The 288,358-nt window shown below is 47.5% G+C and overlaps 2 protein-coding genes and 1 long non-coding RNA gene across 8 annotated transcripts; 2 read left to right on the top strand and 1 right to left on the bottom strand.

The window, feature by feature from the left end:
* The first annotated feature begins 16,989 nt into the window (after positions 1-16,989).
* LOC119163055 (uncharacterized) lies at positions 16,990-43,002 on the top strand. 6 transcript variants are annotated; one of them, XR_012886301.1, is made up of 7 exons: positions 16,990-17,296; positions 21,122-21,217; positions 21,374-21,436; positions 27,685-27,828; positions 30,451-31,050; positions 41,390-42,086; positions 42,592-43,002. XR_012886301.1 is itself a non-coding variant. In XM_075874309.1 (5 exons), the coding sequence occupies exons 1-5, from the start codon at positions 17,092-17,094 to the stop codon at positions 30,951-30,953; spliced, it is 1,011 nt and encodes a 336-aa protein (XP_075730424.1). In that variant the 5' UTR covers positions 16,990-17,091; the 3' UTR covers positions 30,954-31,373. The 6 variants fall into 6 exon arrangements, 1 of the variants encoding a protein (XP_075730424.1); XR_012886303.1 differs by having other exon boundaries at positions 16,990-17,145; positions 41,390-43,002; XR_012886300.1 differs by having other exon boundaries at positions 41,390-43,002.
* Positions 43,003-58,241: 15,239 nt separating this feature from the next.
* On the bottom strand, positions 58,242-280,171 carry LOC119164636 (uncharacterized). Its single transcript, XM_075874308.1, has 9 exons — positions 279,935-280,171; positions 275,079-275,160; positions 211,681-211,739; positions 195,285-195,474; positions 145,480-145,846; positions 119,539-119,828; positions 79,980-80,213; positions 58,785-59,113; positions 58,242-58,395 (listed from the first exon to the last, which is right to left on the bottom strand). Exons 1-9 carry the CDS (start codon positions 280,093-280,095, stop codon positions 58,251-58,253), a joined length of 1,857 nt encoding a protein of 618 aa, XP_075730423.1. The 5' UTR covers positions 280,096-280,171; the 3' UTR covers positions 58,242-58,250.
* LOC142772160 (uncharacterized) lies at positions 81,911-120,897 on the top strand. Its single transcript, XR_012886299.1, has 2 exons — positions 81,911-82,033; positions 119,550-120,897. It is a non-coding gene; the product is annotated as an uncharacterized LOC142772160 (long non-coding RNA).
* Positions 280,172-288,358: the final 8,187 nt, after the last annotated feature.

Genomic DNA, 288,358 nt, shown 5'->3' with positions numbered 1-288,358 from the left:
CATTCAGGGTGGCAGGAATAGGTTAAAGTGGGAAGAGGTAGAAGAGCAATTAAGGCAGGAGGAGCTGATGGTATATGGGGTTGTGGAGACAAATCTTTGGGACATGGAGCTTGCTATCCAGACTACGTACGGGATTATCGCAATAGAACCGAAGGCAGCCAAATGAGTGTGGGGGGTGGAATTGGATCAGTAATACATTTATGTATAGGTTGGCAAAGAGTCATGCAGGGATGCATGGAACATTTATGGTTAAAAGGGAAAGTAGCTGGGCAGATGACATTCCTTGGTTTGGTGTACTTGCGGACGGGAGCAAAGGCCAGAGAGGAAAACCAGGCAATGGTGGAGTGTATAACAAAGGACATGGAAGAATTAGAAAGAGAGTGCGACATAATTATACTAGGATATATGAATGCGCACATAGAAGATATAGATGGGTTTACTGACGTAACAGGCAAAATGATCATGGATATGTGTGAAAGGCGTGATTTGATCATTTGCAGCATTACTCAGAAGTGTGAAGGGCAAATAACGTGGGATGTAGGAAGGCTGCAGTCGACGATAGATTAAGCACTGATGTCACATAGGATGTATGATAGGCTCGAGGGAATTCACACAGATGAATGTGGCTCCAGAAGTATGGGTAGTGATCCCAAACTCATCAAGCTAAGCTTTGGAAGAGCAATGAAAGTGGGAAGGAGACAAGATGAGCAACTGCAGGGGAATTCATATTTAGAAAGACAAATCCAAATAGCTACTAAACAAATTGAGAAAGTAATCATTGAGGATAATAAAAATTTGGCAGATCCCACGTACATGGGGATCGACGTTATGAGAAGCATGCGATCATGGGCATGACCTGTCACTAAATTTTTTTATTGAGCGACAGGTCATGAAATGACGCTAAATATATGTACAAACTTTGCACGCACAGACATATGTTGAAGTGTTGCAGACGTTTATATAAGCAGTTGTTTGCACTTGCGCAGCAATGCCAACTGGAACACGAGTTTCAGCAACACCAGTAGCTGACATGAAGCGCTGATGCTCGCGAGGATGCTGGCCCTGACACTGCTACATTAATCAACTTCAGTGCATGGCATTTAACCACAATTGACGTCAACCTGGCGTGACGGCTGCAATAAATGAGGACACATGTAATGTTCATAAAAATGGGTAGTCAGTACTGCAACCACTATTAACGTTTCACGAAGATTAACGTCTATTGGAAAAGTAGTTCCGAAACCTGGCGTAGTTCCGTGGTAAAGTGCTTCATTGCCACGCAGAATGCTTGGGTTTGATTCCAGCTGGGACTCTTACATTTATTCTTACCAATGTCGGGTATTTCTTAACGCTTGCGCGTTCAAATTGCCCATGTGTGTTCTCGTCGTTCCTAAGTAGATACTAGGTGTCAATCACCTGTTGGCACATACCCGCATACTAGCGGCACATACCCGCCCGTGTGTATGTGCCAGTGCCTGGCGGGAAGTGTTTGACGACGTACGCGACGGGATTGTGACATTATTAATGTCTTGACCAGTGCGTCATATTCGTCAAGCCATCTTACCCTCCCATGGTTGTTTTGGTTCACGCCAAGTTAACGGGGTGAGCACGAGGGCACTCAAACGTAAGCGGCTAGATAGATAGATAGATAGATAGATAGATAGATAGATAGATAGATAGATAGATAGATAGATAGATAGATAGATAGATAGATAGATAGATACGCTCAAAGTCATCGAAGTTCGCTGAGAAATAATTCGCATTTAAAACAGTGTGGACGTACACGAATCTAATTAGACTGTTTGAGCTCGAGCTTGCTAAGGCACGTGGCAAGTCACGCCGGAAACGTATTTGGAATTGCTGGTCCCGCATCGCACGAAAGAGGGAAAAGAAAGAGTGCGAGGAGGACGCCAGCGCCAGCGTCAGGATTGCTCGCGTGTTATTCGTTCCTCTCTGTAGGTGAGATGGAAGGCGAATGATGGACTTTGAGAGAGGCAGCGAGCAAAACAATTATTGATGAAGTCCTTGATGGATGGAAACTTAACAGAATGAGCATGATCTATATAGGAAAGGGGGACAAAGCTGACATAAACAACTATCGTCCTGTAACCGTGACATCAGTGGTTTACAGGCTGGTGATGCAGAATATAAAAGACAAACCCCATAACTGCGAAAATGCTCGCGACAGCGATGAGCGACGCGACGTAGATTGCCTTCGCGCGAACAGTCGCTAGCGCAGGCAAACCTCATTCACGCGACGGCTTCGGCGAGCTAACTCCACCGTTGCTTGCATGAGGCCGTCTACTCGTACCAAAAAAAAAAAAAACCGCGTAGTGAGCGGTATGCAATTTAAAAATAAGATATATTGTTGTGTAATGGAACAAAAAGTGTTTATTATTGCCTTGCAGTACTTTTTTTATGTGCACGTGCATAAACAATACGTTATTTCTTCGTTGTGCACGCGTCACTCCGGCGGAGAGAAGAGTGAGAGGAGGTGGTGATTTCGCGGCACATGAAGAGAACCGGCAGCACGTCGGTCATGTACATCCTGTTCCGGTGCTTTAAGCACAGCACTTCCGGGCGATGGGCGACGGTTTCCAAATCTGGAGAACGGAGCGATCACGCGAAAACTACTACCCTGCGAAAACTTCCCCGCGACACGTCGCGCGAGTCCCCGTTTCGTCGCTCATCGCTTGTCACTGTCGCGCACATTTTCGCGTTTATGAGGTTTGGCTTTAAATGAAAGACTGCAGGCATGAATAGAGGATGAGGGGGTGCGGGGGGAACTGCAAAATGGGTTTCGAAAACAAAGGAGGTTGGACGACAATCTGCGCTCACTGACGCAGTGCATCGAAATAGCAGAAAAGGAACACATGCAGGCCCCTGTGGCTAGCATTTTTGGATATCAAAGGAGCGTACCATAACGTGGTTAAAGAGGTCTTGTGGGGAATACTGCACACACTAAATGTGGAGGGTGGAGTCACTAAACTCTTAAAGGATATCTATAAAAGTAACAAGGTAGCTATAAAATGAAAAAAAAAAAAACAGGTATTCGAGCCCACAGAGATATAACGGGGGCTTAGGCATGGCTGTCTTCTGTCATCCTTGTTATTCATGATGTTCCTACATAGATTAGAGACCAAATTAGAGGGGAGAGGAATTCGCTTCAACCTCTCCTTTGTCAAACAAGGAAAACTCATTGAGCAGGCACTGCCAGCATTGATTTACGCAGATGATAAGGTGCTAATGGCCGAAAACAAGGAAGATTTGCAGATATTTATGGACATCTGCGGTAATGAGGGAGATAAGTTACATTTGAGGTTCATGAAAAGAAAAATCAGCGGTCATGGTTTTTTAATGATAATGAAGGTAGTGATCTTATGATAGAGGAGGTCACGCTAGAGAACGAATAAATACAGATATAAGATGTATGGGCGTATGGATAAGCACTGAGACCGAGTGCCTAAGGGGGCACGAAATATACGTAAAGGATAAAGGAAACAGTAATGCAGCTGTGATGAAAAATAGGGCACTGTGGAATTACAATAGGTATGATGTGAGAGGAAGCTGGAAAGGTGTAATGGTTCCTGGTTGACTTCCGGCAATGCGGTCTTCTGCATGAGATCAGAAGTTCAAGCAAGATTAGAGATTAAGCATCGAGGAATAGGTAGGCTTGCTTTAGGAGCTCACAGTAATACACCAAATCAGGGAGTACAAGGTGATATGGGATGGAAATCATTCGAGGACAGGGAAGCTAGCAGCAAGATAAAATTTGAGAAGCGATTAAAAGAAATGGGGGAGGACTAGGAGGGGAGGACTAGGAAGGTATTCAGGTACTTTTACATGAGGAATGTTGTTAAAAAATGGAGGATATAGGCGAATCAGAAAATTGACGGGTAAATACCTAGAAAAGAGCAGGGGCCAACCCAAAAAGAACTATCAGTTAAGAAGAAGGTGAAGGAAACGGAGACTGACATGTGGAGAATGGGCATGATTAAGAAGCCCGCACCAGAGATCTATCGAACTTTTAAGCAGGAAATTGCCAAGGAAAGGATCTACGATAATACTCGGGGTAGTTCTCTACTCTTTGAGACCAGGACGGGAGCATTGCGAACCAAGACATATCGGGCCAAATACGAAGGGGCAGACATGGTATGCAGTGCGAGCGAAGAGGAGGAGGAAAATGCCGAACACTTTATAATGTTCTGTAAAGGGCTTCATCCTATAGTTCAGGATGATGGCGCCGAGTTTTTCAATGCACTGGTGTTTAGGAACAGGGAAGGAAAATAGACTTTAATCGGATAGAATTAACTAGAAGGAGGTTATCTGATTTGTGACTAAAATAAAGGCACGAGTGAAAATTAAATTCTTCATTGCAAAGTACCAATCCTCAACTTCACGATTTAAAGAAAAAAAAAAGATACATCTCGTTTTAGGTTCTCTAAGTATTACGGCTATGTGGCGTTAGCCGCCACACGATCTAAAGGGTACAGTCATATCAATCCATTCATTTATCCAAGGAGGCGGATTTTCAGAACACTTTAATTATGCCGAACAATAGAGGACTTAGAAGAGCGGCTCACCTATCGCCACAGGCATGCACGCATGTGAAACACAACGGCCCAGAATAAAAACACCGGAGAACACTGTCCAGGCCATGACCAAACAGTTACACCTCCAACCGCAGCTATCACCGCCGCTCCACCCCCTTCAGATGTGGAAGGTTCTCCTCATACAGATCAGCTGGTACAAGTACCGGATGAGTTAGAAACGGAAACGGCGCCCACCGAGGACTACCCTGACTCTGCTACTGCACAGAAGGTCTATACCATGGATGCAAAAACCGAGTGCGGCCCCTCAAGCGTAGAGGACAGACGCGGAGAACAGACAGACAAAACCCCGCTGACCACAGAAGGGAAATTGGCGACCCCACAACTGGAACATGAACTTCACGAAGTGCAGCGACCCTCTTCCCCGTACATTGCCCCCAGGAGCGAACTGACACCAATGGATAACGTTGGAACGTCGCACCAGCACACTATGGGCTTTAGATTAGCTAGCTCTACGACACCGCGAGACGTCAACAAGCAAAAACGACACCCACCTGGCCAGCAGCGCCCTACTCAGACTGGCAATAGACCGGACCCCAGCACTCCAAGAGAAGTGATCGTTGCGGGAGATGGAAACGTGGAGGCGCTCATGCAATCTGTTCAAAAGTCTGTTGACGTTCCAAATGCCTTGGGTTTGTTGTTCGGAAGAAAGGCCACAACTGGAAAGGTGCTTCAATATGTTGACGTCTACGAGCAAAAGGCCACGACACCGCGCCGCCGCAAGTACATACTGCATGTTTACTAGTACACATTTTGAAGAAAAACCCTGGGCAAATTGTTCAAATGCTCAACAGCAAATAGAAAGACAGTGCAGCCTCTCTGGCTGTATGCTCGATTCCAGAAGTCACCAAAAGAGGCGCGGAGGTTCTCGCCGAAATCCGCCTAGTCAATATTCAGCTGCAGAAATGGTGTAAACGCTCTCACCACAGGTTATTCTCAACCTACGCAAAGGGTGGATTTCTCAAATGATGAATAAAAATGGGACATACTACAGCCCCGAAGAAGTGGAATTTGTGGCCGATAAGATCGAAGCCGAGGTCCAGGTTTTTTTTAGGCCATAGACCTCGTCGCACCCAACCACTCCCCGAGGTAAAGAAGTCCCTGGAGCGCAGCCCCAGCGTGCCTTCCCAAAGGAACGAAACAAGTCGAACACACCAGCCACCCAGCGGCGAGCTCCTCCACCACCATCACCGCCACAACAAGCGATGACAGTTCCGCCACCATGGATACACCTTCCAGTGGTACTCCCATGGGGCACCCAACCTGCCCAGCCCACAATGTTAGCTGCAGTCAAGCACCACCTGATGCTTGCCACGCAGATGCCCCACTGAAGCGCAGACACCACCCTTAACGTCGCCCCCCGATAATTGGAGCCACCGTGGGGTTCCTCAACCTCCATGGGGCCAGCAAGACCCAAAAATGGGAAGAGCTGTACAGGACTATAACAGCCGAGGGCATTAGCCTGTTTGCAGTTGCAGAAGCCCATTTCGGGAACTTGAAGAGCCACCTACACGCAACGACTGGCAATGGGCTGACAATAACCGATCCGTCGGAGATCGAAAAGCTGGAGGTGTTGATGTGCGGTACGACGAAGCGGTACGACGTGTTACGGCTACCAGGGAACTACCAAGAACACATGTGATTACCGGCGAAATCCCGAACATCCCCGTTCTCGTCGGGGTTGTCTACTTAGGTGTGACTCGAAGACTGGATGACGCCAATGGTCAAATATCACAATGCATCAGAGACGATGTGTCGCGTTGGGGAACGGGGAGAGAGGTGCTCCTGATAGGGGACTTCAATGGGGATCATGGTGAACCAGTGATATCCTGTCAACATAAAAATAATATCCATACGTCTACGTCTATCGATGACATCTAATCGACATCCCCATAACGTGCCATCCCTACAGTCTTGAGAGCCTACGTAGTATTAAAAGCACTTCTCTCTTAGACAAGAACTAGACTTCGCAAATTATGTCGCATACGTGCTCACATCAAATGCACCGCAGAACTTTCTGTCTTCCAAAACTGCCTTAGTTGACGTTTAGAATGACACAAAAAAATCGGCAGATCCCACGTACCTGGGAATCGACGTTATGCGAAGCATGCGGAGGTAAGGTGACCGTGTTGCAATTTTTTTTATTGAGTGACACGTCATGAAATGACGCTAAATTATTGTACAAATGTCGCGCACACAGACATACGTTGAAGAGTTGCAGATCATAACATAACCAGTTGTTTGCACTTGCGCAACGATGCCAGCTGGAACATGCGTATTAGCAACACCAAAGCTGATATCAAGCGCTGATGCTCGCGAAGATGCTTGCCCTGGACACTGCTACATAAACCAACTTCAACGCATGGCAACTAACCACATCTGACGTTAACACGACGTGACGGCTGTATCAAAATAGTACATAGGTAATGTTCATAAATTTGGGTAGGCAGCACTGAAGCCAGTGTTACCATTTCACGAAGATTAGCGTCTATTCGAAAAGTAGTTCCGAGACCTGGCGTAGCTTTGTGGTAAAATGTTTCATTGCAACCCATAATTCTTGGGTTCGATTCCAGCTGGGACTCATCGGGCCGACGCTACCGATGTCGGGTATTTCTTAACACTCGTGCGTTAAAATTGCCCATGTGTGTTCTCGTCGTTCCTGAGCAGATACCAAGTGTCAATCACCCATGACACATGCCCGCATACCAGCGGCCCGCCCGTGGGTATGTGCCACTGTCTGGCGGGAAGAGTTTGACGACGTACGCGACGGGATTGTGACATTATTCATGTCTTGACAAGTGTGTCATATTCGTCAAACCATCTTACCCTCTCATGCTAATTTTGGTTCACGCCAAGTAAAAGGGGTGACCACGAGAGCACCCAAACGTAGGCGGCTAGATAAAGATAGACAGATAGATACGCTCAAAGTCACCGAAGTTTGCTAAGAAATACTTCCCATTTAATATATACTGGCACATAAAATCTAGAAAGTACTCGAACATAAATGGACTTGTAACGTTCGAGCATGTGTAAAGAATACACTTTTAACGTTCGACAAATAATAAAAGTTAACCGGTTTTTTGTTCTCAGGCTCGTCACCCTTTCATTTTGTGCGACGGTTACACACAAATACGGTACAATCAAACCTGATAACAAATGGTGGGCAAAAAAAAAAAAAAAACGGCCCAACTCTAGTATCACGCAGAGGCACGCACAGTGTACATGGCCCTCATGGCTATATGGAGCGTGCATGAACGGCGGCGACGCTATGCACTCAGGGTAGGCAGGCATTTTTTTTTGTCAGAGGTGGCTGGGGAATGACAATTATATGGGGAGCCGCCGGCCAAGTCCCAGAACGCTCGCTGTCAAGTTTCTTCGTCTTTACTTCACATTTTGCGTCACTTTTCGTAACAGCATGTAGCTACTGAAGCTACATTAAAAAATAAAGCCAAGCAATTCAGCCGTTTTACCCCCAACCAGTTCTACGGAGCCGCGCGCAGCTCCTAAATAAACGACGAATTGCAGGCTACCGATTGCAGCGCCACGAGCGCATTGACCCTGTTTGGGCTTCACTTTTAATGCATTGGTGCTACGGCCGTTCCGAGCACTCCCCGGTGCACGTCGCTTGCGGCCGCATGTCGACAGCTCCGATATTCACGAATTTCTTGTTCCGAGGACGAGTTTGATTACCCGGGAGCTGTTGAAGTCGAGAAATGCAATGAAGGGCCACAACTTTGTGACGAGTGGCTGGTTGTGGGAGCCGTGGGTAAAGAAATTCGCCACCGATACCGTAATCGTCGTCACTCAATTAAGAGGTGGTGGCCGGAAGCAGTGCTTTCTCCCCAATACCCGCATGCTGTGCGGATATGCCGAGGCAACGCCTCCTCTAGGAAGATGCCTGCCACATGAGAAAAAAAAAAAACAGCTGCCACACCCTTTTCCTCCTTCATTTTGAAAATGTTCTCGGTCGCTCGCGTCACCTGTGGCGGGCGGTGCAACAACGCAACACTTTGCAGAGCCTCCGAAATAGTGGTGCACAGTTGCACGGCTCGAACAACTCTCGACTGACGCGCCCTTATGGGCCGCAGATAAAAAACGCTAGGCTGATACCGCCCATCGCCGTGAAGATGGATGAATGGACGGATGTGGCAGTACCCTTTAGGTCGGGCGGCTAGCGCCATCTAGCCGTAATACTTAGTCAACTGACCATTAGATTTATCTTTTTTTCCTTTATATAGTGAGGTTGAGGATTCATATTTTGCAGTGAAGGGTTTAATTTTCACTCGTGCCTTGCTTTAGCCACCAATCAGATAACCTCCTTCTAGTTAAGTCTACCCGCTTAAAGTCTATTGTGCCCTCCCTGTCCCTAAACCCCAGTGCTTTGAAAAACTCTGCGCCATCATCCTGAACTATAGGGTGAAGCCCTTTACAGAACATTATCAAGTGTTCGGCAGTTTCTTCTTCCTCTCCACACGAACTGCATACTGTGTCTACCCCTTCGTATTTGGCCCGATATGTCTTGGTTCGCAACACTCCCGTCCTGGCCTCAAACAGTAGAGAACTACTCCGAGTATTATCATAGATCCTTTCCTTGGCAATTTCCTGCTTAAAAGTTCGATAGATCTCTAGTGCGGACTTCTTAATCATGCCAATTCTCCACATGTCAGTCTCCGTTTCCTTCACTTTCTTCTTAACCGATAGGTCTTTTTGGTTTGGCCACCTGCTGTTTTCTAAGTATTTACCAGTCAATTTCCTGGTTCGCTTCCTCCATTTTGTATCGACATTCTTCATGAACAAGTTGCTGAAAACCTTCCTAGCCCAACGCTTCTCCCCCATTTCTCTCAAAAGCTTCTCTCAAAAGCTTTCGTGCCCCCTTAGGCACTCGGTCCCATTGCTTATCTATACGCCCATATATCTTATATCTGTATTTACTCGTTATCTCTAGCGTGACCTCCTCTATCGTAAGGTTATTCATTATCATTAAAAAACCATGACTGCTGATTTTTCTTTTCATGAACCTCAAATGTAACTTATCTCCCTCATTACCGCAGATGTCCATAAATCTCTGCAAATCTTCCTTGTTTTCGGCCATTAGCACCTTATCATCTGCGTACATTAATGCTGGTAATGCCTGATCAATGAGTTTTCCTTGTTTGACTAAAGAGAGGTTGAAGCCCAGTCCACTTCCCTCTAATTTGGCCTCTAATCCTTGTAGGTACATCATGAATAGTAAGGGTGACAGGGGACTCCCCTGCCTAAGCCCCCGTTTTACCTCTGCAGGCTTGGATACCTGTTTTTCCCACTTTATAACTACCTTGTTACTTTTATAGATATCCTTCAAAAGATTAGTGACTACGTGTTGCACGCCTAGTGTGTCCAGTGTTCTCCGCAATTCCTCTTGAACCACGCAATCGTACGCTCCTTTTATATCCGAAAATGCTAGCCACAGGGGCCTGTGTTTCTTTTCTGCTATTTCGATGCACTGCGTCAGTGAGAACAGATTGTCTTCCAACCTCCTGTGTTTCCGAAACCCATTCTGCAGTTCCCCCAGCACTCCCTAATCCTCTATCCATGCCTGCAGTCTTTCCTTTATAATCTGCATCGCCAGCTTGTAGACCACTAATGTCACTGTTATAGGACGGTAGTTGTTTATGCCAGCTTTGTCCCCCTTTCCTTTATAGATCATGCTCATCCCGCTATGTTTCCATCCATCGGGAACTTCACCATCGATTATTAGTTTGCTCACTGCCTCTCACAAAGCCTGCTTAGACTTCGGACCTAATGTCTTTATCAGCATAAATGGTATTCCATCTGGGCCTGTTGATGTACTACTAGGAACCCTTTTCTCAGCCCTTTCCCACTCTCGTTGTGAAAATGGAGCCATTGCACCACTTATTCACCCTTGTCTATTGTGGTGCATAAAGCACTTCTTTGTTGAAGTTTTTTTGTCACCCTTGTTCTTACATATTCAATAGCTTCGTCCCCTTCTAGCCTAGCATCTTGGGCTGTAGTTATAAACCTCTGCTTTAGGCTCGTCTATTTCTTAGGGAGTTTAGATGGTTCCAAAATTTCGCAGCTGCCTTTCTATCTTTTTCATGTACTTCTGCAAGCCACTGAGCTCCTTTCCTTCTAATCTTTTCATTGATCAGAAGGGATGCATCCCTTCTACAGCTTAGAAAGGTTTCCCATTTTCTTTCAACATCATCTGTCGGTTCACCCCACTGCTTAGCATGTCTGTGTTCCCTGGAGGCTTCTTGACGTTTTGCTATGGCTCTCCTAACTTCCTCATCCCACCAACTTTTGGGTTTGCGTCTTCTGTTCCGGGGTGACTGGTCACGCTTCTTATAGCAAGCTCTAGCTGAAACAGTCTAATTATATTCGTGTATGTCCACACTGTTTTATTATCCTCCGTGATTACTTTCTCAATTTGTTTAGTGACTATTTCAATTCGCATGTCTGGATAAAAATTTTCCTGTAGTTGCTCATCTTGTCTCCTTCCCACTTTCACTGCTCTTCCAAAACTTAGCTTGATACGTTTGTGATCACTACCCAGACTTCTGGAGCCACCTTCATCTATGTGCATTCCCCTGAGCTTATCATACATTCTTTGTGACATCAGTGTATAATCTATCGCCGACTGCAGCCTTCCTACCTCCCATGTTATTTGCCCTTCACACTTCTCGGTACTGTTGCAAATGATCAAATCAATCCTTTTACACATATCCATGATCATTTTGCCTGTCGGGTCGGTATACGCATCTATATCTTCTATGTGCGCATTCATGTCTCCTAGTGTAATTATCTCGCACTCTCTTCCTAACTCCTGAATGTCCGTATATATACACTCTACCATTGCCTGGTTTTCCTCTCTGGCCATTGCTCCCTTCCACAAGTACACGAAACAAAGGAGTGTCATTTGACCTGCCACTTTCCCTTTATGCCATAAATGTTCCTTGCACTCCTGCTTGACCCTTTTCCAGTCTGTACTTTTATGAATGAATGCCCCAATACCACTCCATTTACTGCTGCCTTAATTCTGTTCTATTACAATATTCCCACGCATAGTCCGGATTGTTCGGAGGTTGTTCCATGTCTGTGATATGTGTTTCTACAAAACCGTATACCATCGGCCTTTCTTCCCTTAGCTGTTCTTCTATCTCTTCCAACTTCAGCCTGTTCCTACCACCCTGCATGTTAATATACCCTATGTCGGAATAGGCTCGGCACTCGTGGCTACGTCTATTTATGCCCCGGACTCTACCTATCTTAGATACTGGTGCCACTTTGGAATCGTATCTGTCCATGCCACCTGTCAAAGAGTCTCCCTGGTTGTTTTCCTCGTTACTAGCTATCCTGCACTCCGATGGGCCCGCTTGCCCCCCCAAAAAGCTCCTGCGCGTCCTGCAAGTCGCCAACCCACTTCATGACCTAGCCGCCCATCGAAGTGAATTCTGTCTCGTTGAAAACCACCCTACCTATTTATGCACCTCTCTGTTTATTTCCACCACCTCAAAGCCTTTCTCTCGACTCATCCGCCATATCTCTTGGTTTGCGTTGACAACCGCTCTTTGCAGGTTCTATCACGCACCGGTACCTCCGGTATCGTGCATATCACTACCTGTACCTGAGGAGAAGTGGCGCGCTTGTCATCGACGCCTTTCGCCAGTTTGGTTACTGGTCCTGCTGTATCCTCATTGAAGACATCGTTTAAACAACCTGAACTTATCACGAGGTTTCGTCTATCAGCTGCAGTTTTGAGTTTTGCGCTCGCTTGCCTCATGACTGCTTCCAGCTTGCGTCCTGGGAACGCCCCTACTGCAACCCTCATGTCACCTCTTACCCTCTCTTTGATGGCTTCTGTGCATCGATTTAAATTCGAGTCCCCAGTGATTATCACATGCTGTGACTTTCCAGCTGGAGCGTCCTGCATCTGGGGGCTACTTGCACCTGTGACGCCAACTGCTTTGTCCCCTCCCAGCCCCACCCCTACCTCGCTGAAGCTGGGCCTTGCGACAGTTGAACCGGCTAAACCTCTTTTTTCCAAACTTGCTTGCTTTTCCTTCTCTGGTTGCCGGCTCCCTACTGTTCTCTCCGTAGGCCGCTCCTTTGTTCAGCTTTACTAGTGCTTCCTCGGCGGACTTCATTCTTTCTCCCATTGCCCTCGTTTTCTCTTGCTCTGTCGCCAACGCAGTTTCGATCTCGGCGATTCTCATCAGCAGTTTACTCTGGGCAACCATCATTTTCTTCACTTTTTCCTCGACCTCACATTGCCTACACATCGCGTCAGCCTCTTCTCCATGCACTTCTACACTTCGGTCCCCTTTCAAACCCACTCCACATCCTGAACACTTTACAGTCTTTTTAACCATGTCTTTCTGACACCAATTGTCCCTATACTCGATAATTACCAAACTCGAGCCCTGCACTACGAAAAAAAAGAAAGTCTCAGCTCTACTATCAAAATTTGCGGGTTCAATGTACGCGCACCTCCCCCACGGGGTGGCAAAAGAAAAAAAAATCAACAAAATTTCAAACACACACACCAGCACTACCTAATAAATACCTGGTGACTGGCCCCCGAAATAGCCGTACCATAAAACAAGTGCTACGAAGATTGCAACTGCTGCCTTATAATTATAAATACAAGCTCAAAACATGCAAAAACACTTATCTGCGCAGTCGATCGGGAGCGCTAAAAAGACATGTCCATCCACCGTGACAGTCCGAACCGAACTGATGGATGGATGGATGGATGGATGGATGGATGGATGAATATGGCTGTACCCTTGAGAACAGGCGGTGGCTAGCGCCACAAAGCCGTAATACCTAATGAACCAAAAACTAGATTTATTTTTTTTCTTTAAAAAGTGAGTTGGAGGATTCGTACTTTGCAGTGAAGAGTTTAATTTTCACTCGTGCCTTGACTTTAGCCACCAATCAGATAACCTCCTTCTAGTTAAGTCTACCCACTTAAAGTCAATTTTGCCCTCCCGGTCCTTAAACCCCAATGCTTTAAAAAACTCTGCGCCATCATCCTGAACTATAGGGTGAAGCCCTTTACAGAACATTATCAAGTGTTCGGCAGTTTCTTCTTTCTCTCCACACGCACTGCATACTGTGTCTACCCCGATCGTACTTGGCCCGATATGTCTTGGTTCGCAGTACTCCCGTCTTGGCCTCAAACAGTAGAGAACTACCCCGAGTATTATCATAGATACTTTCCTTAGCAATTTCCTGCTTAAAAGTTCGATAGATCTCTATTGCGGACTTCTTAATCATGTCCATTCTCCACATGTCAGTCTCCGTTTCCTTCACTTTCTTCTTAACCGATAGTTCTTTTTGGTTTGGCCACCTGCTGTTTTCTAAGTATTTATCAGTCAATTTCCTGGTTCGCTTCCTCCATTTTGTATCGACATACTTCATGTACAAGTAGCTGAAAACCTTCCTAGCCCAACGCTCCTCTCCGATTTCCCTCAATCGCTTCTCAAATTTTATCTTGCTGCTAGCCTGCCTGCCCTCAAATGATGTCCATCCCTTATCACCTTGTACTCCCTGATTTGGTGTATTCCCGTGAGCTCCTAAAGCATGCCTACCTGTTCCACGTTGTTTAATTTCTAATCTTGCTTGAACTTCTGATCTCATGCACAATACTGCATTGCCGAACGTCAGCCCAGGAACCATGACCCCTTTCCATATTCCTCTCACAACATTATACCTATTGTAATTCCACAGTGCCCTATTTTTCATCACTGCTGTATTCCTGTTACCTTTAGTCGTCACATATATTTCGTGTTCCCTCAGGTACTCGGTCCCATTGCTTATCCATTCGCCCAGATATTTGTATTTATTTGTTATCTCTAGCGTGACCTCCTGTATTCTAAGCTCACTACTTTTGTTGTCATTGAAAATCATGACTGCTGATTTTCCCTTACTGAATCTAAAATCTAACCTATCTCCCTCATTACCGCAGATGTTCATCAATCTCTGCAAATCTTCCTTGTTGTTGGCCATTAGCAATATATCATTTGCGTACATTAATGCTGGTAGTGCCTGATCAATAAGTTTTCCTTGTTTGACTAAAGAGAGGTTGAAGCCCAGTCCACTTCCCTCTAATTTGGCCTCTAATCCTTGTAGGTACATCATGAATAATAAGGGTGACAGGGGACACCGCTGCCTAAGCCCCTGTTTTACCTCTGCAGGCTTGGATACCTGTTTTTCCCACTTTATATACCTTGTTGCCTTTATAGATATCCTTTAAAAGACTAGTGACTCCATCTTCCAGACCTAGTGTGTCCAGTATTCCCCACAATTCCTCTTGAACCACGCTATCGTACGCTCCCTTGATATCCAAAAATGCTAGCCACAGGGGCCTGTGTTCTTTTTCTGCTATTTCGATGCACTGCGTCAGTGAGAGCAGCTTGTCTTCCAACCTCCTGTGTTTCCGAAACCCATTCTGCAGTTCCCCCAGCAGCCCCTCATCCTCTATCCATGCCTATAGTCTTTCCTTTATAATCTGCATCGCCAGCTTGTAGACCACTGATGTCCCTGTTATAGGACGGTAGTTGTTTATGTCAGCTTTGTCCCCCTTTCCTTTATAGGTCATGCTCATACTGCTAAGTTTCCATCCATCGGGAACTTCACCATCGATTATTATTTCTCACTGCCTCTCTCAAAGCCTGTTTAGACTTCGGACCTAATGTCTTTATCAGCATAATTGCAATGCCATCTGGGCCTGTTGATGTACTTTAGGAACCCTTTGCTCAGCCCTTTCCCACTCTCGTTGTGAAAATGGAGCCATTGCACCACTTGATTCGTCCTTTTGTATTGTGGTGCATAAAGTACTTCTTTGTTGGAATTTTTCTGTCACCCTTGTTCTTATATACTCAATAGCTTTGTCCCCTTCTAGCCTAGCACCTTTGGCTGTAGTTATAAAACTCTGCTCTAGGCTCGTCTCATTTCTTAGGGAGTTTAGATGGTTCCAAAATTTCGCAGCTGCCTTTCTATCTTTTTGTGTACTTCTGCCAGCCACTGATCTCCCTTTCTTCTAATCTTTTCATTGATCAGAAGGGATGCATCCCTTCTACAGCTTATAAAGGTTTCCCATTTTCTTTCAACATCATCTGTCGGTTCACCCCGCTGCTTAGCATGTCTGTGTTCCCTAGAGGCTTCCTTACGTTTTGCTATGGCTCTCTTAACTTCCTCATCCCACCAACTTTTTGGTTTGTGTCTTCTTTTCCGGGGTGACTTGTCACGCGTCTTAGCAAGCTCTAGATTAAAGAGTCTAATTAGATTCGTGTATGTCCACACTGTCTTATTATCCTCCGTGATTACTTTCTCAATTTGTTTAGTGGCTATATCAATTTGCCTTTCTGAATAAAAATTTTCCTGTAGTTGCTCATCTTCTCTCCTTCCCACTTTCAAGGCTATTCCAAAACTTAGCTTGATACGTTTGTGAACACTACCCAGACTTCTGGAGCCACCTTCATCTATGTGCATTCCCCTGAGCTTATCCTATATCCTATGTGACATCAGTGCATAATCTATCGTCGACTGCAGCCTTCCTACCTCCCATGTTATTTGCCCTTCACACTTCTCGGTACTGTTGCAAATGATCAAATCAAGCCTTTCACACATATCCATGATCATTTTGCCTGTCGGGTCGGTATACCCATCTATATCTTCTATATGCGCATTCATGTCTCCTAGTATAATTATCTCGCACTCTCTTCCTAACTCCTGAATGTCCTTTGATATGCACTCTACCATTGCCTGGTTTTCCTCTCTGGCCTTTGCTCCCGTCCACAAGTACGCGAAGCCAAGGAGTGTCATTTGACCTGCCTCTTTCCCTTTTAGCCATAGTGTCGGTATTGAGCGCTATCGCGCGGACTTTTTTAAAACTTAAGGCTGGTCAACTCCGCTGGGAGCGTGAGCCAGTCCTCAGGCATCTTTCTAGAGACGGCCACGGAGGAAAGAAAGAAGGAACCTTTCCTTCCTCCGTGGCCAAGGCATAGGCTGCGGCTACAGTGTACTAGAATTCTAGTACACTGTAGCTGCGGCCTTCCTCCCTTGCTGCGGCAGCACATGGTTGCTCGGAGGTGAATGCCACCTAGACCATAGAAATTTTATGGCCTAGAGACCCCGCAAATGTGCAGCACGGCTCTTCAGAATCCGCGCTACTGTCAATGTCTCCTTTACTGGATGCATAGAGTTTCCTATAAATACTTTGATGTTAGGAAGCTCTATGAATAAATTTAGGAAACCGTGATTAAGCCGGAGAGAAACGCGTCGCGCGTTTGTCATCTCGGAGGCCATGTCTAAGTCCACGTTGTTGTTTATTCGCCGCGAGATCGCAGTGGCAGCACCGTCGCCTAGTCGTTAGTGTGGATCGTGCGGATGGTGGTGGTGGTGGTAGACGGCTTTCACTTATCGTGGTTTTGGTTTCACATATCGTGGTTGACCCGCACCAATCTCTCTGTTTTTGATGGTGAGGTATTGTTCGGTTCCACAATGCAATACATACTGCACCGAGCCAGGGGTAAGCTTCCACTTTTATCCCACCGACGCGGAACGTCGTCGAGTGTGGCTAGTCGTGCTTCGAAGCGGCAAGGCGCCATCCAAGTACGCGATGGTGTGCAGCAAGCACTTCGACGACAGTGCGTTCCTGCATTCGCGGACGGCAGAGGAGGGCAAGTAGTCGGCGACCATAACTTATTTAACGTGTGCTTGTTGCTGCTGTGCACTGCGACCGTAAACGATCGTGCGGACAAGCTTCGCCGGGAATGCCAGGCACCCTGTACCTTCATTTTTGTGCACGATCCGCATGTAAATTAATCGAGTCTATAAGCATGAAATTAATTTTGTATTTATGTATCCTTCATGTACCGTTTGTGCTGTAAGCCCCGCCGTGGGGCTAAGGTACTCGGGTGTTCACCCGCAGGTCGCGGGATTGAATCCCGGCTGTGGCGGCTGTATTTTCTATGGAGGTGAAAATGCTGTAGGCCCGTGCGCTCAGATTCGGGTTCACATTAAAGAATCCCAGGTGGTCGAAATTACCGGAGCCCTCCACTACGGCGTCTTTTAATATAATATGGTAGTTGGGGGCCGTTAAACCCCACATATCAATCATTCGTTTGGGCTGTAAATGCAAATTTCGTGCGCGCTTGGCTGTGAGTCTGTTTAATCCCCGAGCTCTTGTAGTTTGTGTATGGTCGTACACAGCTGCGGGAACAGTTCTCAGTGTTCCCAAGTGTGAATACGACCACCGAAACGTGACAAGTGTGTATGCATGACGTGTGTATACACGACAGAGCCAAATAAAGCAAAAATTTTTTTTTTGCGATTTGGGAAAGGTGTCCTTTTGTGCATATTTTCCACATTTGTGCTATTTTTAAACGGCGTTTGTTGTGGCACAAAATCAGTTTTTCTGAGAGCAAGTAATGAGTGAAAATGCACGCTAGCCCAAGCCCCTCGTATGCACTCTGTGTGCACGATCTATTTTCCGAGTAAAAATTCATGTATGAGAGTCAGAATGCTTGTCTAGAGTCAGCTGTCAGGTGACTGTTGAAGCAGTCTGAAGACACTGTGTGCCTTTGTATTCACACTTCGTCTACGGAATGCGTCGGTTCGAACATTTTCAGCTCTTACGTTCCTTACACCTTGTGTTTGTAGTACTTGTCGATAAGCTTAGATGCTAGGGGGTGAAGAAATTCTTCAGCAATTGCAAATTTCATGGCAACGCTAAAAGTTATCTCGTATGTCTGAATAAATGCTAGCAAATGACTGAGGTGCTGAATGCTGAACCAGCTAGCTCTCCATTGTTGAACCTCTCAGCCTGGTGTAAGCGTTGAGCTTTTGGCAATTGAGTCGGAGAGTCTTTGCTGTGCTTATTTAAGTTCAGAGTGTTAGGGATTCTGACATTGGATATTGTTCTTGCATTTAATCATGGTACTATTGCACAAGCCGAAATTCTGCTGAAGTAGTTGGTATTGGAGCCTTGCATATTACAGTCGATTTGTTGGAAAACATTGACTACATTGAAAGTACATTGTGTATAGAGCTGCATGATATCTCACAAAAGATGTAAGGCAAGCATTACGAGAGGCTCCAAAGTAAAAAACTGATCTACCAATGATTATTAAGTTTGTAGCTTCGAAATAAAATAGTTGAATAGTGTTTATGACAAAGTGTGATTGCCTTTCAACTGTTTTCTAACATTAAACTAGATTATCTCAAAACTATGTTTCTTACTACTTAGGCACAATTATTTGCACTGAACTCCTAAATAACCACTTCATTACTTTTTTTGTACTCTGCATAAATACATACAGCCCCTGAAGCATAATTGAAGTCATGCACTTTACAGTTCTTGTGGTACAAATTTTTATTGATGCCAATTGATTCAAAAGTTGGGTCCTTGTGGTAAAAAATTCACGAAAGTTCTGATAAAATATCCAGATTTAAATATATTTGCTTCAGTTAAAAGAGCTGAAACTTTAGAAGAAAATAATGTATGGATTATGGTAATATTTCTTTTAGTGTCTGAGAAACCTCAAAATGACCAAAAATGCATGTGACGTATAGGGTCTACCCAGTGCCCTTGTGCTTGGCTGCTGACCTGAAAATCACACTTTTGATCGCGGCCATGGCGGGCACATTTTGATAGAGGCAACTTGCTACCCGTGTATTGTGCGATGTCAGTGCTCGTTATAACATCAGATCTTGCAAATTTTTGAAGCCCTCCACTACAGCGTTCATCCTCGTTTTGTGATGTGAAAGCCCAAATATTATTATTACATCACATAAACTCATTTCAGCTACCGGCCCGTCGTCACAAAATTTAGCCATGGAGAAGGCCGGGCCAGTATACGTAGGAAGCAGGGGTTGGGGTAGGTGGGGGCTGAGTTTAAGAAGATGTCAGTTAAAAGGACACTAAAGTCAAATAACAATTTATTTCAGAGTGAAAGCTCAATGTATGACAACACCTAAAATGACAATATTATCAACAACAGTGCCCTACATACGGAGAAATTAAAGGGGCACTGACACAAAAAATTTGGCCTCTCGTTCTGCTGCTGCGATGCGTTGCTGTAGGACTGTTAGTCATGACACGACACTGTTTGCTGAAACATTCGATAGATAATTAATTACAGGCCCCTCATTATTGATTCAGAACTCACTTCAGAACTAAGCAAAGCTGTCTGTGTTGTATTCAAACTTTCAGATTTAATTCCTTTACTTCTCAAAAAGGCAATAAATTATGTACATTTCTACTCCTGATTATCATATTGCACACTTGTCTGGGGTACCACAACTTCTAATTACAGAAAACTGGAAACAATGCAAAAGAAAGCACTCAAGCTATTTGAGAATTATTCTGGTGAGCCAAAAGACTTACCAACAGATCCCTTATTTATTAAGCATAGTTTGCTTGAACCAAGCAATTTATATGTCTATGAACTCCTCATGCACATACATAAACATAATCTGCTTGACATCGCACATGAAATGTGACAACTGTCTCTTCTACGCCATAAGTAGGCACCAATAGCACCAACATGTGCAAATTATGGAAGATCAGTCCTCACTTATCAGATACCCGCCCTAATAAACAATGTGTCTTTACAAATAAACTTTGGTGTTCCACTTTATCAATTTAAAAACAAATAAGACTATTCCTATTAAATGAGCACACAGCCATTGCAGCATAAGCTCATGTATGTTGCCATACCATATTTTTTGCATTATCCAACATTATTATGTTTGAAATGTTCAAATTTCTTGCATGTACTGATCTTATTCACTTTCCTTTATATTGGTGTGTTGAACGTTGATGTGCATTTTTCTGTAACATTCATTTCGTGGTATCAGTGCATTATGTTGTATCTTTTTATTAGTTTTCTTTCGTACCTCTGTTGTTTATATAACAAGTTGTATAAGTTATATAATTTTTTTGCTCTGTGAATATCCATGCTCTCCCTTGACACAAGAGTAACACTACAAGGTTTCTGGACCATGATTTCAACAATCAACGTCGACTTAATAGTTGACTTTAGTGTCCCTATAACATTGCGTTTTTAAAGAAAGCCGATCCCATATCTGATATATGGGTAATTTCTAAAGGGCATTCGACCTCAGGTTTCGAGAAGCATATTGTACTAATCTACGCAATGACTAACACCAGGATGTGCACTTTGAAGTATAGAGTTTTTTTTTGTTCCGTGGTGATGTTTCAATGCAAGGTGACTGCATAGGGTTGTCTTGCCTGTTTAGCTTACCCCACAAAAAGTTAGTAATCACAATACTTGAGGAAATAATGCAGGAACAGTCACCAAGTCATAAAAGAAATATAGGATGAAGGCCATCATTTGGAGGCCAAAAGCGACAGCTCAGCGGGCCGTACCTGTCCTGTGGGCCTCGTGTTTGAGACACTTGACACAAGCGATGAATGAACATGCATGAGCATGTTCACAGGCACTGTTGATCTTTGTATTTTCTGTCTCTCTCCTTTTAAGGGTTCAAACGGAAGAGATTGAGGCCTGACGCACTTCCGACACGGAACTTGCCAAAGCGCACACTTGACATGCATAAGCTGCCTCGGAAGCCACCGGGTAAGTGCAGCCGGCAAGTTGTATCGATGCATTCGGACCTGCAAACAACAAGTTTAGATACTCCCGTGTTGTTGCTCGATAACACCCCTTTTTGATTAAAGTTACCCGAGTGTCTTCCATAACCCCTCAATTACCTCTTCGTTTAATTCGTAACAGCAAGAAGACCTCCTGTTTCAAGGCAATCACAAAGGCCTATAAACATAGCCAACAACGTTTCAGGTCAGTTAGAAATTTCGTTGAAGCTGTCCAAATTACAAAACTAATTTTGGCTGCTTTTAGTAAACTTTTTGTCACAGTCTTTCTGATGTGGTATGTCTAACGGTTGTGATATGTTGTCCATAACTTTTATTTACTGCAAAAATCAGTGGTTATTTTCATGAGCACACATTTCTTTAATTTTGTCTGCATCTGCTCTTTTCCTTTTTTTTATTCATTGGCTTACTATATAAATACTTTCTAATGTTTCATTTTTATTGGTCACTGGTGGCTTTTTGAATACTAATATTTACATGCATCGTTTCTCATTGTACGATTGGTACAATGAGAAATGGTACTACCTTATTGAAAACCTACAGAAAATGAGGCCAAGAAATGTATACAAGACGATTATTATACTACTGTTTTTAATTGTGTGGTTGTAACTTGTGTCATTGTTCATATGGTTTTCTTCAGTTCTGTCAGGCATATGTATTTATTTCTCCTGTTATAATAACAAATTAATTTAAAACCTGCACCTGTCTGTGTCTATTTCGTCCTTCACCAAAAAACATTTTGCGCAAGAAGTAGTATCGATCCATGTGTATGCCACAAAAACGCACAAGTTGTGTTCCCGAGACATGAGCTGCGCACTGGTATAGAAGCTAAACATTCTATATAAGTATGAGGAGGGGTCCTCTTGCTTAGATGACATGTCTTGCAGACCTTGTAACAAAGTGCAGATTCAATGCAAGAACGTGCCATTATGTTCAAAGGGAGAGGATGATTGTCATCCAGTTTTAGCTCTACTGTACCAGTCATGCACTAGATTATAAAAAGAGAGCACATCCTGCTCTGCGTCCTGCTCAGACGGGAAGTCGACCTGCTGGATAATAACTGATTTGAGCAACTCTGCTGAGACAATCTTCACCCCATTAAACAGCAACAGTACACGCATAAGCTACAGCCGAATAGTGGAGGCCCTCCAAACCAGCATTGATGAAGGAAAAGAGCTGATGACCATGGAGCTGCTGCACAAGCACTCATACACTGCAATGAGGGTATGGACATGCTTTCTTACATTGGAGCAGTTTTTTTATTGTTTAATAATGAGGTAGCATGAAAAAGCTCGTTTCACATCCGGCATTGGTGTCGTTGGTTGTGAGCGAAAAATAATCTTATGCGTGACCGAAATATTGGAAATGATGGCAATAAAATAAATGATAAAAAAATTTTGAGTCAGAGTGTGGATCGAACCGGCTACTGCAACATGAAATATTTCAGTACTAATGTGTGGTACGAGCACCCATTTCCAGCAGGTGTCAGAACATGTGATTATTTTAAGGAGTTCCTGGTTTTAAGCCGGTCACCCACTACAAAAAGCACACACGCTAATACGTTCATTTCCCTAAAGGCCAACTCCGGCTATTTTTCGAGGTCAATAGCTCTCAGTGAAATTTGCTGGGTACGTTTATTTGCATTTTTCCATTATTTGTCCCCATTTGCAGGCTGAAGAGATCCGTAGATTTTTTACAAATGAATTTTATAGATTGCCCCGACTCTCCCAAGCGGCTTCCAACAATTATTGGCAACATTGTGTTTGTGTGTGTGTGTGCCAACGCTTACATCAATGCGACGGAAGTGAAGGAACTGAGGTGCCACTACATTGTCTGCTGTTCATAAGGCAATGATCGCGTGTGTTGCTCAGCCAACTTTTCGTTTGTTCGGCGCGTGAATTTCAGTTCATTTTTGGGCTTTCTAGCAATAGGTGGCAGGCGGTGTTGCGTTGTGGTTGCACACAATTTCCAGTATAATAACCTGAACATTGAGGGAACACTCGGAGGTTACAATCATCTTTCGTATTGATATTATATATTATTTTAGCTCGCAGTGCCAGCTCACTTCACACAAACTGTGTTGATACTATACCCGCATAATAAGGTTTCACATTGAGTTAGTCTACTAAGCAAGCACATTACCGCATGGAAAAACGTGTTATAGCGTATACAGGGCCTAGTGGGTCATGCGAAAAGGTGCGCGTACTTGGCCTAAATTAATTTTCCTCATCCCTGCCAGTGCAATTTGAAACTTCGCTATATATATTGACTCTGTCTATTGCAATAATAAAAAGCTTCGTTAGTTTGCAATCTTTTCAGCGATAGAATTTTGACGATCACGGCCCCACAAACTTGAGCAGCTTGGACAGGTGGCACCATCTTACATTGGAATGCACAACCAGCAATCGCCATTCCTCTTCGGCAATTTTACTTGGCCTCCGCATGTGTCAGAATCTCAGCTGTCATTTTTCGACAGCTCTGAGGAGCTTGTGCACAAAGCACAGTCAGTAACACAGAGGTGAAAGTGCTGCGCCATGCTGTGCCAATCTGGCCTGCTGTGCCAAGCCGCACCTGAATGGCAATTTGCACGTGCAATGCCAAATTTAGTCGAGAGTTTTATCATCGACCGAGCAACATGCATGGGCTACATAAAGGACGCAACCGCGTCTATGTAAATTTCCGCGTCCATATCAAACTTCATACTTTGGATCATGCATGAATCTTGCGCCACGTGGACACAATGCATGATTCTTGTTAAGGTGGCGTTTGTGTGAATACCTCATTATGCGACTTTATATATGTTTTAACAGTGAAGCTGTCAGGGAAACTATAAAGACGGCAGTGGTGTTGCAAAAAAACTTGCTGCACCGTTGCAGAGCAACCGCCAAGTGTGTGCTGTGCTCGGCGAATGCTTGGCAATGGTGCGGCGAGTGTTTTGCGGTATAAGGTGAAAAAAAAAAATAAATATCAGTGTCACCAGTGAAGCGATGACTGTAATAGCAACAATTGTAATGGTGATGCCGCACTTGCTTCTTTCTTTCTATTTTTGTTACTGCACCAATGCGAGTGTACTGCTGCATTGTGCAAACTGCGCCTGAATGACTGGGGACCATCTAGATAATCTTATAACCTTCCGATAAGATTACGGGCACAACGTGAACATTACAGTTTGTTCTGGAACTTATATGACCGCTCGCGTTAACGCTGTAATCTTTGATGGCAGATGTATAAGTGCTGACGCACTTTGTTGCGTGGCAGATTACAGACGACCGACGCTCTGTGTTCACTGCTATCAGTCTACAGCATGGATTGTTTGTAGAGTCACGTTTCCTTTTCCGGGCACTGGTTAGCCCTAGTATTAGTTCATTTATGAAAACAGCAGCTGCTGCCTTCGTTGACATCACGACTCTGACAATACGAAGGCTGACAGGTAACTCTTTTGGATCTGACATCGTGGCACTGACAGCTACAAAACTCTGGTGTAAGAGAATAAGTACACCTGTTCCAGGGAGAAATGCTCTTATCACATAATATCTTCCCAATGAGAGCGCACTACGTAAAACAGTTTACGAGTTGTGCGCTGATGCTTGGCGATATCGCACGCACCAGCTATCACAACCACGCCCTTGATTAGAATGAAAATTCACAGCTGCTGCTCGAGCGACCCCCCTCTTTCGCCCACGTCTTTTCTTGCTCGTTCAATAAGGGTGGCGTGTTTTTCTCTCTGCTTGAGCATTCGACAATAGTTTCAACACACAGTGAGATGCTAAGGCGTGCGCCCTCAGAGCAATGGAGATCAGCCGTCTCATTTAATCTCTGCTCAGCAGTGCTCATCACCCCAGCTTGAGCAGTTTTACGCGCGGGTCGGACATACGCTGTGCGAGGAATGGTACTAACTTACAGTTTACTTGGAACATGGCAGCGTTGGCAAAAGCTTGTCGAGTGTCCATATAATTCCTATCGTAATGAAAAAATGTTCACTTAATTGCCTAGAAATGGTGCATTGAGGGCATCTAACTTTTCTTGTGGTTATCATGTAAGCTGTGGCGTGTCAGTGACTGGTACATAATAAAAAGTTTTTACATTTATTTTTATAGAGCCTAATAGGTTCAATATGAAGATAACTTTTATTATATAGTAGCTCATCTTTAGTCTTGACTTGCTGTTCATATTGGGTGTGGGGTTTCAATTACATTTTGAACATTTCAACATTTTGGCATTAAACTTTTTGATTCGTCTGAGGTCTAGTAGCTGTGCAGAACGCCGCTCATGTTTTTTTTTTTTGAGTTGCTAAACTTTAACCTTTGATAAAGTAAGGTTTAATACATATGAATCGTGGGTAAGTCTGGTTGCTTGATCAGCATTTGCATGCTTAGTAAAAACCATGGACGTTTTTCGTGTTTAGCAGAAAGCAAAAATTTTAATTAACATGTATGTATGGCCTGAAAAATCTGCTCCAAAACTAAATTTTTATGCTCCAAAACACAACTCTTACTGCTCTAGAGCAGCTCCAAAACCGCATTATTCCTGCTCCGAAAGCTGCTTCCACCCCTGGTAACAGAAATGATGCAACTATTGCGATGGGGTCACCTTTTCCCTAAGCGTCTGCTATTCGCCGCCTTTCACAAGCAGCTTTCATACTCCATGCTGGTGAGATGGGCAGGCCTTGCACAGTTTTCGGTTTGCATGGTCTTTACCAACGCTTACGTCACACGAAGGAAGTTCTGCAGTTGGGTTTCGGTTTCAATGTTGCACTTTCTTGCATATTTAAAATTGCTTTAAACTTTGCCGAGTATTATGCTATTTGGCCCATGATAGGAGCGTCTGGGGTACATAAAAGAACCATTACTTTGACATGGTCAAAAATCGGTGGAGTTGGCTTTTAAGGCCACGTAGTTGGTACATCGCAAGTTCGAAAAGATTTCTTGCAATAAATGTTTTGAAGTACGAACTAGGAACAGAAGGTTGCTATCATGTTCAACTCCTGAAGGCGAGGCTTTAGGGTCCCCTAATTTTTTAAAACATGTTAAATGTCAAGGGATGGCATGACTAAAGATAGTTTAACTGCCTGACAATGGCCCTACCACCCAAGCACTGTTCAGCAGGGTTTTGAACATGTACAGTAGAAAGGGGAAGCACTGAAAACATCACATAGTACTATCAGCAATAGCTGAGAATACACGTATAAATAATATAACATTATTTTTCTTTCTGAGTTCAAAGCGACAGCCCCTGTGCAGCCATTCACAAGAGAGACAACATACTGGATTCGAGACAATACTCTGAGATGACGCGCTCAGCAAATGAGAAGCAGCATAAGTTCGTTCAAGAAATCATTTGCCATGTCACAATGCCTGCACCGCACCCACCAGCTGTGGAAAGACTTCTGTGCTCATTCTAGTGATGGATGTGTGCAATCGGCACTTCAATAACACTTCTGAAAGAGACAGCAATGCCTACAACGCTACGTCACCTGCACAAGCACTGTTTTAAAGCAATTGTTGCAGGGGGGCAATGACTGGCATTCTGCCTTGAAGCTCACCCGACAAAATCAGTACTCAGAATCAACAACGTAAGCATCTTCTGATGAGATTTCCGCAAGGGTAGCTGTGTGATCAATGACAAAATCAGCATGCTCTCAGCACATGTCTTCACTATGATTGGCAGTGGACTACCGCAAACTTTACTTAAGATCAACTGTTCAGTGCATTAGATGTCACCTCAGGCAGAGATCTCAAGCAGTCGCGTACAGCCACAGCAAGTAAAGTTTACAGACTGCCGATACTGAAAAAAGTTTTTCAGCTCTGAAGGGACATCGTCTCGCTTGCCTTTTCCCTCATTCAAGCGATATGCCGAAAAGACGTTGCATTCTCATGGATACTTGCCTAGATGGTAGACAGTAGGGCTTTGGGACCCGAAGAAATGAGTCTGATTGAAAGAAGATGTAATGGCATATTGAATGTTAGCAGTTGCACCTAATGCAGTGAGGCTCTACTGCTCCAACACCTATGCTGCCAACTTCAATGCAGAGATTACATTGCTCGTAGTAGACAACTTTGTACATGTACATAGAAAGAAGAAAGACACCTATATTAATGAATCCTCATTAAAAGAAAATTTATGGCAAGAGAGAGCCAATGCATTCATACAGTGATGGCCTATCTGTTGCTTTTCATCGTGTTTGCATGTGGAAAGCCTTACATGAATACTTTAGCTGATGTAACAGTGCACTGCATTAATGCTTATATTAATATAATGTTTATACTAATGTAAAAAGATACACTTAGGGTTTCTAGCTCAAATGCTATACTGACAGCAGGAATGGCCTATGCTATATTTTGCCGTTTAATCATGCAATAGAGGAGTCATATCTTGCCACAAGAGTTTGAATGAAATTCTTGTGTATCTAAAGACTGTCTTCACTTGCTGATGCAGATGGGCTGCTCAAGAGGTGCCCCTGTGGTCAAGTGCTCAACACGAATGATGCGAGCCAGTTGCCAGGTTGGGAAGTGAGGAGGGAGGTGTCCATCCAGTGTGACTTGCAACAGATGCCCCCTCTGCCTCTCCCCATGGGGATTGGTGAGTATAATGCAGATGAGCTCGCGCAGATTGGCAAGGTGCAGCAGCGATGCAACTTAGATGAACATATGAGATGTCGATTCTACTTAAGTACGAACCATAATATAAAAATGTACTGGCTGTTTGCCTGATCACCAGCAGCAGGTATGCGTACCGATGCTACGCCCGTCTGGGTAGGGACATATTATTCCTCTTCCAAGCTGGGCAGCTAGTTTTTATAGCCACTACTGGTGACGCATACCTCTGGTGACACTGCGATGGAGGTCTGTATTCTCAGAAACAGAGTGAAGTGCGTAGCCATGTTAGGCTGGGCTGGATAATAGCGAGGCAGAAGCTGTGTGGAAATATCTGTGGAGTGAGTCGCCCCAAACACGAGAAGATGGTTAAAACAATTCAAGCTCCAACTATGTATGAGAGTCAACTTGCTGGGTCTTCTTTATGGAATTTCTACAAGACAGACCCAACAGCACATCCGAACAGCATTTCTTGCCTCATCTTATGCTGACAGCATAAGAGCAATAACTATGCATCACTATGATGCAAAAGAACGTGGGAAAAACAAAATATTTAAAGGAACTGTCTACTGTCACTCATCACTTTTTTTTTGTATCGCAATAAAAAGCATGCCATCTGAACTGTCCAACCTTGCTGTAGTTTCTCCAGAAAGTGTATAGAAAATTTTACAACATAATTTTTTTATTTGTGTTTGGTCTCTTCCATTGTTGTGACGAATGCCCACGGCAGTGGTTGATGACGTGATGGAGATTGTAGTGCCAGTGTAAGTTGAAAAACTGGAACTGCGAGCACTTTTTGGAGGCTTATGAAGTTTTGTTTAATAATGAAATAAATACCATAGTTGTTGTTTAAAACATGCAAATTATAAAATAAAGTATTATTACCATGGTTTCTCCAGCTTTGAAAACCACTGCATACGAGTGGAAAAGTTGGTCTGTTCCAACAACACTGTTGTGTCAGAATTGTGAAATGAACTGTAGTACTTCCACTCATGCCAAATGTGCTGCTAGGACGAACATGAGAGGTGTGTCGCAGAAACGAGACAAGACAAGCGTTGACACTACTGCGTTCGATGCGAACAAAAGCAAGAACCCTCTTTTTCTTTTTTGCTTTTGAGTGTCTACAGTCCTCCTCTTGGCTATCTTTGCCGTCCAATGAGTAAGATCAGACTATTTTTTATTACTGAATAGGGAAGTGTACTTTGTATAGTACACTTGGCCTTAATGGGTCAGTAATATAAAGTGTAAGACGATGCGGAGGCAAATTAAAGCGACCCAAATTGAAGTGCATATATTGTAGGAAGCAGAATATCACCCATATCAAGTTACCTGGAGACAAAAAGCATCCAGGAGAGAAAGCTTTGGATAATAATGGTTTAATTATGCTTGAGTGCTTTGAAATGGTTGAGCATTTAAACCACTTACTCCTTTAGCATATGACATGTTTTGATGCATGGTGTGGTTCTACGCTTCTGCCAGATGGCATTATGTCAATTAAGGAAACCCTCGTCTTAGATGACATTCGTATTGTAGTTCCTTTTTTTTTTACTGCAGAAAGATGTTACAATCAAGCTTTGTCGTTGATAGAAAATTATGTTAACACCTGCGCACGCTCAATGACCGCCCAAGCACACTTTACTGTAATGAATACATAGTGGCACACGCTCAATGACTGCCCAAGCATATTATACTAATGGATAATAATAGAAGCTAAATTTTTGTGGGATTAGCCCAATTTCTGTGGCACAAATGGGCTATTGAAATTTTACAGCAGAACCGTAAGGGTCAAGGTTTCCTGTGCACCACAGATAGAAAATTATAATTATAATCAATTCGACAGAGACTTCAGATCTAGTAATGCTATATAAATCAGCCCCAATCTAACATATATTCACGTGCAGTGCTGTAGGTGATCTGTAGGTGCTGTAGGTGAAAAAACTGAAACACTTTGTCTGAGAAAAATTTGTCTGCAAGAAATTATTTCTTCTTCATTTGAGTGCGCGGGAAAAGAATGTTTGAACACACGTTGGCAAGCACATACTTGCCTATCGTTTGGGCCGAAGCATCTAATAAATTATGTGAGCCACCTGTAGCTTCTTCCAACCTTTTTCGTGGGTCCAGCTTTTTAGCTTTATCTGAAGCTCCTTACAATTCTATTTATACGTTATCTACATTGTTGTGCCCAACACTTGTGAACTTTACTTTGCAGTAGTAATCCAAGTATGTCTCTTAGAGATGCTAATTTTTTAAATCTAGTACTGAGTCATGAGATATGTCTTCATTAGCTGCATATCATTCTGCTGATTTTGTTGATGGTGCAGCATGATCTTAACTGCTGGTCATCATGTAATTTTAGGGGTAATTTTCAGCAGCACTTGTGCAGCCAAAAGTTCAAAGTAGGTATTCAGGCACCACCTTTCTATCTAGCAGTGCATATACATTCCTTTGAAAAGGAATTTAATGCGAGCTGATTTTATTCATTATAGTTATGGCAATAGCATTGTGGAAGTATTGCTGTAGATTGGTTTGTGTGTGAGCGTGAACTTGCAGCAAAAAGCTTGGAGTACATTTAGCTCATGTTAGTATATTTTTTTTTTACAAATTGCAGTTGCATCGGCCCAGTCAGCATCAACTGGCAACAATGCCGAGGAAGGAAGAGACCATAGCACGGGCAAATCATCAAAAAATGAATGGCGGTTTGAGTGCCGTCTTTGCGAGTACTCAACGCCTAAAGGTTACAATTTAAGATTGCACCTGTTAACTCACCGTGCCGAGAAACTTTTCGAGTGTGAGGTCTGCCCAGCAGCTTTTAAGAGCTTGTCATCTTACAGAGCCCACTTCTGCAAACATACGGGGGAAAGGCTCTACCAGTGTGACCTGTGCCCATATTCGACTGCTTACAAGTCACACGAGTTAAAGCACAAAAAAACTCACATGAATGCCTGCACAATGTGTTCATACAGAACTAAAAGTGAGTCAAGCCTCCGTATACACAAACACCGACACTTGAGTGATAAGCCTTTCAAGTGCAAAGTCTGTTATCTTGGCTTCACTCAAAAGTACTACCTAGAGAACCACATGCAACAACATTCGGAGTCCGAGTTGTCCTGAAGAGTGTGGGCTTTGTGAGAGCAGCGTCCACCATCAAGCACCGTGAAGGAGGAGTAGATGCATGTGCAAGCCAGGAGTGGAAGCTGAACAAAACGGGGTAAGCACTGTTGATGCCCATTACCACACATGTTCATCCCTGTTCGGTGCATTCACTTTATCTGAGATGAACTTCCCCTACAGAGCTTTTTATGCTTACCTATCCGGAATTATTAGGCACGTTGCAGTGTTACATTTTCGAACCTTTACTTAAAGCTTTGTGTCATATTGACGATGCATGCTCACTGGGCGGTTCTGCCACCTCGTTGGACTGACAAGAAACATTTGAAATGATTTTGCTTGTGGAGATGAACAAACTACCCAGTAATCAGGCTTTACAGACGCGATCTGTAGCGTTGCACAGTCTGAAGAGCACTGTTACGACCGGCCCTGGGGAACCGGGCAGGACGAGTTTGGGGGAGAACCGGTTCTTGACCGACGGTGTCGTCCACCCCCACCTCCCCATTCGGGCTCCTCCTCTTGCTGGGAGAGCTCCGGGGTCTGCTGTGCGTTCGTGACCATGTTTGGTAACATTTTGGGGCGCCGGGACCATATATGGACATCGTGTTGGGTTGTGCCACTCCATGTGTTGTGAGAGGTGTTTCCCCCTCCCTCGTGGCCGAGGTGCCGGGGACACCGTATTGGCTGACGATGCGGACAAGGCGCCCAGTGTCAACAACGTGGCGCTATAAAATGCTGAAGACGTTTTGTATCACTCTCACTCTTCTCTCTTTGGGTCAGTTGACCACTTCTCCACATGTAAATAAATCTCTGTTGTTCGTTCGGGCGCTTCTTCTCGCTGAATTGTTGGACGATGGATCCTGCGACGGGGCCAGCTACCGACAACGAGATCGGCAGGACCCGGAGTCCCAACAACTGGATGGCAGCGGCGGGATGCCGATAACCCCGAAAGCGACCACTGGACGGAGTGAGCCCGAAGTTCAACAACGGGATGACAGGAGAAGGAGGACACGAGCTCATCGACTTCCAGAGGGAATCGAACGGCACTTCTGAGAGGCACGACGCCGGAGACATGACTGCGAACTGGGTGAGTGCCGGCTTTCTCTGTTAAATTTTACCAGGCATTTACTCTATGTGTTAAGTAAAAGCTGGTAGAGAGGGGCTGTCTTGGTCATTGGGTTAACAGGTAACTTGCGTCAGGCAGAAATTGTGTGATAGCTTGGTTAAGCTCTTTCTGTCAGTGGCGTCAAGGTTAACAGTGACAGGGCAGGATTCCGTGTAAGAGCTTTTGAAGCTTTATTTGTAGACTAAGTTAACGGAAAACTTGAGGCAAGGCAGGAACCTAGAGCTGTCGTTGCCGTCAAGGTTAATTAGTTGCAGGACAGGAATCTTTGTGGAACAGAGACAGCGGTACTGGAGGCAGCCATGAATCTGAAATCCCTGCGAAAGTCCATGTTGTTGCTACTTGCAAGGGAGTTGAATCTGGAGGTGTCGGACTCTCAAAGAAAGCCAGAGCTGATAGAGGCGATTCTCGCATTGGGGGCGGAGGATGACGAGCTGTCAGAATGTGTCGAGGAGATTCAGGAGAGGCAAGCGGCAGAGGCCGAAAGAAAGGCGGCGGAGGCCGAAAGGAAAGCGGCAGAAGCCGAGGCAGATAAGATGCGAAAGCACGAGCTTGAAATGAAGCGCCTCGAGCTAGAGATTAGCCATAATAGTAGAGCAGGAGACAGCGAGGCATCCGGTACAGCAGAGCGGGTCAGGTTCAAAATGACGGACCTAATGAGATCGTACAAGCTAGGGGAGGACATTGGGCTGTTCCTCGTCAACTTTGAGAGAACTTGTGAAAGGCAAGGTTTCAGCCAGGATACATGGTCTCAACGCTTGTTGTCCCTACTTCCGGGGGAGGCCTCAGAAGTAATCGCGCGCCTCACGAAAGAGGAGGCTGACGAGTACAGGGAGGTAAAGTCGAGCCTTCTCAAGAAATACAGGTTGTCAGCGGAAGGTTTCAGACAAAAATTTCGCAACGCCGTAAAAGAGAGCAATGATTCATACCCGGAGTTTGCTTACAAGTTAATGGCCAACATGGGGGAGTGGCTGAAGAGGCAAAGGCGTATGGGAATCATGACAAGGTGCTCGAGTGTATCGGTCTGGAACAATTCTATCAAAGGTTACCAGAAAAGGTGAGGTTCTGGGTGCAGGATAGACCAGACGTGAACACCGTAACAAAAGCCGCAGAGCTCGCTGAAGAATTCGTTACGCGCCGCGCCCTCGGGGCAAACAGCGAGCCTAAAAGGGAAAAATTCCTACTACCGAATAAGGCGCCGTTTAGAAAACAACCGACAAGTCTCGCACAAAAGGGTGAGGAAAACAATTCATCTAACCATGGGGCGTCGGCAGAGGCAAGCAAAAGGAAATTTGAGGCGAGAAAACCGGCGACTTGTTTCAATTGCCACGAAACAGGGCACTTCGCAAAACATTGCCCGAAAGAAAAGGTGGCCTTTTTATCTATAAATGAAGCCGACGAGAACATGAAGTTGTTAGAGCCCTATATGTACGACCTTACCGTGAACGGCAAGCAGTGTCGGGTTCTTAGAGACTCCGCAGCCACTATGGACGTAGTTCATCCGTCTTTTGTTCAGTCCGGACAGTATTCAGGAGACTGTGCCTGGATTAGACAAGCCGTAGAAGCAAACAGTCAGTGCCTCCCCGTAGCTAAAGTTGTCCTTAAAGGCGCATTTGGTACGTTGGAAACGGAAGCCGCGGTATCGCCATATCTACCCCCTCAGTATCCTTACTTATTTTCAAATAAGTCAGATCAAATGCTGAAGGAGAAAGGTCTAACGTTGGGAGAAGGCATAGTGCAGGCACTGACTAGATCGAAGGCACGTGCGCTGGCTGCGAGAGCAACATTCACTCAGGCAAACAAGCCTCAAATCGACAACGGGCCTGGTTGCGAGTTGGACACCACGGTAACAAATCGACTCGTGCGAGAACAGGCTGCAGAAGCCGTAGTCGCGGAGGCAACCATTCCTAAAGGCGACGTTGAACCTCCTCCCGAATTGGAAGGGGTCAATTACGCCTCGTTGACCGAGCAAATAGAAAATGCCGTTGCCCCCAAGCCGATTCCTGGTAGTACAGAGGATAGCACAGAGGGTGACACATTCCAGGTACTAGGAAATACAAAAGAGTTGTGTGTCATGCCAACTTCGCATAATTTCAGTCGGCTGCTGCAGGTGAGTCCCGCTTCATTAATAACCGAACAAAGGGGGGACCCGACGCTTAAGCAATTCCAGGACAGTTCGAAAGAGGGAATCGCCAAACGAAATGTGAGATTTCAAAAGAGGAGCGGCATACTCTATCGAAAATATCTAGATAGGCGAGGAGTAGAGTTTGACCAGGTAGTCGTACCTCAGGCGTATCGTCAGGATTTGCTTAGTTTGGTGCATGGAGAATCATGGTCAGGCCACTTAGGCGTAAAGAAAACGAAAAATCGTCTTTTACAGGAATACTACTGGCCTGGATGCTTTAAAGATGTAGAGAGGTTTGTAAAATCTTGCGATGTGTGTCAGCGAGTGGGTAAGCCGGGAGATAAGGCGAAATTTCCAATGAAGCTGGTACCCGTAATCACTGAGCCCTTTCGTCGGTTGGTGATTGACACAGTAGGTCCTTTGCCCAAGACAACTTCAGGCTACCGTCACATCCTGACCTTAATCTGCCCAGCTACTAAATTTCCAGAGGCGGTCCCGCTAAAATAGCTAAGTTCCGTGGAAGTAGTGAACGCACTTCTGTCCGTGTTTGCCCGGGTAGGCTTTCCTGCCGAGATACAATCAGACCAGGGCACCATTTTCACGAGTGCCTTAACGACAACCTCTCTAGAGCGGTGTGGCGTGAAATTATTGCATAGTTCCGTCTACCATCCGCAGTCTAACTCGATAGAAAAGCTTCACTCCATGATGAAGCGAGTGTTAAGAGCCTTATGTTTTGAACGAAAAACTGACTGGGAAATGTGCTTACCTGCAACGATGTTTGCACTAAGAACTGCACCACATGAGACAACAGGGTTTACGCCAGCGGAACTTGTTTACGGCCGCAGACTGCGGTCTCCTCTTCGTATGCTGAGAGAGTCGTGGGAAGGTCAGGGTGATGATCCTGTAGTAGTGGAATATGTCCTCACCTTATTGGATCGTCTAACAAAAGCCCAAGAACTGACGGAGAGTGCGATGACCAAAGCACAGCAGAAGGCTAAGCTTTACTACGATCGGACAGCTAAAGCACGACACTTTGCTGTAGGAGACAGGGTCATGTTGTTGAGGCCCTCCCAAAAGAATAAGCTTGAAGTGCAATGGGTCGGCCCGGCCGAGATTACTCGAAAATTGTCTGACACCAACTATGTGGTAAAATTACCAGGAAGTCGTAAGGTACACCAGGTGTATCATAGCAACTTACTCAAACCCTATAAAGAGAGGGAAGCCATCGTGAACATGACTTTAAATGTTCCGGAAGAGGTTCCGGCAGAAATTCCTGAATTAGCTCCAGAATCGGACGAAGTCCCGATCGAGAAAAGAGTTGAGGATTCAGTGTCAAAGTCACAGCTGACAATGAAGCAGAAGCAGGAATTGCGTGGTCTTTTGACCGAGTTTCAGGACAGATTTGTAAGCGAGCCAGGCCGGACATCCGTCCTCACTCATGACATAGAGCTTACCTCGTCGGAACCGGTAAGATCTAAGACGTATCGGGTGTCACCTCGCCGGCTTGAGCTAATAAAAGCAGAGGTTAACAGGATGCTGGAATTGGGCGTGATTGAGCCGTGTGAAAGTGATTACACTTCCCCGTTAATTCTTGTGGAGGTGCCCGGCAAAGATCCGCGTCCTTGCGTAGACTATCGTAAGTTAAACCTCATCACCAAGGATCAGACATACCCAATTCCCCACATTGAGGAACGCGTCGAGAGGGTAAGCAGCGCGCAATTTATCTCAACGCTGGACCTAGTGAGAGGATACTGGCAGGTGCCGCTCACCGAGAGGGCGAGCCGGTATGCTGCATTTATTTCACCATTGGGGACATTCCGCCCTAAAGTGTTGAGTTTCGGCCTAAAGAACGCGCCTTACTGTTTTTCAAACTTAATGGACAAGGTTTTGCGGGGTCAAGAGGACTTCGCATTGCCTTACTTGGACGACGTCGCCGTGTTTTCCTCGTCCTGGCCAGAACACTTGGCGCATTTGAGAGCAGTACTGACACGCCTACGCGAAGCAGGTTTAACGGTAAAGGCGCCCAAGTGTCAGCTAGCACAAGCAGAGGTACTCTATCTCGGGCATGTTATCGGTCGAGGGCATCGCCGTCCCTCTGAAATGAAAGTGGCAGCTATCCGAGATTTTCCCCAGCCCCGAACGAAAACCGATATTCGGGCTTTTCTTGGAATAGCTGGTTACTATAGTAAGTACATCCCTAGATATTCCGACATTGCCAGCACTCTTACTGACGCGTTGCGCAAGACCGAGCCCCAAATGGTCGACTGGGATGAGGAGAAAGAAAAGGCTTTCCGCGTTTTGAAAGCGGCCTTGTCGAGCCAACCTTTGCTTAGTTCACCGGACTACTCGAGGCCTTTCATAGTCCAATGCGACGCTAGTGATAGAGGCATGGGGGCAGTTCTTAGTCAAAGGGATGAGGGGGATCAAGAGCATCCCGTTCTACATGTTAGCCGGAAACTCACCCTTCGCGAAGCAGGTTTACAGCGCTAGCGAAAAGGAATGTGCGTGCTTGGTTTGGGCAGTCCAGAAACTGGCTTGTTATATTGCCGGAAGCAAGTTCATTGTGGAAGTGGACCACTGTCCTCTCACCTGGCTACAGACCATGTCCTCTAAGAACGGCCGCCTGCTGCGTTGGAGCCTCGTTTTGCAACAATATACGTTTGAAATACACTACAAAAAGGGTGTACTCCATGGCAACGCTGATGGCTTAAGTCGATGCCCCTGACGCGAGAGGATGTCTCGAGAACTCTGGCATTTTTTTTCCTGACCTAGACAAGAGCTAGTGATTGTTTTTTTACTCTTTTGGTGTACTTGTTTGAAAACGTTGAAGACACGGCTATCCAGGGTTTCGGGTTCGGTGTGCTTCCAGTGTTGTTGTTTTGTGTCACCTTAAAGTGTGAGTAACATTTTGAATAAAATGTGTATTTCCTTTAATATCAGTTAAAGGGGAAAATTGCCTGGTGGAGTTTGGCGGAATTGTCCGGCACTCACCGGCTGAGTAGTTGTGTTTTCATGTGCGTATGTGATGTCTGTTGAGCCCACAATGAAGCAGGTGTTGCCCTCTACTTCATCAAAGACGGTCGTCACCAAACCGACTGCCGGCGCTGATCTCTCCGGACAGTGGCTGCAAACCTCAGCCCATCGAGATCTTCACCCCCCCGCGCGAGAGACTGTTACGACCGGCCCTGGGGAACCGGGCAGGACGAGTTTGGGGGAGAACCGGTTCTTGACCGACGGTGTCGTCCACCCCCACCTCCCCATTTGGGCTCCTCCTCTTGCTGGGAGAGCTCCGGGGTCTGCTGTGCGTTCGTGACCATGTTTGGTAACATTTTGGGGCGCCGGGACCATATATGGACATCGTGTTGGGTTGTGCCACTCCATGTGTTGTGAGAGGTGTTTCCCCCTCCCTCGTGGCCGAGGTGCCGGGGACACCATACTGGCTGACGATGCGGACAAGGCGCCCAGTGTCAACAACGTGGCGCTATAAAATGCCGAAGACGTTTTGTATCACTCTCACTCTTCTCTCTTTGGGTCAGTTGACCACTTCTCCACATGTAAATAAATCTCTGTTGTTCGTTCGGGCGCTTCTTCTCGCTGAATTGTTGGACGATGGATCCTGCGATGGGGCCAGCTACCGACAACGAGACCGGCAGGACCCGGAGTCCCAACAGCACCCTTTTATGGTTTCGTTTCAGTTGCGTGTTTGCAACAAACACATGCAAAAGTTGATTTTTATCTTTATTGGTGTTGTGAACTTAACAGTAGCACTTGGGGAAAGAACGCAGTCTAGCACTCCAGGTAGTGAACAGAAAACTTTATTACAGACAGCGGGACAACATTTTGCAGATGCTTTGGCCAAGTGGTGCTTTGGGCACAGTCTTCTAGCTTCTTGTATATGTACCACCCTATAGGTGGTGTAGTTTGCAGCCATTACTCCAAGGCCAGCCAGACATGACAAGGGGCGCTAGTTGACCTCAGTTTTTATCAACGCTGCTCGGTTATCGCCAACCCTCACAAGGCACTCTCCTTCTCCTTGATTATACTGTCCCCACGTGCAGGGAAGATGCCGTGTGTGTGCTTGCCTGCACAACTCATCGCTCCAAGAAGAGAACAGAGATGTGTTATGAAAGCAGATGGCAATAGGGCACTGTACGTAGACCCATGTTTCAAGGAATACCATGCACTGAAGTACCTACTATTGAAAATTCTGCAGTCCTGAGTAATGCTTACACCAAAAAGCTATTCCTTGATATCTTTTACAATTTTTTACTGCTTCACATATTTCATACATTAACAAACGGCAACAGAGTAACTTTACCAGCTGGGAAAGTTTTCCTTAAATATGTCTGACAACTAAAGAGGTAAAAGAATGCTGGTGCCTGTCTACCGACACCTTCTGATTTTGCTGTCAGAGTCCCGAGGGACAAGGCACCAATTTTAGTCTTGCAAAAATATTTTTCGCTTTTATCAAGAAAACTTCGAAGTCTTTACTGTGCAGAACCACTTTTTGCAAATTGTGCGAAAATGGGATTATGATGTAATGTAAAAAAAATTTAGGTGGGGGTTTTGAAATTTTTTTGACAGGCTGACAATAGCATTCATATTTAAAATGTCGTAAACTTGTACTTTTGAAGCTTTTGTTTAAAACAGAAAGTGCAAATATAGAACAATGTTCGAGAATGCTCCAATTGCAGACTACCGCCCACAAGGGTGTCTGTGTAAGCAGGCATCTTATGCTTAGCGACACCACAAACCCGAGCTAAGGGGGGGGGGAAGGGGATCAACTCCATCCCACGCCTAGCCGTGTGTTGCTGAGTCGTGCCCAGGGAAAACGGGATCCTGGAAGTTGAGCTGACGCTGGGTATTTGGACCTCTAAGTGCCCCTGGCAGAGGCAACACACCCATTTGGCCCCGGCTTCACGTAGACTGCAGCCCTAGACTGACCGACCCAGGGGAAATTGCCAGTCGCTTTTTCCTATATCTCTCCCCACATCTTCGTCTTTATCTCTCACTTTTATCTGTTCTATCATCTTCTCTTTTCTGTTTACTTCCAAATTTCTTGGTGGCGATGGTTAACCCTTTGTAGTTGTCTAACCTTGGTTAGTTATATTTGGTTATAGCAGAGATGCATGGCTGGCTTCTCCAAGTGTTTATTGAACCTTGCAGTGTCCTCTTATTAGGCTTGTTGGTGGGTGGCTACCATCGCCGTCAAACTTTACACAACCTGTATGAACAACTTTTTTTCCCGACTTCCTGATTGCCACCCGAAAAGGTGGTGCACAGAAGAACCCTTCCCATTTCCACAACCAAAGCAGTCCTTTCTCAAGTTGTTTCTAAAACCAAAGCAGTCTTTTCCAAAGTTTCATGCAGTGCATAGCCAGAAAGAATACAAAACAGTCCGAGCAACCTCACCTTTTCTTGTCTCGAAAGCACTCACCGAAGCCATCGGCCCTGGGTATTATGTAAACAAGTTGGGAAGCGGCGACCTCCTTTTGTAGGTTCGCGACAAGCTCCAATACAACTTATCTAAAGTGGTAGCATTTGGGGATGTCCCAGCTTTTGTGGGCCCACACAGATCCATGAACACAGTCCGCGGTGTCGTCTTTGATGACAACTGTTATGTTCTGCCACTCGTATGTCAGTTGGGCCGAAGACAGGCGGCACTGTACATTATACAACTACTTTTTCGGCTCGCACTCCGCGCGTTCTTTTGACTGCGCTTATCTCTGGAGGGCGAAGGGCTTTTCTTGAACGGCTAGTTACTGGTGCGGCCAGCCGGTAGCTCTACGTGGTTGTGGTTACAAGACCTTGCTACTGCTTCCTTGAGGCAGGCTCAGGCTGGAGGTCACGGCGTGGGGATGTGCGGTCTGAATACGAGGGAGGTGATGAGAGGCAAACATTTCCTGCTTCCCGTGACCGTCCGAGAGAACAATGACGGCCGGTTCCCTATTATTTTAACGACTGGCACTGTCATTTCCTCTCACTGAGTGCAGGAACACGGCGCAAAGGTGCAGGGCTACAACACCGATATCTCAGGCGTGGTATGCGAACCCGCTCTCACTTCTGGTGTTCGATGCAAGTGTGCCTGCGGACACGTGGCGCAGAATGTGTAAACAACTTTGCAATAAATCTGCGCAGTGAGGAATCGCTGACAGATTGTGAAGAAGAGGGAGAGAGCCATGATGAGAAATGGTGCCAAGGCCTGCCGAAACACTTAGAGCACCGGTATCGAGATTAGGTCAGCCTTTAAGGGAGTGGCTTAAAAAGGTGGTAAACAGATTGGCTAATAGAATGTTGAGGTGGACTAGCAGTGGTCACCTCCCCCTTTCTTTATTTATCGCAAGGGAATAAATACTGGATGAAATTCGCTCTCGTCCAGTCTAGGCTGCAATCACTTGACTTATAGCTCAGTAAGACTCCGTACGATGTAACTTTTTTCTGGGCTATAACCACTCAGTGGCGGATCAGTGAGCCGAGGTTCTTTGTATGTAGTAACAGTGCTCTAGGCTCTGTCTTAAAAGAGTTAAGTAAAAGAGTAAGAGGCTGTTTACATCTATGTTGTTATCAGTGTGCTTTGGAAAGCTGTAAATATGAGACTGTAAATATTTTGCTGCAATATGCCTTCAAGTTTTCATTATCTCCAACTTGCCTCTTCCTTAATCAATGCTGATAATTATCTCCATGACAACACGAACGAACACAACGACAACCTTTTTGAATTATCTGAAAGTGAATTGTTAGAAGGCTGGCAAGACCAGAATGTAATAAAGGTCCAAAGAATAGTGATACGATGAGACAACAAATAAATGCCAACTAAACATACAATTATCACCTTTGGTACCAGTGACTTATCCGATCCAATTGAAACCGGCTATTGTGAACTTAATGTCAGGCTCTACATAGCAAATTCTCATAGGTGTTTTAAATGCCATCGCATTGGACATGGATTGCAAAACAGCAGGAAGCAAGCTACTTGCGCAAAATGTAGCTCCAAGGAACACTTAGCGGAAACTTGCACTGCAGAAGCCCGCTGTGCGAACTGCAAAAGAGACCGTCCCGCCTACTCGCGATTGTGCCTATCTTAGAAAAAGGAAAAACAACTTCTTGAGCTGAAAGTGAAATTCTATCTGTCTTTTCAAGAGGCATGCTAGCACTTTTCTATTCATCAGCAGCACTCTCTTTCCTTTGCAGCTATGACATGGCAAGGCACCGTGCCACATCTTTCCACGCCCCCCGAGTGTCGCGCGGAGTGTGACCACGATCGCACCGTCTGCGCCCAAGGCTGGAGTAACCTGTCCTGCTCCACCCCCTGACAAACAGGCTCAGCAGACTTCAGAGTCTGCCAGACTCCGGACCACTGCAAGTGCAGTTAGGTCCAAAACTTCTATCAATATGCCTGCTGATCGGGCACCATCCGCCACCTTGCAAGAGGTTATGGATACAAGTCACACTCCTCTGGAGCCTCAGACATCAAAGGATAGGCACAACTCCTTGGAGCACGCCCAAAAACAACAACATCGAATTACAGGGCCCCCAAAAAGCCCTGTAATCTAAAGTTACACTTTGTGTACACACAGCACCATACAACTTTAAGATGATTTATATAATACAGTCGAACGTTAATAGACTGCTGAGAAACCTTGACGATATCTAAAGACTTTTACACAAACATACACCGTAAGTGCTTTGTGTGCTAAAAACACACTTAAAATCAAAATGCACCTAGTTCCTACACAATTACATTATTTTTCAAAAGGACCGAGATGGTGCAGTTGAGTCATTGGGTGGTTTTGCCATAATAGTTAATCAAGGAACAGCCTGTACACGTGTACCTCTTCAGACATCCCTGGAGGCAGTAGCTGTCTAAGCTGTCATCTTCAACGAATTGGTAAGAATTTGCTGTATTTAAATAACTCCACACCATCAACTGAACAAAATGAATTTATTCACTAATTGATGAACTTCCAGAACCGTGTCTCGTCTTAGAGGACTTTAATGCACATAGTAGCCTATCGGGTGACTCTTGCTATGATGGGTGAGGCTGCCTAATTCAACAGTTCTTTTTCTTCTGATGCATGTCTGATAAATCGAAAAGACCCATCATACTATAGCCTTGCTAACAATACCTACCCATGGCTCCTATGTTTACTGACATGGAAAGTCAAAAATAATCATTACAGAAATAACCATCTTCTTTTAATTCTGAGTATACTGACATCATCTGAATGTCTGGCACATATTCCCCAATGGCTCATAGAAAAAGCCAGTAGTAACCTGTTTTATAAGAATGGACTGACTCATGCAGTTCTAGTATAGATGCATCTACAGTACTTTGCTGCTTTCCCGATTGAAGCTGCAGCTAAGTGCATTCCGCAAACGTCTGAACTACCCAGGAAATGACACGTCCCCTGGTGGAACAGGAGTGTCTCAATGCGTGCTAACCAGAAAACAGCATGGAGGCTGCTTCAAAACTCGGCGACCACCGAGAATTCTGTCAACTTTAAGGCATCAAGTCTCAAGGAAAGAGAAAGTGTCAACAGGCCAGAAAGGAGAGCTGGCAGAAGTTTCTGTCTGGCATCAACTCATATACACATGAGGCAAGAATCTGGAGCTTGGTCAATAGGGTAGTAGGACGAGAAGAACATTCTCTTCCTCAAGTAGACACACAAGGCAATGGTTTGGAAGACCAAGCGAACTCGGTGCACACTTTGAACAGGTCATCCGCTTATCCTTTGCAGTCCAGCGTTCCAACATTACCAAGCAAGAATACAGAAACAGACAATAAAATGCAAATTTACAAACGATGATGCAAACTATGAACCTTTCATCTTAGCTGAGTTACAAGCACAGCTAAACTGCTGTAACAGAACTGCCCCAGGCTCTCACTGTGTATACGAAATGCTAAAACATCTGCCACCTGAAACCCAAAAGGCCCTACTTTCCTTGTACAGTTGCACACTGATATATCGAACGCGAAAGGAATTGCGAATTGATTCAATAAAAACAAATAGAGTCCCCCCGAGAGCTTACCTGTAGCGGATTATCACCTACAATAGGCACATTCAAGAATAAACCAATTCCGCACACACGCTGCAACAGAATGATCTATTTGCGTAAAAAAATCGCTAATCTTGGCCTGCTTTTTCGTTTTTGAAATGTGGAAGACGCTAGTCTCGATCTTATCAAGGCTGTCCAGGTGCGACAGCCCGGTTTCCCTCATGTGGCCGATACAACAGCGAATGACGCCGAACGCTACTGCCACTTCAGTGGTGAATACGCGCGTTCAGCCTCGTCCGTATGATCCTTCTCGTCACATGAGCTGCTGGCCAGTACATTGCAGTCCGCTTCCACAAAGTCGTCCACAAACACTTCGTGTGGAACTGCTGCTGGGAAGAGGGACAACTCGCGAAACGCATTGTCAATGCCCTTGTCGTCGTCTTCACTGGTTTCCGCAAGTTCTGCCGGCTCGAAGCTTGCTTTGCGAAAACAGTAGACCACTGTGTGTTTCTTCACGCTTCGCCAGGCATTCTCCGCGAAAGAAAACTTAGCGAAGAATTCCGGCCACTTCTTCGTCATCCACTGCTGGATGTCCTGGCTGCTGACAGCTTCGCTTTCGCCAGAAATGGTTTTGCCAATGATGTAGCGCTGCTTAAATCGGTGGAGCCACCCGGTGTTGTCAGCGAAGAAGCACGCTCATGACAGGCTCCGGACGTTCGCTGCTCCGCCGCCTTTGCCTTGATATCTACCTCGTTTTTCAACAAGATACTGGAGTGATCCATGGTATCACGAAGTCGTCCGCGACGGTTGAACATTTGTCACCTGCCTCAACATGCTGAACAGCCTTCAACTTCGTTGCAAAGTCGAGGGTCTTGCGCTTTTTAACGCTGGCCTTAGCTACACGAGAATTCGGCAATTCAAGGAGTCCGCAGCGGCTTTGCACACCACGCACGCAAAAGAAATGCTGCACATGTGGTGGTACGTAGGCGGAGCGACAGCGGAAGAGCGGAAGCAGCAAAGTGCTCGTGAGGCGATGGCCACCTGCAAGGGAAACAGCAAAAAGCGCGAGCTGTGGTTGGCTGATCAAAACTCACAAAACAGTAACAAAAAATAAAAGGCGGAAGGAAGAGGACGCCAGCTCCTTTGTTCCTGCTGTCCGAGCCGATGGGTACGCGAAGAAAGCATGAGAGAGAGAAAGAAATAACAACAAAAAAAGCCCTTCCGCAAGTTAGAGATTGTGCAGTCCAAGCCCTCTCGCCTTTACCTTTTTTCGAGCGCTTGGGGTTTTGGCGGAGGCGTAATGCCGCGCGGAAGTCGCTGGGCGCTGTAAGTGCCAAAACGCGTCTCCCAGCTCGTGCGCGGAGCCGCGCTGCCGCGGGGATTTTGGGAAGGAGGCGATTGGTGAAGTACACCTTTAAGCTCGTGCGGTGTTCAGTATATCTAAAGGTGGGTAAAAATACCGTTCATGTACCGGAGCATAGTGGCGCCAGATCTGTGCCAGTGTGAAAGAAGACATTGGTGTTCGTGGGGCTCGTGCTTCCCGGGTTCCTGCCTGTACCAGCTTGTTGCGGCTAACGCTTCTTGATTAATAACAAGTGCTTTTACGTGAACTCGCTCGTTGCATTTGGTGGAAATGTGCTGGGTAACATCCTGGAGTTTCGCAGCCATAAGCTACCATCTGATTCCGCAATGACCGAGCGTGTCGATCCCCCACAAGCCTCTTCCATGTCGCCGCCTGTCATGTGCCCTGGTGTGCTTCGTCTGCGTGACCCACCAGTCTACAATGGCACTGAAGATCACGATGTCGAGGACTGGCTGGCAGAGTACGAGCGTGCCAGCGCAATTAACAAGTGGATGATGACCCTGCGAAGCTGACTCACGTCATCTTCTATCTGACAGATTTGGCAAACCTGTGGTTCACCAATCACCAAGCCAACATCCCCACCTGGTCGGTTTTCAAAGAGACCGTGACCTTGTTTTTCGGTCGTCCAGCTATGCGCAAGATTCGCGCTGAACTTGGCCTGCGGGGACGATTTCAGCGAAACGGTGAGAGCTTCACGAGCTACATTGAGGATGTGATCGGCCTCTGTAGGCGAGTGGATGCGAGGATGACGGAGGCTGATAGAATAAAGCATATAATGAAAGGCATTGATGACGACGCTTTTCTTAAGCTTGTGGCCAAAGACTCACAAACCGTCACGGCCGTGATTCAGCTCTGTCAAAGCTTTGATGAGCTGCGCAAGCAGCGAATTTCTCCTCGTCGCACTAATACGCAAACAGCAGATATTTCATCTTTGGAGTGCAAAAGATGTGGCCCCGACTACACCGTATTGATGCCCCGAATTCAACAGCACATCCGTGAAGAAGTCGCTCGACAGCTCTCTCTTGGGGCCACCGTCAACCAGACCCCCACAGCATTGGACCACTCACTTCGCCGTGCTATTCAGACGCAAGTTGCCGAGGCTCTCCCTTCACCCACGTCCCCAATATCAGGTACTGCACCGCTGACTTATGCAGAAGCCGTCCGCCGACCTCCTGCCGCTCCCTTCATACAGTCCAGCAACCAACAACTACAGGTCGCCTGTTTCAGTTTAACCGGTAAATCAACCCTTCTCGCCACCTCGAGCACCTGTTAAATCCTGGCGGAGTCCGGATAACCGGCCTGTCTGCTACAACTGCGGTATTCCAGGGCATGTCGCGCGCTACTGTCGTCGCCGTAGATTCTATTTTTATGAGGCTCAACATTCCGGCAACGTTCCTCGGCAACCAGAATCACATGTTACACCTGATGCACCTGACCCCCGCTCACGTCGACCAGACTTCAGCCCACGTCGATCTCCTTCACCCCGTCTTCGGTCTTCTCCCATGCTTCGCCGTTCTAACCGCGCCCAGGAAGAAAACTAACAGTCGCAGTCACCGAGGCAAGAACTGCGCCACCGACGGAATTTCCAAGGCCTCAACTTTCGCCCCCTAACGAGATTGCTGTGTTTGTGGACGGTTTCGCCACAACTGCTCTTGCCGACACAGGTGCCGCTATTTGTGTAATGAGTGAAGGGTTATGCCGCAAACTGAACAAAGTGACGACACCACTGGTTGATATTTCCTTACGCACAGCGAGTTCGCAGCACGTCCAGCCTTCTGCCACATACACTGCTCGTGTTGTGATTGAGGGGGTGCTGTACATCGTTGAATTTGTCGTCCTTCCGCATGCGTCTCATGAAATCATCCTGGGATGGAACTTTCTTTCCGTTAATCATGCGGTTGTTGACTGTGCCCGTGCACAACTCGCTTCGTTTCCGTTCAGCACGACATTCATAGATCTCCCTTGCTCACCTAAAAAGGTGACCGTTGCCACTGACGTCGTCATCTCTGCTTTTTCGGTCGCCTCGGTGTCTATTTTGTGCAACTCCGTCCCTGATTCAACTGCCCTCTTTATACCGTCGCAAGAATGCGCTGGTCACCGGAACCTTGTCGTCCCGTTTGCCGTCATAACACTTGCCGATGGTTCCAGTGCCGTGTACGTGTGCAATCTGTTTCCTTGTCCCGCTACCTTATTACATGGCGAATGTATTAGGCATCTTGACACTTACGATGCCATCTTTCCTTTCGATGCCCCTTCCGATACGACGCCGATGTCCGTGGATGCTGTCACGGCTGCCACTGCACCCTCACTACCTGACGAAGACGTTCTGTCGCGTAGCATGGACACCGGGCTTACGCAAGACCAGCGCAATCAGCTCATTCAACTACTTGACCGTTTCCGCGCCTCCTTCGACCACGGACAACCTCCCTTGGGACGCACGTCAGTTGTCGCTCACTATATCGACACCGGTCATCATAATCCACTTCGTCAGCGCCCCTACCGCGTCTCGCAGGCTGAGCGTGACGTCATCACTAAACACGTCGATGAGATGCTCCAACGTGATGTCATTCAACACTTACACAGTCGTAAGACGGTAAGTCGGGCCAGTTGGTTAGAATCCATCGTGAACTTTCTTACAGCGCAACACCAGAAAAAATACAGGACAGCGAAATACAGGACAGCGCCGTCTTTTCTTTGTGTTCTACTCCTTCGCTGTCCTGTATTTTTTCTGGTGTTGCGCTGTAAGAAAGTTCACGATGGATCCTTACACAGTCCTTGGGCTTCGCCAGTGGTCCTCATGCGAAAAAAGTTGGCTTCGTTAGGTTTTGCGTAGATTATCGGCGACTAAACAAAATCACACGCAAGGATGTTTATCCCCTGCCACGCATTGATGACGCCCTGGATTGCCTTCAAGGTGCAGAGTTTTTCTATTCACTTGATCTGCGCTCTGGATATTGGCAAGTGCCAATGGCCGAACCAGACCATCCAAAAATGGCGTTTGTGGCCCCTGACGGCTTATATAAATTTAATGTAATGCCCTTCGGTCTTTGCAATGCGCTGGTGTATTTTGAAAGGATGATGGACAGTGTCCTCAGGGGACTTAAATGGCACATCTGTCTTTGCTATTTAGATGACATAGTTGTCTTCTCTGCAAATTTCGAAACTCTTATTTCTCGTCTGGAACAAGTTCTCCAGTGCCTTACAGCAACCGGGTTGCAACTGAACTTCAAGAAATGTCATTTTGGCACCTGCAAATTCACAATTCTCGGCCACGTCGTCACGAAAGAAGGAAGATCGCCGGACCCTGCCAAACTGCGTGCCATTGCCGAGTACCCCAAGCCTACCACCCTGAAGGTGCTCCGTAGCTTCGTAGGCCTGTGCTCGTATTTTCGGCGTTTCATCTGCAATTTTGCTTCTATAATCATCCCCTAACTCACCTTCTTTCCAGTAGCGCGGACCTCTCGGGCTGGAATTCCCATTGCGATGTCGCATTCACGACGCTGCGCCGGCTACTCACGTCTCCACCAGTTCTCCGCCACCTCGATCCCAATGCACCTACTGAAGTTCACACGGATGCTAGCGATGTCGGCCTCGGTGTTATTCTCGCTCAATGCAACGATGGCTGCGAAGAGTACGTTGTCGCCTATGCCAGCCGTACCCTAACGAAGGCAGAGTCCAACTATTCCGTCACGGAAAAAGAGTGCTTGGCTATCAGTTGGGCTGTAGGAAAATTTTGCACTTACCTTTACGGACGCCAGTTTGATGTTGTCACAGATCATCATGCCTTATGCTGGCTAGCGTCCATGAAAGACCCTACTGGCCGTCTCGCTCGTTGGGCTTTACGCCTTCAGGAATACAACATCCGTGTTGTTTATCGCCCAGGACGCAGACATTTAGACGCCGATGCCCTATCTCGTTCTCCACTGCCTCTTGATCTTGTCTGCTTACCAACTGCCTTCTGCGACTCGTCATTGCTGAGCATCACCGATATGTCAGCCGAGCAGCGCAAGGATCCCTGGATCAATTCTCTGCTCGAATTCCTCTCTCACAGTTCGGCTTCACGGTCCCTCTCTCGTCAAGCAAGACACTTTGCTGTCCGTGAAGGCTCGTTGTATCGCCGCAATTACGAGACGGATGGCCGTAGGTGGCTCCTTGTCATCCCCCGTCATTTGCGCTCGGACATCTGCGCTGCCTTTCACGATGACCCCCAGTGTGGCCACGCTGGAGTATTCAAGACCTACTCTCGCCTTCGTCTAAGATACTACTGGCGCGGCATGTATCGGCACGTTCGCCAGTACGTTCGGTCATGTGCTACATGTCAACGCCGCAAGACGCCTTCTCACAGCACTACTGGCCCTTTGCAACCCTTAACCTGTCCAGCGAGACCATTCGACCGCGCCCAAATTGATATTTATGGTCCTCTACCCAATACTCCTCGAGGCAACCGGTGGATTATTGATTGATTGATTGATATGTGGGGTTTAACGTCCCAAAACCACTATATGATTATGAGAGACGCCGTAGTGGAGGGCTCCGGAAATTTAGACCACCTGGGGTTCTTTAACGTGCACCCAAATCTGAACCGGTGGATTATCGTCACCGTTGATCATTTGACACGCTACGCTGAAACATCTGCGCTGCCTGCTACCACTGCGAAAGACGTTGCGTCCTTTCTTCTTCACCATCTGATTTTGCGGCAAGGTGCACCTCGTTAATTACTGAGTGACCGTGGACGCGTGTTTCTCTCGAACGCCGTCGACGAGCTGCTCAAGGAATGCCGCACTGTCCATCGGAAAACCTCGGCATATCATCCTCAAACCAATGACATGACAGAACGCTTCAATCGCACCCTTGGAGATATGCTTGCCATGTACGCGTCTGACGACCACACGGATTGGGACCAAGTGCTCCCTTTTGTAACGTACGCATACAACTCTGCGTCACAAACAACCACCGGCTTCTCTCCTTTCTGCCTCCTGTACGGATGTCAACCATCATGCTCCATGGACACCATTCTCCCGTACAGACCTGACATTTCCGAAGCGACGTCCGTTTCCGAGGCAGCTGCTTATGCCAAAGAGTGTCGTCAACTCGCTCGCTCGTTTACCGCGCAAGACCAACGGCGCCAGAAAACTCGCCACGATGCCTCTGCATCTAGTGCCCACTATAACCCAGGAATGTTGGTTTGTCTCTGGGTCCCGTCTATACCTCCCGGTCTTTCCCCAAAGCAACCATGGCCTTTATCGTGTGCTGTGACAAACATCTCCCGTCAACTATGAAGTTGAGCCCATCGATGCACCTTCGGACCAACGCTGCCGTGGGCGTGAAACGGTTCACGTATCACGCCTGAAACTATGCTATGACCCCCCTGTCGTGTCATTTCCTTAGATCGCCAGGTTGGCTCTTTTCTGCGCGGGGAGTAATTGTACCGGAGCACAGTGGCGCCAGATCTGTGCCACTGTGAAAGAAGACATTGACGTCCGTGTGGCTCGTGCTTCCTGAGTTCCTGCCTGTACCAGCTTGTTGTGGCTAACGCTTCTTGATTAATAACAAGTGCTTTTATGTGAACTCGCTCGTTGCATTCAATATAGGCATACAAAATTCTACCCGGGTTCCTGCCTGTACCAACTCGTTGCGGCTAACGCGTCTTGATTAATAACAAGTGCTTTTACGTGAACTCGCTTTTGCATTCACTATAGACATGAAATTCTATACTTTTATAAAGGAATTTCAAGGGGATAACTTGCGAACTCGATATATGTGGGTTCGATATAACCGTGTTCGACTTATAATGTTTTGTTTTTTGGTGCGTTGCCTTCCGCCTGGAAAAAAGCCACCATTATTCCAATTCTTAAAGAGGGTGATGATCCACTTACAGCCTCAAGCTACAGTCCCTTAGGGTTGACAAGCTGCCTTTGCAATATTTTCGAAAAAATGATAAACAGACGACTGATGCACTTCTTCGAAACAAATAGCCTACTTGACCCGTACCAGTACGGGTTTCAAAGGGCTAAATTCACTACTACTGACGACCTTGTCCGTATTGAGGCACAAATTGGTGATGCTTTCATTCATAAACAATTCTTTCTGTGTTCCCCGATATGGAGAAGGCCTATGACACAATGTGGCGCTTTGGCATACTCCGAGACTTGTCACATCTAGGTGTGCGGGGTAAAATGTTGATAAGAATGTTCAAATCGGATATTCCGTGTTCTAGTAGGCGCTGTCTTGTTCTGTATATTTGTCCAAGAAACACTAGTGCCACAAGGAGGTGTATTAAGCTGCACACTTTTTATAGTCGAAATGAACTCCTTGCGTCTTGCCGTCCCACGCAATATGTTTTATGTTTTACTGCACATATGTAGACGATGCGCATATGTAGAAGATGCACTCCGTGCGAGGGGCTTCACTGAAGAGACATGTGTGCCACTTCTCAAACACAGTTTTATGGCTCCTGCTGCATATCTGCCGCCGTGGCAGTGGCAGCCTTAGACTGGGATGTCTCTTTTGTTGAAGTCACAAAGCATGCACTACTTGCACACATCCATACATACTTTGTTGAACTGCTAGAGAAAACACATTCCCTAACTTCTTCACCAATGCCTCAAAGTCTAACACTTCTGTGTGCTGCGGTAGGCCAATCCTTTTCAGAGACTGGTGTCCTCCATCCTGATATAAGAACTTTCACCAGAGAAGCGTATGCAATACTGGCAGTCGTAAAACACATCAAACAGATAAATCTACAAAAGGTGGTAATATACACAAATTCCCTAAGTGTGGTAAGAGCCCTGCAAAACACTTAAAAAACACAAACCCGTCCTAGTCTCCCTTTACTCACTTTTATGCCTGGTGTACACGTTCAAACAGCATGTCGTCTACTGGGTGCCAGGGCACCGTGAGATACAGTAGACTCGCGATAATTCAAACTCTGATAATTCATACTTTCTGTTAATTCAAATAAAATTCAATTTTTCGGTAGGCCTTCTATACTTTCAATGCATTTAAAAGCCTCTTAATTCAAACTCATTATTTGGTGAATTCATACTTTTTGCAGTTTCATACCTGAAAATATCTGCTGCTTTTCCACTACTATATTTAAAAATTTGTGTGCTTATATAATCCTAACAGTCTGAAAATGACAAATAAGTGCCTTAGGCCTCGAGAAAAATGCTTTGCTAGTAAACAAGTGTTTTAAATGAAGCACATGCAAGTTAAACAGTGATGCTTTTCAACGTGTATAGAGATGTATGTGCTGAAGGCACATGTAGCAAAGCAGCAGTTAGCAATTTTATGATTTTTTATAAAAGGTCTGATCAGCAGTCAGTGGCCAATAAACTTGTTGACCTTACATTTCTGCTTTTTGTTTATTGGTTGCAGTTAGGTTAGGAACACTTAAAGAATTTTTAAATCTGATAATATCATTGCCTAATCACTATGTGTGGTGTCACTTGGCCCAGAGTGATATATCTGAGAACTTCTGATAATTCAAACAAAATTAAGAGGTTCCATCGAGTTTGAATTAAGGAGAGGTGACTGTACAAGGAAAAGTCTTGGCGGACAAGCTGGCTGCATCGACCAGCGACACCGCTGCCAATGCATCAATACCAATCCCTGCACATGAAACCTTATCTAAAACGATTCTCAAGGGCTACTGGCAGAGCACGTGGGATAGACACACAGGCAATAAACTCGATGCTATTAAGCAGTTAAATAGGAGTTTAAATTACATATTGCAGTGGTGCGAAAAATGGGGAATGGTTTTGTACGCCGATAAAACCGTTCTGCTTCCTATAACGCGTAAAAAAGAACCCCTGCCTTTACTTACCAGCTTGGTTCTTCGCCACTTAGGCAAGTCGATAGCTATAAATACTTAGGTGTTACAATAATGTAACGGGGCCGTGACGGGGACGAATGGAGCACACTGCGAGTCGAATAATAAATTGCTTATTTGGGCGAACCTGTGCCCAGTAAACGGAAAGTCGGACTACAGTAGCAGTCTTGTACTGATAGCGGCGAAAGGAGCGTCGGCCGTCGATCAACAACTGACAAGTTGCGAAGTGCGTCGGCATTTATACTCTTGCCATCTAATGTTCTCGCGTTATCGCTGGCGGCGGCGTAGGTTCCAGAATAATCTGTACCATAAGAACTTAGCTATACCTCGAATACACTACCTTTGGGCAGGGCTTTTGTCTTGGCGTAGCGGGTGAGGTAGTCGGTAGCTACCACGATCCACGTGTTTCCGAAAGACGACGTCGGGCACGGCCCTAGTAGGTCCATACCAATCTGCTGGAAAGGTCAGCAAGGTGGTTCAATTGGCTGCAGAAGTCCCGCTGGCCTTGTCGGCGGTGTCTTGCGTCGCTGACAGTCCCGGCGTGCCCTCACAAACGAGCGACGTCGGTGGTAAGACGTGGCCAGTAGTACCTTTCTTGTATCCTCGCGAGCGTGCGAGAAACACCGAGGTGCTCTGCCGTCGGATCGTCGTGCAGGGTGTGCAGGAGTTTTGGTAGCAGAGCTGAAGGCACCACGAGGAGGTACTTAGCTCGAAGCGGTGAAAAGTTTTTCTTTTGTAGAAGACCGTTTCGCAGGAAGAACGACGCAAGTGCACGCTTGAATACCTTCGGGACTTCGACGGTCCTGCCTTCGATGTATTCTATTAGGGCCTTAAGTTCCGGATCGGCCCACTGTCGTTCAGCGAAGTCGTCGGTAGTGATCGTTCCCAAGAAGTAGTCGTCATCCGGGTCGTCGGGTGGTGGCTGGTCGACAGACGCACGAGAGAGACAGTCGGCGTCGGAGTGTTTCTTGCCGGACTTGTAAATGACAGTAATGTCATATTCTTGAAGTCTCAGGCTCCATCGTGCGAAGCGACCTGAAGGGTCCTTCAAGGTGGCTAGCCAACACAAGGCGTGGTGGTCGCTCACAACTTTGAAAGGCCTGCCGTAGAGGTGAAGTCGAAACTTCGACGTCGCCCAGATGATGGCAAGGCACTCCTTTTCTGTTGTGAAATAATTGCTTTCTGCCTTGGATAGTGACAGTCTAGCGTAATTAATAACCCTTTCCAGTCCGTCAGTTTTCTGCACAAGAACGGCACCAAGGCCTACGCTGCTTGCGTCAGTGTGTATTTCTGTCTCTGCGAATTCGTCAAAATGGGCAAGCTACGGAGGCGTCTGGAGGCGATGTTTAAGCTCCTGGAAAGTGTGTTCCTGCGGCGTTTCCCACTTGAACTTCGCATCGGCCTTGGTAAGCTTAGTGAGTGGATCGGCGATGCTGGCGAAGTTTTTTATGAACCGCCTATAATAGGCGCACAGGCCCTGAAATCGGCGCACCGCCTTCTTGTCAGTGGGCGGCGGAAAGTCGGCGATGGCGGCTGTTTTCCGTGGATCGGGACGAACTCCAGACTTTCTAATCAGGTGCCCCAGAAACAAGAGCTCCTCATACGAAAATCTGCTCTTTTCTCGCTTCAGTGTAAGCCCGGACGTCTTGATGGCTTGAAGTACAGGTTCAAGGCGCCGAAGATGCTCGTAGAAACTCGAGGAAAACACGACGACGTCGTCCAAATACACAAGGCAAGTCTGCCCCTTCAATCCTGCCAGTACTGTATCCATAACGCGTTGAAAAGTTGCAGGCGCTGAGCGAAGTCCAAAGGGCATCACCTTAAACTCGAAGAGGCTGTCCGGTGTTATAAACGCCGTCTTTTCTCGGTCTCTTTCGTGGACTTCGATTTGCCAATAGCCAGTCTTGGGGTCCATTGACGAAAAGTACTTGGCGTTATGGTGCCGATCCAGTGCGTCGTCTATTCGTGGGAAAGGATACACGTCTTTTTTTGTGATTTTGCTCAGGTGGCGATAATTGACGCAGAAACGTAGGGTCCCATCCGTTTTTTTACTAACACCACGGGGGACGCCCATGCACTCTTGGACGGCTGGATGATGTCGTTCCGTAGCATTTTATCAACTTTTGTCTTTACGGCATCGCATTCTCGCGTCGAAACCCTGGCGTCTGCCGAATTTTTGATGACGATGAAAAGCAATCTTTGTATTGCAGCAGAAGGGTCGTGAGCTGTTCTTGCTTATGGTTCAGAAGGCTGGGATTGATGTCGAAAGCTGAGGGAGAGGCTTGGTTTCTCTGAGCAGGTCCCGCAGAATCGGCGAGGGCGAAAGCACTGGTGGCTTCAACGATTTCTTCGATGTATGCGACCGCCGTTCCTTTGTTCACATGTTTGTATTCATCGCTGAAATTTGTGAGCATAACCGTTGCTTTGCCTCCCCGCAGCTCTGCAATTTCTCTTGCGACGCAGGTATTGCGGGTGACCAAGAGATGCTGACGGCTTTCAACGACGCCTTCCAAGTCAGGTGATCTAGGGGCGCCGACTGACATAATGACGCTGGAGCGAAAGTGGAATGGTAACTTGTTCTTCCAGCACAATCAAGGCATGGTTTTCTGACGGCGTGCGCGGTGGTAGTGCTGCTTCTGTGGGTAACGTTATCGACTTTGTTCTTAGTATGATGACAGCACCATGGAGGCATAAGAAGTCCATGCCAAGGATTACATCTCTCGAGCAACGCTGTAGGACTACGAAGTCTGAAGGATAAATACGGCAGGTAATGGTGACTCTCGCTGTGCAGATTCCTGCAGGCGTTTCGAGATTACCTTCGGCTGTACGGACTTCAGGGCCTTCCCAAGCTGTTTTAACTTTCTTCAACTTCACGGTGAACGGCCCACTGATGACGGAGTAGTCGGCTCCAGTATCGAAGAGAGCGGTCACACTGTGGCCGTCGATAAGAACGTCGAGGTCGCTAGTTCGCCATCTCGCGCTACAGTTAGGCCGTGGCGTCGGGTCACGGCTGCGTCGGCTTGTTCCGCTGCTTCCATATGGCGTCGTCAGGTTACCTTCGGTAAGTGAGGTTTCGCCGTCAGTGCTTTGCCTGGTTGGCGTCGTGTTCAAGAAGCTCCGTCGCGTCGTCGTCGTCGTCGGAGGATCTTTGGTAGTTCGTCGCACAGCAACCGCACCTCCATCGGTTGCTGCCTTTAGTTTCCCGGATACGGGCTAGGAGACCGACCCCGCGTTGTGCAAGAGGACTGCCGGTGGTGCGGTGAGATGCGACGACTGGGTGACGGTGAACGGGAAGGACTTCGTGGTCTCCACTGAGTTCCTGTCAGGTCGTCGGTGATGTCACGTGCACCTGGCTGCGGACGTGGTGCATCGACGGCGAAGCCATGCAATTTCATCTGTCGGTACTGGCAACGGCGGTATGTGTGTCCGGGCTCACCGCAGTGGTAGCAGAGCGGGCGGTGGTCAGGGGTGCGCCAGACGTCACTCGCCGCAGTGGTAGCAGAGCGGGCGGTGGTCAGGGGTGCGCCAGACGTCAGTATTCCTCGGCGCACTGCGCTAAGCCGCTGGCGAATGGTAGGACGTCGGTGGGGGTGGTGGCAGCGGTGGCGTCTGGTGATGGAAGTGCGATGGGGCGGCGTTTTGGCGTGCGCGTGGAGGAGGGGCGTGGCGGCGGGCTGCAGCAGCATAGCTCATGACTTGCAGCTGCGGCTCTTGAGGCTGAGGAACGCCCAGTGATTGCTGGATCTCCTGGCGTATGACGTCCGCGATGGATTCCACGTGATACTGCGCTGAAGGAAGTAATTTTCGCAGCTCCTCTTGCACGATTGCTCGGATCGTCTCACGCAAGTCAGTGGTTCCTAGCGCTTGAATGCCGGCGTAGCTAGTAGGCGAGAAGCTACGGTTATATTGCCGCGTGCGCATCTCGAGCGTCTTCTCTATCGTAGATGCTTCTGAAATGAATTCGGCGACCGTCTTTGGCGGGTTTCTGATCAGCCCGGTGAAGAGTTCCTGCTTTACTCCTCGCCTGAGCAGATGGACCTTCTTCTCCTCAGACACGTCGGAGTCAGCGTGGCAGAAGAGTTTAATGATATCTTCCGTGAATAGCGCCACATTTTCATTTGGCATCTGCATGCGGGTTTCTAGGAGAGCTGCGTCCTTCTCCTTGCGCACGAGACTTGCGAAAGTGGTGAGGAACCTGGCATGAAAGACGTCGCACGTTGTAAAGCTTCGCTCTTGATTCTCGAACCAGGTCCGAACAGCATCTTCTAAGGCGAAATACACATGCCGGAGCTTGTCATTGTCTGTTCACTCATTGAAGGCGGCGACGCGGTCGAACCTTTCGATTCAACTTTCCGGGTCTGCCAGTGGCGAACCGCGGAAAGTTGGCGGCTTTTTTGGTTGCCGGAGCAGGAGTGGTGCAGGTGGAACCGGCGTTGACATTGTCGCCGTGTTCGACGTCAACGTCTTGTTTTTCTGAGCCTTGTCCAGTAAAAGCCCGTACACCGATGGCAGACCTAGTTGCCGGCGGCTAACTCGTTGCTGGCGGTGTCTTCACGGCGTGGGCTGGGTTCACGGCTTGACGGAGGCGTCCGGTACATGGAAGAAACAGTACCTCCGCCAGATGTCACGGGGGCGTGACGGGGACGAATGGGGCACACTGTGAGTCGAATAATTAATTGTCTATTTGGGCGAACCTGTGCCCAGTAAACGGAAAGTCGGACTACAGTGGCAGTCTTGGACTGATAGCGGCGAACTGAGCGTCGGCCGTCGATCAACAACTGACCTGGCGGCGAAGTGCGTCGGCATTAATACTCTTGCCATCGAATGTTGTAGCGTTATCGCTGGCGGTGACGAGCTTTTCAGAATAATCTGTACATTTCGCGGAGTGGGTGTGATCTTATCAAAATGATCTACTACAGTCCTGAAGCTTCTCGAAAACTGCAGGCGCGGTTTGCGCTGAGAATTGTGTAGTGTATTGGGGCGATAACAAAGCTTGAGGAATGGAACGTAGCAATATATATAAACGCAGGAAAGAAAGAAGTCCAGAAGAAAGCACTCCGGCGCGCGGAATCGAACGTGGGACCTCAGCTCCGTGAAAGCGAGGCGTAAACCACTGAGCCACCCCGGAGAACGCTCGGCACTGTTTAAACGGTAAGCTATTTATATCTGCCACTTACCGCTGCTGAATTTTTGGCATTACCAGAAAGATGGCGCAATGAGCACACTTCGGCACATCGTGCAGCGGCGCCCGCTCTAATCTCCTACGCGTACTTTGCCCGGCTTAGAGAAGGGAAGTGACGCTCCCTCTCGCGCCCTTATCTCGCGTTGGCGAGGAGGGGAGGATCGTACGCCTCGGATGACCTCAAACTTTACGGGGAACGATTCTGCTGTATTTACCGGGCGCACAAAGGTGACTGAAATCATTGCAGTCTCCGTTCGCGATATGCGCGTGCTTTTCAGATTCAACGAAGTAACAAATCAGACGCTTGTTCACGTGCATCCATACGTGTGAGTACGTTTCGTGCGTATTTTTGTGCGCGCGAAATTTTTTGGGCACGTTTCGATCTGCTTTCCATTCTGCGCGTGACCCTTTAAATTGTTGCTATCGCGTTCATTGCTTCGCCTTTGCGGCAAAGCTGTGGCTTTCTTTGTTCACTCTCTGCAGATGCAAGAGTATCGTCTTTCGACGACATTTGCAGTGAAACATGCAGATATGAGGCCAATTTTTTTACCGTCTCATTTGCGCTGTGTTTCACGCTGTTCCTTATCATAAACTAAAATGTATGACCTAGTGGTCGCTGCTGCATACATGCACGCATATATGACGACAGACTCAATTGTTTCTGCCTGAATCGTGGTCATTATTTGAACAAACTTGGAACTTTGCATCCAGCGGCCACTTTTACGCTGTCGAGGACTTCACTTCCGTCGTCTTTAACGACGCGGGTGGCGTTGCTTTGCGTCCATGGTAGCCACGCACTTCCATCTTTGAGGCTTGGAACACTCCTGCAAGCATAGAGAACAATGCATCACCGTACCAATATTCCTGGGTGTTGAGTCTGCGCGATCGTGTAAACTAAGTAAGAAATCAAGGATTTAGTGGTCCCGTGTAGAGATTGTGCCTAATTATGCCTAACCAGCAGGAAACGAATTGCTCAGCAATAAATTCTGTAACGCATCTGCGTGCACAGGTGTGCGCTTGAGGGGAGGAGGGGCTATAGTCACCTAAAGGGGGCGCGAATCAGCCCCGTACGTCGACTTAGTAGGATGAGGACACGGCAAATAACCTTCATCCCCATCCCCCCAGTGATGGGGTGCCCTGCGCGTTCCTATGAAACTGACACACTGAAGTGTTTTAGCGATTTCGCTTAATGGGTCCACAGCGACTGCCTCACCCATTAGAGAGGAACTTGATGACGTCGGCGGTGCTGAGCAGCGGTTGAAACAGTGGTCTGCCTGTTCCGTTGACGAGGTAGTGGTAACCTTTGTCGGAGGCCGTCTGAGCTACGGTGCGTGTAGCGCAGCCGGACAGCGCCAGATTGAGGTAGTCGAACAGCTCGTCTTCCGTCATAACCTTCACCAAACCCATCACTTTGTTCAAGGCCAACGTGTTCTTGCTTCCTATAATGTACGTCACCGTGAAATTGATGCGATCTGCGGTATTCGTGTCGTAGCCGCTCGCCTTTTCCGCAGGCCTCACGTATTCGTCGATGAGCGCCTTCGCCTGTGAAAATGCGCGGCACACATCACTGTTTAGGTAATTTCTCACGAAAGTACAAATACCACATTCGCACTACACTCATAAGTTTGTGCAGACTCCGGAACTACAATGTTGCACATAAAGAAAAACTGGGTACAAGCGCAGAAAAAGAAATTACGGGAGAAAATTCTGTGTCAGTTAACGCTCAAGTGCAAATAACGTAACAGAGACTCGACACAGTCGGCGTTGTGAAAAAGGTAAAAAAAGCGCATCGCTGAGTCGACTTGGATGAAGGAAACTTTTGATGAAAATGCACTCGAAGATTGCGGAGGTAAATACACACACAGGAAACGAAGAGAGTCATGAATAGTTTTCATATTGGAGTTTATGGCTTCAGGAATTGATTGTCACATGAAAGTTTTTCGAACTTGTCGAATACAAATGGAGTCACATGTTTTTGTTTAAGCCCTCCCTAAAACTCTTATCTTCTGACGCCGAGCACGCTGGATGCTCACAAAGAAAGTGATTATAACGTATAGAGAGGTAGGCCTCTTTAGGCGGGGACAGAAGGGACAAGAAGAAACGCCAAGAAAGATGTTTGCCTTCTTGGGCCCCTTTCCCCACTTTACCACGCGGTGTAATGATCAGTCACCAACTAGCCCAGCTCTCCACCATAATAAAATTCACAGGGAAGGGTAATGGCACGGTTGGGTCAGCACGCTTGATTGCATCGGCCGATTTCTCCCGTTATGAATCCCGAGCGTGAATGTGGCTTCCTATGTAATTTTAGCAAACTACGGTGCTGACGCGTGGCCGCGCTACGTTCCGAGAAGCGCATCTGATCGAAACGCTGCTCTTATGTTGGCTAGTAGCATGCCACCTGCTCTTTGATGTCAAGCAGCATATGCCGGCGCCTCCGAAGAGAATGGAGACAGACCCCTGTATGAAAATAGGGTGCCTTCTATGAAAAGAGGGTGAAATTGGCGCGCATCACTACAAGATTTGGCTGAGATGTTGATAGAAGTGTCTGCCTTCCGCAGGATGTGTTTTCTTACGAAGTCGGGCAGTAGTTCATAGCCTGTGCTTCCTGTATTGAATGCCATGCGCTCCCTGTATTGAATGCTGTAGCGGTAGCCATGTGAGCGCGCTCGCGGATACGTGCTGCAGAGCAGCGACACAGTGGCGTGTCTGCGCATGTCAAATGGCGACTTCACTTTGTCGTGACTCGCCAGGGTTATGGTGCTCGAATGCTGACCCGAAAGTCGCGGGTAGGAATAGCGGCCCGCGCGCTTAGATATTGGTGCATTTAACATCCAACGAGGGACATTTTTGAAGCCCTCCACTACGGTGTCCCTCGTATTACCACGTGGTTTTGGGAAAGAAAACGCCACGAATTACAAATGCGGCTACGTTGTTGCCACACTTCGTCCAGCCCAACGTTTTTGCAAGAGCACCAAGTTCGGCTCATTGGTTGACGTTCATTCCATGATGGTTTAACTGCGCTAATACAAACAAGACAGCACGTGCGGTCTTTCACTTCCTGTGTCCTTGTTTATATTGTAGCGGGGAATTCGCAAGGCAATGACTAGTGGGACCATCGCTGAGTGCGAAGCGCGAGCGGGTGCACGAGCTGTAGACGCTGGACTGCCCGAGCCTTTGTTTCCGTACCGGCTGTCTGCCTACCTGGCGTCGCTAATAAACCCCCTTGCAAAGTGGTGGAGGTGTGCTGGGTACGCGAACCTGGAACTTCGAAGCTGGAAGCTACCCACTGCATCAGCAATGCCTGATCATATGACCGAGCAAGGCAACACCCAGCAAAGCACGGCCCAATCTCAACTGGTCATCGTGCCTACCACCCCTGCGACAACGGGATCCCCCTTTCTTCAGCGGCACGGAGGACCAAGATGTGGAAGACTGGTTGCAGCTGTTTGAAAAGGTGAGTGCCGCCAACAAGTGGGACGACCCCTCGAAATTGGAGTATGTCCCATTTAATCTCAAAGACGTCGCCAGCCTGTGATTTACAAACCACCGTACTGAATTTACCACTTGGGCCGCTTTGAAGACCACCCTTGCAGCTGTGTTCGATCGCCCCGCAGTGCGCAAGCTGCGTGCTGAGCAGCGCCTACGCGGACGTGCACAAAGGCAGGGCGAAAGCTTCACTAGCTATATTGAAGATGTAATTGATTTATACCGGCGCTTTGACCCTGAGATGACCGAACATGACAAGATCAGGAATATCTTGAAAGGCATAGACGATGATGCCTTTCAAATGTTGCTGGCAAAGGGCCCAAGTACCGTATCCGAACTTGTGACCTTGTGCCAGAGCTTGGAAGAGATTCGCAAGCAACAGGCAGCAGTTCGGAGGTCGACGACAGCAGACGACTCTCTCGCTGCCCTGGCCGTTGGTGGTGACAGCTCCCTGCTGGAGCAGATAAAAGAATATGTACGCGAAGAGGTCGCATGACAGCTTTCGTGTCTCTCGTATCTGTCAACCACTGAAGCACCAACGAACCGCCTAACCCCGACAATCAGACAGGCTATTCAGGAGCAGGTCTCCGAGGCGTTGCCATTACCTACGTCTGCCTCTCCACCAACACCTGTTACCGCGCCACTGACTTATGCGACCGTCGCGGCAATGCCTCCACCTCGTCTGCCAATGTATACGCCACAACCTGTGCGACCATCCACCGCACCATTTCCAGCTACACAGCAGTACGCCAGAAATCCTTGGCGCGCTGCTGACAACCGGCCCATATGTTACTTTTGCGGAACTCCAGGTCACGTTGCACGTCTATGTCGTCGGCGCTTCACAGTTAACCCACCAAGATATCCTGACTATTCGTTTTGGCCTCCATACCACGCACCTCACGTACCACCTGAAGTTCATGAACGTGATGAGCAAACTGCCTCCGGCTCCCGAACATTCGCTTCTCGACGTTCTACTTCCCGCTCGCCTTCACCTTCAACAAGTCGTCGTTCTGTATCTCCTATTCGTCGACGACCCACCTCCATTGAGACGAAAAACTAACTGCCGCAGCTCCGGAGGCCAGAGCTGCATCATCGTCTAATCGTTTAAGTCCTCGCCTGTCTCCCGCCAATCTTATTGATGTAATCGTCGAAGGTGTACGAACACTCGCACTCATCGATACCGGTGCCGCGATATCTGTTATTAGTCAAAGACTCTGCCGCTCTCTTCGTGAAGTGACGATGCTTTCTCCCGTGGTTTCTCTTAGTACTGCGAGCGCCCAACAAATTGAGCCCGTCGCGGCATGTACAGCAAAAGTGGTTATTCGAGACGTGTTGTACACCATTGAATTTCACGTGTTGGCTTCATGTTCTCACGATGTCATCCTAGGATGGGATTTCTTATCACGTCATCACGCCGTCGTGAACTGCGCTCGGGCCAAAGTGGAGCTGTTACCGTTTCGTGATGCGCCTTCTGTTGATGCGGCCGTATCTAGTGTGGCTAACCTTGTCGTCGTGACGGACATAGACCTTCCTCCTTTCAGCGCCCAGTTTGTCCCTGCCTGCTGTGCTTCACTTTCTGACGCTACCGTCCTATTCACGCCATCTGACATCTTCGGTAGCCGCCACCACACATCACTGCCATTCGCCGTTCTTGAGCTTAGTCAAGACACTACCGGGATATTCATTTCCAATCCCAACTCGTGCCCCCTCAGGTTTCGCCGCAACGAGACGCTCGGACACATTCAGCTTATCGATGAAGGTACTATCTTGCCTGCCGATTTCTTCGACACCAAGCCGAATATGGAGCTGAACGCGTTGGTTCCTCACTTTGCCTCGAACAGCGTGTCTACCGATGCATTTCACCGTTCTATTGACAGCCATCTCGCCCTGGCTCAACGAGAGCAGCTTGTTACCCTGTTGCATGAATTCAAGCGTTCGTTTGACTTTCCCCAAGCGGTGCTAGGAAGAACGAACACCGTTGTGCACACAATTGACACAGGAAAGAGTACTCCTTTGCGCCAGCGCCCTTATCGGGTGTCACTGGCGGAGCGTCGCGTAATTGCAGAACAAGTAGATGACATGCTACAGCGTGGAGTCATCAAGCCTTCTTGTAGTCCTTGGTCTTCCCCAGTTGTACTCGTCAAAAAAAAGCATGGTTCAATCCGGTTCTGCGTAGACAACAGGCGCCTAAACAACATTACGAGGAAAGATGTTTACCCTCTTCCCCGCATAGACGACGCTCTCGATTGTCTCCAAGTGCAGAATTCTTTTCCTCGCTTGACCTTCGCTCGGGTTATTGGCAGGTCCCAATGGCAGAGTCTGATCGTCCAAAAACGGCGTTTGTCACACCGGATGGCCTCTATGAATTTACCGTAATGCCATTTGGACTCTGCAATGCGCCTGCCACATTCGAGCGAATGATGGACAGCATTTTACGCGGTCTCAAATGGAACATATGCTTGTGCTATCTTGATGACGTTGTGGTTTTTTCACCCGATTTCACTTCGCATCTCACTCGTCTGCGTAAGATTCTGCAGTGCCTTACGAACGCCAGGCTTCAGCTTAATCTGAAGAAATGTCACTTCGGGGCTAAACAACTCACCATACTTGGTCATGTCGTCTCGAAAGCCGGCATCCTTCCCGACCCTGACAAGCTTCGTGCTGTTGCCGAATTTCCTAAGCTGACTAGGGTTAAAGAACTACAGAGCTTTGTGGGCCTGTTCTTCTATTTTCGTCGGTTTGTCCGGAACTTTGCCTCCATCATCGCTCCACTCACCAAACTCCTTGCTGGCCCTGCAGATCTTTCGAATTGGACAGCAGCCTGTGACGAATCCTTCACAACATTGCGCCAACTCCCTACCTCACCACCCGTACTGCGCCATTACGACCCTACTGCGCCAACCGAAGTAGACACGGATGCAAGTGGCGTCGGCCTTGGTGCAATACTCGCGCAACGCAATCCAGGTTTTACGGAGTATGTAGTCGCCTATGCCAGCTGCACCCTCACTAAGGCAGAAGCCAACTATTCTGTTACGGAAAAAGAGTGCCTCGCGATTGTGTGGGCGTTAAACAAGTTTCGTCCCTATTTGTACGGCTGTGACGTCCCCGCAAACACGGACTGAACCCCGGTCCTTTCAAGATGTTTTCGCTCGTTTCTCAAACCCACGCATAAAAAAAGGAAAAGAAAACCTTCGGTGTAACGAATGGGCATTCCGGAGTGGAGTACCTGGAAAGATTATTTCTACTATTCTCGCGGGCTCCCCCGCGATAACACGAGGACCGGGCGGCGCCTTGTCGTCTACAGACAGTGTGACAGTGTACGGTGGGGATAATCCGCGCACACCCTTCAGATTTGTGGCATGGGGAGCAGCAGAGCACCTTTTGTTGGTTCGGGGAATGCGACCTTGCCGCAGCGCCTGTGCCGGGTCCAGTCTGACTTTCCGTCAGCCTCCGTGGCTCCAGGGCTCATTACTGCGTTCTGCGCGGATGGCCACCCGCGGCATTGAATGACGAAGAAGAAGCGGCTACGGAGAATTTCGCGGGAGACACCGAGCTGCATGGAGACGTCGGGACTCGTTCTGGACATCGGCTCATCAAGTACCAGAAACGGGGACAATTGGTTCGGCCGAAGACATTTTGGCACAACATTGCAAACTCCGGACGTTGGCCATTATGGACGACGCACTTTGTCGGAAGCATCGAGACCATTGTTCGCCCGTAATTAAAGTGTCTTGGGACAGCTCGCCCATCTATCTCTCTGAGGCCTGAGTATGTACATTGTTACTTGTCCGGCTTTGTTTGGGAGAGGGTTTTCTACTGGTGTGGGCCGCGGGAGTGGCCGTCGAAGATGACACACACCGACTGACAGAGAAATATGCCGCGTCAATGGTGGCGATTGGTTTGGTGCCCCGGTAGGGCGGAGTCGGGTCCTACAAAAAGGGACTACGAGACGATACGAAAGGGGAGAGAGACAGAGCGTTGAGATTGAGATGGTAGAAAGACGGAATGGAAAAGGAAGATAACGGTGCGAAGAGATAGCAATGAGAGTCGATGAGATGATGACTGGGGCAGAGATGATATGACGAAGAATAAAAGTTAGAGATGAGAAACGAGGAAGCGAGTGATTGCGGAACGTTATGAAAGAAGATTAAGATGGAAATCGCCGAGAGAGACAACGAAGACGACGAAGACGATGAAGACTGACAACACGGACCATTCGTGAGACGAACTTTATGCACCCTATTTAGATTAGCTTTGCGGGAAGGGAGGTGGCCTGTTGAGACATTGCGTGGTTTTATTCATTGATAACTTCATCACTTGTGTCGTCGTGTGTTTTTTATATGCATACCCTTGTATTTTTACAGTTACTTTCTTTATGTGCCTGCACTGTGTCGAACGTCGCGAGTGTCTAAGTCATGTGTTATAATTTTGTGTAGTTGTTGATGTACGCGGGTATACGATGTTTGCAGTTAGTATTAAATCAAATGAATCAGTAAACAGAAACAGGTCGTAGCGTCTCTTACTTCCCGGCCCCAGCACGAATCCCTGTATGTGAGAAGTGATTGAGACACATAGCCAAGAGGGAACCGGATAGACAAGGGGTTGAGTGGTCTTCCCTCTCTTTGGTAATCGGTGGCGTAGCGGGGGACGTCTCACGGCCAAACTTTTGATGTGGTAACTGACCATCACGCACTCTGTTGGTTGGCTTCACTGAAAGATCCTTCTGGCCGCCTCGGACGTTGGGCACTACGCCTCCAGGAATTCGACATACGCGTCGTCTACCGATCGGGGCGAAAGAACTCTGACGCAGATGCGCTTTCACGATCACCCTGAAATGAGATGATACGGATATACCAGCCCTTGACCTTCCCCTATCTGCCGTCAGCGTCACAGACGTGCCATCCGAACAGCGGAAGGTCCCTTGGATTGCCTCGCTTTTGAATATGCTTTCTGACGCATCAACGTCCGGTTACCCGCGTGCTCTTCGCCGCCAAGCAACGCATTTCGCCATACGGGATGGCCTGTTATACCGTCGCAACTATCAAGTGGCGGGTCGTAAATGGCTGCTAGTCATACCCAGCCATATGCGGTCTGATATCTGCAAATATTTTCGTGATGAACCGCAACACGCACACGCCGGTGCGCTGAAGACGTATGAGCGGATCCGCCAACGTTACTACTGGCGGGGTATGTACACGTTTGTACGCAAACACATTCGCTCATGTTCCCTGTGTCAGCAGCGCAAAAGATTTCCTCATTCCGAGACCCGGTCAACTGCAGCCTTTACCACGTCCTGCACGCCCATTTGACCGTGTTGGGATTGACCTATACGGCCCGCTACCGTGCTCTGTTGGTGGTAATCGATGGGTGATTGTGGCTGCCGACCATCTGACAAGGTACGCCGAAACGGCAGCGCTACCTTCGGCTGGTGCTCGTGACGTTGCAACCTTCATCTTGCATCGGTTTGTTCTTCGTCATGGTGCACCATGGGAGCTCCTGAGTGACAGGGGCCGTGTATTCTTGTTCTAATTTCTGCAGCAGCTCTTACATTCATGTCGCACGGTACACCGCACATCAACAGCCTACCACCCTCAGACGAATGGCCTAACGGAACGTTTCAATAGAACCCTCGGAGACATGCTTGCTATGTATATTGATTCGGACCACTCCAATTTGGACGTTGTCCTTCCTTTCGTGACGTATGCCTACAATACGGCGATTCAATCAACAACGGGCTTTTCTACATTTTTCTTTTATATGGTCGTGACCCATGCAGCACACTCGACACAATTCTGCCATACAATCCTGATGCCTCCGAGTTCAGCCCAGTTTCTGAAATGTCCGAACATGCCGAAGAGTGTCGTCAGCTTGCATGGTCCTTCACAGCCGATAACCAAGCCCTCCAAAAAGATCGCCACGACCATGATCTTGTTCAGAATACCTTCCCCGTCGGTTCTCCCGTGTGGCTCCGACTGCCTTTCCACTATTCTGGACTGACTCCCAAGTTTGCACCGAAGTATACGGGCCCTTACCGCGTCATACAGCACCCTTGTTCTGTCACCTATGTGATTGAACCGCTCAAGCCGTTCACGGACAAGCACCGCCTTGGTTGTGAGATGGTCCACGTCAGTCGCCTCAAGTCCTGTTACGACCCTCCTGTTCTCTCGTCACCTCGAGTCGCCAGGATGGCTCGTCTTCGTCACCGGGGCGTTGTAGCGGGGAATTCGCAAGGCAATGACTAGTGGGACCATCGCTGAGTGCGAAGCGCGAGCGGGTGCACGAGCTGTAGACGCTGGACTGCCCGAGCCTTTGTTTCCATACCGGCTGTCTGCCTATTACCTGGCGTCTCTAATAAGCCCTCTTGCAATATCAACACTTTTGAACCATTTAACTATTTCAAGCGTTTGATGAACAATCGTCTGGCGAGGAGTCATACGTTAGCAGTAAGCATACCCTCGCCAATATAAACATAAAAAACAAGCATTGACATTTTAGGCCCCGTACAAGGCCCTTGATCACAATAAAGTTTTCTTTTTTACTTGGCCAGGGTATGTTTGTTGCACAAATTAATGCTTTCGTAGCAGCAGCTGCAAAAAGCTGGGTTCGGCAAAAGTACGAACTGTATATATGCAGAGGCGCCAGCATGACAGGCTCGTTCGCACTGAAGGCGGAGCGGTGAAAGCGACCAAGCGATATCTAACGCGCCGGGCCAGCGTGCGTGCGTACATGTTCAGATTAGTGTTGCAGAATGAGCACCTGCATTTCATTCCAATTCCACTCTGCGGAATTAGAACGTGCCGTAAATCTAGTGTCTTCAGCTCCTCGGAATGAAAAAAAAAACTTAGTCTGTTCTCTCCGAGAATGGCCAGGCTGTTAAATTTGATTCCTGCAATTTCTCAACATACGAAAAGCATTCTGATGCTAAGAATGAACTCCCTATAAAGCTATAATAATTTTATAGATCCTTTATTTTTCACCAAGACGATGAGGAAAGGTGGCAGAAAAAGCTGACAAGCAACTTGACTAGTTCCGCCCCCCCAAATGCACACTTTGAAGCGTTTGCTACAAGTAGTGCTGCACAGACGAAGGAACAAGAAACAAGAACAACTTACGGCGATACAACAGTACAAAGGACACAATAGTTGACAATGTGAATGAACGGAGCAAATAAACAGCAACAAAATAAAAGTGAATTGAGAAAGAAACAGAGTCATTACTAACAATACACTGCATTTTCTCTGAAAATAACACACAAATGACCCACAATCAGCACGCACATCTCCCGCACACACACACAGAAAAAACACACACTAGGAACTAGAAAATCAAGTGTGAAATTTCAGCAGCTGAAAAAAAGATAAACAAACCAAGAAAAAGTAGGGCACAATGCTTTAGACTTATGAAGAAGCATATCCTCAAAGGATATAACATAATATGTCGAAAACGCATAAAAGCATGCTTTGATTGCTAGGCTAAGAAAACGAAAATAGTTGTCAGACACTTGAGAAGAAAATACGCAACTGTTTTGTTGATGACCTTTCTGGTGCCATGTTTTTGCAACTACAAGTTTAGCAGCTCCGGAAGCTTCAGTTTTAGCATTTGTGTCTCGTAATTGGTGCGACATAGTGGCACTTTCGGTCGCTGGATGGCGAACTGAATATACCTGCATCCTCCTTTGCAAGCAAGGTAATGGCGCTAGGAAATGACCAATACTTTTATTTCTGATTTCTACGCTAGAAAGAGGTGGTGAGAATGCAGACGTGGAATTAGTAAAAATTGTAAGGCTGATGCGATCAGACACGTTAGGAATTGCAAGAGTGCGCGAAACACGCTATATGACCACGGTCGAGGGATAATAGCTTGGTGATATACATCATTCAATTTCGGGCAAAGTCACCCACGTGTTTAGACAGGGGGTAGGAGAGAGTATTGGAAAAAGGGAAGGGGTAGGAAGTAGGAGGTTAGACGGCATGCAAGCTGTTATACGAAAGCCTCAGTGAACACAAGCATCGCGTCAGCGTCAATAGGAATCGAACTTAGAGAAGCGCTTTTTCGTATATGCGGCCTTGTCACCTGTGGCAACCAAAGTAAAAACAAGGAAGTGAATGGTGGGGAGATAGCAGACAGCAGCGTGCCATCATGAGAAAAAAAAGTTCAATAGGCGTATAAGGAGAGAATGCCTCTGCTATTTCGCACGACATATAGCAACGGCAAAGAACCGCAGTTATGCGAAGAATGAACACAAACTTCGAGCAACGTGGTCTATACAAGGGCAAATTTAATGTATGGTGCTTGTAATCAATTATGAAATTGTAATTATACTGACCTATTCTTAAATTTGAAACTATGACTTACTTAAAAAACATAATTACATTCGCATTCGATTTCTCTAAGTGTTGTCCCTGTAGTACCATCATAATCATCATCATTTCTTGACTACCACGCCGTGCCTCTCGAGCAGCTGATTATAGCTCGAACTGTGCGAGAATAGAACGAGCTCACGCGCCTGGCGTGTGTGACGCTGGCAGCCGCCGTGGCTCCGCTTCAGGCCTGGAATAAAGTGGCGAGAACGGCACGGCCCCGTCGGCCACCTTCGACGTCGTCTCACGTCTCGTCTCTACTCTCGGCGCTACATCCCTCTGTCATCGTTTTGTTCTCGCGCTATAACTACCGTCATGTCATACCATCTGGCCCAAACCACCACACTTCTAAGCTACATCCCCATTCCATTACGAATACAGTCCAGGGTCGCGAATATGAGGAATGATTCAGGAGTCATACATATTCCGGAGCGGTCACTCCGCAACACTGGGCTTCGCAGGCTCGCCTGGCTGCCAGCGCGGCCCAGGAGGCAGGAATCTCATGCTCTTGCACACGTGTTGCTATTACGTGGCCCTGCTCGTCCACCTGAGCTATGCTCTCTAGCTATATACCCGAATGGCCTGCGCAGACGTCGCAGCTTTTCTGCTGACCCGTATGTTTACACTAAGCCACCGCCACATGACGTTCTGATTGGCTACGACGGAGCAGACACATTTGGCGGGCGGGAAAAAAAAGTTGGTCTCCAAAGCAGAGTGATTGGGCTTCAGTCTCGGTTTCCACCCGCAGCCGACGCCTGAACTCCGCTTTCCACAATCCTGCTCATCCGCTTCGGCCGCTCTGACTTTGACTTGAAAGAGCCTCAATGAAGCCTCACCAGCAATAAGACATACGTCCAACTACCCTGCTTTCCGTCTGTTATCCTTCCTGATATGTTTTTGTGTTCCTATAAAGACTATCAAAGAGTTATGCTTCCTCAACAGCGTTCGGAGTTACAAAGCACTAAGACACATCCACGCCGAATGCGAACATTTTGAGGATTTACCAAACTTGCTACAGAGTAGAACGGCTAGATGGTTGTCGCAGAGGGCTTCGCGAAATCCGTAAGCAAAAGCGTATTTAGCCTCACTGGTGAAAACAAGTGCCGCCGTTTTTTTTACGTAACCATACATAGTAGAAACTGTCAGTGGCATGCAACACTGAGCGGGCGTATACGGACACTCCTTACACACAAAGTCGAAATGCTTACTCCCCCGATTTAAAAAGTAACTAAACTTACAATTAATTATTTTAGCGCTCACATTTCCATCCATGACTTCAAGCAAGTGAACGCACCAGCAGTCTTTGATTGTGTGTATGAAACAGTGATAAATTTACAGCATATCCATGCAGTGAATGATGATTTGTGGAGTGAAGCGTCCGTCCATCCGTCCTATCCGCCCTATCTGTCTGTCTGTCTGTCCGTCCGTCTGTCTGTCCGTCTGTCTGTCTGCCCGTCTGTCTGTCTGTCTGTCCATCCGTCCGTCCGTCTGTCTGTCTGTCTGTCTGTCTGTCTGTCTGTCTGTCTGTCTGTCTGTCTGTCTGTCTGTCTGTCTGTCCGTCTGTTTGTCCGTCTGTTTGTCCGTCTGTTCGTCTGTCCGTCCGTCCGTCTGTCTGTCTGTCTGTCTGTCTGTCTGTCTGTCTGTCTGTCTGTCTGTCTGTCTGTGCGTCCGCTCGTATCACACTAAAGCACGCATCGGATGGTCGGATGCACGAATGAACGGACGCTTTACCCCACTCATTCACTCCGAGCATTTGCTGTGATTTTTTATTATACGAAACCACTAACGCCATTTAGTGATAATATTTCCAAGAATGCATGGATAGAAGCATGGATGGATATGGCTGTACCCTTTCGATCGGGTGGTGGCTAGTGCCACCAAGCCGTAATACTTAATGAACCAAAAACTAGATTTATTTTTTTCTTTTTAAGTAGTGAGGTTGAAGATTCGTACTTTGCAGTGAATGATTTAATTTTCTCTCGTTCCTTGACTTTAGCCACCAGTCAGATAACCTCCTTCTAATTAATTCTACCCGCTTAAAGTCTATTTTGCCCTCCCTGTCTCTATACCCCAGTGCTTTGAAAAACTCTGCGCCATGATCCTGAACTATAGGGTGAAGCCTCTTTACAGAATAATATCAAGTGTTCGGCACTTTCCTCTTGCTCTCCACACGCACTGCATACCGTGTCTACCCCTTCGTATTTGGCCCGATATGTCTTGGTTCGCAATACTCCTGTCCTGGCCTCAAACAGTAGAGAACAACCCCGAGTATTATCATAGATCCTTTCCCAGGCAATTTCCTGCTTAAAAGTTCGATAGATCTCTAGTGCGGACTTCTTAATCATGCCTATTCTCCACATATTGGTCTCAGCTTCCTTCACCTTCTTCTTAACCGATAATTCTTTTTGGTGTGGCCCCCTGCTGTTTTCTAAGTATTTACCAGTCAATTTTCTGGTTCGCTTCTTCCATTTTGTATCGACATTCTTCATGTACAAGTAGCTGAATACCTTCCTAGCCCAATGCTCCTCCCCCATTTCTCTCAATTTTCTTCTCAAATTTTATCTTGCTGCTACCTTCCCTGCCCTCAAATGATGTCCATCCCATATCACCTTGTACTCCCTGATTTGGTGTATTCCCGTGAGCTCCTAAGACAAGCCTACCTATTCTAGGTTGCTTAATTTTTATTCTTGCTTGAAATTCTGATCTCATGCACAAGACCGCTTTGCCGAGTACCTATACACACAACCCCATCTAGTGAGCAATTCTGAAAACTAACTAGAAGTGGATATTAAGCAACTCTTGAAACTAACTGGAAGTGGCTACTACTACAACAAACTACTACTACGAGGGAACTTCCCACACACCAAGGTGATTCGACCCTAAAAATGCGGTGATCTTGTAGCTCCGTCATCATCGTGATATATCATCATTTTACGAGCTGCCGCGCCTCTCGTGCCGCTCCTGCTGGAGCTCGAGGTGTGAGTAAGGAAGAACGAGCTCACGCTCCTGGCGAATAGGACGCCAGCAGACGCAGCCGCTCCACTTCGCTAGCTTCAATTAAAGGTGGCGAGATCGACACGGCCCCGTCGGCCGCCTTACGTCTCTCAGGTTCCTCGCTACACTGGTGACCCAGACAAACACGCCCTTCGACGAGCGGCCCTCGTAATATTTCCACGACACAACCCACCAGTGCGGTCGTTCAAACCTCGACGGTGATCCGCACAGCTGGTCCATTTTCGCGGTCGGGTTGTCTTGCATGCCGTAGCCGAATGTTTGCCACGGAAGCTGAATACCAACACTCAGGAAGAGCACTTGAGAGAAAGGAGCGCTACACCACCGGTCATGCCTTATTTGCACAAGCTGAGCCATAACCTCAAGAAGGTGGACACCTGTTGTGTTTTCTGCCCTGAATAAGCTGGCACACTTGTGCCCACGAATTGTTCGTGCTAAGCAGCGAGAGGGCCAAAAAAAGGCATTTGAAACTGTTCAGGCAGTGTGCCAAAAGTGTTCATGAAATTCCCCTGAACGGTGGGTAGTCGTACATTGGACAGATGGGACGGTCTATTAACGACCGCCTCAGAGAGCATTCCAATAGTAGTAGTAAAAACGATGGTATGCATCATTCCTGTGCGCGTCAGGTCATGCTCGTGTGTGCCATGCTTTGAGCAAGCTGGTATTTTCATGGGAGTATCGGCAAAAGCCGAGACTAAACAGCAAGGGAACTGCTAGAGGCGTATTACATTCAAAGTATTGGGTCAACTTGAGTCAGTGACACGTCTATAGTAGTCTGTCAATCTTAGTTGCCCTGTTTTAATAAACTTCTGACGTGATGACATGTTTGTGGTTACTCTTTCACTTCACTGCGCATGAATGAAAGTTTACCTGTTTTTCAGCCTGCACTGGCAGTAAACAGTTGGTAGTTTGGCGCCCGTCTGTTTCCTTCCTCTACTCTTTATTTTTTCATATTCCTAGTAAGCGCCAGTCTCAAAATGTTCAAGAAACTAAGGCACTAACTCTCCCAAAAGCAAATTCTTCTAGAATGCATTTCTAGTACAGTGGGCCCGGAATTTTCTGTCCCCGAAAACCTTTCCTTTTGACTTCCGAACCTGCACAAAGTGAAATGGAATATTGTTGCCTTGACATGTCAATCAATATATTCGGGACTCTGCATCCGGAAAGGTTTCTCACCTCATGAAGTTACCGCCCTTTCCGGGTGTGTCCTGCCTTCCTGGGGACTTGTAAAACCGGTGAGCAATATTTTACGCTATGAGTTAGGGCGCCAAGTTAGACTGTGTGATGAGTTCTCGAGAAGTATTTGTTAAGCCAACTTTCCTGATTGGGTTGCGTTGAAGAAACTGAAGGAACACCGTAGGCTCATCAGATCTGAAATTGAGGCTGTCTGTAAGTGCATGCTTAAGAACCTTCTTAGAACAGTCCATTTAAACGAGAAGGAAGCCGTGCAGACCGGGACTGCAAAGGTCATGTGCGACATGCCCCTATCAGATGATGTTAGCCGTATTTTCAGAAAATTGATTGGTATGTGCGCTTTAACGTCCCAAATCCCCCATATGATTATGAGAGACGCCTTAACGGAGAGCTCTGGAAATTTCGCCCACCTGGGGTTCTTTAACGTGAATCCAAATCTGAGCACACGGGCCTACAACATTTCCGCCACCATCAGAAATGCAGCCGCCGCAGCGGGGATTCGAACCCGTGACCTGTGGGTCAGCAGCCGAGTACCTTAGCCGCTAGACCACCCTGGCGGGGCATCTTTTCAGAAAAGGCCCGAAGTTTACTATTGAGTTGGCCGTCATAACACATGAGCTGCTAGTGCTAAACCGAAGAATAGCACGCAAAGCTTCATTGGAGCTACGTGAGTGGTGTTTGCTGAATGGTGTTGACTGTCTTCAAAAATGTGCTCCAAGAGCAAGAACTGGACACCACGTGCGTGCATTTAATCGTGTAGTGTCTTTTTCAAGAATAAAGACTTACGCCTAATGCAATCGTACAAGCAAAGTGGTTTCGTGGTGATTTTGTCTACATTTGTTTTCAGACAAAAAGGTTTGCAGGCTGCTAAGAAGGACTTCAAGAATACAGAAAGGAGACTGGCAAAACAGAAGGAGAAAGTCGGCAAACTTTATCAAGACGTTGGCACTGAATGTTTGTCCAAGCAGATTCGAAGTACAAAGGGGATATCTTTTGCGTAGTTTTCTGGTAAATTCATTCAAGTGCCTTGTTGTCAACAATACTTTTCTGGTAAATTTTGATGACGTTGCCCGGTTCTTCTGCCGTAAAGATAACTGAAGTTATTTTTTCTGCTGATGTGAGTGATCTTTTTTATTCAGTTCCACATTCTGAGCTTTTTGGTGCTGTTAAGTTGTGCATTGAAGAAAGAGGCGAGGCTGACTTTGTTGCTTATGCTAACAAGTCGGTACCTAATTTCCTTACTGTTCCGGAAGCATACCTCAAGGATACTTTCGTTTCTATCGAAGGTGGCACATAATTGCAAACTAAAGGCGTTTGCGTCGGTTCTTGTGTAGCACTGATATTATGTGACATTTTTTAATCTCTTATTGACCAGGCGCACTACTGCATGTTTCAATTTATTTAATCCATTTTATGTTTTTAGCTTAGAAGTACTTGTTGTTGGGCTAGTTGGTTCGTCATACTGAGGGGTAATTCTAGACGCCTAAAGCACCACAGGAAGAAATAAGCACAGAGAAAGAGCGTCAACTCGCAACTGATTTATTTGCAGGGGAAACGCAGGAAATATATATCCGCACACGCATGTGCAGAGCACACTACTTCACCTAGTCACATGACCACCACACCCACTAGCTCATGTTTTTGCACTGAAGAACACTGACAGGGTTGCTTGCCTGGAGGTGCTAATAGCCTTAGAAATTTTTAAAAGTTCAAGATCTTTACATAGCAGAATAGCTTTAGCCTTCACCTTGCTTACTTGTGACGTCGTTGGTACGAAGTTCTTCTGTAGAGCTTGAATAGCCTTTTCACCAAATGCTTTGGCTGTCAGTACCACGAAACCACCTTCCTTGTCAGCTTGCATGAGCTGTAGATGGTTTCTCCGAAAGTGCGTGACGACAAAACACACAAGGTTGACATGCCTTTCAGGTGCATTGTGAGTGAACGTGACTCGTGGCAGTTGCATGTCAGTAAATTTTTACTCAAGCGCCTTAGCACAGTTGAAGTCAGAGACCCGTTTGCAGTGAAGAACTCGAATGACGTTACGTAGACTCTGCACTGCCTCCAGGGTGGTGCGTACGGCTTTTCAGTCGATGTTGAAGACCTTTTCTATTCTGTGCCGCACTCGGAGCTATTCAAAATCGTTAGAACCTGTATTGAAACGAACGGAGTTCTAGCGTTTGAGAGGGCTGCTGGCGTATCTCTAGATAACTTTATGACGTTGTTGGAATTTTATCTTACCTCAACCTTTGTATCACATGATGGCAATCTTTACGTTCAGTGACAAGGGATCCGCATTGGATCTTGTGTCGCTCCAGTGCTGTGTAACGTGTTCTTATCCGCCTTAGACACTGTTTTAGCTCAAGCAATTGACGATGCAAAGGTGCTGAAAGTCTTTCGGTGTGTGGACGACTTTTTAGTCATTTTAAACACTAACCCTCTGACGACCACCACTAGTTTAGCGGATGATACTTTAGCACTTTTCAGACAACATGCTAACGGCCTTTCGTTTACGCATGACCTTCCCATTGACAATAAATTGCAGTTTTTAGACTTGAGCATCATGTTCTCGGAGCGACACGTGTGCTGGGCGTATCATTCACGTTCGCGCAAAGAACTTTTACCTTTTGATGCACCTCATTCTAAACTTGTAAAAAAAGCCATTGCAACCATGTGTCTCGAGGGAGCGCTAGTGCAATCTTGCCATCACAGGGTGCAGGATAGCTACTTGAATGATGTTAGGCGGCTGCATTCAGCTGGCTATCCTAACTCTGTCATTGTATCCGTTTCGGAAACCCTCCTTCAAGAGTTCAAGGGCAAACTGCAGGCAGCCGAGGGATAAACGACCTATGGTTGTTCCATATGTTCATAAGGTAGCGCACAACCTTAAGAACGTGGCGAGCAGGTACAATGAGTCTGTTGTTTTTTCTGCGCCCCGAAAGCTGGCGGGCCTATGCCCACGTATATATAAAACACCGAGTGCCTCTACCTGTGGAAAAATACACACTTCAATGTATGTGGTTTGCGTAGTGGGTGTGGTGCACTTAATCCCACTTAGTTGTGGCCGGGTTTACATCGGCCAAACTGGGCGGTGTTTGAACGTGAGAATTAGGGAACATGAGCGTTCTATTCGAAACAATCCCGGAGCACATTTGCCTGCGCATTGCCGTTCCTGTTCTTTTGAGGCGAGGTTTTCAAGCGTTTCTGTCCTCGCCAAAAGCCCAGATGCTCTGGCCCGTGAAATAATGGAAGCGTTCTGGATAAATAAAAAAGGTGACTTGTGTATAAGTGACACGTCAGTTGTCTTGCGCAAGTCTGAGTTTGATTTTTGCGCTTCGTTGTTTAATTAGATATGCTGGTTGAACGTCATCAGTTTGTCTGTGGTCATGTGACTAGGTGAAGTAGTGTGCTCTGCACATGCGTGTGCGGCTATATATTTCCTGCGTTTCTCCTGCAAATAAATCAGTTGCGAGTTGACGCTCTTTCTCTGTGATTATTTCTTCCTGTGGGGCTTTAGGCGTCTAGAATGACCCCTCATTTTGTTTTCCGCCTTGAATAAGCTGGCATACATGTGCCCCCAAATTTCTCGTGCTAAGCAGCAAGGGTGAAAAAAGAGGCATTTCAAACTCATTAGGCGGTGTGCCGAAAGTGTTGTTTATAAAAATACCCTAAGCTGTGGCAAGTCGTACATTAGACAAACGGGACGGCGTATTAACGACCGCCTCAGGAAGCATTCCAATAATAGTAGTGCTAAAATGATGTTACGCATCTTCCTGAGCACGTCACGTCATGCTAGTGTGTGCCACGTTTTGAGCAAGCTGGGATTATCATAGGAATATTGGCAAAAGCAGAGACGAAAAAGCAGGGGAACTGCTAGAGGCTATTATATTCGAAGTAATGCATCCCTTGTGTCAGTTACACGTCTATTGTATTCTATCAGTTACAGTTCTCCTTCATTAATCAACTGCTGACGTGAGACGTGATGGCATGTGTGTGGTAACTTTTTCACTCCACTTCGTACAGGTAGAGGCTTACCTGTTTTTAAGGCTGTACTGGCAGTAAACAGTTGGCAGTTTGGCGCCCGTCAGTCTCTTTCCTCCCTACTTTTTTGTTTTCTTAGCATAGCGCCAGTGTTAAGCAAACTAAGGCACAAACTCGCCTAAAAGCAAGTTCTTGAAGAGTAGCTTCAGTGTAGTCAGTTCGTTCTTCGCCATAAAAATGCTCAGGCGAGTCAGGGTGGAAGCTTTGCCAGCATCATCACTGACGGCGACATGAATACAGCTGGCTACAATTTTTTGTTTGCGACGTTAAATTATTCGTCATTGAGTCATCATAACCAACTTTGTCAGGATCATCAACGCCTTGGTAAAATGCTTGGCTATATCGCTTTGATAGCAACTGAACCTTACTTGTATAGTTAGCCGTTGGTCATTTATGTAATTACTTTTCCTTTGAAGCGGAAACAGTGATGCGAAACTTATTTGTACATCTAGTGCAACATTAATTAGAACTGATTGATTGATAAATATGTGGCGTTTAACTCATAAAAACCACCATATGAATATGAAAGACGCCGTAGTTGAGGGCTCCGAAAATATCCACCACCTTGGGTCCTTTAACGTGCACACAAATCTGGGCACACAGGACCTACACCTACACCATTTCCGCCTCCACCGAAAATGCAGCCTTCACAGCCCGCATTCGATCACGCGACCTGCAGGTCAGCAGCCGAGTAACTTAACCAGTAGACCGTGGTGGGGTGCAAGAATTAGAACTGTGCTTCTGAATAATATTGTGTCTAGGAATGAAAAAGAAAAGATCCTTTTATTTTTTTAAAATTCATGAAGGGTTTATTTTTTAAAGCAAATTTCGAAAGTATTTTATTAAAATAACGTTCTGTCATTACAGTGCACAGTGCAGCAGCACATTTTCGAACAGGGGATGATGCACCGCTTTGTCTGTTCACACAGACAAAAAATATGTTACGCCCCGAATTTCTCAGTCACGCTCGGTGCGGGAATGGGGCTTGACAAACAGGCCCGACAGTAAAATGCAGGCGAACAGCCTTGGCCCGGCTGTATGTCCTCGCCATACGAGGTGTGTATCTCGCCACATGCTGCATATTAGGAGCGAAGCTCCTTAAGTCGTGGGCTGTGCGTCCCCTGTATGTAGCCACCTCTCGTTCAGTTCTAAGTATTACGCTAGCCACCGCCCGATCTAAAGGGTACAGCCATATCCATCCGTCCGTCCGTCCGTCCGTCCGTCCGTCCATCCGTCCATCCGTCCATCCGTCCGTCCATCCGTCCGTCCATCCGTCCGTCCGTCCGTCCAAAAGATGCAAGATGTTATAAACTAGACGGTGGTACGTGTAGTTGATTATGAAAGATGCGAGGTGTTATAAAATAGGAATGATGCCACATATGGCGCGTGTCATCGTTCGATATAGTGCGGCGACGTACGCTAGGGGGAGCGTTGCAATAAAATCGAGCGGGCAAAATGTACGGAGGATTCATGGTTTACCAGGTTTACCTCCGGAGCTTCGCCCACTCATCATCATTCACTTCGTGGATATGGCGGCATTTTTTCTTGTATGACCAATACGTATACGTATTGGTCATACAGGTATGTAGTCTGAGACGGAGACGTACTTATAATGGAAAGTAAATGGCCCAGATCTGAGGTCTTGACTGCTGCCCATCGACCTCGTGGACTCCAGCCATGAACGCTGGCAGTTACAATGAAATTCATTTTGAAATTCCTTTCAACTGCGAAACTCGCAAGGCTATTTTATCGCGCACACGCTCGCGATAGATGCGATGTACCAACACCTCATGTAGTGCGTATGCTCATCTCCGCTAGCATCTCCTCCCCTTACTCTTGAATGTGATTAGCGCGACTGCACCACGCAGTGTCGCGTATGCTGTGTGATGTAAGTTACTGGTGCATGCGTAATACGACTACACATCAGATTCACTTTATTGCATTTATTATTATGGTTTAAAAACCAACTGACAACCACCACGATGCATCCAAAAAGTCCCAGGCAAGCCATAAAACAAACACCTTGATGTTACACAGCGGGTGCTTTGAGGTATGCTGTAGAAGTGAAGGAAGAACATCAAGCTCAAGTCAGACTCCAATGCAGGCCCAAATTGAAGCCCTCCCCGGTCCATAGTAAACTGAATGACCTGCATGAACTAGGCCTAGAGAACGGGCAAATGCGGGATTTCTGGCTTGTCTGTGCCTTTGCGTATCTTTAACATGGACCACGCTGTCTAACCGCCTGGTAATCCGACGAGCGCAAAAAATAATAAGGGCTTCATGCGAGCAAACAGTATGTCGATATTTGTATTGCGAACCTGTGCGGAGTCCGCGCCTGCGATTGCCTCCTTGATGGGAGGCAGCTTCTTCACGGAGGTTCCAAAGATAATATACAGTGGATCCCACTCCGGGGCGAAGCGCATGTCCATTTGTGCTGCGGTAGACAGGAGCTTGTCGAGCTGCACGCCCGTCAAGCAAGTAAACCATGTAGTGCTGTTGGTGGCGTCGCAGCCCAGCTTCTGAGCCAGTTTCGTCGACGGATCCATTGAAGCCTGCCGTGAGAGGAGAAATTCACTGAATTATGAAGTTCACGACTATGAAACTAATAATAGTAATTGTTAGGGTTGAACGTCCTGAAGCCACTATGGCATTTTGAGATGGCATAGTGAAGGGCTCCGGGAATGCAGACCACCTGGGCTTCTTTAACGTGCACCTAAATATAAGGGCCGGTTTTAAGCACTTCCAGCTCTATCGAAAATGTGGCCGGGATTCGGTCCCATGACCTGGGGGTCAGCTGCCGAGTGCTAAATAACCACTACACCACTTTAGCGGGTCCACTATAAAACTGCCTGATCAGTTGTTTCTTCGCTATCCTCCCTGCAATTGGATTTTCATCTCTGCAAAAGCTGTGTGCACCTGCAGCCATGATTCTAATCAAGTAGGTCACATTTTTGCAGCATATACCGTACAGATCGAGGACGCCTTCCTTTCGTGCCTCGTCGCCCATAAAGATCGTTATGCCAGCACCGTGCGCCTAGATCGCTGGGAATAACAGCCTAAAGAGGGAGTGCCACCAAATTTGAAGCTACGAGAAGCCGTCTGTAGGCTCCATCTGTACGCAAAAGCACTCAGAACGAAGTGTTTGGCACAACGAGCGTTCAGAATAGATTAACACAAAAGTGTTTTATGTCGGTGCTTTGGGGTATGCTGTAGAACTAAAGTGAAGAAAGAACACCAGGTTCAAGTCAGGCTCCAATGCAAGCCCAGTTTGAAGCCCTTCCTAGTGATGGAAGTATGGTGACGTACTTACATCACGGACATGGCGTTGTAAAATATATACTAACAGATTGTAAAGAAAGAAAGAAAGATGAATGAAAGGCTTTTGTGGCGCGTCGAACCAAAGACCTCTCCTATATACTGCAGCGCGCTGTGCTAGCCGTTAGGCCATGGAGCGTGCGTTGGGTAGATTGATAACGGCTAGCTATTTATATACACCGTAAGCCATTTGGCAGTCAGAGCTCCGCATTTTTAGCACGTTTTCGTCGCCAGTAGCGAAATGGAGCGAAGGTATCGCGTTAGGCGAGCTATAAAGGTAGTCACCTCTTGCGTGTGGGTGAGCGTCACTTCCGCGTAGCATGATCTTGCCCTACACGCGTGCTTTTTAGACTCGTGATTCGGGAAATCACCAAGGTCGATTCACTCACTGCCGCGGCAGCGTTTACGAAAGGAGCACACTGCTCACAAACGAGCAAGTAAGAATTATCTTTACTATACCCACTCGTGCGTTCGTTTTATGCGTCTTTTTTTTTAGTTTGAACTGCGTGCTTTAAGTGTCGAGCTGTGACAGTAGCTAGTTCGCACTAGTCCTGTGTATGCCCATTATGTGCGTGCTTAGTTGCGCGCTGCAAGTTTCGAACTGCTTGCCATTCATCGTGCGACTTTGCAATTTGTTGCTGTAGCATGCACTCTTTTGCCCTTGTGGCGAAGGAATGCACAATAAATGCTCAACATCTGTGAAGACACGTTTCACTTTCGTGTTATCATCTTGAAATTTTTGCGCAAGCACACAGGGACTAAGACATGGACTAAGAAACTTCCTTTCTGAGTCCTTGCGTGCTTGGGCAAAAATTTCAGGATGGATACGTTCCAACTAGACCGAATCGCAGTTTTGCTTTCGTGTCATCATCATCATCATTACCACCATCATCATCATCTTCAACAACACAACAACCTGACCGCGCCCTTTGCAGGATAAAGGCCTCTCCTATATTCCACCACTCAACTTGGTCCTGTCTTTGCTACGGCCAACAAGCACAGGACCGTTTTATACCGAAGAGGGATTAGCCAGGTTTCTTTTACTATTGCTTCCAAGGTGAGCCTAAACGCTTAATTTCATTATCTAGATCCAATTTCAGGGATTACTGATGCCGGGGTCACCGTGTAGGAAGTGTAACGAAAGCTTTAGGTACTCCTTATCATATTTAAGCGACGTGCAATCAGCGGTAACCAAGAAATCAGCTGCACCAGAAAGCGAAGGGAGCATTGGCTGCCAACTCACACTTATTTTTCTTTCAACGTGTTTTCCGATAGCCGAATTGCTCGCATTTGGCATTGTACTTTGCATGATATCACTACTTGTGAAGGCGATCACAGGGATAACTTCACTGTGTTGTTCGCACACTTCTCAGAGTTAGCAGAGTTGGTTATTGCAGCCATAAACGTGAGACCGAATAGATGGAGAGACTTGGTGGCGTTAAAATGAGCCAGGGAAGCAGACAACTGTTGCTGTAGAAACCTACCATATTCTGCTTCTCTGCTGATGCAAATTCCTGGTAGGGAAGCAATTCCGAATGAGTTTCTTTGTTAAACATTTCTTTTTCGCCCCGGTGACTCAGCGAAAAGAACGGAGCACACATTGTGGTTGCACAAAGCGCCATACGATTTCAGTGCCACAGTCCGGTAACCCAGTAATTCTCAAAGCTATTACTAGGTTTTCGAACATGCCAATATTCTGTCTTAGATGAATTCAGCGAGTTATAAAGGTATCTGGATGTTAACTCGTGCATGTGTGTGAGTGCAGACGATGCAATGAGCGTGTGGATTTGGGCTTTTTGGTATGGTACTACGGTACAAAAAAAAAGGCAAATTTGAGACAACACAACGCTAGGTGTTGCCTCGAGTGTGCCTTGTTTTGTTGGTGTTGTTTGTCAGCGCTAGCATCAGTTATCAGACGATGCAACTCAACGTGCGCTACAGCTGTGTAGGCCAATTTCGTTGAAGCATCCAATACAGAGATGTCTCTGTAGAAGCTGGCACTCAGTTACCGAAAGTATTTAAATAATAAGGCACTATTGAACTATTTGACGAGAATAAATTAATATTGAACCACGTATCATGCATCCTAGAACAATAAAAAAAACGTTTGCGACGAAGAACGCGCAAACATAAACATGGAAGGCACCATAAAAGCAGCATATGAATGAACAGTGGCAACTGCAATTGCTGGGGTTGCTTACTGTAAACAAAAATTTTAAATTTGAAGCGACGTTTTCTCAAGCGACATATTCACATTTGCTCAAATGAATTTTAATGCATCAGGAAAGGTGCAGCTCTTCCAGATGAGTTTGTTGTGATCTGTAGGATCCGAATAAAATCTGCTCACAATTCTCACTTCTGATTGGTGTGCAAGGCTTCATCTCGGGCAAAACGATACGGAAAATTTGCAAGGGCTTCAGGTATGTAAAGGCAAGATCGGTAATTATCTGCTGGACACACGCTTGACGGATAATAAAAGATTTCGCGGGTCACACACAGATGCATGCGCTCAATTGTAACTACGCAACCGCGCCGCGCATGCGATTCCGTGGGCGCCCAAGAAAATTTTTCTGCATTCTATCTTCTTGTCTCGCGCAGTTCGTACGTGCCCGAGTTCGCAGCGTTCATCCTGGCACTGTTCATGGGCGCTTCGCTTTGTCTGTTTCGCACGCATGCCACAGACAACATGGAGGGCGTACAATGGCTGACGAGGGTACTTTATTTCGCGTCATAATCCCCCTCCCGAGAGTGCATCGTCCGGAAGGTTGTTTAGGGTCCAGGCTGGTATTTATAGCTATTACCGGTAGTACCTGGCATTCTCCAGCAGTCTTGCTTGATGGCTGATTGTCTTTCGTGGTATGGCTGCATTCAGATGACGCGCACAGTTTGTGCGCGATGCCGCCATCTCGATGATGTTACTTGCTCTTGGTACAACTTCATAGTTCAAAGAACCAAGCTGGCGAAGCAATTTGTACGGGCCAAAATAACGTCGAAGTAGCTTTTCGAAGAGCCTATGTTCGCGTACGAGTGTCCATACCCATACTTTGGTCCTGAAGAGCGTACTTGACGTCTCTTCATCACAATTTATACCAATCAGCATCATATTTTTGTTGCTGATGAATATGATGTCGCGCCAGCTGCCTCGCTTCTTCAACTGTTTGCGTGAAGTCGCTAGTGTTATGGTCGTGGTCGGTGTTGTCATCGACAGGTAGCATTGCATCTAGCGGTGTGGTAACTGTTCGGCCAAAAACAAGTTGGAAAGGTGTCTTCGTATAATCTCCTGCAACGCCTTAATGCTTGTGAACGTTGTGTACGATAACCACGTCAACAATAATACGTTTGATTATATATTTACTTGTAAATTTTTATTCTGTCTTTCTATATGTATTCAACGTTGTACGTGAAAGACTACTTTTCATACGTGAATTTTTTAGTTGCTTCCACTTTTGTTGTCAATGCGTATGTACAAACTGTTGTTGTTTCTGCTGGGAGGACCTCGTCAGACATGAATGTTTTTACTCCTATCTTTCCGTAGTGTTATTTTTTTGCACTTGAATAAAATAGAAAAAAAACCAACATTCTGTTAGAAGTTAGATGCTCTGCGGTGACTTACATCGACAACATGCCTGTTACTGTTCTATTGAGAAGTTCTGTCCATACACTCACTTGGGGAGAATACACCGTGCACAATAAAAATTGTTACACCCAAAAGGGTATAAATGGTCTTGTATCACGGACGACACCGAAAATGTGTCAACTCAGCACCTTCCAAAAAAGGTGTTTTTCCATACATCTTTAAAAAAAGGTGTACATGTAAAAACTGTAGGGTGTTACAATAACACCCTTGAAAGAGGTGCCTTAATTATCCTCCACTTTTTTAACACCGAATCAGGTGGGTGCGAAAAGGATGCACAAGGGTGTTGAGTGCCCATTGCAGGGGTGCCAGTATTCTTTTAGACTGCACTAATAGATATCAGCATGCACTAATTACACAGTACTTGAAGAAAGTAGTCCTGATTGGCGATGGTGTGCCACCTGTCGAGCTCCATTCAATGTGTGTGGGCAACACACACATTGAACACGTGCAATCGTGTATAAACACGATTGCACGTGCAATCAACATATAAACACGTGCAATCGTGTATGAACTTCGGCTGAATCTATATATACTTCACAGTATATGCATAATGCACGTTACAGAAAACTAAGCCTTGCTACCCTGCATATTGCATTTATTAGACAAATAACCCAATTTAGTATTTGGTGCATTCCTGTACACTTTTTTCTGCCACACAACTTTGTCACCAGACGTGTAACATGTTTAGCATGCGCACACCACAGACGCAACACCTCAAATGTTTATTATATATTTTTAGTTTCACTTTATTGATAATTATTTGAAACATAAAATTACAGTGGTTTCAGTTTAGTATGTTGCTTCAAGTACACACAGACTAGAAATGAAGTACACGCCAATATATACTTATTATTCTTTCAAGTATCTACAATCCCAGTGGTTTAAGCTTAATAGTCCTTCTTGCACACAATCGGCAAATAGAAATGAAATACAAGCAAATATATACTTATAATTCTTTCAAATATCGAGAATCGCCGCGATTTCACATTACACGCCTCCATGTACACAATAGTTCCCAAGAAGTAATGTACACGAAAATATATACCGATAATGTTTTCAAATGTATACAATCACAGTGGATTCAGCTTTGTATTCCTGGATGTATGACAATCGGTTACGAGAAATGATGTACACGCAAACACATGTGGTTTTTTGCACATATAACTTCAGCGAATACTTAAAAACCAATACAGTGATGAAAAACAGGATGAGCTAAAAACAAACGTGAAACTGAGTCAGAACACACAAACAAAAGAGGTAATGCATAATTATGGCTAATGACACGGCTGGGTCATTTCATGCCAAATGTCCGAGCCATTTTGGCGACCTTCTCAAATGTATTCGAAAAACTCGTGTTGTACTGCAGAAAGTACACTTCTAGAATATTTAGGAAAGGAAACAAATTTGGTCACGTGGCTGCCCTCTTAACATCCTGGACTGCCGTCTAGGTGTTGTTTGTGGAAAATTGGATTTTAAAAGCGCCGCTCCTTTTTTCTATACCAAACTCGGTCTACATGTTAAGTAACAAGAGCTTAATTTGGGCAAGTTGGTTCATCATGGTTGTGTTCTTGTCACAGCGCGACAACTCCAGGAAGAGACAAAAGGACAGGAAAGAGCGGCGACTGTCAACTGAATTTTATTGAAGGTGCTATGACCGCTTTTATACCGAGTACAAGAACAATGCTCATGCGCGACGACACATGTGCGACCACGGCAAAATAATCTTAAGTGAAAAAAGAGTACTCTCTCTCCCTCGGAAATGATAAGTGGTGTACTGATGCACTGATCCTTGGCCTTCCTGATAAAAACACGCTTTTAGAAACATTATATTGGCATTAAGTAAACCTATTCTCGTGACGAATGGCGCAAGATTGACTATTCCTGTTGCTCTTTAGTACACACAGTTTTGAAAGCTTGCAAGCGGTGGAGAACAACAAGTTAAAATTATATCTGCTGGCTATTTTCTTTAAATTGTGAGACAGCTCATGTAGTATAACATGCAAAGGTTTTTGGTCGTCCTGTTTTTTTTATTTATTTATTTATTGATACTGCGATCTTTTACAAAATCATAGCAGGGGTGGTACAAAACATAAACATAAACATCAGTGGAAACAGGCAAACAAACAATCAAAAACAAATGTAATACAAACCTATGTAACTGATAGCTGCAGTGATTCTTCGAGACAAGAGAATCAACAAAAAGCAAGGTACAAACATAGATAACAATCATTTCTGCAATGACTCTTCAAATGCAGACAATGTATTTAGGGTAACAACATCGTTATGTAGATTGTTCCAATCCACGATAGTCCTCGGAAAAAAAGAATATTTGAAACAATTTGTTCGTTGCATCAATGGAGAGATAGTAAGATTGTGTCTCTGTCTTGTTCCGTAACCCAATGAAAAGTGAATGATATGTGATGTGTCAACTGCATAGTGACCTTTTATTAACTGGAAAAGAAATTTTAAGCGCAATATTCGATTTTGGTCTGGAATGTTTGGAAATTTGCTTTTCAAGAGAAGTTTTGTAATTGAAGTAGGACCGTATGAGTTATAAATGAACCTAACAACCTTTTTTTGCACCCTTTCAAGTTTTTGGATATCAGTCTGAGTGAACGGGTCCCATATGACCACAGCATACTCCAGTATAGGACGGATAATGGCATTGTAAGCGAGGAGACGAATACTTGGTGTGGTTGATCTTAAAGAACGCCTTAGGAAATAAAAGTTTACGGAGAGATTTAGCTACTACAAAATCTATGTGCTTTGACCAGGATAGATTTTTTGTAATCCAGAGACCAAGGTACTTGTATTGAGTTACTTCTGACAGAATTGTATTGTTGGTGGAATACTGGAACAAAAGAGGGTCTTTTTTAAGGGTAATTTTCATAAAAACTGTTTTAGCGAAATTAACAGGCATCTGCAATTTGGCACACCACGAAATTACTTTTAGAAAGTTCCGATTTAGTTTAATTTGATCGTCAACTGAGGTGATCTTTTCATATAAGACACAGTCGTCAGCGTACAACCTAATGTGAACAGAAAGGTCAGTGACGATATCATTTATATATAACAGAAAAAAAAAGAGGCCCAAGGATGGATCCTTGACGAACGCCTGAGTTTACAGGAGCGTGTTTAGAAGATGTATTTTTTACCGTAACAAATTGACGCCTGTTTGTTAGATATGCTGTTATCCAGTCAAGGATCTTTTTGTTTTGTAGAATACAAGTTAATTTGTGAAGTAATTTAGCATGCGAAACTTTATCGAAGGCTTTTTGAAAATCCATAAATATGGCATCCGTCTGCTTCCCTTCGTTGATTGCTTGAGAAAAGTCATGCGTAATTTCTACTAATTGAGTATTCGTTGAAAAACCCTGCCTGAACCCATGTTGAACATTTGTTAATACTTTATGAGAATTAAGGAAGGTAATTATATGTTTATGAATAATGTGTTCTAGAATTTTACATGATGTTGATATAAGGGAAATCGGTCGGTAATTCGGAATAGATGACTTGTCTACCGCTTTGTGTAAAGGCTTAATTTTGGCGATCTTCCAGTCATCTGGCAGTTGGCCCTCATTCAACGAATGGGTATACAAAATAAACAAATAGCGAGAACACCATTCTGCGTAGCGCTTCAAGAAGGCATTTGGAATGCCATCTGGCCCGGTTGATTTTTTAACATCCAGATTCAGCAGTAAGTTTAAAATGCCATTCTCGGAAATGACTAAGTCTGGAATAGGTGGGAGCGATATTGAAAAATCAGGAAGGATGCCGTTATCACAAGTAAAAACAGACTTGAAGTGGTCGTTGAAGGCGGAACAAACTATTTCTTCATTGCATGTTCTTTGGCCGCTTATCATGAATGAGTCAATCGAGCGAGATGTTGGCGTGATCAGCCTCCAAAATTTCTCGTGTGATGTTTTGATAAAAGTTGGAAGCGATGTTTCGTGGTATCTTTCCTTGTCGCGCGCAATTTGCAGTTTTAGTTCGCCCGACAGGTTAGCTATCAGCGGTGTATAAGCAGCTTTATCATGAGATTTCGCTCTTTTGCTTTTTATTCGTTTAAGTTTTCGCTGTAAATGTAGCGTTTCTCTTGCAATCCAGGGGTTCCGGCATTCAGTTTTTTTAACGATTTTCGGTATGAAACGCTCCACGCATTCAAAGACAATATCTTTAAAAGTAAGCCACAGATCATTCACACTGCTACCCGAGTGTTTAAAATCATCGTAATGAAAATCAAGGATATCCAGAATGGATTCATCGTCAGCTCGGGAAAAATTTGGAAAGGAAGTTTTTGTACAGCAGCGGTCAACACACATATCTAAAAAAGTTAGCAAACTGCCCTGTGATCCGAAATACCACTGATAACTTCACATATTGCCGTGTTTTGGATTGAGCCACTCAAAAAGAATAAGTCCAAGATAGATTTTGAACCATTTAGTTCTCTAGTGTATTCTTTAACAACCTGCAGTAAATCGAACGAAAAAAGAATATCTAGCATTTCGTGATTAGCATTGCTAGTAGAATGAGAAGAAAAATTTTCCCAGTCAATATTAGGCAGGTTAAAATCTCCTGACAAGATGAGTTTGTCATGTGGCTTTATATTTTGCCGCAGGTAGGTTCTAAGCTTATCCAGAACACTATCAGAAGAGTTCGGGGGACGATAAACCGCACCTATAACATAACGAACTTTGCCTATATAGACTTTGCAAAATATGCCCTCAACTTCTAATATATCAGGCAATTGTTGCGGATGTAATGAGTTCTTGAAAAGTATCGCAACGCCTCCTCCTCTTCGGTCGCGGTCCTTGCGGAACACGTTATAGCCTTTTGGGACAAATTCGGTATCAAAAATTTCACTGCTTAACCATGTTTCAGTAAGTACGGCTACATCGGCATCGTGCGACAGTATGAGACCCTCAAGCTGGACTGATTTGTTGACAATGCTGCGGCAATTTACGTTTAAGATAATGAAAGGCGATTTCGTTTTGTTATGAAGTCATTCGGAATTTCCGGAAACCTTATAACGCTTGCCTTTTTTTTCGTCCCGTCTGTATATTTTCTTGTCAATGCTTAGCTTATCAAAAATCATTTTGACCTTACTACCAGCTCCTCTTTCTTCTGCAGAACTCTGCCAGAGCTTTTTCCGAATTTCCCGCACTCTCTTAGAAAAATCTTCCGAGACCGAAAACGGGGTTCCTTTTAATTTTGGACACGACTTCAAAATCTTCACCTTGTCACGATAATCTAGGAGCTTAATTATAACCGGGCGAGCTTTCTCGTTCTTTTTGCCAAGTCTGTGGCACCTTTCGATACTGCTCACCGAGATTTTATCTTCTCGACAAGTTCTTCTCGACAAGTGCTTTTGGTTGTGTTTTCCTCAACTTTATTTTTTGAGGAGGGCTTTACAAACGGGTGTGATGATGCTGTTGGGATATCCAGCGTCTTTTATTTCTTTTATTCTGGATTTTAAAGCTGACCTCACGCGTGTGGTAACATGACTTCTGAAGGCTGGCCAGAATACATGTGGTGGCAATTCCTCTTTTTACTAATTTTGAATGCCCACTATCGAAAGGCAGAACATTCTTAGCACTCCTGGGCTGATAGCACCAGCCAATACTCAAGCGCCATCATCACACCCGTTATCTAAATCCTCCTGCAGAAAGTAAAGTTAAAGGAAACAAGACAAAAAGAGAAACAGAATGACCCATAACTTTTGCATGCATAATGTGTCTCACAATTTGAAGAAAAGAGCCAGCAGATACGATATTAACTTATTTTCTGCCCCTTGCTAGCTTTCAAAAGTGTGTGCACTTACAGCATTAGGAATAGTCAATGTTGCACCATTCATCACTAGAATCGGTTTACTGAATGCCAATCTAATGTTGTGTATCAGATACGTTAACATGTAGAAAACTAAACATAGGACAAACTGGGCAATGCTTCAATGATCGAGAAAGACATCATGCTTTAAATGTTAAGAATGGCTATGGTATAGTCTCGTGGCCGTACACTGTAAAGAATGTAAGTGCAGTCCTAGGTTTCATAAAACAGGGTTTTTGAAAAAAAAAGTGAGAAAAAATGAACCATAGATTTTAGAAGATTTTTTTTTATCAGGAAGGCCAAGGATCAGTGCTTCAGTACACCTTCACTTATCTTTTCCGAAAGAGAGTATTTTTTTCTCAGTTAAGATTATTTTGTCATGGTCACACATGTGTCGTTGCACATGAGCCCTGTTCTTGTGCTCGGTATAAAAGCGGTCGTAGCACCTTCAATAAAACTCAGTTGATAGCCAGCGCTGTTCGCTGTCCTTTTTGTGATAAGATTATCAATATGAAAAGAACTTTATTTGCTTTCAATTTAAGTGTGAAGAAGAAAACGCATCGTTGGCAAACAACATCGCCACCGCTTGGGTACTGGGTGCTTGGCTTCGCTCGCTCGGCTCGTGCTGATCTTCGCCGGCATCTGCTCGACCGTTGCTCTTGTCCGATCGTGTTTCATCGTAGGACCACCGTCGCAACAGTCGCCAATAAACCCTTTTTCAATTGGTGGAGGTGCTGACATTCCCCGTCGCCTGAACCTGGGTGCTGCCATTCGCCGTCGCCTCAACCTGGAGCTGCGCAACCGAACGCTACCTACCATCATGGCTACCAACAACGCGCAACCTGGCTCTTCCACTCCATCCCCCAGCAACCCCGGCGTTCTTCGTTTGCGAGAGCCCAAAGTCTTTAGCGGAGCTGATGAGACTGACGTGGAAGACTGGTTCGCTAACTACGAACTGGTAAGCGCAAACAACAAGTGGGATGACGCGGACAAATTGACTTACGTCATCTTTTACCTCACTGACGTAGCCGAAATGTGGTATAACAACCACAAAAACGACATTACGACGTGGTCCATCTTCAAAACGTTGTTCGCTGACGTTTTTGGCCGACCCGCTGTCCGCAAGTCCAGAGCCGAACAACGCTTGCGGACTCGCGCACAAAAACCAACGGAATCTTTCACAAGCTACATTGAAGACATCATTGGACTTTGCAACCGACTGAACACCACCATGCCCGAGTCGGAGAAGATTCAACACATCCTCAAAGGGATAAATGACGGTGCATATCAGCTGCTCCTCGCCCGTAATCCTGCCACCGTTGCGGAACTTGTTACTTTGTGTCAAAGTTTCGACGAGTTGAGCAAGCAGCGCGCCCTGACTCGGCCATTTTCCTCACACGCCGACTCGCTCTCCAGTCTCACTTCCGTTCCCGACCACGCACCAACCCTGCAAGAGATTAAAGACTTCGTGCGTGAAGAAGTAGCTCGGCAACTGTCGTTGATTCCCTTCACGCAGCAGCCGCCATCCTCTCGTCTGCCCTCACCACTCCGCGACGTTATTGCCGAAGAGGTAGCTCAGGCTGTTCCCGTCGCTGCCCACCAGCAGCCTGTGGCCGTGACTGTTCCCCATGCGCCGGCTATGCAGCCCGTGGCCGCGCCTCTTACTTATGCCCAGGTGGTACGCAGCAGACCCCGCCAGCAGCTTTTGCCACCCATGCCTGCAGTTGCTCCCCACTCTACCCCTCTTTCGACACCTTGGGCTGCACCGCGAGTCAGCAATTCCTGGCGCACTGCTGACAATCGACCAATCTGCTACGCCTGCGGTACTCCAGGACACGTGGCACGATATTGTCGTCGTCGTTTCCAATCGCAACACAACGCTACTTGGCCGTTACCGTATGACCCGCCGCCCACGCACCTACCTGCTCCCTATCCTTCACCGCAGTATGGCTACACTAATCTTCCCGGGTCTCAGTCACCCCAGCGCCCAGCTCCGACTCACTCTTCCCGCTCGCCGTCTCCTCGCAGGCGATCTCTGTCCCCAATGCGTCCCCGACCCGCTTCCTCCAACCGGGAAAACTGAACGCCGCAGTTCCAGAGGCAAGAACTGCGCCGTCATCGAAATGCCCAAGTCCTCGCACTTCACCTGCTAACGTCGTCGCCATATCCGTCGATGGTGTTTCTACATTTGCCCTCATCGACACAGGTGCTTCCGTTTCTGTTATAGCCGCCCAGCTCTGCCGCTCCCTACGCAAAGTGACCACGCCGCTCTCTGGACTATCGCTTCGTACGGCTAGCGCACAGCCAGTCAGACCTCTCGGCACCTGTACGGCCCGCATTTTCATCCAAGGCTCTATGTACGTTGTCGAGTTCATCGTCCTTTCGGTGTGCTCGCATGACGTTATCCTCGGGTGGGACTTCCTGTCACAACATCATGCCGTCATCGACTGCGCACGCGCTGAAGTTCAATTTTCGCACCTGTCTGACGAACCTTTGCACGAAACTCTTGAGCGGTCTCCAAAACTCGTCGTACGTGAAGACACTGAAATTCCGCCAGCCTCTCTTGCCGTTGTCCCTGTTTGCTGCGATGACCATAACGACGCTACAGTAATGTTTACACCTTCCGACATTTTCATGAGCCGCAGAGCCGTTTCCTTGCCTTTCGCTACACTCGACGTCACTGCGGGCCGAAGCAATATTTTCGTCCACAACCCCCTTTCTGCACCACTTACGCTACTTGCCGGCGAATGTCTCGGTCGAGTGGAGTACCTCGATTCCTCTTTATTCCTTAACATGCCAGACGAATCGTGCAGTAGCGCCTCGACCGAACTTCATGCCCTTTCCCCACTGGAATGCTCATCGAATGACACCTTCTCGAGTTCCATCGCCGACACCTTAAGTGCCCATGAACGCGCCGAGCTTCTTAATCTTCTCCAACACTTCGCGAATTCATTCGACGTTTCTCAGCCGCAATTGGGTCGGACTTCCGCAGTGCACCACTACATTGACACCGGTTCGCACCAGCCATTGCGTCAAAGACCGTACCGTGTCTCTGCAGCAGAACGTCACGTCATCAACGACCAGGTCGAAGAGATGCTACGCCGTCGCGTTATTCAACCATCGCACAGTCCTTGGGCATCTCCTGTCGTTCTAGTTCGAAAGAAGGATGGATCGAATCGATTTTGCGTCGACTACCGGCGATTAAACAAGGTGACGCGGAAAGACGTCTATCCATTACCGCGCATCGACGACGCCCTTGACAGCCTCCAAGGAGCCGAATTCTTCTCCTCCTTAGACTTACGATCTGGATACTGGCAGGTTCCTATGGCAGAAGCTGATCGCCAGAAAACTGCGTTCATTACACCAGATGGCTTGTACGAATTTAACGTAATACCATTTGGGCTTTGTAATGCTCCTGCCACGTTTGAACGACTCATGGACAACACACTGCGTGGACTGAAGTGGTCTGTGTGTCTATGCTACCTCGACGACATTGTCGTTTTCTCTCCCGATTTTCCTACACATCTGCGTCGGCTCCAACTGGTGCTGACGTGTTTAACCAACGCTGGGCTCCAACTGAACCTTAAAAAGTGCCGCTTCGCCGCGCGAGAGCTGTCCATCTTAGGGCACATCGTGTCCAAGGATGGTGTTCGACCCGACCCTGCAAAACTGCGAGCAGTCGCTGAGTTCCCGAAACCTACTACACTGAAATAATTACGCAGTTTTGTCGGACTATGCTCGTACTTCCGGCGCTTCGTGCGAAATTTTGCTTCGATCATGTCACCACTGACCAACCTCCTACGCGGTGATGCAGACCTTTCATCCTGGTCTTCTGACTGCGACGTCGCGTTTGCCACGCTCCGTAGTCTGCTAACATCTCCTCCAATTCTTCGGCATTTCGACCCAACAGCTGCAACGGAAGTTCACACAGACGCTAGTGGGGTTGGTCTAGGCGCCGTCCTCGCCCAACGCAAGCCGGGCTACTCAGAATACGTCGTCGCTTATGCGAGTCGCACACTTACTAAAGCTGAGGCCAATTACAGCGTCACTGAAAAAGAGTGCTTGGCGCTAGTGTGGGCGCTTCGCAAGTTCCGCCCTTATTTGTACGGTCGCCCATTCGACCTGGTAACGGACCACCATGCACTTTGTTGGCTCGCCACATTGAAAGATCCTTCTGGCCGCCTAGCTTGGTGGGCACTGCAAATCCAGGAGTACGACATTCGTGTCATCTATCGCAGCGGACGCAAGCATTCTGACGCCGACGCCCTGTCGCGTTCGCCTTTACCTCCCGACTCGGCCTGCGAAACCACTGGTACCAACTCCGTCGCATCTCTCGACCTCGACTCTTTTACCGGTGAACAACACAAGGACCCGTGGATCGCTTCCCTTTTTAACTGTCTCTCTGGATCGTCAACCACTGCGGTACCACGATCTCTCCGACGTCAAGCTGCTCATTTCGCGATTCGTGATCGGCTGCTACACCGACGCAACTACGCCCCCGAAGGTCGTAAGTGGCTCTTGGTTGTCCCGCGCAGCTTGCGATCACAAATCTGCGCCTCCTTTCACGACGATCCCCAATGTGGTCATGCCGGAGTTTTCAAAACTTACGAACGCATTCGCCATCGCTTCTACTGGCGCGGAATGTATAATTTCGTTCGAAAATTCGTTATGGGCTGCCCTGACTGTCAACGCCGCAAATCACCGCCTTTCAACTCGTCCGGTGCGCTTCAACCACTCCCGTGCCCTGCCAAACCTTTCGATCGGATCGGAATTGATCTCTATGGCCCTCTACCGACAACATCAGATGAAAATCGGTGGATCATAGTCGCTGTGGACCATTTAACACGCTACGCTGAGACCGCCGCCCTTCCAAGTGCCACTGCGCGGGACGTAGCATCCTTCATCCTTCATCGCTTCATACTAAGACATGGTGCACCTCGAGAGCTACTAAGCGACCGAGGTCGAGCCTTCCTATCAGAAGTCGTCACGTCTCTGCTTTCTCAATGCCATGTTGTTCATCGCAAGACCACTGCATACCACCCGCAAACTAACGGGCTCACGGAAAGATTTAACCGCACCCTTGGCGATATGCTCGCCATGTATGTGACATCCGATCATACTAACTGGGATCGCATTCTTCCATTCATCACGTTCGCATATAACACCGCGGCACAGTCTACCACTGGATTTTCACCTTTTTTTCTTCTTTATGGACGCGAACCATCCCACACCATCGACACTCTCCTTCCATACCATCCTGACGCATCCGAATGCCCATCTGTGTCCGAAGCTGCCCGTAATGCGGAAGAGTGCCGTGAACTCGCACGCACCTTTACGTCACAAGAACAACAGCGCCAGAAAGAAAACAACGCCGACTCTTCACAAAGCCCCAGCTATTCCTCGGGATCACTTGTATGGCTGGCTGTTCCTTACCAAAGCCCCGGCATATCCTCAAAACTCGTTCCAAAGTACGAGGGCCCATACCGCGTTTTGGAGCAAACCTCGCCGGTGAATTTTCTCATCGAGCCACTTTCCCCATCTGACGACATGCGCCGGCGTGGACGTGACATCGTCCACATCGCCCGCCTTAAGCCATATCATAGCCCTCTGCCTCCAGACTCTTAGGTCGCCAGGATGGCTCTTTTTCGGCGGGGGCAAATTGTGAAGAAGAAAACGCATCGTTGGCAAACAACATCGCCACCGCTTGGGTACTGGGTGCTTGGCTTCGCTCGCTCGGCTCGTGCTGATCTTCGCCGGCATCTGCTCGACCGTTGCTCTTGTCCGATCGTGTTTCATCGTAGGACCACCGTCGCAACAGTCGCCAATAAACCCTTTTTCATAAGTATAATAATAAGTTTTAATCGGACCACCACATGGTGCAAATTTCTTTTCGATTGGGACAAAAATCACGATTTTCGAAAATTGGTGATATTTTCTTGTATATTTTAGCAGCTTGAGAAGTCTAAAGATATTTTTTTCTTAAAGTATACCGTCTGTGGAGTAAGTACTCACTGGTCAGATATTGATACAAAGCACAATATTGCAATAAAAATGCAAACATAACACATTTTGGCTTGATTCCTGGAAGCGAATGTGGCAAACATATTGCACTAATATAACTGAGCTTCAAATAAATTGCACAAGCACATTTACTTAACATGTAGACCGGATTCGGTATAGAAAAAAAAGGACCGGTACTTTTAAAATGAAATTTTCCACAAATGACACCCAGATGGCATTAAGCCAGGAAGTTCATAAGGCAGCCACGTGTACAAAACTTTTTTTTTCTCGCTGAAATATTCTAGCGGTTCACTGTTTTCCACGCAGTAAGTCAGCACAATTATTTTTCAAATACATTTCAGATGGCCGACAAAATGGCTGGGACGTTTGACATGGAATGACCCAGCTAGAAGTCAGTAAATTAACTTACACAAATAACAACATATATTCATCTACCATGACCACACTAGAGAAACTTGTTTAGGCATTGTGACACTAAAATTTTCAGCATCGTACTGTCTGAATATCTTTATTGATAAACTCCAAACTCACGCCGAGAAAAAGCCGCTCTATCACGGTGCTTGTTAAAGGCATTGCTGCTGTAGGTAATGTTGAAAATAAAAAAAAAGTAACTCATCAGTGCTGTCACTCCTTCTTCGTCATTACTGACGTGGAAGATTTTTCAGTCATCCACGCGGAGGTTCAGGAAGCAGGCTTGCTCTAGACTGGGGCCGGAGTAGATTACGCAGGGCGTCAGTGGCACCCTCTGGTCCTGTAATCAGAGCAAATATGATTTCTCATGAAATGATGTTCGTGCTGTTCTGGCATCACCATATATGAAGAATATGTAGTGCCTATTCTATTAAATGGCATGTAATTGACAATACACTGAACTCGAAGCATACAACCCATACATTCCCATAAAATTTTGTATGATACAGATAAGATAGTTTTACAGCCTATCACAAATTCCCAAACTGAGGTGAAGTGTAAGACTACCGCTCAAAAATGGCACCTACGAAAGCCTGAACTCACCTAAGAATCAAATTCCTTCTAGGGTAGTGAGCCAGTGTGAAAAACAATTCTTAAAGTACAACTTTCAGAACATGTAGCATTAATCAAAACGCACAAGAAACTTACCGCTTCATGTACAAACAGTGAATGCATGTTTGCTTTCTCTTTTACATGAGAACAAATGAGCTTGGGCGTGGCACCAGCGAAGAGGTTTGCCAAAAATTTTAAACATTTACTGACTTTAATCATGCCTCTAACAACTCGAGGAATTGCGACAATTTAGCAATAAGTACAACTCTGACTGCCTCTATAAAGGCATCAAAAGTGAACAATTTTCTCGTTCTTTTTTCCCTCACAAGAAGCTCCGTCCGTGGCATCTAATACACATTTGACGCTTTGCTTCCTATTTGCCTGCTCTTTAGGCGTAGGGCTGCGAACGCGTATTTACAAACATAACCCGTTTGTACTCAGTTAAACACAATCATGCAGGTACGAGCACTTGAACGAAACCAACGCGTGCGGACGCCGTCTACGTTGCATCAGCCATGGCTCATGCTAGAGCTACCACACATTTCTCCGACAGTCAAGTATACACTCTCGATTCTGTTATAATGCCGAACGATATCGCAGATGTAAGCAAAGCAGGAAAACAGCACACAGAAACGAGGCAAAACAAAGCATGGCGATGGCCGCAACAACGCGCCTTCGGAAATCTACTAGAGCTTTCTGTGTTGCTGGTGGCGCGTATCCCAAATATTTTAAAAGAACGACGCGCACGTGCTGGCAGCATCGCGGCATATCGGCACCTCATAGTATACCGTCTTTAAGCAAAAAACAAACAAAAAAAACATGCGCCTCTGTACATATTTTTTTTCTTTTTCTTCCTTTTTTAACGCTTACACCTGCTAGAAGCACATTGCACATTTGAGTATTGACAGAAATCCTATTACGATGTAGCCTGAAACGCATCTTGAAACGATATCAAACACTTTCAGCAGTGCAGACACAATGTGCGAACATCAACTAATCGCCCTGGATAAGTGATCACATCAGTCATTGTATGAGTGATGCAGACGCATACACAACATCGTGCATAGCAGTGTGAACTCGTTAAGTGACACCTTTATTTTGGCATCTTCAACAGGCCCGCAACCACGTGCTGTCGTAAATGGCTGGCAGCCTACTTCGGCAGAGCTGCTGCAGACGCCAAGCTAGTTCTGTGTGATTAGTACCCTACGAAACCAGTACACTTACCGTTAAAAGGTCCACGTTGTGCGTGTCCGCCACTCCATGAATATTCCTTAATCCGAGCGTCACATCGAGGAGTCATGTGTGACCACCATTGAAGAAGCGCCTGTTCGCTGGAACTCACACAGTGACCAAAACCCCAGATGAACGCAACGTTTTGGAAAGACGGATATGTCGCCGCAGCTGTCGACGAAACTCTTCCCCTATCTACCCGGCCGTTGCCGGAGCAACCCTGGCCAGGGTGAGCGGGAAACACGCCAAGAGGGCGCCGAAAGGCTTACGCTATGGCGCGTATACGGTAGTGGCTTCGACACGGAAGGCAATCGAATTGCACTTCAAGGATGGCTCCTTGTAAATGGCAAATCTCCTTCCCACCAGCCGCATAGCGGCGCAGGTCAATTGGCAGCCTAGCGTTCTTTGAGTATTTTCATGGAATGCGACTGCAGTCGGTGAGCAATAGTGAAGCAAAACTTGCGGAAAGCAAAGTGCACCCTGGAACGGCCAAAAAACAATAATTATTTCGTCCTCGGTGGGACTAGCGAGAGGGCATCGCAACACCTTTTTTCAGAGGAATTTGTTTTCGCATTGTCCGTGTCTGGCAGTTCCCTATATAATGCTGCAAACACTGAATGCGTAGTTGAAGCTGAAACAAATCAATCCACAGTCGCGCATTATTAAAAGGCTTCTCATGAACCACGTAACGTGCCGAGGTTGTTACCAAACTTCTTGCTGATCACATGATCAGCATATAATCCCATATGGAAGCCCAATTAGCTAACAATCAACTAAGGCAAGGCACGTTCTTGCAAATGTTGTTAGTATAAACCATAGTTGTGCGTAAGCGCAGTTACAGCTTTCCGTGTGAATTTACCATGACCCACGTTTTCGAGCGTAGCAGAGCCTCAGGGTACCTAATCAGCTACCACAGCAAGTTCGTAAGCAATCAAGATGTACGAGATTGTGCAACTGTTTTTCACGTAATGAATTGCTCGTGTACAGTGCATTGATCACAGCCATTCCTTAAACCACCCCTCATATAGACTCCCAGTCTGAACAGGTGTGGGACCTTAAACACTAAGAAGCAGTGAGGCCCCCCCCCCCTCACAAACAAAATTCGAGGGCGCACGTGCCTATACACACGCACACACATACACGTATACACACATACGGCCGCACACACATGCGGCCGTGAACGTACACATGCATGGGCGCACACAGGCACGCTTAACACAAGCACGGACTCACACATACACACGCACGCACACATGCACAGGTGTACACACAATCGTGCTTACACAGGAACACATGCGCAGGCTTACACATACACACACACACACACACACACACACACACACACACACACACACACACACACACACACACACACACACGCGCGCGCGCGCACGCACACACACACACACACACACACACACACACACACACACACACACACACACACACACAGGCGAACATCATGTGTGTGTATATAATCCATAGCAAATATGTAGCTTATAACCCACACTAATAAAAGCTTTCACTGCATGGATTGCAGTTATTTGCCATTATAGATGAGACGCGGTTTGCTTCTGCTGGCATTTTGCTGTATTTAGAGAGCACCTTCACACATTCTAAGTCAATGAGGCCGTCATTTAACGTAAGGTCCACATATTCGTGCAGTAGCTACGCTGATCGGCTGCCAATCCGAAGGTCGCGGGTTCGATACCGGCCGTGGCAGTCGAATTAAGATGGAGGCGAAAAGGTAAAAGCCTGTGCACTCTGCGATATCAGCGCTCATTAAAGAACACCAAATGGTCAAAATCTCTGGAGCTTTCCACTACGACGACCCTGATAATCATATCGAGGTTTTTGAGGAGTAAAATCCCAAATATTATAATTATGTGTTCTTCTTATTCTGCATATTCCATCTGATGAATCGTCACCTACACCCTTCTCAGGCACAAAAGCACCCTTAGAGCCTATTTTAGAGTGCCATCGAGGCAAGCACCCAAACAAAGAGGTGCTTTTTTTCAATCGACCAATTATGGGTGTTAAATGGTGTTGCAAAGGGTGCTTTCTCGTTTTACTGGTGGCATTTCTCTTCGGCCAGTAGAATTTCGTTCGAATATGGGCTATCGTTCTGCATCATGACATGTTTCCGAAATGTCCGGTCGAAGTGCTGTAGAACGACAAGCAGCAATCTCTCTGGACTGTGTTCAAAATTTTTTTTCATGCAAGACATCATTTCAGAAAACGAACAACGACAGGCTTCGAGAAAAAAAAAACACGAAAAATGTCAAATGGCTGCCCCCCTAATTGGCACTTGCGGCGTGCTGTTTGAACACGAATAAAAACATGAAAATGGCAGAAAAGACACACATCAGCCTCCAGTCATTTTGGTGTTGTTCTTCGTGTTCAAACAGCGCGTCGCGAGTATTATCTATATACAAGCAACTAGCCCATACTCGGGTTGATCTAACTGTTTCTGTATGTACTTGACCAGCAGCACTAAATCAGGATCAGATTTCTGCTGCTGTGCCATCTGTGATGTAGTCACAGCTCGTAAAAAGGAAACATACTGTTAATTATGTGATAAAAAGTCAGCACCACTATGCCTGCGATCCGGACATATTGCATTCCTGCAGTCGTAGCCTCCATCTCGAATAAGGCTTGACGGGTCTTTAATATTTGTCAGCCAGCAAAGTAAATGGCACTCACTGGTGGCTCGAAAAGGTATTCCATATGAATATGGCCGAAGTTTGCTGATCGCCCAAACAACTTCAACGCATTATTTTTCTGTCGTTGAGCAGACCTTGGCAGCCTTCGAGATTGTCCGACTAGCGTACGCAGTGACCCGCTCTACACCACCCTGTTACTGAAAGAGGATGGCCCCGAGACCGAAGTTGCTTGCGTCGGTATGAATATCAGTTTTGGCTTCCTCGTCAAAATGTGCGAGAACTGGATGGCTCGGAAGGCGATGTCAAGCCCATGGAAGCCATGCTCCTCTTCCTTCAGCCAAATGAAAGAGACCTCTTCCTTTGTCAGCTGTGTTAGTGCTTCAGAGATCTTCGAAAAAGTTTTGAGAAAGCGCGGTAATAAGCACGACGTCCCAGTTACCGTCTAACCGCTTTTTACAGTGAAAGCTGAAGTGTATATGACTAGGAGAAACGGAAAACCACCCGGCAGCGGTGTCACAAGCGGTATCCATTGACTGTGTTGTCAGTTACGTCGTTCGCAGCGTCGTGTCCAAGCACGCGCGACATTGGCTGCGTTGTGAGTGACGTCCCCATCCCGCCGCGGCCGTGGCGTCGAGCACGCATGCAACAGTTTCCACGCAGAGCTTCCACATGGGTAAGCCACGGACAACTCTAGAAGAGCGCCCTCAGTGGAAACGTGAGAGAGCTCGCATTTGCCGGGCCGATGGTGCAGTCCGGGCAAAAAGACAGGCCCGGGAGGCCGAGTGCCGACAGCCACTGCGTATGACTGATCCGGCAGCCTTCCAAGCGCCGCTTCCAAGCCCCGCATACATGACTTCGCCGCAGTGCTGGATAATTCTCGTCAGGTAGATATCATATTCCCCGGCTTCGAAAAAGCTTTTGACCATGTATCACGCTCGAAACATTTTCCCACAAAAATTGGCAAAACCGGCAAAAAACCGTCAACCGGCAAAAATTTTTTTATTTGCAGATGACTGCATCTTATATAATGAAATCCGCTGTTTTGACGATCAGCTTTGCCTTAACCAATCATTAGCCCAAATTCAGAACTGCTGTGCCTCGTGGCAGATGCAAATAAACCACAGTAAAACGGTAGCAATGACAATCACTTGTAAGAACGACCCCCTCAGTTTCACTTATGGTATCAGCGGCAATACCCTATATGCTGTCTTGAAATATAAAATCTTCGGGGTTGTCATTACAGCTGATTTTCAGTGGAATGATCACGTCACCGACATACACAAGAAGGCCATGAAGGTGAACGCATTCAAAGGCCTCAAGAGATGTGAAGCTCTTGGCTTACAAAACATATACAAGACTAACACTTGAATACGCTGCAGCAGTATAGGACCGACACAAAAATACAAATATACGCAAACTATAAAATATTCAAATAAAGGCAGCTAGGTTTATTTTCAATCCATGCAGTTGGAAAATTTCGACTAGGGCTGTTTTAACTTCCGCAAATCTAGAATCTCTACAAAGCCGACGCTATCGCGTAAGGCTAATAATATTTTATTTTATATATCGTGATACAATTGTTTATTGAGCAAAACAAAGGCTGAATGGAAGTACCTGAAATTCGCGTAACGCGTCCGGTGTCACGAGGGCAGTTTTTTCGTGATCCCACTCGTCCACTTCTATCTGCCAGCCCCACCGTTTTACGTCTAGGGAAGAAAATAACTTCGCATCTCGTAGTATACCGAGAGTGTGGTTAATCAGGGGAAGAGAAGAAACATTCTTTAGTGACACCCTGTCTAGGGGTGTCACTAGAGAAAAGAGAATTACGTGGAGTTTCGTGATGGGCGTTCGTCAGAATTTGGATGACGCTGAAAAGCACGCAGCGCATTCTCTGACTAGATTTTCTATTTGCCTTTTCTGGCTTGATAACAGTCGTTGGTCGATGCAATTGGATACCAGCACAGAATCCACGTCTTGAAAATCAGGTGGTGACGCATCGCAGGCGCTTAAGTTTGCAACTTGGACGAATTTGTGAATAATTGCAAAGACAGCTTCCTTCGCAGGGTGCTGTACTTAATTCCTAATGTTTGTCAGCAAGACGTTAGTACATTCCTCACGAAGCTATTCCAGGTCCTTTTCCATACAGATTGCCTTTTCGAGTATGAGGTAAGTGTTGCTGTTTGCGAGCCCTCTATGATCACTAAATGCATTACTCCTTACCCTGTCAGTGATGCTGGACACCGGGGATACCACCGCGTCGTCGTTCACAATACACAAATCATTAGAGTTATAGTATACCGAGCTTACCGGGATATCGGGCGTACCGTGATAGCGGGATCGCAGTGCGCGTGCGCAGATACGCAGTATACCCGTAGCGCTTAGCGTACGCGCACTATTTTTCAGATTTTACGTTACCGTGGTAGCGTAGGTGTACGTAGTGTACGCACAACATGGTGGCGCTCTCGGACGCCCGCTTCTAAGTGATTTTGGCGAAGTTGTTCAAAGATTCACTTTGCTTGCAGCAAATGACTGATAAAGTGGCTTCGCTGGTCTTCTGTTAGCTTCGATGACCAATTATTACCGATAAGTTGGCGTAGTTTTTGAGGTAGCTTCACATTTAGAACGCGTCTAGGTATAACTATAAGAGCGATGCAAACAAATCAGCAACATGATTGTTTTCGCGTTTGGTGCGCGGTTCATATTTATTTACTTTTATTATTACTGAAATAAACTTAAAACAATGATTCGTGCAGTGGCATAGGCAAACATTCACGTTTTCTTTTCCTTTTAACTGTTCTTTAACTTATTAACCATTGGATAGGTGACGCCACCATTTCAGCTGGGGCACGCAAACCACGTAAATGCTACCCGCTAATTTATAAGACGCCGTCCACAACGAACGTTCGCTTCACGGTAACGCCATTCCCTTAACCTCTGCTATCACGCTAACAGTAAACTATAACTGTCTATTGACTTTTTCTTTTGCGTCAAACGCTGCAATTACGTGCTTGGGGACGCGTGATTCCGGCAGTCCATTAGAGCATTGTTAGTCTTCAGGAAGTCCATACCAATAATATTGTCTCTAAAGCAACCCGGCAGCACAGTAAAACTGGTGACGTATGTGAAGCACTTTGTTTCGATTCTTGCCGTACACGTTAAAAATGGGTCCATGAGGTTTGATTTATGGGGTTTAACGTCCAAAAACCACCATGTGATTATGAGAGACGCCGTAGTGGAGGGCTTCGGAAATTTTGACCACCTGGGGTTCTTTAACGTGCACCCAAATCTGAGCACACGGGCCTACGACATTTCCGCCTCCATCGGAAATGCAGCCGCCGCAGCCGGGATTTGAACCCGCGACCTGTGGAGGGTCCTTGAGGTGTCCTCATGGGGTGCAAACTTTAGGTATATCCCAAAGAGTCGGTACCTTGTTGAGGGTCTGGCAAGCTCGCTACTGATGACTGGGTAGTGTGCACCTGTAGGCGTTCACTTCATAGCTGTCAACTAACACGCAAGTCGAAAGCGACGTCATGATTACTGTATCGGTTTCTTAACCCGTCATTATCATGCAGAGTCAGCGATAGAACTTCTGTTTCCGCGTCGGCCTCCAGAGATATCTGGCTCTAGTTTTCACTACCCGGGCACGGTGAATGGTGCTTTTCAGGGGGAGAGGCTGATAATTGACGGGGACTTGGTGACCGATATTTAAATGGTGCTGTCGAGTAAGGCTGGTGTTGCTAAATGCCACGCGAGTACTGACGAGTCGACAGTTACTGCTAAATTTCGAATGGGCGCTCCCCATTCCAAGGCCGGGGTGCATTCACTGCGAAGTCCGGAAACCTTGCTTGGTGGTACTGGTTAACTCCATGCAGGTGGTCAGCCTCGCCACACTGGTAACGCAGAGGTACCTTGTCAGGAGTGCGCCATATAGTAGTCTTCCTTGGTCCCCTATTCAGTGGTGGGAGTTAGCACGGTGGCACAGAACTGTACACCAAAGTGGCTGCGGTGTCCGTACACACGGGTGGTCATTGTAGTAAAACATCGGCATATGAGACTCTCAGCGATAACTGTGGTGACACGTCTGGCTAAGCATACTGTTGGCGTTCATGAATGGCTTGCAGATCTCGAACCACCAGTTTGACTTCCCCAAGCGCAATGTTGGCCAGCGATGACACAGCTTGAACTATGTGGTCGAATCGCTGCCTTCGGAGCTCCTCTGGGACCACAGACTTCAAATGTTCACGTGAAAACTGCATGCTGTTTCCCAAGGTAGTAAACACTACGTCAACGAAGGTAATGCCCAGATGCCATTCGTACATACTCCTTCGTTGCTGAAGCATTCTTTTCATTGTGGCCACTTCAGAAGGAAACTCGGGAACGATGGATGGCGGACTATGAATCAAAGCGGCAATGTTATGTATGACGGGTGCGCTGTGCATAGTGTGGCCTAATTTTTGTTGATCTGGTCCCTCCTGCCTTTTTTCTCCTCCCCTTTTGTCCTCTCTTGCTTTTTATCCTGCCATTTATATTTTGTCGTTGTTGCAATAAAGCTATAGTTGATAGTCTGCGATTGTCGGCCGTATTTCGCGTTTCCGTCCATTTTTGCATAGTTACGTTATCGATTGTTATCAACTCGCCCAACTTATCGTAATTCTGTCAAAAAGCTGCCGTTTTACGCCTCGAAATAAATGGTGAAGCCTTTTGTCCTAGCTCATGTTAGAATCTGCTCGGTGGAAGAGACGGGCCATGTCCACTACACACATCGCCACAGTGTCATCGCTTCATTGGTTTTGGCCTTGAAGAGCGGTCTCAGCTCTCTCCTGGCGATCCGTGCTCGGGTAGGTGGCAAGCACTTCCTGTCGAAAGTCAACCCAGGTCAAAATGGCAGGCTTGTGGTTTTCGAACCGCGTTAGTGCGGATTCCTCTAACGCAAAATAAACACGTGGTAGCTTGCGAGCAGCATCCCAGCCATTGACCCCCGCAACGCGCTCAAATTGTTCAATCCAGTCCTCTGCGTCTTCGTATGCGTCACCGTGGAAAGGTTCAGGCGTCATCGGCGAATCAACTACACTTTGTGTTGGCACGACCTGAGAAGTAATCTCGGTATTGTCTACGCCGGGAATCACTGCTGGTCTTGCAACATCCGAAGAAAAAAAACTCAAGGTCCCCAATGCGTAGGTGATGGCTGCTGCGCTGATGAACAGGAGTCAGATCGGTGGGATCGAGTCTCCTTTGCTCCGAGTTGCCTTCAACTTCAGAAGAGCTTGGGTTCATACCTGAGCTCTTCTCTTTAGGGCAGGTCATTCAGATGGATTGACGCATCCAAGAATGCTTCTTCGCGTAAGCCACGTGGACAGATGACCCCCACGGCTTCAGACAGACAACATTGTTCGACACATGCGGTCAGGACAGTCTCTTCGTGTTCTCGGGTGCGCAGTAGTGAATCTTACGCACAAAGACAAGACCTCGACCTCACCAGTTATTGTCATCGAGAGAGCAGGTCGTAACCTCATTGGACGACACTAATATTTTTATCGGTGTATAGAGATTACGGGTATCAATGATGTATTAGACAACGAACTCATTTGAAAGTTTCTCGACATGTACCAATCTGTGTTCCACGAGGATACCTCAGTACACATCGGGACTGCTGCACCACTAAAAGTCGTGGAAGGAGCGAAATGAAAGTTCCTGAACATGCGACTGGTTTCTTTGGCGCTGCATTGAGCAGTAGAAGCTGAATTGGATCAACTGCAAAGTCAAGGCATAATCGAGCTAGCACACCATTCAGATTGGGCAATGCTTCTCGTACTCGTTCAGAAGAAAGATAGTTGCGAATAAGCGGCAACTACCGTTGCCCAGTGAACAAAGTACCAAAGGAGGCAGGCTACTCACTTTCCAGAACTGATGAAGTACTCAACCACTTGAGTGGAGGCAAGGCCTTCAGCACCCGCGTTTTGAATTGATTTGAAGTTTATTTGACCTGAAAAACTTACAGGAGCTGTTGTGACTTTCTTTATTCATCCCTTGCAGCAGAATAGCAGTCATCATCATTATTGAGCCTCCTCACGAGCTGACGCTTGGCCTCGTGGCAGTGCCCGCTCACCCTTGTCTTTTTCTTTCTTTAGTTCCATTAAAGCCTTTCATCTGGCAAGACGTGTTTTTGCTTGATGTGAGCCGCGCCACAGCAGAAAAGCTCAGAGGTCCAACACATGGTACCGAAACCCGGGTTTCGGCACCACATGTGTTAGACCTCTGAAAAGAAGTCACAACAGTCTCCCGCGCCGACAGATGACGCTAGGTGGCTTCCAATGGGTAGAGTAGCTGCACAGGACGCTTCACAACAGTGCCGCCGGGCAAGCGTAGAAAGCAAGTCCTCACGATGCCGTCACGTCCACCGATCAGTTCTTCTATGCGAACCAAGGTCCACAGTTGCCTGGGACAATGTTTTTCTCCGAGTAGAACTACATTGCCTTCCTTCAATATGTGATTTCTTTTTGCTTGGTTGAATGTGTAATTCCCGAGTTCATTGAGGTACTCCTTTAACCAACGAGACCAGAAAGTTTGCAGATCCTCTTCTCTCTTGCTCCAAAGTTTCTTCAGGTGGTCGTTGGTCGACTCGGTTTTTATTTTGAGGTCGTAAGTTGGTAGCGTTGTCAGTCTTCTTCCAACGAGAAAATCTGCTGGAAATAGGGGGCACGGCTCATCCACATCATTGTACACATATGTTAAAGGCCGAGAATTTATTACTGCTTCCACTTCTGTTAGTTATGTGACCAACTCTGTCTGATTTACTAAACGTCGACCAAGCATTTTCTTCAAGCAGGTCTTCACAGAACGCACGAGTCTCTCGTAAAATCCGCCCCACCAAGGAGCACTCGGGCAAATGAATTTCCACAGAATCTTCGAGGAAGAAAAATGTGCAAGTACATGGGGATGCCGAATTGTTCGCCAGAGCTTCTCTAGATCTTTGGACGTTTTGACGAAGGTTCGGGCATTGTCGCTGTACATTGTGTGACAGAGGCCTCGACGTGATACGAATCTCCGAAGTGCACAAAGGAAAGCCACCATCGTCAAATCTTCAACAAGTTCCAGGTGAAACGCTCTCGTTACAGCACAAGTAAAAAGAGCGATCGATGTAAGAGCGCTGGTGAAGATGCCCTTTGATGTAAAGTGGACCCACAAAATCTACTCCACTTACAAGAAATGGAGGCGTTTGTTTACAACGATCCTGGGGCATATAAGGTAAAACTTGTTCAACTGATTTAGACTGTAGGCGTTGGCAGATGACACACCGTCGTATTGTTTTTTTCCAGCTGTCGTAATTGTGGAATCCAGTATTGTTCCCTTATTTGAGTCAGTGTGTCTCCTACTCCTCCGTGGAAGACTTTTTCGTGAGCATGATTGATGATTAAAGTGACGAGGTGACAGTCTTTCGGTAGGAGGATTGGATGGCGAGAACCGTACGAGTCGTCCGTAATCTGAACTTTTCTTTGTACCCGAAGCAGCCCGTTGTTGTCGAGGAACAATCTTAATTCTCCAAATGGACTTTGGGAAGGAATCGAATTCTCGTTTGCGACGCAGTTGGCTTCGTTACCAAAGTGAGCTCTCTGTTCTACGCGAATCAAGTAGCACTCCGCCTGTTGAATTTCTTCAGCAGACAGCTCCTCGAACCTATCGCTTTCCTTCCTCAACTTTTTAACATAACGGAAAACCCATGCCGTTACTCTTACAAGTTTTGTGATGCTGCTGTATCGTTCGTTATCAATCAGCGTTGGCATCGATGTTCTCGTGTTAACAGCGGAGATATTGATTTCTGGCCCCGTCTCAGCTGCCTCGAGTTTTCCGCTTTCGAGGTCAAGGTTTCCCCTGAATTCAGGCCAAAATGTATGAGACATGGCAAGCCATCCGGGTCCATACCACCACAACTGTGATTTACTCAGTTTGTGTACTGTCAAGCCTCGAGTGAGGAAATCTGCAGGGTTTTCTTTTCTAGGACAAAATCGCCATCGAGAATATTCTGTCAATATCTGATCTCCTGCGTCCTGTTTCGTACGAATGCCTTCCAAGTAACGGGGTCCTTGTAAATCCAGCAAATGGTAATCTGGGAATCTGACCAAAATGTTACTTCACCAATGCCCAGGTCGCAGTTCTTGATGATGTAGGCATATAAGCGGGCTGCAAGTAAAGCTACCATTAATTCCAGCCTCGCCAAAGTAACCGTCTTTAACGGTGCAACTCTTGTCTTTGCCATTAATAGTATAGTTTGGGCGGTACCACTTGAGTCGACAGTGCGAAGGTAGGCTACGGCACCGTATGCTGACTCACTAGCATCGGAAAAGATGTGCAGTTCTGCCTTTTGATAAACGCCTTCGCTGCCCGCTGCGAGGAACCTGGGAATACTGATCTCATGTAGCATGGCTACCTCCTTGCTCCATTTTTTCCAGACAGCTGACAGCTTCGTTGGCATGGTGTCATCCCAGCCGAGGTTTTCCCTCCAGAGATCTTGTAGGAAGATCTTCGCCCTTACTATAAAGGGTGACAGTAACCCCAAAGGGTCGTAGATCCTTGTAACAGCTTGGAGCACAAGGCGTTTGGTAATTCGATGCTCCTCTATTAACTGTAGAATATCCTGGGGCCTAAAAGAAAAGGTATCCGTCTGTTTGTTCCAATAAAGTCCCAAGACTTTCAGAGGTCCAGAAGGTGAGCAAAGTGATTTTTCGGAAGACGTGATTCATTGTACGAAGACGGCAGATACAACGGGGTCGTTGCTGGCCCATTTACGAATGTTCATTGAAGCATCTTTGAAGATTTCAATTATCTCTTTATGCATTTGAATAGCTTGTTCAATGGTGTCAGCGCCAGTAAGAAGATCATCCATATATATGGAGTCTTGCAATAGCCGGGCTGTCGAAGGAAAGCGATTTTCTTCGGACCTGAAGTGGTGCCTTAAGGTTGCAGTCAAAAGGCAAGGACTTGAAGTAGCTCCAAAGGGCACTCTCGTCATTCTCCTAACTTCTGTTTCCGGCAGTGCGCTGTCCACTTGAGGTAAAGTCTTGAACCACAAGAAGCGAAGTGCATCTCTGTCGTGTTCTTGCAGGCCAATTTGAAGGAACGCCTTCTGAACATCAGCATTCATTGCTATCTTGTAGCGTCGGAAATGAAGCAGTAGCGTCCCTACGTCGGGATTTAGATTTGGACCGACTTCTAGATTGTCGTTTAAGGACTTCATCCCGGATTCGTGAGACGAAGCGTCGAGCACGATGCGTACCTTCGTAGTAGATCGGTCCTCTCGTATGACGGCTCGGTGTGGCATATATTACCGGGGTCCAATTGGTTGGTCTTCTTTTGAAGGTACTTTTTCAGCATATCACTCTTCGAGGTACATTCGAATAGTTGCTTCGTATTGTTTTAAGATCTCACGGTCTTTTTTAAGCTTCTTCATCAAACTGTGCAGACGTTTGAGTGGAACTGCGTAGTTTTCACTCATCTCTACCCTTTCCTTCCACGGTAGCACCACTTCATATCGATTGTTTTTCTTTTTGATGTTGTTCTCAAAATTTGCCGGCACCAATTCAGCGACCGTCGTTTCTTCATTTTTGGCCTGGATACCGTTGCTTTCTATATCCCAGAAACGAGTCAAAAGTTTCGAGATATCTTGCTTGGTCACTGTGGATCGTAGGACTGCAATACTGGCACACTTTGTAACATCGGCTACAGTAGACAATGGTCCTTGCACAGTCCATCCCAGTTTCGTCTTGAGAGCTTTCAACTTTTCGAACACAGGCTTTACAGTACCCGTTAGTTTATCCCAATAATAGTCTGATCCAATAAGGACCGCAATCTGTTTGTCTTCTACTCCTTGTAAATAGGGAGCTCGCGTATCCAAGTGCATCTTGTTCATTTCTCTTATAACGTTTTCTTCTGGTACCGGAATACATTCAGTGCATATCGCGTCCACCACCAGCGCCTTTATTGAAATCGGAAGCTTCTGGTTCGCAGGGAGAATCGGCACACGTACCTTTTTCATGGTTTTCCGTGTGTTATCACGCCCGAACACACCGATGGCTTACGTTTCCTCTTCTATTAGTTCGCATCCAAGTCTTCCATAAGGTTTGGTTGTAATGAAGCTTCGCTGACTTCCGCCATCAAAAAGGACTCGGTAGCGACCGGATGATTTAGTGCCCAATACGGTAGCTGTCAGACTCTGGAGCATTATGACTGACCTTGCCTGCTGTGACACCAGATTGACCGATGCAGATATCGCCTTCTTGTCGTTTTTGATGTCATCGGATGCGCAAACAGATGTTGCGTGCCTTCTTGCGCACTTGCCGCATTTTAACCGGCTTCTGCAATCTTTTGCCATGTGGCCCTGCTTTAGCCAACGAAACCATCGTCCATTTTTCGAGAAGTCGATATTCTTCATATCACAGACTTCGGCAGGAGGCTTTTCAGACCGACAGAACAGGCATTATTGTGGACTTTTTGTTGAACTTTGTACAGCAGCTGTCGTGGAAACGTCACGTGGATGACTGTGTTTTAGTCCTCCCTTATCTTGGGCTCGACGAGTTTCTGTAACGTCTTATTCAGCAACAGGTTCCCGACAAGTGAGTTGAAGTTCGAATAATTCCAGAAGCATTCGAAGATCGTTATCTTCTGGAACCGTTACACGGTTTGAATTGCCTTGCATATTCGAAGAGGATGCAGCCGACGAGGATGCCTTGTGCATCTCGTGAAAACGCAGCACCATGTCCGTCGGTAGAACTCTTAGCAGGATTTTCCAAAAGCATGGAGCAATAGGTTGTCGAGTTTGTGCCAAGCGCCTTGAGGCTTAGAATATGAACCTGTACCTTGTCGTAAAGTTGCCTAAGCTTACGAACGTCTGCTGACGACGACACCGGCTTTAGATCCAGCAAACCTTGCAAATGGTCGTGCACTATGATCTGGTAATCTCCAAAACGCTTCTTTGAAATTTCAATAGCGTCTTTATAGTACTCTTCGGTAGCTTGTAATCCCAATATGGCCGACGCGGCCGCTCCGGTAACCAAACTGTTCAAGTAGTTGAACTTGTCAGCTGTGCTTAACTCGCTGTTGTTGTGGACTGCTGATGTAAACTGCGTCCAAAATCTCGGCCATAGTCTGCGGTTACCATCAAATTTTACAAGTTCTAGTTGGGGAAGCTTGCTTTTGCCAGATGATAACGGGTGAACGTTCGTAAGTAGTGGGGCTGGAGGAGCCAGACATTCATTCAGTTTGACTCGTAGATTCGCTGTGAGAGTAACAACCTTGTCGCGGTATTCTCCAGCGTCTAACGTCTCGCTGTTCAACAGGTCGTCTGGCGTCTCCTTAAAAATTGCCTCATCCACTTTCTCTATCTGACCATAAAATGAGCTTATTCGGTCGAGGAATACACTTACTGCTGCTGCCGTGACGGCTTGATTTCCTCGCAAGTGGTCTTCCGCCTCGGACAACAGGACATCCAGCTGGGACCGCAGACTGTGGCGTCGTGTAAGATGTTATTCCATTCTGCCGCCCGCAGTCAATGTATCTCGCCAAGATCGCAGGCGCCGTTTTCCGAGGCGTTGCGGCTCCTAACGTCGATGATGTTGGCGTCGTCAAAGGTCCCGGGTTTTCGGCAGCATGTGTTGGACCTCTGAGCTTTTCTGCTGCGGCGCGGCTCACATCAAGCAAAAACACGTCTTGCCAGATGAAAGGCTTTAATGGAACTAAAGAAAGAAAAAGACAAGGGTGAGCGGGCGCTGCCACGAGGCCAAGCGTCAGCTCGTGAGGAGGCTCAATAATGATGATGACTGCTATTCTGCTGCAAGGGACGAATAAAGGAAGTCACAACAGAAGCAGTAGCAGAGGCTAAAGACTATACAGCCTGGCAAAGGGCCTCGTCTGCTATATACTGTTTGGCATGCAGGACACTGAGCATCTTCATGTCTAAGCAATATTTTGGGTATATTTCACAAAATACAAAGGCATTCGCATAATTTTATTGCGCAGTGCGAAATAAACTCAAAAGAAATTCATCACAAAGCAACATTTCCACAGAAACGCATTGTTTCACAGCGTGAAAATACAACATGAGACCTTCGTAGCCTATCGTAATTAATAAACAAGATAATAGAAATCAAACAAACTCTAGGTAGCGTACTGAATATCATGATGCGTTAGAGGGGGTTTGATAAATGGTGTTAGAAGATATAGAATTGTAATCTGCAAGACATTGTAGACGATTTAGCACTGTGGGTACCTGGTATTGAACGTGTTGTTTGCCATAACTCGTCCTGAGTGTTGGGATTTTGTGGCGTTGCTTACGCATGCGGTTATTAGTATTTTCAGGTGTGTTCTGAAGATATTGGGGCTTATTTTGCTTCACCGATTGGAAAAGTCTGAAGTGATACAGCTGTGTTACTTATAAAATTTCGTGCTTTTCAAAGAAAGGTTTAGTTTTCAAGTCTCTGATAATGCCATGGTATTGTTAAATGCTTGTACTTATCTTTTCTGGAGAACTAATAATTTGTTATAGTTTGTCTGCATGGTAGTTCCCCACACCAAGATACAGTACGTGATTTCAAAATAGAAGAGTGCATAATATAATTCTACTTGTAACCGTTTGGGCAAAACTGCACTGAGCTTGTATAAAGATCCCACGGTTTCGCTAAGTTATAGTGTTAAATTATCGACATGCACATTCTATGTCAAGCCTTCAGTAAACCGTGCGCCTAGAAACTTTCGGCTAGTTATCTGATATATCTCTCTGCCCTCAAATAAAACAGTGGGACTTTAGCTACGTGGCTTATTAGGTGGGGCAAATAACATGTATTTCGTTTTACAAGCGTTTAGTTGCAATTTATTTAAACTAAGATAACCCGGCAGCTGGTATAAGTAGTCAATAACCTCGCGTTCAAGCTCTAGAATGGGTGTACTAATGAAGAATACGTTAGTGTAATTTGCATACATGATTAGCTTGGGTGAACGCCGGTTATCACACAGGTCATTTATATAAATTATGAATAACAGAGGGCCAAGTACCGACCCTTTCGGTACTCTTATTGTATTTGCGTAAGAGGATTTGCTGTTGTTTATTGAGACATATTGATGGCGCTTTGTGAACTAGTCGTTCATTAATTCAAGAACCGCACTACGTACACCGTACTTGCTAAGTTTACTCCTTAGTACTTCGTGGCATACAGGATAAAATGCCTTCCTAAAACCTGCGAACAAACTGAGTGTGTACAGTTTATGTTCGATATTTTAAATTAGTTCATGCTTCACGTTAAGCAAAGCTGCTTCACAGAATTTATTTTTTGAAAACCCTATTGAGCCTCATTGATCACACATTTCTTGGTGAAGAACTTATACAAACTAATGGTTATTGCATTCTCAAATACTATAGATAGATCAGGAAGGACGGATTTTGGCCTGTAATTAGTGATCTGCCCTTTATTCACACCTTTAAAGACAGGGCATATTCTCGCTACTTCTAGGTGGTCTGGGAAAATTCCAGTCTGGAACATTGTGTTTACTATAAGCACAATAACAGGAGCGACAACCTCAGCTACATATTTAAATGAAGTTGCCTTTATCTCGTCAAAACCAACTGCTACATCGTTCCTAATCTCTTCATGGTTACCTTATTGCGCACTGCTTGAAAGAAAACACTTGAGATGAAGGATTAACGGATCAAAGCGCAAACTCATAACTCAGTCTGGTAGACAGATAAATGAAGCTTTTATGCAATTGCGTTTCATGGTTACAAAAAAGATTTACAAAATGAATCACAAAAATATTTACACGGTACACAAAATTCAATTGACCTGTCATGCCCAAGTGACCAACTCGCCCAAGCAAGTACCTTTAAAATTCTTAATCTCGTTAATAAATTTCATTACTTCCTCTGATGTCACTGCAGATAGAGACACATAGTTTGTAAGACTGTATGCTTTTAATAGAATACGAGGGACTGTATTGCTATCGCTTGTGTATTCAGCACCGGTCACGAAATACTCATTCATATTATTCGCTGCTTTACTATTAGATAAGGGGGCTGCATTAGTTAAAAGACAAAGTGATGGTGCTGCTTGTCTCTCCTGCATTTTATTCTTTACCTCACTCCGCACTTTCCTAGAATAACATTTTTAATTTTTTAAGCAGCATATCACAATTCGCTTATTCTGCTCGCTTTAACTCGGTGGTCAACCTGTTACGGTATTTTTGAAACTGTGAAAGCGCTTGTGAGTTCTTTGTCTGAACAAATGTGTGGTACATTTTATTCTTCTCCTTGATCATTTTAAGTAATCTTCCACATTTCGCGGCTTTGCCCGTTTGTGTTTCTGATTTTGCGAAGTTATAGGAAATGCTTGATTATAACAAGCTTTGAATTTCTCAAATCATACCTAGTATGCTGCATTGGGGTTTCTTCGTTCAAACAGGCATGTCCAATCGATTGAATATGTGAGCGGAAAACATCCAAGCCTGCACCGCTAATGCTGCGAGACAAGGATTTCACAGTGGTTTTTCATTTGACCTGCTTGTTTGACAGTCGACAAAAGTCTGGAAGATTGTTGCTTAAGTTGACTGTTGGCTCGACAGTCTCGTGAATATGTCAAGTAACGTAGCGCTTTTTTCTCCTAATCTTGTGGCTTCTGTAAAAAGACTAGTGCAGGCGGAGAAGTGAATGATTTCAGCAAACTTTTTAGCATCAGAGTCACATGATAACATATTTATGTTGACGTCTCCCATTATTGCAAAAATCATGAGAAATCAACATAGAAAAGATTGCACGTGCTCCACATAGTCAAAGAAATCTAATTTGTTATCCATTGGTGGTCAATACATAAGAACTAATAAATTCTCTAAATGTGCAAACAAGCATTCAGTACTACGAATAATTACTGAGAACTCAGACATAATTTCATAATTCAGTGACCTTTATCACCACGGTCACTTGAACGCAACCGACCATTGTACATGTTCTCATTAAAAATGGGGTAGTTTCTCAGTTTCTGTTAGCCAGGTTTCCGTGCACATCAAAATATCAAAGCTGCGCGTGATCGAGGCGTACTAGCCACTGAGTCAATCCTCTTTATTTCTAATGCTACGTGTGTTTAGGCCAAAGAAGTATCTGAAACAGTTTTGTTAAAAGTGGCGACATTGTAATAGCTACACCCTTCAGGACTGACCATTATCTCATCATCAGCGTCACGTGAAGTAGCTGGCACAGGCGTACTAGCTATTCACGTGACGCCAGAGACAGCAGAGGTATTGACCTTGAACGCGCTGAAAGGGCATTAAAAGGTCGAGAGATTGCCATGCTGCTCCAGCCACATTTGATGATTCATGGAGACTATGCTGTCTGGCAATACAAGCGTTCGTGGATACCTAGAAGACGTGATCATCAGTAAAAAAGATGCCATGAAACGCGCCCAGAAACTGGAAGAAGGGCTGAAGAGGCTACGCAAGTGCAACCATCCTCTCGACAGAAACAAGTGCGGCTTTGCGGTCTGAAAAGTTTTTTTTTTCGGGGCACTGAATCGACGAGACAGGCGTCCACACTAATGAAGAGAAATTTCGAGCCATGACCGAAACTGTAAACAAGTGCTTGAATCTTTTCTCAGGATACTGTTTCTCTACGACAGATTGTTGAAGAACAGGGCAGCACCTGCCAGCTGTCTCTACCGAGAGAATTGATACCTGAGCTTGTTAGTTCAGATTCATGGTACTGCTGTAGTATAAGAGCGCGAAAGGCTACAAAAAGCAGGAGAAACGCTTGCTCGCAACTAAAAGATTTATTAAAAATTATAGCCAATATATCTTTTAGTTTCGAGTAAGGACTTGTCTGAGGTTTCTTTGTAGTTTCTCGTGCACTTAAACAACAGCTATACCATGTGTCTACCAGCCCCTTCAGAAAAACGCCAAGTGGAGATGGGAGACTAAGCATCAATAATTGATTGAGAAGCTTAAGACATTGCTTCTCAGGCTTTACTCGCACACTAAGATGAACAGAAGGAGCTTCTTGCGTCTAGCGACTCGTCACCATGCGACATAGAAGCTGTTCTGTCTCAACGTGATGACTAGAATAGACAGGGCCCTATCGCTTTTGGGTTATTGCGAACCAAGCGTCCCAGTCACTCTGGTGACACCCTCAGATATATTCGAAAAAAAAAATCGTGCTGATGCATTGCATTTTAAACAGTTATTTGCTAGGATATTTTGGAGAGAAAAATTTTTTTTGCTCATCTTTTCATGCGAAGAGGCATAGTTTCCGGAAAAATATTTCTTGACCTCTCAAGCAGTTAAATTTACGAGAAAAAAATAACGAATATCACAAAATTGTATTCTTTGTCCCTACTAAGACGCAACTTGCACCATGTGGTGGTCTAACTAAAAACTACCTTCATACCTAAATTGAAAAAAAGTGAACAGTTCATTTATATGGCAAGTTTTATCATTACAATTTTAGCTTTGAACAAGAAAATAATTTTTGAAATTTCCCATGGACGGCAATGTGGAACTGCAAGGCGAAAGCTGTCGTATGACTAAATGGGGAGCTATCCGTCCCCAGACACGATGGAACACGGTGCACGTTGAGTTCGTGGGGCCACTACTACGGCGCACCTACTTGGTTGTTGTGGACGCACACAAAAAAGTGGATTGAAGTGCGGTACGTGACGTAAGTGACATCTGCGGCTGTCATCGACGTGCTGCGAAGCCTCTTTGAAACGTTTGACAACCTTCTAAAAGTCATCTCAGACAGTGGAAAAGCCTTTATCTTCATCGAGATGAAGCAGTTCTATGGGTCAAACGGCATATAGGTGGCAGAGTCGCCAGCGTACCACCCTGCAATAAACGACCAGGTAGAACGCTATGTGGCGGACTGAAAAAGCGTACTGTTCAGAGATGCAGACACGGGCCCATAGGACCGACTTGCAAGATTTATGTATCTGCAACACACGACAATACACAGTGCCAATAGAACTGCTCTGTCCTCTCAATTTTCTTAAGCGGGAGGCGAATAAACGAATTCCATAGAGCCAGGAGACAATTACAAGATCATGCCGTTTTGCAGTACGGGAGAGAATGCTTATTCGGCAGTTTTTGAAAAAGCCAGATTGGGATTAGGACGAAATACTGCGCCACATCGAATCAAGATTCTGGCTTCCAAAAAGTGACCACGGAATTGCACGGCATCGGTTTTACCACGTGAAAAACAAACAAACAAAAAAATTAGCCAGACCGGACAAACAACCCAATCGACGACAGATTGGAGCGCAGCAGACGATTTCTTGGATACGACGCCTGAAGATACGCCGTCGAACTCTGCTGCTCAACGGCCTACCTCGCCAGTTATGCAGAAAAACAGTCCCTCGCAACCGTCGACCTCGACGTCACAGGCTGCGACCACTCGGCAACTGCGACCGCCAGAGGTTAGGTGACCTCCAGAAAATAGTTTTCTAAATTTTACTAGAGGGGACTCTGGAATTGAGATATTTCAGCGGCCATGGGAATGATGGGTAGTGCATGGATTGGCCTGGCCTTCATGCTAGCGGGTTTGGAACACAGTTGTGGCTTCGTTTATTGCGGTGTTTTGCATTTGTTTCGAACAAAAGAACGAACCGTTTTGAACTTCGCAACCTGATTTGTATTGGTGGGCCTAAAAGGTTAATGTGGTGGAGTGCAACTGCTGAACATTAGTTGGCATTCGCTTCGTGACAAAGCAGATCCAAGCCACATGAACCCTGCATCGGCTCAACTTCTAGGATCCCCTTGTACCCAGAAACGGCGATGCGAAACATGGCTAGGTGTGGGAGACGTTCGCAACTCCTTCGTTAGCTCGGGTACGTGGCGACACCATTCACAAAGCACCTGATGGCGCAGAAGCCCCTGCGGAGTGGCATTACTATTTATGCCACAAGACCATACCTACTTATGAGCCAATTAAGCCAAAGAACGTAGACGAAAAACCAGTACTATTGAATAGTGTGCGCTACTGACCATCGGTGCTCCTTTATGAGCATTGGATGACTCACTTTTGGGTTTACGATGATGATTAGATATTTTGGGCGATTGATGCAAACTCTTATCGGTTGTTCGTAAGTATGTGTGCCTGAAAATATATGATCATGCTGAGAGTAGCCTTGATCCAGCACTTACGTCGTTCGCAGGTAGTCCGGATACGAACACGGAGCCCTCGATGACTGCCCGGGATACGGGGACACTGAGCCGGCCGGCAGCCTGTACGAGCATGTAGGCGCCCGAGCCATTGCCGACCAGCATTAGCGCCGAAGGGTCAGCGCCGAAGACAGCGGCATTGTCCATCGCCCACTGCATGGCGACCATCATGTCTTCTTCAGCGACGTCCGGAGTGATACCTTCCACTTTTTTGGGGTGTAGAAATCCCAGAACACCTAAGCGCACGTTAGGTGCTACCACCACAGCGTCACCTGGAGAGGAAAAAGGAAACTCTAGACGCAGCAAGAAAAGTGATAGCAATCTAGACGTGAGAGAGGCTTCGGATTCGTTTTGAGCTGTAACAACATCGAATCGCTCACATTGAGCATATAACACGGGCGTAGCCAGAAATTTTTCAGGGGCGAAGCTCCTTAAGGCATGGGTCTGTTCATCCCTTGTATATATGTATGTAGTAGTACGTAGCCACCGGTGGTACATAACCGATACTACAAGTACCGACATCTCCCATGTGGCACATACCCGCTCTAGAGCGGTTATGTGCCACAGGGGATGCGAGATGGGAGATGGCGTTACTTGGAGTGTTCACTAGATGAGCACACGGACGGACGGACAGACAGAGTAGCAGACGGACGGACGGATGGAATGACGCATGGACGAATGGACGCACGAAAAGACTGTCAGGCAGATGGATGGACGGACTCATAGACACATGCACGAATAGGCGGACGGACGCATGAATGTACGCACGGATGGTCGCGCGGATGGACGGAAGCAAGAATGAACGGACGGACAGAAGCACAGACGGACGGACGCTTCGCCCCGCTCATCATCATTGACTCCGTGGATATGCTGTGATTTTTTTTATGTGACTTCCCCCTTCTGGCTACTCTAGTGGTACAGAAAGTACATACAGCATTGGCTATGCACATCATTGCCACAAGGCAAGGAGTTATTGCAGAAATCACTGGGTAATCACCATGGAACATTGGACCTACTAACACGGGCACAACAAAGCAATCAATACACTGAACCTCCGGTGGGTTTAGTTTCTGCACTTCTGTACCTGAAACTGTAGTTAATGTTTCCTTTTGATAAATGTAGACACTAATACGGAATAAAAATCCTTGTCACCCCATTTACGGACATAAAAGAATTTCCGTCATTGTATTCTGGGAAACTGGGTCAACGTCTGGAAAAATTCAAAATGCTAAGCGTTCTGAAAGGGGCAAGTATTGGTTTCAGGGAGATCGCCACGTGGCGTCGAGGAGTGCACACAAGTCCGCATCGGCTCCATCATTCATCGTGCCTACATGCGGTTAGTATCAAGTGACTACCAGTGTAACTTCGGGAATTGTGCAGGAAGACTTCAGGTACATGCTGACGCGAACTTATGGACAAGTAACCCGGTTTTCTCTTAGAATAAAGACCTTCGCTAGAGCATGCCAACCCGCCACACTAAGCCACACTAAGCCACACTAAGACAAAACAGAACGCGGAGCCCTGGTAGCCAGCTTTCAGCCCATGCGTAGCGGTGCACTGGTCCGCACCCCAAGGTTTCCTTTTGCCTGACGAACTGCGACAAGTAAAGTGGACCAGCGACGCCGGGAGCGAGGAAAAAAATCCCAAGCATTTCCCCGAGGATGAACATGGTTAAGTGCGAATGCATGGGGTGATGCTATGAGGGGTATTTATTAATTCGCACTATTATATTTATTAATCACACTATGGTGCCTTTATGGTGTAGTGGTTCCTGGGAATCGTGATTTGGTCACATGGGGGAGTTTACGTTAACTCACTGGCGAATGCCAACGGATTTTAACTTTACTCCCCCTCAGCATCACCCCGTGAATTCGCACTTAACCATGTTCACCCTCGGGGAAATGCTTGGGAGTTTTATTACTGATGATGATGATTAAAGTGTAATTAATGAATCTAAGTGTTGTTTGTCATGAAGCATTTGTACACAGATACATTATATACGAAGTATTATTCATTTACACTTCACGACGCGTCTAGACGAGCAAAGTCCTGGGCTCGCACACTCTCCCGCGCGGCATGTTCACTGGCTGGAACGGCTTCGGGAACGTCCACTCGCCGTTGACGATTGCGAGCGGCGTCTTGACGCCGGCCTTCATCGCCCTTCTCCACCTGACGCTTGCGTTGTCATTCCGCTTCTTGGGCCGCGTTCGCGGCTCGATGCTGACGCCTCATCTCGGCTTCGCGAGCGCGCAGTTCACCATCCGCTGCACGCTTCGCCCGCTTGTCCTCGGCCTCGCGAGCGCGCAGTTCGGCATCCGCTGCACGCTTCGCCCGCTTGTCCTCGGCCTCGCGAGCACGCAGTTCGGCATCCGCTGCACGCTTCGCCCGCTTACGTTCGGTCTCACGAGCCCTTCGCAGCGCCGCCTTGTCTTCCAACGTCGGCGAAACCACCGCGGTACCGTTACCTCCAACGACGGGTGCAGTGCTGGCATTCGGTTGTACTGCATTCGTTGTTGATGGTAGTGTAGCGGAAGCTGCTCAGCACCACCGCATTCTTTTCTATCCCGTCTGCAGCCGGCCGTCGACAGCGCGCCTACTCGCGGCGCCAGCGCCTCCTCCTCCGTGTTCGGGGAACAACGTGTTTTCGGGGCCGGCTCCGGGGATTAGCACCGGCGGCATGCTACGTCTGCTCGCTCGGGGGTCCCCCTTTTCCTCTTTCTTGTAGAAGAACGTGGGGGTGCCTCCTTCTCTCCCTCCTCGAGGGGAACTCTCGTCACTCGCACGGAGTGGAAATAAACAGTCTTGCCCTGCAACTCCAAACCAGCTTCACGTCTCCTTTCTCGCTGCCTCCGGCAGCCGACATTCCCGGCCGCTACAAGATTGGTGACCCGAACGCTTCAACGAACACGCCGCGATGAGCTCCGACGACAACGCTGCTGCCTCCACGCCTGCGGTCATCGCCACAGAACTGAAGCTACCAAATTTTTGGCCGAAAAATCCAAGAGTTTGGTTCAGCCAAGTGGAGGCCCGTTTTCAGCTCCGGCACATCACCTCGCAGTCGACAAAATACCTTCACGTCGTCGCAGCCCTGCCCCCCGAAATCGCCGACGCTATCGACGACATTTTGGTTTCACCCCCCGCGCAAAAAGAATATGACACCCTCAAAAAGACGGTGCTGGATCGCCTCGAGGTGCCTGAAGAAAGTAGACTGCAGCAGCTCTTGTGTCGCGAAGAGCTGGGCGACCAACGACCTTCCCAACTGCTGCACCGTATGCGGCAACTACTCGGTGTGCACGCGCGTCAGGACGGCCAGCTCTCACTTCTTCGTGAACGTTTCCTGCAACGGCTCCCCCAGTCGGTGCGCGTGGTTCTCGCGGGTTCAAATGAGACGTCCCTTGATCGACTAGCGCAACTTGCCGATCGCATCACGGAATACTCAACTCCAACCTTTGCGCCCATAGCTGCTGCAAGAACACATGAGCAACCAGATCGACTGTCGCGCCTTGAGGAGAAACTGCAACACCTTACCGAGACCATGCAGAAACTTGTGCTATCTGGCGCTCCCCAACAGGAAGAGCAACGACGCAACCGATCCCCTTCAAGACACCCAAGCTCTTCCCAGAGAAGCCATGCACGAGATACACAGGACGGAGTTTGCTGGTACCACCGTCGTTTCGGCACGGGTGCTAGCCGCTGCACTCAACCTTGCTCGTTTCCGGGAAACACTCCGGCCAGTCGTTAACGGCGGCTTACGACATCAGCCCTCCACCCAGCCGCCTGTTTTTCGTAGTCGACCGCGTAAGCAACTCGCGCCTGCTAGTCGACACGGGAGCCGAAATCTCTATTGTCCCGGCAACCCCCGAGGATCGCCGACGTAGCAAGAACACATCGTCGCTGCAGGCAGTGAACAACACTGCCATCGCTACGTACGGCTTCCGCTCGCTGACAATAGACGTCGGACTCAGGCGCCTGTTTCGCTGGGTCTTCGTGGTGGCGGATGTTAATTTCTCCATACTCGGAGCAGATTTTCTCAGCCACTTCAACCTGGATGTGAGCGTACGTGACCGTTGCCTCAAGGATAACAACATATCCCTCAAAGTACGTGGTTTGGAGTCAAACATCTGCTCATCTGGCATCTGCGCCTTCCAGCCAGTATCAGCCTACCACCACGTCCTGGCCGAATTTCCCTCGCTCACCAAGCCCCGCAACACGGAACAGCCGGTGAAACATAACGTGACTCACCACATCGTCACCACCGGGCCGCCAGTCACCGCCCGGCCACGACGGCTGTCCAGCAAAAGACTTCAAGCTGCACGCAGGGAGTTCGAGCATATGCTGCAGCTGGGAATTGTTCGCCCTTCGTCTAGCAACCATTCATCGCCGCTACACATGGTGTCTAAGGACGACGATTGGCGCCCGTGTGGTGATTACAGAGCCTTGAACGCATCGACAACGCCGGACCAGTATCCTCTGCCACACATTCACGATTTCAGCGCGCGGCTGGCAGGTACGAAAATATACAGCAAGATCGACCTCGTAGCGGCATACCACCAAATCCCCGTCGAACCGCAGGACATACCAAAAACAGCCATAACAACTCCGTTCGGCCTGTTTGAGTTTGTCCGCATGCCCTACGGCTTGAAAAATGCCGCACAGACCTTTCAAAGGTTCATGGATGAGGTCACCCGGGGCCTTCCTTTCATCTTTGTCTACCTGGATGACATTTTGGTGGCCAGCAGAACGCCTGCGGAGCACGAAGAGCACCTCCGCCAGCTCTTTCAGCGTCTGGATGAGCACGGTCTGGTGTTGAAACCTCATAAGTGCGTGTTTGGAGTAGAGGCGCTCAAATTCCTCGGCCACCACATCACTGCTGAAGGCATTATGCCATTGGAATCGATGGTGGAATCCGTCAAGAACTTTCCAGCTCCAACATCTTTTCGCAAGCTGAGGGAGTTCCTCGGGCTCTTAAACTTCCACCGGCGGTTCATTCCGTCTTGTGCTCGAGTGCTCCAGCCATTGACCGACCTGCTGCGCCGAGACGACCAAAAGGCACCAGAATTTTGTTGGTCTGACGAACACCAGAACGCTTTTCAGAAAGCTAAGGACGAGCTAGCCGTGGCTACCCTCCTCATTCATCCACGGCCTGAAGCTCCTACACGCCTCATGGTGGACGCTTCCTCCACATCGGTTGGAGCAGTGCTTCAGCAACAGGAAGGCGCCCAGTGGAAGCCACTGGGCTTCTTTTCGAAACGTCTGAAGCCTGCAGAAGCACGGTACAGCACTTTTGGAAGGGAGATGCTCGCAATCTATTGTTCCATTAAGCATTTCCGCTACTTCCTCGAAGGCCGTGAGTTCTACATCTTGACAGACCACAAGCCCCTCACCTACGTATTCAACAACAACAGTTCCTCCTACTCAGAACGAGAGATCCGTCAGCTTTCATTCATCTCCGAGTTTTCTACAGACATCCGCCACGTTCCCGGGGTCGAAAACGAAGCAGCTGACGCCTTGTCTCGCGTCAACGCTTCTGGCACAGAAGTCCTGGACTTCGAAGCTATGGCCGCAGCTCAGCGGGACGACCCTGAGTTGACAAGACTGAAGGCAGGGGGATCTTCACTCGTGCTCTCGGAGGTTGCACTTCCCTACGTCCAGAGCACGATAACCTGCGGTACCTCCCAGGCAGCACCACGACCTTTCGTCCCACTGAACTTTCGCCGAGTGGTATTCAACACTTTCCATTCCATCAGCCACCCAGGTGTCCGCGCCACCCAGCGGCTGATAACGCAACGCTTCGTTTGGCCCGGAGTCAACGCGGACGTGCGACGATAGGCTCGGACATGTGAAACGTGTCAGCAAATGAAAGTGACTCGCCACAATCGGGCTGCACTACAGGAATTTCGGACTCCTGAGTCGCGGTTTGACCACGTTCACCTCGACCTCGTGGGACCACTACCGCCCTGCCAAGGATTTAGGTACCTGCTCACATGCATCGGCAGGTACAGCCGGTGGCCCGAAGCTATACCAATTGCGGACATATTAGCTGAGACCGTCGCGCAGGCCTTCATTCAAACATGGGTGTCCCGCTTTGGCTGCCCCGCCCGCATAACAACTGACCGGGGAGGCAATTCCAGAGCAACCTATTTTCTGCACTTTCAACGCTCCTCGGCACGAAGCTGCAGAATACAACCGCCTACCACCCCACGAGCAACGGAATGGTTGAGCGCTTCCACCGGCAACTCAAAGCCGCACTGGCAGCGAAACTCGACCGCCAGCACTAGGTGGAGAAGCTCCCGCTCGTTCTTCTTGGCCTACGCTCAACCGTGAAGGAAGACCTCGGCTTCAGCGCAGCGGAAATGGTCTACGGCTCAACAGTGCGCCTCCCGGGAGAATTTTTCTCCGGCCAGACACCTTCCGCCCCAACAGCCTCCGATCACATCGAGAAGCTGCGCGCATGGCTCGCGCAAATCAGGCCAACAGCACCTCGCATCGCCCGCAACAGGAAAGTTTTCACTTTTCCTGACATGGACTCTGCTACCCATGTGTTCGTGCGACACGACGCAACGAAGCCGCCCCTTACTCCGCCGTACGATGGCCCATTCAAAGTTTTGGGACGTACGAACAAAACCATCGCAATCGACGTGCGGGGAAAACGAGAAGTCGTCGCCGTTGACCGCGCCAAGCCTGCTCATATTGAGGTTTCCATTCAAGCAGCCTCTCACGTACGATTTCAGTGCTAACCATTGGACTGTGACCTTTCACTATTCAGCCCGTAACTGCTGTCCTTCTTTAAAAGCTCCGCAATCTAGGGGGGGAGCCTTTGTAGCGGAAGCTGCTCAGTACCACCGCATTCTTTTCTATCCCGTCTGCAGCCGGCCGTCGACAGCGCGCCTACTCGCGGCGCCAGCGCCTCCTCCTCCGTGTTCGGGGAACAACGTGTTGTCGGGGCCGGCTCCGGGGATTAGCACCGGCGGCATGCTACGTCTGCTCGCTCGGGGGCCCCCCTTTTCCTCTTTCTTGTAGAAGAACGCGGGGGCGCCTCCTTCTCTCCCTCGTCGAGGGGAACTCTCGTCACTCGCACGGAGTGGAAATAAACAGTCTTGCCCTGCAACTCCAAACCAGCTTCACGTCTCCTTTCTCGCTGCCTCCGGCAGCCGACATTCCCGGCCGCTACAGTAGCGTTGCCTCCGGGACATCCATCGCACGACCCGCTCTCGACGGGAGACTGAGAGAGAAAGCGGGCGCGCGAGAGAGAGGGGTGCGCGCGCAGCTGCAGCGAGCGAAGAGAGCGGAGGAGCGAGCGAAGGGGGAGGGGGTATAAGGCGCGTTACTGACACCGATATCAGCGTCGCGTCCGTGGCTTATTCGGTAGAGCGTCGCGCTGCGGCCCGCCAAGTCCTCTTTCTTTTAAAGATAGAGAGAAGACTGCGGACGCCGCTGACGGCGGTAGATGGTTTGGGGTCGCTTATAAAGTGTATTCACACTTAAAAGACCCCATGGAGGAACGTGACGAAGAAGCCAAGAACAGTCAGTGGCAGGTTGCAATGTCATTGCGATCGCGAAAACTTATCAGAAAACAGGAACGCACCGCCTTTGATGACAGCGTTGCTCTAGGCATAAATGAGAGCAAGATTTGCGGCGCGAGAACGCTTGGTGGTGCAGAGTCCTTGCGGTCTGTGCTCAATCTGTGTCTCTTGAGTACGCCCGTGGTTTGTAGTGTGCTGCACTTGTGCGACAGCGGTGCACGGCCGGCCATTTCGAGGGACGCGTTTGGGTTTTCTCTGAGCACTTCGATGCCACCGTGGGAACGTGACACGGAAGAGCACCTGAAAAGGACTGACGATGAACACGCGCTGCACCATTGCCTCAAAACGATATGAAGATTATCATGCGGCCCAGGCCAGTGTTTGTTGTGAAGGAACTGAAAAATCACGAGTGTAAAGAAAAGGACGAGCGGGAAAGAATGCGACTAGGAAGGAGGCAACGTAAATGCAAGGTAAACGGAGCCTGGAAAAGAAGGCAAAGAAAAAGTTGCCCGAGAAAGAGGTGGACAATGGTTTTATGGCTTGAGGTTCACTCCTTTGTCCAAGCATTCGTTAAGGCATGATGTACCTTGGGTGCGTGGCGATGCGTCGAACACTACAACGAGGTTGCGCGAGCGATAAAACATGCAAGCGGTGACCTGTAGGCCTGTAACAGCCACAAATTTCTGCTTCACCTTCGCAATGGCTTAATTTTAATCATTGCGAATCCTTTCTACGAAAGCGTAGTGGAAAATATCTTGAAAATAAAAAAAAACTGCCGCTCAATAACAACAACTACCCAAAGAGCCTTTACATATCCACTACTGGAGCATATTTCAAAGGAGTTTTACAGAACGCGAAACGCCAGATGCAATCTCCTAAGGCATGCCCAAGTGCGCACTCAAGGAGTGACAATCGTTCAAGCCTACATGCTTGGACTGTCGCAAACTGCAGTGATCACGTTCGATGGATCAATACTGCCGCGCTTCGCGTAATATTATGGTTGCGAAATGCCGTGTGTGCGTTATCAACCCACAACGGCAATACTGTAACCTCTGCTAGAGCTATCCCACGGTGGCATCAAAGTGCTCAGAGAAAACCCAAACGCGTCCCTCGAAAGGGCCGGCCGTGCACCGCTGTCGCACAAGTGCAGCACACTACAAACCACGGGCGTACTCAAGAGACACAGATTGAGCACGGACAGCCAGGACTCTGCACCAACAAGAGGGGCTCGTTTCAGCTCCCAATCCAAGTCCCGGTCCAGGTTCCCGTTCACATTCCGATTCAGGTCTGGCTCTTGAGATGGCTATAACTCTAGGAATGGTGACCACAAGCGGGCCCAAACAAAGCAATGAGAGCGCAAAGACAAGAAGGCGCAGAAAATAAAGTAAAAGAACAAAGCGAGCTGGCCAGCAACATCCTCCGTAACTCCCACCAAACGCAACACCTCACGCGCTTGGAATATCTAAATGTAATGTGGGCGTGGATAAGTGGCCTAGAACGCGATCATGGGGAGCTCAAAAAGCAACGACCGTCGCAACCGTAACTAGACTATAAACTAGCCCAGACTGGCCAGATATTGCAGACGCAACCAAAGGCGACTGTATAATGTCAACACCTTGTCAATGCTGAAAGAAACAATAAAGTAGGTTATACAGACCGTTATAGAGCCAATCATGATAAACATACGTAGAAAGCTGCAGATTCTGTACAAAAAAAAACTAAGCACAGCGCATTAAATTCACGGAAACCTTTCGAAAGCATGCTACAGGCGCTAACACCAAGAAAAAGTGGCGAAATTTACAAGCCTGGACTGTCGGCCGTGAACGAAGTCGGTCATGAACGACTAAATGTTTTAAGCAGCAACCAGAAGAGTGTGAATTATAAAAGTGAAACTGCCAAGGTTTTCGGTGTAAAAGAGGGCAACTGTTGCAGCTGGTGGTGTCGTAACACAGGCTGTCAGTTGTCATAGCAGTTCAACAAGCCGAAACATATCGAAAATTACCAGGCTGCAACACTTATACCATTGTCACACGGGCACTTTTAATCGCGATCAGTGTCGATCCGGATCAACCACAATCAGGATTAGGTACTGCTACATGATTACTTTTATTGACGATTAGGCGTCATCGGGATCAAGACTATCACGATCCGCGCATCGCCACCTGCCTGAGAGATCGTGATTTTGCTATCGCACGCGCCCCCTGGCCAAGCTTGTTGAAAGCACAATAAACAAGAAAATCTAGCATAGTTCAATAAAAACACTTCAAAACAGCCAGATGATTATCAAAAAAAGTAAAAACACTGTGGGCGTAGGACTCAGTGATGTGCGATATGCAGAGCGCCGAAAGCTATAGTGAATGGACAGGCGACGAATAGCGACGTTTCCGTCGTCTTAGAAGAGATCGCTCTCAAGTTAAACATTTTTACTAGCTTTCCAATGCAGGTTGACGAAGTAAAAGCCTCAATTCAGCTAATGTCTAAAAAAGATCGGTAGCGGCACCTTTCTGCACTGTTTCTGTCTAGCTGTTCAAGAGAATAAAATTGGCAGATCTCACGTACAGTGAGAATCGATTATATGCGAAGCATGAATAATAAATGTTGATATGCCACTTTAAAATCAGCACAAAGTTACGAGCTGGGGGTAAATTATTCGGTACATTAATTCCGTGTCATGACTATCATGTTTGGATGTGTCGTTTACCTTCGACATCTATTGAAGTCATGTGATACCAAATTTAGTATATGTGGAGCCAGCAAAACGGCCGCGAGCACGATATGAGCGTGGCATGTTGCCATGTTCTTACACAACACGCCTGCAAGGATTATGATGTTTGCACCAGTCATATATTTCATCATTCATTGACGTCGCGTAACACCGAATTTGGTTTATGTGGAGCTAACACAACGGGTGCGAGCGCATCCTGAAGGGCCAAACATACTCCAATGTAGCATTGACGCGCGCGCACGCTGGGCACAGCGGCGCTACGTTAGCAAAATGCGAGCACTCTATAGACTGACGCCAGGCGCGACCAGCGTCCGTCAGCGTGGCCCGATAGCAACCGGTGCGAAATGGAACATGTTGTGTTTCGCGCCGGTGCGTTAGCCAGACAACACTGCGTCTCCCTCTTTTCGTGACGGAGGGACGCCGGACGCGCTGACACGCACATGCGTCAAAGCAACGCAGCACGGCACGCGCCTGCGAGTGTTTGGCAGGATCGGCGCCTGCCGTGGCAATACCGGCGTAACGCGACGAAATGAACACCGGTGAGCACGCGCACCCCGTCACGTCGAAATGTATTGGCGCCTTGACTGTGGCGCGTAGTCATGTTCTCACATGACACGAATATCATGATTATCATATTTGCACCGGTTACATACCTTCGTCATCCATTGGCGTCCCGTAATACGAAATTTCGCTTATGTGAATCTAGCGAAACGGCCGTGAGTGCATCATCAGTGTGGCATGTAGTCATGTTGTTACATGACAGGCATTTAGGGATTGTCATGTTTTCACCAGTCAGATACCTTTGTCATCAATTGATGTACTGTAATACCAAATTTGGTATATGTGACGCTAGCGAAACAGCCGTGAGGGCATCATGAGCGTGGCATTTAGTCATGTTGTTACATGACACGCATGTCATGATTTTCATGTTAGGGTCTGTCGCTTGTGTTCGGCATGAAATCATGCCATACCATACCAGTTTTGCAACATGCCATGTAAACGAAACCAACGCAAGAGCTGTAGGACCATGAAATGTGAATCATGACTTTCATGACATACATGTCATAACTTTCATGTTATGCCTAGTCAAATACGTTCTTCATACAGTCATGCTATGCCATACCAAGTTTGGTATCAATACCAATATCAAAACGGCCAGGAGAGCTGGAAGTCGTAGGCGGCTAGATCGATAGATAGATAGATACATACGCTCAAAGTCGTGGAAGTTCGCTAAGAAATGCTTCGCATTTAAAATGCGATGACACACTGAGTCGTCAAATTGCCAAAAAAAAAGAACTAACTAGCGTGAAGAAGAAAGTAGCTAAGCTCGAAGAAAATGCAAAGCCCAGCGATAATAAGCAACTCAGTGCATCTATAAACAACCTTGAATGGCGCAGCAGGAAGCTCAACGTTGAAGTGCATTGAATACCAGTCACCAGTAATGAAAATGTGATCACAAAGCTGAATGAAACAGCAAAATTTGTGAAATTGTCAGAACTGGCAGCTACTGATGTCGAGACGGTACATAGGTTGCCTTCGCGGCGAGGCAGAGTACCTGTGATTATATACAGTATGATTTTCACAGTTCTTTCTGTGAAACAATTTGATCGAAAAACGCCAGGTTTTACGTAACATGAGCTCTAATGATTAAATCTGTAAAAACATGACCATACAAATCCGGAAACTGTTGCGTGACGTGAGAAAATGGACAAATGAAAATAAATTATCGCTTCGCGTGGCATGGGAACGAAAAAGTTCTTGTTCAAAAAAGTGAGAAAGAACCTGCGGTTGTCATCCGCTGAACGACTGACCTTGATAAACTGTCAAGCACTTGAAATTCGTTAGCTGTTGTTTCTTTTTATCTGAGTTGTATTCGTGTATTAAGTAAATTTTTCGGACTGATACCATCATGTGAAGCCACGGTTTGAATTGCTACAGTTGTATACATTTCAACTTAAGATCTGGTAGAAACAAGAGAGTTGAACTTGACTGCTTTTTGGGCAGTAAGGAATGTCGTTTTGGTGTTGTCATGTTTTGAGAAACATAGTTTGCTTCAGAAAATTATGTGTATAGCTTTCCCGGTTACAAAGCTTTTTTATATGAACCATCGAGGTAGACCTGGGAGAGGAGTTTGAATGCTTATTTCAAACTCGTAATGTATTGCGCAAAAAAAAGAAAAAAAAACGGGTGGAAACACGAGATGAGAGAAAAGGACAGAGAAGCGCAAACTATCAACTGAAGCTTTACTGCAAGACCTAGGCAATATATAAAGGAAAAGAAAAATAAAAAGCAAGAGAGGGCAAAGGGTGAGGAGAGAAAGTCACGAGGGACCAAATAAACAAAAATCTGGGCCCCATCATGAATCGCACGCACGTCATACAAAACCAAGAAAGCATAACTATATCATGTATGGCCGCAGAGGGAACACTGACGCAGGACTCAGATTTCTTGTGAATATGCGCCGCCTCAAAAGTTCGGGCACTTTTTGGTTCTTATGTCAAAACAATACAAAAGTATCACCAAAAAGCGGCACGCAGCCGCATTTCTTACAGTGGGCTGCCAGATGAAGGCGGGAGTGGCCCTTAAGAGAATAAATAGGTTCTGGAAGTCTAACATTCAGACAGTGACACGTCTGACCCACGTATACACGACTGCACGACAAGGGTGAGGATGAGAAAACTGCGCTGGTACAGGATATACAATTATGAATATGACTAACATTTCAAGTATCTTGCTGGACATATATCTGATTCGCGGCTCCTCTATCTGCAACCATCACAGGGACCTCTTTTTATTTTCTTAATCAACTTCTCGCAGACATTTAACCACCCATTCCATGAGAAGCCTGCTTGTCTCAGTTTTTGGACCTACCCGGCAAAACTTTTTTAAACTAATTTGCAGGATTGCTTCAGTGCAGAGCTAAAACAAGAGAGTTCAATGGCATTTTTAACCAGTTTGGCATGGTCCGAAATATAGTTCAGCACAGGTTTCACAGACCTAGGGGTGTAGCACCAACACACACAGAATTTAGTGACGGTGAACGGGTCGTCTAACGAAAGAGTTAAATTGTTTCAAGAAGTAACGACTAACCGTTACCAGCCACGTACCATTTGCGCTGACAATGGTCCTAAAAGGCATATTTTGTTTGTGAGTTTGAGCGCGAAAAATACAAACAGCTTATTTCTTTTGCACTCACTAAGACCCTTTGCCAGCCTAGTCATTCCGTGCTCATTACACAAGGCAACAGCCTTAGACTTTACCTCGGGGGCGCAAACCCACACTTCCTTGAAGTTCTTCCGTATGGCGTCAGTGGCCTTGACTTCGAAGATCTCTTTCTTCATGAGCACAAATCTACCTTCTTAGTCGGACACTAGCCCGCACAAATCGTTCTTCCTGAGGAAGCACACCACTCCATACGTGGGGTCCCGCCCACTACGATTTCCTTTGGGAGCAGTCCTTACCAAGCTATCAGTGCCATCCAGAACGCAGCTCTCCTGGTCTTCAGCCTTAGCCCTGCTGGCCATGTGTCTGTTCTAGGAAAGTAGCTCATGCACAGGAACGGTAGGCTAAAATCGAAATTTCGGCTCATTGTTAAGTACGCGCGCCACCTCCTCTGGTACTTGCACGTCACCCACCACCTGTAATCCTACCGTTCGAATATCCCTCTTCCTACGCCTGGGAATCACCTAAAGGCACCGTTACCACTGGTGTTTTGTTGTTTGAGCAGCCAGAATTCTTAATCATTGAAGATCCACGCGCGCAGCAATGGGCTGTTTCTTGCTAAAGCAGAATACTTTCATCCAGTCAAACATCATCCTAACTTGCCGCCAAAGTTTGGAGCGCAAAATCTTGAACACACGCTTCGCATGTCACACCGAAGGCATCACGTACCCAAACAGGTTCACGACTTCCACGGGAAGAAAGCCATTGTTCATGCAGTAGGTTATGGCCCTTGCTCTGCATGAAGTTGAAGCTATGAGGGTCACAAGAAGAGTAAGGATCATAACCTACGGCCTAAACAATGGCTTTCTGGCTGCTCAATAACGGAATACCAGTGAAAACGGGGCTTCAGGTGCTTCCCAGGCGTAGGAAGAGGGACATCTGAACGGTAGGATTACAAGTGGTGGGCGAGGTGCATGCAAGTAGAGAAGGTGGTGGGCGTTCTTAACAATGAGCCGAAATTTAGCTTTCAGCCTACCATTCCTGTGCATGAGCTACTTTCCTTGAACAGACACATGAGCAGCCGGGATAAGGCTTAATACCAGGAGAGGTGCGTTCTAGATGGAACTGATAGCTTGCGAAGAACTGTTCTCCCCCAAGAAAGTCGTAATGGGCATGACCCCATGAATAGAGTATGTGCTTCCTCAGGAAGAACGATTTGCACGTGCTGGTGTCGGACTAAGAAGGTAGAATTGCGCTCATGAAGAAAGAGATCTTTGAAGTCAAGGCCACTGACGCGATACGGAAGAAATTCAAGGAAGTGTGGGTTTTCACCCCCGAGGTAAATTCTAAGGCTGTTGCCTTGTGTAATGAGCACGGACTGACTAGACTGGCAAAGGGCATTATTGAGTGCAATATTGATAAGCTGTCTGTATTTTTTGCGCTAAAACTCACAAACAAGAGATGCCTTTTAGGACCATTGTCAGCGAAAACAGTACGTGGCTTGCAATGGTGAGTCGTTACTTGTTGAAACAATTTAACACACTTTTATTAGACGACCGGTTCACTGTCAAGAATTCCTGTGACATAATTGAGTTTCTTCAGGACCAACACACATGCCTGGACGAGAACTGCAGCTGAAGGTAAAAAAATTGGACATATTGGTCAATTAAGTATTCTGAAGTGAACTTCAGGCCAAGACTACACTGTTCAAAACTCTTTAATGCCTGCCGACATATATTTAATTCGCTTACGCAAAAACGAAGTATAGCCATCCGCAGAACGATAAACTTTGATTACGGAGGCATGTAAACCAGTCGGAGCGCCCGATAAACTCTACTTTGGAAAATATCGCTTAGAACCAATGCCACCTTAGACCCAATACATACAACTTTCTTCTGCAGGTACACCTCACCATGAAAATAAATAAATAAATATCCCAGCTAAAAGAGCAAAAGTTCTGTGAAAGATTTAACTGATATACCACTTAGACCCATGAAGGCAGGTTCATCGTTGTGACAGGTAGTGAATTCCTTCACTGCGGTCAAAGGTGATTATGTTGGAGAGAATAAAAGAGGTCCTCTACATCAATGCTCATAGCATCACAATCAACTGGGTTGTCATTACGCAGTAATTACACAATCGTTTCTGAGTTAGGTGCGATGTACGGGTCATCTTTACATAAAGAAGACAAGCAAGTCTGCCAGAAACCAGACACACAAAAGTGCCACGAGTCACGTTCCGTGATTATTGCGCGAAAAGGCATCCCAATCTTGTACGTGTTTACAGTGTAAAATGCCTCAAGCTGCTATTTGTTCGCCTTTTTTACAGAATACACAAGTTTGCGGTCTCTTGGTTTGCGGTCTTACACTGAAGCCTGAAAAAATGTCTTTGGCTTTCATGAACTTCATTTCCATGGTCACGTCATCAGAAGCCAAGGGATCAAAGCTGATCTTGATAAAATTGCTACCGTAGCAAACTTCCTGACCCCAAAAGAAAAAAAATCAGTGACATTTCTTGGGACACTGTGCCCATCACCGGCGATTTATTCCCAATTCCCAGGACCAACCATTGCGTGCCATTACTATCAAGAGGGCTAGCATTATAGTGATTACGCAATGAGATCCCTTACAGGAAGAACGTCAAATCTAGCGGGAGCAACTACTTACTCATCGTTCTCTCATTGCTTTGACACGAGATCCTCTACGCCGGCCACAACGAACCAACCGCTGGTTACTTAGGTTACACTGGGACATTGACAACGATTAGGCACAGTTCCTATACTAGCCGAGACTTGCCACGATACATGTTTGGACTGCCAGCACCGCGAATCACCACCCGTAATGCCAGCTGGCCTGTTACAGTATGTTAATGTGCCGATTACACCGTTTGCCCCAAAAGGCATGGGTTTTCTAGGCCCCTTTAGAACGTGTACAACCGTAAGCAGGTGGATAATTATCGCCACCGTTTGCCTCCCCCGATATGTTGAGACAGGAGCTCTGTGGCGGGCAACATCAGTTGAAGTAATGCGGTTATTTATATGATATCGTTTTAATGTACGGTGCTCCCGCAGTATTGATCGCCGACAAGGTATTGCGTTCATGACCGAGCTCTTGGGCGTCTTTCTGTGGTTAAGTGGTACCGCACACAGAAAGACAATGGCATACCATCCCCACACCAACGGTCTGACGGTACGTCTGAACAGGACCCTGGCTGCCATGATCTGCATGCACGCATATGTAGAACATATGAACTGGTACGAAATTTTACCCTAAATTACATGCAGAAACAACACGGCTCGCCGAGAGACCACTCGGATGACGTCATTCGGTTTAATTTACGGCCGTGACGTTACAACAACGTTAGAAGCAATGCTACCCTATAAAAACGGCACTCATGAGACGGATGCTGAAGTACTTACGTAGCGAGTAGAAGCACGGCAACTTACCCGGTACAGAATCACCGAACAGGATTGTGATGGCCGGCACTACAATTTCCAACCCGAACATGTCTCGCACAACGTGGGTGGCAGAATGTGGTCTGGACAGCCATTTGTCCTCGTGGGCTTTCCTAAAGATTGTTGCGGACTTATAAGGTTCTCCGATGCATCAGTGACGTTAATTGCGAGGTCGTTCCGGACAGCCCCTAGTGTTCAAAGCGCCGACGACATTCGCCAGAACTTGTTCGCGTGTTTCGGATGAAGCTATACCTTTAGTGACCACGTTTTTTCTGCTTTCTAAACATGCTTCAATGGGACGATGTGTTTTTTGAAGGGGGAATGATGCTGCGCGTATGTGTCAGTGCTGATGACAAAGAAGCAGCGTGGGGACACTTGGTTAGAATAAAAACGATGGAGACGGTGCTGTTCTTTTTGTAGATCCTGATTAGACTGGACAAAAAATTTAAGCAAGGCGCGACAACAACACTTTAGACGTTCCGGCTGCTGTGCGGGGGCCGACACGTCTGTGTTATTTCGAAAGTGTGTTTAGGTTGGTGTCTTGCTTTTACCTTTTGGCCATTATTACTCCTCCCCACCAGACAAGCTTTCGTGAAACTCTGGTTTTTGATAAAGCCAATTTCTTTGTTGTTGTTCGTTTGAAATCGAACCGGCATCAATATTTAAATATATGCATTCGAAAGCGAAATACCCCAGTAGCTAACACACAAGGACTTGCTTTTTGGCCGGCTACTAGCGTTATATTAAGAGATGTAAAAACATTTGGCCGATCCCACGTAACTTGGGAATCAATGTTATGCCAGGCAGGCGGAGTGAAGGTGACTTGTATTGTATTTTGCTATTGTGCTTTATGAAATGACGCTAAAGATATGTGTTGGGGTTGTATGAACAGACATATGTTTAAGAGTCACATGCGTACTGTTGCGTAGCGACGTCAAAAGCAACATGGGCATTAGCATCACCAGAAACGATAAGCTGATATGTAGCGCTTGCGCCAGCAAGGATGGTGGGCCTGGACACTACTATATAAATGAGCTTTAGGAGATGGCGCTTCACTAAACTAAAACCTAACTGAACACCTGCACAATTAATAGCACAAAAAAAAACAAATCGCAGCGTATCCACGGAGTGCATGATGATGAGTGGAACGAAGCGTCCATCAGTCCGTCTATGCCTCTGTTCATCTGTCCGTCTCTGCGTTGGTCGTTCTAGGCGTCCGTCCATCTGTCCGCGCCCGTCTGTGTGACCGTTGATATGCCCGTGCATCTGCCTGTCAGCCCGTCCATCCGTCCGTGCGTCTGTCTATCCGTCCGTTCATCTAGTGAACACTCCGAGTACCGCCATCTCGCATCTTTTCATCACACATTCGTCATATAGAAGTACCACCATCCAGCGGACATTCCTAGGACTAAACGAGAGGTGGCACGACCGGACTAGAGGAGTGGCAGGCGCGCACTCTCTCACGGCCTGCACTTCCTGTCTAGTTCCCACCTCTCACCGCCACTAGTTCACGGCATGTTAGCCCAACCTCGCTAAATCTTGCTAAAACCAAGGAGGTTACGCCCAGTGAGTTCATGGTGGTAACCTTTTCAGGTCAGATAGTGCTCAAAGTGCGTCCTTCTGTGAACAGTTTTTTTAGTAAGTACCAAATTCATGGCAAATTTTATTGGAGATTAAGTCACCAGTACTGGTCCCTGTAGGTTAGTTCATCAGAAAAAACCCTATTTTTATTTATGCTTAACGAGCGCGGGTTTCCTCTTCAATTCAAAAGAGTGCCCACGTGCCGCTTCTCTTGTCTGGTCGTGGAGGTGGCTACCTCCTCCTCCCCCTCTTCCGCCTCTTTCTCCTCATCCTCCTTCTACTACTACTAGTACTGCTACTGCTACTAATACTACTACTACATCGCAGACGCACGACCCATGATGAGCTTCGCCGCTAAAAAAAAGCTGCCTGCATCTTCTGACGGAGCGAAGTCAAATGCGTCGCAGATTGGTGGGGGTATCGCATGAATGTTGCGTATATGGGTATGGCTTAGGAATTCTTTACTGCCATTTCATCTTCATTATACCTATTTACTGAATGAAGGAGAAGCACTGTCTTCAACGAGTGGTGGGGCGCTGATGTTGGGTTGTGCTCCCTACTGGTTGAAGGTACTATTGCTTCTATCGCGCCTAGTGGAATCAAGCAAAGCGTCAAGTCAAGCGATAGCCAAGTAAAGACGCCTTTCACTTAATTTCGAACGCGTGATCCAGTGCCTACATACGCGCATACAGAGTGGCCAGTGAACGGCTGCGCATCACGAGTAGTCGGTTTTATTGAGATAGCAATTACATGGGCACTCTCGGCTGGATTTTGTCGCTGGCATTGGCGTCGTCGTCACTCGCCGTATATGTATACGTATCCATATGTATGAAATTGTAAGAAAAAAAAATCCAGAAGAAGACTCCAACGCCGGAATTGAACTTGGGTACTCTGAATCGTTAGTGCGAGGCGTTAACCACTGAGCCACCTAGGAGCACGCCCTTCAACATTTAAATGGCAAGCTATCTCTATATACCACTTACCGCTGCTAACTGGCATCTTGGGGCGGATGAGAACTATCATGTGTTCAGCATTACCAGCAAGATGGCGCATGAGCGCGCGTATCAACATCGTCACGACGCGGTGGCCACACTCTCATTTCTCACGCTCACTTTGCCCCGCAAAGAGCAGGTGGTCGACGCTCCTTGCGTGCCCTTATTCCGCGGCAGGCAGGATCGTATGTCTTGGCTGGCGTTCGGCTTTTACCGAAACGATTGTCTTTTAGTTACCGGGCGCACAAAAGCCACTGCAATTGTTGCACAGTCTACGTTTGCGAAAAGTGCGCGCTTCTCAGACATAGCGAAGTAACTACTGAAGCGTTTATTCACGTTTATCTGTACCTGAGAGTACGATTCATGCGTCATTTGTGCGCGAGCATCGAAGACCACGTTTAGATTTGCTGGCCATTCTGCGCGTGACCTTCCAATTGGTTGCTGTCACGTTTATTGCTTCGCCTTTGCGGCAAAGCGGTGACTTTTTTACTGGCACACGCTGCCTGCGTAGGCCTTTTGATGCGAGAAAGAGGGAGGGGAGAGATGGTTAGCGCAAGACACACGCATGTGGCACGAAATGCGAACGTGCACAGTGGGGGTGCGGGTGGCACCGCCGGCGGCGGATCCGCCACATCGTAAAAAATGTACATAACCGACTTTACGTGTACATCAATCGAGTGTAAGACAGCACAATACATGACCACTGAGTCTTGCGTCTGTCTGTCCGTTTACGCATCATCCATCAGTCTGTTCACCCGTACATCCATTGTCCATCCATAGATCTGTCCGTTCATCTATACGTGCGGCCGTCAGTCCATCCGTCCGTACGTCCATGCGTCCTTTCGTCTGTGCATCCGTGCATACACCCACCTATCCGTCCGTCCATGTGTCCGTCTTTTATAGTAGCCAGCGACTTTAACGTAGACGTTATAAACTTTGGGATTTATTCGCAACTTAATAAAACGCTTCTTGTGTTGGCAACTCTGCTCGAAAAAACCAAGACGGCTGCTCTTAACAGGGTCAACACGGTGATTTCGCTTGGCGCTGTGCTGAAGTTTCTTGATTGTGGCGTAGGATCGCGTTGCTTTGTCGAAGGCGAAATGGTGCTGGCTGCGGACTCTCTGATTCTCATCGAAATGAAGGATTTCACAGGCGAAACAGTGGAAATAGTTGCACTGTACGCGCAAACATCAAGCCTCTTTAGCGAACCGCGTCAGATACACTTCAAGCTGAAGAACGTGTTTAGCGAGCCTAATGTTGAAACAGAAAACTGCACATGTGTACTAGGCTTCTCCAAAAGATGCTACTACTTTTGTACTGCGTTGTTACATTGCTACAGGCAAGGCCTTACCAGCTTACGATGTAACTACGCTGTGATTCACGCTGCCGATTATATGTATAGCATTGAATTCCATTCTGATGCCAAAAACTGAATACGGAAACCATTAACTTGATAGCAAAATGGAGCTATGACTGGGCCAGTGCATCTTGAGACAAGGCAAATCGTAGTTCAGATTGTAATAGGAGTGCTCGTTTGTCCCCGTACGCTGGTACATCTGATTAAGTTTCTAACGAACAATATCGTTTGCCCCCGAGCGCTCGCTTGTTCGTTTTGGCAGTTGTTGACTTTGAAAGCAGTTATCCGCACGCATACTACGCACGCAACTAATGCACGGATATGATGTGTATACGCATGAACATACATGCACGCTACGCACTCGCGAACTTTGCGCGGGCGTTGGTGATGCGCAATCGAAAATATTTAGGGAAAGGATTACTGCAGCTCAATTTCTTGATGAATGGCCTACGACTACCTATTCAAAAGAAGCATATGAAAAAAAATACCACCCCACACGTAATGCTAAAGATTTCTTGGTTTAATTGAAATGTGGGGTTCAACGTCCCAAAGCCATCATGTGATAATGAGAGACGCCGTAGTAGAGGGCTCCGAAAATTTCGACCACCTGGAGTCCTTTAAGGTGCACCAAAATCTGAGCACATGGGCCTCCAGTATTTTCGCCTCCATCGAAAATGCAGCCGCCGCAGCAAAATATTTCTTGAAGTGCTTGGTTATATAAATGACGCTATTTATACTCCGCGCTTAGAAAAGCCGGAATATTGATAAGAATGCACGCAAGCTATATATTGGTGTACTCGCCAAAAACAATAAAGTCATCGCGTGTGAAGTGGCCAGGACAAACTACCATAGTGTCCGTCACCTTCTTTCCAATGTGTAAGAATTTGATTTGCGCTGGCCTCAATCACGCGTCATCTGCATTTATCGGGAAGTAACAGAACAATACATTCCTATCTTTGCACCGCGATGCCATGCATTGCGGCACACTTCAATGGTCTCTGGACATAGCTTTCTTCTTTTTGGGCTTGCGCGTGTGTTGTGTTGAAAAGAAAGGAACTATGCAGCCGCTTCTCAACGCGCGCAACGCGGTAACATGTCTACTTTCAAGATTGACCCTGTTGGTGCCGTTTTTAGGCACGATTCCTAGCTAGGTGGCGAGCGCTCAGTTGGTGTTGCGAAGAGCTTTGCCTACTCGTCATCATTCATTTCATGAAGTTGCAATACTTTTTTCTAATGATCTCGAAATAAAATGAGCAATGTCTGTTAGCACCATTCCTTGATTGATAATAACTGTGAATCACCCTCGTGAATTGCACTTGACTTGAGTTAATCTGAATCCGACGTGACAGCTGTATTGTAGGAGTATATATGTAATGTTTACAAAACTGGATAGCCAGCAGGGCATCCCCTATTGACACTTCATGAACATTACGGTCCACTTGAAAAGCAGTTGCGAGATCTGGCGTGGCTTTGTGGTAGAATACTTGGTTTCCACGCAGAATTTTAGGTTCGATTCGTACAGAGATCCTGACATTTTTTCTTCGCATTCGTCGGCTCATTGCTGCTGATTTGAGTTTTTTTAACGCCCATGCGCTGAAAGTACGCATGTCTGTACTCGCCATGCCTGGACCGATATAAGATGTCGATCACCTGAGGCAGATACGCGCACTCCAGTGGTACATATCTGCCCACAATAAAGGGCCACGCGTCTGGCGGAAAGTTTCACGCTGTACGCGAAGGAATTGTGACGTAGTCATGTCATAACCAGCGCGTCGTATTCTTCAAATCGTCTTACCTTCTCATACTAATTTCGGTTTACCGGAAGTTAAGGGGGTGATCACGAGAGCACCCAGACGTAATCGACTAGAGAAACAGACTCGCAGATAAGCACTCAAAATGATTGAAGTATGCAAAGAAATGCTTCGTATTTAATATCCGATGTCAAACGGGCACTCACGAACTCAGTTTAACTCCCTCGTCTTTACAACAAGAAATATGCTGTCCGTGTCACACGGTCTTTCTTACGTCAAGGAAGTTTTTCGCAAAGGAAATTCGGAGATCTTCCTTAGTGGTGGAAGGGAGTACTCTCATCTGCTTTAATTTTTCATTACGAAGAAACTTCAAACGGAAACCAGCCGCAGTCAACACAGTAATAATCTTTTTCACTGTTAGAAGCTCTTTAACTGCATAAACCGCTTATAAAGTGCGTTTAATGAGAAGGAAATACGCCTACAAGTGTGCGTTCTGTATGCACCACGCCTCGCCAAAAACCACCGTGTCGTGATTTTGAAAAAGTTTCTCCGAGGCCGTGCCAACATGCCAGCCACTTAATCTGTGCGCACAGTGGTGTTTACATCTCTGCAACTCGTTCGCTTCATATTGTTGTGCTTGTTATTCTACTGCAAGACTGTCAAAATTCGTAGCAGTGGTTGACGCGGCTTTTCTTTCTTCATCGTCGACGCTGGTAGTCGTGCTGGCACTACATGCGAACTATTGTGTGACACATCCTCAGAAAGGGCTTCGTTTACTGAACGCGAGACCTTTGCTCATCCGTTATTATAAGAAACATAACGGTGTAGACGGTAGCGCAATTTCAAAAAGCTCGGCGACAACTTGCAGTGTGTCTGAAAATAGACGTACGTTAAGAAAACGCCAACCACAACAAACGCACAGTGTTGTCAGCCTTCTTGTCGACATTACTGCCAACTTAATTGCTTGCACGTGTACGCGTGTGTTATCAAAGCCAAAAAGTTTCGCTCGTTTCGGTGTGAATCAAATATACCTACATAGTCACACGAGCAAATGAAAATGTCTGCATAAGTATCACGCGTGCAATCTTCAACGCGGTAAAAGTGCTGAAGCGTCTACTGGCCTCCTTGCGGCTTCTGTTCTAAGCTGGTACAATGGTTGTTGTCATGGGCGTAACTCGATCTTCTTCAAACTTTGTAAGAGAATTTTACGCATGAAGTTTAACCGAGCTCTGCGGTGGCTATCTGATAGTGGTATAACACGTGGCACCCAATCTAAACACACCGAACACACGCCTTTCAAGTTGCACATGTCATTCAGCTAAAGAGCAAGCAGGAGCGCAAACAAGCCGTGCTTGAACAATCAGTTTAAGGGCGCAATCGGGCAATATTCAGTGAACCCGAACGAACTACACACTCTGTAGACTGAAAAGCTAGCGCAAACACTGACTATTCTCTTGTTGTGTAAGAACATGACGTTTTATACGAAGTACAGTCGACTCTAGTAATTTCTAAATGGAAGGACTACTGAATTTTGTTTTAATTATCATGAAGTTTAAATTAGCAGTTTTCAGGTACACGAATGTGGGTGAGGTGACACCACACATTATAATTCGGCATTGTTGTTATCAAATAAAAAAAATTTAGTTGTTTTTAAACCCTAGCTACATGCAATGACCAGAAAGCAGAGGTGTAAGGTCTACAAGTTTATTTGCCATTTACTGCTGATCAGATCGTGAATTGCCTACTGCTTCTTTGCTATATGTTCCTTCAGCACAAAGCTCTCTATACCAGTTGAGAAGCATCACGGTTTACCATGCATGTGCTTCGTTTGAAATACTTTTTTTACAGCAAAGCCGTTTTCCTTGAGAGCCCAAGGCGCTCATTTTTGACTTTTACACTGTTAGGATTACACAAACACGAAATTTTTAAATAGTAGCCGGAAAGCAGCAGATATTTTCTGATACAGAACCGCAAAAAGTATGAATTAACCGAATGATGGAGTTTGAATTAAGGGGCTTTCAAATACAATGAAAAAAATAGAGGGCGTGTAGCTTGTTTTATAGCTGCAGACGTAGCGAAGTTATTATCTATATACGGCACCGCACGGAACACGAAACTAGACAGAAAAAGCAAGGAAGAGAGCTGGTGAGGCTATTGTTCACCTCTGTGTCGTTAGCTTCACTGGTCATGCACCTTGACAGAGTGGAGTAGCTCACAGCACTTAGGGGTGGGGTAGAATGGAAAATTGAACGTTCTCCCAATTTTCCATGTTGAATGTGTATATGTACACGAACACATAAAAACGCTCTCATGAGCGTACATTGATGAGTGGATGGATGCTGTGCGGGTCCCTTTTAAAATGCGGCGGTGACATGTGGGCAACCATGCTCGCAAGGAAAAAATTTTTCTTTCTGTGTTGGCCTAATGCCTTACCTACTTTGATGAAATTGATCTTATTATAAAAAAATTATAAATTTTTGCCCCATGCAGGTTTCTGCCTTTTCAGACAGAATGACCTCATTTTACTACTATTTCTGTGCTTTGTCTCTACTTTTCTGCCACCAATACTCTAACCGTCTCTTGCTTGCTTCTATTAAGGATGTCTTCAGCTTTCCATGTTTGTCCCTGAAAGCCGAAGCCTCATGTACGCTTGTACCCACACGTATACCTGGATGGATTTCACCGCATTCAATAAGAACATGTTCCATCATTTTCTTAACATCTCACAGCATATACATTGTTCTTGTTCTTTATTGAATCTTGCTTTACGACTACGCGTTTTAAGGCAACCCGACCTCGCTTCGAAGGGTAAAGCGCTTCTCCTTGAATAATCATAAATCATCCTCTCCTTATTTAGTTTTTGCCCTCTATGTAATTACTGGGAGCCGTATTCTTTTCCATCGCTGTCATGCAGTAAATCCTCTCCACTTCTAAGACTTTTCGCTTAATGCTTTTTGTAGCCATGTCGCTCACACTTCCAGCCGTATATTCACTGGTGAGCCTCCTAGTTTTTCTCCTACACGTTGTGTCCATGCTCTTTCTGTACAAATACCTGAAAACCTTCCCTGTCCATATACTCGCGTTCATTTTCCCGAGCCTCACTTTTAAATCTCACTTTTCTCTGAGCTTCCGTTGCTTCAAAGCCTGTCCATCCCATATCCTCCCTTATAGCCTCATTCATCGTCTTCCCGTGAGCACCCAACGTGAGGCGTCCCACAGTGCTTTGATTTACATTGATTCCTTATTGCAGCTCTGACTTTATGCACACCACTGAGTTCACAAATGTGAGGTTGAACTCCGCCTCTGTCTCCTAGATAAATTTATGGCTACTCCCCCGAAATACACCTGATTTCTCATCACAGGCTGAGTCGACGTTACCCTTTGCCGCGAGTTCCGCCCACTGTGGTACGTCAATGGTGCTCCGCTGGAACCAATGACCCGTCGCAGCCATGACAAGTGGTCTCTTTCCGGACTCCCCATCGCCTTTGGCGGGTGCCCAGACGTTCAGGTACAGGCAGTCCTCGCTGCCCAGGACTTGGCCGTTCACCCACTGGGCGCATGGAGGCTGAGGCTGCAAGGCCAGTACGGCTTCGCACTTGTCGGTGTCGTTCAGTGCCACCGGCGAGGCGAATCGACGCTGGCCCGCGGTGCTGAGGGCGTATGGCACGCCTTGCCAGAGGTGAACCTGTCCACCGCCCTGTGTGGACACGGTAGTACCCACCAGTCGGCCCGTACTGGCTTCCACCTAATACCAAAAACAGCTCATTAGAAGGCTTGTGTTAACATGAAACCCCGGCGTCATCCATTAAACGTAGACATTAACATTGCACGTTTTACTTATATACGTAATTACCAATATGGCCTTTTCGTAGCGTGATTAACTTTTAAGGCGAGATGTCGTAGCATCTCGCCACCGTGACTGGAAATACATTGTTTTTTTTGTAATACGAGCGATTTTATATAGTTTATTTTGTTCTGCCGAAATTTGTGATTGTAATTGATTGTAGCGTATCAATTATACCTACACTACATATGCTGTTGAAACAACGAATATACAGGGTGTTTCAAGAAATGTGTCCTATGCTACCAAAGGTCTTCAACTTGGAAGAACTGAGCCGCCACTCTTGGACAGTTGGAACCAGGCACTCTGCAGCATCTCTTCGTCTTGCACCATGCAGCATCGCTTGGATTTGAGCATTTATCATATGACGTTTCTTTGAAGGAACACGGCAAGGGTGTTGTTTTATGGCCGAGGCGTCGGTATGCGCAATTATTCGGTGTTTGGTGATCGGTGTCTGAACCTTCAAGGTGGACGCGAAGCAGTCTTTAAATTGATATAGCCGTTCACATAGCTCGCTTTGTTCTTGTTCCGAGAGGGTCGAGTTGACATCAACTTTGGCAAGTAACGAAGTCACGTCGCTTGGTGTCGGTCGAAGCCCATCATCGGCTGAAGTAGATGCGAAACATTCATCACCGCCTGCGACAGGGTGGGCGAAAGTGATGGCGATGTGAGAAAATTGGTGCCAGTACTCGTTACTGAAATTACTCACAAGAAGGGCAGAACGTCCGTCATGACGGATGACGAAGGTGCGTGCAGCGCAGATACCTAGCGAGAAAAAAAAAACGCCAAGTTGCTCTCCGCGACAACCTCACCAACCCGTAATTTGTCGGGCACCACATCAACTAGGATGCTGATAGCCGAGGCAACGTGATGCTGAGGGCAGAAACGCGAAACGGGCTGTCATGGCTGTCGTCGGATTTGTCGGTAGATCCAGCTGACGAAAACGTCACGGTACGCTCTCGAAAATCGATAATAGTGCCGTGCTCCCGCAAAAAGTCGACATCATGACACTCTCATTCGGCATTTGGATGAGCGACTGAATCGCTCGCTCGGCTCATTCACGGCGATCGGGATTGGCCCAACTTGCCAGCAACTGACGACGAAAGACGCTCCACGAGGAAAAGGGCTCGCGGTTTAAGTACCAAGTACGAGCGCCCTACTCCAGGCTGAAATACACGTTCCTCATCTTGTAGACGTCGGTCTAACCAATGTATTCAGAGACCAGTTCGAACTGAGCCAGCCAGTCCTCGACACCCTCCAAGACGGAACCGTGGAACACCTTCGGCACACTTCGCTTCCGCAGCGTATACGGCTGCAGCGCCTTCCAGAGCGTTCGAGGCTGCAGCGCTTTGCAGAGCGTTGGGAGGTGTCACTGAAGTCATCTCGAGAATATGTCCAAGCTCAGGAGGTAGTCCTTGGAGCCTTCGACTTGCGCGGTGAACAAGTGTTGTCACTGCAGGCACAGGGCTACCCGGAGGCGTTTGAAACGTCAGCTGGGGGTTCCCCAAGCTCCACCAGTTGTCACGTGCTACAAAAGGTCTTCCACTCGGAAGAACTGACCCGGCGGGGAGATGCACAGAAGGCTGGCAAGATGGCTGACTAAAGAAAGCAACAGCTAGCCACTAGCCAGAGCACTCACTGTACCTAGCGGCAATATTCTTTAAAAATCAGAAAACAAACGCTATTTGCTCGCTGTCTTCACTGTAGCTATATATAGTGGCAGGCATCTTAAGAGTGGTGATTTTATTTGAAACGGTAAGTAGAAAAGTTAAAATATTTATCGTCTTAATTAGTGAAGTTAAGCAGTTGAAACAAATGGAAGAATTGAAGTCCTTCATGTGAAAAACCTGTAGCCGCTTTTAATAATAACTGCGAATTAATAAACTTCTCACCAAGTCTGCGGCGAAACTTAAACCAAAACGCGAAAGAGCGCAACTGAATCAGAGAAGCGTTGTGATATCAATTATCAACCGATTTCGTTGTGGGTGTGTGGGCTGTGCTCGAAATTACCGCACGCATGACGGACATACGTTATCGAACGGAGAGGAACTGCAACCGCTGTTTTGAACAGTGACGTGATGTTGTCGTCTGCTTGTTGCGCTTTTCGGTCCGTTGGTTTTGGTTTCGCTGCAGAATTCAAAAGAATTTTAGGTATTACTAGAGGCTGCTTTTTTGTAATCTCAAAGCGGAAATGGGTTTTCCGCATCAAGAACTTCAATTCTTCCACTTGACTTTTGAACTCCACCGATTGAACTGGTAATTAGTTTAACTTTATATTCACCGCTCCAAATAGTGCCTTCAACCTTCTTAAACTGTCTGTCACTACAGAAACAGCAACTGTGAAGACCGCGAGCAAATAGCGTATTTTGCTGATTTTTAAACAATATTGGCCCCAGTTCTTGAAACACTCCCTATAGGTATACCATTTAAATTATCAGGTTCGTCTTTGGAGTTAGCATGGTCGCAATTTTTCACGTGAACTTCCGTATTCGTACGCTGTATGCATGCACATGCCCACATCAGTGAGGTATATATTTTTAAAAGTTGACTGATGACCCTTTCACTCATACATAATGATAAGCTCGTAAGTAAATGATAGGGCGTTGAAACAAGTTTTGAAGCCACTCAGAACTTGATGAGTCAGCAGTACTAGATCGTCAATAGATGATAACTTTAAAAATGATCGAGAAATATTCTTCGAGATATGTCAAAGACATGACAAACACTCGAATCAGTGCTACTGCCTGCCCCAAAAGAGGTTCTTTCCTTTTGTAGAAACGCAGAGCCCTTAAATTCCACAACCGCTTACGAAAGACACATGCTTTACAGTTCTAAGAACGCGTCAAAAGGCAAACCACACGCATTTTGAAAGGAAACTACACCATTTGGATCAATCACTTGAGGCACAGAAAGAAGCAGTTCACTATGGTAAATGTTGTTAATCTGCTCCTCTATATCAACCGAAAACGTATCACTGGCACCTCGAAAGCCGCTGTTGAGTACTTAAGTGACACCGAATGAGTTCGAACCACTGAAAGGATCATGAAAGTTTAAGCACCACAAATAGCACGGCAAAACTTAGCGCACAAGTTTCTGCCATGTGTCAGCCTCCGTCACAACGATCCTTAGCGGGTCTTCCAGTTTATGAGTGTTCCCGGCCAAAAACACTTGATTATTACCTGTCACATCATCGCATTTTGAGCCAAGGTAGCCAGGTTGTTGTCCTTGACTACCGTTGCGAAGGCGCGAAATTCTTGCCTATAGTTTCCGAGGAACTTCACTAGTTTTCCGTGGAGACAACCACGAGCCCTTTTATTTTTTGGTTGAAGAATTGCGAGGTCGCTGTTGATGAAATATTTCACAATGTGTCTTGGGGCTGCTGCAGAAAGCGTCGGTGTCTTCGAACGAAACCCGCTGCGGGTCATCCTTGTCAGCCTTCAGAAGCAAATATATTTGGACGAGTTTGTACTGATCCATGTTAGTACTTAGGAGCGTTAAATATTATTCGCTGAACTAAATATTATTCACAGAAGAGGGTAACGTTTTTACACACGAAAAGGTACGGGAAAGAGAAAAAGAAAGGAGTGAGTGAAACCACAATATATCGACTAAAGATCAGTTAGCACCTCAAAATTGAACGTCGTAAAAAATGGCAGCATATCCATAGAGTGAATGATGGAGAGTGGGGTGAAGCATTCGTCCGTCCATGCGTCCGTCTGTGTGACCGTCCATGCGTTTGTTCGTGCGCCCGTCCCTGCGTTCGTTCATGCATCCGCCCCTGCGTCCTTTCATGCGTCCATACACGCATATGTCTGAGTGTCCGTTCGTCCATCTATTCAACACTCCAAGTCCCAACATCTCGCATCTTTTTATCATATATTCCCCATATAGAAGCACCGCCATTCAGTGGACATTCCAAGGACTAAACGAGAGGTGGCACACGCACACTTTCTTACGGCTTGCGCTTCGGGTCTACTTCCCACCTTCAACCACCTTGAGTTCATGGTATATACTAGTGTTGTTGTTTTGTATTGTATTGCTTAGAAATAGAGAGAGAGAGAGAGAGAGAGAGAGAGAGAGAAAGAAAGAGAGTGAACTTGGCAGGTCCCACGTTCAGTAAGAATCGCTGATATGCGAAACACTAATGAGGAAGTTTGATATGTCACTTTAAAATCAGCACAACGTTACGAGGCGAACATTAATTTTGGCGTACTGCATAATCATGACATAGAAGGCATGCACGTGCATGCCTTATATGTCTAGATTATTACGTTTGGACGTGTCATTTACCTTCTTCGTCTATTCACGTGACGTAATATCAAATGTGGTATGTGTTGAGCTAGCAAAACAGCCTCAATCAGGTTCTGAGCGTAGCATGTAGTCATGTTTTACATGACACGCCTATCGTGATTATCATGTTTGGACGTGTCATTTACTTTCGTCGTCTATTCACGACACGTGATACCGAATTTGATATAAGTAAAGCTAGCTAAATGGCCGTCAGCACATCATGAGCGTGGTATGTTGTCATGTTCTTACATTACACACGTGTCATGATTATCTTGTTTGTACCAGTCACTTACCTTCGTCGTCCATCGACGTCCCGTAATACCAAATTTGGTATATGTTAGCGAGACAGCCGCGAGCGCATCATGAGTGTGGCATGTGGTCATGTTGTTACATGACACACATGTCATGATCTCATGTTATCTGTCGATTGTGTTCTCCATGCAGTCATGTCATACAACACCAGTTTTGCAACATGCCATGTGAACGAAACCACCACAGGAGAAGCAAGAACATGAAATGTAAATCATCACATTATTGACATACATGTCATGATTTTCATGTTATGACAAGCCAAGTTTGGTATCAATACCATTACCGAAATGGCCAGGAGAGCTAAATGTCATAGGTGGCTATATATATATATATATATATATATATATATATATATATATATATATATATATATATATATATATATATATATATATATATATATATATATATATATATATATATTGTTATGGCGTTTATTAGCGGGCAGACAGCGAGTATCCACAATGGCGACAGTAACGGCCAAGCACGGACTCTCAGCGCGAGCGGCGTTCTTGTTGGGTAGCCCCACTAGAAGGTACTCAAGAGTTCGACCCATTTCAGAGTTCGGAGGCTTCGCTACAATTACCCCGGGGTCGAAGAGGGAGCCGCCTGGCGACCTAACAGCTTGTTACTATGAGCGGGTCATAATAAACCTTCAGGCGCTCCACGTTGACGATGTCTCGCCCACGGCGGCGCATGTCCGAAGATTGTTCAACGGGTTCAATCAGATAGTTGACGGGTGAGGTGCGCTCGATGACACGGTAGGGGCCTTCGTATTTGGGACGTAGTTTGGAAGAGAGGCCAGCTGCAGAGGTCGGGATCGAGAGCCATACAAGTGCACCAGGAAGGAACGTGGGCTCAGAAGTGGTGGAGCCATCACGAATACTCTTCTGCCGCTCTTGCTCTTGCATCGTAAAAGTCTTGGCAAGCTCGCGACACTCTTCAGCAAGCCTGGCTGTCTCGGACATAGGTGTACACTCAGATGGATCCGGCGTGTACGGGAGCATTGTGTCCATGGTGTGCGACGGGTGCCTTCCGTACAGCAAGTAGAAAGGTGAAAAACCAGTCGTGCTCTGAGGGGCGGTGTTGTAGGCGTAGGTGACGAAGGGCAGTATATTATCCCAATTAGTGTGATTGGCAGCGACGTACATAGAAAGCATGTCGCCGAGGGTGCGGTTAAAGCGTTCGGTGAGGCCATTCGTCTGTGGGTGGTAAGCAGTAGTTTTGTGGTGGACAGAATGGCACTCCGTCAGAATGGCTTCGACGACTTCCGACAAGAAGACACGGCCTCTATCGCTGAGAAGCTCCTGAGGTGGACCGTGGCGCAGTATAAATCGATGCAGTAGGAAGGACGCAACATCACGCGCAGTAGCCGCAGGGATAGCGGCGGTTTCGGCGTATCGCGTTAAATGATCTACGGCGACGATGGCCCAGCGGTTACCAGCCGACGTCAGAGGAAGTGGTCCATACAAATCGATACCTATGCGCCCAAACGAACGCTCAGGGCAAGGTAACGGTTGCAGAGTGGCTGGCGACATGTGTGCTGATGGTTTGCGGCGTTGGCAAGCGAGGCAGGAGCGAACGAACTGCTGCACGTAGCGGTACATCCCGCGCCAGAAGTAGCGTTGTCGAATGCGACGGTAGGTTTTGAATACCCCAGAGTGCGCGCATTGCGGATCAGAATGGAAGGATTCACATATCTCTGACCGCAGACTGCGGGGTATCACGAGTAACCACTGCCGGCCATCGGCGTCGTAATTGCGTCGGTGTAGAAGGCCGTCACGGATGGCGAAATGGCGAGCTTGACGACGCAAGGCACGCGTGGATGGTGTTGCGGATGGATCAGAGAGCAAGTCGATGAGCGGGCCGATCGAATTATCCTTTCGCTGTTCGGTAGCGATGATGTCAACATCAATGGCAGAAACAGCAGCCGAGGATACTGAGCAAAGCACATCCATCCCCTTCAGGCAGAGGGGAGCGCGAGAGGGCGTCGGCGTCAGCATGCTGGCGTCCGTTGCGGTACAGCACGCGGATGTCATAGTCTTGTAAGCGAAGAGCCCAACGGGCGAGACGGCCTGAGGGATCCTTCAATGATGAAAGCCAGCATAGTGCATGATGGTCGGTGACGACATCGAATGGGCGACCATACAAATAAGGTCGAAACTTTGTAAGGGCCCAGACGATCGCCAGGCACTCTTTCTCCGTGACGGTGTAGTTTGTCTCGGCTCTCGTGAGCGTACAGCTTGCATATGCTACGACATATTCAGAGAATCCGGGTTTGCGCTGCGCCAGGACAGCGCCAAGGCCTACACCACTGGCGTCTGTGTGCACCTCCGTCGGGGCCGTAGGGTCGTAGTGGCGTAGAATGGGAGGAGACGTCAGCAAATGGCGGAGCTTCGCGAACGCGTCGTCGCACTCAGACGACCACGAATTGAGGGGCCCATTACTTCCAAGGAGCTTCGTCAGTGGTGATATAATCGTAGCAAAGTTTCGTATGAAGCGTCGGAAGTATGAGCACAGGCCCACGAAACTACGCAATTCTTTGACGGACGCAGGTTTGGGGAATTCAGCCACGGCCCGAAGCTTGGCTGGGTCAGGAAGAATGCCATCCTTAGACACGACGTACCCTAGGATGACGAGTTGCCGTGCTGCAAAGCGGCACTTCTTCAGATTTAGTTGCAAGCCGGCATTGCTCACACGTGCAAAAACTTCTTTCAGACGTTGGAGATGCGTGCAGAAATCTGGGGCGAACACAACAACGTCATCGAGGTAACACAAGCACGTGTGCCATTTCAAGTGGCGCAGAACGGTGTCCATCATGCGCTCAAAGGTCGCAGGTGCATTACATAGACCAAACGGCATGACGTTGAATTCGTACAAGCCGTCGGGTGTGATGAACGCAGTCTTCGGTCGAGCGTCATCAGCCATGGGTACTTGCCAGTACCCCGAGCGCAGATCGAGAGAAGAAAAAAATTCGGCTCCGTGAAGGCTGTCAATTGCGTCATCGATGCGCGGCAGTGGGTAAACATCCTTGCGAGTGATCTTATTGAGCCGTCTGTAGTCCACACAGAACCGCACAGAACCATCTTTCTTCGCGACAAGGACAACAGGAGACGCCCATGGACTGTCCGAGGGCCGAATAACGTCGCGTCTGAGCATATCATCAACCTGCTTGTTAATTTCCCGACGTTCAACAGGCGACACGCGGTAGGGACGTTGCCGTAATGGTGGATGGGCACCAGTGTCGATACGATGTGTAACAGCGGACGTGCGACCGAGAGAACTTCGCCCGACATCGAAAGAAGAATGATATTCTCGCAGCAGGTCCAGAAGCTGGGAACGCCGTACCGACGTAAGATTGTCATCAATGTAAGGGCCAAATACATCAGGAGATGATGAATCATAAGTGGAAACAGCGCTGACGGTACACGAACTGGGACAACGCGAGTCATCAGGTACGTCCAGGACTTGTGCGTTATCCACTGGTTCCACTCTGCCGAGACATTCCCCTCGAACGAAGGTAACAGTGTACGGGGATGGGTTGGTCACAAAAATAGCGGCGCTGCTCTGGGTGATTTGCACGGTCGCGAAAGGTACTAGCAACCCTTTCCTTCGGCAAGCACGGTCGGATGGCGAAACGAATGCAATTGTGTCGGAGAGTCCAGCGCAGTAGACAGATACACCAATTGCCGAACTTGGAGGCACTATGGTATCGTCTTTCACGAGAATCTTACTCAGGGTCGAGGGACTGTCTTCCGGCGTCAAATGCGAGAAGGGTGAGAGTTCTATTTCGGCTGCGGCACAATGGATGACGGCGTCGTTGCGGGAGAGAAAATCCCACTCCAGGATGACGTCATGAGAGCATGCAGGAATGATGATGAATTGGCCGACATACAGAACGTCCTGAACGACAACGCGAGCTGTGCACTCTGCTGAAGGATGGATACGATGTGAACCGGCAGTACGAAGGAACAACCCAGAAATTGGCGTCGTCACTTTTCGAAGCAAGCGGCAGAAGTTTTCGTCCATAACGGATACTGCAGCTCCAGTGTCAATAAGAGCAGATGCATGAACACCGTCCACAAGCACGTCTATGACATTACATGGGCGGCTTTGAGGGTTTTCACATCGCAATAGCATCGCAGTCCTTGCCTCGGGGACTGCGACGACTAGTTTTCCCGCTCATGAGTAGCCGAACTTGGCCTCATGGGGGACAGGAAACGACGTCGTGGAGACGGCGACCTTCGAGGAGATGGACCTGGGCGAGACGGCTGTGGCATAGACGGTGGTTCGTCGTGATAGGCACGGCTGAGGTGGCCAGCAATAGGCGAAGAAATTGGAGCCGGCTGTACACGATGGCAATAACGGGCTACGTGACCGGCGTAACCGCAGGCAAAGCAGATGGGCCGGTTGTCGGGTGTGCGCCATCGGTTCGCTGGGGTAGGTCTTGTCCATGACGTAAGAGCCGATGGACGGAACTGTGGCTGGAAAGGCTGCAGGGGGTGCTGGAGCTGAGTCTGCGAGGTCACGTCAACATACGTAGCCGGCATAGCCGCTGTAAAGGATGGAGGTCGTGCGGCAGCTTCGGCGTAAGTCAGTGGGGCGGGCGGTTGAACGACTGGAGGCGGCCTGGCGACCACTTGGGCGTAACGTGGGGGCGCAGGGGCCGGAAGCTGTTGTGGTTGGTACGCCGGCATGACCTCCGCTATTTTCTGCTCAATTGCTCGGCGGATGGGTGGAAGAATGGTAGTGGCCGATTGTTGAGCAGCCGGTGGGTGGGCAAAGGGCAGGAGAGAGAACTGCCGCGCGATTTCCTCACGTATGAAGGACTTGAGGTCTGCCAGCAGTGCCACCTGATCACAGCTCGCCTCCAAGCCTGCAAGCCCTGCATCTCGTGGTGTAGAGCGACGGGTCATCGAACGCTGCCGGCGGAGCTCCTCGTAGCTCTGGCACAGCGTGATGACCTCAGCTACTGTGCCTGGGTTTTTGGCAAGCAGCATCGTGAAGGCATCATCGTCAATGCCCTTCATGACGTTCCGGATCTTGTCTGATTCGGACATGGTGTCGTTGTATTTCTTGCAAAGGTCCAGGACATTTTCTATATAACTGGTGAATGATTCACCGGCCTGCTGAGCGCGTTCGCGTAAGCGCTGCTCGGATTGCAGCTTACGAACGGCAGGGTGGCCAAAAACGTTGGTGATAGCGGTCTTGAAATTGGACCAGGTTGCGAAATCGGACGCGTGGTTGTTGTACCGCAAGCTTGCAACGCCCGCAAGGTAGAACACCAAGTTTGTCAACTTGCCGTCCTCGTCCCATTTTTTGGGGATGCTCACGCGCTCGTAAATAGCGAGCCAGTCCTCCACGTCAGTGCCATCGGCGCCCGTGAAGATGGGTGGATCTCGGATCCTGGGGACACCGGCACAAGGGGGTGGCATGGGAGGAGGCGTTTGCTGAGAGGTGTCGTGGGACATTGTAGATTGCAGGGTACGTGAACGCAGTTCCCAGGGCATCAAAGGGGATCGTAGCACTCTCCACCAATTTGTTATGTCGTTTATTAGCGGGCAGACAGCGAGTATCCACAATGGCGACAGTAACGGCCAAGCACGGACTCTCAGCGCGAGCGGCGTTCTTGTTGGGTAGCCCCACTAGAAGGTACTCAAGAGTTCGACCCATTTCAGAGTTCGGAGGCTTCGCTACAATTATATATATATATATATATATATATATATATATATATATATATATATATATATATATATATATATATATATATATATATATATATATATATATATATATATATATATATATATATATATATATATATATGAAGTCATCAGACGAGAAAACGAAAAACGATGCTTTTTTGATGGAGGCAGAAATATTGTAGGCCCGTGTGCTCAGATTTGCACGTTAAAGAACGCCAGGTGGTCGAAATCACCGGAGCCCTCCACTACGGCGTCTCTCATAATCATATGGTGGTTTTGGGACGTTAAACCCAACATATCAATCAATCAAAAAGGATGCTTTATTGCCAACGTTATAGTAGAGGACCGGCCTTCGTCTGGGCACACATGCAGGCCGGTCCCCTGCCGTAACGTTGGCAATAAAGCATCGTTTTTTGTTTGCTCGTCCGCTTCATCTGATGACTTATAACTCAACACCGAATAGAGGAGAACATTATATATATATATATATATATATATATATATATATATATATATATATATATATATATATATATATATATATATATATATTGTCGCGGGTTATAAATGACAGGGGGTTTATTTAAAAACACGGACAGTAGGACTTGTAGAGACGCTCTCAGAGAAGGCCGCTAAGATTGTCCTCTTCTTCACTCTGATGCGCTGCGCCTCTCGAGCGAATCCGCGTTCTTCGTTGTCGCTATCTCGCCGCTAAATGCAGCTATGCACGCGGCATTACCCTCCCGCCAGAGTGAGCGTCGTCCCGACGCTCAACAGGTAGAGATGCGGCCATCGAGTGTTTATATCACTGAGAGTGGTAAAGTTTCATGCGGACCACGTGCACTGTCTCAGGCAGATGCTGGCGACGTTTTGAACAGGAGGAGGCGTCGGGCACGACTTCGTACGTCACGTCGCTAAGACGACGCAGAACCTTGTAAGGTCCGAAGTATCGGCGTAGAAGTTTCTCTGAGAGGCCTCGTCGTCGTACAGGAAACCAAACCCAGACTCTATCTCCTGGTTGATAAATGACGAATCGATGGCGAAGGTTGTACCGTTGGGCGTCAAGTTGCTGCTGGTTCATTATTCTGACGCGGGCAAGCTGCCTTGCTTCTTCGGCGCGCTCAGTGAAGTCTGCGGCGTCTGTCTCTGAATCATTGCAATCGTAAGGCAGCATGGCGTCAAGCATTGTCGTAACTTCTCTGCCATGAATTAGTGCGAACGGCGTCATTTTTGTTGTTTCCTGGCGCGCCGTATTATACGCGAATGTGATGTACGGCAATATTCGGTCCCAATTCTTGCGTTCTACGTCGACGTACATGCAAAGCATGTCAGCGATTGTCTTGTTAAGTCTTTCTGTAAGCCCATTAGTTTGTGGGTGGTAAGCTGTCGTCTTCCTATGCGCTGTGCCACTGAGCGTAAGCACAGTGCGCAAAAGCTCGGCTGTAAACGCGGTGCCTTTGTCTGTTATGACGACAGCTGGAGCACCATGTCTCAGAACAATGTTCTCAATGAAGAACTGAGCCGCTTCAGCTGCAGTGCCACTCGCGATTGCCTTGGTCTCCGCGTATCGGGTGAGGTAGTCCGTCGCCACTATAACCCATTTGTTGCCGCTGTCCGATGTTGGGAATGGGCCCAGCAGATCCATTCCGATTTGAGAAAACGGGGTTTCTGGCACGGGCACAGGATGTAATAGCCCAGCGGGTTTGACAGGTGGTACCTTGCGCCGCTGACAGTCAATGCATGTTCGGACGTACTGTTTAACCTCTGCTGCGATTCTTGGCCAGTAATATTTTTCTTTGATGCGTGTCAGTGTTCTTGTGAAACCGAGGTGGCCCGCAGTGGCTTCGTCATGGCAGGCTTGTAAAATTTTGCTGCGTAGAGCTCCAGGAACTACCAGCAGATAGCTTCTACCTGTTGATGAAAAGTTCTTTTTGTACAGAATTCCGTCCCGTAAACAGAATGACGATAAGTTCTTCGAAAACACTCTTGGTGCATTGGCGGCTCGTCCGTTCAAGAATTCTATAAGCGAGTTAAGCTCCCGATCATCTTGTTGTTGCCGAGAAATGATAGCTGCATCAACAACTCCTAAAAAACCTGGGAAATCATCATCCTTTATAGCCGGTGATTCAATCGGTGACCTTGACAAACAGTCGGCGTCTAAGTGTTGCCTTCCGGACTTGTACACTACGGCCATGTCGTACTTTTGGAGCCGTAAGCTCCACCGTGCTAAACGTCCAGATGGGTCTTTCATGTTGGTCAACCAACAAAGAGAGTGATGGTCGCTTACGACTTGGAAAGCGCGGCCTTATAAGTACGGGCGGAACTTCGCAACTGCCCAAACGACGGCCAGACACTCCTTCTCCGTTGTTGAGTAGTTGGACTCGGCACGTGTCAACGTTCTGCTAGCGTAGGCAACCACTCTCTCCACACCATCTTGGCACTGGACAAGAACAGCACCTAGGCCCACATTGCTGGCGTCTGTATGGATGGCTGTTGGTGCATTCTCGTCGAAGTGAGCGAGGACAGGTGGAGTTTGTAGACGCTGTCGCAGCTCGTTGAATGAAGCTTCTTGCTCTTCACCCCATACAAATGCGATGTCTTCCCTTGTAAGGCGGGTGAGTGGAGAGGCGATGTGTGCAAAGCCTGCTATAAATCGCCGGTAGTAGGTGCAGAGACCCAGAAAACGCCTGACCGCTTTCTTATCAACAGGCCTTGCGAACTTTGCGACGGCTGCTGTTTTATCTGGGTCAGGCTTCACACCTTCGCGACTGATCACGTGTCCCAGGAACTGGAGTTCTTCGAAGCCGAAGTGGCATTTTTCCGGTTTGAGTGTGAGTCCAGCGGACCGTATGGCTTGCAGGACTGACAGTAGCCGCTTTAGATGCTCTTCAAACGTGGCCGAAAAAACGATCACGTCGTTGAGGTACACAAGGCATGTTTTCCATTTCAGGCCGGACAGAATGGTATCCATTAGTCTCTGAAACGTGGCTGGGGCTGAGCATAGACCGAAAGGGAGGACTTTGAATTCATAAAGCCCGTCTGGCGTCACGAAGGCGGTCTTTTCTCGGTCACGCTCATCTACTTCTATTTGCCAGTATCCACTTTTAAGGTCCATTGACGAGGAGTAGCGTGCATGCCGTAGCCTGTCCAAAGAGTCATCTATCCGTGGTAATAGATAAACGTCTTTTTTTGTAACATGGTTCAGCTTACGATAATCGATGCAGAAACGCAAGCTGCCGTCTTTCTTTTTCACGAGTACCACTGGAGATGCCCAAGGACTTTTTGATGGTTGGATAACGTCATCCTCTAGCATCTTCTTGACTTGCTGCTGGATTATTTCACGTTCTTTCTGAGCGACGCGATAAGGGTTCTGTCGGATCGGTCTTGCTGTGTCTTCCGTAATTATACGATGCTTAGTCAGAGGCGTTCGACCCACTCGTGATGTGGATGAGAAACAGTCCTTGAACTGGTCGAGCAGCTCCATAAGACGACATCTTTCAGTCGGTGTTAGACTCGGACCGATATCAACTGGTGGTGTATGTGGAGGTGATTGAACTGTGGCTTCCCCTTGCATTAGAAGACAGTCGTGAGAGTAGTCCAGCTCTTCGAGGTACGCCACAGCCGTGCCTTTACCGATGTGCCGGCGCTCATTCGTGAAGTTGGTCAGAAGCACGTCTGCGCGCCCATCCACTAAGCTGACAATACAGCGAGCTATGGCGATGCCTTGGTGAAAAAGAAGGTCAGTGATGCGTTCGACTATGGCGTCTTCATTACAGTGCACGGCGCAACACACGGAAACAAGACTACATGACAGTGGTGGCACGCAGACGTCGTCGTCGACCACACGTAACACCCTGGGTGTTTGGTCTGGATCAGTGGTCACAGACTTGTCAGCGGCAAATGTGATCACACCGTCGCGTATGTTGACCACAGCACCGTACTCTCTTAAGAAGTCCATTCCCAGAATCATAGGTTTGCAGCACTCCGGTAGGATCAGAAATGTGGCTACAAAAGCCACATTCTCAATAGTGAGTCTTGCTGTACATTTTCCCGTGGGAGTCATTATCTGGCCTCCAGCACTTCGGATATAAGGGCCCGTCCATTTCATCCTGACTTTCTTGAGTTCATCTGCCAATCGTTCACTCATTATGGAGAAGTCTGCACCCGTATCGATTAAGGCCGTCACTTCAACGCCGTCAATCGTCACAGCAAGGTCGGCAGTCACAGTTTTTTCGGCGAAGTGTTCATCGTCGTCTCTCACGTGTTTCGGCAGCAGTGGGGGTTTTTCGGCCATTCGACGGCTTGCAACCTTCCCCCCAGAGGTCGCTGCTTTCAGTTTCCCCGCCGTGGGCTGGGAGACTGACCTCTGACGGCGTCAGCAAAACTACGGCGGCTTGGTGAACCAAAGCGAGCCGGTGATGGTGACCGCGTCCGGAAGGTAGAAGAGCCTTCCCGCCTGCCAGCCTGGTTGTCGTCGATGGGGGCACAGCTTTCGTCGAACTGTCGGCGCATAGCTGTAGGTGCACTACCACGGTATTCAGCTCGGCGATGTGGACAAAAACGGCAAATGTGCCCTGGCTCTCCACAGTTGTAGCAGAGTGGTCGACGATCCGCAGTGCGCCATATGTCGGTCTTCCGCATATAGGGTCGCCTGACAGAATCCTGCTGAGCCCAGGCTGCCACAGGATACGGTTCGAGGTACTGCGGCGCTGGCATGGGCGTGGGTCGACGAATAGCGTCTGCATAGCTGTATCCGTTCGGCTGGTACGATACTTCTGGAGCCAATGGACGACGCACAGCATCTGCATAGGTATACGAGTTTGGATGGTGCGGTGGAGCAGAATATTGCTGAGGAGAGGCAAACGCTTGTCGAAGTTCATGGCGAACTATTTCAGCGACGGAGGCTACCGTGGACTCCTGCTGCGGGGGCGCCTGTGACTGCAATGTGTATTTCGCGTTCTCCTTCGCGATCTCCTTACGCACGATCTGTCTAATCAGGTGGCGTAGAGCAAACTCGTCGTTTGCGGTAAGTGCGGCGGCGCCTGCAGCTGCGCCGGTGGCCGGGCGATCAGACTGTCGGTACCGTTGCTGTAGCGCACGCTCTATTGCAGTGGCCTCCCTGGTGAACTCGTCCCCTGTTGTCGGCGGATTGCGCACAAGACCAACAAATAGCTGCTCTTTGACGCCCCTCATGAGATGGGTTAGCTTTCAAGCCTCGGGCATGTTGGGGTCCGCGCGGTGGCACAGGCACACCATATCCTCAGCAAACATGGCGACGCTTTCATGCAGCTGTTGGGTGCGTCCTTCAAGAAAGCGTTGTGCGTTTTCGCGTCGGTCCGCGTTACCGAAGGTGTCAAGAAACCGACGACAAAACTCCTCCCATGTCGTCAATGTTGCCTCCCGGTTTATAAACCATGTCTTCGCGCCGTCTTCAAGGGCGAAGTATACGTGGAAGAGCTTTCCATCGAGACTCCAGTAGTTCGATTTAGCTACCCGTTCGAACTGGTCAAGCCAGTCTTGTGCATCTTCGTTCGGCCGGCCATGAAATGGTTCAGGAATGCGCATATTCTGGACCGTCACCTGTGCAGGACTCCTTGCCATTTCTTGAGTAGGGGTGGTTGTCGGAAGTGTTGCTCCCTTTAAAAGGCCAAATTCTGGTTCAAGACCTTGAAGGCGACGGCTTGAGCGGTGCACAGGCGTCTCCACGCGTGGCTGTCTCGTAGGGCTGGACTCGGGGCTTCTCACAGGGGTGCTGATCATGGGGTGGTAGTACCCAGCTCCTCCACCAGTGTCGCGGGTTATAAATGACAGGGGGTTTATTAAAAAACACGGACAGTAGGACTTGTAGAGACGCTCTCAGAGAAGGCCGCTAAGATTGTCCTCTTCTTCACTCTGATGCGCTGCGCCTCTCGAGCGAATCCGCGTTCTTCGTTGTCGTCGCTATCTCGCCGCTAAATGCAGCTATGCACGCGGCAATATATTGTCAGCGGCACTCGAGTTCGCACAGCTGAATTCTCCGGCAGCGTCTCCGTGCTTGCTCGGGAAACGCTGCACTGCGTTAACGTGGACTCCGAGCCCTGAGCGCGTCCTCTCGACGCGGTTGCCCATTGGTTCAACGAACATTCAAAAAACAAAAAGTGAGCCTTCGAGCCGAGACCGCATAGCAACGCATCACCAGAGAGGGAGAACGAGCCGAGATTCGAGCCGGGACTGCAGAGCAACGCACCGCAGAGCGAGCCGAGACGCTAGTTGCGTCAGACGTATCCGATCGAGCTCCTGCACCGAGTCCAGTTTCCTTATACATGTAACCACTGCCGATTCACCTGTAACTTAGCACATTACAGTGTTTCTTAAAATTTGAACCTTGCCTTGACTACATTCGTTCAGACATCGCTGACATGGCGCAGCCGACAGGATGTGAATCGACCGAGCTGCATGCGGAGGAGGAAACGACGCCACGAGAACGAGCGACGCCGCACCGTACATCGTTTCGGGACTCCGAAACGACCATCGTCGAAAGCGTGTTCACGACCCTCGACCACAGCACGATGGCCAATGCAACGAAAAAGCAACTCGTGGACGAGCTGAGAGCACGAGATCTACGGTGCTCCAGACGAAAGGACGAGCTCATCGCAAGAATCGTCCGCGACAACATCACTCGCCAAGTCCTAGAGCCGACGGACTCGTCAACGAAGGACCAGGCTGCCTACGACGACGACAGGCAGGCGCACCTGGAGACACTGTCCGCCGACAACGCGAGGCTTTGCGCTGAACTGAGCAGCCTGCGAGCCCAGATTAACCGTGCGACCACGAGTCAACGTGAGACATTGCACGAAGCCCATCAGAACGCTTCACTGCCAACGGAACGGGTGACGACTCGAACCCTCGGGCTGCACCATTCCGTCCCTGCTGACATAACGATGTCCTCGGGTTCGACGCGGCCACCGTCACTGAACGACGGCACCAACCAAGACGCGGCACGCGCCGCCGCGCCGACCGTTTCAACGCACGAGGGAGAACCTTCCATGGCCCAGATCCTCGCCGCGCTCGTGAACACACAAGCCCTGCTCGCCAACACGCTGTCGAGAGGTCCACTGACGACGAGCCCGATCCAGATTCATTCCACAAGCGACACGTCACCCTCAATCATCTTGTTCGATGGGACGCCGCAACAAAGTGCTCACGAATGGATTACGCAAGTGGAGAGAATCGCAGCGCTCGCCCACTGGACGCCATCGCTGACGTTGGTGACAGCAGCAAGCTGCTTGACGGGATCTGCCAAGGATTGGCACAGCGCCTACGGCTCACAGTATGACACCTGGGAGCAATGGAAGGAAGCGCTCATTCTCCGATTCAAACGAAAGCTGACAATGCAGGAGTTCCTCGAACTGCAGACAAAGCGACGCCTTCAGAGCCACGAGACCATCGTCGAGTACTTGTACTCGAAGAACGCCATTCCGAACAAGGCGCCGTACCATTTAGCAGAAGAAGAACGTATTTCCCTCATTCTCAGCGGCATCGGGGACGACACATGGGCCAACCCACTCGCAGCGCAGCTGTGTGGCACAGCAACCGAACTCATTGACAGAGCGGCTTTGCTCGACGCGAGGCGTCGCACGACCGTTTGTGCCGAGAACGACAAGAACCCGTCCTCGTCTACAGCGAGCCATGGTCAGGCTTTGAACCAGCGGGTGCCAGCCAGCAGCTCTGCCAACTTGCCGAAGGCCAACCCGCGCAGCGATTTCTCGGGAGCTCCACACCCGCGGCCAATCTGTGCTCGTTCGTGCTTCAACTGCGGCGACATCGGTCACCTGTCCCGTGATTGTAGAAAGCCGAAAACGCCAGCAACGACCAGAGCGGACGAGAAACGAGCGAAGAGGGACAATAGCAGCCACGAAACAGGGACTACGTCACCTAGGCAAGCGAACTGTTTTTTGCATTCGACGGGCGGCACATTACCAATAGTGTCCGGTACTGCAAACAACCGACCCGTCCGCGTGTGCATTGACAGTGGCGCCAACTTATCCATCATGAGTGCCAATGCCTTGACGGACGACATTCCCATGCACGCATGGGTATCTCGTGAGAACACTGAAGTTCTCAACCGCAGCATATGCCCAACTCTCGCTGCAACGCTTGATGTGACACTGGGCATCACGAATGTGCGACTCGAGGACGTCGTGGTAACGAAATCGCCCAGCGGCATCGACCTGATTCTGGGATCAGACTGGCGACGAGTCGCGAACGTCGACGTAACGTTTCACATGTCAAACGATGTGACTATCATTCCAGTCAAGCCCTCTGGAAAATTTTCATCGTCCGAAGTGCCACCCCCGAAACAAGGCACACCCAACCGCACCGGGGAAACGCTTATTGCGACGTTCTGCCGGCAATCGGACGAGAGTGTTTCCAAAGACGAAGGGTACGTGCGCCTCAACACGAAATGTCCCGCACCCGACGAAGACTTCACGAGTCTAGTCGAAGACGCCACACGGAAGATAACGAAGAATGCCACCGAGGCAGAGAGGGAACAACTTCACGGAATTCTGTTAAGGCATCACCAAGCGTTCACTTCCAAAGGCGACACTTTGCGCGTGTGTCCTCACACCGAGCACAGCATCGAACTCAGAGACAATATACCAGTGTCATCGAGGCCGTACAGGTACTCACCGGCTGATCGCAAGTTCATCCGAGAACAGGTGAATTACTACCTCTCCAAGGGCATCATAAGGCCGAGCGAAAGCGAGTACAGTGCTCCAACGATAGTCGTCGACCAACCGCACCACCCGACAACTCCACGAAGAATGGTACACGACTATCGCAAGCTCAAAGAGAAAACCATCAACCCTTCTTATCCAATGCCCGTCATGGAAGACGTTATTGACGATGTCATGCGCGACGGATCGGCTTACTTCACTGTGACGGACGTGAAGACGGCATTTCTGACTATACGAATGAAGCCGGACGACGTACACAAGACCGCATTCGTCACTCCAGACGGAAAGTACGAATACCTTCGAATGGCTTTTGGGTTTTGCAAGGCCCCTCAGACCATGCAAAGAGTCATGCATCGCACGTTCGATGGCTTACCTAGGACAGCTACGTACATGGACGTTGTCGGGCAGGGAGCCACAACAGTGAGGGAGGCTTTGGATTTGCTGAACGAAGCACTCAGGAAAGTCGTGATCAACGGCTTGAAGATGGATCTCCGGAAATGCCAGTTGATTCAAGACAAAGTATCTTTCCTGGGTTACGTGATCTTCGCCGAAGGACGAACACAGGACGAATCCAGAGTTGCTGCTGTCGAGAAGTTCGAGCCGCATCGCAACGCAAAGAAGCTGTACTCCTTCCCGCAGTTCGCTTACCACTACCGAAAGTTCATACCGGAGTTTGCAAAGGTCACGCACAAGCTACAGCACCTTCTGGCGAAGGACGTTCCTTTCGTATGGACTGACGCTCATGAAGCAACCGTCAACGCCATAAAACACGCCTTGAAGAACCCGCCGATTTCGGCGAGCTTCCGCCCAGACTGCCCGACTAACGTTCACGTCGACGCTTCGCAAACCGGGCTGGGTGCAGTGCTTTCTCAAACTCAAGACGAAAAGGAGCGAATCATAGAGTACGCAAGCAGATCACCAAACGAGCACGATCGTGGTCTACATTCTAATATGCTCGAGTGCATGGCGCTCCACTGGGCGATCACTGAGAAGTTTTTGGTCTACCTGAGAGGAGGCCCTCGTTTTACAGTGTTCACGGACAACTTCAGCTTGTCATATCTCGTCCAGAAGGGAGCCAGCAACCGCAGATTTGCGAGGTGGACGCTCGACTTAGCAGAGTACACCTTCGACGTCAAGCACAAGCCAGGACGCCAGAACTCCGCTGCTGACGCACTCTCGAGGCAGTCGGAATCTGCAGAGGCTTTCGACCAAGGCGTTTCGACCCGAGACCTTCACTGCTACGCAGTAGTGGTCGGCAAACACAGTCGCCTACGCGAGTTTCAGGAGAGGGATACTGAGTGCAAGAGATTTCGGGAGGAGGCCAAGCACAAATCTTCAGACTACGAGATCGAAAACGACATACTGGTGAAGAAATCTCTCGAGGGGGGATGGGTCCGTCGGAGGGTGATCATTCTCGCTGCCCTCCGAAGCAGTGTGATGATCGTTTTCCACGACAACAACGGCCACCTAGGCGTCGAGAAGACAAGAGACCTGATCCAGCGAAAGTACTGGTGGCCATAGATGAGAAAGGACATACGCGAGTATGTTGACTCCTGCCACACGTGCCAGACTATCAACGCCCGCACGACACGGAATGAAGGTTGCCTCATCCCACGCGATATTCCTACTGAGCCAAACACGGTGATGTCCCTGGATCACATGGGTCCGCTAAACGAGAAGGAAGACCACATCCTCGTGTGTATCGACAACGCCACGAGATACATGGACGCCGTGACCGTACCGAGCACTTCGTCGACGCACTACCTTGACTTCATGACAAACCGGTGGATTCCGCGATTTGGAGTTCCCAGCGTCATTATTATGGGCCAAGCCAAGGAATTCGTGAACATGAAAACCAACCAATTCCATCGCAGACTGGGAATTGCTCATCAGAACTTCCCACCGTACTGGCCACAATCAAACGGACTGATCGAGCGAATGGTAGGAACCTTGAAACAGGTGCTACGCAAAATGCTAAACAACAAGGACAAATGGCAGAAGGAACTACCCCGAGCAACGCTAGCAATCAACGCCACAAAGCATCGTCACAGTGGCCACAGACCATTTCGACTCATGCACGGCTTCGACCCAAAACTGCCAGGAGAGCTCAACCTCGCCTCAGTCGAGGGAGACATAGACGAGTCTCATAGACTACACGACTTGGCAAGGGGACGTGCGGAGACAAGAGAGAGGCTACTGCAGTCAGCGCAAAACAATGGTCCGATACGACAAGAAGCGGCGAACTCCGAGGTTCATAACGGGGGACTTCGTCCTGCTTGAGTTGAGCGCTCGAGGCACATTAGACCCTCGCTATGAAGGTCCGTTCGAGATAACGGCCCTCGTCGGAGGAAACAGGGCCGAGATACAAAGAGTACCCCACACACCAGGCATGATCAACCAAAAAATCGTCAACGTGGAGCAACTTCGTAGATATAAAGAGCTGCTCCTAGGAGTTACGGAACCATCGCCATCTAACGACACGCACGCCTGAGGACAGGCGCAATTTTCGGGAGGGCCGTGTCAGCGGCACTCGAGTTCGCACAGCTGAATTCTCCAGCAGCGTCTCATTCTCCGGCAGCGCCTCCTTCTCCGGCAGCGTCTCCGTGCTTCCTCGGGAAACGCTGCACTGCGTTAACGTGGACTCCGAGCCTTGAGCGCGTCCACTCGACGCGGTTTCCCATCGGTTCAACGAACATTCAAAAAACAAAAAGTGAGCCTTCGAGCCGAGACCACATAGCAACGCATCGCCAGAGAGGGAGCACGAGCCGATATTCGAGCCGGGACCGCAGAGCAACGCACCGCAGAGCGAGCCGAGACGCTAGTGGCGTCAGACGTATCCGATCGAGCTCCTGCTCCTGCACCGAGTTCAGTTTCCTTATACATGTAACCACTGCCGATTCACCTGTAACTTAGCAGATTACAGTTTTTCTTAAAATTTGAACCTTGCCTTGACTACATTCATTCGGACATCGCTGACAATATATATATATATATATATATATATATATATATTGTCACGGGGTCGTGACGTGGCCGAAGACAGGAGACTTCTTGTTGGGATTTAACTGTTTATTTGGGCGAACCTGTGCCCGGTAAACAGAAAGTCCAATTACAGCAGCAGTCTCGCACAGATAGCAGTCTCAGACTGATAGCGGCGAACGGAGCGTCGGCCTTCGATCAACAACTGACAAGCGGCGAAGCGCGTCGGCATTTATACTCCCGCCGTCGAATGTTCTAGCGCTATTGCTGGCGGCGGCGTACGTTCCAGAACAATCTGTACCATTCGCACAGTGGGCGTGATCTTATCGAAATGATCTACTACAGTCCGGAACCTTCTAGAAAACTGCCGGCGCGGTTTGCGCTGAGAATCGTGCGGTGTTTTCGGACGATAACAAAAACTTGGGAAATGGAACGTGGCATTGCCCCCCTCTGAAAAAAGGCATCGTCCCGATGCTTTAACTAAAGATGAAAGTACAATAATAATGCAAGAAAGTACAATGAATAATATACGATACAACAATAATACAAAAAAACACTAGTTCAGTTTGTTAACGCGCATGAAACGGCTTGAGGCGCGCGACATGGACGACTTCAGGTCGCGATCGGCGTCGTTGTGAGTTCGTGATGCCGTCGGGGACAACCTCGTAATCAAGTGGGCCGAGACGTCGAACCACCCTGTACGGTCCGAAGTACCGTCGCAGAAGCTTTTCACTTAGTCCACGTCGGCGTATCGGCGTCCACACCCAAACACGTTCACCGGGCTGGTATTCCACGAAGCGTCGTCGAAGGTTGTAACGGTGGCTGTCGGTCGTCTGTTGATTCTTGATGCGGAGCCGCGCAAGTTCTCGGGCTTCTTCAGCGCGATGAAGGTACTCGCTCACATCGAGGTTTTCTTCGTCGGTGACGTTGGGTAACATGGCATCGAGCGTCGTTGCCGGGCTCCTTCCGTAGACCAATTTGTATGGAGATATCTGCGTCGTCTCCTGCACCGCCGTGTTGTATGCGAAGGTCACATACGGAAGAATGGCATCCCACGTCTTGTGTTCGACATCGACGTACATTGACAGCATGTCGGCGATCGTCTTGTTAAGCTGCTCGGTGAGGCCGTTGGTCTGTGGGTGGTACGCTGTCGTCCGGCGGTGGTTTGTTTGGCTGTATGCCAAGATCGCTTGAGTTAAGTCGGCAGTGAATGCCGTTCCTCTGTCGGTGATAAGGACCTCCGGGGCGCCGTGACGTAGGACGATATTTTCGACGAAGAACTTAGCTACCTCGGATGCACTGCCTTTTGGCAGGGCTTTTGTCTCGGCGTAGCGGGTGAGGTAGTCGGTAGCTACCACGATCCACTTGTTTCCGAAAGCCGACGTCGGGAACGGCCCCAGTAGGTCCATACCAATCTGCTGGAAAGGTCGGCAAGGTGGATCAATTGGCTGCAGAAGTCCCGCTGGCCTTGTCGGCGGTGTCTTGCGTCGCTGACAGTCCTGGCATGTCCTCACATAACGAGTGACGTCAGTGGTAAGACGCGGCCAGTAGTACCTTTCTTGTATCCTCGCGAGCGTGCGAGAAACACCGAGGTGCCCTGCCGTCGGATCGTCGTGCAGGGCCTGCAGGAGTTCTGGTCGCAGAGCTGAAGGCACCACAAGGAGATACTTAGCCCGAAGCGGTGAAAAGTTTTTCTTTTGTAGAAGACCGTTTCGTAGAAAAAACGACGCAAGTGCGCGCTTGAATACCTTCGGGACTTCGGTGGTCCTGCCTTCGAGGTATTCTATTAGGGCCTTAAGTTCCGGGTCGGCCCGCTGTCGTTCAGCGAAGTCGTCGGTAGTTATCGTTCCCAAGAAGTAGTCGTCATCCGGGTCGTCGGGTAGCGGTTGGTCGACAGGCGCACGAGAGAGACAGTCGGCGTCGGAGTGTTTTTTGCCAGACTTGTAAATGACAGTAATGTCATATTCTTGAAGTCTCAGGGTCCATCGTGCGAGGCGACCTGAAGGGTCCTTCAAAGTGGCTAGCCAACACAAGGCGTGGTGGTCGCTCACAACTTTGAAGGGCCTGCCGTAGAGGTATGGGCGAAATTTCGACGTAGCCCAGATGATGGCGAGGCACTCCTTTTCTGTTGTGGAATAATTTGCTTCTGCTTTGGATAGCGATCGGCTGGCGTAACTAATAACCCTTTCAAGTCCGTCAGCCCTCTGCACAAGAACGGCGCCAAGACCTACGCTGCTTGCGTCAGTATGTATTTCTGTCTCGGCGAATTCGTCAAAATGGGCAAGTAACGGAGGCGTCTGGAGGCGATGTTTAAGCTCCTGGAAAGCATGTTCCTGTGGCGTTTCCCACTTGAACTCCACGTCGGCCTTGGTAAGGTTAGTGAGAGGATCGGCGATGCGGGCGAAGTTTTTCACGAACCGCCTATAATAGGCGCACAGGCCCAGAAATCGGCGCACGGCTTTCTTGTCAGTGGGCGGCGGGAATTCGGCGATGGCGGCTGTTTTCCGTGGATCAGGACGAACTCCAGACTTGCTGATAACGTGCCCCAGAAACAAGAGCTCTTTGTACGCAAATCTGCACTTTTCTGGCTTCAGTGTGAGTCCGGAAGTCTTGATGGCTTGAAGTACAGCTTCAAGGCGCCGAAGATGCTCGTCGAAACTCGAGGAAAACACGACGACGTCGTCCAAGTACACAAGGCAAGTCTGCCACTTCAATCCTGCCAGTACTGTATCCATAACGCGTTGAAAAGGTGCAGGCGCTGAGCAAAGGCCGAAGGGCATCACCTTAAACTCGAAGAGGCCGTCCGGTGTTATAAACGCCGTCTTCTCTCGGTCTCTTTCGTCGACTTCGATTTGCCAATTGCCAGTCTTGAGGTCCATTGACGAAAAGTACTTGGCGTTATGGAGCCGATCAAGTGCGTCGTCTATTCGTGGGAGAGGATACACGTCCTTTCTTGTGATTTTGTTCAGGCGGCGATAATCGACGCAGAAACGTAGGGTCCCATCCTTTTTCTTCACTAACACCACGGGGGATGCCCATGGGCTCTTGGACGGCTGGATAATGTCATCCCGCAGCATTTCATCAACTTGTCTCTTGATGGCCTCACGTTCTCGCGTCGAAACCCTGTACGGACTCTGACGGAGTGGTCTGGCATTTTCTTCGGTTATGATGCGATGTTTCGTGATTGGGGTCTGCCGAATTTTCGATGACGACGAAAAGCAATCTTCGTATTGCAGGAGCGGGGCGTTGAGCTTTTCTTGCTTATCGTTCGGAAGTCTGGGATTGACGTCGAAAGCTATGGGAGGGGCTTGGTTTCTCTGAGCAGGTTCCGCAGAATCGGCGAGGGCGAAAGCACTGGTGGCTTCGACAATTTCTTCGATGTATGCGACCGTTGTTCCTCTATTCACATGTTTGTACTCATTGCTGAAATTTGTGAGCATAACCGTTGCTTTGCCTCTCCGCAACTCTGCAATTCCTCTTGCGACGCAAATATTTCGGGTGACCAACAGATGCTGACTGCCTTCAACGACGCCTTCGAAGTCAGGTGATTCAGGAGCGCCGACTGAAATAATGACGCTTGAGCGAGGCGGAATGGTGACTTGTTCTTCCAGCACATTCAAGGCATGGTGTCCAGACGGCGTGCGCGGCGGTAGTGCTTCTTCTGTGGATAACGTTATCGACTTTGTTTTTAGGTTGATGACAGCACCATGGAGGCATAAGAAGTCCATGCCAAGGATGACATCTCTCGAGCAACGCTGTAGGACTACGAAGTCTGTAGGATAAATACGGCCGTTAATGGTGACTCTCGCTGTGCAGATTCCTGCAGGCGTTACGAGATGACCTCCGGCTGTGCGGATTTCAGGGCCTTTCCAAGCTGTCCTAACTTTCTTTAACTTCGCGGCGAACGACCCACTGATGACAGAATAGTCGGCTCCAGTATCGACGAGAGCGGTCACACTGTGGCCGTCGATAAGAACGTCGAGGTCGCTAATTCGCCGTCTCGCATTACAGTTAGGGCGTGGCGTCGGGTCACGGCTGCGTCGGCTTGTTCCCCTGCTTCCATGTTGGGTCGTCAGGCCACCTTCGGTAAGTGAGCTTTCGCCGTCAGGGCTTTGCCTGGTTGGCGTTGTGTTCGGAAAGCTCCGTCGCGGCGTCGTCGTCGTCGGAGGATCTTCGGTAGTTTATTTATTTATTTATTTATTTAATATACCTCAAAGGCCACCCAACAGGGGGCTTTACATGAGGGTGTGGGCAAACAATGTAGGGTTAATAAAACAATGATTCTATGGCATTTTTAAATCTATCCGTGTTGCTATGATGGATGACACTTGGGGGAAGATCGTTCCAGTCCCTGGCTGCTTGAGCGAAGAAGGAGTGATGGTGGGCTGTGGTACATGCAGGAGGTGGGTACACGGCCTTGTGGTGGCTTGTGCGGGCTGAAGTACGATGAGCTGATTGAATGGGACAGTTGTAATGAAACGTATGATACATTTTGTGATACAAGGATAGTCTGGAAACCTTACGGCGTAGGTCAAGGTTAGGTAGATCTGCTATTCTTTTAAGGGTGGTAACACTGGTATGATACGAGTAATCTGAGTAGATGAATCTAACTGCTCGGTTTTGAATTAGTTCGATGGACTTACTTAGGTTAATTTGGAATGGGTCCCAAATGGCGGATGCGTACTCTAGTTTTGGGCGAATTAGTGTTTTGTAGGCTAGTAATTTGACTGATGGAGGGGCAAGATGCAAGTTACGACGAAGGTAACCGAGAGCTCTGTTAGCATTGTTAACTATTTTACTTACGTGAAAAGACCAGTTTAGATTCTGTGAAATGTTAACACCGAGATATTTGATGGAACTTAGGGAAGAAACTATGGAGCCATTAATATTATAGTTAGTGGTGGGTAAGTTTTGGCGTCTGTGAAATGAAATAAGTGCAGTTTTATTAGTATTTAATACCATGAGCCATTTGCGACACCACTCGTCCAGCTTTAGTAGGTCCTGCTGGAGAGTAATTGTATCTGAAACGTTAGTAATAGGTCGGTAGATTACACAGTCGTCGGCAAAGAGGCGGATGTTAGATGAAATGTTATCGGGTAAATCATTGATGTAAATTAAGAAGAGGAGGGGTCCTAGAACTGTACCTTGTGGCACACCGGAGATTACGTTGGAAAGAGAAGAGGGCGTATCGTTAGCTTCAACAAATTGCTGACGGTTAGTGAGGAAGTCCTGAATCCAATTGTAGACAAGTTGGTTAAGGCTTAATTGGGAGAGTTTTAGTAGTAGGCGGTTGTGGGGAACTTTGTCAAAGGCTTTCTCAAAGTCAATAAAAAGGGCGTCAACTGGTATGTTAAGGTCTACACTAGCGCTTAAGTCATGGATGAATAGTGCAAGCTGAGTATCGCATGAGAGTCCCCTTTGGAATCCATGTTGGTTAGGGTGAAAAAATTTAACTGAGGTAAGGAAGTTAGCGATTTGTGAATGAATTATATGTTCCATTATTTTTGAACAGACGCTGGTTAAGGAAATTGGCCGGTAACTAGATGAACCAGGCTTAGGAACCGGAACGATCTTACCCACTTTCCAGTCGTGAGGAACGATGCCGGATGAGAGTGATTGCTGAAAAATATAGGAAAGAATGACACTGGTGATTTCTTTGGTGTTTTTGAGCACCTTAGCATTTATACCATCGATGCCGCAGGATGATGTAAGTTTTAACGACTCGATAATTTTCTGGATGCCCTGAGGTGAAAAAATGACGTCCGGCATGGTAGGGTAGTTGTGGGGGGAGACATTAGGGAGGTTTTCAATCGGTTCTCTGGTGAAAACGGAAGAAAAGGTATGGTTTAGTTCTTCTGCTACTGCATTATTCGCGATAGGCTGTCCAGTTGGATCCATTATTGATATGCATTTGTTTTCGTTTCGCGGGTTAATCACTCTCCAAAATTGTTTTGGGTTAGTGCGGAGTAAGTTGGGCAAGGTGGTATTATTAAACAGCCGCTTCGCTTTATCGATGGCAGAGCAGAATAGTTTCGTGGTAGTCTGGTATTTTTGCCACGCCACAGGATTGTTGCTGTTTTTTGCGGCGCGAAATTGTCGTTTCTTTTTGTTTTTGAGCCTCTTGAGTTCAGGATTAAACCAGCGGGATGTGCTACGTTCACCAATCGTAATTGTTGGAATGTAAGTACTAATAAGCTCATGCATTTTAGATTTAAACATTAACCAATTTTCAGTGACAGATCGTTTGTTAAAATCTTTAACTACAAACTGACAGAATTTTGTTAGTTCTTTATTGAAATTATTATAATCACCCTTATCGTATAAGGTAAGCTTTTTCCTTGTTTTGTCTGGGCGCTTCAGCCTACATTGGAATGTGCCATGAATGACCTTATGGTCGCTGATTTCGTCGAGGTACGAAAGCGAAGTGATTCTATCAGGATGGGTTGTTAGTACTAGATCAAGTATATTGGCTGAGTGTTTAGATTGCCTCGTTGCTGCATTAACAATTTGAGTTAAAGCGAATGTTAAACATGTATCGACGAAGTTGCTTTCAATGTTTTGTTTCGATGTGACAAGGACGAGGTCAGACCAATCTATGTTCGGAAAATTAAAGTCGCCGAATAGGACAACTGGTGCATTAGGGAAATGAATCTTTAGTGATTGTAGCGCGTCATGAAACATTGGTATAAATGTACTGTCGGAATCAGGTGGGCGATAGCATGCACCTAAGACTACGTGGGGTTGAATGGCTTTACAGCACACAAACACCATTTCGAGTGAGGTTGGTATATTGATACGATAGCAGCCAAGGTCACGGTGAGTAGCAATGAGCACGCCACCACCACGCCTGCCATCTCGGTCGGTACGAAAAATATTGAAATCTGGATAAGAAGGGAATATTTCACCGCTGATGACAGACGAGTTTAACCACGTTTGGGTTAGCACTATAACGTTGGAATCTGAAGAGTCAATTAAACAGGACAAGATATCCCGCTTTGGTAGTACGCTCCTGATATTAGTAAAAAGAAACGATAAATAGTCCTTGGGACCGTAAGGGCAACCACTAGCTAACTGCTACGGCGTGCGAAGAACGACTTGTTGATTAACCGGGTCATACACGTAGGTGTTCTTCCCTGCTACAAGTTTGTTATGACGAAGGCTGCTGGGAAAAGTTTGAGTTTTTTTGAACTCGACCAGTTTTTTACGGGCTAGGCGTGTGGCTGGTGAAAAATCTTGCACAATGTTAACATTGGGATGCTTGTGATCTCTACTAGCAGTTAGTACCTTTTCCTTATCTTTGAAATGGGTGAATTTTACTAGAACTGGTCTAGTTTTATTCGGCGAAAAGGTACCGAGTCTGTGTGCGCGTTCTATGTCTTTCGGAGCAATAGTTAATTTGAGGTGCTCGCTTGAAAACCTGATAATCTTTTCCTCAGATTTTGTCCAACTTTCGTTAGACTCATCATCTATCCCGTAGAACACTAAGTTATTTCGCCGCGCTCTATCTTCGGCGTCATCAGTGCGTGCAGTCAGCTGCTCAATCTGATGCGCGTTTGCCTCTGCGAGTGCATGCACACTCTTCACGTCAGCTTTGATCGCCGTCAGCGATTGGCACTCCCCTTCAATTTTCGTAAGTCTCTCTTTTATGTCTTTCAGCATTTTATCGTTATCAGCCTGTTTATCTCGGATACCTTTGATTTCGCTAAGTAGTGCTGATTGGCCTGTTTTTAGTTCGCGCAAGGCTGCTAACACATCTGAATGGTCGTCACCGGCAGAGGCACGAGTGGCAGGCCCTGGGTTTAGTTCGACATCGCCAGACAGTTGCAGGAGACTCATGATGATATTCACACAGTCGCAAAGAATGGCAAACGCTGCATGTGGGCCCGGCAGCACTAAAAGACCACGGTAACGCGTGGGTTTAGTGAATAAGGAAAAGCGGTTTGTTACCTGCACAAAGGATAGAGGCGTGTGGTGAGTTGGTGTCATCGCGATCGTGCCGCCGGACCCACTGAAAGCAGCGATGATGTCACGGCGATTTATATAGGTGCAGTCACGTGTGGGAATGGCGAGAGCGCGTGGTCCCGGACGAAGCATGCGCAGCACCGTGGGGGGCCGCACAGGCAAGGCAGCGGGAGCCAGGCACCATTGTTGATGCACGGCGTCAGATGCAAGGCTGTGCCCTGCGGACGTGGTCATTGGGTGGCATAGCCGCTCACCAGCATAGTCGTCGAGCAGAGGCCGGGGGCCGGATGGAGGGTTCCAAGGACGAACACGCATGGAATCGCCGACAAGACGTACCGACGAAGCCTTCCAGAAGGACGACGATGGACCAGCCATGATGTTGCCGAAGCGGTGAGCTCGGGTAGCAGTCATTGCCGCGGAAGCATTGGTGATAGCACCGCAGGAGCAGCAGGCCATGACTAATAGCTGCACAAAGGATAGAGGCGTGTGGTGAGTTGGTGTCATCGCGATCGTGCCGCCGGACCCACTGAAAGCAGCGATGATGTCACGGCGATTTATATAGGTGCAGTCACGTGTGGGAATGGCGAGAGCGCGTGGTCCCGGACGAAGCATGCGCAGCACCGTGGGGGGCCGCACAGGCAAGGCAGCGGGAGCCAGGCACCATTGTTGATGCACGGCGTCAGATGCAAGGCTGTGCCCTGCGGACGTGGTCATTGGGTGGCATAGCCGCTCACCAGCATAGTCGTCGAGCAGAGGCCGGGGGCCGGATGGAGGGTTCCAAGGACGAACACGCATGGAATCGCCGACAAGACGTACCGACGAAGCCTTCCAGAAGGACGACGATGGACCAGCCATGATGTTGCCGAAGCGGTGAGCTCGGGTAGCAGTCATTGCCGCGGAAGCATTGGTGATAGCACCGCAGGAGCAGCAGGCCATGACTAATAGCTGCACAAAGGATAGAGGCGTGTGGTGAGTTGGTGTCATCGCGATCGTGCCGCCGGACCCACTGCAGTTACCAGCTTTGCAATGTCATGCAATGTCATGTGTAGTTCGTCGCACAGCAACCGCACCTCCACCGGTTGCTGCCCTTAGTTTCCCGGATACGGGCTAGGAGACCGGCCCCGCGTTGGGCCAGAGTACTGTCGGTGGTGCGGTGACGTGCGGCGGCTGGGCGACGGCGAACGCGAAGGGCTTCGTGGTGTCCACCGAGTTCCTGTCAGGTAGTCGGTGATGTCACGTGGTCGTTCTCCTGGCCGTGGGCGCGGTGCATTGACGGCGAAGCCACGCAATCCCATCTGTCGGTACTGGCAACGGCGGTATGTGTGTCCGGCCTCGCCGCAGTGGTAGCAGAGCGGGCGATGGTCAGGGGTGCGCCAGACGTCAGTCTTCCTCGGTGCACTGCGCTGGGCCGCTGGCGAACGGTATGACGTCGGTGGGGGTGGTGGCGGCGGTGGCGTCTGTCGACGGAAGTGCGATGGGGCGGCGTTTTGGCGTGGACGGGGAGGAGCGTTGTGGCGCAGTGCAGCGGCGTAGCTCATAGCTTCCGGCTCAGGCAGCGGTGCGTGGGGAACTTGAAGCGATTGCCGAACTTCTCGCACAATGTCGGCAATTGAATCCACTTGAGGCTGGGCCGAAGGCAACAGCTTGCGCAGCTCTTCCCGCACGATCGCTCGGATCGTTTCACGCAGGTCTCCGGAGTTACTGGCTTGAGCAGCAGCGCAGTCTGCAGTCAGGCGACGATTATACTGTCTGGTGCGCATGTCCAGGGTCTTTTCGATAGTGGTCGCTTCTGCTACAAATTCTTGGACGGTTATCGGTGGGTTTCTCATCAGCCCCGCGAAGAGCTCCTGTTTGACCCCTCGCATGAGGAAACGAACTTTTTTCTCCTCAGGCATGTCTGGGTCAGCGTGACGGAATAGTCGGGTCATTTCTTCTGTGAAAATGGCGACATTTTCATTTGGTAGCTGAACCCGGGTCTCTAATAAAGCAGCGGCCCTCTCTTTTCGAGCGACGCTCGCGAACGTTTGCAGGAATGCGCCGCAGAAAACATCCCACGTTCGGAGCGTGGACTCCCGATTTTCGAGCCAGGTCCTTGCGGCGTCTTCTAAATAGAAGAACACACGACGCAGCTTTTCGTCATGGTCCCAGTGGTTGAGGGCGGCCACACGGTCGTATGTCTCTAGCCAGGACTCCGGGTCTTCGAACGATGACCCATGGAAAATTGGTGGTTCCCTGGGTTGATGCATGACCATCGTGGGCTGGGACGCTGCGGTTGTCATTGTCGCTGCAGTCGCAGTCATGGCCTTGGTCTTCCGCGGCTTGTCGTGTAGAAGCCCGTACTCCGGTGGTAGCCCTTGCTGTCGGCGGCTTGTTCGCTGCTCCTGGTTGGCGTCGGTGTCTTCTCCGCGACGTGGGCTGGGTTCACGGCTTGACGGGGGCGTCCGGTACATGAACGAAGCAGCACCTCCACCAAATGTCACGGGGTCGTGACGTGGCCGAAGACAGGAGACTTCTTGTTGGGATTTAACTGTTTCTTTGGTCGAACCTGTGCCCGGTAAACAGAAAGTCCAATTACAGCAGCAGTCTCGCACAGATAGCAGTCTCAGACTGATAGCGGCGAACGGAGCGTCGGCCTTCGATCAACAACTGACAAGCGGCGAAGCGCGTCGGCATTTATACTCCCGCCGTCGAATGTTCTAGCGCTATTGCTGGCGGCGGCGTACGTTCCAGAACAATCTGTACCATTCGCACAGTGGGCGTGATCTTATCGAAATGATCTACTACAGTCTGGAACCTTCTAGAAAACTGCCGGCGCGGTTTGCGCTGAAAATTGTGCGGTGTTTTCGGACGATAACAAAAACTTGGGAAATAACACGTGGCAATATATATATATATATATATATATATATATATATATATATATATATATATATATATATATATATATATATATATATATATATATATATATATATATATATATATATATATATATATATATATATATACGCGCAAAGTCGCCGAAGTTCGCTAAGAAATGCTTTGCATTTAATAAACTTTATTTCAATGGGACAAAGTGCGGTTTAATCCAGGGTAGGGCTTTCTTGTAGAGCCCTACTGGCCGCGCCGGTGTGCTGGTCCTGGTCTAGAGTCACCAGTTGGCTCCCCAGTGCCAGCGTGGAAAGCCATGCCTCCCAAGACCACGTTGTGAGTGTTTCGCGTGAACCCGCCAGCCTAGATGCTGGATATGAGCTTATCGCTTTCTACGTTGGTAGGTGATTGTGGAAGTGTAACTGTGTGGTCGCTATACCAGGTACACATCCCTGTTGTGTATGGCTGAGGAAAAATCGCGTGTAATCTTGATATGTGTGGGTATGTGTTTGAAGGCGGCGCCAGTCCCTCGCCTGCTGGTTGCTTAAGTTGAGGGGCGGAGCGGCGTACTTCCGTCTTATAAACGTTGGTTTTCTAAGATGTGCTTACTTGTTGTGTTGTGTTCTTTATGGGGGTTTGAGAGGTCACGTGGGGAAGGTCCTGCATCTCGGCCATGAAGTCCGCGAGCGATGCAGTTTGTCTCCTCTTTCCCCCTCAGCCCGCATGTACTGGGCACCAGACGACGCCATGTGCATCCGTCAGCGTGGGATCCGAAATATCAATGACACATCTGGGAAGTGTGCCTTTGAGATGTAAGCGATAGGCAGCTTTCGAGCATGTATGAAGGACGAGTGTGTTCGTGAAGGATGAGAGTTACTTTCACTGCATTTCCAAGAAGTTGTTTTCTTTATTTATTGCGGAAAGTGATTTTCAGTCTATTCAAAAGCAGACGCGTAGCTGTGTGGTGACCACCTGATTGCCGCGCAAACAACCCCGGTTCGCTTCTCCTCATACACCAGATGTTTTTAATATTAATTTTATGATTGGTACTTTCCTCTAATTTATGTGACGCACAAGGTGATGATTTTTCTCTCACAGCCAGCGCCAAAATTTTAGCGAAACGAGCTCCTTAACGCTCTCGCGTTCATTACTAAAAACCATACAACTACCTACTGTGCATGAGGTTCACAGAATATAGAAGAAACCATTGTGGGGGGAACGACGTGGCTATTCGAAGCCTGCGCGTGGCTGCCGTTGGTTCATCCCCGACAGCATAGACTTATCTACATAAGCTACTTCACTGTTCAGTAGACTAATAGAGGGGCTGAATGGCGCACGTGGAAGCATTTTGGTGGATATATAAGGCTTCGGATATTTCTGCTGTTCTCTTATTTTGGTGCTGGAAAAGGATGGTGCTTTTGATTTACTGGGCATTGCACCCACAATTTTAACAGTGACATGCGAGATGTGAATAAGGGGCTACTTTTAGGGTGATGTGCTGCTACCTTAGCCTAATAAGCAGGCAGTGGCTAATATGTCACATGCAGCAGTCGGTGAAAGGAATCATGCAAAAAAAATAGATAGATAGCACGTACAGTGGGAATCAACGATATGTGAAGCACGAATCAGGAAGGCTGAATCAAAATCAGCACGACATTATGAGGCGGACGAAAGTTATGCCGTACATGACTTCAATGTCATTACTGTTACGTTTACGCCTGGAATTTGTGCTCGTTGGGCATAACGTCACGTAATACCAAATTTGGTATATGCAAAGCTATCAAAATGGCTGCGAGCGCACTTTGAGCGTTGCATGTAGTCATGTTTTACATCACATGCATGTCATTATTATTATGTTTGGAAGTGTCATTTGCCTTCGTCGTCCGTTCACATCACGTATTACCAAATTTGGTATATGTCTAGCTAGCGAAACGGCCGCCAGCGGATCATGAGCAAGGCATGCAGTCCCTATGCAGTCATGTCATACCTTACCAGCTTTGCAATGTCATGTGAACGAAACCACTGGAGGAGCAGCAAAATTATCATGTGTAAATCATGACATTTATGACACACATGTCCCGATTTTCATGTTAGGACTAGTCACTTATGCTCATCATACAGTAATGTTGGGCCATACCAATTTTGGAATAAATGCCATCATCCAAATGGCCAGGAGAGCTAAAAGTCATAGGTGACTAGATAGATAGATAGATAGATAGATAGAGAGAAAGATAGATAGATAGATATACAGATAGATAGATGCGGTCAAACTCACTGAAGTTTGCCAGGAAATGCTTCCCATTTAATAATATTGCACAAAAAGATAACAAAAGGCGTACACTGATTAGTGTTATATGTTGTCTGCCTAGCCTTGTTACGTAGATGCTCATGAAGAGCCGGAAATCTGGAACCTAGCTCATTCTTGGCATTGAAAACGGCGTGAGCATTGCAGCTGGAGACCACCTGTCTCCAGTGTTTAGGACCTTCGTCATACTTATCAGGTTCTAGGCCAAAAGGTCAGATCAATAAATAAAGAGAACCTTATTGTTCTATGAAAAGAATAAAAATACAGAGAATAGTTGGACCGAAATTCTGAAGTAGCTAGTTAATGGTGCAAGACAACGTGTATACAGAATGTACAGGTCAGCTTAGAAGCCGAAACAAAGTAAAAACACAAAAATGATTTATATTAATACATGCAATACCCGTATATATTTTGTCAAATCAAACAGACTTTCACATAGGCTTATGTATCTTGTTTTTATAAAAAAAACTTGCATGCTAGACTGAAAATGCGTGCAGTATTAATCTCAAGGAGCGGGAAGGATGCTGCAAGCTCCTTTGGGGCCAAGTTCATCTGGATGCATTTAGATAGAACACGTGCTCAACATATTTAGGAGCCCAACGATACTAACGCACGTAGTCGTTTGGTTTCGGAAAAATAGACATTTGGAAATTCATTGCAGTAAGGTGGACGTCGGAGTTAGTGGGTATATCACATCAAATAAACGAATAGAGACAATGGCGCACAAGGGATAAAAGTTACCGACACAAAGACTGGACTAGCAAGTGTTCCTTATTAACAGACATATCCCACAAAAACAGAAGTCGCATGCGTGGTTAAAAAAAAGCGTAGGCGAAACAAAAACAGCCTACGTGGAAACCCAGATTCTAACGCCTGTCATGTACTAGATGGAGAAATAAACACAACGCCTGCAACCGAGGCTTGCTGTTGTATAGTGCCTTCTTTCTCCTCGGCTCACTTTCCGAGCGTGAGAAACCAAGCTTCGTTGCCGCTCTTCATCACTACACTGGGCCATGAATCTAAGCGCGTGTAGCTGCCCGAATTGTCTCGGGAGGGCCGCACTTGGAGTGTCATGGTGGTCGGTTATGTATATGCTCAAGTTGTCTTGTTGGACGAAACTGGCTGTGTCTAGGTGAGCTGCTCGTTGCAGGTCTCGTCCACTCTGAGAATTAATGTAGGCACCGGCAAAATATGAACCCAGCAGGTGATACTAGCTGATGTGGTGGTCCAATTGGTTGCAAGACAACGTGATGACTACCCCGTCGCTGCTTGGACGTCATGGCCGGGAATCCAGAATGCAGTACCGTGACTGCTCACACTGAGTGGGGAATCCTGCCCTGTTCACGGCGAGTTAAGATGCGACAAGCTATCTCACTAGACATAATCGACATCACTGTGTATACTTTACGCGCGCACTAGCGAAGCAAGTCGTGCTCTTGCAGCATCACTGATGTTTTGCTGGTCGTCGAGGTGGTGGTTCTTGCCAATGTGTCACGCGCAATCAAGTCTTAAAGCTGATCTGGCCTTGTCATCATGTGCAACCGTGATCTGTACCAGGATGTCTTCGACGACATCATCCTCGGGTAGAGTAAGCATTTGAGACTCGTTTAGGCAGTCGGAATTTGGCCAGTGACGAGCATCCATGCACTCGACCAATGATTGCAGAAAATGTGCCTCATGATTGTGGGCTAGACCTGCCATCGTGACTTGTGCTTCGTCTCTGGCTGGTTGCAGGGACCCGGCGTTGTCAAGCAGCAGGTAGAAGAATCCAAGCACTCTGGTGCTCACCTGCTAGGAGGCCGGCTCGCCGGCTGCTGTGGTTTGTAGACGACCTCAAAAGGAAATTGCGTGGCAAGTATCGGCGCGGAGTCCGACGCCTACACGGAGGATTACACCATGCCACTTGTGTCAATGATTGCCACAATGCATTCTGGGAAACAGTGCGTGGAGTGGGCACTGTGCACAGCTGTATCGAAGTGGTGTGGCATCTGGTGAGCTTGATCTCCGACTCGCTCTCTAGATTTTGTGCCGACCGGTTGTGCGCCCACGATCTTCCACGACAGTGCAGCTTGCCAACTGGCTCGCTCTAGGCCGTCTCCTGCCGCCGACAAGAGCTCTGGCTGAGTGGTGCCTCGTCCTCGAACCCCTGTAACCGTGTCCATCTTTCCTATCTTCTCTGTGGTTCTGTGTGTCGCTGTCCCTATGCCACGCTCTCTCCTTCCCCCCTCTCTGTCTCTATGCCTTGAAACCTACTCGTTTAATCCCTCCTTACCCCCATCCCTCGTGAGCTACTGTTGAGTTGTCGCACTGTGATGCAGATAGTTACGGGGCTCACTTTTCTCTTCTTTTCTTTAGGAATTACTTAAGTAATGTTGCATAAGTTAAGTACCCTCGGAGGAGGGTAGCTTGGTGGACGCCTGATCTGCAGCGTCGAAGTTATGTGCGTCTAAGCCCTCACCCGTGGTAGAAATGTTGTCTGCGGAGATAAGGTCACTGGTATGTCAAGAAGGGTGAAAGATATTTGTGAGTTCAGCGCATCATTCAAACCAGCATTGCAACCTGACGCCTTCGGCGTGCCATGCCCTGGTGGCATCGCGAAGGTGGTCGATGGCAATTATCCACTTGCGACACTCTAGTCAGGTAAGCAGGGTGCAGAAAAAATTAATAGTCTTGACCCACAAGAAAACGTCGTCGTGACAATCACGGAATACCAGCACTGCCCACATAGCAGACGATGGTGAAGTGGCAGGCGAGAAAATTAGGATAACTACGCTGAAAGATATTTTCTCGTGAGCTAGTTTGTGGGCAATACGTGGCTGAGGTAGCCATGAAAATAAAATAAAGAAACAAGAGGTAGAGAAATTAGTTTTAGAGGAACAACCGCGCATGTTTGTATTGAACCCTGGAACTTCTTGGGAGCAGAAAACACACAAAATACACAAAAAAACTGGACAAATGACCACTTCAAGATAAAGTTAATTTACAGAAATCGGGCATGTATTACCGCACAGAGGCAGGAGCAACAAAGAAACGCATGCATGCGCAACAACATATTACACAAATGAACGAATACCAGCCTAAAAACAAATTCATATAAAATAAATTGCCATATACTCACAAAATAATGATGATGAGCGGGAAAAGCGGTTGGATGGTGTTACCGTAAATCACCCGTGACATTTACCACTCACTCATGCAAATGGGTGCAAAGAGTGCACAGTTATATACAACGGTTATATGTAATAAGTGGTATGATGTGTTGGGTTGTGAATTTTTTTCACCTCCAATAATATTGTTTTTCGATATCAAATGTAGGTGGAAGTTGCGAAAGATGAGGTCTGTGCACGATGACCTGGTGATTGCTGGCTGCTTCCAGTCATACTAAGTGCATCGTGCAGCATATCGAGACGTCATCTACTGCACAAGCCAGTCGTTGCCCGCGATCATCAGCGTCATCGTCATGGCGTATACTGTTTACCTCGCGTGTGCTGTGCCGGAATGGCAGAAAGAGAATGTGGGGTCTGGAATGCGCTTTTTTTTCGTCATCATCAGCATGACTGTCATCGTCATTGTCAACTGTGGCTACGGCGCACAACTCTGAAGAACAAGCGTAGACTTTAAGAAGCCTCGTCCCTAAAAACAAAGTGATGCTTGGCGTCACCATGAGGGTTACAATACAAAGGTAAAACAAATGTGGTGAAAAAAAAGCCCAGGTCTCGCAAAACGTGTGCGTCGCTACCGGTGATCTCTTTCTAGCGCTATCGTGCCAAGCCACTCCCTTGTGTAGTAGGTTAAGAAACGGCTGGCTGATACACATGGGAGCATTTCTGTGGATATGGAGTACCAATAATGGATAGGGTTTAACCCCACAATACCCTGATACGGTTATGAGCGTCGCCTTAGAGGTGGGTTTCAGAAATTTGCACCACCTGCGGTTCTTTAACGTGTACCTAAGTAAGAGTACACGGGATTTTTGAATTTCTCACCCCCATCAGCCACCGCTGGCAGAATTCAATAACGCGACCGGTGGGTAAGCAGCCAAGAATCTTGACGGAAACCGAAACACTTAAAAAAACAAGGTTAAGGTGTTATACGTAATTTCATGCGACGCACTCGAAAATCAAATTGTAAATATGTATTAACCAACGCAAACAATCTTATTTTGCTGAAAACAAGGAGCATGCGCCACGGCAATCATCGCGAGTCTCGCCACCACCTGCGGTTGGTCGAAGCACCATAGAGTAATAAGGAAGCACCATGACATGACGCGTGGGACGGTGAGATGGCGAGGACAGCTGACTGTGCTAGCCTGCAGGCGATGCCGGGTTTACCTGTTGAAATCGGGCAGTTGCTGTTAGTATGGTGAACTGTGGAAGTCGTAAAGAGTTCGCCGTTCATATTTACGTACATGTTCGAGCTGGTCGCCCCTGTAAGAGTGACGGCCGAAGACAATGCCAGCACCGATGATGCGGCACAGGAAAGCGAGACCCTACCAGCCACCTTCATCCGCGTCGGAAACATAGATTTGTACGTATAAGATGCATGCCAGTGCTCAATTTCGCTGTATCAAACTAATACAAATGATGCTTGCGCGACCACTGCGCACAAACCTAAGCAGCCTCCGTCTCGTCACTAGCTAGCCCGGCGGGACATGGTGTTACGACCGCGGTTTGCAGGCACCGGAGGTCCGGGATAAAGTTGTCGAGGCAGGACGAAGAGAGACTTGAAAAGAGTTTATTTACATTATATACGTTGTTTTGCATTATATACAAGGTGAGCTCTCGTACATGACGAGCTCTTTCTTACATGGCGAGCTCTCGAATGTGACGTTCCTCTACATGGCGCTCCTTCGAATGAGCCGGCTGGCTCACTATAAATGATATGTGCTCCCCAGATCCCTAGATCAGAGAACACGTGCAGATGGTGCTGTCCAATCACAGATCACACACAATTGGCGAGGGGGAAGAGCATGCACGGCCCACGTGAACGTCCAACATTGAGCCGTGATCACTGCAATCCAACGTGGCGCCAGCGGGGCTCCTCCTAGTCCTGTGTGTGCCGCTGATCAAGGGGTCCCAAGCTCATGACAGCATACATCAAAGGGTCCGCCGAAACGCTTGCTTAATTAGCGAGGCGATTTGCGGCGGCCGCCGCGGTATGCTGTACTCGTTCTTGTCTCCCGAACCACTTACGGCGTTGTGGTGACACGATGCCTCACCCTCCGGCGAGGAGGGACAATAACTCGCGGGCATCGGCAGCCGGCCGTTCGGCTACTTCGTTGAGGATTAAAATAGCGCCGCTCCCTCGTCAGCTCGGGCACCAGTTACAACAATGGTCACTTGCTGCAACACATTTATGATAAAGGACAGCGCCACCGCAGTTTCACCGGAGGCTGACGTCACAATACGTGGCTATAGAACCCAAGCTGCCAGGCTCACTTTTCTAATTATTTCTCCAACTGTTCGAGCACAGCATTAGCATGGTTGCCCTGCTGCTGCGACCACATTAATAAACAATCGTTACGTATCTTGTTGGGATGCGTCCTTTTCTCGACATGGCATCCCACAATACGTTTAACCGTAGATAATAAATACATTAGGAAACAGCAGCATCGACACTCGCTTATAGTCACGTATCGGCACGGTCAGCATTGCGCGCAGGCATCGTGCGGAAACATCAACTGTTCGTCGATTTCACCACTCAGAGTGCAGCGTTGTTGATGCAGTCAGTATCCTATTTCGCAGCGGGCAAAGAAGCATGGAATGAGTCAGTGTGCTAAAGTGAAAAAAAAAAGAGCCACACGAAAGCCGCGTTTTGTCGCAACGGTGACATGCGCTTGGAACTGCGCTGAAAGCTTATGCTTGAATAGTTTGGATATAATATATATAAGTTTTTTTGCGATACTTTCGCTCTTTCTAAATTCTGGCAGTACTACAGTAATTTTACTTATTTTATTTTCACATACTGCAGCCTCAATGAGGCCATTGTGGGAGTGGGAGAAAAAAAATAGATAATCAAGTCAACATTCATGAACCGGTTTCCAGAAATTCTTGAAGGGGTAGAAAACAAACACTTCAGGCCATCGAATTCCAGGCCTATAGAGGTAAAGGGGAAAAACTGTATATGAACACGTCAGTGCAGAAGGAAAATTGCGATTTTAAGGGCATGCGCACTCCTAATAAAGGAAGATTCGAAAAATTTCAGATATGATTCGAGAGTGCTGAAGTGAGAAGAATTGATTAAAATGTGCAGAAATTTTAAGCATTCATCATGACGACATTTCGCAAGCGTAGTGAGACCCATAGCTGGGGAAGGCAATTCGTTGAAGAAAAATGCCTGTCGTATCTCTTGCATACAAAGCGCGCAGCTCTGTTTTGAAGGACTTCTAGTTTCTTGATGTCACATTTTTTATCGACGTTCCACACCACACAACCATATTCGAGAATGGATGGAATAAGTGTTTTGTAGGTAAGCAGTTATGTTTTCTGAGGAGCAAGATAGAGCGTACGGTGTAAATACCCTTAACTTTTAAGGGCTTTGTTGTATGTGAAATCGATGTGTTTAGACTACGATAAATACGTGGCATCACTTGTAAGGCTACCAATTCACTTAATTGCGGACACCCTGCGCAAAATAGCATTGTTGAAACCGCTGTCAAATGTCCACGGCACGAACATCTCGTAAATGACATAACGACCGTCTTTGAGAAGTTAGTATTCAATTTCCAAGATCTCAACCAGCTACAAAACTGAAGAAATGAATCATTAAGAATGGCGTGATGCAGTGGAGATTAGACAGTATGATACATGACGTGGTCAGCATCCAAAATGCGTTATCCTTTTTACCGAAGTGTGCAAGAGAAGATCAGTGATGGTGTGTTGAAATGCAAGCTGTATATTAGCTGCGTTAGAAGCATGCGACTGTCGTGTAGAGTGGCTGATTTGGACGCGGCGCACTGATACATGTGTGCACATGTTTTTTCCACAGCTGCTCGCGTACGCACTGCGTCCACATGGGTAAAGAGGATGATACATACAAAATACGATGTAGTACAGGCTGTTTTTCACTTAAAGGAAATCTCGGAGTGCGTGGTCTCGTAATGCGGCCAGGGCTGCAACCACGCACAGTCAGCAGCTCCCGCGTGCGCAAATGATTTGGGAGTGTAGTTTTGAACCGCGTCGTCTGCTACGGCGGCTTTCGCTTGCCCCATTGCTGGCGAGCCCGCGGATATCATTGTTATTGCAAGAACTGAGCCGATGATCTGCACTAAACGTTGAGCGATGTCTCTGTGTTTGCGCTCCTTATGTGTGCGTGTTCCTGTGTTCTTTCTGTGTGCTGTTTTTTCAAAAAATCCACACTTGCTCCTTTATTTGTGATAACGGGGTGCTACACGCCGCACTTGACAGCATACCTTGTTTGTTCTCTGAAAACACCGTGGTATTGTGTGCGTTCGTGAATATTTCTTCTCTGTGTGTAAACCATAGTACACTGAAACGAGGAAGACATGAAAAGTAGCACTGAATATGCGTTGTCTTAATTTGACTTCAGTAAAAATAAGAACTCAACAGTAATACTCTTTCTGCTGCGCTGGCTTACTGCGATACAACAAATGGGAAGAGGCTCAGGAATATTTTAGGTGAGGGCAAAGCCGAAACGTCTCTCTTTTCGAGTACGATTCGTTACCACAAGACTCGCTAGCCGGCTCCGAAATGCACCCGTGATGCATCCCACTAACAAACTTGTCCTGTCACCAGCGGCAGTGATGACGGTCCTCATTCTGGACACGCAGTGAGGCGTACAGTCACTCGATGAGCAATCTATTCACTTGCACGGCGTCCCCCTTGCTTATGATGGGGGACCACAACCGATTCTCGGACAGTCCAGTGTAGAGGATGGTGTGCCAGCGACATTTCTACGAAGTCCCAGGCACTTTCTATTACATTCAGGTCCAGGGACTAGAGTGGCCATTCCATGACAGTGACACCACGCTATATGAGCAGTGTGGATTGGTGACCTGTCGTGTTGAAAGGTGTAGTCGGCTTCCGGGAGTGGGCCGTCAAGAACGGATGGAACCAGTACGTCGTTTATAATCGTCCCGTACCACTTAGAGGTGAACTTGCCGTGAAGGCGGATGAGTGGGCCCAGACCATCATTGCTAATGAAGGCCGACACGCTCACACTAGTGCGCCCGCTGGCGATGACTCGCTACACGTATGGCGACATGTAGCTGGGACAAAGGGGCAAGCATATATTGAGTTTAGATGTTTCACATTAGGTTGTGGTATTTTTAAAAAAGATAGGCTTGTGCAAAACACTCAGCATAGTAAGCGAAAGCTGGCGGAGTGCCATTTCTAGACCTTGTTACAAACTATCTTTGGACAGCTACCAATGCAGTTGCTACGTGCCCACTACGTAAAACAACACAACTTAAGAAACAAAAAATAAGGCTGAACTTCTTTACTGTTTGGAAAGCTTTAGGTCATGCTCCAAACTTAAACTCCATTAGTATGAATGAACAACGTGCGATTAATTGATTTTGCAGAATAAGTTCCGTGTTCGTGCAGGGCGCCAAAATCGTTCTCTCCGGTGGTGGGAGGGAAGGTGCGCTGATCGCTGAATACAACGTTCTGCCATTGCTCCACCGTCTGATTTCGTGTGATTGCTTGAAATCGACCAGCTTTGCTTTGTTTGTGGCCCTAAGCAAATTTTTTTGGCCACAGTTCTACTTTTTAGGCTGGCTTGATGGAGTCGCTGTCCCACAGTAGATCTTGAAACCCTCAGCTACAGGCTGTAACTTCTTGAAGCGACGCTCGGGGGGCATTCACAGCAGGCGCAACCATCAACTAATTTTCATCATCCATTGTGGTTCACGGACATCCGCGAAGCGCATCCTTGACTCGACCTTCTTTCTTGTAAGGCTAAAGAATCCTGTTGACCGCTTTGATGGGTCTTCCTGTCTACTCTGGTACGCTTTTTTGAATATAGTCTTTACAACACAGTTCAGTAATATTAGGTCGCTCTTTTTCTGGCGTACGAAACATGGTAAACAAGGCAAGCGACACAGTACTGGTCGCTCCAAACAAGAAAAAAAAAGGGCGGCAGACGTGCCCCATACAGTTTTATTCAGCTCGTTCTGGATCTTGTCATGGAATGCGCCTATCGCCAACCAATGGGACGTGCTGCGGCAGAACATCTCGCTGACACCATGCATTCCCTGCCATCTGGAGTCTGTGCTATCATCGATGCCTCTCGGTCATGAACTTAGAAGCGTCACGAGCGCATTTCGGCGCCGGTAGTAAGTCTTTTGTGTTGTTATAAAACATCTGCGATAATAAGCACGTTTAGGTGGTTGTTATGACCTGAATAATTTTTTAATCCATTCCCATATGTTTTGTTACACTAAACCCGCTCAGCTGCTCGGCAGTCCCCACTGAGTCCTTTGTTTTCTTGAAAGTCAAATAAAGACTACGTAGGGTGCATGCTCATTATTGTGTCTTCCTCATCGAAGCTTACTGCAGTGCGCATGCACTCAAGAAACATTGGAGAACGCACACAGTACCACAATATTTCCATAGAACAAACAAAGTATGCTGTAAAATACTGGTTCTAGTACCCCATTAGCACAAATAAAGGCTGAGAGGGTGGTGTTGCACAACGTATAGTGCAGCCAAGAGTTAGAAGTTGGGCAAGTTGTTGTGAGCACAACTGAAAAAAGTGCGCAGAAAAACATGACACGAAGAAAGATAGCACGTTAAAGGACCCCTGGTGGTAGAAATATCCGGAACCCTCGACTACGGTGTCTTTCATATGGTGGATTTGGTACGTTAAACCTTACATTATCCATCAATAAAGAAAGAAAGCACGCGCGAGTTTCTTCGTGTCGCATGCAGCGGTGCAGATTTTTCTCAAAATGATTATAGTGCAGAGTTTTGGCCCAGCTCCCGATTATATCTGTGCGCTGACCGACAATGCAGCACTTGTGCTACCGTAGCAGACGACGCTGTCAAACTCTACTTCTTTGAAGCGCCTGTGCGCGTGCGAGCTGCTGCTGGCGCGCGATCGCAGCGCTCGTCGCAGTGCGATGCCAGGTGCTCCGAGATTAAACAGCCAGTACCTGAACATTCATGCTGCAATACAATTGTGTAAAGCCACATTTTTTTTCTGTGCGGTGTGACAAAAACACCACCGTATGAATCAAAATTAAAGCATTTTGCTTCATGTGGTGGCATTCGACAGTGATCGGACGTTACAGAAGCAACTAAATGTTATCTGGATCACAGTATCAAGAAATGTTGCATGAATGCATGAATGATTCTGGAACTTGGTCGAAAAATATTACCCGAGCCGAAATCGAAATAAAGCGCCCTTGTTACACGGTAATATTTGTTGGTGATTATGACTGGCTCTGGTGAATATTATTTAAAGGCGCGATCACAAGCTGTAGCTAAAAAACAGAGATTGCGGCCTACTGGGTGTTAGATTGAGCAAAACTGCGATAAACGGTGCCTGCACAACAGCTAGTTATGCGCAAGATCCATAGAGATTCAAAGTGAGCGTTGCGAAAGCGAGGCAGCACAGTGATGATGGCTCCGATAAGCGTGTGCTTACCAACCAACTACGCGCTGCTATGGTACATAAGTAGTCTTAGAGCCTTGCCTCCGTTTTTGTTTTCGTGGACGCTCTCCTGGTGGCTGCGAGTGACCTCTCAGGCGTGGAAACAGAAGGAACGGTGTCGCTGTTCAGTTCCTCACCCTTTTGTCAATCCTAGCGAATTTCTCGTAGGCTAAAAGTCTTTTTCTTTCAGCTTCAGCAACCCAATTCGCAGCCATCTTTTGATCCCGAGGAAACTTGTGGAAAGCAGCCTGATCGCAGCTAAAAGTGTCGCGGTAGCCATATGCGGCGCAGTGATTCGGCATTGCGAGTCCTTTTCGACCCCGCACAAAGATAACTAGTGAATGTCGGAATGGTACAATGGCAAGAAAACTATGAGGCAAAATTACCCGAAAAAGGAGTAACGAAGCCCAATAGGCACGTGCGATGAACGGATGGACCGCTGAGCAGTAACCACAGAGGGAAGCGTGCCGCGTGCAAACCACTTAGTCTCCAAACATGCTCCAAAAGGACGAACCGCCCGGGAAATGTGGGCTCAGTCTCCTCTCCTGGCTCAGTCTTTCTCCGTATTTTGCTGGCGACGGTTCGAGTTTCGTCGCACTCGGAGGGCTCGACCACGGCCGCCTGGATTCGGCGATCTAGGAATTACAACGTGGTGCTTGTGTGTACGCTTGGATGAGCGTGCGCTGCTGCTTTTACGTTTCACCGCAACCATGAGGTCTGGAGCAGGTCTCGACACGTCACCACGCCCCGCTGCATATCTCTGGCTTCAAGACAGTCACGACCAACACACGACAGCAAGAGTTGGGAAGGCCAACATGGCGGCCGAGAAAACAGCAGGCCTATCGGATACATGACTTCAGTCCGACTCATGGCATAAATGAGCACTGAATTTTTTCGCAAGTAGGTGATCATTCTTCATTCTATTCTACTTGTCGCGTGTGCGATACGGATCGTGATTGCCGGCAACGGGCTTGGTCGTGTTGTATATTTATCACACGCACGAAATGCATTGCGAAGGTCAGCTTCGGCGTCTGCAGTTCGCCATTGCTTTGTGACTGCCTGGAAATTTGCCGCCATTGCCATTGGCCTCCCGTACGCTCGCTCATCGAATGCTCGCCTGTCTTTGCCGCCTCGATAAGCTCCGTGCTTACGATATTGGGCTGAGACCTCGTCGCTGTGTTGGGAGTCGTCGAAAACACGTTGCGGGTTCTCGTAACGAGCTTGGTTGTAGTATGTTGCACGCTGTAGGTGCACCAGCACAAGCTGGTGGGGCTTTCGCTAGCGTCGGAACTCAGTGAAAATTGGTCGCCTTTGCTTGCCTTCCCCGTCAGTCGGTCACAAGCAGCTCGGCGCCGTCCATTGGCCGCCGTGGCGGATTCGCGTTTGCGCGCTGCACTCGCTGGAAATTGTGGAAAAGGGCTGCATTACCATGAATTTATTCGGCGTTAGCTTTAAACCAGCTCGGCGCTGTTAGTGTCGGCGACCTAGCATACGCTCGCTCTCCTGTTCGAAGTTCACTGGCGGCAGACACTCCGCGTGCAGCACCGTGTTTGGTCTCGCGCTCGCTTGTTCGAGCTGAACGACGTCGCTCGCTTAGGACTCGCCGACTTGTTGGAGGCCCGGTGGGTCGCGGAGTTGTGGCTGCGGCCACCGCTCCTAAGCTGTTGCTCTACGAGGATCGAAAAGAGTCTTTGACGATGTGTGATATCACGGTGAAATTATTAGCATGTCATATGTCACGTATGTTTTTATTTCAACTTGCACGCATTTCTCGTATGCATTCGTATACACTCTCTGTCCCATGTGACTCACTATTTTACATACTTATTGTGCAGCCATGGGCGCACACCGTGCTGAAGGCTGTGTGCGCTGGCGTCTGCGATGCCTGTCATCCATCTCTTTCGTCAGAGCAGCTTCAGAAGGACTGTACGAGATGTGAAGGTAAAGTAATTGTGTCAAAATTTACACGCGTGTTTTTATATTAACTGGCACGTATTTATAATATGCGTGCATCTTCATCTTCTGTCACGTGTGTCTAACCATTTTTACAATCTTATTGTACCTACAGCCGTGGGAACACAACAGGCAGAAGGCTGCGTGCGCTGGCCTCTGCAATGCCCGTCATCTATCGGTTCCGTCGGAGGAGCACCACCAGGAGTGAACAAGATGTGACAATGAGACTGCACTTGTACACTTCACCATGAATTCACCAAAGGAATAGAAAGACTTCATGTGTATGTAGAAAAATAAAAGATTTCGATGTCTCACTTTTGTTTTTCGTTGTTGCCGTGACTGCGAAAGCAGTTACACATAGGTGGCTAACTACTTGTTCACGTGTTATTTTCGGCGCTATTTCTTGCTCACTGCGCAGAAAAACAGGCAAAAAATATTAGGCCTGGCGGAAAGTAAATAAAAAAAAACAGTGTTTGAACAGGGGATAAATAGTTCATCCAATGAGAGTATTTGAGTGGATCAACCGTTCGTCTGGCGAGGTACAACTGGAAGGACTAACGGTTGCCTGGTAAGATGTAAATGCGGAGATTAACGGTTGCCCTATAAAGTGCAAATGTGAGGACTAAATGTTAGTTTGTTGGGGTGAATTGTGGGACTAACGGTTACTCACTAAGGCGTAAATGTGAGGAGTAAATGCTTGTCTCCTGAGCTCGTCTATGGGAACTAACTGTTAGACCCGGTGCCGTTAGTCCTTATAGGGATTAATGGTTGTGGCATCCCCATTAGTACCCAAAAGGACAAACCATACACCATTTTAACACCCATATGCCTTGGAGTAAAGTCCTTACGAACTGACAGACAGAACTGATGGTTCGTTATGCCGCAGACCGCAGCAAAACGAGGCACAATCCCGAGGTTAATAGGCTGAAAGGCGCCGACGGCCCGGCACGATCCCGCCATGACGTCACTGCCCCTATTCTTTCTATCTTCCTTGGTCCGCCCCTGCTCTTCACGCGCGCTAGGGGGCATTCCCACTGCCAACGTTTGCTCGCTTATACCGCCATTCTTTGATCGAAAATCGCAAAAAACGCTGCGCAGCCATGTTGTTTGAAGTCGCAGGTAGTGAATTTTCAATAAATTCGCGAATGCGAAACCCCTGCAGGGTCCCTTCAACTACTTGACAACCGTGTCGGGTTATACTTCATTTGTCAGGGTGCTGTGAACGCGTGCGTTCCTCTGTTGTTCTTAACTTTTGATAATATCCGGCAACTTTTTGTAAACAAACCTTAGTTTGAAATCAGCGCTCGTCATGTATAGTTGTGCAATTTTCGTGCCTTTCACTCGCAGGTACGCTCAGGAAGTAGAGCGAACGCAGAGAGAGCTCTCCATTTTGCCCCAAGTGGTCGAAACTTCCGAAGCCTTCCAGTACGGCGTCTTTCATAATCGTACGGTGATTTTAGGACGTTAAACCCCTCATGTCAATCCAGCTCTCCATTTTGCCTCTTTCTTCTCCCCCTCTCTTACAATGTACTGTAACAGTACGAGCAAGGTCACCGTGGGTATCGTGCTGCATTTCAGGTATTTTTTTCTCCTAATAGTGTAGCCACAACGGTTGAATGCGTGATTCTCACCACTGCGGCGCCTGGCGGCAAGTTCTGAAGATCAGGGCAGCCGTGGGGCAGCTTGGAGGTGCTGGAATATGTCGTGTTCTGGCTGTCGTCACCGGCTGCCTTGTTGTGGCGGAAGATCACCATGCACATACCGGCAGCCACCACGACCAGCAGCAGCACCACGATCACCCCCGCGACGGCGAAAATGAAACTGCGTACAGAAGGGCTCCGTCACTTCCTCGCAGCAACGCGGCACTACACAGCAAAAAGATGGCACACAGCACAAGCTTTGTGGAAAAAATGAGTGGCCTACCACTAGTAGGTTGCAGACACAGAAAAGCACCTGTCAAGTCAAACACGTTAATATTTTTATATTTTACTTCAAGATACTCCTTAAGGCCCTCGGTGAAAGTATTGCATAGAGCGACATATAACAATAAATTTTTAAAAAGTAAACAGGTGAAAGTAACGGTAAAAAGTACAATCTTGACAATTGGCTAGTATACATTCGGTCAGAAACAACAACGACAAAAAAACTTTGAAATCATACTTTGAAATTAGGAACTGAAGTAACTAGACACAAGTGGTAAGAAAAAAGCTAGAAATGCAAGCATAGAAGGCAGTTGCAGAATGCCTTCACAACTAGGGTTCACGAAATGCACGAAATGCGGAAGGAACTACACAGAGACACTAATAAAAGAAATATGCTTTAAAAAACTGGCGTAGGACACCACATCTATGGTATACGGCCAGGGTGTAAAAGATCTTGGAATTTTGTTATCTTTTTTGGTAGCTACGTTAAATGGCAAATGGTTCCATTCAATAATAGTGCATGGTATGAATGAATGAGCGAAACGATGAGTGTGACATATGGGTCGCCTGACTTTGTACTGGTGATGGCGAGGAACTATGACTGCAGGGGGCTGAAACAAATCTCAAGAAAGAATTGAATGACGGTAGAGTTTATGAAAATGCCAAAGGCGATCTGCTTGGTGACGATTGCATAATGGTTGAAGTTCGGCGCAATCTCTTAGTGGAGTGATGCTTGAATGACGTGAGTGGTCTGAAAAAATAAAAGGCACACCACGGATTCGCAAGAATTCAGTATTATGGATAAGATCGGCTTCAACTAGATCCCAGATAGCTGAAGCGTATTTGATTTTAGGTCTAAGTTAAGTATAGGCTATATTACATATATAGGGACCTGCATTTTTAGGGAATGTTTGATAAGGCCGACAGAACGATTAGCTGAAGCAAAGATGACGTTAATGTGATAATGCCACGTGAGATATGATTCAAAGTTAACACCGAGGTATTCATAAATACTACTACTAAGAGCTAATTAGGTATTATTTAAAACGTTACATTTTGGTATGCGGGCTTGATGTCGGGTAAATTACACTAATTTTCTTTTGGATTCATTACTGGTCATTAACCATGATGTGCACCAAGTAACGATATTGACAAGGTTGGATTGGAGGAGCTCGCTATCGGCGTTACTAGATAAATGACGGTATAGTACACAATCATCGGCGAATAGTCTAATATGGGAGGGCACACAATTCGGCAAATCAATAATATAGATGAGAAAAAGCAACAGACCTAAATGAATACCCTCAGGCACACTTGATGACACGTTCACATAATTAAAATGGTAATTATTGACAACTGATTGATTTGATTTGTGGGGTTTAACGTCTCAAAACCACCATATGATTATGAGAGATGCCGTAGTGGAAGGCTCCGGAAATTTCGGCCACCTGGGGTTCTTTAACGTGCACCGAAATCTGAGCACACGGGCCTACAATGTTTCCGCCTCTATCGGAAATGCAGCCGCCGCAGCCGGGATTCAAACTCGCGACCTGCGGGTCAGCAGCCGAGCACCTTAGCCACTAGACTACCGCGGCAGGGCTATGGACAACTGTGTACTGTGTTATGTGCGAAAGCAATTCTGTATTTTATGAAATTACATTGGGTCAAATGTCAAGTTGACGTATTTTTAATATGAGTCTGTGGTGGGGAACGCAATCAAAAAGGTTTTGAATGATCCAGAAGGATAGCATCAATTCGGAAGCCCGACTTTAGTGATGAGTGCCGGTCATGTGCAAAACCGGCGAGATGAGTGTTGCAAGAATATCGTTTGTGGAAACCGTGCTGATGTTTAAAGATAGTGTGGTTCTCATGATTGATGATTGAGTGTAAACAATATATTCCAGTAGTTTGCAGATTGTATCAGGGAGACTGGACGATAGTTGAACGGTACGGAGCGATCATCAGACTTAAATATGGAAATGACCCTTGTCACCCGCCTGTAGTGGAGAATGATACGAAATGATAAGAATTGAAGAAGTGGTACATTTATTGCTGGACTCGACCGCACTTTCACGTGACCATATGCATATCGTGCAGTCGAGGCACTGCGTAATGTGCGACCTTCTTGAGCACAATAACTTTCTGAAAAAGTCATGCTAGCTCACAATGTCTCTACACTGACATGATTGTGGATGTGTTCCTCTCTTTGGCAACACCACCATTTTGTATGCCTAATGGAAAAAAACGCAGCGGAAAATTGTGGAAGCTGCCCACATCCACTTTCAGTCCGTTTCTTGCGTCGGCCAGACATCCATCACTTTGCGTGACTAATAGCTTGGCTATCTGAGCTCTCGTTGATATTTTTCAATTTCAGTGCTCTCAGAAACTTGTTTTCTAGCTGACCTCTCATGTACAGCCGCGGCTACGTCTGTGTACAGCACGCGAACAGCCGGTTTTTGCTTTGCGGGCCGAAACCTTGAGGCAGTTTCGGGCTCTGAAGTGGTGTATCAGGACATGCATGGCCTAGTTGTCTGGCTGACTACGTCAGAGCCTGATACTGCCCCAAGGTTCCACCCCGCAGCGCAAAAAAACGGCTGTTCGCGTGCTCTACACAGATGTGGCCGCGGCTGTACAGCCGTCAGCACCTTTAACTTGAACGCTCCAACGCGTGACCTGGGCTCGCTTGGACTGAGGTCGGCGCCACCGAGCGTTGAAAATGATATGCTTTCTGCAGTTAAGGACAGATGTAGCACGCGTCAGTTTCACTAGTAGATTTCTGTTTCCAGTCTGCCTGACCAGCGAGTTGAATGCACTCACCTCGCATCCTGTTTTCGCGATGTGTCACTCGTGGCTATACGTTATCGCTCGCACCCATGGCGTTGTTGTCTTAAACTTCTCTCGACAATGAATCATTGCGTGTGCTAGCTTACGCAACTTTCGTGTTTGAATTTGCAGCCGCTTCTCAAAAGAAATCATATTGTTACGTGAGTAACGAGTCAATATATCGCAAATATGTTTAGAAAATATATTTGCAAGAGCGGTTGCAGCATTGGTTAGTCGGGCTCTGAGCTCGAGCAGCAAGCGACCTTCATTCTCTTCACCGGGCACACACGCACATTGGCAATAGGCATTGTAGCAGCCTACATGTAGTAGAACCCCCGTCGGGAAAAGTGCCGTCTCGGCGCATCTAGACGTCAACGTCAATGGGCGAGTGGTACTGCTTCAGGCGTGTTACGTGTACGATGTTGATTGATTGATTGATATGTGGGGTTTAACGTCCCAAAACCACCATTTGATTATGAGAGACGCCGTAGTGGAGGGCTCCGGATATTTAGACCACGTGGGGTTCTTTAACGTGCACCCAAATCTGAGTACACGGGCCTACAACATTTCCGCCTCCATCGGAAATGCAGCCGCCACAGCCGGGATTCGAACCCGCGACCTGCGGGTCAGCAGCCGAGTACCTTAGCCACTAGACCACCGTGGCGGGGCGCGTGTACGATGTCGCTGGCCCGAGTGGTGAATGAAGACGAAGAGGCAGCAGGAGCAATTTCATAAGTGACGGGAGTCACCGCACGAAGCACTCTTTATGGCCCTTTGTACGGAGGGAGCAGTTTGTCAGCCAGGTCAACGTGCCGGGTCAGAGATCATAGCGGAACCAACGAACCGGGCGAAAAGTTCACGTCGTGGTGGCGTTGATCATAGCGACGCCGTTGGTTTTTTGGGAGGTCAGAAAGTGAGCACGAGCGGCTTTGCGTGCGTGGGCGGCCCGGTTAATGGCGTCCAGGACATATTCTGTGGTCGGAGCTGCTGGCAACAGAATGACTGTATCGAGGGGCAATGTGGGTTGGCATCCAAACAACAGGAAAAATGGAGGGTATCCAGCTGTGTCATGGCGCGATGAATTGTACGCAAATGTCACGTATGGTAGAGTGAGGTCTAAGTCAGAGCGGTCAGAGGACACGTACTTTGAAAGCATGCCGATTAGGGTTTGGTTCAGGCGCTCTGTGAGGCCATTTGTTTGTGGATGGCACGATTTAGTGAGTTGAACATGAGCGTAGGATGTCCGCTATGACTCTGGGTAGAAATGTGTGGCCTCGGTCCATCAGCAGCTGGCATGGAGCACCATGTTGCAAGATCACGTCGTGTAGAAGAAAATTGGCGGCGTCTGTGGCGCAACTTGTTGGAAGGACGTGTGTGATGACGTAGCATATGGCGTAGTCAGTGGCCACAGCTATCCACCCAATGCCAGCAGAAAACAGGTGAAAAGGGTCAAGTAAGTTCAAGCCGACGTGAAGAAAAGGTTGAGAAGAAATGTCTAGTGGCTGAAGGCGGCCAGCTGGAGGCGTCGACAGTGTTTTGCTGTGCTGTCATTCCTCACACGCCACGACTTATCTTCTGAAGGGGCGTGCGAGACGACCTGGCCAGTAGAAACGATGGCGAACAAGGTCGTATGTGCGGTACACGCCGAGGTGGCGGCAGTAGGGACGTCGTGAAGTTCACGGAGTACAGCCGAGTGGAGGTGTTTGGGTAAAGCAAGCAGTCTGGATGGATGGGAATGCAAGCAGTCTGAATGGGCCGTCTGGATGGAAGTTATGACGGTATAATTTTCCATTCTGGAGTACGAACGCACGATGCGATCACTTCGATGGAGAAGAGTCGAGACGCTCGATGATAGCCCGTAAGGCTGCATGACGGCGTTGCTCGTCGGTTATGTGGGTCAGTTGGGAAATTGAGCACACGCAGGCATCGTTGTCAGGTACGCTGGCTGGTTCGTAAACTGGATAGCGAGAAAGGCAATCAGCGTCCTGATGCAGGCGTCCAGACTTGCATGTCACAGCAAAGGTATATTCTTGCAGTCGCAGAGCCCAGCGACTAAGTCGACCTGTGGGATTTCTCAAGGATGAAAGTCAGCAGAGCACGTGGTGGTTGGTGACGACGGAGAAGTGAGTGCCACATAAATATGGACGAAACTTTCAGACCGCCCAGACAAGAGCAAGGGATTCTCGCTCGGTGATCGAAAAGTGGCACTTTGCAGGTGTAAGGAGGCGGCTAGCTTAGGTGATAACGCAATCGTGTTCATGTTGGCGTCGGGCGAGAACAGCTCCGATACTGTGACCACTGGCATCCGTTCGGACCTCAGTTTGGGTGGATGGGTCAAAGTGGCCCAATATAGGGGGCGTCATCAAAAGTATGATGAAGCGAGAGAATGCTGAAGCTTGAGTGGACCCCCACGAAAATGGGATTCCTTCATTCAAATTCGGTAAGTGGTTGGGCGATTGCTGCAAAATCTTTCACAAACCGCCTAAGTAGAAACGGAGTCCCACAAAGCTGCGGAAATCTTTGGCGGTTCGGGGTACTGAGAAACTCGTGACGGCACGAATTTTCTCAGGGTCCGCACGCATACCAGACGCATCGACAAGGTGGCCAAACACTGTAATCTGTCGACGGCTGAAGTGACACTTCGAAGAGGTCAACTGAAGGCCAGCATTACGGAAGACCTCGAGAATGGCTGACACACGCTGAAGGTGGGTCTTGAAAGAAGGTGAAAATACGAGGACGTCGTCTAGGTAACACAGGAATGTTGACCATTTGAACCCGTGTAGCAGAGAGTCCATCATACACTCGAACATGGCTGGCGCGTTGCATAGACCGAAGGTCATAACTTTGAATTGGTACAGGCCATCGGGAGTAACGAAGGTGGTCTTTTCTTGGTCTTCCTCGTCCACGGCAATCTGCCAATAACCAGAGCGAGGGTCGATGGATGAAAATTAGCGTGCGCCATGGAGACAATCGAGAGCGTCATCGATACGGAGCAAAGAATATGCGTCCCTTTTCGCAATTTGATTTAGATGCCAGTAATCGATGCAGAAACGTCATGTGTTGTACTTTTTAACCAGGACGACGGGTGACACCCATGGGCTTGATGAGGGCTCAGTAATGCCTTTAGTTAAGATCTTGCTCATTTCGGCTTGAATAATCTGGCGCTCCGATGCGGGTACGTCATACTGTCGACGGTGAATGGGAGCAGCATCACCTGCGTTGACGCGGTGCAGGACAAGAGAAGTTTGGCCGAGTTTTCGATCGTCAAGGTTAAAGATGTCGTATTAGGAAGTTAAAAGCCAGATGAGGGCGGCTGATTGCGCTGGGGGAGGTCAGGAGCGATCATGAAACGTATGGACATGTCGAGGTGCGTTGAATTGGGTGGGCGACAAGGAAGATTAGTGCATCCGTTGGCTGCGAAAGTGGTGACGTGGCCATCGGCTAAGGACCGCAACGTGGCGATGAAGATGCCTTCAGGGAGGACTTGCTTCGTGAAGCCGAAGTTTATCACGTGTAGATGTATCCGATCGGCGACTATAGTTACGACGCAGTGAGGGACAGTGACGTCACGGGCCAGTAGGACATCAGGAATCGGCGTGACGATGTCCTACTGGACATGTAGCAATGTATAAAATGTCCTACTGTACATGTAGCAATATGTATAAAAGTGGAGCAAACGCACGTTGAAGACGTTCGTAAAAGTTGCACAATAAATCTGAAATGCAGTTGCGTTACTTCTCTTCTGACTCAATCATTTTCAGAAAGCGTGAACTGATCTGTTCTGGCAATTTAGAGAGAGCCTTCCTGCTCGGTTCATGCTGCATAGAAGATGTCTTGGAGCGCAACATTTGTGCGGGTAACAGTATGCACGGTTTAGCGTTCGAGAACCACGATTTGATTATATAAGATAAGATGGCAGTTTAAGCTGTTATACAATAACGACGCACGTAAATAGCTTTCTGTGTGTTGTATTCATGCGTCTTGCTTGCTGAGAACTCGCATTAACATTGGGCTCCCTACGACATCTTCCGTGCAGCGTGAACAAAACAGAAAGGCACACTCTAAATTGCGAGAACAGTTCATTTGACGCTGTGTGAAAATTCTTGAATTATAACATAAGCAATGCCGCCGCCTTTGAGATTTATTCATTGTGCAACGTTTACAAACACCATGAACACACGTTTGGTCTGCGCCCCATCGCGGTGTTCAAGTGGCTAAGGTACTCGGCTGCTGACCCGCAGGTCGCGGGTTTGGGTCCCGGCGGCAGCGGCTGCATTTCCGATAGAGGCGGAAATGTCGTAGGCCCGTGTGCTTAGATTTGAGGGCACGTTAGAGAACCCCAGGTGGTCGAAATTTCCGGGACCTTCCACTACGGCGTCTCTCATAATCATATGTTGGTTTTGGGACGTTAAACCCCACATATCAATCATCAACGTTTGCTCTGCTATTTATACATGTGATTCTTTGCTGCAAATTTAAACGCGTAAGGTGCGTAAGCTGTCGCCACGCAATGGTTCATTGTCGAGATAAGCATACAACAACAAACTCCATGGGCACGCTCGATAGCGTAGCTACGAGTGAAATGTGGCAAAACCGGGTGTGAATCGAGTGCAGTCCACCCACCGGTAAGGCTGACTGGAAACAGAAATTCACTATTAAAAACGCCGTGACGCGCGCTACATTTATTGTTAACTGCAGCAAGCATATCGTGTTCAACGGTCGGAGGCGCTGACCTCAGTTCAAGTGAGCTGAGGCCCCACAATAGAGCGTTCGAGTTAAAACTGCAGGCGGCTATAAACCTGGTATGCAGCCTTCTAATTTGAGCATAAATTATGTGCAATAATTGTTTAGGTGGCATTCAGCCTTTTCTCTGTAGTTTTTGTTTTCTTTTGGGTCATTCCGCGCAAATATGCATCCCAGCCATTTTTGTAACTGTTTTATGTGTATTCGAAAAAATTAAAAACATGTATTTATTGAATATTTCAGAGACAAAAAGTTTTTGGTCACGTGGGTGCCTTCTGAAGTCGCCAGAATGTCGCCTTGGTGTTGGTGTTTTAAAAAAAACTTACTTTGGAAATATTGCTCCTTCTTTGTAACCATATTTTGGTTACGGCAAAATCCGTGGAAACATGGCTAAACGTTTCCTCTGCCTTGTGCAGGGCTTGCTGCTCCGCGTCCCCAACGTATCTCCTGGATCTACAACGGCCACCACTGGGTACTCACCGCATTCGCACCACTTTCCTTTCTGCAAGTCACAGCCGCCCCACGTGGAACCATGTGACGTCAGCCCGAAGCTGCTGCCGCCTGGCAGTGCTTGGTCTGTGACGTCATCCGATCATCGGCTACTTAAAGACACTTGGAACCCCCCCCCTCTCTCAGTGGGCACGGCGAAATCCGTGGAAACATGGCTAAACGTTTTCTCTGCCTTGTGCAGGGCTTGCTGCTCTGCGTCCCCAACGTATCTCCTGGATCTAAAACGGCCACCACTGGGTACTCGCCGCATTCGCACCACTTTCCTTTCTGCAAGTCACAGCTTCCCCACGTGGAACCATGTGACGTCATCCCGAAGCTGCTGACGCCTGGCAGTGCTTGGTCTGTGACGTCATCCGATCATCGACTACTTAAAGACACCTGGAACCCCCCCCCCTCCCTCAGTGCGCACGGCGAAATCCGTGGAAACATGGCTAAACGTTTCCTCTGCCTTGTGCAGGGCTTGCTGCTCTGCGTGCCCAACGTATCTCCTGGATCTACAACGGCCACCACTGGGTACTCACCGCATTCGCACCACTTTCCTTTCTGCAAGTCACAGCCGTCCCACGTGGAACCATGTGACGTCAGCCCGAAGCTGCTGCCGCCTGGCAGTGCTTGGTCTGTGACGTCATCCGATCATCGACTACTTAAAGACACCTGGAACCCCCCCCCCTCTCTCAGTGGGCACGGAGAAATCCGTGGAAACATGGCTAAACGTTTTCTCTGCCTTGTGCAGGGCTTGCTGCTCTGCGTCCCCAACGTATCTCCTGGATCTAAAACGGCCACCACTGGGTACTCGCCGCATTCGCACCACTTTCCTTTCTGCAAGTCACAGCCTCCCCACGTGGAACCATGTGACGTCATCCCGAAGCTGCTGCCGCCTGGCAGTGCTTGGTCTGTGACGTCATCCGATCATCGACTACTTAAAGACACCTGAACCCCCCCCCCCCCCTACCTCAGTGCGCACGGCGAAATCCGTGGAAACATGGCTAAACGTTTCCTCTGCCTTGTGCAGGGCTTGCTGCTCTGCGTCCCCAACGTATCTCCTGGATCCACAACGGCCACCACTGGGTACTGGCCGCATTCGCACCACTTTCCTTTCTGCAAGTCACAGCCACCCCACGTGGAACCATGTGACGTCATCCCGAAGCTGCTGCCGCCTGGCAGTGCTTGGTCTGTGACGTCATCCGATCATCGACTACTTAAAGACACCTGGAACCCCCCCTCCCTCAGTGGGCACGGCGAAATCCGTGGAAACATGGCTAAACGTTTCCTCTGCCTTGTACAGGTTAGTAGGGCGTACAGCTCATTTCGAAGCGATTGCCGCTGTTTGGTTGTTATGCCGTGCCCACGACAGTGTCGTAAAATTGCATACGATTGTTTTTGTGCACTTCGGTTACTACTTTGTGGTGATGTCGAACAAAACCCCGGACCTACCAACCAAGACATGCTGGCTAAACTTTCAGAGGGTCAAAAAGCTCTCCATAGTGAGGTAGCAGACCTTACAACTAAAACGGAAAACATTTTAGCAGAGCTTACACGGCGTCTTTCAGAAATCGAGACCCATGTGGCTGAAATGAAAACAAAAAATTCAAAATTAGATGACCTGGACAACCTTCTTAAGGTCTACACAAACTCAATGAATTTCCAGGCCCGAAAGCTAACGGATCTTGAAGATCGAGGCAGACGTTCAAACTTGATCGTTTTTGGTATCCCAGAACAGCCGGAAGAAACTGAATCTGATCTTAAAAAGAAAGTCGTCTCTTAAACGTTTCACAGCAAGCTCGGCGTTAAATGCACTTCTGTTGCCCGGATTTATAGGCTTGGAAGATCAGGCTCGAATAGGCCAATTATCTTGTATCTTGAAGACTTCACCGAAAAGCTAGCTGTGCTGAAAAAGGCGAGCAACCTAAAGGGAACTAACATCTTTGTTCAGAACGACTACTCAAAGCAGACGTTGGCAAAACGTAAATTACTGTGGGAAAGTGCAAAAGCCGACAAAGAACAAGGCAAGAAGGCATTTTCGGTGCATGATAAGTTGCGTGTAGGTGATGATCTGTTTATTTGGAATGACGTAACAAACAAACGTCAGTTAATTGGAAGCCGTCGGAGTGCCACGGCATCGCCTCAGTCTATCGGCAGTGCACCTGATAACGAAACCACGGGTAGCAAGTGTTGACCAGCTGCGCAGAAGCAAGTTAGACTGATTAATGTGAATGCTCGAAGCATCGGAAATAAAACCGAACAACTTGAGGCTGTACTCTTAGCATACAACCCTCATGTAGTTGTAATAACGGAAACGTGGCTCCACAGCGAAATGTGTGACCAAGACTTAGTGCCTCCAGCTTATGAAATGTACCGCAGAGATAGGGCCTCAAGAGGTGGTGGAGTTGCAGTACTTGTTAAAACAGGAATTACTGTCACCCGTTTACCTGACGTTGAAAGTACAGAAAGCATATGCCTGAGGCTTTCACTCTTCAATAAGTCTTTTGTATTGTATGCAGTGTACAGGCCACCGAATTCGTTGCCGGATTATTTGTTTAACTCGAAAACCCATATGGAAAATTACAGTAATCAAAAGCTAATTGTCATCGGCGACTTCAATCTGCCTAATATGCAGTCGACATCAAATGCAGTCGACATCAGATTTGATTAATGCAAATATACTGTTCGATATAATGCTTTCCTACAATCTCGCCCAAATTGTTCAGCAACCGACACGTGTTGGTAATGCTTCGTCCACGTTACTAGATCTTGTGTTCGTGCATCGCACTATTCTTGATTGCTGTGTTTGTGTTGAACCCCGCTTATCTGATCCCGACATGGTCACAGTTTCTTTTCCCTTGCGTTGTAATCGCTCCAATAGCCCACCTAACTCTAAACAGGTCAAAAATTTTTCCCGTGCTAACGATACGAGCATCCAAGATTATCTTGAATTTGAATAGGTGAATTTTGATGGCGACGACGCTGCTGTTCTCTGGGATAAGTTTTAGAAACTATGCTTCCACTGCATTGAACGGTTTGTACCAAACAAAACAAAAAAAACCCCAAAGTTCACACCATTGATCACAAGGCCAATAATACAAATGAAGCGTAAAGCCAAGCGCTATCAGAAAAAAGGTTCTCCCGCTAACATTCTCAGGGAAATTCGTAACTCCCTCTCCGAAGCTATTAAAAGTGCGAAGAATTTTTATTTTACTGTCAAGTTACAAAACTTCATCAAAGAGGACCCTAAAAAATTCTGGTATTTTATTAAGGACCGTAAAAGCTCTGTAAACCGAATCAAGTTTAACGGCACTATAATTGACAATCCCCAAACGATCGCGAAACATTTCAGCGACTATTTTCATAGCGTTTTTTCAACTGCCCTGCCTGTCTCAATTAGCATTGACGCTTCTGATTCAGATCCTAACCTCATTTCATTCGATGGTGTCCTAAATTTACTGCTGCGATTAAAAGTTAAATCAACCCCTGGACCAGACAACATACCCAATGCATTTCTCCGGCGATATGCCGAAATATTGGCCAAGTACATTGTTGTGATCTTCCGAGCCTCAATAAGTTCAGCAACTTTACCCATCGATTGGAAATCGGCACGTGTTCTGCCTTTTGTGAAAAAGGTGGACCCAGAGTGCATACCAAACTACCGTCCAATTTCTATGACTTCCGCATGTTGCGAAATGCTAGAACATATAATTGCCACTCGTATAAACAGCTTCTTAGATGATAACCACATTTCATCTCCCTTTCAGCATGAATTTAGAAAACGGTTTTCACAGTCACCCAGTTGGTCTGAGTTATTCATCACATTGCTTCTATTTTAGACAAAGCTGGTCAGGTCGATGCACTGTTTTTAGATTTCAGTAAAGCCTTCGACCGTGTTCCCCATAACAAGCTCATCGAGAAATTGCAGACTATAGGGCTTCCAAACTACCTAGTATCCTGGGTGTCTGCTTACCTGAACGGCCGGAAAAAGTATGTCGACGTCTGTGGACAGACATCACCTCATCTCCCAGTAGATTCCGGCGTACCGCAGGGTAGTGTTCTAGGTCCGCTGCTGTTTATAATTTATTGCAATGATATTGTTAATGCTAATACTGATCCGGTTAAAATAAGACTTTTTGCAGACGACTGCATTATTTTCACAGATGTACACTCGCCAGACGACCAAGTCGCTCTCGACACTGCCCTTAACAATATTCTTTCGTGGTGTAACAAATGGGGCATGGTGCTCAATTTCGATAAATCGGTTTGCCTTCGAATTTCTAACAAGAAAAATCCCCTTCAGTTTTCCTATTCCTCCAAAAGCCAACCCTTAAAAGAAGTCAGTCAATACAAATACCTAGGTATAACGATAACGAATAAGTTGTCCTGGAATGCACACAGTGCCGATGTTTCGTAATCGGCTTTCCGTAAACTGTGTCTTTTAAGGCACAAACTCAGAGACGCCCCGTCGTAAGTGAAACTACTAGCTTATAACACTTTAATACGTCCAAAGCTTGAATACGCTTGTATTGTATGGGATCCGCATACTAAGTCTAACATATATTCCCTCGAAAAGATTCAAAGACGAGCAGTGCGTTTTATTTACTCGAAGTAGGGTTGTGGTACATCAGTTACTGAACTAATGCGAGATAACGAATTCCAGACGCTGCAATCGTGGCGCCAGCTTCTCCGTCTAAAATTCTTGGACTCACTAATTAACAATAAACGTGGGCTAGACCCATCACAATACGTTACCCCAGTTTCGACCAGGCAAACTCGTCATTCTCATGTCCGATCTTTAACTCTGTGTTTTGCGCGGACAGATTTATTTAAGTTTTCCTTTTTTCCGAGAACTGTAACAGAATGGAATAACTTGCCTTCTGATTTCCTCCAAACCTTCGATCTTGATGAACCCAATGTTTAATTCTGTGAATCTTGACCCCCCCCCTCCCAATATCGCTTGATTTTTTTGTTTTGATGTTTCTCTTCTACTCACTCTTCTCTTACACAGATGTATTTTAGTGAAGCTGTGTCACTCATGTACTGATCTTGTGGTTGTGTTTGTGCCCCTCCTGCTTGGGCCTTTTTGGCCTGCAGTATTCCAGAAATAAATAAATATTTGGTCTACGTATTAGGGAAAAATGCTTGTGTAAAGTGTTTGACACTGAGTAATATTAGCACAATTTTCTTGCCATAAACACTGCAAAATTTAGTAAGAAAGATGTACGCTTGCATTCTTTGTATGACGTTACTACACTCTGTACGAATATTTGAGAGGAGATTGCTCACTCCTCAACACAGGGGTATATTTGTGGGAAAAATATTGCCACGTCTCTCGAACTGCTCATCTTTACGAGAAAAAATCACAAATCTCACAAAATGATCAATTTACCCAACATAATGTGGCATAGGAACTATGTGGTGGTTGAATAAAAATTATTTTTATACCTAAACTAAAAGCAAATGAACAGCTCTTACTACAAGGCAAGTTTTATCATTACAACTCTGCTTTCAAGAAAGAAATTTTTTTTGAAAGTTTTCTAGTGATGGTGAAGAGGAACTTCAAGGCAGAAGCTGCTGCGAGCTAATGAGAAGATAGCCATCCTTGGAAAACATAAAAAACAAGGTTTTCGTCCTTGAACAAAAGTTGGCAGATCCCACGTTTAGTGGGAATTGTTGATATGCGAAGCATGAATGAGAAAGGTATATATATATCACTTTAAAATCAGCGCCACGTAACGAGGTGGAGGTAAGCGATGCAGTACATGACTTTCGTGTCATAATTATCATGTTTGGATGTGTCGTTTACTTTCGCCATCTACTCACAGCACTTGATACCAAATTTAGTGTATATGGAGCTAGCGAAACAGCCGCGAGCACGCTATGAGCGTGGTATGTTGTCATGTCCCTGCATGACACGCGTGTCAGGATTATCACGTTTGCACCAGTCATATCTTTCGTCATCCATTGAGGTCACGTAACACCAAGTTTGGTATATGTGAAGCTAACAAAATGGCCACGAGCGCATCATGAAGGCCCAATATACTCCAGTGTACCATTGACGCGCGCGAATGCTGGGCACAGCGATGCTACGTTAGTAAAACGCGAGCACTCTATGGTCTGACGCCAGGCTCGACCAGCATCCGTCGGCGCGGCTCCACGACAACTGGCGCGAAATACCACATACTGCATTTCGCACCGATGCGTTACCCAGACAATGCTGCGTCTCCCACTTTTCGTGACGGAACACGCCAGTCGCGCTGAAACGCGCATGTGTCAAACCAACGCAGCGCGGCGTGCGCCTGCGAGTATATGGAAGAACCGGCGCCTGGCGTGGCAACGCTGGCATGACGCTACGAAATACACGCCGGCGAGCACGCGCACCACTTCACGTCGAAATTTATTGGCGCCTTGACTGAGGCATGTAGTCATCTTCTGAGATGACACGCATGTCATGATCATCATGTGTGCACTAGTCACGTACCTTCGTCACCCATTGGCGTCACGTAATACCAAATTTGGCATATGTGAAGCTATTGAGCGGTCGCGAGTGAATCATGAGCGTAGCATGTAGTCATGTAGTTACATGACACGCATCTCATATTGATCATGTTTGCACCAGTATCTCACCTTCGTCATCTATTTACGTCCCGTAATACCAAATTTAATATAAGTGTAGCTAGCGAAACGGCCACCAGCGCATCACGAGCATGACATGTAGTCATGTTGATACATGACACGCATCTCACGATTTTAATGTTTGCACCACTCACATACCTTCGTCATTCATTCACGTATGTAATATCAAATTTGGTATACGTGACGCTAGCGAAATGGCCGCAAGCGCATCATGAGCGTAGCATGTAGCCATGTTGTTACATGGCATGCATGTCATGATTTTCATGTCAGAGTCTGTCGCTTGTGTTCGCCATGCGTGAACACCATGCGAACAAAACCACCGCAAGAGCTGCAGGATCATGAAATGTAAATCATGACATTCATGACATACATGTCAAAACTTTCATGTTATGACTAGTCAAATAAGTTTTTCATACAGTCATGTTATGACATACCAAGTTTGGTAACGATACCATTACCTAAACGGCCAGGAGAGCTATAAGCCATAGGCGGCTAGATAGATAGATAGATAGATAGATAGATAGATAGATAGATAGATAGATAGACACGCTCAAGGTCACTGAAGTTCGCCAAAAAATGCTTCGCATTTATAAAATTGTAATAACAAAACTTGCCATAAGAAGAACTGTTCATTTCGTTTTGATTTAGGTGTAAAGGTGATTTTTAATTGGACCATCACATGGCGCTCATTGCGCGTTGCTGTGGACAAAGGTGACAATTTTGTTGAATTCATAGGTTTTCTCATAAAGCTCAGCAGCTTAAAAATTTTCAAAACATTTTTTTCGCACAGTATACATGCAAACAAAGGGGCCGAGACAGTGCTCTTTTTTGCAGCTTCAATGGTGGAACATCAAACGTGTAGTACAAAGGCCGGGGATTCAAATCCCACCGGTAATGTGACAATACTTTCGCTCACCTTATATTTTTTTAAGTTTCAGGAATGATTGCAACACAGTTTAGAAACTGCAAGAAAAGTTCCATACGTTTTTCTGGGCCTCAGTTTTTATCACTTTTGCTCTTCGAGCGTCTCTCGTGTTTAGTACTTGCATATAGCACACAGTTTTTGTGTCATCACTGTCTTTAGAGAACGTAGCCTTAAACTTAAACAAAATGTTACTTTAGTTAACGAAACATTCACGTGAACATCGCTTTAATCAACCGAAGTTCACCAAATCGTAGGGGAACTTAGCGCGCAGAAAGTATCGATGAATCTGTTCAGATTCTTTATGCCATGCATTCGTTCACCATTGATTGATGATCATTGATGATTGATGATCAGATACCTGCATAAATAATATTGGTTACAAATTCATCAACAAAGCCATCAAAGCGTCGGGCTTTTTCTTCTCTATTTCTTTTATGCGAACGCGGTCCTTGAATGGTCGGTATATGACATGTCCTCATTTACCTGTTCGGACTCCTCTCTTCATTGGCAGGAATTGCCGGAGTCTCGTGCTGCGCTTTTTCCTGCGAGCATACATAACACCAAATGATGCAGCAATTTCATTTCAAGTGGTGCATGCTGAGAAATAATAATGATGGTGACATCTGAGCAACTTGCTGCAAATACTTAACCCTTCATCTTTCTCTCTTACCGTATTATATATATATATATATATATATATATATATATATATATATATATATATATATAACCTATTATTCACAAGTAGTCTAAGAAAATAAATACTTCTCAGATAATGTTTCACAAAAAACACCTGTGATTATGATCCTCTTTACTACGACAGACATCCCACCAACTTTGCAGGTGCAATTTTTTCCTTGGCACTGCCGTCTTCCAAAATATATATTTGTCCTTACATCACCCCTTGCATTGTATCGTCATGGGGCCGTGATGCTGACGAAGGCAGAGAAGGCTTGTCCAAAAATGAAGCTGTTCATGTGGTCCAACTTGTGGCCGGTAAACAGAAATTCAGATTACCATGATACACAGTGGCACTGATAGCGGCCGTCGCGTCGGCCGTCGACAACTTGACAAGCGGCAGAGCACGTCAGCTTTTATACATGTGCCATCGAATATTCCCACCTTACCACTAGTCGTCGTGTAAGCTTTGGAGCAATCTAGAGTGTTCGAATCTTGCGCGCAATCTTAACAGAACGATCTACAATAATTGAGAACCTTTTCGAACAGTGAGGGGCACTTTGCACAGAGCATTCCTGACAGGATTTGTGCGCGAAAACCAAATGAAAAAAAAATGAAAATATAAACGCGCGTGGCATTGTTCCTCTGTAAAAACATCGTCCCGATGCTTAAAACAGAACGTAGAGGGGAAATTCATGAGTAATCAAAGTAACAAAAAATTGGCAGATACCGCGTACAATGAAGATATGCGAAGCACGAATGAGGAAGGGTGATAGGTCACTTTGAGATCAGCACAATGGTGAGAGAGGGAGGTAAATTATGCCGTACATGACTTCCATTTCAAGATTATAATGTTAGGACGTTTCAGTTACCTTCGTCATCTATTAACGTCACCTGATACCAGCTTTTCTACATATGGAGCTAGCGAAACGTGAGCAAGCGTGCTAAAAGAGTAGCATGTAATCATGTTTTACATGAAATCCATATCACGATTATCATATTTGGACGTGTCATATACATTCATCGTCCATTCACGTCACGTAATGCCAAACTTAGTATACGTCGAACTAGTGAAATGGACGCGAGAACACCATGAGCGCCGCTTGTAGTAATGTTTTACATGAAGCGCATATTATGATTATCAGGTTTGAACGTGTCATTTACCTTCATCGTCTGTCCACTTCTCGTAATGCCAAATTTGGTTCATGTGGAGCTAGCGCAACGGCGGCGAGTGAGTCATGAAGGGCCCAATATACTCCAACGCAACGTTGACGCACACGCAGAATCGGCGCAGCGACGCTACGCTTGCAACACCCGAGCACTTTATAGTGTGACGCCAGGCGCGACCAGCACGACCAGCGTTGTTGGCGTGGCCCGGTGGCAACCGGCGCGAAATGCGACATGCGGCAGTTCATGCCGACGACGTTACTTAGTAAACATCTGCCTCACCATGTGCACTCAAACGCGGATGCGTCACAGCAACGCAGTGCGGTGCGCGCCTGCGAATATACGGCATGCAGATACACAGTGAAGGTCAGTGGGCCGATTACTGATCTCTCCTAGGGAATATCGGCGCCTGGGCTGGCATCGCCGGCGTGACGCAATAAAACGAACGCCGGCGCGCACGTGTGGCATGTATTTATGTTTTTACATGGCACGCATTTCATGATTATCATGTTTGCACAAGTCACATACCTTCGTCATCTATTCACGTGATGTAATACCAAGTTTTGGCATATGTGATGGTAGCGAAACGGCTGTGAGCGCATCATAAGTGTGGGACGTAGTCATGTTGTTATTTGATAAGCATTTCATGATCATCATGTTTGGACGTGTCATTTACCTATGTCGTCCGTTCGCATCACGTTATACGGAATTTGGTACACGTGAAGCGAGCGAAACGGCCGTGAGCGCATTATGAGCATAGCATATAGTCATGTTTTGACATGACACGCATCTCATGATTGTCATGTTTGCACCAGTCACATAACTTCGTAATCCATTCACGTCTCGTAATACAGAATTTGGTTAATAAGAAGCTAGCGAAATGGCCGCGAGCGCGTAATGAGCGTAGCATGTAGTCATGTTTTTACATGGCACACATCTCATGATTATCATGTTTGAACCAGTCACATATCTTCGTCATCATTTCACGTCCCGTATAACCGAATTTGGTTCATGAGAAGCTAGCGAAACGGGCGTGAGCACATCATGAGTGTGACATGTAGTCATGTTGTTAAATGACACGCATGTCATGATTTTGATGTTAGCGCCTGTCGCTTCTGTTCTCCTTGCAGTCATGTCATACCACACTAGTTTTGCAACATATCATGTGAATAAAACCGCCGCAAGAGCAGCGAGACCACGAAATGTAAATCATCACATTTATGACATAAATGTTATAATTTTCATGTTATGACTAGTCAGTTATGTTCTCCATATAGTCATGTTATATCATACAAAGGTTGGTATCGTTACCACTATCCAAACGGCCAGGAGAGCTAAAAGTCGTAGTCGGATAGATAGATAGATAGATAGATAGATAGATAGATAGATAGATAGATAGATAGATAGATAGATATGCTCGAAGTCGCCGACGTTTGCCAGGAAATGCTTCGCATTTATAATAAAAAGACAATGTAATGATGAATATGTCCAAACAATAAAGCACAATAATAAACAACAAACAGTACAGTGCTTAGGTTTGTTAGCACGCATGAAACGACTTGAGGCGCATAACATAAATGATTTTAGGTCGCGCACGTTGCAGATGAAATTTCGTGATGCTGTCGAGGAGAACCTGTTGGTCTAGTGTGCCGGGACGTCGAACTACCCTGTACGGTCCGAAGTACTGTGCCAGAAGTTTAAACAGGAAAAAGTTTTTTGCTGAGTGTCACCATGGCTCCGTTGGCGTACTTCCGTCACAGACATGACGTTGTATAATATATAACTACATATTACACAGAAAAAGAATAGAAAGTACCGAACCGAGGCGTCGAACCAGCGACCTCTTGCTCTGCTGCACGTCACGCTAACCATTCGACTCTCCGTTCGCTAACGCAAAGCCGTTTGTTGTGACTTCCTTTTCTTCATCTCTCGCCGCAGAAGAGCAGCCATCATCAATATTGAGCCTTCTCACAAGCTGACGCGTGGCCTCGTGGCAGCGCCGGCTTACCCCTTTCTTTTTCTTTCATCTTCAGTTCCTTAAAGCTTTTCATCTAGCAAGAGGTGTTTCTGCTTGATGTTAGCCAAGCCGCAGTAGTAAGGCTCAGAGGTCCAACAAATTCTGCTGAAAACGTGGGATATTTGACGGCGCCAATATAAGCGACGTTAGGAGCCGCAACATCTCAGAAGACGGAGCCTGTGATCTTTGCGAGATACCTGGTCTGCGAGTGGCAGAATGGAACGATATCTTAGACGACGCAACAGCCCGCGGTCCCAACTGGATGTTCTGTTGTCTGAGGAGGAAGACTACTTGCGAGGAAATCGAGCCGTCACGACAGCAGCAGTAAGTGTATTCCTCGACGGAATAAGCTTATTTTCTGGTCAATAGAGCAAGTAGATGAGACAATTTTCAAGAGACGCCAGACGCTCTGTTGAACAGCGAGACGCTAGACGCTGGAGAATATCGTGACAAAATTGTTACTTTTACAGCGAGTTTACGAGTCAAGCTGAATGAATGTCTGGCGCCTGCAGACCCACGGCTTACAACTGTCCACCCGTTACCATCTGGGAAAAGCAAGCGTCTTCAACTAAAACTTGTAAAATTTGATGGCACCAGCAGATTATAGCCGAGATTTGGGACGCAGTGTACATCAGCAGTCCACAACAACAGCGAGTTAAGCATAGCTGACCAGTTCAACTACTTGAGCAGCTGGGTTACCAGAGCAGCCACGTCAGCCATATAGGCATTGTAAGCAATCGAAGAGTGATATAAAGACGCTATTGAAATTTTACAGAAGCATTTCGGAGTTGAACAGATCATTGTGCAGGACCATTTGTGAGGTTTGCTGGATCTCAAGCTGGTGTCAGCGTCAGCAGACGTTCGTTAGCTGAGGCAACTTTACGACAAGGTACAGGTTCATATTGGAAGCCCCAAGGCGCTTGGCACCAACTCGACAACTTATTGGTCGATGCTTCGGGAAATCCTGCCAAGAGTTCTACCGACGGACATAGTCTGCGTTTTTATGAGATGCGCAAAGCATCATCATCGGCTGCATCCTCTTCGAATACGCATGGTAATTAGAACTGTGTAACGGCTCCAGAAGATAACAGTCTTCGAATGCATCTGGATTTCGACCTTCAACTCACTTGTCGGGAAGCTGTTGCTGAACAAGACGTAACGAAAACTCGTCATGCATCAGATAAAGGAGGACTGAAACCCAGGGGCACACGGGAAGTTTCCACGATAGCCGCTCTACAAAGCTCAACAAAAAGTGTACAACAGTGCCTTTTCTGCCGGCCTGAAGAGCATTCTGCCGAGGTATGTGATACAAAATATATTGATTTCTCGATCAAAAAGGAGATGATCATCAAAACGGGACGATGCTTTGGTTACCTTAGACAGGGCCACATGGCAAAAGATTGAAGAAGCCGGTTAAAATGAAACAAGTGCGTGAGAAAGCAATTAACACCAGTTTGCGCATCCTATGACATAAGAAACGACCATAAAGTGATATCTGCATTGGTCGATATAGTGTACAAGCAAGCAAGGTTAGTCGTAATACTGGAGAGTCTGACAGCCATCGTATTCGGCGCCAAATCATCTGGTCGCTACACAGTCCTTATCGATGGTCGAAGTCAGTGGAGCTTCATTGCGATCAAAGCTTACGGAAGACTTCGCTGCTAACTAATAGAAGAGGAAACGGTGACAATTGGTGTGTTCGGGGGTGATAACACACGAAAACTATAAAGAAGGTACGTCTATCGAGTTCCCCACGAACGAGAAATTTATCATTTTGATAGAGGCGCTGACGGTGGACACGATATGCACTGAATGCATTCCGGTACCAGAAGAAAACGTGAAAACGTTTGAAGAGAAATAAACAAGATGCACTTCAATATGCGAGCTATCTCCATACAAATAGTAGAAGTCAAACAGATTGCGGTCATTATTGGATGAGACTATTATTGGGATCTAGTAACTGGTACCGTGAAGCCTATGTACGAAAAGTTGAAAGCTATTGAGAAGAAACTGGGATTGACTTTACAAGACCCATTGCCTATTGCTTCCAAAGTTATACAGTGTGCCAGTATTGCAGTCCTACAATACACGGTGACCAAGCAAGATATCTCGAAATTTTTTTCTACATTTCTGGGATCTATAAAGTGTCGATATCAAAGCTGAAAATGAAGGAACGAGGGTCGTCCATTCAATGCTGGCAAATTTAGAGAACAACACCAAAGGAAAGACAATGGATATGAAGTGGTGCTACCGTGGAAGGAAACGGTTGATCTGAGTGAAAACTACGAAGTTGCACTCAAACATCTACAAAGTTTGATGAAGAAGCTTAAAAAAGACAGTGAGCTCTTAAAACGATACAATGCAACTATTCGAATGTACCTCGAAGGAGGATCTGCTGAGAAAGTACCTACACAAGAAGACCAACCACTTGAACCACGGTATTATATGCCACACGAAGCCATCATACGTGAGGACCAATCTGCTACGAAGGTACGCATTGTGTTTGACGCTTCGTCTCACGAATCCGGGATAAAGTCCTTGAACGACAATCTAGAAGCCAACCAAAATTTAAATCCCGACGTAGTGACTCTGCTGCTTCGTTTCTAATGCTACAAGATAGCGATTAGTGCTGATGTTGCGAAGGCGCTCCTACAAAATGACCTGCGACAACCCAACAGAGATGCACTTCGCTTCTTGTGGTTCAAGACTTCACCTCAAGTAGACAGCCAACTGCCGCAAATAGAAGTTTGGAGAATGAACAGAGTGCCCTTTGGAGCTACTTCAAGTCCTTTTCTAAGGACTGCTACCTCGAGGCATCACTTCAAGTCCAAAGAAAATCGGAATCCTACGACAGCTTGGCTATTTATTACAAGACTCCATGTATATATTTGATCTCCTTATTGGTACAGACACCATTGAACAAGCTAGTCAAATGTTTAAAAAGATGAATAAATCTTCAGATAAACTTCTATGAACATTCGTAAATGGGCCGGAAACAACTCCGTTGTATCTGCTGTCTTCGAACATGGAATCATTTCCCTGAAAAATCCCTTTGCTCACCTTCGGGACCTCTGAAAGTCCTGGGAATTTATTGGAACAAGCAGATGGATAACTTCCCGTTTAGGCCCCAGGATATCCTACAGTTTATGGAAGAGCATCAAATTACCAAACGCTTTGTGCTCCAGGCAGTGGCAAGGATCTACGAGCCTTTGGAATTTCTGTAACCCTTTCTAGTAAGGGCGAAGATCTTCCTACAAGACCTCTGGAGAAAAAACCTCGGCTGGGATGATATCATACCACCGAAGCTGTCAGCTGTCTGGAAAAAAAATGAAGCAATGAAGTAGCCATGCTACATAAGCTCAGAATTTCAACGTTTCTCACAGTGGGCAGTGAAGGCGTTTATAAAAAAGGCAGAACTGCACATCTTTTCCTGCGCAAGTCTGTCAGAATTTGGTGCTGCAGCCTACCTTCGTACCGTCGACTCAAGTGGTACCATCCACACTATACTATTAATGGCAAAGACCAGAGTTGCGCCGTTAAATATGGTCACCTTGGCAAGGCTTGAATTGATGTCAGCTTTGCTTGTAGCCCGCCTGTATGTCTGCATATAGGTCCGTATTTACAGACCTACCTCATGCTTTCCTCGAGTTTTCCTCACCGGTTTTAAACCTCATTGCGCTTGAAAAACAAACGAGGCCAGGATCTATGAACCCGTCTTGTCCTCATGTTTCACCCTGTTATCATTTACACGTCTTTATAACGCACGTAGAGAGTACATAGTGTTGATGAAACCGTGAAGTAAGGCCGAGGTTAGTTTGTGAATAGGGACTACAGCACCGTAGGCATAAAGTCCTGTAGGCATATAGTGGGCTGTCGGCCCGCTATATGCCTACAGGACTGCGATCTGGACATTCTTGAAGCAACATGTTGGTCCAATTCCCAGATTACCTTTTGCTGGTTTCTCAAGGAACACGTTTCGTGGAAGAAAGTTGTATGGAACAGGACGCAGGTGTTCAGAAATTCAACAGAATATTCCATATGATGATTTGGCCCCGGAAAAGAAAACACCACAGATTTGTTCACTCGAGGCGTGGCTGTACACAGAGTCGGTCACAATGGGGGTGGTAGGAACCTGAACGGCTTGTCATGTTTCACACATTATAGTCTGAGTTCGGAGGGAAACTTGACCTCGAAAACAGAAAACTCGAGGTAGCTGAGGCCAACGCTACTACCTGCAGTTCTAGTAACGATGGATGAGACCGGGCCAGAAATTGATATCCACGCTGTTAACACGAGAAGATCGGTGCCAACGCTGATTGATAACGAACAATTCAGCAGCCTCACAAAACTTGCAAGAGTAACGGCATGGGTTTTCAGTTGTGTTAAAAAGTTGAAGAAGGAAAGTGATACGTTCGAGGAGCTGTCTGCTGAAGAAATTCAACAGGCGGAGTACTACTTGATTCACGTAGAACAGAGAGCTCACTTTGGTAACGAAAGCAACTGCGCCGCCAAATAGAATCCGATTCCTTCCCCAAGTCCTGTTGCAAAATTAAAATTGTGCCTTGACAACAACGGGCTGTTTCGGGTACAAGAAAAAACTCAGATGACGAATGATTCTCGTACGGTTCTCGCCATCCCATCCTCCTACCAAAAAACTCTCACTTCAATACTTTATCATCAATCATGCTCACGAAGAAGTCTGCCACAGAGGAGTATGAGACACATTGACTCAAATCATGGAACAATATTGGATTGCACAATCAGGACATCTGGTCAAAAAAAACAATAAAAAATAATAGATGATGGTGTGTCATCTTCCACCGCCTCCAGTCTGAACCAGTTGAGGAAGTTTCGCCTTGAAATGCCCCAAGATCGCTGCAATCAAACCTCTCTGTTTCTTGTGAGTGGATTTCGCGGGTCTATTATAAATCAAAGGGCATCACATTGAGCGCTTCCTTTCCTTTGCGCACATCGAAAATTCGTATCATGTTGAGGCCTCTTTCACACAATGTACAGCGACAATGCGCGAACCTTCGTCAAAATGTCTAAAGATCTACAGAAGCTCTGGTGAAAAGTTAGGCACCCCGATTTACTCGTATTAGATGCGGAGCATCTAATACTCGAGGCTTGTAGTGCGGCGCCGTCCGCAAGCTTCCTCCTCCTTCTTCCACCATCTGTGCATCCCTTCCTCCTCTACACACCGCGCGCGCTTTACTCCTCCACCATCTGTGCACCCTTCCTCCTCTACACACCGCGTGCGCTTCTCCTCTTCACGAACATTCGCTAGCTGTATAATGTAGCGCGCATGCGCCGTCACGCTTCGAGAACATCGGCAGCTGACGCGCGCGCATGCGCCGTCGCGCTTCGAGAACATCGGCAGCTGACGCGCGCGCATGCGCCGTTGCGCTTCTCCCCCTTCTCGAACATTCGACAGCTGACAGTGCATGCGCCGTCGCGCTGTATATATACTCAAGGTCGGTGCTCGCTCGCTCAGTTGCCGCTTGTCGGTTGGTTTGTACGGCGCGTCGACGTCCGAGGTCGCAATGATCGACGTCCCTTCGACCAGCGCCGGCCAAAGTGTTGGCGGAACCGCAACCAAGTCGTCGTCCGAAGACAAGGCAGCGCGGAGAAGAGCTCGCGACGCCGAACGTAAACGTCGGCGTCGAGCGGAAGATTCTCAACTTAGAGAACGTGAAGCCGCTGAGAGACGTCAGCGTCGAGCAGCAGCACCGGATTCGGCCGCTTTGAAACGTAAGCGTCGACAAGAGGACCCGGACTTTCGAAAAGGGGAAGCCGAGTGCAAGCGTCGGCGACGAGAGGCCGATCCCGATGCTGCCCGCGAGCGCAAGCGCGCCGAGGTAGCGGCGTGGCGCGCCAAGCAGTATGCCACGCCCAACGCTCGCTTCAAGCGCGACTTCCTCGACCGAAGCTTCGGCCACACCTGCAAGGTGTGTGATCGTCTTTGGTTCGATAACAACTTAACTCGGATCGGCAACATTCAGAACAACTCCAAAGCGTTGTCGGTTCTTTGCGATACGTTTGGAAAGGGCACCGACTATGCCGACTACGTCGTGTGTGCCAAGTAAGTCGCACCTTAACACCCCGTTAACCAATTATATGCTCCGCATCCTCCTCAGTGTTCCCCCGAGGGAAGCTGCGGGCAATTTTTTTTTCTCTTCCTCGAAGATTCAGTGGAAATTTTATTGCCCGAGTGTTGTTTGGTAGAGTGGATTTTACGAGAGACTCGTACGTTCTGTTTAGACCTGCTAGAAGAAGATGCTTGCTTGACGTCTTGTGAATCAGACAGAGTTGGTTACTTTACTAACGGAAGTGGAAGCCGTAATAAATTCTCGGCCTTTAACATATGTGTTAAATGACGTGGATGAGCCATACCCCCTACCACCAGCAGATTTTCTCGTTGGAAGAAGACTGAGTACGCTACCACCTTACGACCTCAATATCAACACCGAGTCGACCAATGATCAAGAAGCTTTGGAGGAAGAGAGAAGAGGGTTCGCAAACTTACTGGTCTTGTTGGTTATAGGAGTACCCTAATGAACTCAGAAACTACATATTCAGGCAAGCAAAAATAAATCACTTATTTAAGAAAGGCAATGTATTTATACTCGGAGAAAAACAGCGTCCAAGGCAACTGTGAAGCTTGGTTCGCATAGAATAACTGATCGGTGGACGGGGTGGCACGCTTAGGACTTTCTCTTTACGCTTGCTCGACGGCACTGTGGTGAAGCGTCCTCGGCAGCTACTGTACCCATTGGGACTACCTAGCGTCATTTGTCTGCTCGGGAGACTGTTATGACTTTCTTTTCTTCAAACTTTGCCGCAGAAGAGGAGCCATCATCATTATTTAGCCTCCTCACGAGCTAACGCTAGCGCCGGCTCACACTTTTCATTTCTTGTTCAGTTGATATAAAGCTTTTAATATAGCAAGACGCGTCCTTTGATTGATGTTAGCCGCACCACAGTAGTAAGGTTCAGAGGTCCAACACCATTTATACACGCCTTACATAGTTGGCCGTTCTCAGAGCTCCATAAATTTAGCGAGATTTCGCCATCAGTAGCGAGATGGCGCGAGGAGATTGATTTGAGAACGCTTCCAGAGGTCGTCGCCCGGCGCGTTGCTTGCGCGCGCACGTGCACATGGCTTGGTCAAAATGCGTGAAGACGTTTTCTGGCATGGTCGGTCGCTGTCGCGCTTACCTCGACATTCAGGCGTTTTGTACCTCGTGTGCTTCCAACACAACTAGGTGTATACTCGGGTGCTTGTTTCTCTGTTTGAGCAGCGTGCTTTAAGTTTTGAGCAGTGGCGGGGACGCCACTGTCTCGGCAGCCGAGTAGGTCGTGCTCTACATGGGCTTTTGACGTTTTCGCGGGAATCTCCAGAAAGTCTAATCTTAGCGAACCAGTGGATTTTTGACGTCTCCAGAATTTTTAGAAAACCTACTTCGACGCAAGTCTGCCCAATTCAAGTCTTTTTTGGCATGTTTTCCGACCCGCCACGCCCCCGGCCTGTTAAGCGTAACGCGCTAAGTTGTGCTCGTTATTACTAGACGCAGCCTTGCCGCCCGCTTCACTGAGCGGTGAGCGCGCTCGCACGTTGCCGGTGGGCTATGAAGGTGATCGTCGTGGGCAAGGAAATTATCTCGCATAAGTTTGAAGCCAGCGAATGGCTTACGTAAGTCAACAAGAGCCGTGAAGCCCGTTCATCAAAAGGGGCCACCATATTCCAGGCTTCCGACACCCAGGGCAGACGATCCTCGTCCCATAAAACACCAAATACCACGAATGAGGGTACCGCAGTGACCGATCGTTCGCTCACATCACGCCTACGCGGGCGATGACTAGCCCTCAACTCGGGGGCTTCTAAGCAGCCTCGGCTGCCCAGCGTTGCCCTCAAGCTTATCGTCCGCCTCAAGGGAGGACTCCTGCTCTCCACGATTACCAACTTTCAACTGTTCGAAGTACCTTGCACTGCAGCAAACTTCGCCAAGGCCTCGATTAGTGGCGAATACCTAATTCAAGTAAATCCCAAACAGACCACATTTGACTATTGCACCCCGGCAGTCACACGAGCTTAATGGGTACTGCGACCTAAGGAATTGGTAATTGACGCCCGCAAATACGAAATTTTGGCGTACTGTGCAGCCTATGAAAGTCAAGGACGCGGTGTGATCCCAGGAGCTGACCTCCGCTTAGACCGCCGAGGTATCCAAGAAGAATTACAAGATCCTCGTATTCCTCCCATCAATGACATTGGCCGTCTGGAGAACACCACCACCATGCTGTTGATCTTCAAGGAACCTCGCGTCACCACGTGGATCTACGTCTGCAATATCCGTTACCGTTGCAACCTGTACAAGGAGAAGTTCGAAACCGGTGCAATGAACTAGGCCACAAAGCAGACGTGTGTGCCAGTACAGTGGTTGGGTGCCGGAACTGCGCCTTCGCCTACCCACCCAGTGATCACAAATGCGTCCTGACGTGCCACCTTTGCGGAAAACAGCATATCAACGGAGGCAGCCATTGTAAGAAAATCGACAGGACCCCATATATTATAAAGCGCGTCAATGGGAGGCCCTCAGGCAGGAGGAAGACTTTATGCAAGAAGATTAAACGACATAACGCCGGGTCACCCTTAAACGCCCCAGTTCCAGGGACTGTCCCCGCCCTGGTAGTACCCAACGCGAGCTAGGGACTGCTTTTCCTTGTTCCCACAATTTGGGGTTGACTCTTCTCACAAGTAATCGCGGCCATCGTCCCGCTCGAGGGCGCCTACCCCTGCTACTACTCCGTCAGGTCTACCGTCAGAAAAGCTACGTGGATCTGTGCGCCGGTACCAAAACTGCTGGCGGTGGCGCGCTGGTGTTTTCACCTTCGTTGGCGGCGCGTCAACGGCGCGGGGTCCATCAGATCGGCGGCGGCGTGGAGCCGAGGGGGGAGGGGGGCTACGATCTCGATTCAAGGGCTGTTGGGGTTAGAATATGATCTTTTAAATTTTAAAATGATAATCACTCTCTCCAAAAGCGCGAAGTAGTTAGCGTTGTAGAGCAGCATTTCTTAAAGGCATGTGTTCGGAAATTTTGATGGGTCACTTCCTGAGACACAGCAACTGGAAATACCGATGTTCAGCACCTTCATAAAATACAGTTCAACAAAATACACGTTTACGGAAATCTTTTTCTTAAATGCCCAGCATTGAGTCTGCGCAGATACCCATCCAGCTTAATCAACAAATTCACGATTTGCAGAAAAGCAAGAAGCAAACAGAAAACAAAAACGATTCTAAATTGATATAACGGACACAATATCTTGAGGTCAAATCACCGGGTACAGTGTGCACAAAATTGAGCGATGGCTATGGGTGCTCTAACAGACGCACCAGTGTGAAATTTATTAATGCAGGGGGTTGATCCGATTGCAAGTGCGCCAGTGTTCGAGAAGGGCTGCAGCGATAAAAAATTGCATGCGAAATAGGCGACAAACGCTAGTCAAAGTAACAAAGTATAAGCATTGTTGCTTTTTCATAAACAGATTCTAACATAACCATGTCATGTTGTGGCGAGGCGACGAAACATCCAACGCAATTATTCGAGTCTGATGAAAGTCCTATGCGCTGCCAGTCAGCATTCTTTTGTCGAGTTGCTTATAACGTGCGCCGAAAACAAAAATTTTCAAAAAGCTTGTTGCAGATTGTTTTGACGTGCGTGTGCCTTATTAAATTTGCTGTGAGATTTACACCAACTCTTTTAAACTAAGTACCACCTACTATACTTACTTCGTCATTGGTAGATGTAAAACGAAAAAGGTTGTTTCTTATTTGAAAAGGTTGTGAGTAGTTTTTTTAAAGTTTGCCAGGTTTCACTCCCATTACAAAATTAGGAAAAAAGCAGTAGTCAGCGCATCATGACCTTGGGTATTAAAGATGAGTCTAGAGATAACGCAATTGTCTGCATACATTCTAACTATAATTTGAGTATCCCCTATAATTTCTTCTCCGTAATTGATGTAAATTACAAAGAAAATCAAACAAGGCACCCAGCCTTGAGACCGGTTACTGATGAAATATTTATGTCAGATGACTTCACTTGGCTAAACGCAACAAAGATTGAGTGTGACAGCAAGTAATCTGATATCCAATCATCCAGCTTGTTGTTGCCAAATAATTGTTAAGAAGCAGAAAAATTATCATGTTCAGCCATATAAACAATCTTCGAATAAGCAACAAATACAAAATCAGCCTGTTTTCGGTTAATAAGGGGAGAAGCAATGTCGTGCGTAATATAACTGTGTAACGTAATATAACTGCGTCACAGTAGAATAGCCAGCACAAAAGCCGTGCTGTGATCGTGAATGTATATTGTGTGTATTCTACAATGTATTTGTTAATGATATGCTCCAAAGTACTGAGCGTGTAGACACCAAAAATATTGACACATGATTTGGTATTATTGGCTTGTTTCCGGACTTAAAAACAGGCATGACGTTTGCTAATATCCAGAGCAGAGAAACTGCTGCAGAGACTCTTCATTTTAAAAATATTACAGTATGAGAGTCGCCACATCACCCTGAATACCACTTGAAAAAACTTTTGGAATATGTGTGGGCCAAATTGTTTCGAAGCCTGAAGAGTAAGTTTTAGCATGCGTACTCTACAGGAGCTTAATTTAAACTTTGGAAAAGACGGCAGTTTGCTGCAGGCAGAAAATGAAAGAGTGATGCCATTATTGGTAGAAAACACAGATTTCAGGAAATTAATAACGGCATTTGCTAAAGCTTCAGGATTTGAGGTGGATTAGCCATCAATAATAAAAGATGAGGGAACAGACAATTTGGACTGAGGGACCTCCAGGTAACTACAAGAGAACTGCAAAACGTCGAAATCGGAAAAAGCAGAGTGGCAGAAACAGAGAGCAGAGACGTCTCTGCACTATGTCTCTGCCGCTGAGACGTCTCTGCACTATGTCTTTGCCGCTTTACTTTTTCCGATTTCGAAGTATTGCGGTTTTTTTTGTAATTACCTAAGTATGTACCAACTTTCCCAACAAGCGACCTCAAACCTGGGTAGATTTTGTCATAAATGTTGCGAAGGCACTGCTAGAGTATACATAGTAGTTCTTAGCCCCTTTCAATTTAGCTTCCAGTTTACTTAACGATTCAATAAATGAAAAAGCTTTATCATTACAGTTAGAGTTACAATTTTTACGTAAGTGCTTGCTGCGACGAGCGAGAAGAATTATATTTTAACGGCACCATGGATGTCTTGAATACCATTCGATATTTTTTGAGGCACATACTTTGATAGACATTCACGCACAATGCCAAACACTTGCGAACAAGTGCATCTGCATTGCAAAATTAGCTACAACATTCAAATTCTTCTAAAGATGGCACTAGGTTGTCCAGCCAGGAAGTGTCATAACTTTCGCAAAGTTTAAAACAGTTTGGGTCTCAGGTCTAAGAACACGCTAAGTTTGACGCGACTTCAACAGTTTTATGGTCAGAAAACCCTTCGACGACTTCACATTTTAGACCATGTGATAGGAGCCCGCTGCCCCGTAACGAACTTAGGCTGGGGGTGACAATTCCTTGCCCAACGGCAAAATGCTGATGTAAGGAAAGACGGCTGCTCCAGGGAAAAGAGCAGTGTTTGTGCAGTCATATAGCGCGTAGAAGGGTACACGAACCGCACGCTGATGCCTGCTGAAGTCGCGCGTGTTAGCCCTCACGACCTTGCCGTTATAATGAAAGTTTGCATTTGAAAACCGAGCCACGCGGCCTCCTACCCCAGTATCTCTTCATACTCATGTGTCCATCAAAATATTATTGACAACATTTCTTTTCTGGTCGAGGAACTATGCCCGAGAGGCATTGCACGCGGAGTGATGTTACCGCATATGCTCCTCGTGTAATGGAGATGAGATACTTGTTTCATCAGCGTGTGTTCCTCGCTAGCGCTCACGAGATGTTACCCGCGGAAACAGCATACAGTGTGTTACGAAAAGTCATGGATTTAGACTTTATGCGGAACATGACAGCAACAGTAAAAGCTTGTAGAGGGTGCGCATTTAAGTGTTCTCGCAATAAAACGACACACACACACACACACACACACACACACACACACACACACACACACACACACACACACACACACACACACACACACACATATATATATATATATATATATATATATATATATATATAAATATATATAATATATATATATAATATATATATATATATATATATTGTAGTGAAGATGAATGCTACTCAGAAAGGCAGAGGGTATCGCTCAGTCTGTGAAGACGACGTTTGGTTGGCTCAGCAGACAGGCTGGTTCCGCCATTACCATTTCACTTGTCGTGACCGGTCTCCTGTTATTTAAAAAAGTGCCGCTCTAAAACGCCTCATTTTAATTGGTGGAAGTGCTGGGTAACGCATAATCCTGGAATTGCGAAACCGTACGTTGACTCAAGTTGCTCCAATGTCCACGGACGGCAATCAGCAGGCGGCCGCCTCGGCTCCAACTACTGCAGCTTTTGTCTGTCTCGGCTCCTTTCGGCAACGCGATTCACCTAACTTCAGTGGAACCGATGACAAGGACGTGGAAGACTGGCTCGGCGAATACGACCAGATGAGCAAGCACAACAAGTGGGACGATGTGCACAAGCCTACCATCGTACAATTTTATTTGACCGACGTCGCCAGTCTGTGCTACCGTAATCACGAGAGAGACCTTCCCACCTGGTCGGCTTTCCGAACAGCGTTTGCGGACTTGTTTGGCCATCCAGTGCTTCGCAAACTATGGGCCGAACAGCGCTTGTGTACTTGGCTCAGCAGAATGGTGAAAATTACACCAGTTATATCGAAGATATGGTCGACCTTTGCCGGCGTGTCAACTCGGCCATGACCGAAGCCGAGAAGATCAAAGAGGTCTTGAAAGGCGTCGCTGACGACGCATTTCAGATGCTTGTCGCCAAGAGCCCGCAAATGGTAGCGGAATATATCCAACTTTGTCAGAGCTATGACGAGCTTTGTAAACAGCGTGATACCATTCGTCGGGCCAGCGCGCTATGTGCAACAATCTCCGCTTTAACGTCACCTGGCATTGCTGAAGACCACACCTCTTTACTTCTCGAGATCAAGCAATTTGTACGAGAAGGGGTCGCATGCCAGTTGTCACTAGTGCCTTATACCTCCGAAGGTGCCCCATATATTTTAGCGCCACCAATACAGCTAGTCGTCCAGGAGCAAATGCCCGAGGCACTACCAACAGCTCACGCACCACCTGTGGCTGCTCCACTGACCAATGCCGAAGCACTGAACGAAACCCGACGGCCGTCTGTCGCGAACGTCCATGTTTCTTTGTCGCGAACGCCTACGTCCACGCGTCCCTTTGTCGTACAGACTGAGCCTATGCACCAGGCTGCCCGTCCGTTCTCCCGACCACCACACAACCACGCTTTCAGAACCCTTGGTGCACTCAAGACAAGCACCCCATATGCTTCGCCTGCGGAATTGCGGGTCACGTGGTGCGGTTTTGTCGACGGCGCGAGTTTTTCCTGCGTGACGACGTCCGGCCCAACACTTATGATTTCCCACCACGACCTGAGCCTACTGTATCTGGCACGCCTGCCATCATGGACCTAACCAGAACTTCAACAGACACCGGTCGCCTTCACCTCCACATCGTTCCCTTTCCCATATGCTACGTCGACCTCGCCCTGTCTCTGAAGAAAACTAGGAGCCGCAGTTCCGGGGGCAAGAACTGCGGATCTTTCGAACTCCACAAGACCTTGTTTTTCGCCGTCCAACGTCGTTGCTGTCTCCGTTGAAAGTATACCTGTTTATGCATTGGTCGATACTGGCACCGCAGTGTCTGTAATGACTGAGAAACTTTGCCGTCGACTAAAAAAAGTAACAATGCCTCTTCACGACTTTCTTTTCAGCACTGCAAGCAAGCAACAAATTCGCCCTTTTGCTGCATGCACAGCACGTGTCGTTATTGCTGACGTTATTTATGCCGTCTAGTTTGTAGTTTCCATCACATTATATTAGGCCGGTCCTTTCTCTGCACTCGTCATGCCGTCACCAACTATGCTAGCGCCGAAGTGTTCTCGCCGTTATGTGACGCTGCTTCACTCGACTCGCCCCTTTCACCTGCGAAAGTTTTCGTTGCTGCCGACACTTCAATACCCCCGTTCTCATCCGGCCTAGTTCCGCTTTCCTGTGACGTCTCTAATGGCTGAACTGTTCTTTTTACGCCTTTTGAAACCGCTGTCCACCGCAAGTGCTTCCTGATCCCTTTCGCCGTTCTGAACATTAACGATGGATCAAGTGCAATTTATGTTTCAAATCCGTTTCCTTCGCCTTTCAAGCTACTGTGCGGAGAGTGCTTGGGCTTTACCGATGACATCGATCACTCGAGTGCACGTGTAGTTCCTGAACACTCGACTACGCTACCTATTGACGCTGTTGATTGCTCCGCGCCACCTTCTTCCCAACCATTCACCCACGCAAATTCGCGCTGCATAGGCACCAACCTTACGGCTCAGCTGCGTGCCGACATTATCGCCCTCCTCGAGTGCTTCCGCACCAGCTTCGACCACCAGCAACTGACTTTGGGCTGTGCTTCCAGAGTGTTTCACCAAATCTACACTGGCCTTCACGCTCCTTTACGTCAGCATCCGTATCGGGTATTGGCATCTGAGCGTCGTATAATCGCGGAACAAGTTGATGACATATTGAAGCACGGCGTTATTGAGCCCTCAACATTAGATCTCATTATATTGTGTGAAACACGAAAAACGAGCCCTTAAGTAAACACTTGTTTCCTATATATATATATATATATATATATATATATATATATATATATATATATATATATATATATATATATATATATATATATATATATATATATATATATATATATATATATTGTGGGCATTATTCATGCGCGTCATTTTATCATATGTACATACTCATCATCATCAGCCTGACCTGTGTTGTGGGGCAGAGGCTCGGCAAGTAAAAGAAGTGTCCGCAGCAAAAACGTTGCCTTACAAGTGGTGGAGAGTGCTTCCCGGTCCCCTGGTCCTCTCTCTGCAGGGCTTTTTCGTTATCGTCGACTACCAACCATCCCTGGAGCTCCGGTCGGGTCGCCGTCTGCGCAGTCAGCCCACGGTCATGTCGCAAGACGAGCACAACAACACGGCTCCATCCACCATGCCTGCACCCCTGGGCATGTCTTCTTGAACTGTCCACGCCCCTCAAAAAGATCCACCGATGTTCGCCGGCCTTCGCGGTGAAGACGTTGAAGACTGGTTGGATGAGTACGACCGTGTGAGTGCGCTTAACTATTGGCATGATTTTGTGAAGCTGCCCCGCGTACCGTTCTATCTGACGGGGGTCGCTAAGACATGGTTTCTCAATCATCAGCTGGATTTCCCCGACTGGCCTACCTTTAAGCAGCAGCTCCGTCAGATATTTTCCAACCTTTGTGTTCGTGCAGACATCGCTAAACGGAAGCTTGCTGAACGTGTCCAGCACTCCGGCGAGTCCTATACTTCGTACATTGATGATGTCCTCGCCCTATGCCGTCATGTCGACAGCTCGATGGCGGAACATGACCGCGTTCGCCACCTGCTCAAGGGCATAGGCGCCGTCGCATTTAACACTTTGGCGGCAAAGAACCCCACCACGGTCGCGGATATCATCAGTACGTGTCAGCGACTCGACGACCTTCAACTTATACGTTTACAACCTGACACAGGAGATCTCAGGCCAACGCACGACTATGAGCTCCGTGCGTTGATACGGTCCATGATCCGCGAGAAGCTGCATTTCCAGGCCACATCGTCGTCTTTTGAGCTCCGCATTACACCTTCTGCAGGCAGCCTCCGCAACATCGTCAGGGAGGAACTGGCATCCATGATGTGTGAGCAAGTCCCTAGCTCGCATACTACTCCAAAGCCGACATACGCTCAGGTGGTTGCAGCGTCACCTTCTCAGCAATCGTCACAGTATGTGTCAACTACGCAGCCCTCCCTAAATGTCCTCGCCCCAAGGGCAACTCCTCCTTCTTTCCATGCCTGGCATCCATCTCGACCGATTTGCTATTAATGCGGAATACGTGGCCACGTCTCACGGTTCTGTCGTCGACGTCAACAAGATGAAAGGCGTGGCTATGGTGACTTCGAGAGGGATGAGTTCGCCCCTGCTCCACAACATCGCCACCCATATCAACTGTACCAACGCCGCTCACCATCTCCACAGCACTTCGACGCAGCCAGTACATTCCGCTCCTCACGCCGTCGTTCCACGTCACCTATGCGCCGTTCCTTGTCACCACTTCGTCCGGCTACCACGGCGTCTGATCACCGCCCGGAAAACTAAACAGTGCAGCTTCAGGAGGGAAAGCTGCATTTGGCGGACTGCATTGAACTCCTCCGGAACGCCCTTCAAATGTACTTTCAGTGTGTGTTGAGGGTATATGGACTCAAGCCTTGGTGGACACAGGTGCATCGCTCTCAGTTATTAGTGTGGATTTGTGTTCCCGTTTGCGCAAAGTGAAGACACCGTATGATGGCCCTCCCCTTCGCTGTGCTAATGCGGTTTTGTGCAGCCTTCTGGTGTTTGCACAGCACGAGTTTTTATTGAGGGCATCCTTCACCATATACAGTTCCTTGTTCTGTCATCGTGTACTAATGCGCTCATTTTAGGGTGGGACTTTCTCTACTCAGCTTCAGCCGTGATATCTTGCCGTCAGAGGATCATTCGTATGTCAGATACAGCGCTTTCGTCCGATAAAGATGCTCAAAGCCAGCGCTTCGTCACCGCTGATGACTGTTTTATTCCTCCAGGCAATGAGCATATCCTGACCCTGACATCAGATAAGATCAGTACTGGTATTACTCCAGGCAATGAGAATATCCTGACCCTGACATCAAATAAGATGAGTACTGGTGATGTGTTCCTAGCACCGTGTGGACGCAACATCTCTGGTGGGCTTCCCATCGCTCCTAGCCTGGTGCGCTTTCATGATGGCAGAGCATTAGTTACGTATATATATATATATATATATATATATATATATATATTGTGAGACGACGTCAGGTACGAAGGAGCGACCGTTTTATTGTCAACCCAGACGCGCGAGTCAGCAACCGAACAAGCAGCGAGCCGCTACGATGATGATGATCACGGTGCTTTGTATGCGCAGGTGAAAGTGAAAATGATGAGCAACACAATCAGCGCTCACACTATTTCCCCCCTACACGAAAGCGGTCTGCAAGACGTTCATTTAGTAAGTGTATGAGCGCTGGATATAAGGTTTCAGGCGAGACACATGGACGATCTCGGTCCCGCGACGACGGCGATCAGAAGCCGAAGTAACCGGCGCGACGCGATAATTTACGGCCGATGTTCGTTCAAGCACGGTGTAAGGACCCAGGTATCTGTGAATGAATTTTTCACAGAGGCCGGGTGTGCGAACAGGTGTCCAGAGGAGCACTTCGTCGCCTGGGTAGAATGACACAACTCGACGTGTCGCATCACAACGAACTTTTCGCTGGGTCTGAATGGTAGAGGTGTTGGCGCGGGCGATTGTGCGGCAGTGGTTGACACGGGCAGCGAATTCTTCCGGAAGGGACGCAGATGGGACAGAAGGCGTGGACAAAAAGCTGGTGTCTAGAACAAAAGATGGTGCACGGCCATACACAAGAAAAAACGGGCTGTAACTTGTAGTGCGTTGTATGGCAGTGTTATAGGCAAACGTGACGAAAGGTAGTATTGTGTCCCAGTTCTTGTGATCGGGTTGGACATACATAGAGATCATGTCTGACAAAGTTCTATGAAAACGCTCAGTAAGACCATTGGTTTGCGGATGATATGCCGAGGTGGTCTTATGGATTGTGTCAGAGGCCTGTAAAACTTCAGCGAGCACACGAGAAAGAAATGTCTTGCCACGGTCACTCAGGAGAACACGAGGGGCGCCGTGGCGCAGGATAATGGCACGCAGAACAAAGTCGGCTACTTCGCTGGCAGCTCCAGTAGGAAGAGCTGCCGTCTCAGCGTAGCGAGTAAGATGGTCTACGGCAGTAACAATCCAGCGGTGACCGGCGGCGGTAAGCGGAAGGGGTCCGTATAAGTCTATGCCGACGAACTCGAAGGGAGCGGATGGGCACGGTAGAGGCTGTAGAGGGCCGGCGGGAAGAGATGTCGAACGTTTTCGGTGTTGACATGATGAACAGGAAGTGACGTACCTGGAAACACTAGTGGAGAGGCCAGGCCAGAAGCAGCGAGTCTTAATGCGATCGTAGGTTTTATGAAAACCCAAGTGGCCAGCCGTCGGGTCGTCATGAAAGGCTTCTAAGACTTGGAGTCGAAGTGAGCGAGGTATGACCGGGACCCATCGGCTACCGAGAGGATGGTAAGTTTGTCGAAGTAGCGTTCCGTCATGAAGTTTGAAACGCGTGAGTTGTCGTCGCAAGCGGCTGTTGGGAGCACGAGATGAGCCGGTGAGCCGATCGATGATTGTACGGCAGTATGTGTCTGCACGTTGGAGCGAGGTGAGGTCTGCGGATTGAAGGAAGTCATCCGGTGCAGTGGGCTCGATGGGACTAAGACTGGTCATCTGCGTGGTCTCTTGGCTGGGAGGTGCTGCGCAGCAGGTAGATGCGTCATGATTTTGCAACAGCGGACAGCGTGACAAAGCGTCGGCATCTTGGTGTTTGCGGCCCGACCGGTATGTGACACTGTAGTCATACTCCTGCAGTCGGAGCACCCAACGACCGAGGCGTCCTGACAAGTTTTTTAATGATGACAACCAACAGAGCGCATGATGATCCGTGACGATCGTGAAGCGGCGGCCATACAAATAGGGGCGAAATTTTTGCACGGACCATACGATAGCGAGACATTCCTGTTCAGTGATGCTGTAATTGCGTTCCGCTGGGGAGAGAGTACGGCTCGCGTAAGCCACGACTTGCTCTTGTGAAGCCTGGTCACGCTGCAGCAGAACAGCGCCGATTCCGTGCCCACTTGCGTCAGTGTGTAATATAGTAGGGGCTGTGGGATCAAAATGGCGAAGAACTGGCCCTGACGTGAGGCATCGCTTCAGGGTCTGGAAAGCAGCTTCACAGTCATCTGTCCAAAGAAATGATGCACTTGTGGTCAGGAGTTTGTGAAGAGGAGCCGCGATAGTGGCAAAATCACGGACAAAACGGCGGAAGTAAGAGGCTAAGCCGAGGAAGCTGCGAAGGTCTTTGAGCGTGGTGGGCTTAGGAAAGTGCAGCACAGCGGCCACTTTGTCGGGATCAGGTTCGATGCCAAGCTTGCTGACAACGTGGCCTAACACTTTGATGCTGCGGCTCGCAAACCGACACTTCTTGGTATTTAGCTGGAGACCGGCTTTGGCTAGACATGTGAGCACCTCGTCTAGACGTTCTAGGTGTTGCGAGAAGCTGGATGAAAAGATGACGATGTCATCCAGGTAACAAAGACAGGTCTTCCATTTTAGGCCACGCAGCACCGTATCGATCATCCGCTCAAATGTGGCTGGGGCATTGCAGAGCCCAAAAGGCATCACATTGAATTCGAAGAGACCATCAGGAGTAGCAAACGCTGTCTTCTCTTTATCAGACTCATGCATCGGGATCTGCCAATACCCAGATCGTAGGTCGAGACTTGAGAAATATTCTGCACCCTGTAAGGTGTCAAGTGCATCGTCAATTCGAGGCATAGGATATACATCCTTGCGCGTAATTTTGTTTAGTGCCCTGTAATCAACGCAAAATCGCACTGATCCGTCCCTTTTCTTAACTAGGACAACAGGAGAAGACCAAGGGCTTGTGGAAGGTCTGATAACGTTACGTGCGAGCATGTCATTGACTTGTTCCTCGATGACCTTGCGTTCTGAAGACGACACGCGGTAAGGGCGACGGCGGATAATACGAGAACCGTCTGTGGCGATGTGATGAGAGGTCACCGTAGTTTGACCTAAGCCATCCGAACAAACGTCAAAACAAGTCTTGTGTTTTGTTAAAAGGGCCATTAAGTCATTAGTTTGCGTTGGAGTGAGATATGGACTCAAAGTGGCTTTAAGCGCATTAGATGAGCCTCCTGGTGGCGTACACTTAGCGACTGACGGCGGAGACGATACAGTGACGACACATACCGGTGCTATGTCGATAAGGCTGGCAACAGTGGACCCCTCTGGCAGTAGTTGTGGCTCTGTTGTCGTGTTGTAGGCGGTGAGACTGGCATGACCACGCGAAAACCGCACTAGACAACATGCGATGGCGATTCCTCGGAAAATGCAGCGCTGATCGGGGACAACCACTGCGTCACCGTCAATGGTATCGCTGGATCTAATGGTGAGGATACGTTCTTGGGCCGGGGGCAGTACAAAGTCTGCAGCTGCAACAAGGTGAGGCGACGAAAAATCGTAAGCACTAGAATTTTCAGTGTCCGTAATGCGAATAACGGGCGGACCACACGAAATGACAGCGGAAGCGGCTGACAGGAAGTCCCAGCCCAATATAATCGGATGAGCACATGAAGAAAGCACAGCCAATTGTATATGGTGACGAATTCCGTCGATCAGAACACGAACAGTGCATTGTCCAATAGGGTAAATTCTATTTTCATTAGCACCACATAACACCGGACCAACATATGGAGTTTGCACTTTTCGTAGACGATGACATAGTTCGCGATCAATGACCGAAATGGCTGCTCCAGTGTCCACGAGTGCGTCAACCGAAATGCCTTCTACACAAACAGTTAGTAAATTTGCAGGGCGCGCAGGAGGAATTGGGACACTTCGACGACAGGCAGTTTCTCCTCCAAAAACTGCAGCTGCTAGTTTTCCGAGTGGCTGTCGAGGGGCATCAGGGCAGAACGTAAAGGCGAAGTAGTACGGCGGAAGGGCGATGGTGAACGACGGCGGGGTGAGCGGGAAGAACGAGGTTCACCGTGGGACAAAGGAGGCGAAGGCGAACGTCGTGACGAGGGAATGTAGGTTCCTGGAACGTAGGGGTCAGACCTCGCAGCCCGGTCACTCTCGTACGAAGAATAACCTCGTCGTTCATCTTGCTGGCGCCGACGGCAAAAGCGGGAGATATGTCCTCTTATGCCACAGTAGTAACAGACGGGGCGCGTAGGGCGCCAGGCAGGGAAGTGTGGTTGTGGTGGTGCCTTGGCTGCCATCGCGGCCAAATGGTCGTATACGACGTCCGTAGTTACAGGTGGAGTAGGTGGAGGAGGCCGTGACACGACTTCGGCATACGTAGGCACATGTAAGGGCACAGGAGGCGGGGCACGTGCGACGGTCATCGACGCCAATTCGTCCTTTATAATTTCCCGCAGGTTAGGAGGGGGTGAGCGGGCAGGTGAAGTCGGTGCGCTGGCAGGAACAAGGCTGTGAAGTTCCTCTCTCACTATGGTGCGAATTAGAGCTCGCAGCTCATGCTCGCCAGTAAGACGAGTGTCATAGGAGGCGTGTGGAAGGCGCATTGAGTAAAGTGCGTCCAGGCGCTGGCAGGTGGTAATAATGTCCTGAACTGTTGTCGGGCTCTGCATGACAAGAGCATTAAAGGCGACGGAGTTGATGCCTTTCATTACTTGCCGAATACGATCGGCCTCCGGCATGTCCTTTTGGGCGCGGCGGCAGAGGGCCAGAACGTCTTCAATGTACGATGTGTACGATTCGTCAGGCCCCTGGATGCGGGTAGCGAGCTTCTGTTTAGCTACCTCAGAGCGTCCTGTAGAAGTGCCGAATATTTGACGCAGCTGCACCGTGAATGCTGACCAATCAGGAAAGTCGCGTTCGTGGTTATGATACCACGTCTTAGCAACCTCCTTCAGATAAAAGGGTACATAGCGCAGCTTATGTGCCTCATCCCAGTAATTGCAAGCACTGGTACGGTCGTAACTGTCCAGCCATTCTTCTACGTCCTCACCGCGAAGGCCAGAAAACACTGGAGGGTCTCGTTGCGAGGTACTCACGGTGTGGTGAGGCCCAGCAGGCTGAGCGGGTGGTGCGAAGAAGGCGGTAGGGGGTGGGTCGTTTTGCGCCATCACTGTTGGCAAGCACAGCCGTCGACCTGATCGGAGCTCCAGGGGTGACCGGTAGTGCACGAGGACTTGGGAATCACAGCACGCTCCACCACTTGTGAGACGACGTCAGGTACGAAGGAGCGACCGTTTTATTGTCAACCCAGACGCGCGAGTCAGCAACCGAACAAGCAGCGAGCCGCTACGATGATGATGATCACGGTGCTTTGTATGCGCAGGTGAAAGTGAAAATGATGAGCAACACAATCAGCGCTCACAATATATATATATATATATATATATATATATATATATATATATATATATATATATATATATATATATATATATATATATATATATATATATATATATATATATATATATCGAGAGAGAGAGAGAGAGAGAGAAAGTGTATGCGTGTATACCTAAGGTCACGTTTTTTCGTGTCTTGACACAATAATAATGATATCTAACAGACAATTCCTGCTCACGGCGAGCTATTTTTTCACCCACTTTTATTTCTTTTTATTTACATTACATTGCTTGTAGTCACTTCCCAGATACATTACTTAGAATTATTGTCTGTTAGATCTCACTAATATTGTGTCAAAACACGTAAAAACGAGCCCTTTGGTATAGACTTCTTTCCTTTATTCATTAACGAGGGTCTCGTACTGGCAGACTTGGTGCCGTTAGGTTGTATACGAATGACTATTGGTCAGCTTCCCGCCCATAATTAGTTCACGTGCTACTTGACGCCACACAGGCTCATAAAAGGGTGTTTCACACTCACTGTCATGGCTACACATGGCGCTGACTGACACTTCCACATTTAAAGTCACATATAAACCCAATAAATTGGCTGGGGGGAAAGCCGCCGTGATAGTTCAGTGATTAGAGCATCGAGCGAGTTATTTGAAGGTCGTAGGTTTGATTCCTGCTCACGGGGTGTTATTTTTTCACCCACATTTCTTTATATTTACACTACATTGCTTCTAATGAATTCCCCGATACAATCCTTGGCATTACTGTCCGTTAGAACTCATTAATATTGTGTAAAAGACGTAAAAACGGGCTCTTTGGTATACACTTCTGTCTTTTATATATATATATATATAGAAATCGGCTTGAGTGGACAAAAGTACGAAAACATTTATTAATCCTACGTTTTCGTACGTTTGTCCGCTCAAGCCAATTTCTATATATATATATATATATATATATATATATATATATATAAAGGAAAGACGTGTATACCAAAGAGCCCGTTTTTGCGTGTTTTACACAATATTAATGAGTTCTAAAACAATGCTAAGGATTGTATCGGGGAAGTCATTAGAAGCAATGTAGTGTAAATATGAAGAAAAAAATGTGGGTGAAAAAATTCCTTGCCGTGAGCAGGTATCGAACATGATATATATATATATATATATATATATATATATATATATATATATATATATATGAGATCTAACAGACAGTTATGCCAAGGAATGTACAGGGGAAGTTATTAGAGCCAATGGAATGTAGATAAGAAGGAAGAAAAGTGGATGAAAAAATAACCAGCCGTGAGCAGGCTGGTTATTTTCTGCTCACGGCTGGTTATTTTTTCATCCACTTTTCTTTCTTCTTATTTACATTCCATTGGTTCTAATAACTTCCCCTGTACATTCCTTGGCATTTTCGTCTGTTAGATCTCATTAATATTGTGTTAAAACACGGAAAAACGAGCCCTTAGGTATACAGTTCTTTCCCTTATTCCATTATACATATATATATGACATGTATATATATATATATATATATATATATATATATATATATATATATATATATATATATATATATATATATATATATATATTGTAGCGAAGCCTCCGAACGCTGAAATGGGTCGAACTCTTGAGTACCTTCTAGTGGGGCTACCCAACAAGGACGCCGCTCGCGCTGAGAGCCCGTGCTTGGCTGTGACTGTCGCCATTATATATTCTCGCTCGTTGCCGGCTAGTAAACGCCTTAACAATTTGGTGGAGAGTGCTGCGATCCCTGTCTATGCCTTTGGAGCTACGATCACGTACCCTGCCATCTACTATGTACCACGACGCTTCTCAGCAAACGCCTCCTCCGATGCCACCCCCTTGTCCCGGTGTCCCCAGAATCCGCGATCCACCCATCTTCACCGGCGCTGATGGCACTGACGTGGAGGACTGGCTCGCTATTTACGAGCGCGTGAGCGTCCCCAACAAATGGGACGAGGACGGCAAGCTGACCAACTTGGTATTCTACCTTACGGGTGTTGCCAGTTTGTGGTATAACAACCACGCGTCCGATTTCGCCACCTGGTCCGATTTCAAGACCGCAATCATCAACGTCTTCGGCCGCCCTGCTGTTCGCAAGCTGCAAGCCGAGCAGCGCTTGCGTGAACGTGCTCAGGAGGCTGGTGAGTCATTCACGAGCTATATTGAAGACGTCCTGGACCTATCCAACAAATCTAATCCCACCATGTCCGAGTCTGACAAGATCCGGAACATCATGAAAGGCATTGATGATGATGCCTTCACGATGCTTCTCGCCAAAAACCCCGGCACAGTGGCTGAGGTCATCACACTGTGCCAGAGCTACGAGGAGCTCCGCCGGCAGCGTTCGATGACCCGACGCTCCCCACCACGAGCTGCAACGCTTGCTGGCTTGGAGGCCAGTTGTGACCAAGTGGCGTTGATGGCAGAACTAAAGTCCTTCATCCGTGAGGAAATCGCACGTCAGTTCTCACTCCTGCCCTTCGCCCACCAACCGACTGTGCAACAATCGCCTACTACACTTCTCCCTCCCATCCGTCGAGCGATTGAACAGGAAATAGCGGAGGTAATGCCTGCGTACCACCCCCCACAGCCTCCGGCTCCTGCGCCCCTGAGCTACGCGCAAGTGGTCGCCAGGCCGCCCCAAGTCGTTCCAGCAACCGCCCCTCTGACTTACGCCGAAGCTGCTGCTCGACCTCCGTCCTTTGCAGCGGGTGTGCCCGCTACGTATGTTGATGTAACCCCTCAGCCTCAGCTTCAGTCCACCATGCAGCCACCGTTCCGTCCATCAGCCCTTGCGACGTGGGTGAGACCTACCCCGGTGAACAGATGGCGCACACCCGACAACCGGCCCATTTGCTTTGCGTGCGGTTACGCTGGTCACGTGGCCCGTTATTGCCATCGCGTACAGCCGGCTCCGATTTCTTCACCTGTTGCTGGCCAACTCAGCCGTCCTTATCGCGAAGAACCACCGTCTATGCCACCTCGATCTCGCCCAGGTCCATCTCGACGATCGCCGTCTCCACGACGTCGTTCCCTGTCCCCCATGCGGCCAAGTGCGGCAGCTCATGAGCGGGAAAACTAGTCGTCGCAGTCCCCGAGGCAAGGACTGCGACGCTATCGCAATGTGAAAGCCCTCAGAGCAGCCCCTCGAATGTCATTGACGTGTTTGTGGACGGTGTTTGTGCATCGGCGCTTATTGACACTGGAGCTGCCGTATCAGTTATGGACGAAAAACTCTGCCGCTTACTTCGAAAAGTGACGAAGCCACTTTCTGGGTTATCCCTCCGTACTGCAAGTTTGCACCGCATTTATCCTACAGCAGGGTGCACAGCTCGCGTTGTCATCCAGGACGTTCTGTATGTCGCCCAGTTCATCGTCATTCAGGCATGCTCTCATGACGTCATCCTGGGATGGGACTTTCTCTCCCGCCATGACGCCGTCATCCATTGTGCCGCCGCCGAAATTGAGCTCTCACCCTTCTCGCATTTGATGCCAGAAGACAGTCCCCCGGCACTGAGCAAGATTCTAACGAAAGACGATACAACAGTGCCTCCAAACTCGACGACGGCTGTGTCTGTCTACTGCGCTGGTCTCTCCGACACCATTGGACTTGTTTCGCCATCTGACCGCGCTTGCACCAGGAGAGGGTTGCTAGTACCTTTCGCGACCGTGCAGGTCAACCAGGGCAACACTGCTATTTTTGTAACCAACCCGTCCCCGTATGCTGTTACCTTGCTTCGAGGGGAATGTCTCGGCAGAGTGGAACCAGTCGACGACGCACAAGTCCTGGACGTACCCGATGACACGCGCGGTCCCAGGTCGTGTACCATCAATGCTGTTTCCACTTCTGATTCGTCATCTGCAGATGTATTTGGCCCCTCCATCGCTGACAACCTTACGGCCGTACAGCGTTCCCAACTTCTGGACCTGCTGCAAGAATATCGTTCTTCTTTCGATGTCGGGCGAAGTTCTCTCGGTCGCACGTCCGTTGTTACGCATCGCATCGACACTGATGCCCATCCACCTTTACGGCAACGTCCATATCGCGTGTCGCCTGCTGAACGTCGAGTAATTAATGATCAGGTTGACGATATGCTCCGACGCGATGTTATTCGGCCCTCGGACAGTCCATGGGCGTCTCCTGTTGTTCTTGTTGCGAAGAAAGACGGTTCTGTGCGGTTCTGTGTGGACTACAGACGGCTCAATAAGATCACTCGCAAGGATGTTTATCCACTGCCACGCATCGATGACGCGATTGACAGCCTTCATGGAGCCGATTTTTTTTCTTCTCTCGATCTGCGCTCGGGGTACTGGCAAGTACCCTTGGCTGACGACGCTCGACCAAAGACCGCCTTCATCACGCCAGACGGCTTGTACGAGTTCAACGTCATGCCGTTTGGTCTATGTAATGCACCTGCGACCTTTGAGCGCATGATGGACACCGTTCTGCGCAACTTGAAATGGTACACGTGCTTGTGTTACCTCGACGATGTCATTGTCTTTGCTCCGGATTTCTCCACGCATCTCCAACGTCTGAAAGAAGTTTTCGCACGTGTGAGCAATGCCGGCTTGCAACTAAATCTGAAAAAGTGCCGCTTTGCAGCACGGCAACTCACCATACTGGGGTACGTCGTGTCCAAAGACGGCATTCTTCCTGATCCTGCCAAGCTTCAGGCCGTGGCCGAATTCCCCAAACCTGCATCTGTCAAAGAACTGCGTAGTTTCGTGGGTCTGTGCTCATACTTCCGACGCTTCATACGAAATTTTGCCACGATCATATCACCGCTGACGAAGCTCCTTGGAAGTAACAGGCCCTTCAATTCATGGTCATCCGAGTGCGACGACGCGTTCGCGAAGCTCCGCCATTTGTTGACGTCGCCTCCCATTCTACGCCACTACGACCCTACAGCCCCAACGGAGGTGCACACAGACGCCAGCGGTGTAGGCCTCGGCGCTGTCCTGGCGCAGCGAAAACCCGGATTCCCTGAATATGTCGTAGCATATGCAAGCCGTACGCTCACGAGAGCCGAGAAAAACTACACCGTCACGGAGAAAGAGTGCCTGGCGATCGTCTGGGCTCTTACAAAGTTTCGACCTTATTTGTATGGCCGCCCATTCGATGTCGTCACCGACCATCATGCACTATGCTGGCTTTCATCATTGAAGGATCCCTCAGGCCGTCTCGCCCGTTGGGCTCTTCGCTTACAAGACTACGACATCCGCGTGCTGTACCGCAACGGACGCCAGCATGCTGACGCCGACGCCCTCTCGCGCTCCCCTCTGCCTGAAGGTGATGTGCTCTGCTCAGTATCCACGGCTGCTGTTTCTGCCATTAATGTTGACATCATCGCTACCGAACAGCGAAAGGATAATTGGATCGGCACGCTCATCGACATGCTCTCTGATCCATCCGCAACGCCATCCACGCGTGCCTTGCGTCGTCAAGCTCGCCATTTCACCATCCGTGACGGCCTTCTACACCGACGCAATTACGACGCCAACGGCCGGCAGTGGTTACTCGTGATACCCCGCAGTCTGCGGTCAGAAATATGTGAATCCTTCCATTCAGATCCGCAATGCGCGCACTCTGGGGTATTCAAGACCTACCATCGCATTCGACAACGCTACTTTTGGCGCGGCATGTACCGCTATGTGCAGCAGTTCGTTCGCTCTTGCCTCACTTGCCAACGCCGTAAACCGTCAGCCCACATGTCGCACGCCGGTCTGCAACCGTTACCTTGCCCTGACCGTCCTTTTGGGCGCGTAGGTATCGATTTGTATGGACCACTTCCTCTGACGTCGGCTGGTAACCGCTGGGCCATCGTTGCCGTTGATCATTTAACGCGATACGCCGAAACCGCCGCTCTCCCTGCGGCTACTGCGCGCGATGTTGCGTCCTTCCTGCTGCATCGATTTATACTGCGCCACGGACCACCCCAAGAGCTTCTCAGCGATCGAGGCCGTGTCTTCTTGTCGGAAGTCGTCGAAGCCATTCTGACGGAGTGCCATTCTGTCCACCGCAAAACTACTGCTTACCACCCACAGACGAATGGCCTCACCGAACGCTTTAACCGCACCCTCGGCGACATGCTTTCTATGTACGTCGCTGCCAACCACACTAATTGGGATAATATACTGCCCTTCGTCACCTACGCCTACAACACCGCCCCTCAGAGCACGACTGGTTTTTCACCTTTCTACTTGCTGTACGGAAGGCACCCGTCGCACACCATGGACACGATACTCCCGTACACGCCGAATCCATCTGAGTGTACACCGATTTCCGAGTCAGCTAGGCTTGCTCAAGAGTGTCGCGAGCTTGCCAAGACTTTTACAACGCAAGAGCAAGAGCGGCAGAAGAGTATTCGTGATGGCTCCACCACTTCTGAGCCCACGTTCCTTCCTGGTGCGCTTGTATGGCTCTCGATCCCGACATCTGCAGCTGGCCTCTCTTCCAAGCTACGTCCCAAATACGAAGGCCCCTACCGTGTCATCGAGCGCACCTCACCCGTCAACTATCTGATCGAACCCGTTGAACAATCTTCGGACATGCGCCGCCGTGGGCGAGACATCGTTAACGTGGAGCGCCTGAAGGCTTATTATGACCCGCTCATAGTAACGAGCTGTTAGGTCGCCAGGCGGCTCCCTCTTCGACCCCGGGGTAATTGTAGCGAAGCCTCCGAACGCTGAAATGGGTCGAACTCTTGAGTACCTTCTAGTGGGGCTACCCAACAAGGACGCCGCTCGCGCTGAGAGCCCGTGCTTGGCTGTGACTGTCGCCATTATATATTCTCGCTCGTTGCCGGCTAGTAAACGCCTTAACAATATATATATATATATATATATATATATTTATTTATTTTTATATATATATATATATATATATATATATATATATATATATATATATATATATATATATATATATATATATATATATATATATATATAGTCACGAGGCCGGCAAGAAGACAGAGGACGACGAAGTGATAAGCGTGGACAGCAACCACTGTTCCTCTGAGGAAGACGACATCGAAGCGGCTGCTGTTTTGTTCTGTTAATTGCACCGTCGTCTTGTATCCTGTTACTTTCACGTCACGACATTGGTGGAGGTGTTGGACTCCTCCAACTGATGCTTGGGACCCCTCAGCACCTTGGCACTTCGAGTCCACCACTGGAACCCATTACGGCAGTGGATATTCTTGTCCACCACTACAGTCATTGACAGCGAGGCTTTAGTCCCGAGGCCATCCCCCTCGAACTTCTCAAGCAACACACCATGCCTGGAGAAATGGCTGCTGGAGGGCCTTCACAGCTTACTGTTGATCAGCCTCAAATTCACGAGACCTTTCACGGTGAGGTCTATGAAGACGTTGAGGACTGGCTAGCCTTATATGAGCGAGGCGCCAAGGCCAACCACTGGCCCACTGAACAAAAGCTATCGCGCGGCTACTTTGCTTTGGCAGACAGCGCTCGTAGGTGGTACGAGAACCACGAGTCAACGCTTTCTTCGTGGGATGAATTTCGGCAGCGAATTCCCAGGACATTCGCAAACACTGACTGCCGTGATTCTGTTATGCAGCTCAACGAGGCACGCATACAAAAACCCAACGAGATCATCGCCATGTTTGCGGAGGACATGACCCGCCCATTTCGGTGGGCTGACTCCGATATCTCTGAAGGTAAAAAACGCCGACAGTTCATGAGGGGTGTCAAAGAAGAGCTGTTTGCCGGTCTCCTACTCAACCCGCCAACAAGCGTAGCGGAATTTATCTAAGAGGCTACGACAATTGAACGAGCACTGCAGCAACGGCACCGATACCATGACCGACCAAACAAAACATCTCCCAGCCTGTTTGCTTTGACTGCCAGAAGTGAGTGTTCTCTGCGTGAGCTCATTCGTGAGGTCGTTCGTGAGGAGAGCCAAAACCTCCTTGTGACTGCGCAAGAAAATACCGTGGCTTGCGTTGCAGAAGTTGTGCGGCAAGAACTTCGACAGGCATTTTTTTTGCCCGAATCACTCTCAGAATAGCGGTCTGTAAGCCACGCACTGGTCATCCGTCGACCCACTTCAGTGACGTACAACTCGACACCACTGGCTTATCGCAACGTCAGCCAAGGGCCTTACAACGAGCCATGGGCTCCAGCTTCCAATACACCACTGCCGTAACCACAGTCTAACGGGTCTAAGCAAGCGCCGCCGATGTACTCTGCGCAGACATCTGCATCTTGGTCGCAAAGAATGTCCACCAGTCGACCATTCAATCGTAAGGCGGACTTGTGGCGCACCGTCGACCGTCAACTACTTTTCTTCTATTACGGAGAAGCCAGCCATGTTTTCCGCAATTGCCCACACCGTGACCATAGACATCAGAACATTCTACAAACCTCCTCTCGTGCTTATTTCGGTATCCGCCGTTACAGCAGTGCAGGCCCGCAAACACAGCAACCCGATGTGCCGTATCGTCAACCCCGCTCTCGTTCACCTGCACCTAACTCGCCGCAGCAGCGCAGTTACGCTGAGGTGGTCCGGGGCAAATCCCCTAGCCCTCGTCGGGGAAACCAGCAGCAGCTCCCTTTGGAGGGAAGGTTGCCGCCCGTCGAGATGCTACCGCACCCCCAACATCTTCACTACGACGCGATACGACGAATGATACCACGGATCGTACGACGGACGATATAAAGCACGATACGACGCCACCGACATCAACGGAAATCATAAGTGCCAATCTAGACACTTGTATAGACGGACGCCCAGTAACAGCGCTGGTAGATACTGGTGCGGACTTATCTATTATCAGCCGTAAACTCGCTGACTGCCTAACGAAAGTCAGAACAATATGGACGGGCGCAAAACCGCAGGGGGTCAATTGGTGACGCTGACGGGCAAATGTACCACTCGAATTAACATAGGCAGTTCAGATTTCGTCGCTACTTTCGTAATTTTATCGGAGTGCTGCAAAGGCCTAATTTTGGACATGCACTTCCTGCGTGAATACGGCGCCACTTGCATGAATACAGCGCCGTTATCAACATTCCTGAGAGATCGGTTACGTTTTGGATGGCCCCAGGTCAAGTTTCGGATGGGCCCTGTACAGACCAGCGACGTAAGCCTTTGCGTATCTTCGACGACGACGTGACCATCCCGCCGCGGTCGATTGCAATCGTGGCTGTTACATGTGACACGTCGAGTAATTTTGAAAACATCGCCGAGCAAATTCCAACACTGTTATTCAGCCATAGTTTATCTATCGCAAAAGGCGTCGTGAGCATTAAATGCGGGCACATGAACGTCCTTGCTACGAACTTCAGCTCTGAACGCCGACATCTAACGAGGGGCATGGCAGTCGCGTACATGAAAGAGGTTGCCAAAATAACAGACTGCCTAACTCTTGAGAAAGATAATTCAACTGATCTGCCCACCACACCACTATTTGTTGATATTGGCTCAAGTTTGCTGCCGAGGCAGAAGCAAAGTGTCCTGCAGCTTATTAATCAGTTTGAAGATTGTTTCTTTTTGACGTCCATGGTCCATCAAACTCCAATGACGAAACATTGAAATATAATGGGCGACATGACTAGACCCATCAGGCGAAACCCGTAGCGTGTAGCTCCGCGGGAACGTGAAGCCATGGATCGAAAAGCAGGTGCGGCATATGCTTGAGCATGACGTTATTCAGCCGTTGAAAAGCTTTTGGGCTTCACCGGTTGTATTAGGAAATAAAAAAGACGGCGCGTGGAGTACCGCAAGCTGAATCAGGTGACAAAAAAAGACGTCTACCCACCTCCGCGTATCCACAATTCACTCAATCGACTACGACATGCGTGCTATTTCTCATCGATTAATCTAAGGAGTGGGTATTGGCAAACAGAAGTCGACGAAAAAGACAAGAGAAAAGAGCTTTCGTGACACCTGATGACCTTTTTTGAATTTAAGGTACTTCCATTGGGCTTGTGCTCAGCACCGGCAACGTTTCAGCGGCTAATCGACACCGTGCTATCAGGCCTCAAGTGGCAGACGTGCTTAGTGTGTTTAGATGACGTCATAGTATTTTCTGCCACATTCGACGAACACGTCAGGTGACTGCATTCAGTATTTCAAGCTATCCATTCCACCGTGATAACACTTATGCCAGAAAAATGCCACTTCGGCTTCGAAGAGCTTCTGTTCCTGTGGCATCTTGTAAGCAGTGAAGGTGTGCTGCCTGAATCTGAAAAAGTAGCTGCCGTTACAAATGTTCCAGCGCCAACTGGCAAAAAGGCGGTCAGACGGTTTTTAGGACTGTGTGCGTACTCCCGACACTTCATTGAGAACTTCTCGCGCATTGCCTCGTCGTTGACCGCCTTACCAGAGAAGACGTCAAATTCTTATGGAATTAAGAACAGCAAAAATCCTTCGACGAGCTGTGGCAAAACCTTGAAAAGCCAGCAGTCCTCACACACTTTGATAATGACGCCCCGACAACAGTGCACACCGACGCTAGCAATGTCGGCTTAGGAGCTGTACTCGCGCAATGGCAGGATGGCACCGAACGAGGAATCGCTTACGCGAGCAGAACACTTTAACGTGTGGAAGAAAAATATTCAACCACGAAAAAAGGGTGCCTAGCGGTAGTGGGGGCCGTTACGAAACTCCGCCCATATCTGTATGGTCGTCCTTTTAATGTTGTCAGCGACCATCACTCCCTCTGCTGACTGACAAATTTAAAAGACCCTTTAGAACGGTTGGTGCACTGGAGCCTAAAGATTCAAGAATTTGACATGACGGTGGTCTACAGATCGGGGAAGTGACATATAAACGCCCATTGCTTTTCTCGTGTGCCATACAAACCTGCGACGGCAGAAGATCACGATACAACCTTTGTCGAAGTTGTAAAACTAGAAACCATGATTTGTTTTTTGGAGGGTTGCACTTCAGCTGTACCTAGATTGTTTGTGAGAGGGCTTTCGTCATTTTACTTGCGCAACGACGTCCTGGGTAAAATGGATTTCACGTCACATGGAAACGACTATACTTACTCGTCGTCACAACATCTCTAAGGAGTGAAGTGTTGCTTGATTGATTGATTTGTGGGGATTAACGTCCCAGAAACACCATATGATCATGAGAGACACCACAGTGGAGGGCTCCGGAAATTTTGACCACTTGGGGTTCTTTAACGTGCACCCAAATCGGAGTACACGGGCCTACAACATTTTCGCCTCCATCAGAAATGCAGCAGGAGTGAAGTGTTACTGGCATGCCACGATGGACCAACACCCGGCCACTTGGGTCACAAAAGTACGCTGTGTAGAGTGAGACAGAATTACTACTGGTCATGACGGACGGCGATCGTTCAACACTATGTTCGGACTTCCCTTGATTACCAGCGCAGAAAAGTCCCACCCTTCAAACCTGCAGGCCTCATCCATCGTATTGACGTGCCTGTTACTCCATTCGCTCAAGTCGGAATAAATGTTTTGGGTCTATTTCCCACCTGATCGGCAGGTCGCAGATGGTATATAATAGCCATCGACTACCTTACTCGTTACGCCGAAACCAAGGCTCTGGAGAGGGGCACGGCAAGTAAAGCAGCCTGATTTTTCGTGGAGAATGTGGTGCTGAGGCATGACGCTCCGTCAGTGGTGATAACTGACAAAAGAACTGCATTCGCAGCCGAGCTATTACAGAAAGTTTTAAGGCTTTATGGCACATCCTACCGGCGAACAACGGCGTATCATCCGCAAGCGAACGGTCTTGCGGATCGTCTCAACAAGGCACTTGCGGATATGCTCTGCATGTACGTCGATGCAGGGATAAAAACTGGGACCAGATCTTGCCGTATGTCACGTTCACTTATAACACGGCTCATCAAGAAACAACAAGAACAACGCCATTCCGCCTTCTTCATGGTCGTGAAGTCACCACTATGTTGGATGCGATGCTGCCGCACGAGTTCGAAGACGTCAAAACGGATGCTGATTATATCACCCAGCTTGCCGAAGAAGACGACAGCTTGCACGCCTAGGGATTAGTCGCCAGCATGACTACGATTCAAGACGGCACAGCGTTCGTCACCAACTAGGCTCATACGAGCCAGGAATAAAAGTTTGGATATGTACTCCTATTCGGCGCTGTGGCCTCTCAGAAAAACTGTTAAGACGGTACTTGGGCCCTATAAAGTTCTACGACGTCTCAGTGACATCTATTATGAGGTTGATCCTGATACTGCGCACTCCTTAAGGCGTCGAAGGTGTGCTCCAGAAGTTATGCACGTGGTTCGGATGAAGCGTTATTTCTCCGAATGAACTCATGCGTTTCCAACGAACACGAACCCCTTTGATTATAACGCATCGGGACGATGCTTTCTTGAGTGGGAGGCTTATGTCACGGCTAAAGGCCGGGCAAGAAGACAAAGGACGACGAAGTGATCAGTGTGGACAACAATCACGGTTCCTCCGAAGAAGGCGACGTCGAAGTGGCTGCTCTTTTGTTCTGTTAATACAGACCTTGTTTTTCCTGGTCACACTGTCGTCCTGTATCCTGTTACTTTCACATCGCGACAATATATATACATATATATAGTCAAGTAGATCCTCTGTAAGCGGTCACAATGTGGTTTATTTCGACGTGTCGGCCTAGAGTCTGGCATTCATCAAGATCCTGATGAAGGCCGGACTCTAGGCCGAAACGTCGAAATAAACCACGTTATGACCGCTCACGGAGGATCTACTTGACTATATGCAACACTACGGCCACTCAACCACCATGCTTGCATATATATATATATATATATATATATATATATATATATATATATATATATATATATATATATATATTTATATGTATATGTATATATACATATGTGACTCTATGATGAATGGGCGACGTGGCCTGGCTCATACGCCATGTTTATTCTATTCTCACTTCTTCCTCATCTACTTCTTCTAACTCCTAACCATCGCTACCTTCTTATGTTACACGATTCGCTACCTTCTTACGTTACAGAATTCAGATATCCGAATCCTGTAACGTAAAAAGGTAGCGATGGTTAGAAGTAAGAAGAAGTAGATGAGGAAGAAGTGAGAATAGAATAAACATGGCGTATCAGCCAGGCCACGTCGCCCATTCATCATAGCGTCACACACACACACACACACACACACACACACACACACACACACACACCTATATATATAGAGATATATATACACACACATATATATATATATATATATATATATATATATATATATATATATATATATATATATATATATATATATATATATAGTCACCAGAAGAAGCGAAGACGTATGCCCTGACGAAGGCCGGTCCCCAGCCGTAACGTTGGCAATAAAGCATCGTTTTTCGTTTGCTCGTTTGCTTCTTCTGGTGACTTATAACTCGACCCCAATCCAGGAAGACTTTCAAGAAATATATATATATATATATATATATATATATATATATATATATATATATATATATATATATATATATATATATATATAGTCTACTTGACTATATGCCACGCTACGGCCACTCAACCACCACCATGCCTTCATATATATATATATATATATATATATATATATATATATATATATATATATATATATACACGTTTCAGGCGCCGAATAGGAGTCCATATCCAAACTTTTATTCCTGGCTCGTATGAGCCTAGTCGGTGACGAAGGCTGTGCCGTCTTGAATCGTAGTCCTGCTGGTGACTAATACATAGGCATGCAAGTTGTCGGCTTCTTCAGCAAGCTAGGTGATATAATCAGCATCCGTGGACAGGAGCAGTGAGTGGACACGGGAGAAGTGCTCACAACAGCACGCCTAGCCACCTTGTCTTCGCTATGCAGGCTTTGTTCACGAGCATCCTCGGATGGCCGTCCTGCTTATCAAGCATTCCTGCGCCTTTCCAAACGTTTATACCAGCCACAAGTACATCTGCGCCGCTCGACTGTGCACCAGCCATCGTGTTGGCACTTTCGCTGGATGCTTCCATCCGCCCCCCAGCCTCATCGATGCAGCCATCACCAGGAAACGAAGATTTAAGCAACATGCCAAGCGACATGAACGTCAGTGGACACGAGAGCACTGCTCACAACTGCATGCCTAACCACCTTGACTTCGCTATGTAGGCTTTGGTGACGATCATACTCGGATGGCTGTCCTGCGTATCAAGCATTCCTGCGCCTTTCTAAACGTTTATACCAGCCACAAGCATATCTGCGCCGCTCGACTGTGTACCAGCCATCGTGTTGGCACTTTCGCTGGATGCTTCCATCCGCCCCCCAGCCTCATCGACGCAGCCATCACTAGGAAACGAAGATTTAAGCAACATTCCAAGCGACATGAACGTCAGTGGACACGGGAGCAGTGCTCACAACTGCATGCCTAACCACCTTGACTTCGCTATGCAGGCTTTGGTGACGATCATACTCGGATGGCTATCCTGCGTATCAAGCATTCCTGCGCCTTTCTAAACGTTTCTACCAGCCACAAGCATATCTGCGCCGCTCGACGGCGCACCAGTCATCGTGTTGGCAGTTTCGCTGGATGCTTCCATCCGCCCTCAGCCTCATCGACGCAGCCATCACTAGGAAACGAAGATTTAGGCAACATGCCAAGCGACATGAACGTCAGTGGACACGGGAGCAGTGCTCACAACTGCATGCCTAACCACCTTGACTTCGCTATGCAGGCTTTGGTGACGATCATACTCGGATGGCTATCCTGCGTATCAAGCATTCCTGCGCCTCTCTAAACGTTTCTACCAGCCACAAGCATATCTGCGCCGCTCGACGGCGCACCAGTCATCGTGTTGGCCCTTTCGCTGGATGCTCCCATCCGCCCCCAGCCCCATCGACGCAGCCATCACCAGGAAACGAAGATTTAAGCAACATGCCAAGCAACCTGAACGTCAGTGGACACGGGAGCAGTGCTCACAACTGCATGCCTAACCACCTTGACTTCGCTATGCAGGCTTTGGTGACGATCACACTCGGATGGCTGTCCTGCGTATCAAGCATTCCTGCGCCTTTGCCTTTCTAAACGTTTTTACCAGCCACAAGCATATCTGCGCCGCTCGACGGCGCACCAGTCATCGTGTTGGCACTTTCGCTGCATGCTCCCATCCGCCCCCAGCCCCATCGACGCAGCCATCACCAGGAAACGAAGATTTAAGCAACATGCCAAGCAACCTGAACGTCAGTGGACACGGGAGCAGTGCTCACAACTGCATGCCTAACCACCTTGACTTCGCTATGCAGGCTTTGGTGACGATCATACTCGGATGGCTGTCCTGCGTATCAAGCATTCCTGCGCCTTTCTAAACGTTTCTACCAGCCACAAGCATATCTGCGCCGCTCGACGGCGCACCAGTCATCGTGTTGGCACTTTCGCTGGATGCTACCATCCACCCCCAGGCTCATCGACGCAGCGATCACCAGGAAACGAAGATTTAAGCAACATGCCAAGCGACCTGAACGTAAGTGGACACGGGAGCAGTGCTCACAACTGCATGCCTAGCCACCTTGTCTTTGCTATGCGGGTGCGTACAGCCGCCTCTCTTCATGCTAAATAGACTGATGATCGGTGCTTGCTACTGTTCCCGTGTCCACGGGTGTTATTGGATACCATATGCGATTGCTTTTCTGTTGCCCTTCTGTTGTTACAATCGGGTGATGTCGAGACTAACCCTGGACCTAACACATGCTCCGAATCAATGCTTAATATAGATTCACTCCCCACAGACCCTTCAGAACAAATGAATGTATTGTTCAAGCTGCTGAAGGATCTGCACACTCGATCCTTTGAAGGTTAAAAGGCGCAATCTGAGTTGGCTTCTGATGTTAAAGCTATGAAAAATGGCCAGAAGGTCATCGAGACAAAAATAAATGGTCTTCAACAACGCTTGGACTTGGTCGAAGAAAAAGCATGCAAAGTCGGTGAAATAAACTAAAGACATGGCATCCACACTGGCTCAGGTTGGAAAAACTGCTAGTTGTTTAGGTACGTTTCATTAACGTCTCGCTGAACTTTAACGTAGATCACGCCGTGATAACCTAATATTCCGGGGTATTCCTGACACAAAATAATCATGGCGAGAAACCGAATCCCAGCTAATCACAGCAGCAATAAGATCAGTTTCCGATTCATTTCCCGATGGTGCAATAGAACGCGCACATCGTCTCGGTTTCTTCATTCAGAACAAGTGCCGCCTTATCGCAAAATTTTCGCCCTTCAAAGCAAGGGAAAGCGTAATTGCTCTGCGTAACCAATTTAAACAACAAAATCTTTCAGTTGTCGAAGACTTTTCATTACCTACCCACACCCCACGCAAAAAACTCTTTGAATTTGGTACCGCTCAGCCTGGCTCTTCCAACTTCAAGCTTCGTTAGAATAAATTATTTTTGAACAATAAATGCTACGCGTACGACGCTACTAACGATTCTGTCCATGAACTGATTTAGAATGGAACAGGTGCTGAACAAAATCGTGCGAATGCACGGTGTCCGGCACAATAGCAAAACAATGAGGGAAGTGGCCGATCACCTCATGCAGATACATTTTTCCTGCCCATTCTTTTTACAAATGCAAGAAGTGTTGTGAACGAATACTTTTCGTTGTCATCAGCAATCGACACGTGCAGCGCTAAAATTGTCGCCCTTACCGAATCCTAGCTTCCTGCACATGTGCTTGACTGTAATATATTTCATGGCGCTTTTAATTTGAATGTCTACCGGTGTGGCTGCACTGAGCGCCGAGAAGGGGCTGTTGTTCTCGCCATTTCTAAAGATGTTCCATCGTTTCATATAGACATTAAAACCGAGCTTGAATGCACATGGGCTTCCCTAACACTCAGTTATACAAAGATAATGGTTAGTGTATTCTATCGCTCGGCTTCATCATCTGCAACCTTCATCGACAATTTACATAATGCTAATAACCTTGTTTCATCTCGGTTTTCCTCATCACCCTTGTTTTTACTCGGTGACTTTAATTTTCCCAATCTGTTATGAAACACACAACCACCTGGTATAACACCTTTTTCAACTCAGGCGAAAGAATTTTACAAACTTTGTTCGGTGTTTTCCCTGTCCCAACTCGTTACCCAGCCGACCAGAATCACTTCCACCACTGCGAGCACGCTTGACTTAGTCTTAACTAATCGTCCAGGTCTATTTCCCCTATAACTTTTCTGCCTAGCATTAGTGATCATTCTTTATTAAGTTTTGCTATTAACGGTAGCGCTCCTAAAACAACTAAGGTTAAGAAAGTTGTTCGTGATTCTAAGAAAGGTAATTTTGAGGCAATTAACAATGTATTGGGCTCATTTCTCGACAGTTATTCGATTAACGTTGATACGCGTTTTATCGAGATTAACTGGAGTATTTTTGCAGATCAGGTACGTCTGTTGACAGAAAATTACATTCCTAATTGTACCATCACTTCCAACACACACGCCCCTTGGTATAACTCATACATCAAGCGCCTATTTAACAAAAAGAAACGGCTCTATCGTTCAGCTAAATCTTCTGCTAAGCAAGCACGGTGGGAATCTTATGAAACTGCTAATCGTACATATATATCTGCCCTAAAAGAAGCTAAAACTTCTTACCTAACCCACACACTACCAGGCATGATCAAAACAGACAATCGCAAGTTCTGTCACGTCATTAACCCCCCTTGCGATAGCACTATCATTCTAAAAGACACAGAAAGCAACACAATCTCAAATGTCGCATTAATGATGCATTTTGCAATAATTTCTCGGTTTCAAGCAACATTTACCTAGCGGACACCAGCGCATGCAACTATTTTATCAGGGATTTTGTAACAGTACATTCATCTGGCATTGCTAAATTTATTGATAAATTACCCTTTAACTAAGCTCCAGGCTTTCATGGCATCAACAGCCAATCTCTAAACAGCACTAGCGTCTTCAGCTTCATCATATTGAGCAAAATATTTCAACAATCCATAGACTCATCTACTCTTCCTTCGCAATGGAAAATAGGGAAGGTGGTTCCTCTGCACAAGTCTGGCAGCAAAAACTCACCCTTGAATGACCGCCCAATCTCACTGACCAGCACCTGTTGCAAGCTTTTGAACACGTAATTCTCACCAACCTGGCTAACTTCCTCAACTCCAACTTATTTCTCACCACAGCTCAACACCGTTTCTGTAAAACTTACTCATGCGAAACGCAACTAATATCATTTACTCATGGACTAAACTGTATTTTAGATCGCACCTCATCTGCTGACTGTGTGTTTTTTAGATTTTAGTAAAGCATTTGACAAAGTTTCGCATCAACTCCTTCTTTTCAAATTAAGTCTTTTGAACCTCGATAATAACATACTGAAATAGATTGAATATTTTCTTTGTAACCGTCATCAGTTTGTTACTGCTAATAATCAAGACTCACCCGTAACTGACGTTCGTTCCGGCGTGCCTCAAGGATCAGTACTAGGATCACCTCTTTTTCTAATCTATACTAACGACTTGCCATCTACATTGACATCTCATGTTCACTTATTTGCTGACGATTGTGTAATTTACCGTGAAATAATTAGTACTGACGATTCTAATGCTCTTCAGTCAGATCTAAACCTTATAAGTGATTGGTGTAATACCTGGCGAATGCAAATAATTATAACAAATGTTAAATTTTACGTGTTCATAGAAATTCTACCACTCTTCCTTTCTACCACATGAATAATATCTCCCTTAGATCCTGTGAATTTATATAAATACTGAGGCGTTCATATAACTTCAAACCTAACCTGGTCTCTTCATATTGAATACATAACCAGTAGAGCTAATAGCCCGCTTGGCTACTTACGTCACAAATTTTCTAACGCCATCGTCTTTGACTACTTTATCAGTCATTAGTGCGCCCGAAACTAGAATACGCCGCAGCAGTGTGCACAACAAAAACCTCATCTTCTCTCTAGAACTCCTTCAAAACAATTCTGTTTGTTTCATTCATGCCAATTATAACCGAACTTCCAGCATATCTTCAATGAAAGCTAACCTATATCTTCCATCACTAGCATCACGGAGAAAAATAGCTCGCTTAACTCTGTTTCATAAGATATACCATCACCCATTTCTTCATAATAACTTCATTTCACAACCACATTACTTATCGCACCGTGTAGACCATCGCTTCAAAGTCAGAATTCAAGCAGGAAACACTAACGCCTTTAGTCATTAATTTTTCCCTAGGAGATCTCGACAATCAACCACCTTCCCAATGACTTTTTCGAAAGGCTATAGCTAACATTGTTTAACTTGGAATTCTTGGCACAATATTATTGTTGTAAAGTTGTATAAACAGGAATTAATGTCATGTTACTTTGTTTTTAGTAGTATTGCAAAGCATTTCCTTGCTACATTGTATGTACTGCTATTTCTAGTCGTTTGTTTTATTGCACTGTTGTATTACGTTCTTGTTCTGTTATTTACTACAAAATTTTGTACAATTTTCTGTTCACCACTCCCCTCTGTATTGCCATTGGGCCTTGAGGGTACAATATATATATATATATATATATATATATATATATATATATATATATATATATATATATATATATATATATATATATATATATATATATATATATATATATATATATATATATATATATATATATATATATATATATATATATATATATACACGCCGGGGTAGAGCAACCGTTTATTGGGCCGAACAACACCGAGACAACTAGCGGTTTCAGCCGAAGCTGCAGCAGCACGAGCCTACGCCACAACAAACGTCTTCTTCGTCGTTCTTAGAGCCTGTATTTATCACTACATTGACTCCTCGGTGCGAAAGGAGCCATCCTGGCGACCTATGGCACAGACAGGACTGGTGGGTCGTGGTGAGGTTTTAGACACTCGACGTGCACAGTCTCGCGCCCGCGGCGCCGTTGATCTGTAGGAGGCTGAATAGGTTCAACTATGTAGTTGACTGGTGAAGTCTGGCGCAGGATCCGGTACGGACCGTCATACTTGGGTATGAACTTTGAGCAAAGGCCTGGGGCAGACGATGGCACGCGGAGCCACACGATTGCCCCAGGCGCGTATGACGAAGGGGATGAGCGTCGGTCATGCGAGTGCTTCTGGCAAGCCTGATCGTGCGTTGTTAGCGAACGTGCTAGCTGCCGACATTCTTCAGCATATGTGGCGGCTTCGGCCAAAGTTGTCGATTCTTATCATTCTGCAGGCGGTACAGAAGGATAGTGTCCAAGAACGATGAAGGTTCGCGACCATAAAGAAGGAAGAATGGGGAGAATCCAGTTGTCGATTGAATTGCGCTATTGTAAGCGTAAGTAACGAATGGCAGTATGCGCTCCCAGTTCGTATGGTCATCAGAAACATACATGGAGAGCATGTCACCCAGCGTGCGATTAAATCGCTCGGTCATCCCGTTTGTTTGGGGGTGGTATGCGGTCGTTGCTCGGTGCACGATGTTGCATTCGCGCAGGAGGGCTTCTACAGCTTCCGAAAGAAAGAACGCCCACGGTCACTGAGAAGCTCGCGGGGTGCACCATGCCGAAAGACGAGGTTGTGCAGAATGAACGGGCCTACTTCACGCGCTGTGGCCTCGGGAAGCGCCGAAGTTTTGGCGTAGCGCGTAAGGTGGTCCACGGCTACGATGACCCAGCGGCTTCTATTTGGTGTGTATGGTAGGGGACAGTACAAGTCGATTCCGATGCGGCTGAAAGGCCGAGAAGGACAAGGCAGTGGCTGGAGTGGCCCTATAGATGTGTGAGGGGAGCTCTTACGGCGTTGGCACAAGGAACATGAACGGACGTACTGCCTAACAAAGTGATACATTCCGCGCCAGTAATATCGAATTCGTAGGCAAGCATACGTCTTCACTACACCTGCGTGGGCGCATTGCGGATCCGCGTGTAAGGAGGCAAAGACGTCAGAATGTAGGTGGCGAGGTATTACCAGCAACCATTTGCGGCCATCAGATAGGTAGTTTCGCCGGTACAGAACACCGTCACGGATGGTAAAATGGCGAGAAGTTTGTCGAAGTAAACGGTTGTCGGTACGTGGAGACGTCTGAGACAGGTAGTCTAAGAGAGACGCTATCCATGGATCCTGGCGTTGCTCAGCGGAGATGTCGGCCTGTTCAAGTGAAGAACATTCGCAGCTGGAAACGGACGCTGCAACATAATCGTAGGGAAGTGGCGAGCGAGAAAGAGCGTCGGCGTCCGAATGCTTGCGGCCTGACCGATAAATTACACGAATATTCTAATCTTGGAGACGTAGTGCCCAGCGAGCTAGGTGACCAGATGGGTCTTTTAATGACGACAACCAACACAATGCGTAGTGATCAGTCACGACGTCAAATGGGCGGCCATATACGTAAGGTCGGAATTTCGTGATTGCCCAAACAATGGCAAGGTATTCTTTCTCGGTGACTGAATAGTTCTTTGCCGCTTTAGTGAGGGTGCGACTAGTGTAGGACACGACATACTCATCGAAGCCAGATTTACGCTGAGCAAGAATAGCGCCGAGGCCAACTCCACTAGCGTCCGTATGGATTTCGGTTGGAGCGTCTGGATCAAAGTGGCGTAGGATAGGTGGTGATGTCAGAAGATGGCGTAAAGACGCGAATGCTTCGTCGTATGCTGGGGACCACGCCGAGAGGTCTTGGTTGTCGGCAAGTAGCTGCGCCAGGGGTGCCATTATGGTGGCGAAATTGCGCACAAAACGGCGAAAATATGAGCAGAGCCCGATAAAGCTGCGGAGTTCTTTTAGTGTAGCCAGCCTGGGAAAGTCAGCGACAGCGCGAAGCTTGACTGGATCAAGACGGACACCATGCTTGCAAACAACATGCCCTAAGATGGTAAGCTGGCGGGCAGCGAAGTGGCATTTCTTCAAATTCAGCTGTAGTCCAGCGTTCGAAAGACAAGTCAGGACGCTTGCTAGACGGCTGAGGTGGGAGTTGAAGTCCTTCGAAAAAAACGACGACGTGATCCAAATAGCACAGGCATGTGTTCCATTTGAAGCCTCTAAGGATGTTGTCCATGAGACGCTCGAAGATGGCAGGCGCATTACAGGCCGAATGGCATGACGTTAAACTCGTACAATCCGTCAGGCATTACAAACGCAGTATTGGAGCGGTCGGCTTCATTCATAGAGACCTGCCAGTAGCCGGATCGAAGATCTAAAGAAGAAAAGAACTCTGCTCCTTGCAGGCAATTGAGGGCGTCATCGATTCTGGCAGCGGATAAACATCTTTTTTAGTGATCTTGTTAAGACGCCTGTAATCAACGAAAAATCTGATGCCGCCGTCCTTCTTTTTCACCAGTACAACTGGAGAGGCCCAAGGGCTGTTTGAAGGTTTTATTACACCACGTCGAAGCATATCGTTCACCTGATCATCAATGGCTCGGCGTTCAGCGTGAGAAACTCGATATTGGCGCTGGCGCAAACGTGCATAGCTACCGGTGTCGATTTTGTGAACAATGGCAGACGTGCGACCCAAAGAAGGTTGGTTATGGTCAAATGACATCTTGAAGCGATCGAGTAAAGCCAGGAGATGAGTGGGCTGAGCAACGGGAAGTTTAGGGTCAATGAATGGAGAAAAAACCTCCGGAGATGAAGTGGGCGTGGTATCACAGGTAATGGTGTTCAAGTGAGATGATGACAAGTCATCAGGTAGGTGACTGGTTGATACAGAATCGATTTCCTCAAGGTGAGCGAGCAGTTCGCTACGGATAAATATGGCCGGGGAAGGAAGCGAGTTCGTTATTTAAATGGAGCCACGTGAGTTTTCTACGGTGACAACTGCGAACGAGAAAAGGAAGCTTTTGCGAGAGCCGAAGGTGTCGGAGGGGATAAAGAGGGTGGTGACAGAGGGTGCGTCGTTGCAGAAGAGTGGCACATGAACACAGGACAGAGAAGGGATGTGAGTGTCCGCGGCTACGGTGACTCGGGAAGATAGCGGCTTGAAAGAAGGTCCTGCAGACGTCGGCGCTTCACACAGGGGCCGTTCACACGTCGTCAACAACTCTAGTTCGGCAAGCGCACAGTGAACGACGGCATGATGAGCGCAGAGTAAGTCTTAGCCTAAGATAATATCGTGTGAACATGGGGAAAACACAATAAATTCGACTACATACAAAATATTTAGGATGACCAGCCGAGCTGTGCACGCCGCAGAAGGTTGGATGTGATGCGCAGTGGCCGTGTGGAGAGAGACATCGGAAAAGCGGCAGCGTAAGCTTCTTCAACTTGCGGCACAGTTCACCACTTAACACAGACACGGCAGCACCAGTATCAACGAGCGCTTTCGCAGGTACACCATCAATATGCACAGTTATTTCATTAGCAGGTAAAAACGGAGGCCTTGAAGGTTTCGATATATGCGCAGCTCTTGCCTCGAAAACTGCGATGGTCAGTTTTCCGTTTGGGCGGGTGGTGATCGAGGAAGCATCGGAGAAATAGAGCGGCGCCGTGGTGAGGGCGACTGATTCCTGTCGAATCCGTGGCGACGTGGTGGCGACTGATACGACGTGGGTTGGAACGAAGACGGCTGTGGTGGCTCTGTACGGTAGGAGTCGTAAGTCGCCTCACCAGCAGTTGGGTTGTAATCCCGACGACGGCAGTAGCGTGCTACATGACCAAGAAGCTGGCAGAAATAGCAAATTGGCCTATTGTAAGGGTTTGTTGATGGTGGTGTGGGGTGGTGAACAGGAGGTGGGTGGCGACGGGTAGGAGGACTTGCTGCGTTGAGGGGAGGGGGCTGTCTAGCAAGATCTATGACGGTTGGTAGCGACGGCGGCGATCGTCTGGCGGCCTCAGCGTAAATGAGAGGGGCGGAGATAGGCGGAGGATTGTATGCGGGAGACAGGGCGTCAGAAACTTGCTCTTCGATTGCCTTGCGGAGCGTTAGGGTCAGCATGTGCTCACTGATCGGGACGTACAGCACAAGAGACAATTGACGCGAAACTTCTTCTCGGACAAACTACTGGATTTGCTGCATTAACGTGGTTTGTTCGGAGAAAACGGCGCCAATGGTTAACCCAGATGTAAAGGTCGTGTCGAGGTTTGGACGTCGAGCAGAAATCCGCTCTCTCCGCAGCTCGTCGAAACTCTGACAGTGCTGAATAAGCTCGGCGACGGTTTGCGGGTTTTTCGCAACGAGCATGTGAAAGGCATCGTCCTCGATACCTGTCATGATGTGCCGTATTTTGTCAGTGTCAGACATTTCTGAATCGATACGACGGCAGAGGTCCAAAACATCCTCAATATACGAGGTAAAGGTCTCGCCTGAGCGCTGTGCGCGGGAGCGCAGGCGCTGTTCGGCGCGGAGCTTGCGAACAGCGGGTCGGCCAAAGACTTCTGCGAAGCGCGTCTTGAAGGTAGACCAAGAGGGTATTTCCGCTTTGTGGTTGTTAAACCACAGTTCTGCCACACCCGCGAGATAGAGATTGAGGTACGCGAGCTTCTCTGTGTCATCCCACTTATTGTGGACGCTTACCGCTTCATACTGCGACAGCCAGTCTTCGGCGTCTTGGTCGTCGGTTGCGTTGAAAATCACTGGATCTCGCTTTCGTGGCATTCCTGAACAGGTGACAGATGGGATTATCGCTGCAGGGTGCTGGGTCATGTTGTCAGGCATTGACAAGGCGAGGGGCTGAGGTAGAGTCCAGGAACGGAGTTCCAGTTTGAGACAACCAGCACTCTCCACCAAATGTAAGAATACTGCTAGGCGCACGCCGGGGTAGAGCAACCGTTTATTGGGCCTAACAGCACCGAGACAGCAACCAGCGGTTTCAGCAGCAGCACGAGCCTCCGCCACAACAAACGTCTTCTTCGTCGTTCTTAGAGCCCGTATTTATCACTACAATATATATATATATATATATATATATATATATATATATATATATATATATATATATATATATATATATATATATATATATATAAAACTGTCGAAGGGTATTTGCTGCGTCGTCTTCGCTGTAACGACTTCATCCATTGGGAGAATTAAATAATCTGTGGCTTTATCCTTTGGCTTTGTTCTCCATTGCCCTCTACTACACTCCCTTCAAGACAACAAGTACACGCTATATCTCTTCGACATTTCTGTCTTCACAAAGCACATGCCCAATGTGTGAACGCTAAGTGTATACAGCTTATGACTTCGACCTTGTGGGCTGCACTGTTACTTGCACTTGCAAAACCGAAAATTTGCAAAATGCAGCAGAGTCACTATTTCATCGCGTATGGATAATCATGCGAGATACGATGAAGAACGGGGGAGCGAGAAGTATGGCAAAGCAGCGTATAAGACAATTTATAACTGTTATTTTTTCGTATATGAATCATTCGAGAGGTGGAATAAGTGGGAATAAGCCGAAGTTTAGGCATACTTCAAGGAACTCGTTCGACTCTCTTGATGTAGCCATTGGTGCGGGCGTATTTGACGAAATTTGACCGTCGGCGAACAGAATCACAAACATGTTATGATCGCACTTAAGATGCTGTTTCACTTAAAATGGAAGTGTGGAGCACTTTGAGAGCGCCTAGAGTGACGAGGCGTGATATGGCATTTAAGCCATAAGAGGGGATACAATTTTCGCAAACGTACGTGATGGCTTACGGTGACAAGCGTCCTCCTCTGTGATTGTTTCGAAAGAGTTGAGAATTTGGCAAACCCTCCCGGACATCGCTGTCCATTATGTCTCCCGTAAGCTATGCTTCCATTAAAATTGTTGCGAGGTGACGAAATTATGTAAAAAGCACCAAGACTGTGGGTAACGCACAGCCCAGTCACAGGGTAAGGTAGAAGATGGGCATTTATAAAGGAGTTTCAACGCTTTTTGGGTAACTGCTACAATCAGACTTGGAAGGTACTCACTGCGCCATAAATCATCATAATTTTCGTCCAGTAGGGAGGCATTCACGGTTCTGTTTTTCGGAATTCACCGGAGAAGCGGAGTACACGCTTAAGACAAGCAAGAAATTTTGTGCATTTTTATGCTCTAGCTAACGAAGATGAAGACCTATGCCCGAGGTTTTTGTCCATTTCATGCACCATCGAATTCATCATGCTACGACAGGCGTTCAGCCAACCGTTAGTAACTAAGGCTTTACTGTGAACAGGGCCATTTCTGGTGGCCGAAACGTCACTTTGTAATGTTTTAAAGTTTTTCATTTTAGCCGGTGCTATTTTATATATATTTCAGGTTTTTGTTATGAGTTGGCGCATTCAAAGAGACACTCATTAGCCAATTTGCATTGTATGACGCCTGGTTGTTTTTTTTGCTGCTGTAAAACGCTTTGGTACTCCTACAGACGGTATTACATTTCTGATATGGTCCGTCTGCTACGGAGTTCTCAGCAAAACGAAAAAATAAACATGACGTGGCTCAAAAGTAGAAGACTTGACTGACACGCAGGGACCCTGTTCCCACTGTGTCTTTAGTGTTTTTTATTAGTTCACGGTTTTTCTATTTCGCATGCATTGGCGTACCAGGCGGGGGAGGGGCAAGGGAGCGCGAGCTCTCCTACTGAGAAAAGTTATGCCCCCCCCCCCCTCACTTTCGACAGTGGTCACTGTTGGTTGCACGCTGGCGAAAGCGGCAATTAGGATGGGGTTTTTCTTCACCACCGTAATCACTCAATTGTGTTGTTACGAGGTAATATAACAATATAATGGCATTTCTCCAACTATTTTGCTGTGACGATTTTCCTTGTAGGCTCTTGTGGTGTGGGCCCCCATGCGGCACTTTCGCGCCTTGTGCTGTAGCATTGCAGAGCAGGCCAGCGCTGATCAAGGGCCCTCTAACATTGCAAAACTTGTACACGCTTCCGTTCTGCTGCGACTGGCTGATGCAGTTACGGACGAGCAAACTTTTTATTGACTCGTCAAATCATCTGCTGCTTCAGGAAAATTATTTTCTTTGATCGAAAATGAATACCATCGATGCTGCTGTGAGCCGATGAATGTTACGAATCTTCTTTAATGTTCTAGTGTTAACTGGAAGTGCGAAAAAAGGGTTCCCTTTAGTGTCCGATAAACCTGATCAGCCTTTCTTATGGCGACTTGAAGCGACAGCGACCGCTTGCAAAGTAGCGACGAAGAAAGCGTTGGGCTCGAGCACAGTGAGTAGCTCAGCTTTTAAGCTTGCCCATTAACTTGATCCACCGGACCAAGGGAAGGTGAGACTACGGTTTTAGCACTATGTTGGCTTAATTGAGAGTCGGGCTTGTTGGTTTTTATTCAACTTGAATTGCATTTTGCAGCTGAAAGCACAACATGGTGGACAGCAAAGAAGCACGTGTAGCACTGCTTCTCTCTCTTACTCTCTCTCTCTCTCTCTGAACACGGACGAGCTCAGAGACGTATGCACGCACAAACTACTAAACGCCTCGATGCTGCAACTGAAGATATTGCTACATGCATGTATATTGATATTCAAGGGACGACGGGTGCGTGTGCCTGACGAGGAAGGCGAAGGTTTGTGTCCGCTCGATCGCTGGTGAACCAGTCACGCCATTACCACAGGTTTTAAATACATCTAATCCCCAGCCTCGTCGATACGGCGTCTCTTTTTTTCCGTAACATATATGGTGGAGGTGGAACGTTCCCAATATTCACCATGAAGCTTCGCAGAGACCGTACCGTTCAGTCTCCGGCCATTGCTACCAATGACAATAACGCGTCAGTGCCTCCATCTGCAGCTCCAGCCACTACATACCTGACGATGCCCACCACCGTGATCCCGGTACATTCTCCGCACAACCTAGGCTTGATGTTGACTACTGCTTCCGTATGTACGAGTGTGTTAGCCAGACACACCGATGGGATCCTACCATGATGCTCGCCAACGTAATATTTTACTTGTATGGCACCCCACGTGTCTGGTTCGACGCCCATGAGACCAAGCTCACCAGCTGGAATACCTTCAAGGAGAGACTACGCGACATCTTTGGGGACCTGTCCGGTTACCAAATGGAAACAAGAAAAGAACTCGCCACTTGCGTGAAGTCCTCAACTAAGTCGTATGTCTCGTACATGCAGGACGTGCTCACGTTGTGCCAGAAAGTGGATATAGAAATAAGAGAGAGTTACGAGGTGGGCCACATACTCAAGAGCATCGCGGACGACGCCTTCAACTTGATCGTTTACACCAACGTCACAACCATAGATATGATTATCAAGGAATGCCGCCGTTTCAAAATTGCCAAAGGACGCCGTGTTCTGCCTCAATTTACACGGCTACCAAAGACGGTTGTTACATCAACCTGCACCGATCTCGGGGCCGTACCACCCATGCAGGACAGCGTGACACGAATAGTTCGACGGGAGCATGAGGCGTCAAGTCCAGCACCATTTCCTCCACATCCGCTCGACCATGGCACCGCACAAACCCCTCCGGCGGTCGCTGTTATTCAAGCCACCGTGTGGCAGGAACTTGCAAAGCTCGGTTTTCCTCTGGCCTTCTCTGTCTCCCGACCCACCTCCAGACCAACGACAACAAATAAACTATGCCATGACTCACATTTTCTTCCGCGATCGGAATGGAGAACTGCAGACGACAAACCGATCTGCTTCCGCTGCCACCGAATTGGCCATGTCTCCCGCTACTGCCGCAGCACTTGGACGCCCGCAAACTGGAGCCCATATTCCTCTTATCGCCCATACGAGGACTCCTGTCGGTATTTGCCCAGTCATGTGTACCCTTCTACCGACGTCCCTAACAGCCACTCCACCGTTCGTTCACCGTCACCTCAACGCCGCCGTTCTCCATCGCCCCAACCACGCTGCTATCCGTCACCGGTCAACTATGGATCCCCTCGGACGGAAAACCAGACCCTGCAGGTCCGGGAGGTAGTGCTGCATCAATCGCAACTGATCCAAATCCTCTGTTGACGCTCCCCACTAATACGAACTCGATTGTGGTGCTTGTGGATGGTATTTCTTTGATAGCGTAAGTTGATACCGGAGCTTAAGTGTCCATAATGAGTGCTCACCTGTGTCGCCTACTCAAAAAAGTCCTCACGCCTGCAGCGACTAAAGCCCTCCGGGCAGCTGATGGTAGAACTGTGGCATTCACTAAAATGTGTACCGCTCGTGTTATAATTGCCGGCCGCCATGTCCCCGTTTTTTTTACGGTGCTTGAAAATTGCCCTGACGACCTAATCTTCGGCATGAACTTCCTATCGACGCATTCTGCCCTGATTGATTGTGCCGCCGGTACTCTCTGCCTAGAACTTCCTCTTCTCCCGGATCCTCCCAAACAGCCTGTGCACCACTGACTTCTTCCGGAAACCACCTAAAGCTCTTACAATCGTTGAATTGGCAACACTCTCTCCCGAGCTCGCCGCTGATTATATCGTCACGCCGATTACTGATGTTCTCCTGGTGCGTGACATTACTGTTGCACACTCTGTCGTAACCATGGCCTCTAACCGAACATATTTACCTGTTATCTATTTCGGTTTCATGAAACAAGTGCTACCCTAAGAAATTTCGCTCGCCACGCTCAGGCCCTTAATTGACGATCACCTCACCTGTTTTACGGCAGACGTATGTCCCGATCACGCACATCACTCGCAGGATGCCACGTGCCTCGAAGTGACCTTACGCTCCATGATCGCCCCGGACCTCGAACCTGAGAAGTCAGGCGCGCTATGCCACCTTCTGGCTTCGTACCGTGAAATATTTGACATCGACAGCCGTCCACTTGGCCAGACTTCCCTGGCCAAGCACCGCATTAAAACAGGTGATTTTCATCCAATTCATCGGCGACCATACCAAGTGTCTGCCACCGAGCGTAAAGTAATTTAACAAGAAGTCACCAAGATGCCAGCCAAAGGAATTTGTGGACCCTCTTCGAGCCCTTGGGCGTCCCTCGTTGTGCTTGTTAAAAAGAAAGATGGCACGTGGCGCTTCTGCGTGGATTACGACCATCTGAATAGAATCAAGGAAAAGGACGTTTACCCTTTACCCCGCATCGATGACGCCCTCGATTGTCTCCACGGCACCCGATACTTTTCTTCAATAGACCTACGTTCTGGCTACTGGCAGATTGTTGTCGACGAAAAAGACCAAGAGAATACTGCGTTTGTAACTCCTGACGGCTTATATCAGTTCAAAGTTATGCTGTTTCAGCTAAGCAACGCCCTAGCCACGTTCGAGCGCATGATAAACTTTCTGCTACAAGGGTTCAAATAGTCAACATGGCTTTGTTATCTTGACGATGTCGTTGTATATTCCCCAAAATTTGAGACCCACATTGAGCATGTAGCGCCCTCGTTCGGGCGGCGCGCAAACCGGAGAGCGCGCGATGGCGACAGAAGAAAATAAAGAAGGCGCTAGGCCGTGGCACGTGAAGCCACGGCTCGCGTTCCTGGCTGGCATCGGTTATCGTTCAGGCGTGTCTTTCTTTCGCTCCTGTGGCATAAGCCTACAAGCATTTGTCAGCTATTCTCGACATATTGCGCACTGCAGGCCTTCAAATAAACTCATCGAAGTGCCACTTCGGACGCCGGCAAATTGCAGTGTTGGGCCACCTTGTCGACGCTTCTGGTGTGCAGCTGCTGACCCCGAGAAAATTCGTGCAGTCACCAGTTTTCCTGTACCTCAGTCAGTCAAAGACGTCCAGAGTTTTGTAGGGCTTTGCTCCTAATTTAGAAGGTTTGTGAAAGATTTCTCCACCATCGCTCGACCGCTCACAGAGTGTCTGAAGAAAGACGTCACATTTACGCGGGGTACCGACCCAGCTGCTGCTTTTTCTCAATCACGCTACTGAAGACTCCACCTATATTGGCTCACTTTGACCCATCCGCTCCGACAGAAGTCCGAACCGATGCTAGTGGTCACGGTATCGGAGGCGTCTTAGCCCAACGCCAACGGGGACACGACCGAGCTGTCACCTACGCTAACCGTTTCTTCACAGCTACAGAGCGCAACTATTCCATTAGAGAGCGTGAATGTCTTGCTCTTGTTTGGGCAGTCTCAAAGGACCGGCCATATTTATATGTCACAAATTTCTCTGTGATAACTGACCATCATGGTCTATGTTGGCTTACGTCACTGAAGGATCCTACTGGCCGGCTCGGACGCTGGGCTCTGCGACTGCAAGAGCATACCTACACAATGACATACGAGTCCGGACGCCTACATCAGGACGCAGACTGCCTGTTTCACTACCCGGTTGCTGAGTTGAGCACTATGCCTGACGCCGACACCGAGTCTTGCGTCTTTTCCCTTTCGCAAATGACATGCATCGGTGAAGAGCAGCGCCATGATGCGTCCTTGCGTGCTATCATTGAGCGCCTCAAATCACCATATTCCAATCAGTCCCATCGCTCATTCGTGCTCCAAGATGGTGTATTATACCGCCAAAGTTTTGTGCCGGGTGGACCGGCCCTGTTGGTTGTCATTCCGAAAAACCTTCGCTCGGAAGTTCTTCATGAACTTCATGACCTTCCGACTGCTGGTCACCTTGGTGTGTCACGCACTTACGACCGAATACGCCAACGCTTCTTTTGGCCAGAGCTTGCACGCTTAGTCAGAAGATATGTTGTGGCTTGTGAGAAATCAGCACCCTTCACCCACTTGACGCCTTCCACCAGACCAGACGCCTTCAACCACTTGATATTCCGTCAGGACCCTTCTTCCGCGTTGACTTAGACCTACTTGGCCCTTTCCCCTTGTCCTCCTCGGGTAACAAGTGGATAACCGTCGCCACCGACTACGCCACGCGTTATGCCATCACACGAGCTCTTCGAACAAGCTGCGCCACAGATGTCACCGACTTCCTCCTCAAGGACGTGATTTTGCAACATGGAGCCTTACGGCTGCTGCTTACAGACCGTGGCCGCACATTTTTGCCGAAGGTTATAGCCGACATCGTGCAGTCCTGTAAAACGAGACACAAGCTGACTACGTCATATCACCCACAAACCAATTAACTCACGGAGCGTCTAAACCGAACTCTTAGAGACATGCTCGTAAGTATGCTTCTACCAACCACACCGACTGGGATCTCGCGTTGCCGCACGTCACATTTGCCTACATTTCTTCGCGCCATGACACCGCCGGTTACTCTCCATTTTTTCTGCTGTTTGGCCGAGAACCCACATTGCCTCTAGACACCATCATACCGTCGCCTGGAGTACCGACCAGTGAATATGCCGTGGACGCCATCACTCGGGCCGCTCACGCACGCGAAATCACCCGTACTCGCCTTCTGACCTCTCAAGAGAAGCAACGGCGTTTGTATGACCAACGACACCGCCACGTACACTTTCCGCCTGGTTCTGTGGTTCTCTTTTGGTATCGAACCCGTCAAGTTGGCTTGTCAGAAAAACTGCTTACTCGCTACACAGGTCCATACCAAGTCCTTCGTGTGGTTACTCCTGTATCATATGGAATTGGTCCTGCCACCCCGTCGTCTTCATGTGCTCAACAGGCTACCATTATTGTACATGTTGCGAGCTTGAATCCCTACAACTCTCCTAGTGACGTTGACATTTAGATGCGCCGAGATGGCGCTTGTGCCACCGGGGGTGAAGCTACATGCATGTATATTGATATTCTAGGGGGCGACGTGCGCGTGTGCCTCACGAGGAAGACGAAGGGTTGTCACCGCTCCATCGCTGTTTAACCGGTCACGCCATTAACGCTAGTTTTAAATACATCTAATCCCGAGCCTCGTCGATACGGCGTCTCTTTTTTTCCGTAACAATATTTTATTATACTCATATTGTTTTATCTCGCCAGCTGCTATAAGTAGCCACTGAAAATGCGGCCAGTGGCTAGTTTACTTGAATATCATTTCAAAGATCTTATACAACTTCTCCGAAAAGCTTGAGGTATTGTTCAGTGCGTGCATGTCCTGTTTATTATGCATGTCCTGTTTATTATGCATGCACTGTGAGGAACAGCACGACATTTCAGAGATTAGTGACGCCATGTAAGAAGTAGGCGATTTTATGGCACACAGACAATTTTAAATGCTGAACAACCTGTGGCAAACAATATGCCGTCTTTAAAATAAAAATAGTCGATTCTCCAATGTTTTTATGTGGTCGTCATTTATAAGTGGTGCTTGTATATATATATATATATATACATACATATATATATATATATATATATATATATATATATATATATATATATATATATATATATATCTAAACTGACCAGCGAGTTAGGTTTCCTTTCCCCACTCGTGAAAGAGTTGGTACGCCCCTGGCGGCGTGACAGTGATTATGGAAACCGGAGGCGGCTTACTACTACAACACCAAAAACAAATACTGTTTTGAGCTCATAACAGCTTACGCAGTAAGATAATGTTACATTTTGCAAGGAAGGTATGCATATTAGTGAAGATACCAGGAAGCATAAGGTATGATAGTGGGAAGGGCTAAGGCCGAAATACACAAGTTTATGACTGGGCAATCGCTTTGATAACAGCTCATGTGGAATGTTCAAACCCATGTCGCTTAAAACCAGGCAGGTTTGGGCGACTTAACGAAAGCAAGCGTTAAATCAAGCGCACCCCCCCCCCCCCTTTCGATCTGTGCGCACACCCAAAATTGTTTTCTTCCGTACAAAATCAAGATAGCTACGCAAATACATTTCTCGTATTGGACGCATACAAGCGTGGATGCGGCACTCGAGAGGTTAAAGCATTGCTAACAATATCTGGCGTTTCACGTCCAAAAATGAGGGTCACCATGTGATGTGCGCGCAAAGATCCGCAGTGTTCCTGTGTGATTTGATAAAAACAGATCATCATGGAGGAAGCCGTTGCTCGCGTGAGAATGGACGAACGCTGCGAGCTCGCGAGGCGAAAGAAGAAGGAGAGTGAATATTCTTTACGTAAATAACCACTCGTTATATCACTACAGCGCTATAGTGCAGGACTCTGAAAATTACGACCATCTGTTGCTTTTAAACGACTTCTGACATCACATGGTACCCGGACCTTTACCATTTCGGCTCCTCCGAAATGTGACCACCGTGGTTGAGATCGAAGCCGTGACTCTAGGGGCAGCGGTAGAGCACTGTAGCCATTTATTCAACTTGGTGGACCTGGCTGAAGCATTATCAGGCAATAAACAAACGGGCTACTTGATACCAACCAAGCAGGCATCATACTCAGAGTGCAAGCAGGAGCCGAAGGTGTGAAAAATCCTTGAACCCGGGATGTCTCTGGAGCTGGTGTTCCAACAAGTAGATGCGCGACAAACTACAAACCTCAGCGGCATACTTTCTTAACCCCTTAATTATTCACCGTCTCGTGCTCTGCGCCGCGAGGCTACTAACTTTTGAGCTAGGAAATATACTTTTCATTGACGCGACTATCTTTCCGACAGCCGCAAGTGGCACCTTCTGATACACCACCATCTCCGTGCAGCATTGTACGCCACTTTCCACGCCAACCCAGAGTGCACGCATGCAGGCCTCTTCAGGACGTACGTCATGCATGCGACGTGCGTCATGCGTCGTGCGGAAGCTCATGCAAACGCGTGTTCAGTGCCAACGACGAAAGTTACCTCCCAGACACGTCAACCCGTCACAACCTCTTTCCTCTTCTATCGTCAACCCATTGAACGCAATCACATTGATATCTACCGACCACTACCATCAACTATGCTCAGTAACCACTGAACTGTCGCTGCGATAGACCACCTGGAACGTTATGCCGAAAAAGCCGCACTACCGACTGCCATAGACCGTGACGTTAGAACCGTTGTGCGGCAACATTTCGTTCTGCTTTATGGCGCTCCTAATAGGCTGCTAAGCCTTAAGGCCACGATTTTCTATCGGACGCTTTGAAGATATTGCTCGACGAGTGCCAAACTGAGATATGCGAATAATATAAGTTGCCTATGATCATTCACATTGGGACCAAGTTTTTCCTTTGGTCACCTACGATTATACTACTGCGGTAAGCTACTACTGGTTAGCCATACTTTCTTGTCTTTGTACGAGAATGTTCATTACAGTTGACACCCTTCTCCCTTATAAATCCGACGAGTATGAAAGTGCTCTCTTGTCCAAAGGTACCCGACATGCTGAAGTGTGCCACCAGCTAGTCCACTTCTTTTCCTAAGAGGACCAGTGGGAAAAGCAATCGAATCAACCTGGTGATTGTGCGGCTTCAACTTTTCTCCCTGGTTCTTTGGTATGACTTTGGGCACTAGCTTCTGCACCTGGCCTCACCATAAAACTTGTCGCCAAAATCATCCGTCCATACTGCGTTGTATAGAAAATAGCCTTCGTAAACTGCAATGTGAAGCCCGACATACCATAGACAAATCTATGCTATTGCGCCCGATACTTGAATATATCTTTCGTCTCAAGGCGTGCCACAATCTAGTAGTTATGTCTTCGCTCTAAGCCACCAAGATGGCTTTTTTCTACAGAGGGCAATCGTAGTGAAGAAAAATTGGCAGATCCCACGTACAGCGGCAATCAATGATATGCGAATCACGAATCAGAAAGGTCTATATGCCTTTTTAAAATCAGCACAACGTTACGAGGTGGAGGTAAATGATTCTTCACATGACGTCCGTGTCATGATTATTATGTTTGAATGTGTCATTTACTTTCGTGATCTATTCACGTCACGTGATAGCAAATTTAGTATATGTGGAGTTAGCGAAACGGCCGCGAGCCCACTATGAGCGTGGTATGTTGTCAATTTCTTACATTACACGCGTGTCAGAATTATCGTGTTTGTATTAGTCATGTATTTTGTCATCCATTAGAGCCACGTAGCACAAAATTTGGTGTATATGAAGCTAGCAGAACGGCCGCGAGCGCATCATGAAGGGCCCGATATACTCCAATGTAGCGTCGACGCGAGCGCACGCGGGGCACACTGACGCTACGTTAGCGAAACGCGACGCCAGGCACGACCGGCGCGACGAGCGTCCGTCGGCGCGGCCCGACACTACCAGCGCGAAATTCGACTTGCTGCATTTGGCGCTGACGCGTTGCCGAGACAACACTGCGTCCGGCTCTTTTTGTGACGGAAGGACGCCAGACGCACTGAAACGCTCATGTGTCAAAGCAACGCAGCGCGGCGCGCACCTACAAATATATGGCAGGACTGGCGCCTGGCGTGGCAACGCCGGCGTGAAGTGACGATATGAACGCCAGCGAGCACGCGCACCACGTCATGTCGAAATGTATTGGAACCTTGGCTGTGGCATGTAGTTATGTTCTCACATGACACTCATCTCATCATATCATGTTTGCATCAATCACATAACTTCGTCATCCATTGACGGCACGTAATACACAATTTGGCATATGTGAACCTAGCGAAACGGCCGCGAGCGCACCATAAGTGTGGCCTGTAGTCATGCTGTTACATGACACGCATCTTATGTTCATCACGTTTGCACCAGTATCATACCTTTGTCAACCGTTCACATCCCGTAATACCAAATTTGGTATAAGTGAAGCTGGCGAAATGGCCGCGAGCGCATCATGAGCGTAGCATGTAGTCATGTTGTTACATCACATGCATCTAGTGTGTATGATGTTCGCACCAGTATCATACCTCCGTCATCCATTCACGTCCTGTGATAACAAATTTGGTATGAGTGAAGCTAGCAAAATGATGAGCGTGGAATGAAGCCAGCGCATCATGAGCGTGGCATGTAGTCATGTTATTACATGAGACGCATCTCATGATTATCATGTTTGCCCCTGTCACATACCTTCGTCATTCATTCACGTACCGTGAATGAATACCAACGCCAACCAACGCCAACGCCAACCAACGCCAACCAATAATACCAAGTTTTGTGTATGTGACACCAGCGAAATGGCCGCGAGCACATCATGGGCGTGGCATGTATTCATTTTTTTTCATGACACGCATGTACATATATTCATTTTAGAGTCTGTCGCTTTTGCTCGCTATGCAATCATGTCATGTCATACCAGTTTTTCAACATGCCATGTGAACGAGACCACCGCAAGAGTTGCAGGACAATGAAATGTAAATCGTGACATTCATGACATGTCATGATTTTCATGTTATGATTATCAAAGATGTTCTTCATACAGTATTGTTATGCCATACCAAGTTTCGTAATGATACCGTTATCGAAACGACCAGGAGAGCTAAATGTCGTCGGTGGCTAGATAGATAGATAGATAGATAGATAGATTAGATAGATAGATAGATAGATAGATAGATAGATATGCTCAAAGTCACCGAAGTTCGCTAAGAAATGCTTCGCATTTTTTAGTGCCTTGAGATGCACTAATGTGGGCCTCAGTGGCATCATCATCACTATGAGCTCGTGGTGTAGCTTGGCTGCTCGCTGCAGACCACTGCTGGTTTCCGTGTATTCCCTGTCAACCAACCTGTTGACATTTTTTCTTCAAGTGCGCCTTAAAAAAGTGAAGGCCGATTGTCTAAACATGGGCGCCAGAGTTACCCAGATTTTATTATTTGTTGACCTCTTCCATGAAGCTTCCATCTTCACCGGAACTCGTGCATTGTTTTAGGCGCAGACATGGCACGCAGGCGCTGTGATAATTTTGCGTCAAGAGAAGAAGCTTACCGATCCTGAGCCAACGGACTTGGATGTAGTTGTGACATACCTTATACGACGGCCCGGACGCTTCGTCTGACCGTGACTTGCTTTGCTTTTGGTCTGGTGACTCTACAGCACTCTCCGTGCTCCTGCAAGTAGAAGTTAATCTTTAACGAATGAATGTGCTGTCCCTGCCGCGACGTGTGCAGCTATGGCGAATCTCCACTTATAATCGAACAAAGCGAGGTGAACGACGCTAAATTTTAACCCAGCATAGTGCTGTTCTGAATGCGCAGATGAGCTTAACCTCAATCTAGAACCCAAATGTCAAACGACGTAAACAGTGGTAGTGTAAATAATAACGGTAATGAGAAAAGAAAGCGTGTCGTTATGTAAATAATGCGAATGGGTTTTTCTGATCTTTTGTCGTTTCTCGGGGTAGCTCGTCACTCACAACAGACCCCAAGTAAAGTTCGATTTGTTCAGGAACTTTTTGAAAGAAAGGGGCGGCAGGTACTGTGTCTCCCTGGTGCATTACCCTTAGACTGATAGACTATAGCCAAACACTTTAGTAGGAGCGTGAGAGATTTTATTGAACTGTCAGTTTTGGGAGGACAACTTCCAAAACAAGCGATCCTGAATTTCTTGACAGTTTATAGAGCTACTGCTGAAAGATGGAGAACAGATTGCGTTAGAAAAACTAGCCACTCTGTTTACGAGATGTTTCCTGACGTGAAGAGTACCAGCCTTGGAAGAATGCTAACATCATCTTAATACATAAGTAAGGAGATGACAAGGACTTGAAGAATTGCAGGCTGATCAGCTTGCTCTCTGTAGTATACAAGCTATTTACAAAGGTAATTGCTAACAGAGTTAAGAAAACATTAGAATTTAATCAACCAAAGAAACAAGCAGGACTTCGAACAGGCTACTCAACAATTGACCACATTCATACTATCAATCAGGTAATACAGAAATGCTCAGAATATAGCCAACCGCTATTCATAGCCTTCATAGATTACGAGAAGGCGTTTGATTCAGTGGAAATATCAGCAGTCATGGAGACACTGCGGAATCAGGGCGTCGATGAAGCAAATATTAACATCCTGGAAGAAATCTACAGGGGATCAACTGCTACCATAGTGCTTCATAAAGAAAGCAACAGAATACCAATTAAGAAGGGTGTAAGGCAGCGAAATACAATCTCCCCAATGCTATTCACGCCCTGCTTACAGGAGGTTTTTAAAGGCCTAGAGCGGGAACAGCTTGGGATAAGAGAAAAAAAAGATATACTATGCTCTTTTTTATTCGCGTTTGAGTTATAGTATGCTAGTATGGGGCACTACAAGAGAGAAGAATTTAAATAAACTAGAAATCTTACAGAAAAACGTTTCCGCCTATTCGATGAATATTATGGCAACCCAAGGGAGATGCCTAGTGGTCCACTATTTATAAAACATGGTATACTCAAAGCAAAACAGGTGTATGATTACAAGCTATTACATGACATTTATAAAAATAAACTCCACACTATTACGGCACAAGAAGGCGCACTCAAATACTCGCTCCGTAGGCAACAAATTCGCGTTCCTGCTACTAGGACTGGATATGGTAGAACTCTAATTCCATACCACGCCCCACAGCTTATAAATCATTTAGGTGAGTTATTAAATTTTAACCTCTCATTAACAGAATTCAAATATCACATAAAACATCTCCTCATTAATTGAGTAATGTAAACATCATGTTTCCAATGAACTTCTGGCTAGGTTCGACATATACTCTCACCTTTAGATATAAAACGCGTGTATACAGTAGTACGTATGTACATATGGGCAGATGTATGTTATGAAGATATGAGTGTATTATATGAATATATTATTATGTATGTGTCTTTTTGGATATGTAATGAAAAGAGCCTCGATGTCTGATTCTATGTGTCTATGCAGCCTTCTTTGTATTGGGGGCGAAGCTCCTTATGGCGTGGCTTGTGCGTCCCTCGTAGCACGTAACCACCAGTGGCACATACCCGAAATAGGTATAACATTCGACCTCCAAGGTGGTGCTGGTGAGAGATTTATTCTGTGCGTTGTTTAACAATAAAAAATAGTGCTCAATGTACATGCCAATGGCTGCTAATGGGGAATGAGAGACAGGAGCATTCGGCTTTCAGTCAACGCGCACGCTGCGATCCCCATTAGCAGCCATTGGCATGCACATTGAGCCCTACCGGACAAGAAAGGGTTGCTACATTATACTCGCTGGGTGTAACCTCCTTAGTTTTAGAAAGGTTTAGCGAGCGTTGAGCCGCAGGGCCATGAATACAATGAACTAGTATATACCATGAATGAATTCGAGATGGTTAAAGGGGGGAAACAGATACGAAGCGCAAGCCGTAAGAAATTAAAAGCTGAATCCTCCTGTCTCTCATTTCACATTAGCAGCCACTGGCATGTACATTGAGCACTATCTGACAGGAAAAGGTTGCTACGTTATACTCGTTGGGCGTAACCTCCTTGGTTTTAGAAAGGTTTAGCGAGCATTGGGCTGCAGTGCCATGAACACAGTGAACTAGTATATACCATGAACTCAAGGTGGTTGAAGGTGGGAAGTAGACCCGAAGCGCAAGCCGTAAGAAAGTGTGCGTGTGCCACCTCTCGTTTAGTCCTTGGAATGGCCACTGAATGGCGGCGCTTCTATATGGGAAATAAATGATGAAAAGATGCGAAATGGTGGTACTTGGAGTGTTCAATAGATGGACGAACGGACAGACAGACAGATGCATGGATGGACGCATGAACGGACGCAAGGGCGAATGCATGAACGAACGCAGGGACGGGCGCACGAACAGACGCTTGGAGGGTCACACAGACGGACACATGGACGGACGAATGCTTCGCCCCATTCTCCATCATTCACTCCGTGGATATGCTGCCATTTTTTATATGTCACCTATTGTTGCTTTTATGCCATTTCTGTGTTCCGTTATTATGCTGCTCTATGTATTGTTATAATTATTATTCAAAGTAGCACTGTTCGCTGAACTGTTATCATTCCGCGTAGCGAAGCCACGTCAGGCCGAATGGCCTTTAGCTTCGCTTCGTTTTTCTGAATCTCACCAGAAATAAAATCTGTTCATTCATTCATTCATTCATTCATTCATTCATTCAATGAAGAGTACATTATTAACCTCTGCTTCGCCGATGACATTGCATCACTGAGTAACTCAGGGGACGAATTGCCACTCATGATTACAGAGTTCGACAAGGAGAGCAGAAAAGTGGGCCTTAAAATAATCTGCAGAAAACAAAAGTAATGTACAACAACCTCGGAAGAAATCAGCGCTTCGAGATAGGTAATAGTGCATTTGAAGCTGTAAAAGACTATGTCTACTTAGGGCAGGTAAGAACCTCGGAGCCGAGCCACGAGATTGAAGTAACTAGAAGAATAAGAATGGGGTGGAGCACACTTGGCAGGCACTCTCAAATTATGACAGGTAGATTGCCTCTATCCCTCAAGAGCAAGGTATATAACAAGTGTATCTTGCCGGTACTTAGCTACGGAGCAGAAACCGGGAGGCTTACAAAGAGGGCTCTGCTTAAATATAGGACGACGCAGCGAGGAATTGAAAGAAAAATGGTAGATGTAACCTCAGGAGACAAGAAGAGAGCAGAGTGGATTAGGGAACAAACCGGGGGTTAAGGATATCATAGTTGAAATCAAAAAGAGGAAATGGACATGGGCCGGTCATCTAGCGCGTAGACTGGATAACCGTTGGTCATTAAGGGTAATTTACTAGATTTCCAGAGAAAGCAAGTGGGTTAGGGAGAGACAGAAGGTTATGTGGGCAGATGAGATTAGGACGTTTGCGGGTATCAAATGGCCGCAGCAAGCACAGGACCGAGTTTACTGGCAGAACATGGGAAAGGCCTTAGTCCTGCATGAAACGTAGTCACGCTCATAATAATAATGATGATGATGATAGAGCTACGCCTCATGATGTTCACCAGCTGAAGACCCGACTTGATGTCGTTGGCATGTCATCAAGAGACGTCACAGCCCACCCTTCTGCACTGATGCAAGAGCTACGCGAGTGCTTAAAAGAAAAACAAATTGTTGCATGAAGGAGTACACGGATGCCAAGAAGAGTGCTAAAGCGCCCGAAATAAAGAAGGAAGATATCATGCGTGTCCTGAAACTACGAGCTTGTGTAAAGGGTGAATATGCATGTTACCTTATCTTGAAAGACATCAAGCAAATTCCAAGGGGAGCTTTTGAGCATCAAGATGGACGGACACGATCGGAGTACGTCTAAGTTGAACCGGGTATCAAAGGAGTGTCTCGTTAAAGAGGGGCAGGTACCCCAGCCACCAGCCCCAACTGGTTCGACACGTTCTCTGAGACCTCCCATCCCAGTGAGATCCATAGATCTTTTTTCAGTCCTGTTACGAGCTCAGTCCACACCCGGATGCAGTTAAAATTTGCACCGGTAGACTCCAGTCATGGGAAATCGGATGTGTCCGTGCTGCCCTCGGTACTCGAGCAGGAAAATAGCTTTGCTGCAGAGTTCCACCATTGGCAATATGGTGTGCCTGTAGGACCGTTCTTTTCCAAGCAGAAGGAGAACCTTCGTGAGTCGCAAAGTGAAGATGTGGTGGTTTGAGAAGAACCATCAGCAATAGTGGGGAAAAAGCCAAAACGTGCGTGATTTCGTCTGCTGTGAAGATTACCTCCTGGTGGGACGTCAATTGCTGTGCCTGGCTACATTAAGCAGTTCACGAAACTGCCACTACGCTATTTTACTAGCTCACATGGAAATAGTCAGCTAATGTACCCGCGGCAGAGACGCGACGCCTGAAGTTCACCGTAATCAAAATTAGCTCAGGTCGTCCACGACCTGAGTTAGGCTAAAAAGTGACTCACCCGGTCTTGCCGTTTGGTGCAACCTTGGAATGCTTGCTTCCGTGCCTCCTGTGTGACCTCTCATGTGACTTCTCATGGGACTTTTCCGCGTGAGCGACGTCCGCCGCTGGCGGCGCACTAGGACTGGCATCGGCGGAGCTGGTCGCCTTCGCGCCGCTCATGATTAATAAGTGGTTGGCTGCTTTGTGGTGCTGATGGTGTAGATGCGAAGAACAATTCGCTAACGCGAAGTTGATGGTGATGATGACGGTGGGTCCATGACATGGCTCGTACCCTCTTAGGAGGATTGGCTAGGAATTGATTATATAAATATTTTAAGCATTTCAAGTATCAAAAATGCCCCGCTGCGATGGTCTACACTCTAAAAAAAAAAGAGTGAGTGAAAAGGATGTCTTTTTGTCCCACAACAATAATCGTCAGCTATATTGCGTTCCATCCTTGCGCTATCGCCCCGCGCCCAGTACATTCCGGTCACGATCGACATGCAATTATCAGGGTTATACGGCATTCTCGGTAGGAAAGTGGCCAGCGCCGAGTTTTCTAGAAAGGAAGCGCACGTAAGCCTGATGATGATTATTGTTGTGGGACAAAAAGACACCCTTTTTACTCGATATTTTTTTTAGAGTGTAGTGGCTAAGGTACTCGGCGGCTCACCCGCAGGTCGCGGGATGGTATCGCGGCTGCAGTGGCTGCATTTTTGATGGAGGCGAAAATGCTGTAGGCCCGTATGCACAGATTTAGGTGCATGTTAAAGAACTCAAGAACTCTAAGTGGTTGCTATTTTCCGAAAGCTTCCACTACAGCGCCTCTCATAATCATAGGCTGAATTTGGGAACAATCAAAAATCATATAAAGGAGAAGAAAACGCACACAATAAAAAGAAAAGATTGTGTTTTTTCGAAGCCATTTTGATGAGACTCGATAGCCATTTGCTTAAATAACAATTACTGAAATGAAATCTCATTACTGCTGTAGTGGTAATATACAAGTAGTCCTTCAAAGTAGCATTCTTTTTGTTTCAAGCGGCATCAGAGCTTTACTGTGGCTGAAGCCCTGAGCCGAAGCACCAAAGATAAGTACAGTCGGTCAAATTTTTAGCTATTGTGCATGACTGGGAGTTTTTTGTGTATGTTTGTAATAAAACAAAATTAAGTTTCAAAAAAGCTGTGGACAAATCTGTTCCCGAAAGCGCTTGTCCATGAAGCAATTTTTCACAACTTCGTTCTATAATGTGGCGCTGACAGACAAAAAAGTGGCCGCTGCGCTCAATAGTTGAAGTTTTAGCCGACAGTACATTGTCCATTGTGAAGTTTAACCTTAGGTTAGCGAATGAGAAAACAAGATGACTTTATTGTGTGCTGTCTATTCTACTCCAGAACAAAAGACAGGGGTTTGTTCACAGAAAGGGAGAGGTCGGCCTGAGGTATAGGGCTTCGGTACAGCGACACAACCAGTTATGATCACTGAATACATGACAAAACAATTCAGAAGCCACCACTTCATTGAGAAAACTGGCCTAACGCCCCACATTTGTTACTGGTATAGGCAGAAGTGTATGTTGCAATTAAAAAACGCTATAGCCTGCTACTCCATAGTGGGGAGGGAAATGGGAAAAAACAAGTGTAATGGATGGGGGAGATGAGAATGGCGCCATGCAGGCCGGACGCGTTGCGATCGGCTCCAGTGATTTGTTCACTTCTTGATGTTATGTGAGGCCACGTTCACCTGAAATTGGGTCGCAACAGACTTATAAGATCATCGAGGTGCTGTGAACACAAGAATCGCACTGGTGGGTGGACTATTTGTGCATTCATAAGTGACTTTCATGACGACAACGCCGTGTGTGCAGCTACAGACACCATCATTCGGCCCGGCTGCGCCGCTGTCTGCGCGGTGCACAGGCAGCGCGTCTCAAACAGAAAAGGACTTGTTCTCGCCACATTAAGAGATGGAAGGTGAATCATCGAAAACCCCGGGGGACACGGATGAGAATAACAAGAATTTCGGATCCATTACGGTCACTAGAAGACAATCGGAAGTAAGGAAAACCAGTGGAGCTGCTGGCACCAGAACGCGGGCGTCAAAGACGAACACTCACGGACCTACGTTCTGGCACGACAGCTTCAGAGATCTCAAGAAGAACCTCATAAGGGAAGCAAGATGACACCGCTCCTATGTGAAGAAACTAAGGTCGTCGTGAGGCCGAGAGGCGGTCTGTGTATTATCAAGGCTGGCGCATCTGTCGTCGCAGAGGCCATATAAAGTGCGACGGGGCTCGGTCCGGACGAGTCACCCATGGACAAAATGTGCCCTAATCAACTGCAAAATATTATGGTCGTCATTACTTCGAGCCAAGAGAATGTTAAGCGCTAGGTTAACGTTGAAGCGATTACGGTGGCCGGACAGTGCCACGAAGTCAGTGCGTATCTGCTCCGCATGCCACCTGTAAGGTAGTCATCCATGAGATCCCTCTTAGTGATGGTCCATGAGCCATAGACCGAAATATTGTCAACGCAAGAAATCCACTGGCCGTTGGAGCAAAAAGAATCCATAATACTGGCTTGATCATAGTGCTGTTCGACGGGTAGAACGTTCTCAATTGTTTCCTATATCGGCACCCTCATCAAGTGCACTTTATACAGGAAGCAAGTCGATGTTTGCTATGGCTGCAGCCTACTTCGACACCGCTCTGACGTCTGCCCGACACCAGACTCTTCCGTCTGCAAGGCTTTCAGACAAGCTATCTAGCCAGAAGAGGATCAAGTTTGTGAACCGATGGGTAATTCGTGTGGCGAAAAGCACCTCACCGCATCCAGGGAATGCTACCGCCTTTATCAGATACCCCATGTAGTCAGGTGCAGGCGAGGCCTGAGGGCCCGCGCCCCTCGGGAGAGGTCTCCATTCGTCAATGTCGTTAAATTTCTTGAGCTGAACGACTGTCATCAGCAGGGGCGGACAGGACCATCGGCTCCTGGAGGCTGATTCAAATCACGAGGGAGATCCAGAACCAGAGGCAGTTGCAGGAGTCGTTTCACGTCCAGGGTCCGTTTGAGATCCGGGGCCCGCTCTATGTCCAGGACACAGTCTCAATCTAAGGGTGGCACCAGACCACGTCTCAGCTCCTATGCCCGTTTCAGATCCAGTTTCGGACCTGGCCAGAGAAAGACTGACGCACTTAACACCAGACCGTACCCCTCGCCCAGCGCAGACTGTGGGCACGCACGGAGACTCTAGGTGTCCGCAGCAGTTCAGGCCACCGAGGACCAGAGTAGGAACATGTCGAACCTAACCGGGGGCGATAGGGCTCGTAGTAATGGCGGCAAACAACCCATGCAATGCGACCCGCCCCCAGAGCATGGTAGAGACGCGGAGATATTACGATTGAAAAAGGAAAACGCCAAGCTTAAAGATACGATTAGCAAGATGACCAACGAAATGGTGGAGTTTAAAAGAATGCTGAGCTCGATGCACAGCAATACTGAAGGCGAAACACCCAATACGCCGGTGCCGGCCACTATCGGAAAGGCCCCATGGCAACCAAACGCAGGGCGGTAGTGAGTAAGTTAGGAACACGGAATCGCAAGTTGAGGAGAATAAGCAAGCGCTGGTTGCATTTACAGAGAACATTAAGATGATGACAGGGAGTGTATCTAGCCTCACAGAGTGTTAGAAAGATGCAGGCTGCACTCATTTACCCAGTCGAGGGGCTAAGAGCAATGAATGAGCGCATTATCGTGCTAGAAAATCACGCCAAACTGCTTAAATCTGCAACACTGGGTGTGTCACCTGGCAACGTGGAAACGGACATTCCCATACATAGCCCAGGAGCTCAATACGAAGAGGGACAGATTTTTTAAGCCACACTGACCCCTCAGGGAGGTGATGAATGCAGAATCCCTAATGAATAACGATAAAGGCACTGTCAGTATTTGGCAGTCGAACTGCATGGCGTACGCTGGGAAAAGGGCACTCCTGCAGCAGTATTTTAGAAGAATAAAGGAGAAACCTAAAACTATAGCACTTCAAAAGGCTTCAGCTTTTGCAGCGTCCCTTTCTGGTTGAGGAGAATAAGCAAGTTGAGGAGAATATCGCAAGTTGAGGAGAATAAGCAAGCGCTGGTTGCATTTACAGAGAACATTAAGATGATGACAGGGAGTGTATCTAGCCTCACAGAGTGTTAGAAAGATGCAGGCTGCACTCATTTACCCAGTCGAGGGGCTAAGAGCAATGAATGAGCGCATTATCGTGCTAGAAAATCACGCCAAACTGCTTAAAACTGCAACACTGGTTGTGTCACCTGGCAACGTGGAAACGGACATTCCCATACATAGCCCAGGAGCTCAATACGAAGAGGGACAGATTTTTTAAGCCACACTGACCCCTCAGGGAGGTGATGAATGCAGAATCCCTAATGAATAACGATAAAGGCACTGTCAGTATTTGGCAGTCGAACTGCATGGCGTACGCTGGGAAAAGGGCACTCCTGCAGCAGTATTTTAGAAGAATAAAGGAGAAACCTAAAACTATAGCACTTCAAAAGGCTTCAGCTTTTGCAGCGTCCCTTTCTGGTTACCGGGCAGTCCGAGGCCTTTCAGGAGGAGGACGAGGTGTCTGGACACTAATAAGTAAAAGCTAGCACACGTCGCCCACAACTGGAACCTCGCCAGATACACTATCGAATAGGTAAAACTAGAGATCTTGCTTGGTACACCATGGCGAAATCAGTGGAAAATTAGTTTTTGTTTTGAATGTCTGCAGTAAACCCCGACACAGGTGTGAGCAGTTCAAGACGTTGCTCGAGAGTGCAGTTGAATTATCCGAGCCTGGGCCCCTCGTCATAGTCAGTGACTTCAATGCCCCACAAGGCTTATGGGGATACGTGTATAAGACGAGAAAGGGTCGAGACCTCTGGCAGGACGCCACTAAACTTGACCTTCCGCTAATCACTGATAAGGCTTTTCTTACGCGGATAGGCAACTCTGCGACCAGAGACACGACGCCAGACCTCGCTTTCATCAAAAATGTCGAAAAGACGGCGTGTGCCAACACCGCCATAGATTTTGGCAGCGTCCACTATGTTGTGCAAACTTTTATTATAGTGGACTACAGCCGAGTCCGAGAGTTCACTTGAGTTGGCTGAGATTTTTTACGCAGCATTCGCGGTACAAGGGCCAGCGCTCCTGACAGTTATGAGGAATGGTGTGAGGGCATCCGCAGAGATACCACCGCTGCCAACAAAAAGATAAAGTTAGATTTAAATGTGGAGAAGATGGACAGTAGTTTTGCCCACCTGCTCGAAGCCAAGGCAGCTCTATTTTCTCGATCAAAGGAGCAGAGGCACAACCGTAGGCTGCGGCAAAGAATACCAAAGTTGAACAAAGAAATCAACGAACATTGCGACACACGGTGCAAACAGCAGTGGGACAAGCTTTGTGAGTCCGTCGATGGTCAAATCGGAAGTGGCAAGTCTTGGCACCTTCGAAGCACCTCCACGACGAGCACAGAACTATGGCCAGCCAGAGACTCACTTTAGCCCGTGCCCTTCACGAAGCCACCAAAGAACAGGGCTTGACGAACTCGTCACCTGATTAGTTTCCAAGTACCTGCCGGTCGAACGAGAGGACAAGAACAGCGAGTTCCCAGAGTATGGCTGCCCCCCTTTACCTGAACTAGATGAAGACTTTTCACAGGCTGAAATCAGGAGAGTGATACAAATGCTCAATCGCAAGTCGGCACCAGGGCCAGACGGGATCACGAACAGAGGCCACAGAAACCTTAACGACGCATCCATAGAACCTCTGACTGGTTTCATCAATGAAGCATGAAAAAAGGGAGGGTTCCTGAAGAATAGAAGCTAGCCAGCACAGTATAGATTCCCAAGCCAGGAAAGTCTCCTAGCGGTGAGAATATTTGCCCCATCTCCCCCACGTCGCACGTGGATATGCTGGCAGAGCACGTGACACTCAACAGACTTAACGACTACCTGGAGGAAAATGAGATTTACACGCACAATTTGATCGGGTTTCCTACAGGCCTTTCAATGCAGGATGCAATGCTGCTCAAGCACCAAATCCTTGATGGTTATTCAGAGATACAAAGGCTCTTCTTGGCCTAGACCCTGAGAAGACCTTTGACAACACTAAGCACGAATTCATCTTCGAGACTGTGGCGAAACTCGAGCTTAGGACTAGGCTGTACAACTACATCAGGTCCTTCTTGTCTGGAAGGACTTGAAGGCTGGGCGTCGGGAGGTTCTTCTTTGAAGACGTACGACTTGGACATCAAGGCACGCCCCAGTGGTCTGTGATTTCTCCGGTGCTGTTCAATCTGTGCATGATTGGAATCGAAATGACTGGCTAGCGTGGATGGCATCAAGCATACCATCTACGCCGATGACATCACAATCTGGTGTGTTGGCGGTAACGAAGGTCGGATGCAAGATGCCCTTCAAGATTCAGTCACCGAGGTGGAATCGTACCTGCGCCAAACGGGACTCAGATGCTCAACCACCAAGTAGGAGCTCCTGCTCTATAGAAAAGAACAAAGTGGCCGACCTAAAGGATGGAAATCCGCCAAAGAAAGCGGTGTACATATTTACACGAGTGACGGGGAGGAAATCCCAAGGGCAGACACCATTCGGATCCTCGGCATGTTTATTGAAGCGAAGGGTGGCAACGACACCACTCTGCGGATGATCGTCGCTAAGACACACAACGCTTTTCGACTTGTCAAAAGAATCTCCGGAAGACATAAATGCCTTAAGGAAGACAATTTGTTAAGGCTCATCAATGCGTTTGTGCTCTGCCACTTTTTAACGCCATTGCCATGCACAACTGGCTTGGGTCGGAGTGGGACAAGCTCGACGTGATTATCAGAAAGATCGTCAAGAAAGCACTGGGGCTTCTCGTACGCACACACATTGAGAGCTCTCTCGCACTCGGTGTGCACAACTCTGCTGCCGAGACAGCGGAAGCGTAGCAACACTCACAACTGGCTCAGTTGTCCACTACGATGGCTGTTCGGCACATACTTGGTGAGCTAGTTTGGTGAGCATACTTGGTGAGCTATAGAGCTGCAAACAAATAGCGTGCGTATATCAAAACATATACAGAAACACGTCATTATTGCCCCAATACTCCGCAACACTCACCCTGTACACAATGAGGGACGTCGATGGGCGAGGGCGACAGCTCTACTGATGCAACTGGGAAAGGGTGGCGTAAATACAAGTTTCGTTGACGCTGCAGCATATCGAGACGGCAAGAAGTTCACAGAGGTGGTCGCGAAGCAGACTGGCTCGATTACGAACTCCGCCACTGTACGCACAACGAAGCCCCAGGTGGCCGTACAAGTGGCCATCGCATTCGTTCTGCTGATTAGTCAGTGCGAAGAGGTTTACAGGGGCTCCAAATCCGAAGTCAGAGCCCTTCAAAAGGGCCGCATATCAACACAGGCCACCAGGATCTTGAACAGCTGCATCAGCGATGCGATTGTTACTCACACCATATATTGGTTCCCCGCGCATGTCGGCTCCGTAAACGGCGATGCACTGAACCCAAACGAGTCGGCCCACACAGCAGCGCGCACGCTCACCAACCGCGCTGCTCTCGACCTGGCCGACGGCTCCAGTGCCCACCCCGCGGGACATAAAGACGCGCCTACCACACACAACGAAATTACCAAGTATTACTACATGACGAGGCGGGTATTCCGCATGCCAACTTTAAAACTCAATAGAGCACAGGCCGTATCGTTGCACTTACTTCAAACCCATTCGTACCCGTCGTTAGCATACCTGAATGCCATTTATCTTCACGAATTCCCCGATGCCGCCAGCGCCACTTGCGGGCAGACCGCTACATTACCACACATGCTCTGTGAGTGCGGGTCGCTTGGACCGACTTACAGCGAAGCCGAGAGGCATGCGCTTCTGCGCAGCCCAGAACTTCAGGACGAAATCCTGGCCGTCCAGTGTGTTTGCGACAGGGCCGTCAGGCTAGACCTACCAGTCCCCACGTGGGAGTAGCCGGGTGACGCGTGGCAAACTAGGCGTCTGCACTGGACCATAATAAAGTTGCTCTCACTCACTCATTCATTCACTCAAGTGTAATGGATAACGATGGGGAGTAGGGAGGTGAGTATGTACAAGCCCGTCAGGTTAGCACAGTGCTACAGCCGCGCATCTAGCCCAGAGACTTGTAGAAAAGCTATGACTGCTCTTATGACCACCGTTGTACTTTTTGCCTCACCTCAAGGACCCAGCATAACCTCCTCAGTCAGTATACTGCTATACAATCACTCAGTACAGCATCTCTATTCGTTAACGTGCGTATGTTGGGCAGGTACAAAACATATGCTCGAGAGTTTATAGCACTTCACTGTGCTCAAAGCTAAGGCTGGTGTCACTAAAGCCGATGATATGGA

Source organism: Rhipicephalus microplus, chromosome 9, assembly GCF_043290135.1.
Source record: "Rhipicephalus microplus isolate Deutch F79 chromosome 9, USDA_Rmic, whole genome shotgun sequence".
NCBI classification, from domain to species: domain Eukaryota; kingdom Metazoa; phylum Arthropoda; class Arachnida; order Ixodida; family Ixodidae; genus Rhipicephalus; species Rhipicephalus microplus.
This window is presented reverse-complemented; position numbering and strand designations above follow the sequence as displayed.

What these genes read in the sequence shown, in the direction of transcription:
- LOC119163055 (XM_075874309.1), top strand. Translation starts at nt 17,092, where the DNA reads ATGGTGAGGTATTGTTCGGTTCCACAATGCAATACATACTGCACCGAG. An exon ending in GCTGCCTCGGAAGCCACCGG is followed by an intron (nt 21,218 to 21,373) that starts GTAAGTGCAGCC and finishes AATTCGTAACAG; the next exon opens with CAAGAAGACCTCCTGTTTCA. An exon ending in CATAGCCAACAACGTTTCAG is followed by an intron (nt 21,437 to 27,684) that starts GTCAGTTAGAAA and finishes TTGCTGATGCAG; the next exon opens with ATGGGCTGCTCAAGAGGTGC.
- LOC119164636 (XM_075874308.1), bottom strand. Translation starts at nt 280,095, where the DNA reads ATGAGCGGCGCGAAGGCGACCAGCTCCGCCGATGCCAGTCCTAGTGCG. An exon ending in CAGGCGCGGACTCCGCACAG is followed by an intron (nt 59,114 to 79,979) that starts GTTCGCAATACA and finishes GCATTTTCACAG; the next exon opens with GCGAAGGCGCTCATCGACGA. An exon ending in ATCAAGTTCCTCTCTAATGG is followed by an intron (nt 58,396 to 58,784) that starts GTGAGGCAGTCG and finishes CTATGCTTGCAG; the next exon opens with GAGTGTTCCAAGCCTCAAAG.